General features: G+C 38.0%; 1 protein-coding gene across 2 annotated transcripts; it reads right to left on the bottom strand.

Moving 5' to 3' along the window:
* Positions 1-52,883: 52,883 nt before the first annotated feature.
* Positions 52,884-259,149, bottom strand: TRHDE (thyrotropin releasing hormone degrading enzyme). Of its 2 annotated transcripts, XM_015855777.3 has the most exons (19): positions 257,706-259,149; positions 252,724-252,997; positions 220,176-220,302; positions 175,873-176,027; positions 170,110-170,223; positions 160,404-160,541; positions 142,920-142,985; positions 126,143-126,208; positions 124,096-124,283; positions 103,657-103,745; positions 95,905-96,038; positions 95,751-95,806; positions 78,841-78,988; positions 76,902-76,999; positions 76,305-76,412; positions 62,262-62,429; positions 61,639-61,779; positions 57,703-57,784; positions 52,884-56,663 (listed from the first exon to the last, which is right to left on the bottom strand). In XM_015855777.3, exons 1-19 carry the CDS (start codon positions 258,521-258,523, stop codon positions 56,520-56,522), a joined length of 3,114 nt encoding a protein of 1,037 aa, XP_015711263.1. In that variant the 5' UTR covers positions 258,524-259,149; the 3' UTR covers positions 52,884-56,519. The 2 variants fall into 2 exon arrangements, 1 of the variants encoding a protein (XP_015711263.1); XR_014942404.1 differs by lacking the exon at positions 103,657-103,745 and having other exon boundaries at positions 54,819-56,663; positions 257,706-259,036.
* Between the last annotated feature and the right edge of the window lie 29,209 nt (positions 259,150-288,358).

Here is a 288,358-nt window from a genome sequence, read left to right as displayed (position 1 = left end):
CATCTGAAAGTTCACAGTTCTGAATAAACAACAGATATCAAACAGTATCTCTCCAGAAATGCAAATTTAAGATCAGCTTGGAGAACACTTTCATATTTCCCCACACAAAGGTTCTAGGTTAATCTTCTGACATGTTCTGTCAGAAATCACTAATACTGATTTTTTTTAGGGTTATCTACTATGGAGTTGTCTCGCTCCAATTTAGGAGTGAGGCAAGGTTCTTTTGATATGTTATGCCCAGAGTGAGATTAAGAAGAAAAACATTCAAATGTTGATCCAACCAGTTTATTAGAAATGATAGACAACTGAGGGGATGGAGAAGGGAGAGCGGCGAATATCCAAATTAGGGTGATGGGGACAGGAAAGTGGGCAATAGAAAAGGTAGAAAAGAGCAAGAATTACGTTAAAGCGGGGATAGTCACCTCCTGGATGCAGCAGTGTCCCGTAGCACGTTGTTAACATTGGTCTGGGGCAAAATAAGCGTAGGGGAGAGCAGCAGCAGAGTGGCAGGCCGCAAGCAGCAGATCAGTGCAGCGCAGAGCAGGCGGTCAGAGTAGCAAGGTCTCAAGAAGCGGAGTCTTGGGCAGCGAGGTCTCACGGAGCAGAGTCTCGAGCAGCAATCCCAGAAGAGACAGTAGGCAGCAATAGGACGACGGTAGAGGAATCTGAGGTCAGATACCTAAAAGGTTCTTCAGCATACAGGCATCTTCTTCAGCATGCAGGCATTCACTTAGAGAGGCATCTGATGACAGAAAACCTCCTTGTTTCCGTAGTGATGCATCTGGTGTCAGAAAACCTAAATTTGGGGTTTGTCCATGCCCTTTTTATCCTTCTTTCCAGCCTTCGTGACATTTCTGGAAGGCTCGGGTCAGAGTCATGTGAATTCCTTGGAGATGGCCATCTTCCTTGAGGTAGGCCCACACAAAAGACCACTTTAGGGCCATTAATCTGCATCTTATCTCTCTCTTTCCTTGCCCCTGGACTTGTCCCTCAGACAAAGGATTTCTCATCCCCTGCCCAGGGCTTCTGTGTGTCTCAGACAAAGGGATTTCTGGAACCTTGGTCAGGACTTGCCTGAACTTGTACATTTTGACAAACTTTTGAGGCAATAGTGTAAAAAGCATGGCCTCTTACAGGGGTGCCGTGGATTTTTGTATGGTATTGGAATACTAGTTTCTGTTTCTATAGCACTATACAACATCATTCTCAACAAGTAGTTTCCTGATAACAACTGGCTTCTTGATTTCTCCAATTTTTTATTTTTTTTTTCTTTCCTGTTAAATCCTAGGGCAGTTTTCCAATGGATATATAATTTTGCTAGAGAAACCTGAAAAATAAATACTCTCATATTTTATGCGTTCTGTTTTCTGTAATATATGTGCAATTCATCTTCTTCATTTTATTTCACTCCATTCAAAATAAGTGAAAAGGGTTTTAATAAGATCACTTATGTGGAGGATTGTTACATTTGTTTAGAATTTGCATAAGGTGTGAATTCCAATATGTGCACTTTTTTATTGTTGAAATAAGCAAATTAACAAAGTGTTTATCAAGTGTAGACTAAGAGAGGACCAAGAAGATAAGTTTTCCTTTGTCATTTCTTGTCTGCTTTTACCTTGGAAATAGTGATCTAATAATCTGCATGGGCAAAATTCTGTTCTTATCCAGATGCATGAAAATCCTTCTGAAACAAATGAAAGATCCTCATGTACATACTAGACTAGAATTCTGGCTACAGAGTTTGAAAATGAAAAATATCTATTTGTTTATCTAATCAAAATTTCTTTCAGGTCAAGATAAAGAAGTAAAAATGTGCCTATATTAAAGACATAGTTCATTGTATACCAAAATGCGTTTCTACTTTTTTAAGAAATATGGGAATATAGTCACAGTACTTTTCTGCTCTTCACAGCAGCTCTTATGCTGTATAGGAAGTCTGCATTTATATAGGATATTGATAACAATCTCGCTGAGTATGTTTAATGTGGTTATAATATGGAAAGTATATAAATTTAACAGAAAAAATAAGATCTTCAACTCAATAATTTTAATGAATATCTTGAGTTGGAAGGAACATTAAAAATAATTGAGCTTCAATCTCTTTCCATTGGCAGTGTCACCACCCACTAGATCGGACTGCCCGGGGCCCCATCCAATCTGGTCTCGAATACCTCCAGGGATGGGAGATTCACAGCTTCCCTGGGCAGCCTGTGCCAGCACCTCACCACCCTCTAAATAAGTCATTAAAGCACACGTATGAAACAGGATTAGATAATAGGTTACAAGCCAGTTTCTCAGATAGGAGTAAACTTGCTGTTGAACTTGTTGCAGTTTATTCAGGATCTAGATTATCAGATGCTGGGATGAATACACATTGTTTCTATGATCAGAGATAAGAGATTTTGGGGGGGGGGGGGAAAGTGTGTTTGGCAAGATATAGTTTTTAAAACTCAAACTTTCTCTCTTATAAAATGTTTTTAAAAGATATCTAAATACTGGATAAACCTAATGACTGACTATACTGTTCAAAGACCATATTTTCCACTGGATATTGCTGCTGGTAGAACTTCACCAACAAAAAATCTACTGTTGATTCCCAAGAACATTTTCTAGGCATTCTTTTGCAGTTCATAACAACTAAAACCAACAGTTCAAAGTTAGATCAGTACCGTACTTTATCTCCACATCAGCTACCCTTTGCTTACAAGAAAAACAGTCAATTTCCAACTGAGTAGAAATGTGATGATCTTCTGTATATTCCTAGCAGAAAGACATTCATTCTATATTTCATAAACATGTATAAATTTTCATTACTGTAAAGTGTTCCAAAACAAAAGTAAAGGGTTGATATGTAAGAGAAATATTTAGCAATACTTTGAACCTCTTTGCACAGAAGACTGTCAAAAAGTGAAGATAATGCTACTGCAGCATATCAATAGTGATATGCAATATATCAGCCCTACATTATTTTCCTGATCTTGTGGGGAAGTATTTGGCATTTCTAAAAGTTAATTAATTCATTACAGAAAAGAAGTTCGGAAGTGAAAGTTTAAGTGAAGTTATAACCTCACCCAGAAATCTGCATATACTAAAAGAGGAAGGAAATTATTTTGAAATCTTATCAAAGAAAAATATGTCAGTATTATTTCAACAACCCTGAGGTCACGTTGATTTTAGATTGCTCGACATTGGTCATACTCTAAAAGGGCAAATAAATGTTTAATGAAAAATATTTCAGATGTACTCCACAGAGTACTGCTACTTGAGCCAAGTGGGAAAAAAAGTCAGGAAGGCTGCTACCCTCACTGGCATTATAAAAGAGAGAGCTGGATCACAGCGAATGCCCCAAGGATCAGTGACTGAGCTGTGTCAGTATGAAGTTCAGCAAAACTCTTCAGGTATCAAAGCTTCCAATTTCTTTTTTAAATTTAAGACCATAGATTACCAGTTCAGATGTTTTTGTTGATGAAGTTATCAGGTGAGAAGCCAAGTGTCCAGTCTTTTACTACTTCACAAGTCAAAAACACTGTACTTGAGAGAATGTGCAGCTTTAAACATTGAGATTAACAAAAAATAAATTAAGATCAAGTATGTTGTATATTCAGTGCTACTGAAAGATGGCTAGTGTATATAAGCCAAGCATAAATGAAAAGATTATACTAGACACGCTCAATTTAGTGAGTCAGTGATGACACTGATTTCACAATTTCTGCATGATACTACACAGGAATGATTATTAATTCACTTGAAATCTCGCCTTATCTTTGTATCTTACGGAATCTAAAAACTATTCAAGTATTCTGCAATAAATCTTAAAGAATGACAGAAAACAAACAAACAAACAAACAAACAAAAACACTAACTAGGAAATAAGTTTGTGATCATGATAGAAATATCGGTTGTCTTGAAGTTGCAAAATGTGACAGAGTATTTTTACTTAAGAAAATCTCAATACACAGATGCATTTGCAACAGCGATTCAAATAAATACTGGTCATTAAACAAAATTTAGTTTATGCAAAGCATTGAGTACAAAATAAAAATCTGTTTTTTAAAAAAAATCACTTATTTATATTGACTTAGCCTATCCCAGGAAAAGCCATATTCAACAGCAACACTTAGAGAGAATATATGTATATATCTATGTATATAAATGCTTACAAAATGACAAGCGTTTGCTAGCTCACAGTCTATTACAAGAGTGTAGCTCTTGTGTAAAAGGGCAACAGGAACTGTACAAGGTTCAAGCACAAAACATACAAACTGAGTCTGTATGAGGCTGTCTCACAAACACAGTGGTAAGTGCATATTCTGCAGTGTTTCTGACCTTATCAATGCATTTAAGTGGTGGACTTCACTTTAAAACCTTGAAATTGTTCTCACTCTTCCAGCAGGGAGCAAGTGAGCCTGGTTATTCAATACAGGCTGAAATAATCCATAAAACTGTACTCCTTGTGATCTTTGGCAGAGGACGCACCACTGCGTGTAGGGAGCTAACTGTGATGGTTGCATCAGAAACCCTTTATTAATTTTCACAAAGCACAGATTGTTTTGCTAATTCCATGATAAGAAGTTGCATTCCCCCAGTCAGGTTTGTACTTCTCCACCAGAATTTGTAAAAGCAAAATGTCTGTAACTAAAGACAAGCAGGAATTTAGCTACACCCAGAAGAAAAGCCTAGGAAACACAAAAAAAATACTTTTTGGATTTTTATTGAGATTGTGGGCAGGTATCATTTAATTTTTGATAAAAAATATGAAATTTTGATAAAAAAAATGAAAACATGAACTATGAGATCTGAGGAAAATAATAGATACTGAAGTTAAATTGCTGAATGAAAATATGATTTTGTGGTTAGTAATAATGAACAGTGCCTGTATACATAGGCACTCTGAAACTAATGCTTCCTATTTATTTGCACGGTAGCTACCACAAACACAATGAGCACAGTAACTCTATTCGATAGAACAAATTCTCAGCTACAAAGCACTCATGTTCAACAGTCCCCACCATTAGCTATGCATTTTCACCAGTGCTGACCAAGAGCCTTCTTGCTGCATTCATAAACATTGACACCAGCAGAAGTGACCCAGTGCCACTGTCGCCATTGCTGAACCACTCCCCCCACTGCCTCACTGTGTTCACATCTACTGTTTTATCTCCGTAAACATTCAACAAGCATCAGTGAATGCCAGTGGGTGCCATTCTTTCCACATAGAGGAATTCAATGATGTACCACTGTGGTGCTCAGGAACACGATTTAGGGTTGGGTTGTTAGTTAGGACAGTATAACCAGGTTGCAATTGGACCTGATGATCTTGAAGATTTTTTCTAACCCGAGCAATTCTATTCAATGATTCATACAAACATCTGTGTCAGACAATAACCTGTCATACTGCCCCTCTGCTGCCATTTGTCATATGGCAACAACATGGAGTGAAGCACTGGTGGGAAATTTCAATCTCTACTGCCATACCACCAACATCCGCCTCTGACATCATGGGACAATAAAATAGGAGACATTACTATATTCTGGGCTGCAATAAAAAAGGGGTGGCCAGCAGGGAGAAGGAGGTGATTGTCCCCATCTACTCAGCTCTTGTGAGACCCCATCTGGAGTACTGCATCCAGGCCTGGGGCCCCCAGCACAGGAAGGACATGGAGCTCTTGGAGCAGGTCCAGAGGAGGGCCACTAAGATTGTCAAAGGGCTGGAGCAACTCTCCTATAAAGAAAGATTGTGGGAACTGGGCTTGTTTAGCTTGTGGAAGAGAAGGATCCAGGATTACTGTGGCCTTCCAGAAGGGAGAGTATAAACAGGAGTAGGAATGGCCGCTTAAAAGAGTGGCTAGTGATAGAACAAGGGGGAATGGTTTTAAACTGAGTCAGGGGAGGTTTAGTTTAGATATTAAGTGGAATTTTTTCACACAGAGCATGGTGACACACTGGAATAAGTTGCTCAAGGAGGTTGTGGATACCCCATCCCTGGATGCATTCAAGGCCAGGCTGGATGTGGCTCTGGGCAACCTGGTCTGGTGCTTGGTGACCCTGTGCTTATCAGGGGGGGTCGAATTCGATGATCACTGTGGTCCTTATCAACTGAGGCCATTCTATGATGAATCTGTGATTACTTCTGAAGCAGCTCTCATACATTAAACCATAAATTTAGAGTCTTCCATTTAATTCCAAAAGGATTTATTTTTTAGGATTCTTAATTATGCATTTACACACCTTTTGTCACATATAGATTGTATATTTCTACTAAACAGCTTTTTGTGATAGCTTTTCTATACTAAAAAGTCTATTGCTCATGAAACATATAAAATTAAAATTTAATGATTTCTCAATGTATTCATACACTGCAATTGTTATTTATAAGATAGTGATTATTCTCCTGCAGCCCCAAAATTATAATGGCAAACTTTAGACATTTATAATTTGAATACACCCTTTCTCATGACTGTATTCTTCTCCAGTGAAGCATTCAGCAGTCTGAGCTGGGATGCTGATGTTCAGATTGTTTACGTTTACATTTTTTTCACAATCTTTTGTTCATCAGTCACAAAAAAAATTAATGTTTTCTTTTCTGCTTAGATAAATATAAATGTGGCAGCTTGTATCTAAATTTTATTAATTTTTGTGCTTAATTTTAAGGGAGATCTTTGCTGATATTTCTTCTGGAATATATAACAAACTCAGGTGTATTCCAACAGTGAATGAAGAATAGGTAATAAAATATACTAAATATAAAGGATTATGAAACTGTTTTAACTATCAATAAGAGATCACACTGTCTTCCCATCCTCTGCTACATACAGAAGGCCATAGTGAACAGCAAAAATTAATGATAATGTCAAAGAAATTCTACTGTTGTTTTTATCTATGTAAGATGATAATGAAATTCTAATGAGTACTGTAGGTTTCTTTGAGTAGTACAGTAATAAATGTATTTGTGACTGAGAAATAACTTATTCTGCATTTGCACCATAAGAGGAAAAGATCCTAATATTTCAATGAATTTTTATTTTATATATAAATGCATTCCTATTTTCCTGCCACATAAAACTTTTGAAGACTGTGGAAGCTGTTTATAGCCTCCAGAATCTCAGATTTGAGCAGCTGTAACAAAGAATGACTATTTCTTCTTCAAAATAATGTCACCTCTAAAGGAAATTTTAACTGCACATTTGGACATCTCTGGTTGAGATAACACTGTCCGTATATAATTGCTCACATTACTGTAACCTTTTTTCACAGGGATGAATTTTACCCTCAGGCCCTAACAGAGCACCTTAAGAGCATATTTTGTGTCACAGTGAAAAACTTGTGTGAACTGGCATATAGTAGAACTTATGTTATCCTATTTACATACTGGCTCAAAAATGCTGCAGGAAGTGCTTTTCAGTTCGTCAGAAACCACACTGAATCCATCTCGTAGTCTAGCAGTGAGCATTCATCTCTATTAGTATTTCTTAAAAGATATGTGTCAATCTACTAATAGCCCAAGGTTTGGTTTTTTTTTCATTAAGAAAATTACAGCTAAAGGGTTATGTATGAATGTATATTTTATACCATACTATAGTATTTAGAACATCTACTGAGATACAGGAGAATCTGGGCTAATTTCTGTTCATTGTGTGATGAGAGATAAAAGCTATTTCTCTAAAAGATTAAATACTCATCATAATCCTGGTGATTCTGGGTGAGGTACCTCCAGATGTTGATCCATTTTTTATGGCAAGCGTAAAGTTTTTTCTTTCAGGTCAAAGCTGCACACAGAAAACAAGCTTTCTGTTGTTCTGTATAAGGGAAGGACAGATCCCAGACCCTGGCAGCAAGTTTTTACCTTGCCCCAGGCACATTCCTCCACCACCTCTGGAATAGGTTCCCCTTATTCCATTCATAGTTGGAAGCAACCTGTCCTCAGACTGTCTGTGTCAGTAAGCATCCCTCATGTTCTGGTACACTGCCACAGTTCAGGATTTCTTTGCCACTTCGTATGGTAAAGGAAATGTATTACTACCAGTAATGCTAAAACTAACAACTATTTCTTTCAGCTTTCCTTATATTTTACAGATGTGAGCTTATATAAAATCTTATTGATAATTAATTCCAGAGACAAAACAACAGAAGTGATATTAAATATTTATACTCCATGCCCTTGAAAAATCTCAGGTATTCTTATTATCATAACAAAGCTAGAGAATTCTTAAAACTCAACTGAAAACAGAAGAAAAAGAGAAGTGTAAGAAAACTTCAGATTGAGGTCATGCTTTTTAGCTCAATAAAAGCATTTAAAATGTCTCTGTTCAAAATATACATTTCAGATTGGATAAAGCAGCTGTTTAAGAAACATCGCAATTTAGCGCATAGAATAAGGATCTAAAAGAAAGCATTTCATGCACCTCCTGCTGCAGGGTAGAAAACTGATGAATAGCAGTTTTGCAAATAAAAGTTGAATGAATGGCAAACACAGTCTCTACAGAGCAGTGAAGGCCTGCTTGAGCAAGTTTTGGAGGAAGATCAAGTATTAATAGAAATCTAGTTTAGTAGGTAGATAGAACTTAAAACCTGAAAAAAATGCAGTGAAAATATGGAGGCAATAAGATCTGTGATATCTCAGTGCTGCCAAGGATAGTTCTTTAAATAGGTGTCTGAGAACACTGTGCTTATGTGAGAAATCAAATCAGATCTCTACTCTGATTAGACCAGCATCTTTCAGTCTTTCTTCCCCTAAACACAGCACCAGTAAGAGATCCTACCAGGGGAACTGTCCCACTAGGCCTGCTGTTCACAAACAGAGATATGGAGTATAGGAGCTGTCTTGGGTAGTGACCATGGAATGGTAGTTCTTGATTCGTGTTGAAGTCCGAAGGGAGTCAGGAAAACTGCTATCTTGGACTTCTGGAGGGCTTTGAACTGCTCAGGACAATGGCAGGAACTGTCCATTGGGATTCTGTCCTGAAGCATTAAAGGGTCCAGGAATGCTGGACACTCATCAAGAAGGAACTCATAGTGCCACAGGAGCAATCTGTCAGCCTATAAAGATGTAAGAAAGATGTTAAATGATTCAGCATGGAAGATCAGTGTAGATGAACGGGGAAACTTTTTCTGAGGCTCTAGGAGAAAAAGAGTCTACCTGCCATGGAAGAAGGAATGGGCAACATGGGTAAGCTACAGAGAAATTGTTAGGATATTCAGGGATAAAATCTAGAAAGGCAAAAGCCAAGCTTGAAATCAACCTGGCTACTTCAGTAAAAGTGAACAACAAGCATTTTTTCAAATATATTAACAGTAAGAGGAGGGCTAAGAAGAAGCCTTACAACACATAAATTTAGTTTGAGTTGCCTTGTCTATAGTTTCTTGCACACAACTGAAGCTTCGGAAGCACCAAGAAATATTTCTAATCATTTCTGATATTGTTTCCAAATGTGAAGGAATCATTTCCTCTTCTGAACCCCCAAGAGTGATGCAGAACTTCCACAGGAACAATGCTCACTATCCTTTCTCACTTCCAAATACTTTTAAGACTGGAACCTAAGAAATAAAATAATGAAATTATCTGAGGTTTATCAGTGATTATTAGACAAAGATAGTAAATTCCAGTCATTCATTAATCTGGAAGTATTTGAGAATGTACGAACATTTGAATATTTGTGACCTGAAAGTTTTAAGAGCAATATTTCTCAAGAAATATTTAAGAGGTATGTGTATAATTTAAGTATAGAACTTCTAAGCAGCTACTTCTGTAGAAATCATTTCAGTATAGGAGCACTTATTAGATATTTAAATTATTCCTGTTGTGCAAAGGAACAAAATAAAAGCAAGAGGAAAAGATGAATCAGAGGAAGAAGGGAACAGAATGAATAACCAAAAAGAATAATTAGAATGTGATGATGAAAGGCATATTGTTATTTCTGACGATTACATAGCATGTTATATATATAATGCATTTTATCAGTGCCTTAATTAATACATTAATTTATTGCTGTGATAGTTTTCACTCCTAAATATGACTTCTGTAAGAATCTTTTATGGTGATCTTGTTGTTATCATACTGTATGTCTGCAGAAGTTTGGTATGAGCCTAGTCTTCAAAAAAAAAGCAAAAACTTATTATATCTTTTATTACATTTGCTTACTGGGCCTGTAAATAGCCTGTAGAAACCACATTAGTACAAGGTTGACTAATTAGAGATATGGGAAATATGATTCTGTGCAGTATGGAGCTGTAAATATCTTGTACATTGGTAGAAAATCAGATCTGTTATTCAGAGGTGACAGACAAAGTAAAAAGAACTGTGAGTTAAAAGCAATTCAAATTGAAAGGTCAAAACAGGATTTTCTACTCTTTGCTTAGAATTACATCAAAGAGGAGAAACTAGAGCTAAGGAAGCAACATAGAAAATACAAGCCTTTATTTAAACTTGGCTCAGTGTTCACACTGAACATTTTGCACAAGACAAAATCTCTCCTGTCAAAAAGATAATAAAGAGATTGAAAATTAGTATGTTAGGAGAGCCATTTTATAATGAAGGAAAATGGTCTAAAGGAAACCTATTTTCACTTCTATGACCACTGGAATGCAAATGTCTGGCAACCAATAATCACCTTGAAATAACTAATGGGTTGAATGTGTGTTGTGATTATGCAAACAGTGGATAAGATAAGGAAGGAATACTAATATATATATATTAGTTTCCAAAGATGAGGTAGACTCTGTAGCCCAATGTATTAAAATATTTTGTGTTACACATACAGAAGTTTCTTCCCAGAAAAACATATGAGCCTTAATTACAAATAGTGTTGTAAAGAATAGCTTTCAAAACAGTTAGCAGAAAGTCATGATTTTATTTTTGTTAATATAACAGCATATTTTTGCTTATTTTCTATTATTTTATATATACTTACTCTATAATAGCAATATTTTGAAGAGCTACAAATGTATTTGTTCTAGGAAGAGCATAAAGGAGTATTTCTTACTTTCTGCTGTGCCATGGGACAGAGCTATTCCTGGTTCTTAGATTTGTAGGGATTGTATGGAGGGAAGAGGGTGACGTAATTTAACTGGCAGCTTTTTGAAATAGGATTTACAGAGAGAGCAAACGTGCCTTTGTTCCCTTCCACTTCATTTATATGGAGAAGAACAACACCACGAAATTATTAGCAACCATTAAAGGTGATTGGAAAGATTTTTGCCACACTGCAGAATTTCTTGTAATTTTTATACTTTTTCCTGTTTCAGATTACAGTTAAAATAACCATAGTTAAATGTCTGCTTTCACAACACAGTCAAGAGTGCTACCACAAATCCAGACAAAAGGGAGTTTTCTAACATGGAAGTCTCAGCCACAGAAGAGAAATCTTTCTTAGCAATTGTGTCAGTAAAAGCAGTCCATGTTCCCAGGAGTTTAGGTTTCTGTGAGCAGTACATTTAATTCTCAAACAGCTCTAGGAGACCAAAAGTCATTCTGTACCATACAGTAACTTGCCAAAGATTATTAAAGCACTGAACCAGTGCTTTATACAATTATGTTAGAAAGAAAGAAAGAAAGAAGGAAGGAAAGAAAGAAGGAAGGAAAGAAAGAAGGAAAGAAAGAAGGAAAGAAAGAAAGAAAGAAAGAAAGAAAGAAAGAAAGAAAGAAAGAAAGAAAGAAAGAAAGAAAGAAAGAAAGAAAGAAAGAAAGAAAGAAAGAAAGAAAGAAAGAAAGAAAGAAAGAAAGAAAGAAAGAAAGAAAGAAAGAAAGAAAGAAAGAAAGAAAGAAAGAAAGAAAGAAAGAAAGAAAGAAAGAAAGAAAGAAAGAAAGAAAGAAAGAAAGAAAGAAAGAAAGGAAGGAAGGAAGGAAGGAAGGAAGGAAGGAAGGAAGGAAGGAAGGAAGGAAGGAAGGAAGGAAGGAAGGAAGGAAGGAAGGAAGGAAGGAAGGAAGGAAGGAAGGAAGGAAGGAAGGAAGGAAGGAAGGAAGGAAGGAAGGAAGGAAGGAAGGAAGGAAGGAAGGAAGGAAGGAAGGAAGGAAGGAAGGAAGGAAGGAAGGAAGGAAGGAAGGAAGGAAGGAAGGAAGGAAGGAAGGAAGGAAGGAAGGAAGGAAGGAAGGAAGGAAGGAAGGAAGGAAGGAAGGAAGGAAGGAAGGAAGGAAGGAAGGAAGGAAGGAAGGAAGGAAGGAAGGAAGAAGCACTTTTGTGACTATATTTTTTAGGAAGTAATGGCAAAAAATTATAGCACAAGACTTCTCTTTGCTGGCACAAGCTGTCTAAGCAGAAAACGTTTGCCACTAGAACTGCACAACCTTACCTACATCAACAAACTTGCTGTAATATGTGAAACACCTAAGACAGGCACAATCACTCTGAGAGCTGCTTCTGCTTCAAAAGTGGTCTCCAAGTCCTTGACCTTAAATACATTCCTAATTGCAATCCAGTCTTTATAAAGCACTGTATTATGTAGCACCACCAGAATAGGCAAAATATGCATCAAGAAATGCATTCAGAGGCACAGAAAATAAAATAATAAAGACACAGAACAGAATATAAAGGCAAGAATGGGTCTGCAATCCAGGGGAAATGCTTAAAGAAATGCTTTATTCTTGTTAAAGTTACTGTCAATGCCTGTTATTGCATTGCTGGCCTTTGCACATGATTTGATCTCTAGGCTCTTTTAGTGGAATAGGGATGGAAAAGAGCAAAGAATATCCTAGAGAAGACAGTTGAAAATGCAATTTAGAAGCCTTGCTTACTGAGAACCATTTTCATAAGGGTCTGCAGAAGGACTAGACTTGCTTAAGCTTTCAAAATATCCCCTGTTGCCCATTTATGTACAGAAATGCCCATACTGGCATTCGTGATTCAATTTCTATTTTAATTTTGTTTAGTTTTTACATGTGATTTGAAAAGACCCAAGACCTCCAACAATTTTCTAGACATTGTAAATTTTGCTGGCTTTCTAATCTCACAGGAAGTGAATCTTGAATATGGTAAATATAGAGTCACAGCAGCAGCATTTCTTTTTCCTCAAAAAAAAAAAAAAAAAGTTGAGAAAATCTATTTTTAAAGACGTTTTTTTTTTTTCTTTTTGTAAATTGGGAAAATTCTTATAGAAAAGCAAGAGACAGAGGAGTATTTTTCCTCTTGTGATTACATCTTAAAAGATGAAAATAATGTTAAAAATAGAAATAAGTTTCTCGTGCAAGATGAACAATCATTTGTATTGAGTTGTACCATAAGGGGACTGCAAGTGTCCCTCAGGATCAGCGTGCTATCCATTCAAAGGACAAAAACTATAAATTATATAAATACATAATAATTATGTAGAAATATACTAGCCAGCTGTAAAATAAGTAATATCTTTTAAAGATGTTCATACATTTCTTCTAATTATGTAAATTCTAGCCAAGGATTCCATTAAAGAACTGTTAGTGAATGTTCTACCTAAAATTAGAACCATAGAAGTCAATGGATAAATAAACACTGAGACTTTCAAGGTGTTAACTGGAATCAGCACCTTCGTAAGAAATTAATCACTTTTATTTAAAAGTTTTCTCTTTTTCCACTTTGAGAGAGGACCAGAGCTAGTATACAAGGAGGACAAAAATGCTTCTTTTTACAATTCCAAGTCTCTCCACACTAACTTGCTTTACTTCAAAGGCCTTATGGATGAGATGCCTACTAGCTTATACTGGGATTCTTGCACAGTAATGAGACACCGAATGTTCTGCAGCAAAGAGTCCAAGAACATCTATTATTCAAGGCTACAACAAAAAGAAGGAAAACCCTTATGGTTCTTGAGGTGCATGACCCTGAGAGGGCAATGTCCCCTCTTCCTTTTTTTTTTTTTCTGGCTTTTTTTCTTTTCAAATCCATATAACAAAATAGAATGTGTCACTGCTGATGAGATTAAATGATCTACCGATGTGAACTAAATCAGAGAATAGACGTAGAACAAAACAGTGCTCTTTCTGGTAGTAACACTGAATTGCTGTCAAGATTATGGGGGAAAAAAAAAAAGAAAAAAAAAAAAGAAGAAAAAAAGAATTGTAACAATTATTTGAATCAATGGAGAATTCAGATATCTACAGGTGTCCACAAGCAAAGCAGTTACAAAAGAAAAGTAAGTTTGTCAGTTCCTTAATGCATCTCCAAGACAGAGTGCTGGAAGATGTTTGCAGGTCCCAAATGTTTAAGGAATCCAGCTTCTTTCATCTTCTTTATACTGACTTGAGCCTCCAGGAATCCGCAGAACAGAAAACTCTGCAGCCAATCTGGCTTCTCCTGTGCTGGCACCAGCAATACACTTTCTTCAGAATGAACAAAATAACTTCACTAATACCTTCAGCACCCACCAGACAACCTATCACAAAATTCTAGGCCCCAGCACAGAATTTCTTGCTTTCTTTACCTCATGAAGTCATATCTGGACTTCATTACAGAAGGCAAATAAAAATCCTAAAATGGCAAAACTGACTCACAACTCAGTCAACCTGATATCTCTCACTTTTCTATCAGGAATTTCCCAGTTTACAAACACACATACAACCTTTTGAAAATATGTTTTCTGTTAAAATATTTTCCAAGTTGTTTTTGAGTTCAGATTTGGTTTATGGTTTAAATGAACACAGGGATCCCAACTTGTCCTAACAGCTATCAGAGCAGGGCCAGTTTAGATTAGGTTCACATTCTCCAGTAGTCACTCATCAACAGCCAAAGATAAAAACACAAATCTAAAGTGAGACTGATATCTTAAGTAAGTGCTGGGAAAAAAAAAAAAAAAAGAAAAAAAAAAAAGAAAAACGCAACGAAAAAAAAACCATCAAAACTATAAGCAGAAGACGAACAGATGAGGAAAGCCATAGAATTTATCTCTAGAGTTAGATAAAGAGATTGTAAACAGAGTTAATCCTCAGATTTAGATAAAACGATTATATAAAAAAAAAGCTATAATATGAATGTGTTAACAAGATATGCACTATATTGTAATAACAACATCCTTCTGGAGCTTTATGAAAGATGCATCCAAAGATGTGATGCTGTATTTTCAGAACTCAGAAAAGTATTTGTGTAAAGAATAATATACAACAGAGTGAGGCACAGCCAGGGATTCTGTACACTGGCACATCACAGTCACATAATGAGCTTGCAATGTACTGCTGCACCTCTAAAGCTCAGACTTGTCATCTTTTCATTTAATGTAATAAGAGGACTGGGTAGTTCTTGTTGAAAGTGGGGAGCAGAAGACTTTCTTTGTTTTTGTAAACCTTTGATAAATTATTACATTTTGTCCACTTTAAGCACTTTACAATACAATGTTCCATGTCTCATTGGGCACTCGAAAACTCCAGTGTGCTGAAACCATCAGTTGTTACTTATTCATCTGAGCTATAGATGTTCTAGAAGCCTGAAATAATCTGCAAAAGATATTAAATATCCAGATTTCTTTTTTTTTCTTAAAATTTTTATGGACATAATTTATCCCTCATCAAAGCCAAACATACACCTTCAAAACAAGCAGTGACTGATAGTAGAATGGTGCATATATGTCTGGTAAGAGTTTTCTGCAAAGAATACTAAAATATGTGGAAAACGTTTAGAAATGAACTGTAGAGTTGATCTGAGGTCTGGAATAAAAATACCTCTACACTGACAGATTTAGAGCATACAATTTGTTGAGTCTGTCAAAAGAAACAGGAGCTGGAACTTGATTATAGTATGGAACTGCCTTGACAGGAAGAAAATAGGTTCCAACCACCTTTGTAATCTGTATAAAGTGTACACCAAGGGAAAGCGTTTGGAGTTTGGAGCTAAACAAATTAATGGGTGAAAGAGGGGGGAGGGGGGGGAAAGGGGAGGGGGGGGGGGGGGGGGGGGAAGAAGTGTATTTTTCACTTGGGTTCCAAAATAATGTATCTGTAATGTCTGTCTTGCCCATATGTCCATCTCTACCTGCTTGTTCTTGCACTGCTTGATAAATCACTACTGTTTTTGCCAAAGAAGAAGCTTTATTATCTCAGAAGTGCTGTTTCAAAAATAAGTAAGTCTCTTTAAGTTGCCAGAAAATAAGGAACCGAAGGAGAAAGTCTGCTTAGATTCTCCCCAGCAAGAAAAGGATACACTCAGCTCCCATAGGACAGAAGAGAATCCATGCTGAAAAAGCTGTTATCCTTGTTCTCTAACTAAAACATTCATGGCAGTCTTATCCGTGCTCTAACCATGAGAAAAACTTCCATTTTATCTCATACACTACTAGATACTGGAGAGTCCATCTCTGAAACATTAATCCCCAGGAATACAATATGTAACTTCTACTATTTGAAAAACTAGCAGCTGAAAATGAATTAAGGTAATTAAACTCTGGAATAAAATGAGGGAAGAAATATTCCATTTTATTTTATTGATATTTCCAATAAGGTCGCATTAGTCATTGCATATACATGTAGTAAGATAGAGTGTTTCTCCTGGCCAGTCTCACATCCACACAGAACAGAGTATCAAAGAGTAGAAGAAAAAAACTAAGAAGCATCAGAATTGCAGAGTCATTATATCATTTAGAAAAGTATGGATTTTTTTCTCAGAAAGTGGACAGGAAAAATGGAACAATGAGCTATTGCCCATCTCAGTGAGAAAGGTAATACTCTGTTGCTCATGCACACATTGCAGGAGACTAAAACACTGCACCCTTCACTCATTATAGGAAGGCAGAAATATATTTATTGATATAACTAGAAACAGGATGGTAATTTGAACAACAATAACAGCGACAACAAGATTTGAAATAGCTAGATATTCTTATTAGCTACATAGAGAGTAGGGGTTGAATAATGAATCTAAGATCATATTTTAGCAAAGCTAATAAAGCCTAAGAACAATAAATTAGTTACCAAGTATCTGTCAGAAAGGCATCACTGTGGCCTGGGTGAATGTCTGCACATCTTGAGAGGCATCCCTACTCAAGGGAAGATTCTGGTGTGCAGCCAGCTACTTGCAAGAAGAACTCAACAAGGAGTTCTTAGTCTGCTTGCTGTCTGTGGGGTAAGATCATTGAGTCATCCAACTTTTAGAATAGATGTATTGAACCAGGTGGCTGTTTTCAAGTGTCTAAGCTCCAGTGGTAAAAAATCATTTGTTACTAGTCCCAGGAATAAGATCTTTTGCATCTCATTGTATGCACTATGCCTTGGGCATAACAAGGCTGGCTGGGGAGAGGAGAGACAAGGAGTGAACTATCACAACAAACCAGACTGTGGTGGAGCTAAAGTTCATATGCTATCTTCATTGTTTTTCTTAAATGCAATGCATATATGCTGAGAGTGACTCACTCAGAAATAGGTACTAATTGTGACTCAGGAAAAATTGGTTCCATCCAATTGGAGTGTGGCCTAAACACTTGTTATAGTGTGCGCAGTTAACCAAATAGTCTCTAATGGTTATTATATTAACAAAACATAATGGAGACTATAAATAAAAATAAAAACTACACAGAGAATACATAAAAATGATAATTTGTTGAGCTTCTTTTATTTATATAGCGTAATTATTTTTCCCAAGGTTTGCATAACTGAATGCACTTGGTTCACCACAGTGGTTTTTTTCGAGAGCATCAGCTGATATTCTCTCTTCCAAAAGATGCCCATAAAATGCCTTTTTTTCCTGTATTTACACAGTCACTAAAAACAGACTAAAGATTCTTGGTGAAGCTTTAAAATTTTTCACTGAGAATAGATCAAAAAGCATTGTGCATCACACAGCAGAGGCTGACTGGAAAGATCTGATGAGCATTAGTAAAGGTTAGATATTGTCCAACTTACCATTATGATGTAGTCAAAGTCTTATCTCAGATTTCTCTCGCAGCTCTTATTTGAATGACAGCAACAATCTATTTCTACACAGATCTGCAACAAGATTATAACCTAAAGAGCATAGAGCATGTGGGGTTTTCTGCTGCTTCTGACTGGGAAGCAGTAGTTTGCTTCGCAGACTGCTGATTTCTCTGCTACAGTAGTTTCATTAATACCTGTCTCTTGTTAAAAGGTTTCACCATCCCCAACCAAGGGCAAAATAAAAAACTAAGGAAATAACATTGAAGATCTGTCTATGTGGATATTCCTCGATATTTTTTTAATTATGTTTATTTATTTATTTACTACAATAACAATGAAAGAGAATACTAAAAGTAATTGTTCCTTGCTATCAGTTTGACATATTATAAACCAAGCAGTTACAGAAGTAATATTAGCAATCCAAGAATGCATTTGCTCAGCATGTGCACTCATGCACTAGAAAAAGGCAGTGCACAAATGCGAGTACGACTGTTTGAGAATTAGCATGACCTCATGTACATGGATGGGCAATAACATGGAGAAAAGTACATTCAAGTAGTCATTCAATATTCTTCATTTTGCTTCTCTCTCCAATACAGGGTTCACAAATATTTATGACCCTCCTACACACAAATACTCAGCAAAATAAGTTTTATTTGCAAAAATGTTCAAAGAAAGGAAAGTGCTAGTAAGTGGCAACGTGCATCAGACCTTCCTGCCTTCTAATACATATATAAAGGACTGTTACAGAAGCCAAAACAGAAGGACAAAGAAAATAGTCATGTAGAGAAACTGAGATGCTGTAGGTTTTATTCTCTGAATGTAAATAAATTATCTATTCTCCTTTCATAGTTTTCTTTTGTAGATATATGTTACCTTCAATAATATAAATAAGTAACACTAGATCTATGCAAGACATAACGTAGCTTTGGCATTGAAATGGAAACCAGTGGAGAATTTGTCTCTGTTTGTCTACATGGGAACATTTTCTAGTTGTTCATGAATCAATCTTGAAAGCTATTTGTGGATTTCAGAAACACTCAGTGAGAAAACAGAAGCATCCTACTGCTATTTCATATTCTTAGAGCATGATGATATTGCAGAATCTCAAATACTATTGACAAAAGCTGCTAGACACAAGTACTCCCATGAATGCATCTTTCCTTCTTTCACAGAGAAATTGTCAGCTATCTCTGTGGCTTTTTCCTCTCCCCTCCAAAGCTGGTAGGGAAAAAACATGCTGTCAAGTAAAACTGCTACCATATGATTCCAAAGAAAACTCCCTGGCGATTAACTTGTGCTGCAGATTTCACATATGACAAAAAGCAAAGACCCTGGAAATTCTGATCCTTCAAGTGGCCTGAACATGGCTGGGGGCCAGGCTGATGTTAATGAGCAAGCATCCCTAGCTTTCCCTCTCACGGATTAACACGAAGATCTGCCATGTTTTCGATTATAGAAGAATCTTACAAGTCATGACTCCACGCTTATAGGGTGCTAATTAGAAGCTGTTATGAAAATGCCATAAGCGACCAATATGAGAATGTTTTACACACTTTGCAGCCAATTGCTAAAAGTTTAAGGCAACCTAAAATCAGGCCTATTAAATTTGTTGTGGTTCATTTTGATAAGACTTTTGTGCACACAAAACTCCCTGTGGAGCTAGGTTTGTGGTAGATTTCTCCCTTTTTCTACTTCAGTCTGATGATGTCCCCTATCACCCCTGAAATATGTATTAACATAGTTTCATAAATTTTTCAGAATAACATTTTTGTAAGTACTTGCTTGTTTTAAAGTTTTCATAGAATGGGATGAGTTTTTACAAAACAACTATTTTTCCCATTTCCCTTAGCCCTCTATGTGAAATCACTCTCATTTTCCTTTTGGTAAGTTTTCTATTAACCTATGAAGTCACATTAGAATGCTTTATAAAGAAGTCCTGCTTGGTTAGCTATATTGCTGCTAAATTTCTCTCCCGCATGGTTAAAAAATAAATATTCAGACACTTTATTCCCAGGGTATGCAACTATATTATTAATAGCTCCTCTTTGGTAACTGACCTTATAAAAAAAAAAAAAAAAAAAGTTGATTTTGTTGTTTCAAATGAGCATAAATAATTCAATAAATGTTTTTCTAAGTAGGTTGTTGTCTATTAAGATGTTGCTTTTAAGACAACCTTTAATATAAAATATGTATAACTGCTATATGTATTATTAACAGGCACCTAAAACTGTTAACATAGTACCTTATTACCAGAAAAACAAAAGAGAGTTCTGGTACAGTTGTCTGTATCTAAAGAGAGATGTGAAAATAGACTGCTTTTTTTTTCTTGAATGTATCTGCTTTCCCTTCATTGGAATTTAACCAACCTCAGTGTAGGAGCTTTACAATGTTTTGTCTCCTTATTGCAATTGCACAAATAGCAGGAGAATATCAAAGCTAGTTTCACTGAAAGGGAAAATGAAAACAGGTCTCACTAGAAGGAAAAATAAACATATTTGCCATTGAGAGGACAAGCTGCTATTTCATTCTTTTGATGCAGTTCGTGTTATGATGGTCACAATGTCAGGATTAATTAGAACAGAGAGTGGTATAAATGCCAAAAGAAAAAGTTGCCGTACATCTGTTCTAATTTATCTCATGGATGTTCCTTCACGGAGTAAGTGAAGAATGTAGCTTGGGCCATCTGTGACCCAGATAGAGAGAACAGGACAGCATGTTGCCTTGCGGGTGCCAGGACAGGAGTTGTGACGAGAAGGTCAAAGGACGGTCTGAAGAGTGCTGGAGAATTTCCATTTGTTTCGTGCAAACTGCTCAGTGGAGTGAGGTAGGAGAGAATCTCAGGTGGCTTCAGTGACCTTGGAAGTATAATTAAAGGTTGGATCTTCTCAGATAATCCACTCTAGGATAATCTCCAGTGTGTTAATAAAGAAATATACACAGCTGATGAGAGTCCATTTACTGATGTAGCATCAGGAAGAAACCCAGCCAGAAAACCGGTGGGAGGAAGAAAAAATTACCTCTAACATCCTTTTTAAACAGAACTTAAGACACCCCATAGGCAATAAAGAAAAATGGCAGAAGATAACATTTTGAGACTGAATAACAATTTTTTACTGACCTGTACTTCCAACATATACTTTAGAAAAAATAAGATGGAGGTGACTTACAACACGATATATTGAACAACAAGCAAGGATGTGTGTGTTCAGTCAGCTGCATATACATTCTAAAGAGCAGAACAGTCAAATGTGCTAGCAAAAAGGCCACTTCCAATGTTCAAATAGTGAGTGGATCATACAAGAAAACAGTAAAATCTCAGTCACCCTGAATATGTTTTTCACGAGCACTTACAGGTATCAGAACAAAATCAAACTGGGACATCAATATTTTGTGGTTTTATCTGATCAGGGTGGCAGATATTTGGAAATAATAGAGGTTAGAAGGAAAGAAAACAAGAAAAAATAACCTATTTGTGAGATGAGAAGGCACTTTTTAAACATCCAACTGGAGCTGAATTTGTAATAAGCAATAATGGCTGTTAGAAAGTCAGCACAGTTTTGTTTTGAATAAGCTAAGGGATAACATCCAGCAGTTTTAGTTTTTTTCCATGTGCCAGGAAAGAGTTTTGAGAGTTGTGATTAACCATTGTGCTTCTACAGAGGTCAGCCAAAGAGAAAAACAGTACAGGGAATGAAAGGAATTAGCTAACAGGGCTGTAATAGCAATAGGAGAAAGTAAAGTACTTGGAGAAAGAGAGAAAGAGAGAGAAAAAAAGGGAGAAAGAAAAGTACTTTATCAAGGTATCTACATGAACGAGTATAATAAGAATGAAAAAACTTGAATGACAACATTATATGAAGCAGCAGGAATTTTAAGTGAATACTGTGAGAAAATATCCCACAAGTGAAGCCCATGAAAGTGAAGAACAGCCTCTTCAGGAGCTGCTGAACCATATGTTTATAAAAAGATCCAGAGAAAGCATTAAAAAGACAGGCAGATGGAGTTAACAAGTTTTCATTACAGGTAACTAAACTAAATAATACATGCCTAGAGGTAATTTCCACCACCAATATTCTATAGTACTTCATTTAATTGAATTAATGAAAAAAATGGAACTTTCATTCAAAAGCTCATTGAAACAGACTTAAAAGTGTTCCAGGAAGGCTTTGCTTAACTATTAATTTGCTTTACTAGTAGTCTTCTGAGCAAAAGGATTACCAAAAGATCCTACTCAAAGAAAGATTTGGAAATAATCACTGGGATCTTCCCACAGTACAAAATAATCCTGACTTTATTTTCCAGAAAGCTTCCGGATTCATTCAAAACACCAACAGTGCTGAATTACTGTGTTATTGTTTTCTTCCTAATGTCTGCTATGCATCAGTGGTTATAATGGAGAGAGATTGATAGAAAACTGAGATTTAGTAGCAACTCAGCAATTAAATTGAGCAACTGGTCTTTGTTCTACTGTTCCCCAGTGGATGCAATCCTGTTCATTAATCTACATGTTGATTATTGCTACTCCATGATATTGATCTCTGTTTCACAGTCCTGTGATTGCAAGAACATGCAGCAGTTACAGCACTGCACATACTCTGAATTAATGCAGAAATATTTAAAACCAGAAAAAACAACAACTGGTTGTCTTTAAGCTGATTTGAGCTTGTGCTCTTTTGGCACAATGTTTTATTTTTCCCTCCAGTTGCTATTAACACAAATTAAACTAATTTAGGCAAAAGAAAAAAAAAAAAAAACAAAAAACCAAAAAAAACAAAAAAAAAAAAACCAAAAAACAGTTATTTGTCTCAGTAAATCATTAAATCAAGATTCAGTCTTTACCAGAACTTCTTCCCCTTGTTTAGATAAAGTTATGTGAAGAAGCACAAGGAAGCCTGATATTTCTCATTTATTCTCCAGGACATATGAATGCATTTCTACTCCTTGAATCCTCACTCTATAATCTGAATCATTGTAATTTTTATTTGGATTTGCTCTAATTTAACAAGTGTTTCGTTTATTATTTGTTTATTTAAAGGATGTACGCTCATATGGAATAGTCCATCTGTGGATTCATCCATGCTTGAATTGGGTAATTATACTTCCAGCTGCCTGCTCTGTACATTCGCACCACCAGATACAAGACCAGGGGTGGAAGCTCCAGTGTGGAGAAGGCCCTCACACCCCAGATGGAAGACAATCTGAGGAGTCACGTAGAGGGGCAGTCTGAAAGAGTGGCATTATACATACTGTTAAGCAAAGAGACAGAGAAGGTATTGTAGAAGATACGCAGGAAAGTACAAGAAAAAGGCTTCCTAGGAAAACTGTGTAATGCAGAAACAGAAGAAAAGCAGGGCAGGTATCATCAGCACATACACCTCAGAAGTTCAGCCCCATCTCTTTGAGGGAAGAACCACTGAGTAGTGACTTGCCACTACTAGCAAGACAGAGAAAACACTCCTCAACTATTTTTCTTCCATATATTTCCTGGAAAAGATGATGAAAAGACCCACTAGAAAGAAAAACAAAATGTTGCTGAAAGGAGAACAGAAGAAAGAAAAATGAATGGAGAGACTAAGGGCTCTGATGGGGAAGAAAAAAAAAATGGGGGAAAAAAAAAAAGAGAGAAAAAAAAAAGGAATGTGAAATGAAGCAGCAAAGTACAAAAAGTAGAGGAGGGTAAGTAACATTAACCTGAAAATGGAAAGATTTTCAACAATATTTATCTTTAAGATAAAAGACAAAAAAAGGATGCATTGAGCTATAGAATCAGTTTGATTAACAGGAGGAAGGCTATCTAGAACGAGATACCAACCCAGTGGTGAGATATTGATGCATTCACAACCCGAGGATTTTTTCTTTCAGCCAATAACCACAAAACATCATATGTGACAGTACTGGGTTTGGGTTCTTTGCTTCGCTGGCTTAGTGCAGAGATTTCTACATGACTATCATATATTCATGTCCATGTGCTAATAAATATGGTTCACATGCCATGAGAACTTTATCTGAGCCTGTTTCAGGAGGTTGACTATTTGCAGAGATTCTTCAGTATCTTCTGCTGGTGCTATTCCATTTATACAGATTTCAATTATTTAAGCTACGCGCTAGGTCAAGAACCATGTGAAAGCTCTGCCTCACTTGCAATGAGCTTGCTAATGGCTGAGGTGGTTTAAGACCATCTTAATCACTTTTTAACTCAACACTTCACCAGGGATTACAGATCAGGATTGATTAAAGTGAACCCATACGCTGACCACTGGAGTTCATAGCTTGACATCTTAATATAAACTCACCTCTATCAAGGAAGTTACGTGAATATGCTGGACTGTGAAATGAAGCGTAAGCATACATTTGCTTTGCACTCTTTCTTGCCAGCAACATTTGGCAGTGAGACAGAGCAGGCAATCAAGGACAGCAGCATCTTAAAGTGGAGCTGAATCCATGCACCTCTGTTCAAGTATTAAATCTTGTGGTGTTAATAGTAGCCACCTGAGAAGTGACTATCCCAAATCACATAAATTCCAGAGCTAAGCAGAACAGGTATTTTACTCCTTGTATATCTCAGAGAAGTTCTCTGTATATTGTAGTATTCAGCTCTATGTTTTAAAAAGCAGTTTATGTGGATTATTGAAAATATTCCCAAAAAACAGATCAAAACCCACGGCGTGTTTACACTTCAGTGAAGTAGTGTGGCTTATTTTCTGCTTTCTGCTGGGCTCCTGAAGCACATAGACGCCTTGTGCAGAACAAAAAACAAAATCAAAAGAAAAAACAACTGTAAATGAGCCAGACATTCTCTCTGACAATATTTTTTCTCTCAAATATCTGGTTGAACTCATTTTTCACTCTCTGTCTGCTTGATTCATTGTCAGTGGTTCTTTGCCAGTGGAAATATCCACCCCAGTGGACGGCTAGCAGCAGCATGAATTTAAACTCTGCCAGATTTCGTGTTGCTCAGCTGGCAGGAATCACCTGGAAAAATGCATGTTGCCAGCACATCTCCTGGCCATGGTTGCAAGCATCATGGCCCCCAGACACTGCATGGGTTCATGGGGGCCAGAAGATGCTGGGACTCCCACCCTCCGCTAATTAGCTTCTTAAATTATGGTGTTTTCACACTGCTGGGCAGCTTATTCCACCTCACTGCTCTGTCACTCCACCTCTTCAGAAGAGTAGGGGTAGAAAATATGAAATATGGGCTGAGATAGGGACAGGGAGATCACTCACCAATTACAGTCATAGCAAAAATATACTTGGCACTGAGAGATGAATATAATTTTTTAACTACTAGTAACAGACTAAATAGGTGAGAACAAAAAGCAAACTGAAAAAACTACAACTGCACATAGTACCCTAAGGGCTGCAGGGGGACAGCTTGCCTCACTATGGCCTTGGTGGCATGAGCACCTCTGGCCCTCCTCCTGCAATGACCTTGATGGCTTCAGGGCTGTCTCTCTCACTTCTTACTGTTTTCTCCCAGATACTCCTTTACAGCAGTTATTCCCTTATAGCTGCTTTCCAAGAGTGCTCCCAGCATTGCTCACGGCCCTGCTGTGGCAGCAGTGGGGCCCTCATCAGACTGGACAGTGCTGGGCTTTGCTCATGGCAGAGCTACCCCCATTTGCAAAGTCTAATCATGTAACCCCCACAATCTAGGTTCAGTCCTCTTTCACTTATTGGTTTTCCCTTTTCCTAGAAATGGTCATTTCCATGCCTGAGTTTGTTATTACTGTTACGCATTTGGTTTAGCCAGTTCTTCCCTTCTGATTATTTTCTTCTGTTTGGTTTGTGGGTTTTTTTCACAGTTTCATGACATTTTCCTCAGGGATCATTTCTTCCTGATGTTTTATTTTCAGGCATTCTGATTTTCTGACCTAATAGTTGTTTGATGAGTCTCCTTTCATTTTTTATTTATTTATTTTGCTCTTTCCTCTCTCCAAAAGCCCTGCAGATGCTGACTGTTTTTGCCTCTGCCATCAAACTGGCACTTTGGGCTGCTGCTTTCAGCTTCTAGAGCAAAACTTCTCTTGGCTTTGATCCTAAATTACCTCTTTCATGTGGAGCTCATGCAAAAGGCCATTGGAATTCAGAGTTTCTGAGCTTGATATCTCAGGGCAGTTCTTGAGAGAAGAAAAGCCAAATGAATTTCATTAAGTCAAAGGGCTTGGACAAGTATGTTGCAGGTCATCTGATCCTTTATAGATCATCCCTACAACACAGTTCGTGCTCCCCCAGCTGGCACCAGTGCCCTTCATCCCTCCTCCAGTGACAACATCAGAATGTTGAAATGGCTGGCAGAGTCTGGCCCTCTGCAAACACAAGCGTGTGATGCTTTACCTTGACTATCTCCTTGCTCATAACAAATGCAGCATCCACCCTTCTACCTTTAGCCTTAGCCATGCTCTGTGCACATGTGCTCATAAAGCTTCTCTGTGATGATGCAGTGTATCCTTCTTTTTATTTATTAGCTTAAATCTTTTTCAAATAGTCTATCCAGCCTTACACCCGGAAGGTTGATTCACCATCTGTTTAAAGCAGAAAACATCAGGGTAAATAAGATTTGGGTAAGGAGGCTCAGAGTAAACAGGCCAAATCTTTCTAAAATGTTGGAGGTGACAACGCATCTTAATCATCCAGTTCTCTTTGTATTGAATGCAGTCGTTTGCTTTGGAAGTTTTATCAGTCCTTAATTTTGTACCCTTTCTTTGCTTTCAGCATAGACTACAGCAGATGAGAGAGATGAAGAGATGACTGTGAGGAAGGAGTAGGGAGGGAGGAGAGTTAACAAGTTGAAGGCAGGGGCTTTACATAAAAGCGAGTGTTACATATTTTTCCACATCAAAACACAAAGAATGGGCACTGAAATGAACTAAATATCTTTTTACAAATAGATGCCTTAGGGCTAGTAGATTTTAATCTCAGATGCACAATGCACATGGTTGTCTATCTCAGAAAATCTGATGCTCTTAATGCTTGAACATCTAAGGGGATAAATTTTATGTGTTTTTCTGGGGTATAGAAGTGCCTGGAGTTTTGAAACTAAACCCTAATTTGTAGACTAAAGAAACCAAAACTTGCTTTACCTAGAAATGCCTTTTGCTTGTTTACATTTTAGGGAGTGTTTTGGCTCCAGAATTTAGAGGATTAAGTTCTTCCTTTAATTATTGCAAGTGACCATGAATTTATCTTCCCGCTGTCGACATATTGAAAATTATGCAATTTACATTAGGATTTTAGAAAAGAAATCATTATGTTCCCATGATAAACATACCGTCTATCCTTCCTCACACTAGGGAAGCCAGTCAGGGGAAGTTAATTGCCTGGACTCGGCAGTGCGAAGAATAGCATTAATAAATGGGGTGTACTGGCTTGTATAAAGGACAGATGTGAGTTTTCTGCTCCACTGTACGATGAATTAATTCTCTCTCTTTTCTACTTTTTCTCAAATTATATATTGAGGTGACCACTGAAGAGCTGTGTTTACAGCTGGTTTGGCAAAATGTTTCCAGAGCCAAATCCTGTCCACATCTCAGTCTGCATGGACATATCCTTTGTTTTCAGCTCTCACCTCTGATCAAATCGGTCTGGAAAATTGCTTTTTTCTAAATAGTGAGTGACATCTATGTTGAAGATGGCATCTGGTGAGCACAAGGATGAGAGAGGCTTGCAAGTCTGCCCATGCTTCATCTCACCTCCCATCACCTACACCTCCTCACCCTCTGCCTCCCCTGTGCTACCACGTGTTCCTGGGAACCAAAATTTTTGAGCTTTGCTACAGCCCTCACTGCAAATGCTTGGTTCAGTGAGAAAAAAAAGACAGCAACAGAAAAAACAGAAAGTGGTCAAAATGGATTTTGGCAGGACCAAAGATGCTTCAGGCAAGGCCAGCTTCTGGCACAGATTCCACATGGTCGTCATCTGTGTACTGGAAGCACAGACCCTACAGCAGTTCTGGCTTTCCACTCCACTGAGGGAGGGTAGGATGTGGTGTGTGGCTTTCTGGATCCTCTGGCTCCTGCCCACAGGAGCCTGTGCTTTTGCTGATGAGGTTGAAAGATTAGGGCAACTCAGCTAGTCCCGAGGGAGGAGGCAGCTGGCATCCCAGGCAGATTTGCAAAGCTAAAGTGGCAGGAAGAATGAACTGACAACATCATCAGGGATAGCCCAGCCCCTGCTTGCTAAACGACTCCAAATAGCTCTCATCACACCACAGACACACCACAGGCAAAAGATGCACATTTCTATGAGTAGAGAAAGTGTTAACTGGCAGCATGCTTGTTCTTCATGCAATTATTGTGCTGTAGCTATGAACACATCATGCCTTCACCCCTGAGGTGAAAGTGGACTCTTTTGTGCCCAAAACCAAAGTCATAATCAGTTTCAGTATAATTTAAGGGTTTAAACTTCTTCTTTCAGAACTTTCATTTAAAAATATGGAGTATGTAATATTACCCTTTTCTCCCTTGCGTCACTAATATGCGCTTCCTCACTTTCACAGGGAAATAGCCAGACACTATTTAAAAATATGTAGTCACATTAAAATATATTTTTCCCAGAATAAATCACATACCACAAGAGTAAAATCTCTATAAATTTAAATATATACTCAATAACATTTTTAAGAAGTCCCTTTTTTAAACGTCTCCTTTCAAAGTTTCCATTTGCCAGGGACAAAACATGCCATTCAGCTGATAATTTCACATTGATCTGTTTGATCTGCTGCAGGAGCCTGCAGCTCCCCACACACATGCCATGGTACGTCTGTGTGATCCTGTGGTACATCCGCAGGCTAGAAATAGAAAATGTACAGAATATGGATTGAGGGTTCTACTTCACAGTGCTCTTCCAAATTCTTTCAGAATCTAAACTAAAACCCAGCAAAATCAGTAGGACTCTTGACTATGATTTTAGTGAGGCCTGGATCATCCAAAATGTACAAAGACACACTTCAGAACACATATTTGCAAAGAAATTGTCAAAGACATCCCTGGTAGTCTTTTAAGCCTAGGGAGTGAAAATATGAAAAAGGTAGATATGTTTGAGCACATGTTTGTGGGGATTCCTTGTTTTTGTTATTGTTGTTGGTTTTTGTTGTTGCTGTTATTGTTTGAAGAAGAAGAGTGCGAAATTTGAAGTTCCAGATTTTAAGGCCTGAAACAAAGGGGCTGCCCAAATTTCTTTTGAACATGATTGTTTTTAACCGATAATGAAGCCTGTGTGTTGGTATACTGAACTCCTGAAACAGAATTCTACAGCAAGCAAGCAAGCTTGAAATTCATAGTTTCCACTAGGTGTTTAAGTCTGGGTCAAAAACATATGGAAAGCTTTTAAAACCTCCAGTGGTCTTTCCCATCAAGTCTAGCTTGCCTAATGCAACATGAATTGTTTGATTAAAATTAAACACATAGCCCACCTATCACTGCCTCACCTCTTCCCCTTTGCTGCTACGACTGTAGGATTTTCTGATGTAAGATGGCTTAAACTCACACCTCCTGACAATATCAAATTAAACAGCTGCTGTCACAATTCCTTGTGCTAACAGTAAAATACAATCATACAACAAAGAACACTCTTTTAATCCTCTCATTAACATATAAAAAACACATATTCACATTAATAAAATGACAAAAGCTGGCTAGTCTGTAGTGCTTCTTTCCACTTCCACATGTCCTTGGGGAAAGCTACTATCCTATTCCATATATTTTATATTGAATGCTATTTCATATTTCATTTACAATGATATTGATTTAATCTTTTGCATAAACATTTAGTTTCCAGTATTTTCTCCCTTTGGAAGATATTTTATTTTTTAACTTTGTAGCTGATTAGCCCTTTCACACAATAGAGCATTTTCTGGACATACACACATGCACACACTTACACACAAGGGAGGAACAACAGTTTTACTATATATTGGTAGAAAAGGAGTAAATATTGATATTAGAGCAAATTCCCTTGTCTCTGCTGAGGACTGTCAAACTGCCATGACTTGTAATGTAATGCAAAAAAAAAAAAAAAAGGAAAAATTAATTGCATGGTACAGACGAGAAATAAAAGTTATCATCCATCCCTAGACAGTATGTGTCTGGACAAATGCATCAGTGGGCTCTTCAGTGTTCAGTGGTGCATTTACATCCCATATTATCAGTATGCAAACAATTTCACAAGCAAAAAATCCACAGTGTTTTTTATATGTACGTATACGTGTTTTAATATACTAAGAAGCAACTCATGCCAAAGCCTGCAGGATATTGTCTGCAGCACAATATTTTCAATATTTTCTAAAATAAGAAGATGAGGTCTTTAAAAACTAATTTTGCGTAACTCTAATGTTATGGAAAACACCCTGTCTTCTTGCTGTGCCATCCTGCTCAAATAACAAAGCAAAAGCTGACTCCAGTTATCTTACTCTGCAGATATTTAGCTGACCACTACATTTGTAGCTTTCTGTTTTGTTTCTTAACCACCCAAGTTGTTAAACAGCCCACTCTGCACAAACACAACCAGCCATCTTTGGCTATCCCAACTCTCAAGCATTAGCCCAAAAGCCTTGTATTTATCACACATCTACAGCCATTCCCTGATGTACCCAATAGTGTATAGTACATATTTACTTCTGTGACAGAAAAGAAAACAAAATAAACCTGGTAGGCTATAGTACAGCCATCAAATTCTTCCAGATACTTCCTTTGAACTGATGAAAACAACACAGAGAAAACAAAAGCAGTTGTTTCCTAGGTCCATCTACATGCTACTCAGAGTCCAAACAATGCATGAATGCAGAGCATGAACATGAGGTGACTAACCTTGAGCAATTTAAATAAAAATGTGCTATGATTTAGTTTGGGATCAAGATATCATTTCCTGAAGCAGATGTCTTTCAGCAGTGTAGACATAGCCTAAAGGAGGAATATGTCTGTGCTGAATCATCCAAGACATGAGCATCACTCAGACATCTTAAAACAGACAGCAGAGCTTGTCTGCTCTGAAAAAGAAGGGTATTCTCTGTAAGGTCCTTACATATCAGCAGCTTAAGAAATTGAATCACTGCACACAGAAGTGATGTGTTTGGAAAACAATAGCAGTCACAGAATTGTCCCTTCAGACCTTAATGTCATTTATTTATTCCTGAACTCTTCACTGAAGAGTTCATCTCCTCTATGCCTTCATCCAGGGAAGTACTTGTAATTAGAGATTGCTCCCAGTGGTGAGCAAGACAACCTTCTGGCCTAGAGACAGTGAAGAATCAAATCTGGAGTGAATTATGCAGGGAGTCCCATAATAGCTGCCATAACATATGAAAAGACACTATTCAGATCTGAAATCACTGGCTGAGTCACAGAAGGAGAGGAAGAGCTAGGATATTATCTTGGGGTCTGTGATCTCTGCAGCACAAGGCTCTGATGACTGCTAGCCACAGAGCTTACATTAGGAGATAGGATAGATAAATGAACATATAAGTGTATGAAAATGTGCAAAGCATTACTCAGTTCTCCGTAGGTTTGCTATTTCACTTCCATCATGTGATCCAAAGTGATTATGAAGAACTGAAAGAGATAGCTTTCCAAGAGCTGATGACCAATAGTTTCTCACAGTATGACAACCTTGTGCATGGTAAAACAGCAGGCCACTCACAAATCTGGACCCCTGGCAGGAGCTGCGAGCACCAAAATTCTCTGAAGTCCCTAACCACAGCACAACAACTATCTGATCAGGGGAGACAGAGAAATGCTAGGGGAAATAAGTAAATCACAGCATAGTAGAATGGCTTGGTTTGGAAGAGACCTCATGGATTATTAAGTCCTAAATCCCCTGCCACAGGCAGGGGTTATCAGACACTAAATCAAGAACTAGTTAAGACTGCCCATGATCCCATCCAACCTAGCCTTGAAAAACCTCCAGGGACAAGACATCTACAACCACTCTGGACAACCTGCTCCAGCACCTCACCACTCTCTCTCAGTAAAAAAACTTCCCCTTGATATCTCATCTAAATCTCCCTTCCTTTAGTTTAAAACTATTCCCCTTGTCCTATCACTATTTACCAGCATTAAAACTTAATTTCTCGCATGTTTATAAACTCCCTTTAAACACAGAAAGGCATCACTGAGGTCTCCCTGCAGCCTTCTCTTTTCCAGGCTGAGCAAGTCCAGTTCCTTCAGACTATCTTCACTGGAGAGGTTATCCATCCCTTGGACCATCTTTTTGGAACCTCTCAAAAAGCTCCATATCTTTCCTGTTTTGGGGGCTCAGACATGAAACCCCATCCGGGGTTTCACAAGGGCAGAATAGAGGAGGACAATCACCTCCCTTGCCCTGCTGGCCACCCCTCTTCTGATGGACTCCAGGATATCGTTGGCCTTATGGGCTGCAAGTGCACACTGCTGGCTCATGTTGTTTTTCATCAACCTGACCCCTAAGTCCTTCTCAGCAGGACTACTCTCAAGGAGTTCTTCTCCCAGTCTGTGTATGTCTGGGATTACCTCAACTCAAGGACTAAACCTTGCATTTTGTTTTGTTGAACTTCATTAATTTCCCAAAGGCCCGCCTTTCGAGTTTATCAAGGTCCCTCTGGATGGTGTCCCTTACTTTTGGTGTATCAGCTGCACCACTCAGCTTGGTGTCATCAGCAAACTTGCTGAGAGTGCTCTCAATCCCATAATCTATGGCACTGATAATTTTAAAGAGTACCAGACCCGAGATGGATTCCTCAGGTACACCTCTCATTACAAGCCTCCACCTGGACATAGAGCTATTAACCATAATTCCCTGGCTGCAGCCTTCCAATCAATTCCTTATCCACAGAACAGTCCATTCTTCAAATCCATCTCTCTCCCATTTAGAGATAAGGATGCAATAGGGGACCATGTCAAAGGCTTTGCAGTAGTCCAGGTAGATGACCTCAATTGCTTTCCCTCAGTTCACCAGTGCTGTCACTACATCATAGAAGGCCACTAAACTGATCAGGCATGACCTTGCCTTGGTAAAGCCATGTGGGCTGTCTCAGATCAGCCTCTGATCCCTCATGTGCCGTAACATGTCTTCCAGGAGGATCTGTTCCACAATCTTCACAGGCACTGAGGTGAGGCTCACCAGCCTGTAGTTCCCTGGGTCCTCCTTCCTCCTTTCCTTGTAAATGGAAGTGATGTTTCCCTTTATCCAGTCCCTGAGGATTTTTCCTAACAGCCACAACTTTTCAAAGATGACAGAGTGGTAATCAGCCAGCTCCCTTCAGACCCTGGTATGCATGTCATACAGCCCTGTGAACTTGTACACATAGATTTAGAGGCATTTTTTATTTGAAAGAAAGAGACAGTACATTAGTAGACAGTATAAAATGGACAGAAGCTGACTGTCTCACCCTGATTCAGTGTCCTATCCTATATTTAGAGGCAATTTTCAATGCATTTAAAGCTTAAATGAGTAAATTTATTCCATTAAGATTAGCAGCTTACAGATGTTCCAAGTGTTATTGAAGAAAGTAAGGTTTCCATGGTAAATGCACACACATTTTCTGTGCAGTAAACAAATAAAATCCAGGTAATTTTTTGTGCATGGCTATTTCTTGAAGATTCAGAACTAGCACAAATTTTACTTCTAAATATACAGGAAAAAAAGATGCATGCTACTCACATTAACAGCTGAAATGACCAGTGATTAAAGTCATTGACATTTTGCATGTCTCATTTCAAGTACTTGACAGAGAGAAAATGTGAAAAGTGGGTTCAGGGTTTAATATGAAATTTGTAAGTGTTTAAGAGTTTTGAAAAATTAAATTACCTCCAAACAGCATTGCAGTATTTTATTATAAAGTTGATATCCTGACCTCTTTTCATACTGATCCAAGGCCACTGATTTCAAAATAATTTGCATATACAAGCTGTGTGTATATCTTACATACAGATATTAAAAAACCATGAAGTTTTATAGACAATTTATATATGTATGATGTATGATGTATGATGGTGAGATTCAATAAATATCCTGTACATTTTCAGTATTATGATCAATATTAATCTCTTCTCATGTACTTTTTCGCGCCTGTTCCGTGTTTGCCTGATTATCTAGACTTTCTTCATAGACATTACATGCCATTCGTTTCATGACTACCAGAAATATTTTAGATTTCTACATTAAAGTTTGATTAATAACACCGTGTTTTTTCTTCAATTAATTTGGAAAGAGTGGGGGACTTATTAGAATATAAACTTATTACTGTCCCTATTTGCAAATTATTAAACACTATATTCACCTGAGGAAACTCAGTATGGGAATGGCTATTTACAAGGAAGGATAGTGATAGAACAAGAGGGGATGGTTTTAAACTGAAACGGGGAAGGTTTAGGTTAGATATTAGGATGAAGTTTTGAACTCAGAGAGTGGTGATGCACTGGAACAGGTTTCCCAAGGAGGTTGTGAATGACCTATCCCTGAAGGAATTCAAGGTCAGGCTGGATGTGGCTTTGGGCAGCCTGGTCTGGTGGTTGGCGACACTACACATAGCAGGGGGGTTGAAACTGGATGGTCATCATGATCGTTTTCAACCCAGGCAATTCTACAGTTCCACAGTTCTATGATTCTGTGAATTTAAGACAACACAGTTCTGATATTAAATTTCTTCTTCAGATAGCATTAAAATAATAACAGTTTTATTGTTTTCATGTGATCTGTTTCAGAGATTTTTTAGGTGATAATGAATACTATTAAATTGAAAAAGATCTTCATTTTAGTCTTTTTTATTTTATTATTATTTTTTTTAACAGTGTAAGTAACATTAGTGGGAAAAAATTGCTCTATTCTAAAATAATAGATGTTCAGGGTAGTTGTGCCTTGAGGGTTTTACATTTTTTGAAATAACATATGTACAATGTATATACAAGAAAGATATTTTTAATCAGCCTATGATGAGAACCTTGAAACAAAACTTGTGCGTCATTACAAAAAATCAGGAATTGAAGATAATCTCCCATCATTTCCCCACAGAATTTTAGCACTGTAATTCATAACATGAATCCACACTGAAAATCTTCAACTGTGTTCTTTGTGTAGTAAACTGATCCAGAAGATGCATTCCTGCAGCTAACAGACTTTACGCAATGGGAGGAGACCTGAGCTAGGCCAAAATAAAATCCTCGCTGCTGGGTCTTGTTTCTCTCTGTAGAGATATTCCTAATGCACACACTAATTGCTAATGTAGTCTTGGCTGATGACTCACTGTATCACGCATGAACATGACACAGGAAGATAATTCTGAACTATATCCTTCTCCATTGTATTTATGCACAATTTTAACAAAAACTTTGTGATCCTTGAAGAGACAGTACTACAGTTTTGCTTTACCAATGGTACAAAGACAGGGACAACAATCCTCTCATGAACCAAGGTGTCAGAGTTCAACCTGCACTTTCCTTTTGTTCAGGTGCTTTGTCCTATCAGTATGCCAAAGTAAATCATTTAATTACTCAGAATGTGGCACACTGAAGTGCTAATTCTATTAATCCTTAATGTGTATCATGCTTAAAATTCTATTTGCACTCTTTTCTGTCCTACGGTGCATATTGCTGATGAAAATGAAAAATTTATTCATATTTTGACAATATATAAATACTGTTAGCATTGCTTTGGACTCCAGACTGTAAACTTTTACATTTACTTTCTTCTGCTTCACAAGATGAAGCTAATGAAAATTAATTCCTGAGTTTCATCATGGTAACATTCTCTTTGGCAGAAGAGTTTGACAAGGGCTGTGTATTTACTTCTAGCTTAATTGAACTGTTTAAATAGCTCATGAGCAGTATCTCAATCACTCATTATTTTGCCTCACTGTTTTCTTCAATTGATTAAATCTCTACTAATCAAAAGTGCTGTATTTTAGGCCTACTCCTTACTTGACTACACTTCATTGTTAGGACTGATCATTTAATAAATATTGATTTGGTAAGCTCCTCAGAATTCTCTCTCTCATGCATAAAAATGTAGTGAGATTGTAGTAGCTATATGAAATTCTGCCCCCAGAGAATAAATATAAATTTACAGTTAACCTTCTGGGAATAGAATTAGGGAATGCCTACCAAGATTTTCTGAAAATGGGGTTTGCTTTGTCTGTCAAAATGCAATCCCCTTGAAAACTGTTCTGCTAGATTCCCAGCATTGTATGGTCAAAGAAAGAGAAGAGAACATAGTGTGGAAAGAACTCTGCAAGATGTACACTTGCAGCGCTTGCAATGGTTAATAAAAATGTGTCCATAGGCTCTGTAAAATCTGCTTGTTTAATTATACTAATAATAGGAAATAAGAGTATAATGCTGAAGTGCTGCAAGGCTCAAGATTTGTTTTCATAGGAGTCCCTCTCTAGGGAAGAAGAATATAATTAAAACTTTAGTTTTTATTGAAAGTATTGAGACCTGAAGAAAAATAGAGGTTTGCAGGAAAGTCATTAGTCTCGACCAAAGTTCTTTGATAGAAAATGACAGTCTTCCTTTTCTAAATGTTCCTGTCTACACTGTAAGAAAAATGACTATATTAATGTTAATTTGACTTTCTTCAAAAGATGATCTTTGTGTGCATTATTCGCAATCAGATAGTTTAAAATATTATTCTTGAAGGCAGTTAACAATATTCTGGTGAATATATTGCTGTCTAGTAATGCTAATCACTAGCACCATTTTAATGACAGCAGCAGAATATCGACACCGTTTGAAGATGCAGTAAGTCATCTGTCATGACTGCATCTGCCTTCTTTTTGAGTGTTTGGACTTGACCCCATCATCTTCACCTGATATTGGCTCCCGTCTTCCAGATGAAAAATGTGAACCAGGGCTTTTCTGTATTTCATAAATGATGTGAATGTTCTTAAAGATTATCAGCAAGGAAAACATAACTTTGAATTTTCCTTGAAGCAAAAGTGACATTAATTGAAATGATGACATTTGCATGTCATGAGGAGAGTCATTTCTAAACATAAGTAAGTCTTCTCTGGAGGCTCAACAACAAGGAAGATTCAATTAAGAACTCAAAATGAGCATAGTATGAAATTGGACCATACTAGACTATAGATACGCGCAAAAGACGGTAAACATCAAGTAAGACCTGCCTGTGAGCTGTGCCTAAAGTTTTTGGATCAGAGGCAGCATGCAGAAAAGTATCAGCTTATTTGTCCTATTATGAGAGCTACATAGTTAGCTTAAAGCTATCTATAATAACATTTGTGTGGTTGCAGTGTAGGCATACACTTTGATAGGAAGCCAGAATGATTTCTTACATGAAGGAATTATCACAATTTTGATAGTGCTTTGAAGTGTTTCTCTGATCAAGCAGTGCTGCTCTTCCCATGAGATCACTAGCTACTGAAATTATTGCTGCTTTGTCAAGACACTCTGGCCTGAAGCAGAGCACCAGAAGCCAGCAAGAGGTGCTCTGCTATTGGATTTCTTTGTCTCCATCTTTCTCAAGGGAAAGCATGTGAAAATATTTGGTAGGAATCTTCTGAAATTGCACTGTTCTCTGTTTCAGGCTGTTGCAATGTTCCAATAACTCCTGCAGCAAATCAGCAGTGTCAAGTTCTGGGTAACAGATAAATGTGTTAAAAAAAATACTACCAAATATGTTGGACCAGAAGAAAAGGTTAACAGGCATTTTCACTGTGGAAATAGATGTCAGTCACCTTTTACATTGAAATATTTGGCAAACTATGGCAGTTAAGCCTTGTTGTTGGGAAACTGGGACACACCTGTAAACAGAGCATAGCCCATCTCACCACAGAGCTCTGTGTCAAAGCAAGTTGTCTCAGCTGTCTTCAGGGCATAACAGGACTCAGCAGCCACTGGCATGGACTGATGGTGAAAGCAGGGAAGACAGAGGTAGAAGAGACCTCAGCAACAGCCTCCCCTATTGCCTCAGCAGCCATCTGGTAGTTATCCTCCACGGTTCCAAGGCTGCTGAGCACTCCCTCCCAGGCAACCTGAACTCCTCTTCTGCCCTCTGCCAGAGAACAAGAATCTCAGCAGTGGTGATTGTTCCCTTCTTTGATACTTCTGGAGATGTTGCCCAGGATCCCCTCCAACTTCTTTGTAAAGTGCCAAGACAATCCCTCACATTAGAAGGCATCTGAGAAGGTCATTTTTTCAAGTTATTTAAACAGCACTACATTTAAAACAGCTACACATAGTTCTTGTACGTTCCTTTTAACTAGAGTTATATTCTCCAAGGCTAGCACCTCTGTCAGTGATCAAATATCTGAATTATTTTCATTTTCCTTTGTGATTTCTCTTACCTATTTTCAGAAAATATATTACTCCCAGCATGGATTCTAGTTAAAGTGCTATAGATCACAGATCTTTAATATTTTGGACCTTTGATTCTAAATACTGCATTATTGTAAAAAATAAGAATGGAGACTTGCAAACTCAGTGAGGATCTTGTTGAATTCACTCACCACATACCTGTCATCCCAAACTCGATCAAAAATAAGATATTTCCAGAGTAGCAGCTATTCATCTATCCATCAATTTTCACATCTTCTTTTGGCTTTCAAGTTAGAAACAGTAGTTTTAACATTCACTGATAAAGACATTGTGACGGTGATGGATGGAGTTCCAGAAACATGTGCTAAGGGTTTGACTGATGTCAGAGATTTACATAAGTTAAGCAAAGAGATTCTACTCAGTCTAGTGGAGCCAGTGTCTTGATCTCCATCACCAAAGGAATCTCACTAAGCTATGCAGTCATTTATCAGATGATATGGTAATTCAAGTACTGTCAGAAAGGCATTTTGGCAGTCGCTGCTGAGTACACAGTTCATACATTTTTGCAGAGGTACTGTTATTGTAGCCAGAATTGTTTGTATGTTGGCTGGTGAGCAGAAATATATCTTCTGTTCAGTCTTCTGATAGAGTTGGAGATAATCCCTAAGATTTCAGGTATAAAAGCACTTCTTTAATGTTGAAACAGCAGAACCCACAGATAAATTGAGAATGCCACAGTGTTAATCAGTGGAAGCAGGAGAACAGGAGTTTGTTTCTGAAGAGGAGAAATGAGCATTAGACATCTAGCTGCACTGGAACAGTGCACACCTTAACCTGTAGTGAGGAAGGCAGCTGCTTCAGGCTGGGTGGTGATCTGGGCAGCAAGGATCACAGTGTTGTACTGTGTTCACAGATGTACCCAGGGTACCTCAGAAATCTGGGGATCTCATGAAACGCTCCCAAGATGAGCTGTGTTCTCATTTAATAGAGGATGTAACATTCCTTTTGTAGAACACTTTGTGTTAGAATAAGTAACTTGGGAAGGTGCTAATCTTTTGTTCCAGAGATGGCATTAGTGAAAGCTGGATACAGAAGTATAAGTGACAGCCTTGACTGTACACACGGAAGTTCATTAGCAGATGGGACGAGGAAACAAGCATTAAGAATGGCAAGTAACAAGTCACCATCTTCTTTCCTTGCAAAAACAAAGCAACTTCACATAACTTTCACCAAAGGCTCTCTCCACTTTTCTTCACCTTCCAATAATTAGACCTCCCAGTTCCCCCTGAGGGGAAAGTATTACTTTGCAAAAACTAAATTACTTGCATTCTTCTAAGGATAAATGATTTGCCAGCAGGCACAGAACAAATCAGTGGCTTTGATTTATAGCTCTGATCTGGCCTGACTGCAGGGGAAGACATTTCTGGATTTGCATGTAGCCCCACCAGAAAAAGACCCAGCACAGAGCCAGGATCCAGCAGCATGAACCTCAGTATTCTTTCTAGGAGAAGTCATTTACCTTTTCTCTTGTCCAAGTTACTGCTTTCAGGGTGAGGTCTGCAATGTCTATGCATTATGTATTTGACAGAAGAAAATAGAATACAGAAAGAATGTTATAATGTGATAATGTATGTTTATAGGCATTGACACTCTTCTTAAAATTGTGTTTGAGCAATCTAGCTCTAATATTTCTTGTTTCTATAGAACTCTTCACTAGCTAATTTTGTAAGTGGGTCTGATCGGGCTCATTTAATTCATCATTTTCATTTGACTCATTAATCTCTGCCTCTCCTTTGAAAGATAATCTGCATTTAATGGCTATGTTATGTAATATGCAGCAAGACAGGAATATCTTGTACACTTTCAGAGGGCAATATTGTAATGTGTCACTAGATTTATCTATGCATCAAAAACTCATTTTTAAGATACCCAAAGTACTTTCAATTACCAGTGGGGTGACTTTCTAAGCACTGCTGTAATTTGTTTCTGGGAGAGTCTGAGGATTAGAGATCAGAGTCATGTAAGAGTTTTTTAAGGTACAGCTGCAGTGATACACACAAAAATCTAAATGTGGGAACAAATTAAATAGTATATTTTATATTAACAATATAAACAATAACTACTCACCGTAAAGCCATTCCTTCTGACAATCACTGTGCTAATATTTTTCATAGAGTGATGTATGTGATTCAAGGCAATGGCAGGAGGAAGGTGAGTTCAAACCCTCACTTTCCCCACGCTCACTGCAGCTCTTCTCAGGAACACAAAGTGCTTGCAGTCCTGCTGTCAGCAGGTAAGTAGAATTCATTTCCAGTGGCAGATGTCAATCTGCACACCTTTTAACTTGTGAATGAAGGTGTTCAGTGTTCTTCAAGCATCTCTTAGAGACACAAACTGACAGCAGCTGGAGAAATTTAAAGACATGGCGGGGCAGTAAATCTACCCCCGTATTGATTTTGATTCCTTCTTTGTAATATGTTTCCCAGGCTGGAAAGTATGTTGAAAGAACATCTGCAGACCTGGATGCTCACCTGGTATTTCTTCTCTTAACTTCATCACTGCTAGAGGATTCACTGTGTCAGTTCTAGGAAATTTGGGATGCCTACAGTGTGGTGCATCTTCTTGCTCCTCCTGTTGCCTCTAAAGCCATATATCACTGAAGCTAATGTAAGAATCCCAATATTAAACTTAAAAATGATAGAAATAACTAAAGATGACATTGCAGATACACTCTTAATGGCATTAGGACTCATCTTAAGATAGAATCATAGAAACTTCCTACCTTTTACTGAATTTATTTTACTCACTGATTAAACTGTGAGACTGTCTTTCACGGGTCTTTCACTTAAGATTTTCTCTGTTAGCATCCAGCGTGCATTTACATGCTTGGACACATTTTATTTTCCTAATCACTTTGCTCAGGATTTCATTTTATTAACAAATTGAGACTCCTAATTAAAGCATTCAAGTTCCATCTCCTAAAATATTGTTTTGTTTCTCATTTGAATTCTTTTCTATTTTTAAATTATCTTGAAGAATGAAAAATTGGATGTATCATTTCAATTGCACTGAAACCAGAATTGGAAAAACATAGATTATAACTCATTGCCCAGTGACAATGTGTATTAGAGTGTGATACCAAAATGATGATAGTTTATTTTGCTACTGTAACTCATTGCAAACTTGTACCTCCTTTACACTGCTAAGTTCTCTAGACTATTTTACACTAGTGTTATTCAAGTTTCTCCATTCTACTGATTAATTGAATTTGTAAATTATTTTTTCCCAGGAGAACAACCTTGCATTTAGAGGTGAATCTTATTTTATTTTCTGCTCATTATTCAGCTCTCTAGGCTCTTGTAATTTTTTTCCCCATCCTTACTGTTAACAAGTCCATCACACTGTAAATTTCATTAATGGGATGTTTTTTCTTCCTTTCTGAGAAATCATTAATGAAGATATTAAAACTTGAGCAAACCCAGGCATTCACTAGCTATCTCACCCATGTCTTACAAATTGCCACTTCTCATTATCTTTTGTTAATAGGTCTTCAGCCAGCTTCAGCCCGTGCATGTGCTGGTTTGCTCCCTAGATAATACGAATTAATTTTGAAAGCTGCTACTGAATGCTTTATTAAAATAAATAAATAAATAAAATATAGCCACGGCTCTGAATTCATAAAAAAATATTGATATTTTGTATAAAAAACAACCGATCATGTTTGTCTTGCAAGATCCATACTTTGTAAATTCATATTACTGGTTGCTGTTTCTTTCACCATCCTCCAGAATTTTAGACAGTCTTTTCCCCAGCGCTTCTTCAGCATCCTAAAGATCAAAGTCAGATTTCTTAGAACAATATTATGGTTGCCTGTATATAACCACTGTGTCTGGCTGCCTTCATTTTTCTGTAGCCCAGCAGTAGATAATAATTGTTTAAAATTATTCCTCAATTTCTATTCTTCTGTTTGTAGTAGTGCTTTGAAATGCATGTAGAGGCTGTGAAGCCTTAAAACTGTTTCTTGTCTGATCTTGTTTTTATAGACAATTTCCAGATTATTGACACAACACTGTACTGTTTCACTTCCATACATACCTTTCAATCTCCTTCTTCATTGAGTTGCTTGGTGCTATTTTTCTATTCCAGTTTCCCAGTACCATGCTAACCTAGTTACTTTCCAATGTCTTTATTCAAAATTTGTGTTAATATTTTATTGTTATGCAAATTAGTTTTTTAATAGACACCTCATTCATACTTTATTGCCAGTTGCCTTTGCTATGAAGAAAATAATTGCACCATCTTCCCTATGTTATTACTTAATACCAAGAAGTTTTAGGGTTTTTTTTTTATAATGTAAGACACTGCAAATCAAAAAGACCTGGAGAATATAAAGGCTATTATATATGAGACAAGATTTCCCCTACCATGAAATCAAAGAGACAGGAAGATATTATATTACTCATGAATAAGGCAGGTCATGACTGACCAACCTGGTGGCCTTCTGTGATGGAATGGTGACATCTGTGAACAAAGGGAAGGCAACTGATGTCATCTACCTGGACTACTGCAAGGCCATTGACATGGTTCCCCACCACATCCTTATTTCTAAACTGGAGAGTTATAGGTTTGAAGTATGAATGAATATTCATTCATTGGATAACGAGTTGGTTGGAAGGTCGTAGCCAGTCAGTGTAACTTTGTCCTAGAGAAGACTGGTCTGTAGTGGTTTCCCCCAAGGGTCCATCTTAGAAACAGTGCTCTTTAGCATCATTATTGAAGACCTAGACAGTGGAATTGAATGCACACTCTGCAAGTTTGCAGATGACACGAAATGAAGTGGTGCAGCTGATGGAATGAACAACATCCCAAGGAATATGGACATGCTTGGGAAGTGGGCCCATGTGAACCTCATGAGATTCAACAAGGTCAAGTGCAAGTTGTTGCACTTGTTTCAGAGCAGTGCCAGATATGGGTACAGAATGGAAGAACTCACTGAGAGCAAATCTTTTGAAAAGAACTTGGGGATTCCGGTGGACAAAAAGCTGGACATGAGTCAGCAGTGTGGCCCGGAAGGCCAGCATTGTCCTGGTCTGCATCAAAAGAAGGGTGGCCAGCAGGGAGAGGGGGGTTATTGTCCTTCTCTACTTTGTTCTTGTGAGGCCACATCCAAGTCTAGGGCTTCTAATACAGAAAGGATGCAAAACTGTTGACGTGGGTCCAGAGGAGAGCCAAAAAGATGATCAGAGAATGCTGGAGCATTCTCTTATGAAGAAAAAAATGAAGGGAGCAGAGCTTGTTTAGTCTGGAGAAGAAAGGGCCTTGAGGCCTTCAGTACTTAGCAGGAGTTTATAATCAGGAGGGAGGCTGACTTTTCACATGGTCTGATAGTGACAGGACAAGGGGGAACAGTTTTAAACTGAAAGAGGGGAGATTAGGGTTAAATATTAGAGGGGAAATTTTCATTCAGAGAATGATGAGGCACTGGCAAAGGCTGTCCAGAGAAGCTGTGGATGTCCCATCCCTGGAGGCATTCAAGGCCAGATTGGAAAGTGCCTTGGGCAATCCTGATCTAGTTCCTGATTTAGTGGTTGGCAATACTGTCCATGGCAGGGGAGTTGTTATGGTTTTAATCATTAGGGTTCCTTCCAACCCAATGGTGGACAATTATCCGCTACCTGAAAAGTGTCATCATTCAGAACGGTGCATATCCATTATTACCCTTATTTTGGATCCCATGCATTTTGTCAAAAGAAATATGCAAAGGAAAAAAAAAAAAAAAAAAAAAAAAAAAGCCCTACTGAGACTCCGTTGGTCTGATGATTACTTTTTTAAATGCATGTTCTGAATCTTCTCCCCAAGTTCATCTCCAACTACTAATTTCTTCTACAGTAAATGAAGTAACATTTTCCATGAAGTGCATAAATCACTTTGGGTCATGCCCTAAAATTTCCAACTTAGATTAACCTACTACTGAAATTAATTCATGACATTAATCTTTTCTACTCACCTTACTGCATCAGTTGCATATTTTATGATGCAATACATTGTTTTTACTCCATATTGACTAAGAGAACCTTCGTAACAAGCTCAAATTTAGTCATCTATCTAGTAGACACCTTAACTTAGCAAATCTGACACACGTTGTAGGAAACAGACTCTCTGGAAGTAGTGCATTCCACTGGTTTGTCTCAACTGTTCAAATCTCTGTAGCTCTGGCAAAATAGGACTGGATAGAACATTAATTGAATCTCTACTACCAGGACACATGGAAGTCCCAGTCCTGTTCTGCCTTCAGGCCAGTGGATACAATCCTTCTCTCTCTGACTTAAGTACAAATTAGAAGTTGGTAGCACAATATGGGGAGAGTGGGTGTACTTACTCATTAAGAAGACAAACTACCTTGCCCAGCTGAAGGTGAGTTCACTGCACTTACTCACATCTATTTGCATGCCTACACTTACTCTGCTGCAGTTTATAGAATCAGTTCTCATTTTCTTAGTTTTAGCAGATGTTATTTTTCAAACATAATACAGTTGGTATTTTGTACATTTGCACCGTCAGGTTTGTATCTGGTCAGCAGAAGCTGCTGGTATAGGAAAGAAATAGCAGACACCTAAACAAACCACTTATACACTCAAAATGTGTAGCACCATTTTATATCCTCTTACAAAGTACGTTTGCTGAACACAAATGAAATGCTGTTAAAACTGTAACTTCAACTGCACACACGTTTGAAAATATGACCTTCATTTCCTCATTTATTATATGCATAATTTGGAGTACTTAGCCTCCACAGAAGTTCCATGCAGTTATATCAATTAAAAAATTTACCCATTTTAACTGTATCATATACTTGCACACAAAAATAGTAAAATGCCTACCTCATATGTGCCTCTGAAGTTTTGGTATGGGGCAAGGTCACAGAGGAATGAATTATGCGAAGAGAGAGATGGGGACAGTTTTTATGAGCCATGATCCTGTTGGTTTTTTTAATTCAGCTGACTGCTCTTCCCAGACTGAACTGTGTTATTGAAAAATACTCTCAGTAATAAGGAGATTTAAACAAAACAAAAAAATTCCTGAGTCAATCATTTATCTGCTATTGAATTCTGTGATCTAATCTCAGCTCATGAAGAAGCTCCCTTAAGCACTTTGTATATTTTAGTATGATACAGAAATCTGAATACATGGTACAGCCTGTGGCTTACGCTGTTTTAAAACAAAAGGCAAAAATCTGTATTGCATGCTACATCTGATGAAATCCTCATCCAGCTCCCAGCCTCGACCAGTCATAGTAAAGCACTACTGAAGTCTTCAAATTTTGCTGCTTCTCAACACTGTGAAATTTAGTGAACACCATCATCAGCTATTGATCTTAATTTAGACATAGCTTGTCTTACTGTCACTGATAAGTACGGGAAGAATATCTTAAAATACATGTTTCACTGATCATTGGCCAGTGAAGAATAAAAACTTGAACTCCCTCCTGTCACATTGGTTCCACTGGAGATAACTGCAACTGATTAGCATTAAATGGAACACACTGATGCAGAATAACCCTCACTATCAATATTTTTTTTTCTTTCTTAAAGTCAAAATTTATCCTAAATTCTCTTTTTTTATTAGCTTTTCGCAGAGCCACATTCTCACTTGTGTCTACTTCATTTCTTCCAGCTTCGCTGGTTGGGATTGTCCTCTGCCTGTCCTTTACAGCTGCACAGACCTTCAGAAAACAGTCAAGGAAGATATCCCATTCCCTCTTTCCATTTCCCGCACGTGACTTTGCTTTCCACGCTGACACGATCCCCTTTGCAGTTACTTATCTGCCTTGAGGTTTCTTATGTGCTTGGGTTAACCTACTGTGACATCAAATACCCAAAACCTTATAGGCACTTTGAAAGGGACAGAACTGCTCTGATTTCAACTTGTACATATGGAAATACATGCTGATTTTTGTGCCTTCTATTACGACACAATTATGCTAACTACAGAAATGTGTTTCAAATTCAATCTGCTAAGCAACTGAGTAGGATGGAAACAAATGGGTTACATCCATGATTGTAGAGTGGAAACAATGCATAAAAATGCCATTCGGGATATTAACTATAAATAGTTAATGGATCTAAAAATGCATCTCTGAACATGATACAATTTATTGAAATCATATTTGTGAGCTATTTCATCTTTTTAAGGGACTCACTCTCTCACATTTGTGCTTGTGCTCATTGCAACCTTCTGACAGTTTTATGGTTGAAAAGTTCAAGGTACATCTCATAATTGCACCAGGAACATGCATTTATCACTGGCAACAGTTCTGTGCCACATGAAATGAATTAGTGTAATAGACATGTCATGTAATAGCATCTCATTATCCTCCCCCTCTTCCTCCTCTTTCTTAACCTTCTGCAATGAGCAGGTCAAAAATGATGGTAAGTATAACAAACACGATTCCTGAGTAAGTTCCAGAAGCATTACTTTGCTAAAAGTAATGGTACGACAGTAGAGTGAGTAATTAGCATCACTGAGAGAGGAAAGTGCAGAAAGCGCCATACAAGGGTTTGAGCTGTAACACTGCAGCTGATGCACCTGTAGTTCAACAGATACTGAGGCACTTCACTGGGACAGGGACAGCACCATGCAAGACCAGGGCCACTTAGAACCCCCTGCACTGGTTTCTTTATTGCAGCCTTCTAATTACTCTTAGAGACAAGATGATACAAAGGCCAAAAACATGCAAAATACACCCAGGCTCTCCCAGCTGCTCCTGAGAAGGAGAGCAGCAGGACTGTGTCAGAAAGAGGAAGTGATACAAAAGAAACACACCTGAGACTGAGACTTAACTCTCACTATGGCCCTGTTGATGCAGTTCTCATTCAGCCTTGCTGAATTAGCCCCTGTTCTACTGTATATAAAATTGGCATAGACATACAGTACATAACAAGCTAGGTTCAGTACAGAGGAGTTTCTGTAATTTGACATCAGCTGAAGATGAAAACAACAACCACTACAATCACTTGTAGGCATTTCAGCAGTGTGTCTTTTTCTAACTATTCAGCAATTTGTTTGCTTTAATTAGATCGTGCAATATATGCAGCTGTGTATATAGCTGCTAACTCAAAGACTAAGCTTCAATATAATGAGGCTTTAATTTCCCAAGCACATCCTCATTATTTCACATCAAATCAACCTTACCTTGCTTGCACTGTTTTGACAGCTGCCTTTATTCTCAGCTTCCCATCCTATCCATGATACAGCCCTGTCCACCAAAATAGGTTGTTCTCAATACCATTCTTCTAAAACGTGGTTTATGTGTTTCATTCTCAGAAGAGCCAGGATTATCACCAGCTCACAGAATGGTTTCTTTCATCTCATGAGGCCTTGATCCTGCTCTGTTCCAGCAGAGTCAAAGTAACTCTAATAGCAGTCAGGCCCTGCACAATGGCTTTTATCCAGAAGGTGAAGATTAAAAGAAGCTAGGTATTTTTTGCTAAGTACAGGAGGAAGCAGGGAATTAGTCAGGAAAAAACTGATTTTCCATTATTAAGATAGATCTGAATAAGCAAATACTCAAGTCAATTTACAAACCAAAGTCTCTAACTTCTCTCCCTCCAGCTCAGCTGCTGAGCTTTCAAAGCAAATGAATATCTTTAAAGTTCTGCTCTGACTGAAGATACTGAGCTGAGAGCAAATAAACAGCTCTTCATTTGGTCTTGTATGAAAATGTTCAACTTGAAAGCAGCTCAGCCACTGACTGAAGTGCTACTGATTGCTGTGGCTGCACTGGGGAAGAAAAAAAGCATGTTCTTTTTGAAGCTTGATTAGGAGATGTTCTGCCAGTGGGATTTCAGAGGGAAGTGCCATTTCTCTCTTTTCACAATCTGCCTCCTCTCCTAAGGATGCTTCCAAGGTGGCTGTGCGGCTTGTCTCACCTGCTGCAACTCACCAGAGAGGTCTATGTAGTAGAAAAGGGAGGGAGAGGGCCCCTTTCGGAGGCAGTTTGCCCTAGCCTTTCACTGTTCATTTAGCATACCAGGATCCCATCTTAATGTCAAGCCTCCATGCCAGCTCTCAAGACACCTCTTCGGGTGTCCTTTATTTCTGTATAAGAACTGAAGTCACGAGAAAAGATTTGAAGGATTCTTTTCCATAGTTCAAAGACAGGTGCACACAGGAAGGTCACAGTTCAAGCCCCACTGTAACCCTGTGCTCTATGGGTAGGATGCTACATTCTCAAGTAGGACCCAGCTCTGCTTATCTGCATTCAAAGCTCCTGTTGTGCTTTGCAAAATCAGGACCATACAGATTCATTTCTTCTTTCTTTTTCAGCATGCTAAGGTGCGCAAATACAGAAGAAAACATCTTTATTGTTAAAGAAAAAAGACATTCTGTTCCTGAAAGGTATATTCTGAAAAATACAGGGTTGGCTTTTACTGCCAGTGATGTCAATGTCAAAGCTCCAATTGACTTCAGTGAGAACATGATTTTATCCAATGGGTAAATAATTGCACATATTTCATATCTCATTGTAACTGAAAACTGTTCTTCAAAAAAGGAAAATAATAGCCTGAATTTAAGCACCCTATTAAAAAATCATTTGATTTGCATTCCAGTTGAAATCACTTTTAGCAATGAAGAGATCTTTTCGCTTATTCAAAATTTACGTAATTGGTAAAGCACAAAAGACAGGCACTATTCTCTATTCCACTCTCAGCTTAAGGATAATTCCAAGCCCAAATTTTGTGTTTTCTCAGGATTTCTGCTTTTTACTACCCTCAGCATTTAAATGCTTTGAAAAATTTCTCTTGTCAAAAAAATACATTTTCTTGCATGTTTTCCTTTGTAAAACCTTGGTGTATCTATTCAGCATTATTAAACTGTTATCTCAACTGAAATGGGAACATAATCAAAAGGCTGGGTATTATTTATCTTAGCTGTGTCTCCATGTCAGAAAATTAAGGCAGTGATGAATTACACATTACTGTACAAAATTTTATTATCAGAGACAAAATTCAAATTTGTTCTGCTAAAAATACAGAAGAGAAAGCTTCACACTTAAAAATAAGAAAAAAAAACTCCATGTAGTCAGTTCTTGGTGTGGAATAGAATTTTATGTTGAACACATTCTGGGCTCATATTTATAGAGTCATTTTTGAAGGCATATCATAGAAAAACACTTTTCTGGTCAACTGTAACACAAATTCTTATATTTTATCTTGTTAGTGGTTTCATTTGCTGCTCAGTGTTGTATATTCATTAACTAACATTGTAAGAATAATTTCGTTCATATTCCCAAATCCTAGGATGTTTCAAACAAAGATCCCTATTAACAATTGGCATTTTAAGACAACTGAGAATCAATTAGTGTCTTCTCTTTATATGCAAAATATGTTTTCCTATGAAAATGAAAAGGCAAGAAGAGCAGTTGGCTTGATAAAAAGAAACTAGTGAATCTGAATTGAGCAAAACCACATTGCTATATTCTGTGCTTGAAACCAGTGACTACATCATCACCAACTTTAATTAATTAGAATCACACGATTAACTTCACAGAAATCAGGGGGACTGCCTTCCTGCCTACATACATGGCTGAGCTGTGGTCAACTGCTTTGCTGAGCTGAAACTTTTGAGTGAGAGGTCTAAGTATGAATAAGCAATGAAAGCTTTGTCAAAGCAAATGATCCAGAATTAGAAGCTATACATGCATGCATAGCTGGTACACAGAGACAAAACTGACGTAACGCAATGATCTGTGTTTCCTGTAAATGAAAATGGCATTCTGATCTTGCAAACACTTATTTGTGTGAAACCATCAGTGAACTGTATCTCAGCTGAGCGAGCTCCACCTCTCACTTGACAAAGAACTGAATTCCATAAGAATACAGATTTGAGAAGTGATGGAAAAATATGTTCTTCTAATTACAGTATTCAGAATTAATCTAAGGCTGAGACAGAATTAATAGAGGGATTCATCCATTATAACCAGCATTAATAGCTGCTGGACTTTTTCTTTCTTCTTAGGATGCCAAAAGATCTTATGTGTGGAGTCTCTTGGGGAAAAATGCAATTTATTATCAAGCCTTTATTTTCAATATTATAGTCTATTATGTCATTGAAATGTATGTAGTGGAGTAGATCGTTACTTTTCAGGGAAATAGTTTATGTATATGATTATCTTCTGCAAAAATAGAGCAAACAAACATCTTTCAATAAAACATCAGACAGGAACTGCAATCTCTGTTTTATAAGGCTGTATGTCTCTTCCACACCGATGTCTATTGTCCCTCAAACGTAAAAACAACATAGCAAAATTACATTTACACATATAATAAAGCTGTCTTTGTACAGGGTAGTTATACAATAATTACAATGATATTTCCATTAGGAACTGCTCAGATTATTTTTCCACAGAACATCCAGGGAACTTCATCGTTGCTGAAATCTACTGTCTGCAGGAAAGAGAGGGTCATCCCCCTACTCTTTACAATACGGTATTTTGCAGTTCTCCAAACATATTATTATAAAGCTTTATCACACTGGAATCAATCACAAAGTATTACTCTAACAAAAAAAAAAAGCAAAAGAAAAACAAAAAAAATCTGTCATCAAATACGTGCTACTGAAATGTACATACAAACAAGTGAACCAGTCTGTACACCAGCCCAGCAGGCACCTCAGGGCTGTTCTGGCAGCAACAGGTTAGATCCTCAGCTGCAGTTCACATCAGTCACTTCAAGGGATCTATCTCACGCTGCGCTGTCTGAGGAGCCACGGTCACATATGTGTCAGCAGTTTAGCGAGACTTCAATTTGAAACTATGGAGATGAACAAATTAGCTGCATCAAAATGGATTGTGGGAACAGACACTGCATCTCAGTTCTTGGCCTCCTCCATTGCGCCAGGGACATCCTTATTGGGCAAACCCACATGATGCTAAGCAGAAAACGGTGGGGTCTTCTGGCTCACAGCCCCTGCTGCACCTCATACTTTTACAGTGCTGCCCATCTGCATGCTCTTCACCAACATGATTAAACAGTGTACATAACACAAGCAAAGTGTTGAGAAATACTTCTTTACCACTCCACATTTAATTGCTCAGTACAAATCAGCAAAATATATCTGCTGTTTTCTGAGAAAGGACACCAGCTCTGAATCCACAGCACTTGTGCTTGAGAGTGGTTCTCCTTAAACAGAAAGTCTCCCTGAAACCATTCCACATAGAAAGTGTTCTATACAAGCCAACCTCAACTGGGTTACTACGAAGGGTATTCTGAGGTTAACTACCCTCCACTGCCAGCAAGAAGACACAAGATGAACTTCTGTTCCACCAGATTCTTCAAAATATATTTGACATTAAAATTCTGCTCCAACCAGGACATATGGCCTTCCTTCAGTAAAAAATCCTCACGCACAGCGGTCCCTTCCTCTCCTTCTTTCCCTTTGAAAAATAAATTTCCTCATATCACCAGGGACCGCTCACTCAAGTCAGAGTGGTTTTATTGGATTTCAGTATTGGTCTGAACATAGGCAGAAGCTCCCGTAGCTGCATGAAAAAAAAAAAAATTGGCTCATTTTTTTTGCAGTTTTAAATGTAAAAAGGGAACTGAACAGACACCAGTGCCACACAGGTTTGTACAGACACCTGAATTTTTTGGTGGTATTAGTACAGTAAGTACTACTACTAGCACAAAGAATTTGTAAAGACAACTGTACAAATCCTATGTTAGAAAACAGGCTGAACTTGTGGCACATTCTCAATGTTAACAAAAAATATTGTAAGAATTGTCTGAATTCTTATACATATTTTAAAATTTTATGTATTTTTGACTGTTTGAAATGATTTCTCAACAACAGACACTACAATATTTGAGATCTTCACAAAGATTTTGGTCAACAGTTTCCAGTTGTGGGGGCTGCAGTGCAGGAATTTGGATTTTTCCATTCAATGCAGTCTCACTAGCTGGACCTGTTTCCCAGGTCACACAAGGCAATCATGCTAATCTCCAAAGACCATCCACAACCCATAGACTGCAGAGACCTTCTGTCCCTGCCATCTAACTGACAGAAACTTGGATGGAGATTCTTTGCACTCCAGCTGCCCTCCTGATGCAGGCAGGCTCACGGGCAGTGGATGATACAGCCGGCAGTTTTCAGGCTGCTCCACCTAAGGCTGGGAGAACAGCCTGCATTCAGACTGCTTAGCAGCAGGACAGTGCTTTTACTACTTTGTACTCATACTGACACTGCAGCTGTAAGCCCTGCTTTTGGACAGGTGGCCTGATATGCTGAGTACTTGTATCGAAAGTGGTGGTGAACTGATTATATATATAATCAGTTTCCAAAGCCACACTACTTTCCCTCAAAGAGCAAGTTTCACATTTGACAAAAAGTCTATTTTCACTGACTGCAGTATTGACTATGGTCATGTGGAAAACAAAGACCTTGTTACACAGGTACTTAAAGAAAGCCAACCTCATCATCAGATATCCACTCTATTCTATCCAAAGAATCAGACTGACTAATATTTTATGGGAAAAATATCTCTACAGAAGACTTTTCACACACATACATGTACATACATATGACATTTTCGTCATTCATTTTTTGCTATTTAGATTTAGGTTTAGGTGTATGGTTCAAGATCCTTGCTGTGAAAACTCCTCTCTGCACCACTGGTGATATTTCCTTTGACACTCTAAAGCCCAGTGAAATATCTACAACAGCCAAAAAGCTACATAAAATTCACCTGCAGATCCCATCATGGTATCAGAATTCTTGCTATATTCACTGAAAAGATCATCAAAGGTCACATATTTGAAAGAACTTAATGACATACAAAGTTTTTCCATCAAACTTAAGTCAAATTTAATGTTCAAAGTACTCTCAGTAATGGCAGAAGTGACATTTCATTTCAGAAGCAAGCTTCCTCATTGTTCTGCTCTGGTCACAATTAGCAGCAACTATCACTTTAATAGCTGCCAGCAGAGGATATAAGAATATTATTTCTACCAGCTACAAAGTAATAGGTTGTGAATTTCTGTAGTGGACAGTGTTATAAAAGTACAATAGGTTGCCATATTATTATGACAGCATAAAACTGAGTCTGTTCTTATGCCTTCCTATATGATTTAGTAAGCTGTAGGAATTAATAAGTGCACGGAATCCCAAGTCATGCAAAGGCCTCATCGAATCTCTATAAAACGACTTCTAAGCTTGAATGAGGGTCACATCCACAGAGGTTTCACATTTCACAGCATCTCCTCTCACTGAAAAGAACAAATTTAAATACTGTATTTGAAAATGTGAAAGAGTTTGGGGTATTTGCTTTACTAATCCTAATCCAAATTGTAAAAATGTGCCCATCATTAAATGAGGACAAAGGAAGAAAGGACCAGTAAAGGAGAAAAAATATCTATCAGATAAATAGATATAAATTTTTAAGAAGACTATTAGAGTTTCCCATGGGGTATCACACATAGCTGTGTGGAACTTCTTACAAAAAAAAAAAGTCTTAAGACATGTAATTAAATGCAGGGGGATTGAATATTGTAAAAAGCAGCTATAATTTTGTTGGATTTAGTTCATTTAAATTTCATCCTGATCCAGTGTGAAATAGCATAAATAAAAAATACAAAAATAAAAAGAATAGAGAATTACAAGGGAAAGACTAAGTCAACCTTAATTAGAGTACTAATACAAACATCATTATAATACAAAAATTATAAGCAATACATCAATAGGTATGTATAATAGATACATGTAGGACTTAAAATTTGTGGCAGACCAGTTGCTCAAGGCCACTATAATATTAATATGCATCCAAAACCAGATAAATGTGCAAGAACTTAAATTCTAATGAATGACAATGGAAATGTCTGTGCACTGTGCAGAATACACGGGCTGAATTAAGTTTTCAACTTTGAAACACATCGTTAGTTTGCCCTTTATCAGTGGAAAGGCCCAAAACTTCTATGTGCAGCCTGGAGGTATTTGGCTTAGTCTGTGGTGATGAAAAACAAAAGTCATCAAAGACAATGTTGAACAGAATTTGAAATGGGCAAACCATTATTCACCTTTCTTTTCTCTGAAATCCCCAAAGTAATTCATGTTTGAGTGCTTGGCTTTCTGTGCACTCATTGGATATTATAACTTTGGGCTTACTTACAAATGTAAAGAATATTAGGCTTGTGTTTTTATAATAATAAAACCACATATGTTTTAATTCAGTAGAAATTAAAAATGTGACAGCTACACAGTGGCACTGAGGCTGAGTTTGGTCAACCACATAAAATAATACTCTGCACTTTTAAATGCCTTTCTTTAGAGGATATTCAAGTGCTTTGCTAGCAATAGTCAAGCCTCACAACATCCCTGTGAGGTAGGTAAAATATATAGGAGGAGGAGTAGGATGTCACTCAACATTGACACAATAATATCTCTGGGCACTAGGTTCACTAGTGCTGTAACACAGCACAGAGGTTTAGGGAAACTATAAGGCAAAGAGTTAATAGTACAAGAGCACAGGATTACCTCTTCTTTTGATTATACGTGGTCAAGCTGACATACCCTGGAGCAGATGATCACTGAAGCATTTCATGCACTTAGTCCACAAACAGTACCCTCTGCACACTAACAAACACAAAATAAGAGGCTCAAAGTGGGCGCCCATGACAGTGGTAGGACAGCTTAGTTATAAGATATTTACCAGTTCTTGAGGGAGAGAGAGCCATGGGAATGAGAGCCCAGAAATCAATACTGTCTCCACTCATAACAACTGAAGATGCTGGGTTTTGCTTCTTCTTTTTTTATTTTTTTTTTCCCCACTAATATTTCAATTCACAAACTACTCAGTAAACTTAAGAAACTGATCATTTAAAGCAATTTCCATGCCCTGTGAAGAAAAACAGCAAGATAAAATGTGCATCCTCTAATTTGTCTGACCATGTTTCCAATGTATCGGCAATGATGTGATCAGATGGTTGAGATGGACTGGGCTGGGGTAAAGAAACACTTTTATGCATCTATAATCACCCTCTGAAATGGCTGCAACCTGCCCCCTGTACACTCAGTAGTTTTATTATCTTTTGTTTGTCTTCCTCCATCATGGAGAGAAGAGTGTTTGACCCTAAGATGAATCAGACTTATATTCATTGAATGACACCAATGGTGCAGATGGGCATTGTACAACTAAAAATTTCTACTGCATCACTGATTACTCAGATTAAAAACTGAGGAAAAAGAAAAAAGCAAGTAAGAAAAGTATTACTCATTTAGAACACTCCTATGTGAAATACAAGGAAAGAGAAAAACAGTGTTTGTGGTATTATCCTATACAAATACATACACACACACACATTTCTTTCTTCATATTTCAGTCTTCTAAGTTGGCATAAATGGCACAACCCATATTTGCAAAGACACTGCCCACATGGAGAATATGATCTGTCTGTCACAGTAAATCACTAACGAGCCTGGTCTACTGCATGTGAGAGAGCTGTTGGTTAATTTTGTGTCTTTGGATGGAAAATATTCTCCTTTTTTTCCTAATTCCCATTTAAATCCTATGTCTACTTATAATATTTGTGCATTATCAGCTGCGTAAGTTATTACTGCACAGGTCAGGTGACCCATCATGAATATCACTGCCTTGTAAATTTGCTCAGAAGAAGTGATTAATGGATTCTATAAAATCAATGAAAAGTTCTCCTCGCAGACACCGACTATGTTCACAGCTGAAGTTACATGGTTTCACTGATCAGCAGTGAATAAATTTATAATTATAGTGCATGAACGATGTCCTTTTCTCACATTTTCTCTCTCTCTTCCTCTCCAAGATAATTTAAACATGAGAATATGGAAACTGCAGCTACAATAACTCGCAACTCAAAAAATGAGCTGGTACCTTTGTGACAATCAAAAATCAGTCTAAATGGTGGACTAATTGGCACCTAGTGGGAAAGCTGAATTTATATTTCACACTGCCCTAAGTCATAATCCTGCAGTTCTTCTTCCTTCCTTTCCTTTTGCTCATTGCAACACTGATTGTCGTAGAGAAGTCTTTGTGCTTTGTATAATGCCCACCTTTGATGTAACTGGAATTCACATACAAAATGTGGCTGTTATACATAAGCATGCTAGAATACAGGCAGAGACGGTACACGCATGCACAAAATAGTCTTCAAAGGGTTTTTTGTTTGCTAGTTTTTCTTCAACATTTACATGCACCACTTAATATCATGTTTGGTTGTGTACACTGAGGATCAGGTTTCACAAGAATTCATGACCTTCTCTTCTGAAAAGCTTCTTGACAATTTCACAACAACCCAGTGTAAAAAAACCCAACCCATAATTAAGAAAAAGAAAAAAGAAAACTCCCTGCAATTTGATCTTGTCTTCGTGATTTTAATGCTGAACACTTCTTAAACTTCTTTTCCTTTTTTAGTGCTTCTGGTTAAAAGTTCAGCTGGAAAGACAAGTTAGTGTGTCAAGGATTTTCTTAACCACTGGAATAGTTCTTCCTTATAAAGTCTTTGCCACCGCACATTGGCTTCCACTGTTTCCACAGCACGAGAGAAAGAGGCAGCAGCTCCCTCCTCATAACTCTTTATAAAGTTCTTTAGCTGGAAATACAATTTAACAGGTTAAATTTGCAAGGACCAAAGAAAGTAAATATTTCCAGTTTACATAAACAAGTCAGTCATGTAGGACAAATCTGTTTAATCACTATTGAAGTGTACGTACTGCTACATAGAAAGATTTAATAGGAAATGTAATAAGACAGCAGATTGTCAATTATATATGAAGTAAATGCTTCAAATTGCACTGGAAGTTATTGACATATCAGTGTTGGATCACACTAATACCATTTCCTCTTTTTAACTGTAGCCCAGTTGCTGCACTGCGCAGAGAGCTGGTCTGCTCTGAACTTTTATTTTTACCCGGAGAAACTTAGCTGGGAGCACTGTAAAAGATTCTAATTCAGGTTTATTTGTAAATGTCAGCAAAATGCAGCCTTGATGTTCTTTGGTTTAACCAAACTTTATACCAAATTTACTTCAAGAGTTTATTTACCAAATTGATTTGCAGAATCCTTTTGATGATATAATACAAGTTAATCGTTTAGAAGTGGAGCGGCTGGTTACAGTGGGAAGAGAATGGCAACAAAGCAAGTAGGCATGCATTTGATGAATGCCTGAAACAGATTCTTTCCCTTATGATAAAACTTTGATCTTTTTTCAACAAAGTGAAAAAGCCTCTGCTCTGTTCTCATGTATACTCAAATTATAGCCCTGGCCTCTGGGCTATTATAGCTGATGGCACTGGTGTGCTTTGAATTACTGTTCTTTTTATGTGAGAGCTGCAAGGCTGATCTGCACAGTACGTTGCCAGTTATATTGACTTGGATAAAACTAAGTAGGTTTAGCGACTGTTATTCACAATTAACAAATTTTTGTTTCCTGATGACGCCAAATTCACCTTGTGTATTTAAATCTAATTTTCAACAGCTTTTCTATGGGTTAAAAAGTGAAAAAGACGGTCCTTTTCACACTTTTTTTCAGCTTCTCTGATATTAGCAGTTGCTGAAACATTCTTGCTCCTGCCCTGCTTCATCCTTAAAATAAAAACAGCTTCATGGTCTGGAAGCCATTCAAAAATTACCTCTCTTAGTTCTTCTTCAGTATTGAGGAACTCTGTGACTCCACTGATAAGCTTTGAATTCATAAATAATGCTTCTCCATACCTGCAAGGGCAAAGAAGATGTACAAAGTACAAAGGTCTCGCAAGAGCGAGACCAGACAAAAATGAGAAAGTAATCTTCTATTATGCAAGGGAGAGGACGTGGGATCAATTCTGGAGATCCAAGACAATAGTAGATAACTTTTAGCCAACCACGACTAAGCAGAATGTGCTTAACCTCAGTCACAGATGAGATTTAATTAAAATAAACAATGTTAACAGAAAATAATGCTAAAATAATAAATAGTGTTAAATAGTGCTAAAATAATCCCCTGGGCTATCATGCAACATCTTCAAAGAACCAATTTGTCAATGGAAATTCAAAAGTTTGGGTAAGGAATATTTAGAAGCTGATTTGTAACTGGGTAGGATATTCAGTAACAATCAGCAATGGCATTCTCTGGGCAGCTGCTTTGAAACTGGCCATTCAAATGCTATTCTTCCATCTTGTTCTCCACAAATGTTTTTCGGCTCCTTAAACAAAGCAACTCGAACAATATCGCACCTGAAGTTTTGCATCACAAGTTGGAATAGTCTGTGGGTTGTGTTTTTTTTTCCCTAATGTCTTCAATATGGTGAACGCAATTTCATTGTAAACCAAAAGCAATTCTTTTCAAGTTAGCTGTCATTCAGCACAGCAAGAAGCACTTCACAAATAGTTATCTTTATCTTTATCTGCACATATATCCAAAGAAATATGTAGCTAATTTGAACATGACTGTTTTGAAGATATGGAATTCGGCTCTCATGTCTGACATGCAGAAATAATGCCAACAGACCTCACTGCAATTAGGTTTATCTGAGGGAATAATTCAGTTCACACCATGCTTTTACAAAATGACTGAGAAGAGGAATTGAGAGTTCAAAATAAAATGAAGTAGCACAGTCACAGCTTTCTGTTCTGCTTCTATTAGCCTGAAATTAATTACTCTTACATACCGAGGTACTGTAAGCTAGACAGTCCTTCCAAAAGGGAAGAGATAAAGGGCAAGGGACAGGCACGGGGAGAGGAATAAGAGAGGGAGAGAAAAAGAAAATGCTGCTTTTTGAGAAACTTCTGTCTTGAGGAAGGTATATACTGTGTTGCTCTCTATCTTGTGCTTGTGCGAAGGCAAACTGCTACAGGGATCAAAAATTTTATTCTATGACCACTAATAATTGAATCACTCATGGGTGTTTCAGAAAGTACATGCCTCTTTCCAAAACCTCAGCCACACTAGTGTATAGAGTCATCCAGAGGCAAGAACTGCACTGGTTAATAACCATTATGTATATTTGCTCTAAAGTCAGTCACTAATAGCAATTATAAAATGGAGGAATGGAGGAATTCCTATAATTGACTGTCAAAGTAAATTTTCACACACAGACACTATATGCACGTGTCCAAGTATCACACGATGAGCAAATAGGAATTTGAGCATAATGTTTTCAGTTCTCTTTTTTCACAATTTTTAAATCCTTATAATCTTACTTCTACTGACTTCACAGAAAGACTTACTGGGCACCTTAATCTGTAAGTAGCCTATGTAAAAGCAGCATGAGTACTTTTAAAGACTTCAGACATTATTGATATCTTCTGTGCAATGTGAATACAAGCATAATGTATAAATAAGAAGGGACGACAATATCTGGCTGTCATTCCAATTCTTTGATATGCGGTGTTTTAAAGTTAGAGGAAATATCATTATAGCATAATTTTGCCCTCAGCTATTTCTTATTATCTCATACATCAACACCTTCTCTAGTAAATTCAATTGAAAATACCATAGAGATATCACCTTATTATATTAATGTTTATTACAGAGTATTATAGTTTTACATAAAATTAAATGATTAATTATAATGGTAGGAAAAAAAATGTCTTGAGACAGAGTACACTTGAGCTATAATTCAGCAATAAAGCTTGCATTTTATAAATGTAGTAATGTAGCAAGCTTAAATCAGAAGCCTAATTCTGCATTTTATTATGTGTTTCACTGGATTGTAAGGAATAAAGTGTTAGAACAATTCCTCGCTCTGAAATACTTTGTAGAAGATTTTAATCTGTAATTACAGATTGAAGTTATTTTCAATAAACACTGTTTAAGTACAGCTTGCATGAAGCACTTCACTCCACTGCATCGAATCCTTTGGCCATTACAGAAACTCCATCGGATGTCCCTTTCAGAAAAACTGCACAGGGTGAATGGAAGCTGCTACAGTCCTTTTGTTGGCTCTGAACTGTGTCTAGAGATCAAACTCTGTATGAAATAAAAAGTCAGTGCTGGGCAAAGAGACAGACTCTGTTATTTTCTCATTATTAAAAAAAAAAAAAAAAAAAAAAAAAAAGGACCTTAGCAGGTTTTCAGTGAGGCCCAAATAGTTTAGGCATAAATCACTACATAAATCCCCGAAGGAAGAAAAAAATACAAGCTGCTACTCTGAGCATAATAAATTGCACTGGGTTGCATAATAATAATGGTTTTGCCATGAACTTTCTGAGTAAAAGTCCAGTTTCAGAATAATCATACCAGCAGCAGTGGAGGACTACCAGTGTAGAGGGTTGTTAGTGTAGTATAGTTAGGGTAGTATGGTAAGGTTGTGGTTGGACTTGATGATCTTAAGGTTTTTTCCAACCTGAGTGATTCTATTATTCTATGACTATTAATTTTTAAACTCTTCAGTAGTTTTATAGCTTTCACGAAATACGTTCCTGCAATGTAAACTCTCCAAACCAAATTTCAGTTCAAACTTGTTTTCCTAGCCAAGCTTCCTCTAAAACCTATAAAATATACTATAAAATATTATCCAAAATAGCATGAACAAGTTTTTGAATTTTTAGGGAAGCTGCATAGTCTCTGAGTTTCCTTAACTCTTCTTTTGATGATGTGAAACACTGCAAATTTGTGCATCTATTTAGTAAGGATAAAGATTTAGTTAATTAAAAACCGCATTTTAAATGCATTATTTAAAATACTCTGTACTATAATAGAAGACTTCCCACAGAATGGAACAGTTCTCCTACTTTTTTGGTCATATCTATCAAAACCATGAGGGTGGCCTAGCCTCAGGTCCTAATTTCTTGGACACCTGCTTTTGAGAACTTGAACTTCATCTGAGCTATGGGCCTTTCTAATCTGTCAATATGAGTTGCGGTGCTGTGAAATCTTTCAGACCATATGGCTGTTCATAAATAACTAAAGAAACTTCTCATTCATTGAATTAATATCAAGATCTTCATCAAAAAAATGATTTTCAAACGTTGACTATGCATCTGAGAAGGAGGATGTTGCATGTGTTCAAAGGATTCACTGTGCTCACGGTGTAAGGAGCAAACCCATCTTCTTCCTGTTCATTTATATTTAATTCCAAATGATGCTCTTCAGTTACTTAGAACTAAACTGAAACACAGCACAGAAGGAAAGCTTCAGAAATCCTTCTGAAAACAGAAATTTTCAAAAAGAGTTTGGCTTTGTTCCCTACCCTCCACGCTCTCAATGGTAGTTGAACTACTGTGTTTGAAACGATTTTTTTCTATCAGACTTAAAACAAGCTAAATTCCTTTGGGAACTACTGCTTTTTTATCTACATAGAAGTAAAATTGCAGCATTTGACACACAGGCGGAATTCATTACCTTAAGCACAGACACAATACAGTAATACATATACATACAGATGATTGTTAAGGGAGAAAAGTTTCTAAGTGTGATAGGAATGAATAAATTTGTGACTTACATGTATGTACTTCATATTTAGACACATATCTATACACAGAAAAAGAGAATGGAACTGGTTTGGGAACACACATAAATGCGTACACATACAATACAATACAAAAACAAGAAAATGAACAAAAATTTCATATATTTTTTATCTTACCTGGCATTTAATATTTTCCATTTTTCTCTGAAAAACTTCCAAGCAAGATCTCTTCCATGTGGATTTCGAGCTACATGGATTATCACATCAATTGCATCCTGATCCAGGACAACTTCTGAGTTGAGAGACAAATTCAAAAGTCTGGAAGGAGAAAAAAGGAAAAAAAAATCCTCTTTTGTTTGGTCAACACATACAGTAACAACAGCACATCTAAACACTCTGAAAAAATATAGCCACTGCCAAATTATTTAAGTCTTCAAGTAAGTTTTGTGGTTTATTTCTAAAGTCCAGACATGTCTATAAATCTGAAAAATCTTTAGTGCTGGTATTGTATGCTGGTATTTCTAAAGGTCGCATAACAGGAGGGATGCAAAATATTTCAGTAAGAGCTGAGTGGAAACTTTCATGCCTATTTTTATGAAATCAATAAGATCAGACTGGTCAATACATTTACAAAATGAGTATGCCAATAATATATATTTATACATATATATATATAAGATTTCAAACATTGCTAATGAGCATAAGACAATTCAGAAGTCAAATAATGCATTATTTTTCATGTTTACTAATAAAATAACATGAAACAATTTAAATAGAAATCTGTACATAATTTTTTATACCTGTTAAGCAAGTTTCTGTCATCACTGCAAGTTAAGGCTTCTAGTAATATTTTCTTCTCAGACACTGCTAATGTAGAGTGAAATTTCATCCAAATGAACTCCCATACATCTTCATCCATCAGTGAAACTCCTGTACAGTAGACAATGTCTCTCACATTAAGTGGGATTCTGAAAAAGAAATCAGCCATTGCACTCAGATAAATAAGAAGCCTCCTGATGTTGGAAACTAAGGAAGAACATCACTACTTTTAGGAGAATCCAATTGCAACTGTTTTTGTGCAAAACTATATTTCCATCTCCTAAATCCACAAAAAACTTGCCCAGACATTCTGATGGATTTTATAATAGGTAATGCATGTTTGCCATTCCTTTCATAACCCCGTCACAGTGACAGAAGAATCTAAATCACAGCTGTCCAGCTCATCAACATGTAATGTATCATGTAACCTGCAGGACAGGTAACATAAGCTCTGCAAATTAATATGGGATCTTATCAGCCTGCTGCTGGGCTCTGCGCCAAAACTCCTCCTTCTTTCCTTACTACTGAGGTTTTAAAATGAGAGCTGATCAGCTCTCATTGCTTGTGCTGCCAAGTGCCCCATCCTCATTCAGTAACATACAAGTAAAGAAATAAAATTACATCTAAAAATGATGTTTTCAGGAGTAAAGAAATATAGAGATCTGGTCATTTACTCAGATTATTAATACTAATACAAAAACTACTATGCTATAGGATGGTTGTAAAATGATATGCTACTCCAATACAATAAATAAAGAATGAAACAGCCTCTTGGAGCCAAATTCTGAACTTGTATAGGATATGCATTTATACCATTTTCTTCTAACAAGATCTCAGCTGAGCTTTCAGTTTTCTACTCTGCTTACGTTTCCTATATAAGTATAGAAATTAAAACAATTGCCAGCTGAAGGGTGTTCCTACAGGTAAAGCCCCTTCTCAGAGAAGCATGTCATTTGCAGAAAATGCACCCTCCTACTGCTTGTAAAAATCGTACCAAAATACCATTCGCTAGTTACTAATGGCTGGCTTAAATCACTTCTAGAACTTCACATGCAAGACCTCTTTAGAGAATACAGAAGTACAAAATGCTGCTGTCAGTGTCTGCACACTAATACAGTCAGACAGAGAATTAAATTTTCACTATAAAATTTGACATCAGATCTTACATAGCACAGAAAGAACCTTTCATCAGAATGTAAAGATTTTCACCGATGTCTCACACCACAGACTACATCATGTTACTCAAGAACCAAAAAAGTTCTTTAACTCTCATATATTTCACCTCCAGAAAAAAAGTCTTTTCACAGAAACATTCTATTGTCAGCCCTCTTTAATGGTGCTTTTGTAAAAATAAAAATGAAAAACTTCAGCTGATCCTTCTGATCACTCTTGAATGAGTGATGAGGAAAATGAAAGCAACCTTGTTTTTAATATTTCAAAGTTTTGGTTGCTCATCACTTCTGGAGGCAGGAGGTCATATATTCATGACTGTGAAGGGCTGAAGATTGTTGTTGCCTCTAAGGTGTTAACGAGTCACAACAGCTTAACAGTTATGACCTTACTTGAGAAAAAGAATAAAAAGAATATGAAACTAAATAAAAGCAAATTGGAAAGAAAAAGTGGACCCCCTTATCCTCCTGGCTAAAGAACTTCACGCAATTGATGCCTATTGCTTTTCTGCTACCCTTAACTGCATGTGCCTCTGCAGGTCCAGATGCAGACTGCCACATGAATTTTGCTTATGCAGAGTGGACAAAGCTCAAGATAGAGCTGCTTCTTGGAGAATTTTTCCTCAGAGGTATCTGTAATACTGTTGAGGTATTTTGCATTTTACACAGACAAACTCCAATACTTATTCAGGAGCAAACTCTCCAAAGCAAAGCTAAAAGAATACGCAAGAAAAATGTAACCTGTTATGAAATTCCTAGTAATACAGAACATTTAATTAAACATACCACATACTTGCAATATTGCCTTCTAAGGCAAAATTAGAGGTGCAATGGCTCACCTTTGCCATGAACTTCTGCCATCTAGCCAGGGCAGACTGGTGCCATAGTGCAGATCCCAGCATGGCTCAATATCTGTTTGTTTCCTTTTCTCCCATCACCAAATCAACTCCCATCCCCAGCTGTCCCACATAATCACCATCCTTGTCCACATAATCATCTCCTATTTCAAGCATTAATGAGTCTCAACAGTTTGGTTCCTCTTAAAAAAAGCAAATGCAAAATAAATTGTATATAATAGCTGATTATAGAAAATTAAGACTCTATGTTTGAACAAAAGAAATTGAGAAAGACTAATACAGCACATAGTTAGGTACCACCATTGGCTTATATTAGTAGAGATGACAGTCAGCACTTTCTTCAAAACTGGAACTCTGTCAAACCTATGGTTCAGTGGCTACAGTAATGTTAATGTGCAGCCACATACACATACACAGCATACAATGTGAAAGTGATAATTTTTATCATGCCATGATTTTCAGATTCACTGGGTTCTATGTCCTTAAAGAACAACTTACTTACCAGCTAATATATATATATTTTATATATATATATATATATATATATATATATATATATATATATATATCCTTTTATTTTGGGATTTAGGTTTTAATACATTGGAAAGAAACATAAGAGCAAATGCTAAATTAAAGAAAGTAGGGGACCAAGCAACTCATTGTCCCAAATCTGTCTCAACACACGGTATCCTATATGAAGAACAACTGAACCCAGCCAAGACTTATATCACTGCCAGAAGGGCTTCATATCTTGACACACAAACACTAAATCATTTTTTAAAAGCGCATGTAATTTTTGCTGAGCTTTGCCAGAAGAAATACTTTCATTTACTGCAAGTGATGCAATTCAGCCAACAGATACTCTATAAGGCACTGGAAAAGGCAATTCTTTTTAGGCTGATTGTGCCGTTCATTATAGTAGGAAGGAAGTGTATGCTGGAGGGACCGCCACTTTGCTTTTGGGTATAGCCATCAACTCAAAGCAGACGCTGAACCCCAGAAAAGTTGACATTCCTCACTCATGAGGCATATATTTTTTCAGTTTGCAACAAAACATATCAACTCCATAGGCTTTCCAAGCTAGGCCATATTAAGGGATGTTCCTTACATCTGAAGGGATTTAAGCAGGAGTGCACTCAGTGACAATAGGCTCAATTGCATGCTCTAAGGAGGAAGAAGGACTTAGACAAGTGATGGCTCTGATTCCATACTTGCAGTCTGGTCACCAGGTTCAATGCTAAAAAAGACTACTGTGACTGCAACTGAATTTGAGCATCATACTCTCAGCATTGCAGTCACTCCAGGGAAAATTTTAGTGAATAAATTAAGTCATTAAGACAGTGCAGAAAGAAAAAAAATATCAACCCCCCACAAACCAAGATATAAAAACAAATATTGAATTTAAAATTGCTACCTTTAAGAAATTATGAAACTTACAGCTATGAAAAGCTACAAATTACTCCTCTGAGAGTTTCATAACCAACTGTAGCCAGTGGGGTTTTTATTTGTGGAAATGAAAATTGTTTATGAAAATGTGAATATCCCCAAAGTAATTTTCTTTAACTATTGCCTCAACAGAGAGCCTTCTAATTGAATTTTCTCTACGTGTAGAGATTTTTGCTCCTTCTCCTCTGAAATCATTATGGGCCAGTATTTCATCATTATCTAAACATGCAAAACCTCCCTAGTCTATAGTCTTTTTAAATTATGTAGCTTAATGGAAAATGTTTTTCCAAAATCACAGTTCCATGCCATTGGATCAGCACATGGAACGTTAGCCCACTGTATTAACTGAATCAAGTGGATAAAATTAACTATTGTTTCAGTACTGCTTAGGAAGTAACACTGCAGAACGTATCCCCTTGTTACATTAAACCTCATCTGGGCCTTCAAGGATGCTTTCATTTTTAAAGAACTAACATGATTGATGGATACTTCAGAAGAATAAAAATAAAGATTAACTTTTGAAAGCATCACTTTAAATGGCTTTTATTTGAACAGTGATTCAATTTACTTAACTTTATTTTTCTTGCTTAAGAGAGATGACTCTGAGAATGAAATATGTGGCTAGCAGAGCTCATGTTTAAAAATTAAATACTTTGGGGAAAAAAAGTGAAAATTTAAACAGCTAGAAAAAAATTAATTAAAATCGTGCTGTGCCTTTATAGGGATTTTTTTTTTTTTTTCTCCAGAGCAAATAACAAAGCTCTACAATGAGCTAAGAATAATCTTCTAAGTTACAATTAATTGGTACATACTTGCTCCCATTTAAAGTATGTTCTAACAATTGGAGATACATTTATAAAATTGAACCATAATTATTTATCTTCTGGGCAAACCGTGTTCTGATTTTTTAAAGTGTAATTGCACACAGTTTAGGCTTCTTTGATTAAGAGACAAATTTCAATACCATTTAGGGTAATATTTGACAAAGAAAATTAATCAGAAACATTCTTCTTTATTTTTGGAACTATTTAACATTTAACTTCGGTCTATTTTTCTTGATGACTGTATTTATAGTCTTATTTAATAGGTTACAATGCCCAGATAAGAATGGAATAATGGAATATTATTACTTTGTTTGCAGATGGGTAATCCAGATTCTGCTTCAAGTAGCAGCACCATGCAAATTTTATTTTCTGAGATGGTAATCCCAAAATTTATACTTTTATTTGCTATTACAAACTTCAGGAGTACCACTGGTGCACACAAAGGAGAGGAACACACATCCACACATCCACAGCACACATCCAGACAGAAAATCAAGAGCACAATTTTCCCTTGAAAAGCAAATCAGAGTTGTGATGGACTTGATATTTAATTGCCATTCTTACACTGAATCCCTGGGATATTAACTGACATGATACATTGCCCAGGTAGGTTGTGGAGTCTCCCTCCTTAGAAACCTTCAACAGCTGCCTGGATGTGGTCCTGAGCAATCTGTCACAGGTGGCCCTGCTTGGGCAGATGTTAGCCCAGATGACCTCCAGACATCTCTTCTAAACTAAAACATTCTGTGATTCTGTTATTTTGTTATATGTCTGCTCAGGATGGCAATGCTATGAATACCACGTCTCCTCATTCCCAGACCTTCAGGAATCATGTAGGTCTGACTGAGGCCTGCAGAGAACATATAATACCTCAGGTGATGCATACTGCTATTGGTCCTTTCCCCTCCTGCAGCAGAAATCCCACACCTGAACATAGTGCTAGCACACTGAATATATTCACCATTGATTTCAGTCTTAGTGGTGAGTTAAGCACTTCTTTGTGAGACTGAGCAACAAATAGTTCTTCCTTTGCCCTTTATGAACATATATTGCAACAAAAAAATATGGTCCTTTCTGTTCAATTTTTTTACAGAGTTGTGGAGAGGTCACTCCTGAAAAATAGGAGAAGAAATTATGCAGCTTCTAAGGATCTCAGACTAGTTATTGCTAATCCATATATTGCTATATATAGGGTCCTCTTTCTTTTTTTTTCTTGGGGGGAGGGCAGGTGGAGTCACACACAGAAGTCAGAAGATAAAATGTTCCTTGAACCCCACAAAACCCTGTTCTGCCTTTTACAAGACTAGATCCTCCCACTTTTCAGGCATACTACCCAGGTGGTCTTTCAAAGTGTTAACTTGATTAACTTGCACACTCAATACTGCTTTCTTCCTCCTTAAACAGTTTTATTGACTGGATTGCAAGATTCTATGCAGATGTAGTAGCAGCCTATTAATTAGCTAGATCATTTCAGTAGCATCAGTTGACATTTGCTGGCAAAGCTCCAATAACATTTCAAAATGCATGAATTACTATGCCTCATCTTTTTTTCAGTAATTAAAACTTCTAAGGTATGAGAACACAGAACGAGGGATGCATTTTATTGTTTTATATTTATCAGACATTCATGTGTGAAAAAAATTAAAATAACTCTTTTTATTCATGTTTTCTACTAATGATATAAAAAAAATAACTGGTGGGTATCAAACCTGTGAAGAAAAGCAAAAAAAATAATTTGGTGGCCACATTTCCACAAACATTTATGTAGGTTGTTAAACTCTGGTACACTTATAAGTTGTTGCAAGATGGTAGCACTAATGCACACCAGGGAAACAAAGCAACACAACTGTATGTCTCAAATCATCAGAGAGAAAATTAAGGGAGGAGGAATAGAAAAGAAAAAAATGCTTAGTTTGAAAAAACATTTGATTTTCTACCACTTAAGCCAGGCTTCATTGAAATTGATCTCAATTAATGACTGGTAATTTGTGCTGTTTACCATCCCTCAGATCTATGGACAGTATCATTTATAGACATGCTAAAACCACTCCTGCAGTGTAATTTCCTTTTTTTTTTTTTTTTTTTCTTTTGGTGGAATTTCCATTGAGCAGTTAAAGGTCCATCCAAGTAAGCAGACTGTCAATTTAGGCAGCTGGATTAACGTGAATCCATTGTCCCTTGCAGAGTAAATATAAATTCTGCACAGCAAGTGTGGGGATTTAGAATTCCCAAATAAGGTTCATTGGTTACTTCTGTCTTTGTTCAAATTATGTGAGGGAAGTCATCTTAGTCAATTACTTGCATCTTTCTTATGACTGACAAAAAATTAAATAGTGCTCCAAACAGTCACAGCCATTGTTAATAAATGAAGTCTTTAAAACAGCAAACATAAAAGCTCACACATGCATTATTACACTTCAAAAATAAAATGAGGTAATTGAGTTGTAGGACACAATCATCCAAGATCCTGATTTTATTTTATTAGTAACCAAAGCCATAAAAATGGTTGACCTGCATGACATACAAAAACCTGTATGTTTCCTGACATATATCTCAGGGATGGAACAAGAAAATTCATGGCACATTCTCATTCCATATCTCTCCCACCTCAGTACCTTAAAAGTCCTTAGAATTTGTTAGAGACCAGAGGTTTCAATCTTCTGGATTTTCATTAAGCACTGTCTGTCTCACTCTACCTTTCCTTAATCGTTAAGATAGAGGAATGCAACTTTAATTGACCAATGGGGTACAGAATGGATGCTGACTTCAGTTCACTCCAGTACAGCAGTCAGTACTCCGCTGCAAACATTATCTATTAATGTAAGCACTGCTTCTATTATAGAAGAGAAAACCAGTGCCTTCCTATCTCCTGTTAGAAAATGTATACTAAAGTCATACTCAGAACGGTAAAAAAAGGGGGGGGGGGGGGGGGGGGAAGTACTAAAAAATGAGTATTTTACATTGCCCCTGCTTATGAAATAACACAGTAAAGCTTAGTTATGCTGATTAAGAATTAGTAGATTGTTATCAACCATAAGGTCAGTATAGCAGGTCCAAGGACAAGAGAAACTGGACATACAAACACCAGAATTTCTTTCAATTTACGCAAGGTTAAAATATTGGATCTTCCCAGTATTTTCCATTGATGATATCTACAAGACAGTATTCTTAAGTAAAAAAATAAATAAATCTGATCAGGGCACTTGTGACAAAATAATTAAAAACATGTAAAAAGTGCATTAAATCTAAAATCTCTTAGGGTGACATAAAGTCCAGATCAAAAAATTGAATCTATTAGATGCTTTCCAGGGGTATTGAGGAACCAGAGCAATTAATTATGGTAATTTGGTTTTGTATTTAGAATACAGCCACTAATAAATAGTAATTTTATAGCAAATTTATAATGAAGAAAATATAAGAGCAGACCAAATTTGCTCTGAATAAGTATGGGTCTTCCAATGACTTCAGTGTCATTGGACATTCAGTGTCTCAGAGAAACATCAGCATGAAATTCAGTCTGTTGCAGTACAATCATCTCCCACCGCTCACTGCTGCCCATTAGCAAAACAATTGCACCACCATAACACTAGCCAAAAAAGAACACAAGGATGACTTTAATTGCTGAAAGAAAAATTAGTCATCTCACTTCAAAGTAGCTTTTTCACTTGTTCACATATTCATGCTAACCTGTCCATCCTCAACATAGCATATCTTCACAGTCCATTTCGCAAGCAGAAATACATTTGGGGCAACTTGCAGCTAATGGACGGTAACAGCAACCGGATGAAAATCACGCCTGCAACCTACAGGGAGTTCTGCAAAAGCACACTTGTGTCTATGGATAAGTTACGATTTGAGACATCCTACTGTGTATTAGCACGTTAACCGTTGTTCTGATATCTCCTGTCAGGAGTTTACAGATTGCAGCTCACCCATACAGTTTTTCCTGAACCTCAGAAATACACATTTACTCAGTCTATCCAAGGCAAAATGTCTGAAAATGCTAATCCTCTTAGAAATGAGTTTTTCTTTCAGAATAGAAATGCAGTGAAGGTTAAAGGGGTTAACAAGGATGATTCTCAAGCTCAGGCAGGCATTGTATGGTAATTTTGTTAATTTTTTAGGCTGAACCACAATGCTGTTATATCTAAGGACTGTGAATAATGTATTTCTTCACACATGAAAGAGCTTCACAGGGATGAGCCCTGTTAAATGAAGGTAGAAGCAAACATCTTAATTTTCAGCCAACGGTAGATTCTTGTATAGCATTCTACTGTTGACTGAATTCCAGTAACCTTATGTTCTCAAACTACCAGGGAAATTTTAACATGCTTACATGTTTTGAACTAAGCTTATATTCTTCTAAACATCAGCACAGAAGCTTCAAGTTTCCAGTGCATCAGTATAGGAATGGCATATATACCAAGTTGGCAGAGCAAAAATGTTACTCTTTGTATTGAGTCAGAAGTCAATGCAGTCTTTCAAGCAAAACTTTTCAGAGACTTCAGCAATTTTAGAAGAGAAAAAATTAAATTCCATGACTAAAAAGATAATAGTATATAACTTCAAGTTATGACCTGATCTCAGGTTTTCAGCTAAAAGAAATAGCTGCATCATTTTAACAATTGTAGGGATTAAAATATAAATTCTTAGACCGGTACAACCAGATGTCTTGTCTTATTAGATCCACTTAAATGATTATATGCCTTTGGACTGCTGCTTCTACCTAGAGCCACGCTTTTCTTCAGTTATGTTTCTCATTTTTCCTTTTAAAGATGGTAGTGAATAATCCCAACCCTTTACATAATAAATAATCTTGATATTTCAGGTATTCAAGCCTTCTTCTGTCAGATTAATGCTCTCATCTTTAGGCAGGAGAGATGAATTATTTCTCTTGCTAATTAAATAAGACAGTTCAGTTAGAGAAGTGTGCTGTGGTGCCTTAAGCCAGCCCCAGATATTGACACACAAAAAGCTTGAGATGAGTCAGCACCATGTGCTTGTGGCTGGGAAGGCCAACTGTATTGTGGGCTGCACAGGAGGGATGGCAGCAGGGTAGGGGAGTGGATTGTCCCCCTCTTGTTTGCCCTCATAAGGCTCCACCTGCAATCCTTGTGTCCAAGGCTGGGATACACAGAACAAGCACAGAGCTATTGGAGCAGGTCCAGAACAGGGCACAAAGATTATCAGAGCACCTCTCTTATGGAGACAGACTGAGAAAGCTGGGCTTGTTCAGCCTGGAGAAGGTGCTGGGGAGATTCCATTGTGGTCTTCCAATACTTACAAGGAGCTTACAATCAAGAGAAAGACAGACTTTCTATAGGGATATTGATAGGATATAGGGAAACAGTTTTAAACTAAAAGACGGAAGATTTAGGTTATTTGTTAGAATCATAGATTCATAGAATGGCCTGGGTTGAAAAGGACTAGAATAATCAACTAGTTTCATCAAATCTCCTCATAGGAAGGGCAGTTCCAAACATATGATTCTGTCCAGTGAGCCAGGCATCCAAAAATGAGCCACTGCAACACTTAAGCCACTTATCAGATTAAAGACTTTCAAGCCTCACAGTTGATTTTCACTTTTGTGCATGGAGGCTCATGTTGCAGATCACTGTTATTTACTAATTCCTTAGGAAAAGCTGAACTGCTATGGTTGGAATGGAAATCTAATGGATTTTTTCAAATAATGCTGGAAATACAGAGAGTACTTTTTGCTTTGTATTATAAATGACCACTATTTTACTTCATGAACGGCGGTAAATTATTTGCACAGTAAAGAACATGTAATTACAAAGTACAAACAGTAACTGATAATTATGATCATTTCAATACCCTACAGTGAAGAGTAGCTGGTAATTAATTTCTGGACCTACCAGACTAAATATAATTAGTAGGAACCTCAGAAACTGCAGGCATACACTGGTAAAACAGAGTTAGACATCGCTGTATTTTTCTATATTACCCAACACTTCATCCACAATGAAATTATTCAAGCAAAACAGAAACTCGTTTCATAAGAGCTTCTAAAAATCTATAGATTAAAAACATGGCAAAAAGTTATGAATTTTAGCATTTATACAGCATTAGTTATTAGGCATTCTGTTATGCTCATTCAAAATTTGACTGAAGTAGCTGCCAGAGAGTCAACAACCCCCTTTACATGGTTTACTGTCTGTACACTTACATGAACATTTACACTCAATATTACACTGTTTTTGTATTGATTAGGATCTTGGGACACAAGCCTAATTCACTAGCCTCATTCTAGTATATGTTTCTTGTGAATTATTTCACAGTATGAAACATCTTATTTCTCAAATAAAGATTGTTGGAAAAGTTGCAAATTAGTCTTTACTTTTGGTTTCATAGTCAAACTCAATTTAGACCTGTATGCCAGAATCTTGAAAATACTCCTAACTTACTTTTTACACAAAACCTCTCCAACATTTCTTGCTGGAGACAGTACCACCTAATTCCCTTCTTTATTTTCAGAACAGTTTAAACTGAATAAAGGTGATACGTGGTACCTCTATGCAAAAGGAATCTGATCATTCAGAAGTGAGAAAACATTGACAGATTTTAAAATATAGGCTGACTGGATGTCTACAGACTTGCTAATAGAATCATAATATTGTAGAATCCTCAGAGTTGTAAGAGACCTTTAAAGATCATCTAATCTAACTCTCTGCAGTCAACAGGGACACTCACAGCTAGATCAGGTTTTTCAGAGCCTGGTCCAGCCTGGCGATGAAAGTCTCCAAGGATAGGGACTTCCAACACCTCTCTGGGCGACCTATTCCAGTGCTTCACCACCCTCAGCATAAAAGGCTTCTTTTCTTATATCCAACCTAAATTTGCCCTCTTTTAGTTTGAAACCAGTTCCCCTTGTCCTGTCACCACAGACCATGCTGAAGAATCTGTCCCCTTCATTCCCGTTGCTTCTCTTCAGATACTGAAAGATCACTCTCAGTTCTCACCAGAGCCTACTCTTATCTAGGCTGAACAACTCCAGCTCTCTCAGCCTGTTCTCATAGGAGAGGTGTTCCATTACTAGGATTATTTTTGTGGCCCTCCTTTGGATGCACTCTAATAGATCCATATCTCTTCTGCTCTGAAGACTCCACAGATGGATGCTGTACCTCAGGTGATGCCTTGCCACCAGAGCAGAGGGGCAGGATCACCTCCCTTGACCTGCTGGCCATGCTTCTTTTGATGCAGACCAGGACACAGTTGGTTTTCTGGACTACAGTGGCACACTGCTGCTACATATCCAGCTTGCCATCCACCAGTACCCGCAGGTCCTTTTCTGCAGGGCTGTACTCAATCATTTCATCCCCCAGCTTACACTGGTAGTGGAGGCTGCCTCAACATAGGTGCAAGACCTTGCAGTTGGATTTATTGAACCTCACGTGGTTCTTCTGTGCCCACTGCTCAAGCCTGTCTAGTTCCGTCTGGATGGCATTACATCCCCAGGTGTGTCAACTACACCACACAGCTTGGTATAATCAGCAAACTTGCTGAGGGTGCACTTGACCCCATAGTCAATGTCATTGATGAAGATATTTAAGAGTATCGGTCCCAGTACTGACCCCTGAGGGACACCACTTGCCACTGATCTCCATCCAGACATGGAGCCACTGACCACCATTCTCTGGATAATACTAACCTTTGCACTGTCTTTTCAATATGAGTAAATACTGAATGAATCTTCTCATTTGTTAATTAGATTAACTATGCGAAGCTGCTCTGAGGACATAATTTGGGTGAGGAACAGAACAAACACTATATACTTAACAAATAAATAAAAACACATTTCTGTCTCCTTCGCAGGTAGTATCTCTATTTGTCAGCTGAGTGTCAATCCATATTCTATAATTACATTACTTGTTGCAGCTATTTTTCAAAAGCATGCATTTCCTTTGGAGAAATGTACTGCTTTAGCTTAGTAGCTATTCTCTTCCTCTGCCCTGCTGTGATGCTTTTATCATAATAGTAGTCATATGCTGGCAGCCACAATCTTGTGCTCCTGAGAATGGCCTCATAGAAAGGCTAAGATGAATCTTCAGATGGCTCCTTAAATTTATGCCTTTCCTCTCTTGCTATTGTTAGCAAAGCAATAAGCTTTTTCTTTTTTACTTTTTTTCTCTCATGACTCCTTCAGTTCTTTTGGAAGGGATGAAGACACAGCCTAGGAGAAAGCTTTGCTGGGTGACAGCATCTTAACACTGAACAATCTACTATTGTGCATGCTAATAGATGGTGCTAGGTTTGATTATACAATTTTGTAAATGAATATCAAAGTAAATTACTTTTCCAGATTGTTCTCAATTATTCCTTCTCTATAATTTCCTTTTTGAACAGTTTAATACTTATCACTGCTGCCCAAGGGTATATATAACCTACGGCACGTATTTCATAGTAAATTTATCTGACAACATCTTGCAGAAGAAAATTTTAACCCAACCACACAATGTTTAAAGGTACATAGTCATAGTTTCCAAATATCTTCAGACATTTCAAGTTCTTACATAAATGTAATTTCCAGTCATGGCCATTTCAAGGTTGTTTTTAAATAAACACTGAGTTACTATCAAGTACTGCATAACAGGGTATGCCTGGGAAGGATTTTGAAAGATTATAGAAGCAGAAAGATGTATTTTAACTGCAAATAAACACCTGATGGGCTGAGATGCGTTTGATAAATCCTATATGCCTATAGTCTGTAGAGATCTGATCCTTTTAATGTTCTAACACAAGATTAGAACTAAAAAACCAAAACTTTTCCTCTTTTTTGTCAATTTTATGAAAGGCAGATACTCCATTTTAAACTAAAATGTCAGGTGACATATTTGCCTACATATGCATACAAATGCATACCTCCACACCTATGTGCCACATAATGAGAAAATCTGTTGTTAGTTCTCGTGAACTCACAGTCTTTATCCACAGTCTGTACTTATCTCACTGTCTACTGGTTGCTACTCATATTTTCAGTAATTTAAAATTATTTGTTTATTTTGCATTTGAAAGATAAATTTCATATACTGACCATGGCCTGTGTTCCCTTACCTCAGCTGAGCAACCCCGTGCCAGGACAGCCTAACAAATTTTCTGTCAGACAAGCACTATGCTGTTAGTGCTCAAGTCATCAGTTAACCTCTGTGAAACCATATATGAGCTTTTCCATCTATTTCTGAATCACATTTAACTTCCAAGTGTTCACCTTTAAGTACAGTAAGGTATTTCCCTCAGATACATTGTTCCAACTCCTTTCTAACTCCTCAGTCCTTCTGCCTCTAGCCTCTCTCACTTTTCCTATCATTTGGCACCTTCTGCTCCCTGGATTAGACAGAAGATCTGTATTTGTCTGCTGATGAAATGTTCTTTTATCTTTCTTCCTTTAAACTCCTCCTGAAAACACTATTGTTGTTTTGTTTTTTTTGTTTGTTTTTTTTTTGTTTTTTTTTGCCCTCTAGTATATCATTATTTGACATTAAGTTATCAGGAGTGAGCAGAGGCTGCATTGGTGTCCCCTCCATTCAGTCATACATGTGAATCAAATTACTCATTTTGAAGCCCCACAGACTTTTAATAATGGCTGATGGCCCCTTCATCCCATATCATTCTGCAGAGTTGGATACTATGGGGGGTCATGAAAGGAAGAGGAGGCCAGCTATACTGCTTCTGAGTATGAAAAGAGGAAATAACATTTATCTTCTACTTACCGGTTTCTATTGCTAGAAATCCAATCTGAAATTAATGTTGCAGCCTGCTGGTGACAGTGTTTGTTACCAAAGCTGCAGGCCAACATGATGACTTCCCGACGCAACTCTCTGCCCAAATTAAAGAAAGCAATAAGTTTCCATTAATATATGCATTAAAAAACTTATAAATATGCATTTCTTATGACATAGTGGCAGCGGCTAATAGTTGAGTAACAAATCAAAGATAACCATCTAGTTACACAAGCAAGCCTACAACTCATGCAACAGCTAAAGAAAGGGTATGCATCAAAATTAGATTTCATTTACATTTATGCAGCCTTCTAGATCTCTTGTGGTCAAGAGTCCAAGTTCTTAAATATCCAGTGCAGACAAATATTAAATTAATGCTTAATGAATAGTGTTCTTCAGACTCAGGAAGACAGAATTCATCTCACAGCATCTCGCTGCTCTCCCTTTAACCCCAAAAGAAAAATCAGAAGGAAGAGAGAGCTAGGAAAGTATGGCATGCTGAAGATCATTCTGTGCAATATTACATCTATGTTCTGTAACAAAACAAACAAATAAACAAAAACCAATAACAAAGAAATATAACAGTACTCATGTTGGTAGGATGCTTGAACAAGCGATTTGTTTAAATTACTCGTTGGCCATCCAAGCTTGAGGTACATTGATGCGACTTGTCTTAAAATATACTCCTGAGGAGGAAAAGAATATTCAATGTTAACATTTAGTTTTGATTTTTTGGTTCAAACTTGAAATATAATCAACAGTAAGCAAAGTAGCATATCCACATATAATTCCCTTCATTAGTATAGTGAGAAGCAATCTACAGAAAAGCTAATTGATCAGATGCCTCATATTAGCCAGTTTATTGTCATGAGAAATATAGCAACTTAGGGTTTCCTAAATGCTATTTTGAACTCAGAATACTCAACTGGAAGGTTGCAAGAATGCCCTGCTTTACAATTAATCTACAGTTCATCTCAACTACACAACGTATGTTCATTTTTAAAAGAATACTGTTTTGATAGCCATAGACAGGGCAAAAAATGGTTCATAGGTACAGTCAGTTGACCTCAGAATATTGAATAACGTGACTTCAAATGAGCTTTGTACGTTTAATGACACTATATTTTAAGTTCAGTTTTTTGGTGTGCTTAAATTACAAAGCCAGCACAAGATGTATTTTAGCTTATTTTATGTTTTACACAGGAGATGTATTTATATATTCTGACCAGTTGTGAAGAAAACAACTGTCACTGTATTCAGCATAATCTTCTGCCAGTGAAATTCACCCATTTGAAAAACAGAATATCATCTGCTTTATTATTATAGATGCACGGGCATGTATATGTGATGTTAGGACAAAAGGCAATTCACAGTGCCACTTCCTCTAGCAGATATGTTATTCTGTGACTAAAATGACTTTTTATTTCCTCTGCTATCACCTCTGCTTTCAAAGCTCTCATCAGTAGTGATAAAACACAAGCCAGCTGTGAATTTACTGTTTTTACTTATTAAAATTGTAATTTTTTTTTACACAGGTGTGTTTAAAAGTGAAATACCAATGGCAGTCTGGTAAGAATTTTTCTGTGTAGGTAATAACAGACTCAAAGTGCAAATTAACTCAACATCATTCTGTGATATGGCTCTAGATTGTATGTAGGCTTACAAGGTAGAGAGCAGGTAGCCCTGCATATATATTTATATGTAAGTATGGAGTTATACATACATACATATACTCAGTCACCTCTAGCTTACTGCTTTCTGAGCATGTGTGTATAAACAAATGTAGAAAAAAGAAGAAAAAATACATCCTAACATTTCAAGATTTAGAGTGTTCTTTCACTCAAATATCTTTATTAAATTACACAACATTCAAAATAGGTAAATTACATAAATTTCACTGTACTTTCATTAAACACATTTCAGCATAGCTAGGATTTATTTTTTTTTCCCCTGGTAAAATATTTGTCATGTCCATCTTAATTACCTATCATTAGTTGCTACTGCTGTCCCTTCGGACCCAATTATGAATGGGCTTCTGATTCAATAGTGATCTAATCCTTGTTAATTAAGGTAACTGCATTGAATTCACTATGGCTTTTTGGAGAAAATAATGACTACAAATCTTTACTTCAGTGGCATGCATCCTGTTTAAGTTGTGCCTGCATTTGATGTTCTTGCTGAGCTTGGGCATCAATCCAAATACAGCTGAGGGGCTCCGCAACAGATAAAAATCTGCAAATAGATTACTTTGGTTCTTTTAAGTAAAATACTTCATTTGTTGTAGTATTCCATAGGAGAAATAATTACTTGTCCTTCTATTTATCATATGCGTCTCAAACAAGTTATCACTGTTCAAATGCAAATGAACCAAAGCTTGACAAATGGTATGTTTAAATAAGGAATAATTAGGAAGGAAGTTAGTATCCCTAGGTCACTTACAGAATCTAACTGGAGAATAGTTCAATTCTTGGTAATAAAAGAGAGTGAGGGAAAAGGGAAAGAGAGAGGGAGACCATGCATCTCTTACACTGAAGATGTTGTAGTTTTCTGTGCGGTCCAGTAATTTATCTAGAGGATAAAGAGCTTGGCTGGCTGCATGCCAAGGCAGAAAATCCTTCTCCTCTGAAAGGTATCTGATAATCTCCAAAGGAATATTCTGAGGCAAATAACCAGCTCTGCACAATAAATGAAGTTAGTATTAAATTGATTTTGCGGGAGACACATTATAAGGCAAAAAATGACTTTTTTATTTTTCCCAAATGAAATTAAAAGGCAGATAAATGTGATAAACTCATCACGCTATAATGACATAAAAGACAATCATATAATAAACAGAACAAACAGTCTCTCCCAGCACATGTGAGAACCTACATACTGGATGAAGGAAGGTAGAAAAAACACATGAAAGAAAACTGAACTATCTATCCTTAATACATACAGACTTTAGAAAATACAAACAAGGAAGTAAAGTTGTCTGTATAAAATCAACAAGCCAAGGTATAGTGTTTCAAAGATCATTTAAAATGGCCTCAGTCATCTCAGAAGTACTAATAGTGAATAAAGTTCCTTTAGCTTCATGGTTTTCCTCCTCACACTGTTCTCTCTCCTTCATAGCTGCCTTGTCTTCTAACTGTAAGCCATTCTAGAAGTAGCATCCAATGACATATTTTGGTTAAGAGTTTTTCAGCACTTTCCATGATTTTTTTTTTTTTCACAGGTTTATCAATCAATCAGGTAGAATTTTGCCCTGTTCTTTTACTGACATAAAAACCTCTCTCTGAAAGGAAAAGAGTTTAGTAGGGTTTCAAGAACTTTTTTTTTTTTTTTTTTTTTTTTTTTTTTAATGTATATATTAATAGCTTTAGATTTACAAGTAAAGTGCAATACAGCATTTGGAAGCTACTTTTAAGATCTAAGTACTGGAAACATCACATCTTAGGATTTGTGCTCATTTTCTTTTTCAAAACAGTATTTTTTCTTAACTACCCAGGTTGCAAAAACAAGGTGTAACCCTATAGGTGTGAACTTGCCAGAACACACAAGTCTGTTCTTCTGCTGATGCATGTGTTTTAATTCCACAGGAGTTTTGCTACCTGCCTAGAGAGGAGATTATGATTTCATTTTCACTAAACACTTAAACTCAGGAAGCTGGAGTCTACAAGTTTCAATGTAACATAGGCCTCAATGTGATAAATATATTTTGCCCTTGTTGGTCACCAATGGTTCTCTTAATTTCCATCACATGAAAAAGATGCATACTGTGATCTCAATTGTAACATCAGCTCTTTTAAGAACTACTTTGCTAAAATCTTTGAAATAGACTGATCCAAAACCACAGTTTTCTTGTAAAGTGTAGCATATCCAAGTAAATCATTGTGCTTTGTAATCCTCTTCCCTTCAAATACTTGCAGAAGAAGTGAGTTCATGTATGATATTTCAAAATTATCTATGCCACATCCTTGTAACACGCTTTCCAGCATGCTGTCATCTTTGTCTCCATTTTGTCAGCAAGGTTCTGTTCTCAGCTCCAGTTACAGAGCAGATTCAAGCAAGGAAAGTTAAGATTACTTGAGTTCACTGAGTCACTCAGCCATTTAACAGATGTGTAAAGAGAATGGGGCTCTTGGAGTGGATAGTGACAGAGTTCAATACAACTGAAAACTGAGAAAGCAAGCTAAATAGGAATTGCTTCATCTTTACAGGTCTTTATTTCTGAAGCAGTAAAATATCAAGATAAATTTTAGGTCTTAACACTTTGTAAAGATGTGTAGCTATTATTATGGGAGCCAGAAGCAAGATTGATTGACTGCAGAATTAAACTTCTTGGAGTCAATGTTAGCAAAGAGGTAAACTAGCTCAAAGTTCCATATACGTAATTAGATTTTAATGGGATTTGTGATTATTGTTACTGATAATTTGATTGAGAAAAGGTGAGCAAAGAGAAGTGAGCATGAGAAAGGGTGGAGCAAAGAACACAAGGAATGGCTCTGGAAAGCAAACTACATGAGAAATAAACACATATATGTTTATTATAGCTGCACTAATGGTCATTTAGGATCAGGCCTAAGATGAGATTCTCTATGTGAATCACAAAAGGGGAATCATCATTGCAAAAGATACAGATTATTTCCTTTTCTTTGTAAGTTTAACTTCTCCATAAAGAAAAAAATTCATTGAACTCAGAGATCTATTACTTATTCATGAGATTTGGTTTTCCTAATCAGTCATTCTAAGCTTATGCTACACACCCTATTTACATTCGAAACTGCTGCTTTTGTCATCTCACCATTTTCCTTCTCTTCATGTGCTTGACTCTTGAAAAACACCTATGCACAATATTATAAAATCAACTTCCCAGATGAACAGAATTAATGTTAAGAGAATGTTCCTGTGGAAGACATGCCAACACATTTAGAAGAACAGAAAATTGTGACAGTCCAATATTTTTAGCCTCAGCCACTAAGTCCTGATCATGGGCATTCCATTCTGAATACATTTCTTTGCCACTTTATTTGCCATTGAATAGTTTCTAAAAAGAACTTGTGATAAATGCACAAACTGTCTGGCTTTTTGTGCAAAATGTAGGATATAACATCTATGCCATAAAACCTTTAATGTATACTACAGCTTAAAATGTTTGAGGAAGATTGTTATTCAAAAAAATGGAAGGAGTTTAGTAACAGTTGGGTCAAACTCAAACACTGCTAATTTTTGGCATTCATAGATTAGAAAACAGGGTAAAAGAAGATCACACTAAACCTTAGAAGTAATATATAACATTTCTTAAAGTTCAGAAGTCGTAAAATCAAAATCACAGATCTAGGAGCTGTGTGCGCTATCCTAGTGGCAACAGGACATCCACAGCAAACAGCTCAGCAGAAGATAGGAACCGGTCAAAGCTCCAGTGACCAGTAGGTCAGGGGAGGTGATTCTGTCCCTCTGCTCTTAGAGGACCCCACCTGAAATACTGCATCCAGTTCTGGAGCTCCCAATGCAAGAAGGACATGGAGATGTTGCAGGGAATCCGGAGGAGGGCCACAAAGATGATCAGAGGACTGGAGCACCTTCCCAATTAGGACAGGCTGGGAGAGCTGGCGCTCTTCAGCTTCAAGAAGAGAGAGCTCCAGGAGGACCATATAGTGGCCTTCCTGTACCTGAAGGGGGCATACAGGAAAACTGGGAAGGGACTTTTTAAAAGTGCATGCAGCAACAGGACAAGAAAAAGTGGTTATAAGCTGGAAGAGGGTAGATTTAGCCTAGATATCAGGAAGAGATTCTTTACTGTGAGGGTGGTGAAATGCTGGAACAGGTTTCCTAGTAAGGCTGAGGATGCCCCCTCCCTGGAGGCATTCAAGGCCAGGCAGAGTGGGGCTGTGAGCAATCTGGTCTAGAAGGAGGTGTCCCTGCCTATAGCAGGGGATTGGAATCAGAGGATCTTAAAGGTCCCTCCCAATCCAAACCATTCTACGATACTATGATTCTGAATCTTCACGAAACCGAGCAGCTATTTCTCAAGCTTTGTATTTTTGTATAATCACATTCTTTACATCAAAAGTTTGTCTGGCACTAACATTGATTTCAAGACTCCCCTTCCCCTGGAGACACGAATCCAGCAAGACATCCTGTCTGACTTGAGCAGTGGCAAATTCATCAAATAGCCAAGGTGTCCTGATACTCTTCTAGGAATCTCCTTCACTATCTGCGAATAGTGAAATAGTTTCAAAAATGGTTATGTAGAATCCAGACAGCAAAAGCAAGACATTTGTCCCTGGTAAAGTAGGAGGGAATGGTCAAAGGAATGAAAGTCACAGGACTTGTGACAAACTGGCTGACAACTGCTAATTGAAAACACTTGTCTCATTTATGGAGCAGGATACAACAAAGATGAAGAAAGAAGGCAGAATACAGAATGAGCCTGTTCTACATTTCTCTGCAAACTCATATTCAGACCTGTATAAATTTTTAACAGAATGTTTAACAATTATCATTGCAACAAAAAGAAAAGTAATGGTAGCAACTTTCCCATCAGGGGAAAAATGTAAAATCATTTTCCTGTCATATAAATGTCTGGTATCATTTACTCAAAGGTAGCAAATATCCTACATTAAGTTTTTCACTTTACACATGCAGCTTGATTTATCAGTCTTTTCCATCAGTGTCAGTGGAACACCAGTGGCAAAAATCCTGATTTATCTCATGTCCTTTTAGCTATCGTACTGTTGTCCTTAAAGTCCAGCAGAAGTACCATCAGATACTGCCTACCAAATGGACCAGAGCAATAAGATGTGTCTATCCATGTTAGAAGAAAGCAGAGAAACCATCTGTCACTCAAGAAATAATTGATTATAAGCTGTACCAAAACCAAGTAACATACATAAACACCACAGACTTACTGGTCTGAGACACCATACTGTTTCTCCAGGTCTCTCAAGCAGACACCTGAGAATCTTAGCAAGCACAAATCTAAAAACAATTTCAAAATTCTACAAAGAAATTTAGGATAGTCATTGCAAGCATGCAGCATATGAAACAGTCAAAACTTACTGCTGATTTATAAACAGTGTCTGAATGCAAACTAATATTCAGGTTAAGCATTTCTCAAGTCAAAGCTAAAAATTTTACAAAGCTACATCTGGAATGAAAATGTTGGAAATAATAACATTAGAAACTCATCTAGTCCCTTCCATGCCAAGGCAGGTTTTTAGCAATGCCATTCCTGTAAGTAATTTAACTTTGTTTCTATATGCCTCTAGTGATTGATATCCTAGAAGCACTACAATTTTGGCATTCCTCTTCCCAATGGCATGGTGATATTTTAATTCTGGTCCTTCTCCCAATAAGTCTTCATGGAAAAGTATTAGCAGACACATGCACATGTTCTAAAATTTCTATTTAAGTAACTTCACTGTAAAACATAAAAAGCTGAAATCTTTACCGCATTCTAGATTAGACGTTTCTGATTGGCATCACTGATCACACAGAGAAGAACCCATATTTAGAAAAAAAACCTCTACAAGCTCTAAGCCAGACTTCTTTGTACTGAGTCATGTAAAAAACATGCCAATGAAAGCAGAATTTGACAAAAATGATTACATTTGAGACACTTGGTTGTTTTATCGCCCTTTATGTAACTGTCCTTAACCAACAATTTAACAGCATGTCAACCTTTCTGCAGCCACTGTTGCAAAAAACTTTAGCACCAGTTAGAAACTTGGCAAAACATTACATTTGTCTCAACATCCATGTTCCTGGATTTCACTTTTTCCTGATGAACTAAAGAGGGGAACTAGAACATGGGCAAGCAGAGAAATCTGTTTTAGTCATTATAAAAATTATCTCTAGAAAAGAATCCTGGCCCAGAAGTTTTTCAAGCCTAAAGAGGCTGCAGACAAATTGTGGTAAAAAGGTTATTCCCTAATTTTATGACAAGAGCAGAGACAGACAAAGACCTCTCAAAAGTAATATGAATATAAAGTTGTGTAGGACGTTATACAATATCATAAGTACCAACCCTTGAACAAGCTACAATTCTGCTTACATTGAAGAAACTGCTACAGTGACCATTACTATAAAGAAAAAAAAGACAATGAATAGAAAGCAATGAATGTGATAATGAAATATTCATCAAAAAAATATCCCACTAAAAATCCTACACCAATCCAAAATAATCTTTAAGCTCCACGAGCACTTACCAAGTCAGATAAAAGCTAGAGTGCTAGACTATATTACGAAACATCAGTGTGTATTCAGCTGCATTTTGACCTTGATTTGTTCTTTACACTGAGCCGCTGAACTTATGGACAGATCCCAGCACATTCGTTTTCCCCTTAGGGACAAAGTACCAAATGGTAGTGTAATTGCCAAGGGAAAATTATTACTCTGTTCTGAATTATTTCTATCATAAATCCAGCACCAGTCAAACAGACTCTGTCACAGAAACGACAGTGTTGCCTTACAGTGATGAGAATCCCACATGCGCGTGCACCATCAATCCCTTAGTCCCATCGCCAAACAAAGCCATTATAAATCTTGCTTTTAAATCAAAATTAGAAAATCCAAGCTGGCAGCAAACTGGTCGACGTTGTTGAAACAATGGAAATGAAGTGATTTACTTGCCACTGGTTTAAACCTCACCCTGCATCATCTGTTTCCTATGAAATAATATATGACTAGCTTTCTGTTTGGATAATTTTAAAGAGCAAAAAAATGCAGCTCTTCAGAACATAGATGTGCAACTCAGATTAACTTCAGTTACATTTCTGCGCATATGCAATGTATGAATAACTGGATATATTCATTAACCCACAACAGGGTATTTCAAAATAAGTCAGACTCTAATTCACTGACTCATTCCTTTAAGGTCAAGTGTCTGGATTAGTTTAAGCACTGAGAAACATAACTCTATTTGGCTTTTTCTAACCTTATTCATTTGTTCTGGAAGTACCAAGGACTGGTGCCCCTATTGATGTATTCAGGATATGAACTCCCAAATTCACATATGTCACCTTCCACTTCTAAAAGTCTGGAAATTCAAAGATTAAAATGCTAGAGACACCTGTCATCCATATTCAGGAAAGAAAGCTGGAAAAATAATGCTTTTGCATAGAAAGCTGATGAGCAACCTGTAAAATGGGCCAAAGGACTTTGAGAATAAAAGCATCATCTTTCACTCCCAGTGCTGGGCTGACTTAGGTCCTGATGAAGACTCTGCTTTTCTAAGACATCTAAAGTGGCATAATGGAGACATTATGATTTTTACCAGCTGTGGTCTTCCACATAAACAGGACAAGAAAACACATCTGCTCTTTGATAAGTACAACAGCACCATTTGGCTTACAAAGTCACTGTAAGTGCTAAATTTAATCAGCATTCAACCTCTCTAACATCAAAGGATTCAGAAAGTATGACAATGTTAAGTGAAGCATGCTTATTATTATGTTTTCTTACATGCATAATATTTCAGGACTTTTCAAGTGGCATTCAGCTTCACATAAGAGCATTTTAAGCATCCTGAATAGAATAGTTCTAATTCAATGCAATTATCAGTGCAATCACATGGTTTAAATTATATTTCATAGATTTAGAATTGCCACATAAGTGAAAGCTACTGTTAATTTTAATTAATCACCTTTGTCAAAAAGAGAGAAAAAAAGGAAAAGAAAAACCCACACCTTTGAAAGCCAGTATTTGTAAAAATATAACAACTAAAAATTCTCAGATTGGGCTTAGTAACTCTTCTTTCCTCTTCTTTTCCATATGGAAAAAATAAAAATAAAAAATAAAAAATAAAATAAAATAAAAGAATTGAAGCAGAGGAGGAGTACAAAATAAAAAGGGATGATCTTACAGCCAACAAACTTACACTTTGCAGTAAGTTGGATAATGTCACATTATTCATCACTGCCAAAACCTGATTTTGTGGGTGTGTCTGTCACTTAAATTAATTGATGAAATTTGAATATATTTCAGGAGCTGGTGGAAGTCATTTTCAGATGACTTGGTTATTAAAAGTGTTATTTATTTCACAATTTTTTGGGGGGTACAATGAAACAGCCCTTCTACAGTTATCAGTGAGCAATAAAAGCATGTCTGAGCACATTCAGAATTCAATTCATTTATTATTGTGCACCAACCACATCTCTCATATCTCTTTTTCCTTCCTGTTCTAATGTTTACAATTTGTGTACTAATCATCCAAGTGAAATTTGTGTTTAAAAGCCAGGATGTTCTTATGAAAAATACAATGGTGTGATCTTGAAAACAAACATACAATCTGAATTTTGTTTGCCAGAATATCTACACAGTTGTATATTATTTCTGTAAAAGCAATTCTCTAAAAGCATACTTATAATAAAAGAGTCCATGAAATTCTTATAGCCCCTCACCTACTCTCTTATCTTCGTTTTACAGAGAGAAAACTGATGCACAAACAGTTTAAGTTATTTTACCAAGGTCACCTAACAATTCCTCAGCAGAAACAGCACCTGAGATTTCTCTAGCCTCCATCCAGAGCATTGCTCTTAACACAGTCCTTCCATTTACTGCTTTACTTAGGGGAAAATACAATTCTAGCCAAATGTGATAAAGACAAACTCGTACAACATTAATTCTGAAGCGTTACTTTTTACTGAGAAAAAAGAACTTAAATCTTCTACGCGAGCTACCAATAAATCCTAGCATACACTTTCAAAAACTGCTTTTATAAAATCACCAAATGGTAACCAAAAAACTTGGAAAGTACAACCTGCACTTTCAGTTCAGAAGTGTATCCTGGCAGCTACTTGGATATGTTTTGCCAAGCAGACAGAGCATATATTGCCAAAGATGAAACCTCTTCCAGACGATAACAACACTGGCATAGTGTAACTGGGTGAGCCCAGAAAGTAGCACAGGCTCTGAGCTCTAAACTGCAGACAAAGCGGTCAGCAGACTAAGTTGCCAGATTTTTGTTTACTTATGATAGACCTCTCTAGCTAGAAAAGTTAGTTCTAATTTGTACTGCCTTTGTTGGTGCTGTTTAAAAGGGAAAGGACAGGATATTTAGACTGGCACTTTCATCTTCCTGTCACAAGGAGAAGCAGAATCTCTTGCTCTCTGCTCTGGTCAGAAAGTAATGGAATTCTAGGAGAAGGGAAAAAAGCTTCTTATCATAAGAGCAGAAATGAAGGAGGTGGGGAAAGGCAATGAACACTCCTAGAGGAAAAAAAAAAACGGGTGTTATAGATGAGAGCAGAGCACAGGGAACAAACACAACTAAGAAGGGGACAACAGAGTTCCCAAAGAATGGCAGAAGTTGTGAGGATGGACAAAGACTCAGACTGCATCACAAACACACACATTATATTTGTGTTTTTCAGCCCCCTCTTTCCACTACCCAAAGTTGCTAAGAAGCCTTCAACAAGCTCACGCCACCTTCCTTGTTCAACCTGAAACACCAAACTGAGCATTCTCTGAAAGTGCAATACAGAACTGTTTTGATTAACCCTCCCAAAGCAGATTTCACAGACTGTTCCCCTCTGCTGTCATTATGCAATACTCCATAGCATCTGCACTGCAACATGAATACACCCATATCAAGCTAATTTCAGCAAGCATCTTGAATAGACCAAGAGTGTGAGTTGAAAAGACAACAGGCTGACAGCCAGCAGCTAAAAATAATTCTTGCACACCCTTGAAACTGCTTTCATGTTTTCCTGAAAGAGTTTGTCCTGGTCTTCTGCTAAGGACAGGGTTAGCATAGGTTATAGGACAAAATTATTGCTATAGTGTACAAGGAATAATCGAGTCTTAGGCACATTTTGTTGGAATGTGGATTAACCACATCACCCAATTCTACAGGATAGATGCATGTTACACCCAGACCTACCCACTACACTAAGCTTTCTGCACAGAACTGAGATCTACAGATTCTCTTTTGTGTGTACCAAAGACTTATTCGACATCTTCAGCTGCTCTCAATAGGTTATTGTATTCTGCAGAATGCTCTTGCAGGGCCAGTGATTCCCTGAAATGTGTTGTACAATTCACTGCACTGCTCTTATCTACACAAGAAAATCAGATGCAAAAATGATACATAACTCCACTAACAGAACTCACTTTTAGAATGCTTACTGTCAAGAATCAGTCTGATTCCTCTTTTATAAACATATGCAAATGTAAGCTGAAAAGTGTATATCCATGTAAAGCAGATATCAAGGCTGTGATAAGTCAAAGAACATACGGGTGGATACACAGCATATGGAATGAATGAAGGCTAACTTAAAGCATTTGTGGCTTTCTATTTTCTCCAAGAAAGGTACAACTGCTATGGTTCACTGAGAGAATATTTATATCAAAGGAAAACTAAGAACAAATCTTGTAGGAAAACATCTAAATCAAGCTCATGTGTAGAACCATCACTAAAATTCTCATGACAGTGAAAAGAAAAAGAATAGTATCTGCTAAAATAATTTCAATGAGGCCTTATCTATTAAAATACTAAGTCTATACCAGTATTAATCAAGCATGATGCAAACTATCAATCTAATACTTGCTCCATTAACTAGTACTCAGAGGCACTAATTAAGGGAGCTACTTAACGTATCTGTTGTTTTTCTGTGTTGAATTACCAGCAAATGATATCAGGAATAGTAATGAGGGCTGGAGTTAAATTGCACAGTTTATTCATTTAAATGAACTCTATATGATTGTTTATGAATGACCCAAGTCAAAGAAGGTCAATAACCCCAGATATGGCTGTTGAAATTTGGAAACAATTTGAAGTACAGTACTTAGGCTAGATGAGAACTTCTGTCTTTGTTGCCTACTTGTTATCTAGACCCAGAGTTTTAAATGTGGCCTCCAATGCCTTGACTTTTCCTGACATTACACTGAACAGGACTTTAAGTAACATAATCAAGTGTAGCATGGAACTAATTATGCTAGATGTGCTGGAAGACTTGCTACAAATGCTACCATAAATGACATATTAACTGTGGAAAATGACAATGAACATCATTAATTTTGACATGCACATATTTAATAGAATCATAGAATCACTGAATATCTTGAGTTGGAAGGGATTCACAAGGACCATCAAATCCAACTCCTAATTCCACATAGGACAATCTAAAAATCAAACCCATATCTGAGAGCATTGTCCAAACACTTGTTGATATCTGGCAGTCTCAGACTGTGCCCACTGCCCTGGGCAGCCTGTTCCATGCCCACCACCCTCTGGTGAAGAACTTTCTTTTACATCTAACTTGCCCCTACCCCGGTACAGCTCCATGCTGCTCCCTCGGACCCTGCCGCTGTCACACAGAGCAGAGCTCCCTGTGAGGCGCTGCAGCCGCCATGAGACCTCCCCTCAGCTTCGGGCTGAGCACACTGAAGAACCTCAGCTGCTCCTCCTACACCTTGTCCTCCAGAACTTTCACCATCTTTGTATCCCTGCTTTGGACACCCCTCAATAGTTTACATCCCTTTTGTACTGGGGTGCCCAAACTGTACACGGTGCTCAAGGAGATGCTGAACCAGTACAGTGTAAAGAGTGACAATCACTTCCCTCTTCAAGAGAATATTCTTCAAATTTATCAGTGAGAATTGTGGATTCGTATGCTTTCATATGAATTGGATCATACAAATTAGAGATTAAGTTACACGATAACTACAGTCAGGAAGTCCACTTGTCAGCAGTTGCTTCTGTATGAATGCTGGTCATACTGTTGTAGTTTATTTCTTCATTTTACTTCTGCAACCAACCTTGTACTCAAATACCTCACCTGTTAAAGGCAAATTTGTTTTAAGTTAGAGAATCTGGATTTTGATCTGAACGTTAGGTTGACACTGTCCTTTCCCTTGCCCTCAGACTTTGGTTTTCTAGAGCTAGCAGAAATCAGAACTTGAAAAGAAGCAAGCCTGGAACTGATTAAAAGCAGGAAAACCATCATCATAACTTATTACCTACCTGCACCAGGCTCTTGATAGTCTGGTGAGTAAGATTCTAAGAGGAACTTTCATGAAAGCCAAGCAAAAAGGAAGGCTCTTTAGTTCGCAGGTAATTTGTCTGAAGGTGTGTTTTTTTGTCATTGCTTACTTCTGACATCACTCTTTTTATTTGTGGAGTCTACAAGAGCAGGCTTGATGTCCTAAAAAGAACTTAGACTGGATAAACAATAGCTCCCTCTCCTCATAAGCTATGAAACAGGCAGAAATGCAGTATGGACAGGCTGTTTCTCACTCTGCCAATAAGAGCAGCCTTTCCTCACTTTTACTAATTTACCCACCTACTTCCTCAAACACTGAGTCCCTGTCACACAATTTTCCTATCCCTCGGTTACATAGATACTATGTTTTGTTGTCCTCTGCTCTATGTTGATCAAGGACATACAGGTTTTCACTGCTCTTCTCTAATGCTCAAAAAGGGCTCTCAGAACTGAATGCCAGGAAAAAAACCTGCATGGGCAATGAAGAAACCCTGCAGCAGAAGAACAATTAGTTAACAGCACCACTCCATGATTTTTCATGAATCCACTTAAGAAATACTGATAAGAAATACACAAAATTTACCACCAAATTTTATCTCTGGCCTGTGTTAGTATGCAATCAATGAGTTGGCATATTCCACACTGTCACTAGGCAATTTGAACTGCCAGAAAAACCTGAGTATCCAAATAACCACACAGTCTCTTCAGTGGCAGAACAGAAGGCAGGATACTGATCAATAGCAAGGTAGACTGTCAGCATCATATCCTCATTCCTGAGAAACCGTCCTGCAAACCAAGCAGCTATCACCTTAACATGACTGTAAGCAAGCAGGAAAGAAGGGTATTAGATACACATTGGGTTTCAAGGGACAGTACAGGTGGTTTCTTCCAGACAGGAAGGAGCAATATTTGAAATGAGAGTAAAATAGTTATCCACATTCACATCTGATCATCTGATTCAACACTGATAAGCGCTGAATAAAACCAGATGTATTTCTTTGACATAACAATGGATTAATTCAACCAATTTAATGAGTGAAAGTGAATACGAAAATGTAGAGCTCTGCAAATAAGTACTAGGTGTGGCACAATGCTGTGGACATCAGGAGGGTAATTTATTTAATTCTGTATTAAGTGGCTTCAAGAGGTCAAGTGCACATTTCTCTCCATTATCTGTCAGTGCAGTGCAGGATGATGACCTCAGATTTACAGGTCTACATTTGGGATGTCTAAAGTAAAGTGAGAAGCACCCCATCTCACATATTCACTGATACCCTACTCCAGGGAAGGAGAAAGACAGGACTACCTGACAGCATTATTCACACTCTCAAGAAACTCCTTCCTGTGATGCTACTTTTGCTCAATCAAAGCTCGGAGGAAATATACAGTTCCGTTTGTTTTCTGGCCATATCAGTCTACTATCAATAAACCCAACTCAATTAATACAATCAACATCATTTCAAACTGTTCTGAAATCTCATACAAAACATTCCAAAAAGATAAAGGACTGACAGTAGGAAGGAAAGAGACAGTGCTAAGGTTCTGTTCCAGCTCAAGAATTTTGGGCATATATTTCCCTAAGTGAAGTTACTGCCAAAGCTGCATACAGAACTCCAGATCCTCAGGGTGCACGTATGCACTACAGCTGAGAGCAGAATTACATTTAAAACATTTGAAAAAGCAAACAAGTTCATGAGAATTCAAACACAGTGGGCAAGCTGTAGCTTTCTTTTGTTGTTATTATTCAGTTCAACTCTACTTGATTGATTTTATGGAAGCAAAATACACCGAGAAGAAAGAAGGAATATATTTACATAGAAAATGGACAAAAGTTTGGGAAATTAAATGTATAGAACTTAAAATATTCCTTGAAGTTATCAATGAATTTATACTTATTTTTGAGAAATCACTATGCTGGACAATAAGTGGATAATCAGCATTTTGGAGGAATAAAATCAAACATATCTTTTGGAAAAAAAAAAAAAAATTTAAGTGTGCTCAAAATACATTATATTTTTTCAGCTTTTTCCAGATCTTAATGTTTTACTAAAGATAAGACAGGTACATGTTTCAGAAACAAAATCAATTTGCATTAATAGTATATAGAAATACTACATTAGGACTTATCTTACTAGGACATTGGAAGATTAGAGTTGAACCTTTCTGCTGTGGACATTATCAAGTTCAACAGCACAACAGGGAGTACTTAAGAAATCCTTAAGTACAGGGATACAGAATACTGTATAAAGATACTGTATAAAGAAATACAGTAAAACAATAATTTAATTTAACAGTAATTTAATACAGTAAAACAAAACAAAAAAAAACAAAAAAAACAAAAAAAAAAAACCAAAAAAAAACTGCTTGCATTGGAAACTGTTTTAAAAGGGACATAAACTCATTTAAGAAGTTACATTTTCACTTATACATTCTTTCATCGTTGAAAATAATATCTAGGGAAATAATATCTAGGGAATAATATAAAAGTATACATTTCAGAGCTCTCTCCTCTCTCAAAATGTCTATGTTTATAGAGGTAGACAAGAAGATAACATATCTGTACCACTAGGGACTACATCAGAGGACAGAATTAGCCTAAAAACAGCAGACTTCTTCAAAGTCAGGTCTAAACTACCAATTACTTCCTCTGTGCCTGGTCAATAAGGTTACTCACCTTTTCACATGTTGCAGTCAGAGACAATTGTCTGTGTTTAATCTCCCTATCACATAACATTATATGGAGAGGGAAAGACACACTCTGTTCATCAGACACTAGATTGAATCAGTGCTGCATCTACAGGGCAGGTAACATCCAAAGCATGGCTCTGCTCTGACAAAAAAGCAAAGCGACTTTCAGCACAGTGCCTTGCAGCCAAGAGTAAAAGGTAGGCTGCTCTTAGGCGAATGGTGGCCTTCTGAACATGGACTTTTTGAGGAAACTGAGTGTTAGTGTCATTTAGATAGTCCTCAGAGCTTGTTTTGGAACATTGCTGAGCATCTGACACAAAGAGGCCAATGCACTGTACTGCAGCACAGTATATGATGCCTTGCCATTTGCCCCCACAAGAACTTCCACACATGCTTTCATATTCCCAGAGGTGCTCTGCTATCTAGGCCTGTCCCAAAAGACTCTTTACACTCTTAGCACCTCTCTCATCCTGCTAGAGATGATAAAGCAAGGAGTAGGTCTGTCCCTGGTCTTTCTTTGTCTCAGAGAGGGGAAATGAAAACAAATAAATAGATGAAAGAAGCAAAAGAAGATTAGCATACAGCCTACATGCCAAGTTTAGGTCTACGTAACTTACTGCTACCCTTTGAATACTGCCTATAAATTTACCAGTTGCAAACATGCATCTCTACAGCTCTACTTCAGCCAATTCTGTGACAGCAAGACTGGCTTGTGAGATGTATATTCAAGATAGTATTAGTGACAGGAGTCTGGCCAAAAATTTAAAGAAGCAGTGATCTATCTGTGTATCCCTGTTAGAAGGGTACAACTGTTTAACTACAGATACATATGGGTATACAGTGCAAATATTTAGTACAACTGATTCTTTTCCATGGTGTGTGATTAACAAATGCAGTAGATGACCACTGCAGCTCAACACTGAAAACAGAATGTCAAGCTTTTACAATGTGAAATCTTGTGAACAAACTCACAGTGTTCTCACAAAACTACCTGTGAAAAAAATACACTGTGATCCAGTATTATCATCAAAGTGCTTTGGAAAGCAGGTTGGGAATGAGCTTCTTATCTGTGTCTGGGTGTTTTTTAGGTAGGAAAATTTGGCCAGATTATGCAGGTTGCAACATTAATCAAGACCTCATCTCTGTGTTTCATGAAGAAGACATCCGAGAGCACTGGCTCAGTACTCAGAAGGAAAAGCTCAACCTACAAGAATCAGCTTCAGAAATGGGTTTCAGTGCTTAGATTTTCTGTGAAGTAAAATCACATCTGATTGCATTCAGTTCACGGAAAAAGAAGAAAGCTGCACACTGATTCTGTACAACCATAAATTACATCAGCTTTATTAGATGAAAATCAGCTCTGAGGTGCCAAAGTTAAGAATTTAAGAAAAAAACAAAAACCACAAAACATAAACTGGAAGAGACTGTTGCATTGCTGAGCACATATCAGTTTTTCCAACACTCTAGGTATTTTTAGGTATTTTGGAATATTCTGTAGTATTCTTCTAGCCAAGGAGTACATGGATCACAGTCCACTGTACACTGAAATGGAGACCTACTTCTAAACATGTAGCACTGCTGAAGAAGCTACAAGACGAGAATGAAGATCAGTGCAAAAAGAAAAAGGTTGCTCATCTTCTCCCTGTGATGCCTTCTTCTCTACTACATTGCCAGACTGTTAAATAAGGGCTAATCACAAGTTTATGTCATATATTCAGGCCAGACTGGCAGCAAGAACGGAGTGATAGGGCACACAACTATTCTTTACTGCAAAGAAGCTGAAACATCACAGAGCCATAATTTGTGTGACACTGTGCCTGAATCTCAAAAATCTGATGATCATTTCTGCTGAAATGTACCTCCATCCTGCTAATTCTTTTACACTCCTGCCCAAATATGTCTATAAATACGAGTAAACACAAAAGATAGTCATATCAGGAATTCTTCTTACACAGACTTTGACATCACAGCACTTTTTTGATGAAGTCTTCCCAGGAATCTCTATAATCTCAAAGTTTGAAAAGTTTTTCTACTTTTATTTCATTTTCACTTTGACTACCAACACACTGAATGTTTTAAGTTCAAAACAGGGATGATTCAATTGCCTCAGTTCATAAAGAAAGCATTAACCAACACTTTGTTAATCTACATAACTCTAGTCATAATAAAACACAAAAAGCTGTATGAATTCCAGAAACAATCATCCAAACTCTGACTTTCCATTCCATGTGAAAAACGTCACATAGAAAAAGGGATTACAAGAAAAGAAAGATATTGGGAAAATGATATAACACCATAAGTCAAAGCAAAAGAAAAAAACAACAAACTTCTGGAGCTTGAAGGTGCTTTCCAACATAAGTAAAATACAGCAAAAGGGTCACTTAGAAGGAAGAAAAAAGAAAAAAGAAAAAAAAAAAAGGGAGGGAGCTTTAGGGAGAAAACAAAAGGAAAAAAAAAAAACAAAACAAAACTCATTCCTTGTTCATTTGAGAAAGTGGAAGGTGATTATTTACTTCCCAAGTGTTAAATTGAACTAGGTGCAAAATTGATCAGACCTCTCCAGACTGGGAAATACCCTACAGCAATTATTGATGAAGTGCACTGAATGTGCTACACACCACACCACATTTATGCACTACACACACAGACACACACAAAGGAAAAGAACAAAAGTGCATTTAAAACATATTTAACTTCAAAACACACTCTACTGCTGAGTTAGTGATTGCATGATTTGTTGCAGGAATGTGTATGAAGATAGATTATCTGCAAGCAAACATACCTGGCTAGATTGAATGCATCATCGATCAAGCCTGCTCGATCGCTGACAGAGATAACCTATGAGGAGCAACCAGAAAAATGGAACCATTTAGGGTGATAAAATAATGAAAGTTCACATATCAAAGCAAATTTTAGGGTTGAGAAGAAGAGCTTACCTCATGGTTCCTTGTCAGCTGATTAATCAGCAGCCTCCAATTCCTAATATCATAATTAACTCTGAAGTACCCAGTCTGGTTGATGTTCCCCAGCAACCAACTTGCCTCTTCCAAAGCAGGAATTCTGTGGTGTTCTGGAAACAAAGAAGAATGGGAATGGGGCTTAGTGGTTTTTTTGTTTTTTTTTTTAATCTTTAGAAATTCTAAAGATGTATTTGTTAAATTCTGTCCTTCTTTAAATGTCCGTAAGCTAGCAAGATCTACTTACTAAGCTAGTAAGATAAAACTAACAAAATCACTGGGGCTAATCTATTCATTTTTTATCTGTACTCACACGGAGACACCAATTGAGGCTCCTACAGAGATCCTCCACCCACAAAAATCTCCAAGGGCTCCTTTTTCTGGCTACTAATATTTACCAAAGACACGCCCCTTTAAATCTGGTATCCTGATGCTAGCCATGCTACAATAGATTTATTCAGTTCTAGTAATTCAATGGATTTACTACATAGAGAAGATTAAACCTGTGATTCTAAATAAATAAATAAATAATCTTAACTGTTTGTGCATGTAGTCAATTAAGCTTTTGTTATTGGATTTTCCAGTTGTATGCTTTCTAGCTAACTAACCACTGAGAGGCTCTCTTCTAGAACTATACCAATTAACCTTGTATTTATTAACCCGTGCTTCCTCTTTCTCCTCTTTTTAAGTAATCACATCAGGACTGAATGTGTACATTCCAGTACTTTTACAAGCAAGAATGCAGCCAGTCCATCCCTATTTGCAGAACTCAGGATGCCAACAACAAAAATACCCTGAACTCACATCACACACTTCCTTCACTACCGGAAGAGTCATAATGAAGCATCAGACATCTATGTCTCCTGAATAATCTCTCAATTCACTACATTATTCTGGTATAAATGATTGTGAAACAACTATAAGAATTCAGCAACACCTTCTTCTGTTATAATAAACCAGCATGCACACTCTTGACAAAAGGAAAGGTCTTCTCATGAATTAAAAAAACAAAAACAAAAACAAAAACAACAAAAAAAACCACAATAAAAAAAAGCCAGATTTGTTTCAAATATTCTGAAATACAATTCCAAAAGGAAACTGTTTTCTGTGCTTTGATTCTTTGAAAGTAACAAATGGAAAAAGACAAGCTTACAATACGGTCTTAACAATTCAAATATAATATCTCATACCTAGACTTACTAAAGAAATGGATTTGTTTACAGCCTTTCTTGGAAAAGAAGTAATTTCTGAGGAAATAATAGATGATTAAAACCACAGATAAGTTACAATTCTCTCTTGACTAAATAACAATCTCAAAAAGAAATAGCTATGGTATAAAGGTGCAAAAAATACAGAAAGCAATGAGATCCAATTCTAAAACCACCAAATTATGTGTTTATCTTTAAATTCACAGAGCTGTTTTATGCACATGAATTCAGATTAAAGGCTGAAGGATTAAAAATTGAAGTCCTCTTCTCATCTAGGTAGTTCTAACATCGTTAAAATCTCTTCAAAATACCCTGCTCAGAAATATTATGCCTAGAAAACTCAGTTGTTGCCTACTCAGTTTAATTTTTTTAATGATCTTTTTAGGGTTTGTCTAACTGATTTGCACTAGCTCAGTATAATTATGCAAATGATTGAGAAAGAAACCCAAACATTATTATTTAGTTAAAATATTTACTTTATCCACTTAGCTACTTCAGATAAAGTACCAACATACTCTTTATGTGCTGAAATAAGACTAGCTGAAAAAAAAACAAAAACAAAAACAGAACTAAGTCATAGAATGGCTCAGGTTGGAAGGGACGTTAAATCTCATCTACTTTCAACCCCTATACCACATCCCACTAGCCCAGGTTGCTTACAGCCCCATCCAGCCTGGTATATGTTGGCAACCTATAACTCTGTATGATCACCAGCATTGAAAAGAGCAAGCCCAGTGTTACGTGGAGAGACATAGCTAGCTAAGACTAGAAGGTACAGGGTAACTAAACTGTAGGAGGATCTGTATGAGCTCATTACTGGGGTATGCCAAGCTCTAGCTTTCTAGGATTAATAGGGCATCTAAATCCAAACTGCACACATATGGCTCTCCAGCTCAGAATTTACAACCTGTGGCCCTGCAGACTCCTGGTTTCCAGCATACCCAGTGTATAAACACTAGCCTGTTACTGCCTCAGTCTGATCTGGAAGATGATTTTAACATCAAATGCCCTCTCTTCCACAGAGGTTTGTTAAATAGTGGGCTGCAGCTCAGTTCTAAAAAAACTATCTAAGACTGTTCAACCGAGGTTGTTCTTCTACTTAAATAGGTTGAGTACTGGACCTGAAATCAGAATCACCAGCTGTTCATGTCCAGCCTCCTCACAAAAGACTAAAATCCTGGTTCCTGGTTTGATTGTATAAGATTCAATTATTTTATACAAAGAAAAACATGCGTAGACAGTCTGTAAAAAATAGTAACAATTTACACCATAGTGCTAGAAGCACTTCCTTATAAAGGATTTGGTGCAAATGCCTGCTATAAAACAGGGTGAGGAAAAAGAATTTGAATCTCGATCTACCCCCATCCTATTTATTATACCCAGAATGGGGCTGTGAATAGATTCTATCCCAGTTAAATCTCAGCTATGTCCTCAATCAAACTACTGGATTTCTTGAAAACAACAGCAAAGATACCCACTTCTTTATCTTGGCGAGGCTGCTGACGGAAAGGATTTCCCTGGGTCTTCAGGGGTGTATTGTCTTGTGGAGTCAAGAGGCGATTGCTCTTACATGGCAGAAATCTGTCCTGTGCTAATGTTGCACTGCTTTCTGTCCATGTTTTTCTACTGCTAACTAGCCTTTAAATGCCACCATAGCTGGAAAGAGCTACTTGTAACTGGATAATTCCAGAACCTCCCTGACACCTAAAAACCTATCAAGTCGGCTATGAGTGCACAATACTCCATTCTGGGTAAAAAGAAAACCAAAAAACAATAAATAGAATTTTTCAAGATCAGATGAAATACAAAAAACATGTATTTTTTTCTCGTTTCAGTATGTACATTGTTTTGCACACTGCAGTGAGGAAATCACTTTTGCTTTAATACAATACTGAACGATACTTGCCAGTCAAACATGAAAACGTCAAAAAAACCTATCTTGTAAATAACAGCTGTGGAACTCCTTCAACACATACAGCTTTAATGGTGAATGGTATCATTTCAAAGCTTGATGGCATTATTGTTGTTTTGGCCAGTGTAAATCCGACCATTACCACTTGCTATTATTTTTTGATAAGACCACTCAGTGTTGACCTCCTCCTGAAATACGGGACAGAAATCATTCATGCCTTTCAAGTTCATGTAAGCAGGTGGTTATTTAAAGGGACTATAGGATACATGTGCTTCACATAGTTCTATGTAATTTACTGGAATTTGATGTTTAAATCTGTCAATCCTCATGCCTTCTTATATATATATATATAAACAAAAATAAAAAATCTTTCTTTTGGTGATTACAGCACAGAGAAGTTCTATACACCTGGGCAATTTCTCCATTTATCACAAACACATTTATTAGTTTCCCATTTGAAGTATCACAGTTAGGGAAAAGGCAGTCATTCAGCGTTAAACCCTGTATTAAAGCATTCATGACTTCCTAAACAGTGACAAAGATTTCATTTGGAAAGGAAGCTATCTTTGATAGATTTAGTTCACCTTTTAAAGTTCAATCTTAAATACATATTCAGTATTTCTGTTTAAAGGGATTTGTTTTTAATCCTCTTCTATCAAAAAGTGTTTTCTCATGGCCATGTTTTGCATGGATACCTCAGAAAACAGCACTGCTCTGAAAATTACAGTTTTGCCTCATATATGCATGAGAAATTTAGACAGAAATAGTTAATTTTTACAACATTTATTTTTTTTAAGTTAGAAAAAAAAATTTTGTTAGGGCCTGATTCTTATTTTCTCTGCTATGGAAGTGTGAGACAATCCTCCAGCTGGTGTTAACTACAAGTGGCTTGAAGTTCGAGTTCTCACAGCTCTCCAGCAACTTCCACTCCATTAAAACCAGCAGGCTTGATGGAAGCCTGCTCCTCCAAACAGCAACATGAGGCAGCTCTGGGTGAAGGGCACCCTTCTGCAAGAAACTACTCCTGTGCTGACAAGAGCGTGGGCTAAACACTACCACTTCAAGTGTTTAGACTCACAGTTGTTATTTTCTTTTAAATTTCATTTAATACAACTCTTAGCACACTGGGAAATTGGCTTGTGCTGGTAGAATCACTATTGATGGAGCTGACTCCATTTTATTGTAAAAATAGCTACAGAAGAATAACACAATTTCATGCCAAGAACAGCAAGTGAAATTTTTCTGAGAAAATGTTCCATAAGGAATTTCATCACAATAACATTTTTGTGTGTGTGTAAAGATACTGATATTAACTAAAATCTGCAAAAGTTTCTGTAGAATTCATACAGAGATTCATAGACAATTCAACTTTTCATACTCAGAAAAGGCAAACCAGAACAAAATGTTCTTTCCATTTCACTTGCTATGTCACCTTAGTTCCATGTTGAAAAAAAATTTTTAGTATAGTGAACTTATAGTAAATGGATCATATCAGCAAATACAATCATGTTTCATAGTCTTACTTCAGACTACCCTAATAACATTCCTACGTACTGAAGCAGCTAACACCTAAGGTGATGTTACACAAGTGTGAGCAGCAGATTCCTGTTAGGATCTCCACTGTGATAACAGGAGTAAAAGTTGGGATAAAGGGGTTATTTTTTTTCCTCATCCTCATGTCAAAATTGTGTCAGGATTGTAGGTAAGTTGATACTTGCTGATTGGAAGGCAATTGTCTTGCTGAACACTCTTCCCTCCATCTCCTGGCAATCCCGCGCAGACAATCAGAGTAGTCTGAATGACTTATTTTACCAGAAGCAGAGAAGTCCATCAGAGAACTGCCTCTCTGGGACGTTACAAATGAGTAAAAGTACAGGATGTGAGAATGGAAACTTCAGTAAGTTCAGCAGCATCTCCCGAGTCTTGTTTCCTTGCTGGAACCGAACTGCCAGAGTACTCATGCTCAGGAAACAACAAGTAGGACTTAGTCCACGGCCTTACTTTCCTAATTGAAATGAATACTAGCTAAGCCTCCTCATTTCAGACACCTTCACTTGGATATGCAGAAATGTAATGGGTGGAACTATTCTTTCACACTTAGTACTCTTTCCACAGAATGGCCTGAGTCTTCCCTCAAGCCCTGCAATACAGTTGTCTTGTGGAGAAAAGATCAAGGCTGATTCTTGACTTTTTACCTACTGCACTCATTACAGAGAACAGAAAAGAGGGAATGTACTGAGAGGAAACAGAAACAGGCCCAGAATCTATGACAAAGCAGAAGTTTATAACAGTAATAATTTCCACTTTGAACTTCAGTGTTAAGGGACCCTTTTATTTCACTTACAATACTGGATCTTGAAGAAAGTCTGATAAATTTGATCTGAGTGTCTGCTTTCAATTATGCTCACTTGAAGAGCACTGTGATTGATTCCAATCTTCCAAATGCTCTCTGGAATGCTTTGTTCCACCTAGGACTTGCATGGCTTTTCTTTGGCTGCTCTTTGGAACAACACAAAAACATGCATCCTTGACACAATACAAATTCTACAGGATTATTCTGACCCAGACAAATCAGTCCTGAAAACTGCCCTTTCCAGCCTCACAGTCCCTTCCAGATCCTCACAACACAAACATACAAGCTGCAGAAATCTCCAGGAGTGCAACAAAAGAATCTATAGCTGCCTCAATATGTAGCAGCATACACAGTGAATCAGGTACTGAGCACATGTAGGTACATACATACTTACTTATCTCTTAATGCTGAGAAATCCTCCAAGCGAACCAGACAACAACAAATATAAGCAAGAGAACTACATCCTTGCTATACTCATCAGTTTATAGTCTCATTTTAATGAGATGTAGCAAGTAAGTGAGAAAATAACAATGAAGAACGTGGATAATGGCAACAAATCACAATGATAGTGATCTGTTACACTGGAAACTGATGACTTAGACAAGCTCCTCTTTAATTTCTATTATAGTGGCCACATCAAAATGATTGATCACACTGGCCATCACTAATTGTTGATTCCTTTAAGGCACTCCAAGGGGATTAAGTAGATCTTAAAGAGCGTGTGGAGGTTTTATGATCTTGTTCCTTCACAGCTTTCCACAAGCAAAAGGCAACTGTACAGGTAACAGTGATATATTGAACTTTCAAGGCAGGAGTAAAGGGAAGGAGGCATCAAGGAGTCATCAGGAGTACAATCTAATGAGATGAGTTGAGAAGATCAACCCTCTCTGATGTCAATGGGAATCTCTCTATTAACTTCAAGAGAGTTCAGTTAAGTCCTAAAGGACAAGAATGAAGAAGGTCATTGAGGCAGACTGTGAAAGCTCGAAGAGATTTTCAAGCACTCCTAAGGTGTTCACATAAAGAAATACAGCCAATGCAATATACTTCTGCAAAGCAGCATCTTAGTATACTTTAACTAGAGTATATTTCCCATTTAAGAAAAGTACCTTGGTCCCAGGCACATTTCTAGACCATTACATCAAACATGCTACATTCTAATGGGCTGCTAATGGTCAGGGCAAAGGGGAACATACTTTATACCACTAGAAAGTCGGTTTATTCAGATTTTTACTAATCTTACACCATTTATCTCTGCTTCTGCTTGTTGCTAGGCATTGTGTGACTACTACCTTTTGGTGACTTATAAAAGAGAAAAAGGAAAAACACAGACACACACACAGGTTTGACTCATTCCTCTCTCCAGTCTAATATCTGTTGGAGGAAAGACTTTATGGCTCTTTAATTTTACAGGAAGGGGTAAGTTCACACTTTATAATTCATGTGTCATGGGGACAAATGGCTATTTCTTTTCTCACTCATATTAATTTTACTTAATTTCCACATTTGTTTCCTCATCCACTCCAACTCCAGTTCAAAACTGTCAGCTGATGTACCATGAACTGGTAAGGAAATAAATATTTCATGAAATTTTTACAGTGGGATTCCTTTTTTTAGATGTCAAAAAATCACTGGTATCCAGCCCTATCTGTTCTCAGGAAAGTAGCTATTATGATCACGTAAGAATTGAGAAGGGAGAGAATAAGCGGTAAGCGGAATAATGCAATTTCCAGGTCCAGCATCTGGTTATTTAAAAATAATACAAAATATTTTGGCAGATCAATAAGGAAATTTTGTAGCTACAGTCAATATTTCTTAGGTCTGGTTCAGAGCATAGATTGCAGTTACAGAATGACAGAATTGTAAATGTTTTGCATTTACTGTGTCATACTCATCAGATACTTTGCTACAAGAATATTACATTTAACTTTCACAGATCAATAAACTGAATTGCATTTATCAATAATTTCATATGTATTGCTAAATACAAAATATTTAGCACCCATGTTTAGTACACATTACTATGTAAAAACTTTTCACTATACTTTCTAATAACTGTGGTAATATAGATCTTGCTTGCTGCTTATCCTTCATTCCTCCTCCCTCCCTTCCCAATACTTCCTTATTAATTCATTTCAGGTAGCTAAAATTGGGTGCAGAGCAACTAAACAATTATCTAGGATCAATTCCAAAGAAACAGCTGAGGAAAACACAAGTATGCTTTATGAGATTCCACTGGGAGGAAAGTTTAGTTTTACCTGATTTGTTAGACACCCATATAATTGCCTCTGATGAGATGTGGCTCGTATTTCCTACTGCAATTGTTAATGGAATCTGCCACAAGTAGCTGCAAGACAAAGGAGGGGGAATCTAAGAACAAAAATACTGAACTGATTCTTCTCACAGCAATCAGGGATCATGTCAAAGAAATCAAAACACAATTTCAGTAGCAGTGTAAAGATGTGGAATCTAACAAGTTATTTTGATTCTGAAATGCATTTGCTAATAGCAGTAAAACAATGAAAAAGTCATTATTTTTTTTAAAGGTATTTTACATTTTTCACACACTATCATTATATGAGGACTTTTTTTTTGCAAGGCTTTCCTAATTCAACAAAGGAATTAACAGAAGAGAAAATAATGATATCCTACAGAATGAATAAACATTGTTACATTTGCTTAGAAAGAGAGAACTTCCAGATAAAACATCCTTGGATTTACAGGGACTTCAAAGTTTAAAAATAACATACATATTTAGCAACTACTTAAATAGGTATGATGGGCTTTCATAGCTGCTGGTTTATAAAAAAAAGTGAGCACAATCAATTCTCTGCTTCTGTGCACTGTTTGTTATCACTGATGTGTTTGCAACCTGGACAAAACATGCTAAATGTGGATTTGGAGATAAGCTGGTACAATCACAACCACAACTTCCATCCAGGGTATCAAATTTTTTCTCATTTGGAATAAATGTTATAATTTACCTAAGTTTTTTGTAATGTGTTTATCTCAACAAACAGAAATTGACTGTATGAAGCCAATCTTTTAAGGCAGATGGAAAAGAGGAACCCTTGCGTGTCTTCATCATTATCTCTATTCCCAAACTACTGTGAAAGAACGAACACCTCCCTTACAGGGCTGCTTTGTCATTTGGTGTACTGAAAGAAGACACACAGTAATGGTTTTCATGATCCAGGGAGTACATCCGCATTAGCAAGGCAGCACAGCAAGAAAATTGCTCCAACTTAGATATCACTGCAGATTACTGCTTAGATACCAAATAAGTGTATCATTTTAGACAGACAGTTAAAATGGTGCAAAGACAAATACAGGCAAGTTCTTGATGTCTACATCAGCTTCCTTCTTGCCATTACTGCAGATAGCCCACAGTACCTAAAAAATTAGGTTTGTTCACATCTGCTCAACTGAACTGTTAAGCACTACCCAACTGTGCCATAACTGGAGCCATAGTGTGCTGGTCTGCAAAGACTGTGCCTGAAAGCACACCTGTTGTTCAGTACTGTAAATCACATGGCTCACGTACCATGCAACACTGAACTCCTTCCATGCAGATTCAAACAGTAGACTTCTACAATTGCTATACTCTCCCAGATTTCATCAATAACATTTGCTTCTGTCATTTCAAAGGACATATCCAGCATGAATATCCATAACCCTGAACATTTTATGTGCACACTGTGAGAGCCTTGTTCTGGGAGGTTTGGCTGTCAGATCCTGGGGTCAACGTCATGTCCATCCTGGCATCATCTCCATGGACCTGCCCAGTGACCTGGACTTGAGGCTGAGTCTGGCTGCCACTGCCTGTCTTGCTGCCTTGCTGGTCCTGGCTTCCAGTACCTTCACAAAGAGCCACCTTTCACTGTGCTCTGATGGCTGACTCCCCAAGCATAGAGTTTTGCAGCATGAAAAACTGGACTGTGTATACTGAGAAGCAGTTTTTAGTACAGCAGTGATTCAGCAGAGAGGGGGAGATATTTGGAAAACTGCACAGCTGAAAGAGGTATGAGTGCCACTGGAAAGAAAACATGGCATTTATTGCCATATGGGAGAAGAAAATAGTCTCAAGTGATTCTGGGTTGTCTGAATATAAGTATCAGTACACGCTGGGAAAACTAATAGATTGACTGATGCACCAAAGACATGCTTTATGTGAGCACAAGCTCTGGCAGATACATTCTGGGTAATTAAGCTGTGGCATCTGAAGATGCTATTGCCCACCCATCTCTTCTGCTGGCAATTACCAACCTCTATATCACAGCCAGAAGAAAAGAATGTCCACTGGTGCATTCACTTCTCCAGTTCTCAGTCTGGAGTCTTCACACAAAGATATCTTCATTGTTGACCTAACTAATATCTTGGACTCAGAACTGGACTAATGAGGCAAAAAAAACATACTCTGTTCTGATGCTTCTGTTACAGTAGTAATAACTTTTGGGTTCAACAGGTGAAGGCAGTCAGAAGATGCTGTGAAGTGATGCACTGGATAATATGCACTACTCTCTTAAGCAGCTAACACTTACTAGACACCTTTAGTATATTAAGACTCCATCTTTCCTAGAAGTATTTTAGGAAATATATCATATTGAAAAGCACACACAGTTCTCAACAGTTAGGTCTCCAGAATGAAAAAGACACTGTCAGACTATGATCAAGAAAAATGAGGCAAAAAGAAGCACAAAGCCAACAACTCGTTTGAAAGAATTTTGATATATGTGAAATTTGAAGGAACTGCATTTGCACAGTATTTTTATGACTCTTGAGATAAAGACCTACTGAAAAATTGTATACTACCAAATAAGAGATAGTGAGAATTGCCTACATTGCTGATTTAAACACATATAAACATATACAGATACATGCGTATGAGTATACACAGAGACACTCATAATTTTGAGAAGGAACACTATAAAAAAGATATTTTTTGTGCACTGCAATAACCGTGCAGAGAAGAATTTTAAACTACCTTAGTTTACTGTGTTACCTCCAATTAAGGAAACTTCCACAGAAACCTCTGAAAGGAGATTTTGCGATGGAACTGGAGTCAAGCAAGCCACACTTCAGAAAATGTGTGGATTTAGTTGGCAAGGTCAGCGCTGGTAGATTTAACTTTTATATGTACCTCTTCAAGATTTAGGAGCTCCGAATATTCTTGACCTCCCCAGAACATCCAAATCTCATCTTTTTGGTTATTTATTTACCAGGGGAACCACAGATTTCCTTTCGAAGGAACTCTACAGAAGCCCATTTTTTTCTCCTGTAATGCTGCTCTTCTCTAGATGTTTACTTGTTTTTTCATTCCATTCATCTCTGCTGTTAAAGAAACTTCTAATATTGCTGCATTACAGGACTTAGCTAACTATTTTATTTATATGTCACAAAGACATATCTGGTCTGTGTGGACTATGTTCTCCAGGTGTGACTTGGATAAAGGAAAATTGTTCTGTAGATTTACACTGGTATTTTTCTAATTTAAAGGGGGAAGAGATCTATTCACCTCTTCTCTTGTTTTCACTCTGAGTAGCAAACATCTTTTGATTATTCTGTTACATTCTAGGAGCACCACCATCTGAAAGTAATGCCTCCTGCTTTATTACATTGGTCCACTACGTCAGAAGCAGATGTTGGTGGTATGGCAGCAAAGGGGCAGACTGAGAGAATGGAGCCTGACGTGGAAGTGTATATAAAGCAAAGGTGTGGAACTGAATTCCTCTATGTGGAAAAAAAACTGCATTCACTGACATTTATTGGTGCTTTTGAACATTTATGGAGGCCAAACAGTGGATGTGACCACAACGAGGTGGTGGGCAGTGTGCTTCAGCAGTGGCAACAGCAATGTGAAAGACAATCCATGCTCCAGACAGCTATGCATATTTTTATGAGTGTACCACACAGAGTCTTGATCATTGTTGGTGAAAATACATTACTAACGGAGGTGGTTATGTTTAAAAATAGCACTGTTAGCTGAGAATGTGCTCTATCAAATAGTTTTATTTTGCCCTTTGTCTCTGTTGTAGTTTCAATGGAAATAAATAGGAGGCATTAATTTCAGAGCAACTGACCAGGAGAAAAAAAGATCAGTCTTCTTCATTTTGCTGTCTGCTGCCTGCTCTGATAAACCAATTCCAGTGAAAATAAAAATCTTTGAAGTAGTGGGATTGGAAAAATCCATGTGGTCTTCCTATCCTCAAAAGTACATCTGCAAGATTCGGATGACTGTCAAAGTAGCACACAGTCCCTGGGTGAAATGAAATTAAGAAATGATGCATCAAAACTGCCTGAGATGCTGCAGGGCTTCAGTGACATCTGTGTATAATGTCCCTCTGGATAAAAACTGGATCGCCTTAACAGGGAACTCAGGGTAGATTTCCCAGATTTTGAGGAGTTAAGGGTTATTTCAGAAAATTAAGGAATTACTTCTAAGGGTGAAGGAGACATTTAAAATTTGAATAGATACATCATATGAACTATACTTTTTGTAATCTTATTTGGTCATATAGAAAGAGATGTAGGAGAGGGAATGCTGTTAAAAGGTAGTATAAAGGCTGATACAGGATAACATTCACAATTAAAGGGAAAGCATTGGTATCTTTTGTACTTTTGGTAGCGTCATATCAATACATAACATCAAAGTGTGTTAGTATTTTGTTAGTATTTCCATTTAGCATACACAACAATTCTGGGCAACTTGCTTCATTTAGCAATACAAAATTGCAGCTGCCAAGATGTACATAATACCAGAGGGTAAATAATTACGCACTGCTTGGATCGCACAGATTTTCTTTCTTTAGCCTTACATTGTGACTATATAGCCTGTATTGAGTTATTTGTGACAAGTTCATGCTTATGCCTTGACTTCCAACAAATAAGAACTGGGATCCCATTGCAGGTATATGTTGAGACCATGACATACTAAGCAATATGCTTAGTATTATGCTTCACATTAATAACAAGCATATTAAATTTTCACACTCCTGCCTGTGATAACTGGCAAATTTGGATTTTCAGTGGAACATTTAGTTGGCTCCTTTGTAAAGAGCTATGCAAAGCCTAAAAAGGGCACAGTAGTTCACTTCATCAACTGACAAAACAAACATCCTAGGTCATTAAAGAAGAAAATAAGAGGTTCCTGGATTTTCATATTTTACACATCTCCACAACTACTTTTCCACATTAACCAACAATTTTGCTGAGATGTAAAGCCATATGCTTTCAAGAGACATCTTCCTAGTAGCAGATCTCCACCCACTGCCTGTAATGAATTTTTCTGATGACATTTCTTCTGCTTCCCCCAGACTCAAATCTAACCAAAGAAGTTCAGTCACGCCTAGTCATTACTCACAGAAAAATAAAGTTATCTACCCAATATTCAGAAGCCTGTTATCACTGGCTGTATTATAAAGAGTACACAAGTAATATACTTGTTTTACATGAACAGAACTTTGTATGATCTAAAATACTACCACAGAGTTTAACTAACCTGCTTTTCAAATGAGAAAGTGAACTATCACATCTCTATAACCTTGGGCTTTGACAGACTTATACTCCCTAAAGCCATCTCTTTTTCTGGATTAAAGATTCAGGGTTAAAGTCTATTCTATAGGTCTCTATATAGCAACTATTCTTAACCCCTTTTGTTGACCATATATTTGTTTTTTCTATCTATTATACTCTTTTCCAGTTTAGAAAATCAGACTTGTCACTGGTGTTTTGAAGGCAGGTCTACCACGCAATCAGTGTGTCATAATTCTTTACTCTTCTACCCTAATATTTCTTATGCACTCCTTTCATGGAGTCAGTCAAGGCCAGGCTTTATGAGGCTCTGAGCAACCTCATCTATTGAGTGGGAACCTTGCCCACAGCAGGGGGCTAGGAAACAACTCATATTTAAGGTCCATTCCAACCCAAGCCATTCTATGATTCTATAATTCTACAATTCTATGTTTCTATGAGTCTACAGCAACAGTTACCACTGCTCTATTTAGCTGCTTGATGGTACCTACAACTTCTTGATCTCCTCCTTGAGGCAGAACAGTTTATTTTTAACCTATCCTTGAGGATCTAAGTTAGGACTGTTTTTCTCATGTGCATCATTGCTACAGTCATCAGCGTTGTTTCACCTGTCATTTTATCACCATGTCAACCAGCACTGAGGGATGATTCTTCAATCTTAATAATTGCCTCTTGTTTTCACTATCCTCACACACTTAATTTTACTGGAAAATTGGCAGCTTATTCTTCCATGGCCTTTACCAATGAACAGCACTATCTTCAATATGGTATTCTGAAGAATTCCATGTGTTATTGCCCTCCATTCATAAATTTCAACATTTCTCACTTATTGCATTTATTTTTCATAACTGAACAATCTACAAACAAAAAAAAAAAAAAAAAAAAAACCACTATTTTTTATACATCTAACAACAGAAGAACAAGGGGCAAAATTAAAACATTATGCACAGAAGTATGTTATGTGATCTTTCTCCTAGAAGGATATAGTAAGCATAATCATTTTTAAGAGCAGGGACAATCAGGAAAGTAAAACATAGAATGATTTAGGTGGAAAGGGACCTTAGGAGATCCAACCTTCTGCTCGAATGTCCTAACAGCACAGGAAAGCAGAGTCTCACTGCAGCTAGAACATAAGATCAAAGGAGAACACAAAGGCTATACTTTCAGCTGCACTGCATGAAGTCAGTAAGGTCCAAATTTTCAGATATGGCAAATGAGTTACCATCTGCTTTTTTTCCTAATCCTTCCTATTGTGAAGCACATACAGAATGATGTTCAAAACAAGCAGACATCAAAGTCTGCATGTACCCTCAAACAGCTTATTAAGCTGAGAAACAAAATTCTGAATTGTCTAAATTATCTGGGATTGGTAAAATAGAAATAATCTATTTTCCATCAGCTGTCCGCGTGAAATCTCAGCCATCATTCTGCTGTAACTCAGTTTCTCTGGGGTAAATTGAGTTCTGAAAGGTGGTATTATTTAGTTGCCAAAGAATACTTGAGCTGCTAGGGGATGTGCAAATAGGCACAGCACCTAAGGATGGTCCTGCCCATGTAAGAGGCAGCACAAGGTCAAAGTACCTCAGGGCACCTCCAATGGCAACAGTTACCTGCACAAGCAACTGAACTGGCCTCTCCATCTGTTCAATGTTGGTAACTACACCTTGCACAATTAAATGTAAGTTTCCCTGAAAACGGCAAATCTTCAAAACAAAGCATTTCATTAGAAAAATAAGTCTTCAACATATATTTTCAATGGTAACATTTAAAATAGACATTCCTTAAACATAATCACTGTTTTAAATAAAAATTTCCAGATTACTGATTCAAAATCTTGGTATGAAATAATAAATTAAAGGAGCAAGATAAAATAAAACTTAAATGTAAGGCACTGACATTGCAGAATTGAAATGAATATTCTAAACCATTTTTCCCTCAATCTTTGCTTTGATTTTTGTCCTGATTCAGTACAGGGAAATGTTTTGATATGTTGAAAATTTCTGTGGGATGGGAATCCATTTCTTGCTCATCTACAACACTAACTAAACTTTGTAAAGTATTTTCAGAACATAACAATCTAAGATTGAAAGATATGATTAAAGCTATTTAATGCAGAGATAAAGCGAGGTATAAAAATAATTTAGAAGTATAAAAGATAAAAAGAATACCTGAGAGTAAAACAGGCTGGTTAAATCTCCTGCCTCCTTACTTTAACAACTAAATCTTATTACCCAAAATGCCTTCCCCGTCTCTTCAATTAAAGACAGAACTGGTACATCCAAAGTGGCTGAAGCTGAGAAATGAGGAGTAAGGTCTACTTTGCATTTGCTTCTCACTGTCATGTCCCCAGATGGAGAATGCTCAGATTTCATACGCACAAAGACATGATGCTTGGGTAAGCAGTGCTGAGTCTGAGATGGCAACAACTTCCCAGTCTTTCCCAGTTGTCACAACTCTTGGAGTTTATTATGATGCTGACAGGGGCATTTCCTACAGAGAGAATACCTCACTAGCCATCCACATGAACTGTTAGTATTTCAGAAACCAAAGAACACAAAAGCACAGAAATGAGAAAATTTGACATTTTGAAAGCAATCAGGTCTTACAGAACAAGTGGAAATCCAAGAATTAAAGATTTGTATTTTTACTATAGTTGCATATTTCCCTCATTTGCAAGACAGGCAGATAATAGCAGGAAGAAGAAGCATCCAACTGCAGTTTCTGACTAATAATCTTAAAGTCTACTGTAAAATAAGGGACAGAGAAAGTTGATAACATGTGAACTAAAAGACGGCATGCAGTTTGGACATTACATTGGGAGAGTATAAAAAGAGTAAAGAGCTCTTTTTTTTTCTCCGTACCTACTACTGTTTCTAATAGCAAGGCAAAAGAAGGCCTCAGTATTATGCAAATTTTGAATATTAAGATAATGGAAAGTAGAAAGAAAAATTGTTTAAGGAAAACCTGAAAGTGCATTTAAGTAACCTATGAAACTACGAGCCTTGTTGCTGTGACAAGACATTTATTACTAGGCTGAGAGCACAACTAGAGGCAAGGTGGTAGGTGAGAAACTACAGAAGCTGTTCAGCAGCATAACAGCTTTAGAGCATCTGTATACAGAAAGAGATCACACATGAAGTAGAATTCAGCAGAACTGTGGTAGAATTTTGTAAAACACTCACTCTAGACAGACAGTTTTGGGAAAGGCAATTTAAAACATCACAGAGATTTTTTCAGGTTGTTATACAGTAGAATTCAGTAAAGAGTATTTCAGGTTTCAGCGGAGCCTCATGTGAATATCACAAGAAATCACGTAATTTTCTTAAGTGTGATTCTACAGTGCGTTAGTTCTGTTTAATGGAAAACGAGTTGATGATACATTCATGCTGTGAATATCATTCTCACAAGAACACAAAGATTTCATTAGGTTTAATACGTGCCAGCAAAGTAATTGTAGGCTGTGCCCAGAGGCACAACACAACAGAAAAGGATTTTATTCCCACTCACACAAGCATTACACATCCTACGCTGTGCCAGGGTGTCAAGGGATTCCAGGAACTCAGTCAGCACAGACGACAGCAGATAGGGAGGGAAGGTAGCACTAACTAGTATGAAAGACAAATAAAAGATGAAAAATGGATAAAGGATAACAATTTGAAATAACTGAGTACAGCTTGGAGCTTATTTACCAGTCATCTGGGCATGTCCAGTGTTAACTCTTACATTCACAGCAACAAGAAAGAAATGAAAAACACTGGCAAGAGTAACCGAGTAAGATAGATTCCCTTATGAGCTGGATGCAACAGCAGAAAACAGTAGATGTTTTAATCAAATATGAAGTCACAATTAGCCAACTTGAATTCTGAAAGTACATAGGTTTTACTACCTGAAGAAAGCCTGCCTGTGTCTGAATTGTACAGGACTTCCACAATATCAGTGGATGAAAAACTTTTGTTTAAAAACAACATCAATGAGGAAAAGAAAACACAAGGACATGGTAATGGTGCCACACTAACTGTAGGATACATATCAGTAACTTTGCAGACTTGAAAAAAATCGGGAAAATATTTTGCTAAGGTTGGGATTCTTTGTCAATTACAAAAAAGAGTGCAATAAAACAATTGAGGAAGTGTTCATTCCAAGATAATCCTGGCCAATGCGAAGCAGACGCAATTCCAGCTCCTTAGCAAAAGCAAAGGATACTTGCTGCAAATCATAGGGCTGATGGATCTGATTTGGCTCACCCACTCTCTGAGCTCAGAAGAGTTACAGACCTCAGTTTCTTCAGAGTAACACAAGCTATGAATTTTATTAGATGTGGAATTCATCGATGCTTTACAGATGACCAGAAATCAGTAGCTGGGTCCAACTTTTTCCATTTCAGATGCAAGAAAAACTTGAGGATTTGGAAGGTAATAAAAATTGTGGCCCTGTTATCGTTTTGAATATAAATTATACTTATCTCCACGCACAAAAGTGACTACAGATAATATTTGTAAGCTGGAAAAATATTTAAAATTGCATGACAGAGTGAAGAAGAAGTTTATATTCTAGTCTTGAAAGACACTGGCACTTTCAAGAAGACTTACTTCTGATGGTAAGCCTCTTTATTTGCAGTTCTGTCTCAATCCAGCTGCTAATTTTATGTATTCTTGTATTATGTATGATTTCATTTAGAAATTCATGTTTAAAAAGGCAGTCATGTTGGTACAATGTAAAATAAGGCTTGACTGTTATTTCTAAGAGAAACTATTTTTAGGACAGATAAGGTATTGTGTGGTTTTCTTTTTGCTTTGTTTTGTTTTTCTGTGTAAAGATCTAAATACAAAAGTATAGAAGGAAAATGATTTTCAGTGTCAATACGGTATTGCTGAAAGCACCAAACAGATCATGTATTTTAATACAATCATTGACACTAGAATTAATCAGTAGCCAGAGCAGTAATTAATATGTTTAACAGCAACATATTAGAGATGCAGACTTCGTGGTTCTCTGTATTGCCACAGACATAATTATTCCTGGATTTTACAAGAATCTTTGGAATATTTCTCAGCCATAAATAAGTACTACAATTGGAAGAGGGAAAACAAATTACATTCTTCAAGATCTTTAAGCCAAATATAATTCCCTTACCAGTGCAGTGAAACCACTAATTCTCACACGTAAAGAAATGTTTCAGTGCCCTTAGCAATATCATGAAAGAGTCCATGTGTGTCTCTGCACTTTGGGATTGCCTTGTGATGTAAGCACATGTGTTCTGTTAGAAAACAGCTGTGCCTTTGGCCATCCTAGACAAACCCTACCCTCTCTTGATATGATAACTATTTAAGGGTCAATTTAAATGAGTTTATTTCTATTAAATTATTCAATCTGAAAAGAATTATGCTGTCTGAAAATAATATAATACTATCTTATAATTACAATTATTGAATCAAAGAATCATCAGTTGGCTTAGGCTGGAAGGGACCTTAAAGACCATCCAGTTCCAATCCCCTGCCATGGGCTGGTTGCCACCCACTGAATCAGGCTGCCCAGGGCCCCCAATTCATCCTGGCCCTGAATGGCTCCAGGGATGGTGAGTCCACAGCTTCTCTGGACAGCCCACGACAGCATCTCACCACACTGAGTAAAACATTTCCACGGAACATTTAACCTAGATCTCTCATTTAGTTTAAAACCATTTCCCCTAAACCTGTCACTATCAGGCTGTGTAAAAAGTCAGTGTCTCTCTTAAAGTACTAGACAGCCACAGCGAGGTCTCCCTAGAGACTTCTCCAGGCAGAACAAGCCCAACTCCCTCAATCTGTCTTCATAGGAGAGGTGCTCTGGTCCTTTGACCATCTTTGTGACCCTCCTCTGGACCCTCTCCAACAACTCCACATCTTTCTTGTGCTGGGGGCCGAGGCTTGGATGCAGCATTGCAGATAAGGCCTCACGAGGACAGAGTAGAGGAGGAACAACCTTCTCACCAAACCTTCACAGATTTATTTTATATTTAGCTTAACATTTCATACCAAAACAAACTACAAACAAAACAGTTATAAATGTTAAGGGGCTCTTTAAAACTGACTCATTTCAGTGTCAGCACCAGTAGAGTACCTTACTGAATTTAGAAAAATGTTGTGGGCAAAGAACAAATACAACAAATTCTTTCTTCTCCCTGCATAACCTTTTTACATCAGAACACAAAAGACTTCATTTTTGAAAGTGACAAGCAATTTTGGGTGCTGAGTCAGAAACGCATAGAAAGAAGCTGGTTTTAAGCAGTTTTAAGTATGTGCTCCAACAGCTGCCTCTTTACCCTCCAGTAAATGCTCTTCATCTCTCTCTGCAGCACCCTGTGTTCTGTCTTGCTCCAGTGTAAAATGTCCTCGCAGAACTGCACACATGGTGCTGACCGTGCAACCCCCTGTCTCTGTGCTGTACTTTACTCAAGAGCAATAAGAGCGCAGATCTGAGACATCTGAACATTATGATGAGCGGAAGGATGTTTTATGGGATGAGTAGGATCTGGATTCTGCCTGCTGGATACCCTTGTCAGCTACAGGAATATGAATAGCTTTGTATCTATGTCTATCGTCCTCCAACATGTTTTCAGAAACTTAGATCCAAGCATTTTTTAGTGTATTCAAATGCTTGACTTTGATTTTTCACCAGAACATTATGACTTTAACCAAGATTAAAATATAATTCCTATGGCAGTTTCTGCTTCCTCAGTAAATTCTCCTAACAGCCTCCAACCAAAATATTTTCTTAATAAAATCTGAGATTCTATTATTCACCCTGAAGGCTCAAATACAGAGATAATTTCCCAACAACAGATTTATTTTCCCCTTAAGATTGCAACATGAAGAAGTGGTAAAAAATAAAGCATACTTCATTAAGCCCAACAGAATATGACATTCATCCTCTTTCACCATTCCCATTACCTTTCTGGCATCCAACTGCTATCAGTGTTTCCCTCAACATTTCTTTACTTCAGTAATGACACCATATTGACTGCCTTGGCTCCCTGATTCTCTGCATTTGCCTAGTGCAGCTCTACCACTTTAATGCTCCAGGCTGTGCCTTGCCACACTGCATTCCCTTTTCGTCTCCCAGAATGTTGAGCAGCTCTCCACTAACATTGTCACCTCAGTTCTTTGATTCACCTCCCCATCTCGCTCTGAATTAAAATACATTGCTTGCACTCAAGTATACATTCCTTTTCTCGCCATGAAATTGATCTAATTAATGTGTGTTAATTAACTTGTTTGGGTATCTAGAAGTTGCCAGGAGTCAGCCTAAGCAACTAAGACAAGGAAAGGGATGTAGTCCACAGCAATAATAAAATTCACCAGCAGCTTTTCACTGTCAGCCTAATTTCTGCCAGGATATGAGTGTTGCCACCACATAGACAGCAATGACACAGTATCCCAAGTTTATCTTTTTTAGCATTCACCAATTATAACACTGAATGCTGCCTATATCCTGCGCATCAGAGCAGCTTGGGTGTTTGCCTAGAAAAAGTGTTTCTCATAAATAGAAGCTGTGAAATACTTTTGGAAATAAAGTGTTAAATTAAAATTGGCATTTCTGAGATCTTTGCTAGCAACAGAATCTTCCTTAAGATACATCAGCACAGAAAAATGCACAAATTCTAAGAGCAGTCCCTATTCTGATTTAATAATATTGCTACAGTGAGAAGAGGCTCCAAGAAATAAAGGGCAAGACACTTAACTGAGGACCCTTCATTGGCTTCCAAATATAAATAAATAAATAAATAAGATTTTGTAGCAGGCTAAATGTGAGCTACAACTATTAGGCTACCAACTGCAATCATTCAACAATAAGAGCAATGCTCCCAAAGATGCTCGAGGCAGGCAGAGTCCCTCACAGAAGCAGTGCTATATCTTCTGGTTTTGAGGAGAAGGACTCTGCAAGCACTATGCTCTGTCAGACTGTTGGTATTAAGGACTGTCCCTAAACATACTGAAGAACAAAATCTGCTGGTGCAATAGAGCTGTGCCCTATACTAGTGTTAGTGTTAATTATCAGTAAAGGGACAAGCATAGCTTTTTTCTGTACAGCTTGCATATATGAGCTTTGTGAAAGAAATTCAGAGGAGAATTGAAGGGAAATAAATTCCGCAGTTTATCATTCATCTTTGTGTGGAGTGACTACTAAGCATCTCTGCAGCCAGCTTTAATTCCTTTCAGTTGTTATTACTATGTGGTGCAAGATGCAGGAGTCCAGTTCTGTTGGTCATGTCCTTGTCTTCCTTGTCTTATGCTATTCCACTAAATTGTCCCTTGACGAACCACATGGCAAAAGGCAGCAAGAATTATTGCACTTCAGTATGTATGAATACATTGTCCATATCCCAGTTTGTACCTTTCTGTTTTTTCTCTTTCCTCACAGCTAGCTCTATTCAGTGTCTAGCAAGACATTTCCCCTTGGTACCTTATCATGAACAAGCGAAGATTGGCTACAGAAGTACTGTACGTGATAAGAACTCTATACAAGTTAACATTAGCTCAGCAATGAACTTAATTATACAGATAATATTGAAAAGGTTATTCCTCTGCTTTTGAAAAGACAAGCTCTTCATATTTTTAAAATACAAAACATATTCATAACCAAAAAGCACTGGTCTGCTCTTCAATACAGTGCATAAATGGCTTATGGATTTCATCAAAGCTGATTAGTTCATTGTCTAGACCACAGAATATTTTTCATAAGATTTCTTGTCATATCTGTAAGCCATTCTTGTAATGATGGATGAGTCTGGTGTCTTAAAATCATAACTTTCTCTGTCAGGAGCGAAAACCACTGAACCCTGTCAGATGGAATATCACCTCATCCCCTGTAGCCTCACATGAGGCAAGTGAATAATCCATTCTCAGAGACATGTGCATGAGTGAAGGATGGAACCTACACATACCAAAAGGATTGTTACTAAGGAGAAGAATATGAACTATACATCTGTTACTGAACTTTTAAAATTTTGCTTGGATAAACTGAAATTGCAACTGAACTGTTCTGCTGCAGAACCTGATGTTTAAAAAAAAGCTCAGTGACTTTGTCCCTTCTGAGGAATGCTATTCCTACAAATGGTGTCTGTCATCGTTAGCTTTTTCTTCACAAAACAAAAATGCTTATGATGTAAAGGTATGACTGTCAAGAAAAATCTATGCTCAGTTTGCAAAGAAGTGAAACTGTGTACCTTCTGTAATTCCAAGCTAAGCGTTAAAGCTTGGAGTGCCATACAGTCAATTCTAGTCACACAAATAAATCACAGTAGATGCCTACGTGTGTATCTTGAAGCACACTTTTCTGCAATCACAGAGAGATGACAATTTCAATCACACACAGTGTGGAAAAATCAACTATATTTAAAATTAATTAATTATCCTCTTCCACTGTAAAATTAAAGACACTATATAGTAATAGATTAGAAGAAAGACACTGTCAAAGGCATCAACAGTTTTTATTTTAACTATTTCTCATTCAGAAAAACCTGCTTGCTTGTGTGCATGCCTCTGTAAGATTTTAGGGGGGGGAGGGGAAATGAAATGTGCTACTTTGAATTTCATTTTAATAGTTAACTGCTGCATAAATATGTAGCTTGCATAACAGCACAGAGATTTTATAAAAGTTGTATGATTCTGAATATTCATTTACCTCTTTATTTTGATTTCTTATGCAAATCCCTCTGAAAACTCTACTCTAAACTGACTCTTACAGAAAATCGTAGAATCGCAGAATAACCTGAGTAGGAAGGGATCCACAAGGATCACCAAGTCCAATTTCTGGCTTCACAAAGGACCTCCCAAAATCCCAGTCTTCTGCCACAGAGTGTTCTCCAAACACTCCTTGAACTCCAGAAGCTTAGGGCTGTGCCCACTGCTCTGTGCAGACCGTTCCATGCCCACTGCCCTCTGGTGCAGACCCTTACCCTCACCCCCAGCCATCCCTCCCCTGACAGCCCCATGCCTTTCTCTCAGGCCCTGTTGCTGTCACACAGAGCAGAGCTCAGCGCTGCCCTCCAAGCTGCAGCCACCATGAAGCCCCCCTCAGTTCCTCTGCTCTAGGCTGAACAAACCCGGGGACATCTTGCTGCCAAGCCCTTCTCCAATTTTATATCCTCCATTGTATAGTCTCTAACAATTTAATGTCCATTTTTCATTGCACTGCCTAAAGCTTTCTAAGGAATCTTCGAAAGGAAGTTAAATTTGTTGAGAAAGGGACTTAACAGCATTGCTCTTAAGGTAACAGAATTGACAGAATCATAGAGGTTGGAAGGGACATTTAGGGACCACTGACTTTAAGCCCCCTTCCAAAACAGGTACTTTACAACAGTTTGCACAGGTAGGCATCCAGACAGGTGATGAATATCTCCAAAGAAGGAGACTCCTGGACCTCTCTGGGCCACCTGTTCTAGTGCTCTGTCACACTCACTGAAAAGAAGCTCTACCATATGTTAGCACAAAATTTCCTGTGTTCAGGTCATAGCAACTTGTCCTATTACTATGCATCACCAAGAGCCTGGCCTCATCCATTTGCCTCCTACCCCCCTTCAGATATTTATAAACATTTATCAGATCTTCTGTCTCAGTCTTCTTTTCTCCATGCTGAACAGACCCACGTTACTTAGCTTTTCCTCACATGGGAGATGCTCCAGGCCCTTTATCATCAATGTGGCCCTCCACTGGACTCCTTCTAGGAGATCCCTGTATTTTCTGAATTGGGGAGACCAGAACTGGACATAGTATTCTGTATCTACAGACATCTCATGAGGGCAGAGTAGAGGGGGAGGATTACCTCCCTCCATCTGCTGGCCATGCTCTTCTTAATGCACACATTTATTACTGTGCCATGCTAAACTACAGCCCCACCTCTGGATAATTTATGACTGTGTGGCAGATGCAGGCTTTAAGAGCCTTCCCTTGGGTCTTCCAGTATATATTGTGTTGTCTATTTAGATGATAAACTCCTGGAAAGGCTGCACAGTACATTTTGCTGTGTTTTGTACAGTTCTATTATTTACAGTGTTTAAAATAGTAATCATTATTAATCCAGAGATAAATTATCCTAACAAAGTCAATGTCACATGCTCTGCAAGAGCAGGGCCCCGAATGTGGAATAAATGCAATCTGCTTCTCACTGTTTGCAGTGACCATTATGGCTCCCCAGGAAGCCATCCATCTAAGGCTGAATTCATGGGTCACTTAGGGAGATGAAACACTGACTTTACTGGACTAAGAGATAGGCTGCGGACATATAACCCCCAGGCCTGCAGCCTCGTGTTATATTCATCTCTGTGCCTCCCATAACACCTATCTGAGCTATCAGGTTCCACCGAACCCTTGCAACTCCCTGACCATAATGACCAGCAGACTCAGACTCTGCTACACCAAGTGTCCATCAAAATCTTGTTTCAGTTCCAGTTATTGCCCCACATTGTGTAATTGCAGGAAAACTAGCCCCTTTTATCATTTCACACAAGATCCAGTTCTTGCAAAGCTAAAAAAAAAACCAGTGGGAGCAATATATAATGAATTATCAAATGACAACCCATTAATGTGATTTTTCCTGTCTATCACTTTCACAAGACTCGAAAAAACAGTGACTTCTTCAATGGAAAGAAGGAAAGAACAACAACAACAAAAAGAACTGTCACTGCTGACAGAAAGATTAAATTTATCTTCAGTCTGTCAATCTTTCTTTTCTACTTAATTTGATGGTAGGAAAGGACATTTAATGACACGAGGGCATTGTGCATAACAAATCACATGCACACCAGTGAATGGTAAGCTCATTTTTCTAACACTTTAGACTCTTATTTATAACTAAGTCACATGACTTTAATATAAAATGGTGAGTGATTTTTGAAAGATGAATGGAATAGGAAAGTTTCATCTTTTGCTAAAAGCATATGGCTCCTGCTTATATTTATGTAAAATGACTTTAAAATAGCTAACTGGGAGGTAGCAAACTAGCTCCACCATTTAACTGTCTGGAGTAAATATTTCATCTGCAAAGCCTTTGCTAGGCTTGGGACTTCTCTCATTTGTGGTTAGAATACCATGGAAGCACAGAGTAAAACAAATCTGAGGCAGGAAGAAGACAGTAAACAGACTTGCCAAAGAAGATACACACATGTATTGTATTCTCTGTTTGGACAATAAACTCCTGACAGAGCCCATTCTAATACCTTCTTTTTCTGTGCTCTACACTGCACTGATTTTCACATTGTTTAGAACTTACAATTTTAGTACAATTTTTAGGCAAAATTACCTAAGAAAATCAGCATACCTTTCTCTGTTGGTGAAGAACAATACCCATCCACATTATCTCCAAATAACAGTTTGAAGCTTCATAAAAAGAAATGCCAGATGCTTGTGGTGGGTCACTTTTAAAAGTGACCAAGGCTCCCCTCTGCCAGCCTGACATGTAGTCTCAAGGTGTCTGCTGCCTCTCAGAGCCAAGATTTGAAACACTGACAAAAGGGTGCCATGGTTCATCAGAGCACAGACTACAATCCCCTGTTGCTGTTCCATGTGGGTACAAACACTGCTGGAAGGCAGAATGTGAGAGGAATCAAAGATGACTATAAAAGCCCTGGAAGCACAGGTGAAAAACACTGGAGCCCAGGTTATCTTCTTCTCCGTTTTACCAGCTGGAGGATGGAGGGAAGTCAGGAATAGATGCATAATACACATCAACTCCTAGCTATGTGGCTGGTGCCATCATAAAGGTTTGGGGTTTCATGATAACAGGACCTTCTACGAAGACTGTAAACTGTTTGTGTGGGATAGAATCAGCCTGTCTAGAAGGGGAAGGGAAATTTTTGAGAACAGGCCAGCTAACCTAGTGAAACCTTTAAGCTGAAAAAACTGAGAAGTAGGGTACATAATGGCAATGGCCATTGCAACAGAGTGATGAATGAGCCAAGACAACAGCAATGTTTCTTAGTTGCCTCTAATGACAAAAGCCAGAAGGCCAGCCACCTCAAGAGTGAGTATGCTCACATGAAATCTTCCAGTATCCCTCTAGGTATACCTGCACTCTCTTCCCTAAAGTGCTTTCAGGCAGAATGGTAACTAAACAGTAAGAACTAGAGCTGTGTGCAGTCACAGAGCCATGATCTCACTGTGATCATGGAATGCTGTCATGGATGGCCACGTCCTTTTTAGGAAAGCTGGTGAGGTATGAGGTACTGTATCTAGTCTACCTAGACTTCAGCAAAGCCTTTGACATTGTCTCCCACAGTATTCTCCTAAAAAAGCAAGCAGCCCATGACTTGGACAAGTACACTCTTTGCTGGGTAAAGAACTGGCTGGATGACCAGGCTGAGAGGGGATCTGATAAATGTTTATAAATATCTAGAGTGCAGGAGGCAATTTGATGAGGTCAGACTTTTCAGTAGCATGTAGTGACAGGACAAGGAACAATGACCAAAAGCTTGAACATAGGAAGTTCCACACAAATACATGGAAGAACTACTTTTTAGTGAGGGTGATGTAGCACTGGAACAGGTTGCCCTAAGAGGTTTTGGAGTCTCTATCTTTGGAGATATTCAAGACCCATCCAGATGCTTACCTACACAACCCACTGTAGGAACCAGCTTTAGCAGGAGGTTGGACCCAATGACCTCTAGAGGTCCCTTCCAAGCCCTGCAATCTGTGATTCCGTGAATTCTGAATTAATATCATGTATGAAAATAAAACTATTTAGAGTCTACTTCTCACTCCTAGTATTCTACCATACAAAGTGCTTTCATGCCCACTAGTCTTTACTCATGAATTACAGAAGCAGTTAATACAATAAAGTCTGAATACCTGATAAATCTATTTAAGAATATTTCCACAGTACTTACAAGGCTTAACATCTCTGTTTTAAGCAATCAAAAAATATTAATGTCTATTTTTCTGAGTAAGAAATCCACTAATATTTTATACGGAAATACATGGCTGAAGAAATTAAATTCTTAAGTGAAGCTTAAGAACTGCTGCACTGAACTATGGGTCAAGATAATTTCCAACTGTCTACAGTAACTTGTTTCATATAGTATAAGAGGTCCCCTCCAGCCCCTACAATTCTGTGATAGTATTCACAGTGAAACTCGTTTCAGCCCAGGACTTAAACATATGGTTAATACCATACTAGATTGTTCCAACACAGCCAGGAAAAAAAAAACAAAACAAAACAATTTACATATTTGAGTTCTACAGTATCTGTTTTATAAAAAAAAAAAAAAGAGTTAGTTATAAATATTTCCAAGTATATGTAATTATATTTTTAGGCAGGAACATACTATAAGCAAAAATTCAGTATTAATAATTTAAATCTATGGGAGAATTCAAGGTTCTGAGTATGCCTTCTATAACACAAGGCAAGAAGCAGTGAATGTAGAAGCTTCAAAGGGTGAAATGTAATTCTCTACAAACAGCTTTAAATGCTTGGCACTAAAATATCACAGCTTTAAATAAGATGAGGATTCCCCAGCGTGATCAAGGAACATAAATTTTTTCCTGGAACAAAGGAATGGGTGGAGTCATCTGAAAATGGCAAGGAATCAATCTTAGAAGTGGAAAAAGGAAAGAGGTGGAGGTGTGCCAGTGCTTCCTGATTTTGGTCAGTGGACCTGAGGACCCGCAGGACTAATTCAGCTTATTTTTAAAATGGAACAACTGGAACTCCCTGTCATGTATAGCAGTCCAGTACAGCTCTTGACTACTTCCCAGGTCACATGATGTAACTAGCCAATATGTGATTACATCTTCCTACTTAACCTATGAGCATGCAGAGGTCTAGTCCAAGCAATTGCTTAAAATATATCAGACCTTCCAACCATATTCCCACTTATTTCACAGAGTGTGACAAAACCAAAAGAGATGAAGAGGAAACAGATGCGTGACATAAGACTGCATAAAAGTCAGAGATAGAGTTGTCAGAATGGAAATGGACACATTAAAGCTTTATCTTGTTCTATCAATCTAATGATTTTGTTCAGTTCTTTTAACTAGCCTAATCTTTAATAAAATTCAAATGGAAGTAACACAAGATGCTACTGATTCCATGCAAAGCACGATTTTCTGCAGAGGCAACTCTACAAAAACACACAAAAAAGCACTTAAACTACTACAGACTCTTGGAAGACATTCATTGAGAAATATACGTACCTGTTGTCTCCAAGGCCAGAATCCTTGGTTTTAGTATCACTATCATAAACAAAACGCTCCTGGGAGATTACTATGATATTGTCTGTAGTTTCATTTCCAAAGATGGTGATAACAGGGTAACCCATCTGTAGCGTCCACTGATCCATTACTTCTTGGATATTTACAGATTTTCCAACCCTTTTTAAAGCCTTCAAGAAAAAAGAAAAGTTTTGGTATGTTGAAGCAGAACCACAATCCAACATGTGAAACTTTTGGGGTTGGTTTTTTTGTTGTTTTTTTTTTTTGTCCTAGAAAAGCATAATTAATTTCAGTGGTTTCATAACTATCATGTGTGCACACACACCCACATTTGTAATCACTAAGTATACACAAACTACAAAATTACACCAACATTGTCTGTGTGTCTTAAATATCGAGCAATCTTCCATAGGAAAAAATCAACAAATTTTAACAAATCATTCTAGCATTTTTGCTGGAAAGGAAGAAGTAATCCACTTTACAGGGTCTTTACAAGCACTTCAGAAGTACTGGGTGTATACTTCCAGAATATATTCTTGACCAGATAATGTTTAAAAAAAATAATACATATTTTTAACAATGTTAGTTGATCGTGGGTATTTGCAGTAAGGCACGTTTCAAAGTGTTTGATTGCTGAAAACATAGATATGACAATGACGGGCAAAAGTTGCTATCCAGTGACAGAAATATGTCTAGCTGCTGAACAGCCCTTGGTCACAGATTAACCTCTGATGAATATAAGCAGAAACCAGCAAGAAGTCTTCTGAACTGGAGAAGCAATTGCAGTGCATTAATAAAAAAGCTGACAACACACATGGTTATAGGTGAGAGAAAGAAGTAATTATTAGACTTAACAATAATATTAAGCAAACAATGTATTCCTAGTGTTTAGGGTCCATAACGAAGTTTTGTTTTTGTTCTATTAGTTGTGGGTTCTTCTGCTCTTTCAAGAGTATGATCATTCCCCTCCCCTCTCATTGCCCATCATTTCCCCAAAGGCTTTACCAGAGGAAGATACATCTTAAATCAGCTGGTGGTTCAGGTTCAACATCTAGTGGCTAGTCAATTGAATCATTGTCTATACCTTGCTGATCATATCAACAAAGTTTCTGGGACTCTAGTTGTTCCTATTTAACAAATGTCAGTTGAGATGTCCTAGAGTATTCAACTCATCTTCAGAGACTGGTGGAGACACAGCAGATATGGGTATCATTTGTGGTAGCTTCCAGCTACCGCAAGATACCTGCTGATCTAGATATGTCTTGAACTCCAGCTGGATTCTAGCTTTGGTGTCAGTGGTTACTAGACAGCCATGTTTATGTATGGCTTCAGTTGGCACTTGTGCCCAAACTTACTTTCTGTTTTCTACAATCTCTTACACTCTGTCTCTCTTCTGGGGTGTCCAGACTAGCTCTGTAGGCAGGTAATTTAGGCATGGTTGGCTCCCTCTTTCAAAATTCAAGCTCTGCCCTTAAATACATACTTCTGGAACTGAGTCTAGAAACCAAGTGTGGGTGCAGCAATGAAAAGAAGCATGGACACAGAAACTAGAAATATCTGCAGGACACCTAATGCTACAGGAAATAGTTACCAGTTTAGAGTAAACGTTAAAGCTTTAATAACTTTTCTTTCACACAAATCATAACTCCATACAAAAACAAAAAAACACAGCTGATGTAAACGCCAAAGTGCAGCATTTTTACACACTTTCCAGCTTATGAGCCCCAACCTGCTGCCATTAAAGGTAATGATAGTAGGTTCCACAAACTAGCTTTTACTGCACATCAATGGCATGACACAGCACATGCAAGGAAATATATTCAGACATAATAAAGAACCGAAATATTGAAGAAAGCATATTTCAGTGTTGCCACTCTGTTAACTCTAATGGAATTTCTTTGCATCAATTTTTAAATTTGCTCTGGGGTCTGAAGATCTCATTATGCTCTATTCAGACCAAAGCTCACCAAGAAAAATACCACAGTATATTCTTGCTTTATCCTCAGTGCAATAGATGAAAACATTTTACCTTTGACAGTGTGTTCCAGAGATCATTTCTGGCTGCATTGCCGTACTTGTGAATGGTTAAATAGTCCTACAGAAACAAAATAAAAATACAAATCAGTACTGCTATACACAAGCCAAACAACTGGAGCTGTGAATCACCGCTAGTGTAAGTTAAATCACATTAATGTTTTCATTTGTCAGAAACCTAGAAATATGCAATATGTTTATCCTAAGGGAGAAAATAAAGACTTTCTTAAGCTAGTTTACAATTAAAAAAAAAAAAAAAAAAAAAAAAAGTTGCTAAGAATTTCATTTACAGCATTCAGTGCTCTTCTTTTTCTTTGTAAGTCACTCTATAAACGAAAAATTTTGAATACTTTTTTTTTTTTCTTTTTTTTTTTTAAATAATTGTTCTCAGAACAGCTTCCTGGGCAATTGTCACCAAGAAAAGGAGAAGCTTCTGAAACTTAGTTCCAATCGTTATTTGAGATGGGGACATTCTGTGACTAGCATTAACAATACGCTCGCTCTGATGATTGCTAGATTGGTAACAAAAGACTTAACTGAGCAATAGGTAATCATCAGAACTACTAACACTTACAAAGAGAGATTCTGGTATTTCAGTGACAAAATAACTAACATCGGTAACGTACGATATAATGCCTTATCACACTTTATCACCTTTGTAGTGGAAGGATGCAGTGGAAAAGGGCTGGCTGGAACAAAGCATAGGTATACATGTGTGTTTTTCCTGCATACATAACTGAAGGTCTGAGAGAGATAAAAATTGAATGCTTTCACTTATTCACAGTTCCGGTGGCTGAGGATCCATTCTTCTCCCACAACAACCAGAAATATAATGCTTGATAAGCTTTAATCATAACAAATTAACACCCAAAATTAATAGTTTAAGCATATCACCAAGTTGAGTCTGGGCTATTCAGGCACAAAATGCTCCATTTTTTTTTACAGTCACCTGGAGAAACAACACTGTTTCCTACCTTCTTCTGTCACTAGACAACAGCTCATTCATTTACAGTAGTGGAATTCAGCAGTGATTGTTTGAATAATGTATAATTCCAGCGTTTTGATTGGAAGAATTAAAAAAAAAAAATAAAAAAATACCACATAACAGAGGTGGTAAATCAATGGATTTCACTGCATTTGAATTTTCACCATCTTCACTTTACACAATGGTAGGAGACAAACCCTAATCTACAACACAATGATAAAACCAAGATAAATTTGCTGACTCTGTTATCTGTGCTTTGTGTGAAGTAAAATACTTTGGGAATAATTAGTGTTTGGGGAGCAAATTTTCTGATATACAAATTGTGGCACCTGTGACAGATTTAGCTTTTGTCACACGACTCATAGTACAACAGGCAGCAACTCCCACTTAATCACAGACTAGGAAGGCTAAAAGAGAACACTGACTCTCTAAATGCAGTGCCTAGTCTTCACAATGTCATGGGAATAACTTGGAAGAAAGACAATACAATACAGGCTGCACCTATAGTATAATGTGCTTCCATTTTGTCTAAAAATACAGCAATCTGAGACACAGTGAAATATTCAATAGCTTTCAAAGCTGAAGAAGTTGAATTCCAAATTAAAAAGCTAAAATGGGAATAAACAAAAGTAGAGCAAGGTAAATAAATAACAACAAATGTACATGTGCGAGAAAATGCAGCATGTATTGGTTCTTCTGAGAGTTGCTTTCAGAACTGCTAGACAGCAAAATAAAATGAGTGGGACACTTGAGGATTTATGCAATACAGGCAACCATCCTTTTTACCAGCCTACCATTTAGTCATTATGACTTTTGCTTTTTGCATTCAGAGAAACCACAAATGGTTTAACTGCTTTTATTGTTTTTAGCAATCAACACAAGTTGATAGGTTTAAATACAGATCATTACTGATTTTTAAAAATTCATTATCCTCCAATCTAACATCTTCATTATATTACGGAAAACAAAAATAATTATAACATTTATCAAGAAATAAAATACAATCTAGGCAACATAAGATCACACAGCCTTGACAAAACAACTCGATTGCAGGTTCTTAAATTATTTCAGTAAAGATACTGAAATTTATTTAGTATTTATTTATATATTTATTTATTTATTTCGACCATATGCGTAACAACAACCTAGGAGTGGTACCTAACACATACTATACAAACAGCAACCTTAAAGTGATGATATGCATAGAATCATAGAATCACAAGGTTGGAAAGGACCTATAAGATCATCTAGTCCAACCGTCTTCCCTTTACCATACCTACAGAAAACCCCTAAACCGTATCTTCTAGCTCCCTATCCAGACAATTCTTGAACATTGCCAGTGATGGCAACTCCACCACCTCCCTGGGCAGGCTATTCTCGTGCCTGACCACTCTCTGAAAAAAAAAAAAGTTCCTTCGTATGTCCAATCTAAACCACTTCTGATACAACTTGTGGCCATTTCCTCAGGCATAAACCTCAATCACAGAGTACAGTTTTGGGTGACACAACGTAAGGACATAAAACTATCAGAGAGCATCCAAAGGAGGGCTACAAAGAAGGTGAAGGGTCTGGAGGGCAAGATGCAAGATGTACAAGAAGTGGTTAAGGTACCAGAGAAGAGGAAGCTGAGGAGAGGCCTTACGGTGGCTTCTGAGGGGGGAACCAGATGGACAGAGCTGATCTGCTCTCTGGTGACAGTGACAGAACCTGAGCGAAAAGCAGGAACTGAACCAGGGGAGGGTGAAACTGGGGAGTAGAAGTTTCCTCACCACAGGGGAAGTGGAGTATTTGAACAGACTCCCTAGGGCAGTGGTCATGACCACAAGCTGCTGGAGTTCAAGGAGCATTTGGACAATGATCTCAGATATAGGGTTTAGATTCTGGGGGTCTCGTGTGGAGCTGGGAGTTGAACTTGATAGTCTTGATGGGTCCCTTTCAAATCAGGATATTCTGTAACTATGATTCAGTGATTTTGCAAAGATACTGAAACAAGTCAAATCAAAACTCCTCAGCTATTAGTGCTCTGTTTTCAATAATAACCAGTAGCAGACACCAAGAAAGTGTATAAAACTGGGCAAGCACCCAGTGATATTTCCTCACTATACTCTGCCAGCATCTAGCATATCGTGGCACAATGAATCCTGAGCAGATTAACCTCTGCTTTCAGAATCATCTTCCATGAACGTGGCCAATCATTTCCTGAACCCATATAAATTTTGAGCATTTGTAATACATTATTTAAAAAAAAAAAAAAAAAAAAAAAAAAAAAAAAAAAAAAAAAAAGTCACACTGTAGTGAACTATTGTGTGAAGGTAGCTTTGTTTCAACCATCTGTCAGTCTGTTGGTTTTAAATGCTGCTGTCTAGCTTTGACACTAGAAGAGACAGTGAAATGCTGTTTCCTATTCCATTCTCTCATTGCTTTCACAGATCTCTACTGTAAGTGTCCTCATAGCAGAGCTGGATTTTAAACTGAGGTCTTCATCGGAACTCTCCATTACAATGCCAATTTATGATTCAAGCTATCCTAGCTAGGGTTATCATGACCCAGTCTTAACTTCCCTTGATAAATTGCTATGATGGATATTCCCTTAACATAAAATTAGAAGAAGTTTGCATGCACCTACATCAAATACATTCCATAACGTATTAAAACCGCAATCAAAGTCCACACCCTACTTATTTGTTCTAAGGAACATAATACATTTCTCCTTCTGAGGATCCATATCTAAGCCTTATGCATCTTGCAAATGGGGAGAAAACAACATTTTTTCTCATTCCCTGTAATTCTCAAGGGCAGGAATACTTGCCATACCTTCAACTCTACACTGAATAAAGAAAGAAGCAAACAGTACAAAAGCTGTTCTATCAATTGGAATATGCTGGAGTATGGAGAGATGCCTCAGCCACTTTCATATAACCCCAGGGTATGTCAGGAGAAAAGGTGGCATGAAAACTGCTTTAACAACTCAAGATTCAAGGCAGCTCTTCTATACATCCACCTTTCTCTCTCATTGTAATGTCACCTTTAAATGTTTTCTTTGTCATGGGGAAAGTAGGAAGTTCCCAGACCCTGGCATAGTGTTACTTAACATGTAAATTAACCACACACCCCATGATGCCTTCACCTCTACCAATAAAATTACGTAATCAGACAATACAGTTTTGTGACACTTTTTAAAATACTTTTAGTATCAGGTACCAAGAAGAAATCCAAAATCTCTTGTGCAATAAAAACAAATTCCAAATATTACACAAGCAAAATCAAAGATCCAGCAAAACAAATCCCAAGATTTGGACTATTATGCAATGTTTTGTCAAACAGTAACCTTAATCCTCCCCTAAAAATAATTCAAAACTCTTTTATTACTAGAATTTGTGTTATTACTTGAATATTGAAGCAGATGGCTTGAACAGCAGTAATAATAAGGAAATATTGAAAAGCTCTGAAGGATTTTGAAAGATGTTTTCAGTAATATTGTGTCGATTAAAGTTGTAGGCCCTTCCTTGTACTAGGCTTCTTTTAAGAAAAGGAGATTATTTTAAAGGAAGAAGTCTTTTATCCCTTTGCAATCTCAGTTCCCACAGTACTCCTCATGTTGAGCTTGGTTTTGAGAAAATGAACTACTCTACCATCCAAATATGATAACACACAGCTAATAAAAGGGAGTTACTGATAAATGTGAAGAGGTTACAAAACTGTAAGGGGGAAATAAGCCTCCAAACATATATCTTACTTTCAGGAAGAGTTCAGATCTATAACTGGGACCAAATTCCTTTCTCAGTTTATCTGTACAAAGCTGATTAGTTGACTGAACCAATCAATGGATCCTGACTTACATGAGCAGTGCTGAGGTCTAAATCAGATTAACATTGAATAACTTTTCTCCTAAAGATAACTGGGAGATTCTGCTTTACGACATGAAAAACTAGCAACATTTTTCATAGAAACATTCTTCTGAACATCCTTATTTTTCAGGGCTCAGGGAACAGAAGTCTTGCCTCTCTCTCCCTTGTTTGTCTTTCATGCCTACTCCTGGATCCTTATTCTCTTTCCTTCAGTTTACCACGTGTTCCTGTTGAACACTTTTATATCTAACTGCTGTATCTGATTAAAGATTTAGAGTAAAGAATAAAAATATTTAGTTCAGGTGGAAATCAGGTTCTAACATTCTGGTTGTCAAATCCAGGGTGTTAGTTTTCTAGGAATTTCTGTTCTTAATCTTAGACTACCAGATGTCATCTAACACACACTGACAATTAGATGACACTTTTTCTTCCCCTTGACCTCACACTGATAACACCAAAATTGCTGTCTCATATTACCTTGACTCTAACTAACATTCAGATAAAAAAGCTTCAGCAACGGACATGGGGGTAGAAGATGCTATATATGAGAGAAAGACCACCAATAGAAAAGCTAATATAACCAACTAGTTTTGAAGTATTTTTAAGATATACAACAGACTAACCCTTTAGAAAGAGTCTGATGGAAGTGACGTGATCACTCTTATAGCTAAGTAGTCAGATAAGGATTACAAAATAAGGGGTTCGTATTTGGTCTTGATAAACATTGTATCAGGTGAATTAGATAAATGTTAACACTTTGTGTCAGAGCTACCTATAAGCCCAAAGAGCAGGAGTGAAGAGTCCATGTACCAAAACAGCACTGAAAAGTCAATAAAAAAACACTTGGAAACAGATTTTTTCCAGGTCACACAATCTAAATAACTTCTTCATCTTCTACATCAGCTCTGTTACCAATGTACAAAACTTACTCCAGGTAGTCTTGTCAGAAACTGCTAACTTACAGAACATTCTAGAGTCATACGTATAGTTTAGATTTCAAGAGTGAATTCTATCAAAGGATCAAAAATGTTGACAACCTTCCTCCATTTCAATTTAAATACATTAAATCTATGCCTCCAACAACAAACAAACAAACAAAAAACAAACAAAGAAGAAGTTACTCATTAGGCAACAATCCAAGAACGAAATTAAATAAACAAACAAATAAACACTTAAAAGGCATTTTAATCTACAGTAATAAAGGCAAGCATCAGAATGATACTGCACTGTCAAACACATGAGTGTAAGGCCATGTCTGTTCCCACCTATTAGTAAAACTCTCATGTTTTATATACAGATACAGCATAAAATACATTTCTGTGTTTCCCTCAGGCTACAGTCTGAAGACACTCTGGCAGAGCAGTCAAATTAAATGCCTTCCACAACAACTGTCTGCTTCTCCTTGCCCAAATCTCCATGTTTGCAAGGCAATTTCATAAACAATAACTCGGTAATGACCTTAATAGGAGGTAGCGTTATCATTCTGCGACAAGAGCTCTTACCTCCTTGACTAAGTTTACCAAGAAGAACTACAAAGTCTTCCGGTACAAATGAGGTGGCACTGGGTGGTTTTACCTGGATAGGAATGAGCAGCTGGAAGAAAGTCAAACAAATAGAGGTACCTGTGATTCTGCGATTCTGTGATTCTATTTACCTCATGAAGCTGCTGCCCTGTGAACCTGAGCATTATGGAAAAGATCAGACAGAAGGAAATACGGTGGCAATTTTAGAAGACAGCTAAGAGAAAAAAGATCTATGAAATCAGAGGTTTTCATCAACAAGTCTCAAATGTTTGAGGGAAATGTTTACCTTGAAATATCTTTCTCCAAAGGAGATGTTCAGACATGCTTTTAATACTAGTGGTTGATGTTGCCATTCCTCGTCAATACACTAATTTTTACAACTAATCGTTTAATGTATGCTAAACCTTATTAATGGGCACTCAAATTTAGAAGTGAAACTGCCAAAACGCAGTAACATTGAGTCACATTTAAAACATCATTATGAATTAAAACAAATCAAACAGCTTCAGTTTTGAAAGTGTCCACATGGGGCCATAATGAGATTTAACTAATCCAATTACAATTCACAACTTCAACTACTCTGAATGAACTTTCACATATCCTTGTATAAATCCAGCTTCGACCTTGTTCATTTGATATCAAAAACAAAACTCTGAATTAGCATTTTACGAAGGTTTGAAAAACCAGAGCACATTGCTGATTTTTTTTTTTCTCCTTCTCTCTAATAATTCTGCACACACCTGTTGAATTTCCTCCAAATAAAGATTACTTGGCCAACATTTCATAAAGTGATTAGTGACTCTGCCCATCTTTTCATTTTCTGAAAGTGGATTCCTTGTAAGACATCCTGGTCCGGTGGTCAGAATTGCTTTTTAATGGTTTTTTGGTTTTTTTTTTTGTTTTTTTTTTTAATCTTCTTCAACTCATTTTTTCTTTTCTTTTTTCTTTCTTTTTTTTTTTTTTTTTCCAAACAATTACACAAACTTAATACTTCATCTGCTCTTCATACAGCCACACTTTCTCAACTGCTATTTTATCCAGTTTGTACTTTATCTTTAGGTGCATTACACAAATAGAAATCCTTAATAGCAAGTAGCAGTTTCAGCGTTCTTAATAATTCTACTGAGCTACAATAGGAGAATCATGTATAAAACACCTACTGCATCGGCAACATCTCAGCTAACTTACAGATACAAATGCATAATAGGATAAAAATCACAGCCTAACAGGCATTCTGCATACTTCAGATCTATCATGCAAGTACTCACTTCAGCTGTGTTTTGCCTTCTCTTTGGGATAGTATCTCTGGTAATACATAAAATCCTGGAGATGGAAATCAGTAGAATCCCATCAATGTACACCAGCTGAAATCCCAGACCTTTATTTTTTTTCCACATAACAGAGATAGAATGCTCACAATCATCAGCAACTGGAAAATATCTCCTGTCAACAAGTCATATGTACAATTAAATCATATGTGAACAGTAAGCTGTAACTGCTAATCAGGAAAGGTGATACTGGAACCACATACAGAAATAAATCTTAATTTTCTCTAGAATCAATGATGCTGAATATACCAGAATAATTATATTTTTTTCTTTGTAATTCATTACTGCTATGTGTTATAATAATAATCAGATCAGCAGAACTGACATCTCCGGAGCTAAATGGGTCAGTAGGACTTTTAACATTAATGTCAGTGGGAACAGAATTAGGACAATACTGAGAATATTTCATCCATGGTGTTGCAAATGTGGCACTCACTTAAAGGATTAAGTCCTGTCCTAAACAGCTCTCTATTCAGGCTGAGACCCAAGAGAAATTAGTAAGAGAAAGGAGGAGTAAAAAGTCATCCTTAAGTCATTGGGACTATTTGCTTTGCTCTGCTTTTTGTTGATAAGAAGAGACCAGAATTGTAAATCAGAAGTAACCCAACTGAAATCAATGTAGCCTTGTCATTTTCATTCTAATATAACAGAAGAATCAAATCTCCAAATACTTTTAAGGCACATGGTTTTACAATTAATAAATCTCCTGCCTTACATCTCAGTGAACTCAATGTGAATGGGACATCTAGACAAAAGATTTTTTCAGAGTCAAAATCTATCCTGCCGTGCTTGGAATCCATATTGAAAGATCAGAATTATTATACAGAGAGCCTTACTGAATTCAGCTTCACCTATTAGTTATTAACATGGAGAAGGAGGTTCCATTTTGAAATATGGCAAAAGCAATCGCAGAGTGGTGGCAAAGCAATTTGCATTAGAACTCTAAAGGGAACTGCTGAAAGGACTGCAGAGCTATTGCTGAGCAGAGTCTGATGGTGTCTGCTTTGCAGTGAGACACCTGCTAGTATATTAAGCTTGGCTTTAAGAAGAAATGTATTTGATGTATTATTTGGTAGTGGTACTAAACTACTGAACTAAGAAAAAACCTTACAGGAATAAAGTACTCTTTGAAATTGAACTGCATATATTTGTCTGAAATTGTTCATTCATTTTACTTCTGCTTTGTTTGGTTGCACAATGTATTTGAGCCTAAAGCCAGATATTGCTCAATAAATATATTTGCAACGAAAACAAAAAGTGATGGAACTTTTTCCAGAGATATTTGGACAGCACCTGCTAATTGTGACAGGTTGGCTGCTCATTTCTTTGCATTAAGTTGAAATATGCCCACAGATTGCTAACAATGCAAACAGTCTGTGCTTTTTATTCCACAATATTCTTTTCTGCAGAAGCCCCCAAATTAGAAAGAAATCAATACCACTTACTGTGAAGAGGTCACCATAAATCACTTAAGAAAACTTACTGTAAGCATGATTTGCACGTCACCATGTCTAGATCACAAGAACCTGCAACATTTTTACATTAACAGTGAAAAACAGATGGGGAAGCAGTAACAGTAACTTTGCTATGTTTTACATCATGTTCATGTAGCAAATGGTGCAAAAGAATATCATGCAGTACAATGACTAAAGCTGCAATTAATTTTGCAAAATGTAGAACCCTCTAAAAATCATTCTCATTTATATCCGTCTACATGTTACTATGTCTACCTAATTCTATTTGCTTCCTTAACAATCCACTTGGTAATCCTCATTGTTTAAGCAAACTGCACTATTACAAGTAGCAAAAAACTGATACATTTTATTGTCATATTTTAAGTCCGTGGCCTCATTACTTCAATTTACCTCAACAAATTTGGTCCTCAAAATACAGTCAAATCACACCTACAAAAGAAACTTTTCCAGGTCAAGCCTGTGTGGATCCTCAGCTAGAAAGACAGACAACACGAGTACACTGAACTGTAGCCTTCTTTTTGGGACACTGCTGAGGATACCCTGCTTAACATGCTAAGCTGGGAAGTAAAATAGCAAGATCCTGACAGGAAGACTGTCTTTGCTTTTGCTCAAAAGTGATCAGATCAAAATTCAACAGATGACAATTGAGAATGAAAGGTGAGTACAAAGCAGCACATGAATGCATCTGAAGGCACTGAGGGTACTTCCTGGTATGGTTTGGAGCCATGTCCCTCCCATAGTGCCTACACTGGCTGGACTATAGAAATTCCATCTAAGACTCTTTCCTAGATTTCTCTTGCTGTGATGTGGATATACTACTGGCTACTACAGTAACTTAACTTTGAGTGTAGAGAAAGAGAGAATTTCTATGACAGCCTCTTTTCCCCAGTAGGGATTCAGCTTTATTTTGTATGTCCTCCATCAGGTTAAACAGAAATAGATTTATTTCATTTCTTATGTGTACTAAATATTAACTTGGATTTCAGCCCTGCAGTCTTTGTGCTGGAAATATTCCCACTGACTTCTAAAGAGCTAATGGAAATTTTGATTGTACAAGGATGGCAGAATTGCAGTAAAACATGTACTTCCAGCACTGTGCAAATTCCATTGTGCTGCTTCATAGCAACAGAGATGAAGTTGCTAGTAAGCTTGTACTGGGAAAACAGTATAATTCTATTCCAAAAGAATGCATTTTCTTAAATAGCCACTCAGCCTGCTGATGTTATCTGAGAATTCATACCTGCAATTCTTTCTCTTAATAATTCTCATAATAAAAATGGAGAAAATAGCCATAATTGAATTTCCCATGCAACAAAATAAGGAAATAAAGCTTACTGAAAGCATACCGAATGGATATGTATGCATTATGTGTAATATGGTTGATTGTAATGTTGTAAAGGCCGATCACGTTCTAAGAAAACACATTTAACAACTTAAGCTGTGTTTACAATAATTGTTTTTCTTTTTGGAAGAAGTTCTAACAATGGAGAAATAAAGCCACAATTTATGGTAGCTGAACAACAGCATGATGTCCTCTTAATGAACATGACACTGACTGTAACACTGTGCTGACATTCGGCACTGGGAACATCACCTGCTTCTGAGGCTTAGCAGCACTTGCCATTACAACTCTTTACATATAGCACTCCCTGTTGTGACTTCCAATTTGGCCAAAATGTAATTGCTTGAGCTGAAATCCCTTCTTCAAAATGTTTGTCTCAGACTGAATACTCAGAAATTGTATTAAACAGAATGAAAGTATGGAAAAATCATTAGTTTTGCCTTTTCTTGGCACTCTTCTCTTTGAAAAGCTCTACCATCTCCATGCACTGTAGCAGAGATCTAAGGGCAAGAAGGAAAGTGATCTTATTTCACAGATGTGATTTTTCTTAACACGATCAACTTTAGTAACATGATCTAGCAGCAAGAGAGTTCTACATTCTTTCTACATCAATAATTCATAGTTGTTTCAGCTTAGGATGAGGTTAGAGCCTTTAAACAGAAATTGAAGAGTCCAGCTCCCCCATCTTTCAGCAATTCTATGGACTGAAGGCACTCTGATAGCCTGGGAAGAAAAACATGTGACTCAAATGCACAGGGAACAAAAAGAAGATCAGAAAGTAGGGAAATAATATAATCAAATGGGAATATTTTTATAATGCAGCATTTTAGGATGATTTTTTCTCTGTGCAGTGACTATAGGATACCTCTATAGATTGAGCTGCAGCCACACTGAGGCCAGGCAGCTGAAGTTGAAAGCAGTGAAAGAAGAACTTTTAAACACATAAACTGCTCTGATTTGTAAGTGATGAGAAACAGGGGAGAAAAAAAATTGCTGTACTGGGTATCTCTGATTGCATATTCCACAGATATGTAACTTTTAACTTATATTTCTGTGGGCCTAGATCTCCATTATAAATAGGACTTTAATTTCCTATGGAGATATGGAATCTGGCCCTTACCATGGTTGTACATCTTAACACTTTCAATGGAAGAAAAAGTAACATGGTGTCCTGCAACATACAGAAAATTTGTTAGGTAAAATTTTACTGAGCTATTCAACTCATGGTGCTACAGAAAAAAACTTCATAGCACTGAATTCATTTAAAAATGTAAACCTAAAATCCAGTATGATGTAAAATAGAACAATAAATGCTAAGGGGTCAGAAAAGGCAAAAGATGTTACCAGTATCATACGACATGCAGTGTAGAAAACAGTGATGTCAGCTCCTATGAGATTTCCTATGATTTCCCATGTCCTGCTTTCAACAAGCTCAAGCTGTTCCGTTGACAACTATCAGTAAAAGTGAAAGAGTTTAAAAAATAAAGGGATTAGTAGCAACTAAAGTACAGGTCATAGCCAGTATGACCCATGATGTTTGTCAAAGTCATGTACTCTGTGCTCTTCTAAACCTACGCAAATGGATGCTGATAAATGCACCAGACAGCAGAACTACAACATCAGAGGACTGCCATCTGTGAAGGTGCTACTGCCTAGTAGCAAAAGTTGACTTCTTGCTGAGCTGAGGAAGACCCTGGAGAGGTCCATGTTCACTGTTGTTCTAGGGAGAGCATCACACAAGACTACTTCATTGAGCCTGATTGTAAGGTGCCTGACTTCTTGTTTTTACAGAAAACTCCATTAACTCCATTAAGACATTAATGAGTCTTCAATGATGTTTAATTCTTGACAGTACACAGCTGAATTGGGAATAAAGACATAATAAATAGGTAAAATAAAATGGGTACATTTAAGTCTGTTTAATATACCATATAGAAATAGTAGGCTTTTGGATAGAAGCAACGAACAATACAGAAGCAAATACAGAGCTCTATTTTAATCCTAGAAAGTTTGAGATAGTGCTCCATATTAAGACACGCTGGAACAATTCAAAGAGCACAGGTATGCACAAAGGTGTCTAAAAAGCAGCAAATACTAAGCAGTGTCAGTGAAAAAGTTCAGTCTAACTATCCAGCTTTATGATAGTAAAAAGTGTCTGCAATTTGAACCTTGCTGTATTTAACAGCCTGCATGCCAGATTTCCCCAGTCAGCTCTTCTGAAAGGTTGACCAATTTGTTTCAATACAGTGACCACTCAACAGCACCAAAAAAAAGCCAGCATCTATCCAAAGAACAGTATGGAAATTTTTCTTCACAATGTGAAGCCTGAAGTACAATAGCAGTTAATTTATCACAGGAGCAGGGATTCCTTTGGTAAGTAATTCAAACTGCTGATGATGCACTAAATCAGAGTGAGTGATGAACACATACATAGCAGCAAGTGAAGTTCAAAAGGATACAGATCTGCGTGATCAATGAGCTGCCACATGGCAAATGAAATGCGGTGTTGACAGATACAGAATAATAGTGATGAATCCCCAAAATAATCAACCTAATATAAGAAAAATGTAAATTAACCACTGCAGAATGGTTTCTTTACAGAGTCGAGGGTGTTTCTTTATACACATCTAAGTAGGAGACCTTCAAATCATCAGGCTTTTTCTCTGTATTTGATATGAGAAAAAAAAAATAATAACAAAAACACTGATAACTTTAAGAGGTGTCTCATAGTAAAGCAAAAAAACTTTCCTAGAAATGTAGTACAGTGACACAAGTTAAGTAACCAATACTTCATTTCAAGCACATAAATTAAGAGCAACAACCTACAGATGAAAACCTCATACAAATCTAAAATTATATTGCATATTACTGCCCTGAGTGATGACTGAGTGATAAGGCCAACTTTGGTGCCTTCTGCTGACCAAGCCACTCCATACTCCAACTCATATTCCCTACCTGATTAATGGCATTTTGATTGAAAAGCAACACTTTGTAAGAAGAGTACTGGTATTTAGTGACATTCACCCTTTCAGTTTCCCTGGAGCACAGTAAACTTGGCACATCAAGAAAGATGTCAGGACTTTTAACAAGAAATGTATCACCCAGTATATATCACCCATTAAAAAGTGGAAGGGGTCCTTAGATTTCTTTCTACAGACAGGATCTCTGTGACTTTTATGTATCCAAGTTACCAGCTGTGGTAACAGTTACTGTTGTTATTCAGTCATTAAATATAAAACCATTCTGTCCTGGATTTGTCTGTGGCACGCTATCTGGAAACAGTGAAAAAGCACTGTCTTTGTTACTAAATCTTGTGTTTGATATGTCACATGATTCAGGACATCCTGTTTCTGAAGGGCTTCCAGAAAATCATATCTTCATTAGATATTCTCTTGGCTGCGCTTTTACAGTGGAAGTTCTACACTATATATTCACCGTGTATTTACTGTTAAAGAGATGGGCCAGTTATCCTCAATAAACATGAATCTCTCCAAACCATATATTCTATAACACTGCCACTGTTAATATTTTATGTCCTCACAGACTTGTCCATAAGATGGTTGGCTGAATTCTGGGCATCATGGGCACCTTTGTACACATACTCCAGTCCACACTGATTATCAAATAATATCCAGCAGTGAGACATGCTTCCCTTCACCAGCATTTTAGTTTACTTTTTAACACAAATGATTGTTCTTTTTGACAGGCTATCTTGACTTCTTCGTAATATCCACCTGCCAGGTGATAGCATGTAATTTGATTCAGAAAATGTAAGAGGTGAGCAACAAAAATGGTAGATATCCTACTTGCTACTTGCTGTAAATTTTATCTTTTCCTCTCCTTAGCCCAAAGGCTTGTTAGCATTGTATAAAAGATCTAATTTTGCAGCTCTTAATTAGATGATGAATCATACCTTGACTTAAATCACAAGCATTCCACGCAAATGCATGAAAAAGTTTACTCATTTTGGTTTATGATGGTGCAATAAGACTAAACAAAAACTCTTTTTTATCATCTGTGAAACACTAAGGACATAACTAACACTAAAAAGAACTGAAATAATGATAATATTAATACTGTTGTGTTTTACATACCTGAGGATAACAAATAAGGTCAATAAGATAAAAGCAGATGTCTATCAGAACCCAGTTTCTCAGAAAGCCATTAGAATGAGCACAAATGAACCAGCAAGTACACTTTTGTATTTTCTATTCATTACCTGAAGAGATCTGTAAATAATAGTAATGATGCTTCACTTTTGCAGCAATATGTGGAAAATGTCACTTTGCTGCTAACACTGGAATTCCATAATAAAACTGGATTTGAGGGAACTTAACACTAAATCCCAAGTAGCAGCACTGGGGCTGAAGAGCTAAAAAGCCTTAACAAATGATAGAAAGGGTAAATCAGTTATCCAGTTTCCCACACCATTAGCAAAGCTAGCATCCCAACTCTATAGTAAGCACAGTGAATGATATTTTGTTATATTCATAAAGAATCAAAATAATTAAATGAATGACAGCCACTTCAATTACATAACTTGTAGCTTATGAACAAGCTCATGAACACTGTGCTTTATTTTGTTCAGACACACAGGAAATCTCCATCTGGATTTCAAACAGTTTTTATAAACAGAAGCAGAATATCATCCTACGGAACTGATGCCAAGAGTTTCATAAGTTAGATTTTCACATATTTTTCAATGATTTTGATAAAGTGAGGGTTTCTATTAGAGTAGAAACAGGGAAAAGGAAAAATAATAGGAAAACACCCAAAAAAAAAAAAAACCAAAAAAAACCAAAACAAAAAAAACCACCTCTACTACAACTTTGATTTTTTAACTTATAATTATTTTGTTTGATTTAAAGTATTTTTCTTCGATTTATTCCAGGACAATTTTAACACTGTTCAAGGCAAACAGAAAAAGGAGGTTTGAGATATATGCATAAAAATGTTCCCCAAACTCCAAGACTGAGTGAAATGCCCTTTTACTAAAACTGAATTTGCTTATGAAATGTAGTTGAAATATAGACTTTGCTGGACTAATAACACAAGTCTTATTGGCTTAAGTGAGATGAGGATATCAATATCTACATATACAAGATCTTACAAAATAATAATCTGGATGAAATTAACTATCTGATCAGACCAAGTGTTATATCTGAGGAAGTGATTTAAATAGGTCCCATGCAAAACATGAATGTCCTATAAACCCTCCAAAAAGCTGTATTTTACCCCTTTCCTTTCATTGTCTATGGTATAGAATATACCTGTCTGCAATACAACTAATGCATTTATGGAACTTTGTTTTATAGTTTTGTCTTTCAATTCATTTTGGTTAGATGTAGAATTATTGTGTTAAAAAATGACCTGATCCCAGACATAGTTTATTTAAATTTCAAAATGAAAAGCTTACTAAGAACAGATAAGATTGATTGCTCTTTCCATCTTAGCATAATTGTATTTCAGGTGAACATCAATTTACTTTAAAGGACACTTCTAAGTAGCAGGCTGCATCATACATAATTCATCAATCACAGCTGCCTGTAACATGATTTACTCAAGCAGAATTCCATGGAATGGAGGGAGTTGCATTGTTTTTTATGCTTTGTCCTGTTTGTTTTTAAATAGTTTATGAAACACTCATTTGCACTGAATTATTACTGAAAAGAGTTCATCCTTGGTAATCAGCATGTTGAATTTCTTTAAATGGAACTGTTACCTCCTCAGATTTCTTTTATAAGTTTTGAAAACATTGTTAAGGTAGAGAGAACTCCATGTTTATCAAAGGTAAAAATAAAGCTCAAAGATTTTTATATGTAGGGCAGGGAAAGGCAATAGTATTTACCTGAAAAGCATTACTAGTTTCTAGGGCTATGATTTTTCCAGCTGCCTTGACATTCATATCAGCATGCAAATGTAACCAAACAGAAGTAGCTCCTTCCTCAGCTAGCCCTCCACACAGCTGTCATGTGGCTAAAACAGCCTCTGCCTGGCACTGTACACAAACCAGTGTGTCAGCTAAAGCACAATATCTATGTACACCAAGAAATAGAGGTGAAGCTTTCATTTACAGGGGCACCACCTCGTGTGCTATACCACCCAGTGTTTTCTATCAAAGTCAGCTTCGGGGATATGTTGGTGCCTCCAACAGTCCTGATTTAAAGAAACATTTCCACAAATGTATGAGAATATAGCTTAAAAACAAGAAAAGAATGAGACAAGCTGCTATAAATACACACTTGCACAAAGAGAGAAACATCTTACTTACTTGCAAGCCCATTTGAAACACAGAGTGACCCATAAAATTAGCCAACATTCGAATTAAAGCTGCACCCTGTGGGAAATAATTCAGAAAAGTAAGCTGTTATTGTTAAATATTGACGTGCAAAGCTAATAACAACAATTTGAAGTATGCAATTGTATCCTACAGTATCATCTTAGAAACTTGTAATTATTATAATCCTTAATTGCACTGGAATGAAAAAATGAGATAAAAGATAACACAAAGATTTACAAGGAAAAATGATTGGGTTCTCCCCAGCCTCGTGTGTGCTTAGCACTACAGTGCAGTTTTCAGTGAGGGCAAAACATAACATCCATGATAAAATATGCAACAACGGTTATTTATAATATTCTCATTTTAATGACATTACTGTACATCAGGATTTAGTGATAATATTTTCCTTCAAGAAAGAGTGATCTGGAAGTGGATCATTTTGTTTTCATTTTTAAGACTTTGATATCCATACTTGACTTCATTAACAGTCAGTTTATCTTCCACACTGTCTTCCAAAGATGTAAGTACTGTATATTTGTATAATATACTTACTGTACTTATATCAGTTTTTAACCTCTTGTCCCTTCAGACAAAGGACTGAGATCTAAAACATTTCTTTTGTTTTACAAATGATTCCAATTGTCAGTACTTTCATCAAGAACCACAAACATACTTGCCAGACTAGCCTTCTTTAAGGCACCCCATGGGCTTTTTTACTCCCTCTCAGTGTGACCACAACTGCTGTATATTTTCCCCTTGCACAAGTGCTCTATTTCAAGCAAAAATACCTTTGCAGAATGGATGATCTAGCTATAATATCTTACTTTGCAGTCAAATCAGGCCTTTGCAGGCCTTTGCAGTCATATCAGCCTCCTAATCCCATTAATCAAATGTTACACTTAGTAATGATCTCTATATGAGAGGGAGGACACTTTTGATTTAAAAACAGTGAATCAAAGGCTGGAAGAAAACATGATGTTAGAGTTCAACAACCTTTGCTACAGGTGCAGGGTCAGGAATTAGACTAACGCTGATTAGGGGGGAAAAATGTTACATTACACAGATGCAAAAATTATCAGGTACTAAAGCCAAAAGGACTATTCCAATAATATAATCTGACTTCCTGCATTAATAGAGGTCAAACAGCAATCTAGGCAAAAACCTTACTGCTTCTCTTCACATAACAGCACCTATTTTAAAAAGATTCAAGAAAAGGAAAATGTTTCACAGTACTACATAACGTGTCAAAACCAATACTTACACCAACAGGTTAAATGTGCAATTTTTTTTTGTAATTTGAATTTTTCTATCTGCAACCTTTAAAACCATATTTAATGTCTTTTTCTGTTAAAGTTCAGGTTAGTTTTGGAATTCAAATTTTGGAATTTGGTCTGATTTTTAAGCTGTTTAACACATATTCCACCAACTTTCTATGCAGTGCCTGTCTCTGAAGTAACAAACCACCTGTAATAATCAACATTTTAAGTAACAGTATAAATCAAAAAGATTAGTAAATTGTTAGTAATCATAAGATCATAAACTTTTCACACATGTAACAACAAATAATACGTAGTTCATAAAGCAAATGAAGAGGGGGGGAAAAAAAGAATGAATTCAGAAAATGTTTGTAATTGCTTTTAAGAAATGAACACCAGACAAAGCAAAAAGAAAAAAAGAAAAAATATAAAAGATGTTTGCATTATTAATATTGTGTTGTGTTTTTATGATAGTACCTAATCTTACTGAGAGAGTAATCAGATCAGGAACACACAGCAGCATGGAAAATTCTTCCCGTTCACACAGATTATTACCTGAACAGTCATGACTATAGGTCAGGAAGTGTTATTACCCTCATTTTACCAGAGGAACTGAGTGAATAAAGTTCTCTGAGATGCTTAAGCAGATAAATTGCAGATAAATCTATGTAAGCAGATAAACAGCAGACAGAAAGGAACCTAATAAGCAGATAAATCCAATTTATCTGGAGTGTAACTTAGGCAGTGCAACCAGAAATATATGAAGCAGAACCAAAAAAAAAGGCCAAAATACATACAGTACATCAGTCCAAATCCTTAACAATAAGCACAATCTTTTTGACACTCATTTGTCAGTATTCCGTGGTCCCTCTGCTCATTTATCAGTATCTAAATTTCACATGTTAGTCATGGATGCATATTCGTGTAGGCACCTTAGTTCTACCGATTTCTGTGAAAAGTAAGCAAACAAATACCTGCAATCTTTCCTATGCAGTCTTTTCTATCCAGAGACCAAGAACCATCAGAAAGACATGAAATAAATATAAAATTGCTCTCTTAGCTCTCCTTTAGTCACATCATGGATGAAACTGTGACTGACCTTTACATAGCAAATAGAATAAAAAAGCAAATAAAGATTGAATAGGAGTTCTAAGATACAAAGACAGGAATACTCTCTCCAGATCTATTCATTTTCACAGATACTTTAGAATTTCTTTCTAATTACCTTCAGAAAGCCCAGAAGTCCATTTATAACATCCAGAACAACAATGTGCTTGTCCCAGTTCTGCTATCTTCCCCACACAGCTTGCCTATCTGGATGACTTATTTGCTGAAGAATGGTATGGGAAACAAGAGAGAGAGAAAAGAAAGGGATTCTAAAGAAAAGAAGAAAAAGAGAAAACCAGACAACCAGAAAAGGGGCAAGAAACAGAGGAGCAAGTAGAGCCCTTGGTGTGGAGTGAAAAAAGATGGGGGGAAAGAATGGGAAAAAAAAAAAACACCACGTATTTCATCATGCTTTTTACTTTGAAAGGAGGCAGAAGAGAGAACAGTGATACATTCCAAAGAAGAACAGACGCAATTGATACATTCCCAGCTCTGAGAGGGAAAGGAAAAGACAAGAAACACTGAAGCTGACTGGATATGAAGAGAAACAGATTTGCAGAGAGAAGGATTAAAAAGTCAGAGTAAGAGAAATAAAAGATGGGCATGGAGGATGTCCCTAATTAGAGGACCCTAAGGAGGGAAAGAAGGTATGTACAGTATCTTCAGTTACAGGAGCAATTGAATACATAGACTTTGGATTATCTGAATAGCCCAAATGCTGGCATTTTCACTGTCTATTCACCTAGGAAGCAGTAAACTATATGGAATCCAGAGAACTTCTACTTCCATACTTCTGAAAGCTTCTCTGAGGTAGACCTAAACCTCCATTTGTATAAATCCTAAATCACAACAAACCTGCCTTGCTGAAGAGGATGCTCTTTGCAATCTGTCAGCATAATTCCCTAAATGTCCTGACATGCAACTGATCTGCTCCCCACTTCTCTCTCCGGGCCACTTCTGTTCTGCCAGCACTTGTCCAGCTGAGGAATGATGTATGTACTCTTGAGAAGTGAATCTGGCTCCCTCACAGGGCACCGTGACCACTTACTGATGATTTAAGTGCTTTCCTCAAGGCAGTAGATGACTCAGTACTCTGTCAAGAGGTAAACTGCATTGGTTTTAACATGTCTAGTGGAATGTAATTATTTTCTATTCATGAAAAGTTCCTGTTCTATGTTCCTGACAATACAAAAGCTTAATTAATCCAGGGAAAAGCTATGTACCATACTTTAACAAAAGTTCACTCAGTGTCAGTGAGTAATGACATTACCTGGTTCTGGTGAAATACCTTTCATTAGTAGATTTCACAGTGCTTTGTGAGGCACTGATATCAGTATCCTTCCCATTACATAAATGGAAACTGAGCAACACGACGGTGAAGTCATATAGTGAGGACCACCTAGCATGTTCATCCTACAGCCTGTGACACAGCTGGAGCTTCCTCAGCTTCAGCAATAAGACAGATGCTATAGGGAAGGAAGGCAGAAGATCAGCTGTCCCACTGAAATTAACTGCATTGCACTCCTTGTCTGCTAAGCACTCCTGGGAAAGCAGGTTCATGGGCAATTAGCCAACAGTGGATAACCTGCTCTAAGTTTATGCAGTAAAAGCTATATAAATTTCTTTATCTAAACAAACTTGTTTGCACACCTACACTATAGTAAAGATCACCCATTATTAGAATGAGGATCAGTATCCCTTTATATGTGAGCTGAAACTTAGTCTTGGATATCCAGAAAATGCAGAAGCACAGTTAAGGCATTCAGTCTGATTACTCCACATAAAAATAATAATGAGATTGTAACTTTGATCTCAGATTAAATTAATTTAATTTTTAAAGACTCACTCCTACATTTTGTGATTCCGTGGCATCACTGTAAGTCAAAAATACTGTAAGTTAATTCAATACCCTAATTAGGTGATCTGATTTTACAGTATCTGAATTATTAAACTAATTATTTCACTTGCAATTTGCATCCCGTAATCATTTCTTATACACGAGAAAATACTAAATGGATTTTTTTTTCAGTGGGAAAACAACAACAACAACATGTTTTAAGTTTGAAACCACAAAAATATCACAACTGCTGTGAAAGACAGAACTAGTTTTCTTTTGTTGTCTCAAAGTTTGCTTCATGAGGCCTTCCTGATGATAAGACTCTGACTGGCAACTGCTAACTATCTAGGAGGGTGAATGGTGGGTGTTGTTGTGCCACAGCAACTCTGCTTACGATTGCAAAGATAAGCAGAAGCAGGACAAGCAGTCTTCTTCAGGGGTGCTGCTCGAAGGAGCTGACCACTGCAGAAGGCGATAATGCTTGTGTCTGGCAACAGAGCCCCCCCCCTCCTTGCTGGCTTATCTGTGGGCCAGGAATGTCACAAAAGCTGGTTTTAAATCCCTACTACAAAGTGTGTTTACCTGCTTGTTTGGAAGTTCAGTGTTTGCTCGAGATACGTTCCTGAAAATGCTGAGTCAAACTTCAAAGAAGAAGAAGAACCCCCACCGAAATGGAGGATAAAAGGCCCTCGCTAAACTGGGGACTTTGGAGACAAACTCCCAAAGACACCTTTGACGGAGAATTCCCTGAGGGGAAAACTTTGTCGGAAGAACCCCCGGGACCGGCTTGCTGCGGAGCTCCCTGGCTGTCTCCCATCCCCCGCGGCGATCAGACGAGTTCCTGAGATCAACGGACCTACTGTGTACCTCGCTGGACCCACGGTGGTGACTATCTCTCTTGCTCTCTGCAAAGACTCCTTGCTTATATTTCCTACTTTCCCTATCGCCTACCTTCCCTTCCCCGTCTCCCTAAAAACGCCTAGGACTTTAATAAACTGGTTGGACCAACATTTGAACCGTTGCTTCTTAATCTCATGCCGGGTATACACATATCAAAGAACCTTGCCTCCCTCCTACAAATTGGAGCGAGACAACTGCTTACTAGAAAGTACTGTTACACAGCCATACAGCATGGGATACAAAATGCAGGTGTCAGTAGTATCTCTGTCTACAGATGGTTTAGTTGTTTAGACTTCTAGATGCTGACAATGGACAGAATGTGTCGATTCTGGGTGCACTCCATCTCAAAACAGATGACTTGTACCCTAAATACTCTATCTCTTAAATTTGACTCCAAAATGACCCATGGGTGACTTACATATACCAATCTGCAATGCAGACATTTAAAATTAGGTACGATTAATTCAACTGCACTGCTCAAAAAGGCTGTACGCAGATTGATTCCCCACTGTTACAGGAGTTTTATACTACTAGGTACTCCCCAAGAACTTCGCTGGAGTAGGGAAAGACAGAGAGCATAAAAGGCTAACTAGCAGTCTTTCCATCCTCATTCCTTTCAAATTTTGTCTTTTATTTTCTCTAGAATATCATCATGGTTGTGTGTTTTATCTTTCCTTCTGCTTCTGTTTCTGGCAGTTTTGTTGCTTCTTTTAACCATAGGACAGAGGTTCATGTGACTGATTGCAGATGCCTACACTGTAACTACCTAATGCTTACTCAGTCTTGCACAGCTGAGCCAGCTGCATAGATTCCCTTTAAAGGCAATGGAAAGAGAAGCAAGCATTTGATTCATCTCATATGAAGAAAAACATCTGAAATAGCACAGATAAAGTGTACAAAGTGCAAAAACACCTCCCTGAGTTTGTGAAATCTGAGACAGCATCTTGCAGGCTCACTTATAAATTTAGTTTGAGTAACATCAAATATCAGGAATAACAATTGTGCAGATCTCAATATAAGTCTTTCTCATTAAATGTTTGCTTTGCTGCACCTGCTTAGGGATAAAAGCCAACTGCATTGACATAAAAACTAAAATCAGGAAGTATCTTGTTACGGCAACCACCACTATGGTGTCCAAGGTAAAAGAGTGGAATGAAATACGGAGAAGAGCACAGGACTGCCAACAAAAATTGCATAACCGAATTTCTAAGAAAAAAATCTAATATACTAGTTTTCTACAAAACCTCCAATGACCCACTTTCCTTTTGCTTACCTCATAGATAGATAGATAGATAGATAGATAGATAGATAGATAGATAGATAGATAGATAGATAGATAAAATAATATTATTGTTAGAGCTTTTACTATCAATTATAATTTCTTGCACTCACCTTGATCTGAAATGATGATAACAAAGCTCAGGTCATCTATGGGCACTAACAAATGTTCTGTTCTTTCCTTAAGCTACTGATTTAAGATTGGTACCAATACACAGTTTGATCACTACTAATATATGCCTGGTATATGTAGCATAGACCAGTACTCTTTTTTTACATGAATCAGTTATATTAAACATACACAAACATTTCCCTCCTTATTTATTCTGCGCCGTACTACAAATGAGTATAACTGAGAAAGTTTTGAGAAGCAAGATTTGAAGAAAAAGCATGGAAAGGCCCACCACATTTTGGAGACAATATTCCATGGGCACATAGACAGGTGGGAGACAAGGCCATAAACTGTACTTGTTCCAGATCATTTGCTCATTTCATTTCCAGTCTGTAAAAGGACCTTCCTCCAGTCTGCAGCAACACTAATCGCTTTCAGCAATGTGTAGGGAGTCAAAAGACTTTGGCATGGTGTCTGCCTAAAGCATTTCTGAAAACCCAGTGTCTCCTAACTTCCTATAAAAAACCTGAGCTGGATAGGGAGACAAAATCTCTTTTTGCAGAAGTTAACACTAAAGCAAATTACTTATACATGTACCAAGTTACTTATCTCTTACATACTTTATAGACCACATCTTGCTGGAGTAAGAAGCTGAACTCATCAGTCTATGGAGAATAGGCTCTAGGAGAAATTCTAGGAACTAAACTGCTCCCAGCAACTCTGACAGATCCTGTTTGCAAGGACATTCTACACCCCAAATCAGAAGTTCTGCATGTCGCACTTGGATACTTCCAGAACATGCAGATGGATACAACCTCGATCTTAAGACTTTCTAAAAACTAATTGAGTTATTTTGATTAGTATTTCCCACATATCTACCTCAAATTGATAGTTTCTGAAACCTGTTACAAAGAATAAACTCAGCATGGGAACCAAGCAAGTCCAATACAACTAATTCATCTTAAAAACCTGAGTTCCCCTTCTTACACACTGGTCATCAAGTTGCCCCTCGCCCAGCAACCCCAAGGTATGCTTGTTGGCTGCATTACGACATGAACAGCCTTAACAAAACCAATGAAGATCACACACAAACTGAGGAAGACACTTCCAAATCCTGACTGAAATGTTCTGAATACTGACTGAAATGCATCTCTCTTCTTCATGAAACATGCTGAAGAAAGAGATTTTTTTAGAACTCCAAATGTAATAAAAACAGCATTTCTTTTTCTTAAGAACGTTGAACATATTTTTATGGTGTTCTCTCAAGAGGAAAGCTAAGGATATCCACAATCAAATAGGTTTTTAAGAAAATGAGTATAATTTCATTTCACCTCAAAGTTCCTGAATTCATACACAATTCTGTATTTTTTAAAATACAGAATAGATAACTCCATGATTCAAGGTTCATTTAAAATATTGAAAGAACGTGTTACAAAGCACTCATACAAAGAATGTACATTTGCACATTATTTTTGTAATCTGAACACTAGCCAACATGTCGTATCCAAGCCACGTTTTTCAAAACAATCATTCTTTGTTGGTACTAAGCAACCACAGCTGGATACTCTATGAAATTTAGCTTATTGGGAAAAACACAGCATGAATTAAACTGAAAGAACAATGTACATCAGACATGTAACAAAAATGCGACATTCAACAAAGAACCTTTACATAAAATTAGGAACCAAAATGAAGTCTGTCAAATCTTGCAGAAAATCTGACACGGGAAATATGTTTTGACTAAGGCACATCTGCAGAATTCCATTGCAAATACAGAACAGTGTTCATTTGTGTAAACTACTTTCGAAAAACCTGTTCAGCTGAACTGTTGTGTTACACCACAAGTACTGCACTGAATTAACTTAACTACCATCCTCAGCATTTTAAAGGAGAGGACTGAGATACGCGAGTAGCCTGGTGCAATGTATGTTGAGCAACTGGTGTGACATCTCTTCAGTTCTCCCTTGAGAGCTACTGACAGCTACGTAACCACCATCAAATCCAGGCTGTTGCATTTAAATTCTGCTTTCTTAACCAAACATATTCACCATATATGCTTCTTTTTGCGCAAGAGAAGTCCAGTCATTCCTCATCTCCCACTCAGATCATGCTGAAATGTGCTCTGCCTTCCTGTTTTTGTAATCTGTACCACCTTTCTTTGTCTATAGACTCACTGATAGTCTTGGAACAAATGTCCTGTTCACACTTGCCACTCCAATATGGTACTATGGGCAGCTCCTAAGACACATCTATTGAAGCCCTTCCACGGAACAGAGATCACTGCAAAGCCCTCTCTGGAGTTCTTGAAGTGTTTCTGTACTTCTGGAAACTTCAGAAGTATTCACAGATAAATTCTACTCAGGGAATGAATTAGACAGCAACATGAGGCACCAGCACCAAGTCTTTCATTTTCAGAAACTGAGCACCGCAGTACACCAGCCTGGCTAATTTTCTGTATTCTCCAACAGTACTTCAAAATACTACAAGACAAATGAAGCTTAACACAAATAAATTTCATGAATGTGAATGTTTCCTTTTTTGATTAACAATAACATAATGTTTTCCTAATATAAGCAGTATGGCAAAAAATAACATGTTCAGATGGATTCCTAGAGGCTCTCACTTTGGAAAATCCATGTAAAAGCTTTGAGAAAAAGTGAGGAAGGAGATCGGTATACGCAGACTACGTATACAAGTACAAGATGTGACAACACAAGACTAACTTAGATTTTGAGTCCACGCCATCATCTAGTAACACACTGAATTACCTCAAAAAAAAACAAGGAATTTAACTCCACAGCTTACACACATAAAACTAAACAAGAAACTACACAATCAGCTGAATTTGAGTCCCATTGATTTCCATGATCTCAGTAATGAATTATTAAAAAGTGTCTGCCCTAAATGAAAGGAGCAAAAAACCAACATCTTTATTTTTTTATGACACAGCCTAGAAGGGAAAATAAATAAATAAATAAATAAATAAATAAATAAATAAATAAATAAATAAATAAATAGATAAATAGATAAATGTATTTTTTTTTCCTTTTTATAAAATATCATTTCCAATTGATACTTGCTTATCAAGCAGTGCAGACCCACAAGTTAACATGCTGCTGATATTCAGCAATAAAAACAAGATAAATTTTAATAAACAAATTAATCTTACCCTGTTTTTAAAACTTTTCTTGCGGTCTAGTTGAGTCAATATTTTTTAAAACCAGCAAGTATACCTATAAACCTGTAATTTACTGTGCTAAATCATCTAAGATGCATAACAGCATCTTATGTTGTTTTTATGGACTGTAAGGCCATTTATTTGATGCCAAAACATCACTGAAAAAGCAACATTATATTCAAGGAGAAATTTTCACTGAGAAATCATAATCATTTTCTATTCTGACAAACACAGCTGTTCTAGGCCTGGATAATATCAAAATGGTCAGATGGCAAGATGAGCTTTGGTGAAATGTTTGTCTTAGACAAAAATTCTCTCATAAATTTTAGGAACGTGACACAACGAACAAAATTCAGGAGTAAATGGCCATCATGTTCTTCAGGTGTTGTCATACCACTTGCTTTGAATAATAAAATGCATCAGTCGCCTAGGATGGGGCTCCATTTACAACAGCAGTTTCATTTAGCCTGGCCATCAAAATCTGTTACATGTGCTGACACCATCACCAAGGGAAAAGCACTTTATACTTCTTCATTATAAATGAGGAAACCTTCAAGAAATTATGAGCACAAAAGGTTATGACATTATTTACATAGATGGGCCATCATCATAATATAAGTAAGCACTGAATAAAACAGCATGTCTTAAAATCCACTGTATTAAGAATCTCTTCTAATGATAAAACTAGCTCCACAATTCCATGTCTTCCATTAGAAGTAACAGATGAAGATTTTCTCTTTTATGATGGAACATTTACTAACGTGTTTCCATGATCACTGTTCCTTTACCTCAAAGAAGAAACATATCACCATTTTGCCAACCAATCCCACTGAGAATCTAAAAGCAAATTAAGTAAAATGAAACTAAAACTTTGTGATGATTCTCCACCAGTTACTATTGAGGAGATGAGTATTATCAGATAGCTATCTATTAATCCAGTCAATGTGTTCTGCAGTGATACCACAAAGAACTATTTTTTTAATGGAATGTTTTGCTACAATAAAACAGAATTTCTATGTCTATGTCTACGTCTCTACACAATTTATCTTTACCAAACACACAATCTCATCAAAGATTGAAATCAAGTCTGTTTGATCGCATTTATTTTTATGAAGCATGAAGATTAACATTCCTTCATATTTTTAGTTAAATAAACATCACTTAAGCACCTCAAATCGTTTGTCTAAAACTGATTGATTTGCAGCTAACTATAATCAGGCATGCCATTCTACTTCTCTTCTTTCAATACATCTTATACGCTTCGGAAATTCTCCGGTATTCAAATATTCCCTTAAAATAAAAAGAACAAAACAGCGGGGCTAAGATTATTCCAGACAGCTACCTCCTGAATGGGGGTCCTCCAGGCCTTCAAAATCTACAGGTAGCCTGTCATAGATAGGCTGCTCCAATGGTAATTTCTTCCCAAGGAAACTACAACAAAGAGCACAATAACACTGCTTGAGAGAGCAAATTCCCAGGTTCAAATCAGTGTTTCTCAACACGGTCACCACCATTAGCTATGCATTTTTGCCAGCAATAAACGAGCACCTGCATGCTGCACTTGTAGAAGTGTGAATGGTGCCCAAAACATGACTTGTCTTTCATGCCATTGCCATTACTGTTGAAGCACACTACCTCACTGCGCTCACATCCTCTATTTGGTTTCTACAGACATTCAGCATCAATGCATGTCAGCAAGTGCAATTTTTTTGCACAGAGGAATTCAATGACACACAATTTCTTCAAACACGCTTCCATGTCAGACCCCATTCTGTCAGACTGCCCCTCTGCTGCCATCTGTCACACGGCAACAAAGTGTAATAGGATACTGGAGAGAATGTTCAACCTCTATTTTCATACCACTATCATCTGCTGATGCTGTGAGACAACACGATAAAAGTGGAGGCATTATTTTCAGACAGCCCTCATATTTTCTGGGTTTTTTTTGTTTTTTTTTTCCTTTACTCTATTTAAGTTACCTATGATTTTGTTTTCTATTTCCAATTCTTACAATTTGTACCAGATTACATCAACATTTGTAATTGTTGCCCTTCTTTCACCAATCTGAACTTGGATGGGTATCTGCAAAAGTTATCCCTTATCTTCACTACAGAATAGTTGTTCTTTTTTCTTTTTTGTCACCATCAGGGAAAAAAAACAGAAACTACCCATGAAGGCTTAAGTAGGTACCACACCAAGCTTTCTGTTTTGCCCTTTGCTAAAAATTACCATTACAAAGTAGAGTTGGGGAGACAGAAAATGTAAGTATGCTTCAAGAACTCCAGCGCATAGCTGTGTACTTGGTACTAGTCCACCTTCATCAACATTTAGGCCATGAAAACATCTGAGCCACAGCCACATAGTTCCTCTCCTTAACTCCCCACTAGGGACAGAAACATAACAAAGGATACCAGGGCACATCTTGAGGCACCGATGCAATTTCTTGCTTTGATCTCCTGCTCTAGGCCTTGAGAGCCACCATTTCCAAATACCTTTGAGAAGGAACAAGCAGAAGATGGTCACGGCTGCCTTTCCTGATTGCTCTGCCTTGCAATGGCCTGACCAAGCAATCTAGTCTAATGTGCTCTTCTTTAAAATAGTGTTTTGATTAATATTTTCCACTGTTATTACTTTTTCTATGCATAATTTTCTCCAGCATGGGGAAACTAGCACTCCAGAATCACTCTAGGTGTGCAGCTGTCTATACATCTCACACAGAGGTTTCTATGATTCTTCTTCAGAAAACATTACATAAGCATATGATTAGCAGTACAAGAGGTTACTGACTGTTTTGAGTCAGGAAGGTGCTCAAATGTACCTGCTTGGCTTTACAAACTAGCACCCCATGGGCTGGAGCAGGATTTCCTGCATACATGAAGTCAGGCACTCTTGGGACTGCTCTGAATCTAAAGATTACACCAACTTCATATTTCAGTGGCTTTCATACTGGAAGCTATGAAGTTCTACAACATTTTTATCTAAACAGAAATTGTTTTCATTGCAAGATACATCCTCTGATATAATGCATTACCCTCAAACAGGTCTTGGAAGCACCTTCAGCAATCTGGGCACTGACCTTCTGTTCTATCAAGTGAAGGAACAGACACCACCATCAAACACACTCAAATAGCTTCACGACATTCACGGGTGACATCACAGCGAAATTAGTCAGGAAGAACAAACCTTTACACTGTAGTAAGGGAATGGGCTGCAAAGTGACCTGAAATGTATTGTCATTGCTGGCTGTCATCTCATATTCCCAATTTAGTTATGTAAATAATTAAAAATATAACCTGTTTTACTATATTTCATTATTTGTTAGTGTTTCTCTAGTATTTCGTACAGTGTTCATGAGCAAGTGGTCATTGCACACAGCCATTTTGCCTTAAGCAAAGACTGTCACAGTCTCATTACACTTATGGACTGAGTGGATTCCATACCAATACTAACATCCATTTCACTGATCAGAATAGATGTTTTGGTTTTTGTTTGTTTATTTCAGCATCAGGCTCCTTCCAGCTTTCTGAGGAACAGAAGTGAAAAGAATGAAGATTTTAGAGAACCTTTCCACTGACTGTTCTTGCAAAGCATGATACACTGTGAATTTTCAGAGAGAACCATAGGGAGAGCAAGTCACTACTTTTGGTGTCTTAAATCCTCTTTTGCCAGAACTGTTTCTTGCGACAAATGGGAAAAGTGATCATTTTTCTTTGTGAGGATTTTTAGTTGTATAGTTCTTCTAATACTGCCCTTAGGCAGGGATGCATCCCCCTTCCTTCATAACTATTGGAAATATATCCCCCTTCCACCAGTCTGTTGCAGAAAGCAGGAAAAAGCTTTTTTAAAGAAGTGGCACAGAGTTACAATGAAAAATAAATTATACAGACAAATGTTTAGAAAATAATTACTTGGGTTGCAAAGTGTGGGCCAGTAACTGACATCACTACAGAAGCTCATTTTGCTTATAGGGAGGAAAAAAAATGAATATTTTTCTCTATCTCAGCCACACTCTTCCTTTCTTTGATTATTGCTTGTCACTTGCCAAGACATATTCTGCTGGGAGTACACTTTGATAGCTACACTCCAGCATACTGGACTTGCCTGCTCTGATTGCTACCAGGATCTGCAACCAGCACACTTCAAAGCATTCAGAAGCATGATGGAAACAACTTCAGATGTTATCTAACTATCTACACTGTCCTTGGTGCCCTTTCATCCCTTCTCTTATCTGGCTGTGACTGCTCATGTATAGTATGACTTCTTTGCTTCTGTCCAGGATATCTCTCTAACACTGTGCTGGGTCTGGTTGCTCCCTCTGTGATGCAGCTGCCTTGTTTCTCTGTTTCATTGCAGCTGGTTCTTCCTTGCTGATTGTTGTTCCTCATGTTATCCTTGTTGCACTCTCCCCTCTGTTGATGCAGCTCTCCAGGGCTGATTCCTGCTGTCAGTTATTTCTGGTATGGAAAGGCTGTCATGCTTTTTGCTTTGATTTAATAATTCTCAGATCCACTCTTGTGTTCAACAGGCTATATTTCCCGCTGCACTTGGGATGTAACTACTTTTCCTGTCATTGTAGGAGGACACTCACTTCCAGCTGCACTCGGAAAATATATCCACTCTCTGATGTGCGCTGAGAGCCTTGAATCATCTATCACTATTGTTTGCTTATTAATGTACTATCATGACTTTTTGTTTATTTCTACATATTTGTGGCCTTAGTGGAGGATGACGTGCTCTTATGTGAAGGACTGCTATGATAGCATTTGGCTTTCGAAAGAGCCAAGCACCGCTGTCAACAGCATAAGTGGACATACCGTGCGCTGCAGTGCCTGTTTCACTCTGCTAATGGGATTACCTGAATACCATTCTTCGGGGGTTTAGTCATGAACCTTTTAACATTTGCAATCACTGAGGACAAGAAAGTGGAAATGAAAAGTATATTCAGCTCCAAGGCATTTAAATAGCACAGTTTCAATGGTTACCTCTGAAATGTATAGAAAGAGTAATGACAACTGAGGGTCTAGCAGACACAGGCATTTTAATGGTTTCTAATTGATTTATGCCATATTGATGACAGTAAAGATAATGAAATGACAATGACAATCTATGACTGTCATTTCATTGCAGTAAAATGAGATGGGAGAAAGTTTCATGATTTCAATTTCAGATAGAAAATACTAGAGGGAAAAGAGATCACATGGACAACCAATGGTCCTGGGGAATATCAGGTCAATATTTTGAATAAAAATTAAAAGAGAATGAAAAAAAAAAAAAAAAAAAAGGAAAAAGGAAGGTGGGGAAAAGATACTGCATGTACTGCTAACTGTTTAAATTATATTAAAATATTAAAAAAATAACATTTTAATAAAGATAGTAGAAAATACCTCATTAATGGTCCTGACCAAAAGTTTACTGAAGTCAAAAGCAACAAATTCCTAAGTAGTTGGTATTTTTTCAGTAATTTAAAAAATAAGTGAGTAATCAACTAAAAAGCCATCCATGAAATAACAGCAATAAAATCCTTCACTCAGGGCTCACTGTGTGAGGAGGGATTTCAGGCACTGGAAAATATTTGAACAAACACCTTTTATTGACATACAGTTTGTCACAGTATTGATATTGGCAGAGATTAGAGAGCTAGAAGCACAGGCAAAAGTTCTAGCTATCTCATAAAAGAGTTCATTTCATCAACAAGCGAACTGATTTTAAGTGCAAGCTGTGCATGCTTGCATACAAGATTACATAGGAATGAAACAAGAATGCAAGATCTACAAAATGTTAAGTTTGTTCTGATTTATTCTCAGAAGGAAACAGTGTCAGATGCTTAGAGAAAAGTACAGAAGCAGGGAAAAAAACAGCTATGAAGTCACTGGTAAAGTTTCTTCCCATGGGAGACTGTATTCAAAACAAAAGGATGAATGGTTTGACAGAAAAGCAGATGGATAACTTATTAGACAGCAAAACAAAGAATTAATGGGTAAAAATGTCTGTGTTTTAATCTCTTCGCCTAAGAAAGTAAATTCTTTCAATGCCATTTCTCAAGTTGGTTTGCTAGATCAGGTAAATGAATTAAAATTTACAGGGTCAGGCACTGATGTGAACTCACTCGACATCACTCAGGGCTCCAGAAGAGCCAGCCATCAGAGAAGCTGACTGGAGATGCTGCCATAATCCACCAAGCATGGCCACTGTTACAGTAAAAATGAACCTCTAAATAGATGGACAGATACAATACACAGATTGCACTCAAATTCACATAGAAATCACAGTGATGCTACTGGCCTGTATAAAATAGCTAACAGTATACAGATGTGGCTTAGTGTCCTATTTATCATTTCAATGTAAATAAAAAATTCTTGGGGTTTGTAAAATGTTCATGATGAAAAGATTGGTGCTAAGTATTACAGTGTACTGTGTGATATTACTATTATCATATTAATTAGAAAAAATCATTAGCTTGAAATATTAAGATACTGATGTGAGATAAACCTTTGAATCAACTGAGGTTCAGCTATCACCAGAAAACAAGATTAAAGTATTTAAACAATGAGAACACTTCAATAATCAAAAACCTGCTGTTTATTATCACTTAATTGACTGAGAATAATATTTTCAAAGGCAGCTAAACGATTTTTGAGAATGTTATTTGGGTTCTTGAGCTACTCCAGGTTTTTAGAATATTTTCCTAAGTATTTTATGTTCAAATATTACACTCTCTATCTATTAAACATTTATACACAGACACTCTCATCTGTCCACCCCTAAAGGAATAAAAACCTCTAACAGAAGATGAACATCTTGAATTTGTTGCTGATGGGAATAACTGGCAACTGCAAGAGAGGATACACTCTCTTTTAGCCCTAAATATCTGCTAGATAAACTGGAAGCTCAGCAGGCAAGTCAGTGCTATGCTACAGCTGTCTTCTTACAGTCTGATGCTAGGCAGCTAATGATGCAGAAGGAAAATATTATCCAGTACAAGGGTAACAGTCAGAAGACTTATTGTCTGGAGCAGAGAATTCCAGTACAACCCTCCCAGCGGAAAGCTGAAAGAAACAACATCTGCACCACACATCAAGCACATTTAGTCATGAAATTAAATCACAGTATCGGACACCATACCACGCAGTAGAGAATCATCATGTGGTATGATGGAAATTTCCAGTTTTTGGTCATAGGCTATGATGGAAATCTCCAGTTTTTGGTCATAGGCTAACAGCAAGCCCTACTATAGGATGGAGAAGGTGAAAATGTACATCCCTCCCACTGTTCCACAGAAGTCCCAAAGTTGGTTGAATCATTCCTATCATTGAAATACAATTTGAAACTGCCTGAATTAATACATAGTGCTTTTCCACAGTAGGATTCCGTTCCTCTGCTCTCACTCTTCTGCAATGACCTGAGCTTTCACTAGCTGATTAAAAACAAAATCTCATATATATATAAAAAAAAAAAAAGGGGGGGGGGGGAATATTAAATGCAGTACTTGAGAAATCTTCTTAAGAGTTTCAATAGGGTAAAGACTATGTATCCTTTTGCTTTTTAAAGCATTCAACACATTTCAGATACTGCCACAAAATGAATAGTAATTAAAATAACATTAACACTGTTCTGTTGAATGTCATGGGATAAAATTACTGTAGTGACATGCTGTAGTATATTGCAAACATATTCCACACAAATTAAAGTTTACCACCTACTAACAATTATAAATGTATTCTTGAGAATTTGTTCCACAGACAGAATGCAATCTTCTAATAGCTTCTGACAAATCTCTATAGAAACAGATAGGTTTAATTAGTCCCACCTTTTTATATGCAATCCAGTCAAACACCCTGTCAATGTCTGTGGCTTGCTGCACCTCCTGGGATACTGGGTGCGAACTGGTCAAACCATCCAGCAACATCACTTCATGTAGAACATCTGTCAGAAATCTCTGCTTTTCCTGAAATAAAGCATAAGCAACAGCATCACAGACACATTTACAGTAACAGAGAAATGATGCATGGTTACCAGAAGCAACCTCTATACAACAGTTAACTAAAATGCGACTTTCTGGTTTGAATGTAAGCCACCAACACATCTTAAAATCTTGAACAGGTCTACAGAACAGACAGAAATTAATTCTAGCATCAGAGACCCCTCTTGACTTGAGATCATTCGCTGAAATAAGTTAGTTGAAATGTTACAGCATACAATTGAGTCTAAATGTATCTACAGGTATAAACTGCAATTCTGGTTACCCTAACTATTCACTCCCAGTTACTCAGGATGGGGACAAAGGAGAAATTGGTATAGTTTTCAATCACAAAAACCTATGGATGCTACGGATTAGCACTCAGGGAGCTCATTACCTAATAGAGGAGTAGAGCATGGTAGAAACGTTTTCAACAAAGATGAGTAAATACTATCATTACTGATTTATTGTGTAGATCAAAGGCATAGTACGGCTTAAGTCTCTTGACTCTTAGTAGTATCAAATTCACAGAGCAGGTTTACATGGGACAGAACACTGAACAGAGCCCAAAGTATCACAGCAAATATCTGCATCATCTTTCTTAAATCCTGTAAAAAAAATAATTTCTCCACATAAGCTCATTTGCTCTACAAACACTACCTCCTTTATTTCTCTTTATGAGTGAGACTACTGCTACATGTAGAAGTCAAATGACATAGTCAAAGTCACAGCTTCATCAGAGGCAGGTGCAAACCCAAACAATATCTAACATACTAGTAATTCATTCCTATATCCTCTATAAAAATGGATTGCAGAGGTATGTCAAAACTGCTGCATATTTACTGTGGCAGCAACATTAATTAAATGTTCAGATGTACTCTATGAACTGCAGTGCTTTCACTCTTAGAGTACAAGTAGATGTGACTTTTTCAGTTGAGAAATGACATGCTGTAAAATGTCCTCATATTGCATTCATATAGATGTCTGTACTCCAACATGCTGTGTCAGGAAAGAAGAGTTTCATTTCCTTGGTTTTTCACGTCACAAATAAATGCAAAGTGTGAATTAAAAATTATGGAAGATTTTTTTTCCCCCTGAAATGACATATCTCAAACTTCATGTAAGTACAACATTTCCTGCATTAACGCTCCTCTAGTGCCATACTGTACTCTAGAGAGTGGTGCTTATATATATTTTTTTTTCCCCCAAAAGCTATTTTAATGTCCACAGATAAACTAGTCACACAATTACGTAATAAACCCTACACTTAATTTCTTGGGTGGTAAGGTTTTGGTATCGATGTGCTAATTTAAATCATATTTATAAGAAGCTGAAAAGCTGTTTCAGTGCTGATCCATCTGGAAATAAACCTCTACGTTAAAATTCATTAGAGCACAAGAAATGTACCTTGAGTTGATTGTATATTCAGGCAATTAAAAGCATGGGATGCAGGGAAGCCAATTACCCAACACACGTTTAGTGTTCTCAGCTGGCTGAGCGAGGTAAGGTTTGCAAAGGGAAAAGTGATGTCTTGTTCATATTATTGTTCGTTACCAAATTTTCTCAGGCATACACAGTTAGTAACTATCCTTTTTTATGGGAAAACAAGAAGCATAGGGAAACAAGTATTATGACAGTCCCACTCAGGGGAAAACTACTGAGGTAGAAAGGATTGCAGATGCTTTGGTTACATCTCAGTCACATTCTCTATTAGTAGCAGAACACCTATTTCATCAAAAGTATGATATGTAACTCATACAGGTATAAACACACATAGGTATAGATTCGCCTCCAAAATTTATGTCTGAACATCACAGTTAATGAACAGGTGGAGGAGAATGAAAATGTCATAAGCATAAAGCAAATCTATACAGAATATATAAGGTATTAAAAAACAAAGCATGTACTCTGGTTTTCTGTTATGTCGGGTTTTTTCTTATGTTAGCCTTTGATGAGCAGGAAAGGAGCATTTTAGATTCTTCACAGTTCACTCAAATTACCATAACTGGAAAGTTTTCCATAGAATTTATGGCAGACCATAACAATGGTGTAAAATGGGAAAATCTACTAAGTCTTCATGCATTTTAGTGAGAATTATGGTGGCTTTTGAGCTTGTAAAGCTAATTTCTTTGAAACAGAAGAATTTCCAAAGTATTCACACCTTTTCCCTTCAATACATAGCCTCTGAGAGTAGATTTCAAAATGAGACTCTAATATCTGCAGAACTCCAGGGGGATACTGAGAGAAGAGTTTCCCAGTTGAGAAGGCATTCAGCTTGAAGAGACAACAGAAAACTGAATTGCAGAAAGAAACTGAAACCACCTTAATTATTTTGTTGAAGAAACACCACTTCAGCTATTAGAGTCATATCTGAACATTAATAGAATAAGGCAACACATGTGACCAAATTTCTTATAATGATAGAAGAGGAGCCTTTTACTCCCTACTTATTTTACCTGATGAGGTACACTGGAATTGATCTGATTTAGCATGATATCTACTGAACTAAAGAAACATGCAGCACAGTAAAGAAAATCAATTTTGGAATGCATTTAATGAGGCCAGTGAGCTGTCAACCTGGTAGGTGACAGGTTTGCAGCTAAACATGAAACAATTACAAAATGTTGTTGAAGATCGCTCTCCTCCAAGGGAGTTCAACTGCAAGAGAGAAGCCAAAGACTGTGATTCGCCTGTAAAGAAAAGGCAGCTTCAGATAAGTCTCTGGGGTTTTGCCTGGAGGCTGTCAGTAGCTGCATGTAAGCACAAGGCAGTGCACTGAGCAAGAGTTGGTATGATAACAGCAGAAACCTATTCTGAAATAAGACTGAAATAAGGACAGAAATGCTTCCACTCAAACCTATGCCTTTTTTTAAGGGCAAGCAGGAAACTATTCCATTTCTTATCTTCCTATTTGGCATCCAGCCTCTTCTTTTCCTCTCCTTAACACCCTCCTGGATCTAAGTTCAGTCAGGTCTGGAAGGACAGGTTCTCTTGCATTGAGAAATAAAAGACATGCTGATTATTTACTGTTGCTTTCCTCCTTGTACTTCCGGATGAAGAGACTGAAGTGTTTTTATCAGATCAGCTTTTGAACATTTACATGTTCAGATTATTGCCCAAACACCAGTGGTAACTAGATTCATGTACTTGTCTTCACAGGAATTACTTGCACTCTTTGCTGTTAAGTCTTTCTTTGTTTGGTATGTGGTTGCCTTGAAATGTCTACTACTTCTCTGAGCTTTCCCTTCCTTAGCCAACTTTTAAATAATATGAATATTCAGATTTCACTGCTACAGGTGAAAATGATATGGATAACAGGGTCAGAAACTGTAGCTCTAGCAATTCCTTCAATCAATGGAAATAATCTGTAGATTTTTAAATGTGGATCTATAAATCATTCCACAGAAAAAAGGAGGAACAAGAAACTGGCTAACCATGTTAAAGCCTTCTTGTTTTGTTTTGATTTCATTTCATTCCAGGAAGGAAGCTTTATGGAAGGGATATGGCCATTCTTTATGTGTTACCCCCCAACATGCTGACCACCATTCAAAGAGTCTACCTCTAAGTGGAAATAAATTGTGAAATAGCATTTTTTGACAGAAAAGACTGTACCTTCAAGAGCCAGTAAAAATGCTTTGCATATAATGATGTAATCGATGTAATGATGTAATGGAAAGAGACTGAGATACTATATTGAGACATAATGTGCAAGTTAGCGTGACAATAATGAAATACTTCTTAGTCACATAAAAATAATTTCTAAAAATGAATGTGAAATAGAAGAGAAAATAATTAAAATGAAGAAAGGAAAAAAAAAAAAAAAGATAAGAAAACATCCAAGAGTGAAACAGAAGGAATAACACAATAAAAGCCAACACTGATAATTAGTACACAGAAGAGATCAAAGGCCTCAGTATTAAAGGCAGTGCCTTTATTTTGGGACTGCCATTCAAATGCTTTATAGACTGGGAAATCAACATGAATAGAGCTTGATATTAGCGTGCAAACCTGCAAATCATTTCCCTGACAAACTTGCTGGAAATATCTTATTCAAACTTTACTAGCCATTAGCAATACAAAGGAGATGAGTGATCTCTCATGCCTGACAAAAATCATCATTTGCAATATGTGGTACTTTGGTTTATAGGGAAAGCACACCCTAGGGAAAAAGCAATAGGGGCAGATTTTGAAAGCAATCAAAGAATTCTAGCATAAACAATGCCAGGAAGTTGCAGTTCAAATACAGCACATTTTAGGGTGATGTTTAAAAAACTGCAAGGGAATATAATCTGTGAGGAAACCATAGGTTAAAAAAAAAAAACAAAACAAAAAACAAACAAAAAAAAACCAAAAAAAAACACCAAAAAACCCTTAAGGCCAGAAAAGATCCAATGGGGGCAAAAATAAAGTCCTTCCTGCTTATGTGTTTATAAATACTACATTGTTATAGCGCAGGACGTCTCCACAGTACTTGCAAATGAAAACAGTGCTTTTTCTTTTTCTCCTCCCAACTATATTTATGAAGATTTCAGAAAACTTTTTTAATTTATATCTCTGCACGTGTGCCTCGATTACATGCCCAGTTTGTCGAAGGAGGCCTGCAGCGTATTCTACTTTTATCAACCATGAATATGTCATGATTCCCATGCCTACCTTCATAACTCTCTTCTATCAGGAAAGAGAATTTCAAATTTATTTTCTTTTGAATGAAATGTCAAATCAGATAATCATGACCCCCAGGTGATATACCGTATATAGTATACTATTTATAGCATAAATACTATAGATATATCACCAAGGAGTTTTTTCGCAATTTCACCAGATATTTCAAATACAGTTTCCTGTCACCACTCTGTTTTTCAAGTATAACTTTCATTTGGTTGTATTCAAGACTCATTTTGTCAAATATGGACCTACAGAAAAATAAGGACACAATGAAATCAGTAAACATTATGAAAGGAAACATCCCCCACTGCCTGAAAATGCCTCAAGAAAACTACTTTGCAGTCAAAGAATCTGCTTTGCTATCTTGTATGTAGTTGCCTTCAAACAAATAGAAGCTGAACAAAAACACAGCTGATAATGACATGAAGAAAGAAGAGGCATTGACATTCTCCAAACCTGTATACAACCTCATGTTCCCAGCAGTTACTGGGGCCAAAATAGTCCATGTGGTACTGAAGACTTACTTCAGTTAGCATGTTATTTAATTTGAGTCAAAAGGGTCAAGCAGGCTCCATCTCAGGCCTGAATTGCCAAAATAATAATAAAATAAATCCAAAAGGTACATGTCTTAACTTACAGTGTTTTTTGGGGGTCTTCTATGAGCCAAATGATGTCTAAAAATAAGACAAGGAAGAAAAACACTCTAGGAGGCCATGTAAGTCAAAGGACATTAAAGATAAGCATGAGTTTAATGGCAATATTCACTTTAATTATTTCAATTATGTCAATAAGAAGGATAAGCAATTAGGATCATTTATCAAGGATTTGGGCAGTGTCTTCCATGGCATTCAAAGTACTTAATATAATGAAGTTTAGTTAACTAGCTTTCTATTAACTTTCCAGGCACAGGTAATTTCCAGCATTTTAAATGTTGATATGTAACATCATTATTATTTTCAGCCGCCTGTAGTAATAACAAGACCATCTAGAGCATGGAACCTTTACAGTGTGAACAAAGTACATTTCACTTTAAGAAAGGTGAAGGATGTCCTTCCAGGCAGTCACAAAATTTTGCTGCAAATATTTTAATCACGGTTGCTTAATACTAAGAAAGTCTTTGACGAACACAACAACCTTTGTCTGTAAAAGTAGTAAGAAAGTCGGAGATCTTATCCCAAAATTTCAACTGACAGAGAAGGCAAAGGATTCAAAGCAATCATAGATGTACTACACCTTGACTCATCCAATAAAGTTTTCACCAAAGCAAACTTTCATTTAATAAAAAAAAGAGAAGGCAGTGAGGCTCTGTGAAGTGCTTTCTCAGCATCAAGCAGGGTACTGACTGCTAGAGTATTTGACACTCATTTGATGGATGAAAGGGAAAATTACATGTCAGTAATTCCTGCTGTCATAGTCCTCAATACCTAACCCTGTGCCAGAGAATTTCAAGGACAAACATGATGGTTCCTTCTACTAGAAAATAAGGAGGCAAAAGATCAATCAATAAATTCATGGATCTGAAAGTCTCTGTTGAATTCCTTCCTTTACACAAGCCATATAGAAAGGAGTTCAAGATAACACCAGAAACAAGCAGAGAGGAAGAAGGAATATATAGTTGCTGTTGGGCCTCTGAAAGGAGTAAGGTGCATGGCAAATGACAGGGCTATGAGGAGCAAATTAGCAGTACATTCTTTTTCAAAAAAAAAAAAGCAGAAACACCTCTCACAAAGGCAGGATTTCCTTTTTTGTACCAGTCAGAGGATCTCACACCTCAAGAACTTGTATTCAGCTGCTAACCAAAATGTTATATGTTACATCTCTAATACAGAAACCTCATCTCTGCATTTTAGTCATGAAACAGCAATAGTAAAGATACTTGCATATGTATGGTTAATCAGAGTACAAATGATTAAGCAATATTCTCTGATCTTTGGGGAAAACAGCTTGCAGCCAAACTTTCTTTATAAAGTGGTCTTGACAACACAAAAACAATGTTTTAAAATTCAAAGACCTTGAAGAAGGAGACTTCAGAATAAGATTTTGAAACAGCTCGGAATAAAAATTACAAAAAACAACAAAAAACAAACAGAAAAAAAAAACAAAAAAAAAAAGAAAAACCTTAATTTGGGGTACAGACAAGGTAAAAGGCTGAAGTGGGAAGACTATTACAAATGTCTAATGAGTAGCCATTAGGCATATATCTCCCAGAAAATCAAAGGTAGCTTCACCTTCAAGAAGTAATAAATAACATGCAGGGTCTTAATTTTTAGTTGAGGGAATGAAGTGAGACTGTCTAGCTTTGACCTGAATTAAATTAAAATTTAAAAAGGACATCAAAACCAATGGTGAGATCATGAAAGATCTCAGTACAGAAGGCTCACCTTTCTGTTTTGAAACTAGCTAAACTTTGTCTACTTCTTCAGAATAGTTCTGATGAACCTTACATTAACTGCAACAGATAACGGAAGCCTCTGTCAGAATTACCCTTCTCATTCCATTCTTGAAACTGTTGACCCAAAATTTTAACACAGCATAAGAATGAGCAGAGTGTATTAAAAACTGGACTTCCTTTCTCATTGAGATTACATATCCCAGTGAGCTACGTAATGCCTTGTGAACAAAACAAGAGACTAAGTTTTCTGGAAGACTCAATAACTTGTAATAGCTCACGTTCCATGGCATTTAATCATTTATGCTCTGGTAAAAAAAGAGTTAATAAAACAACTGAGGGGAAACCAATGAAATCAAAAACATTAGAAGAGGCAGAAATGTTTAATCAAGTTAAAGAATGTAGAGAAGAAAACAATACCAAATCTATGAATTCCACATAAGATGCACACTGCAAAAAATACTCAGCTTCACTAAAGAGTGACATCTCTAGAGAAGAAGTAGCAAATTACTAGGAGCTTATGTCATTTCAACAATAAAAGCTTATGTGCCTTTAGCCAGTAAAACTCCTACAATTTAAATAAGAAGCTGCAGGTATTTGTTTCAGATGTACCCTTGCTGTCCAGGTTGCATTTAAACAAAAGCCCTTTTCCAGGAACTGCTTGCAGTCTTCAGTGAAAATATCACACATATTCTCTAATAAACTGAAATGAAACTGAATTTGACATTTTAGATTATGGACTCCCAAAGAAAGTTCCAAGGGTAAAATTTCAAAACTGCAAGACAAAGGAGTGAACTAACTTTTCCCATTCTTTAGAAAGAAGGAGGATTTTGGCAGAGCTCTCCATTTTCTTGAAGCAAAGCACTCTATGATCATACAGCATGGCATCTTTTATTTTTATTTCACATAATTGCTGACAAAACACCAACCAGAATGTTGGAATATTGTTATGTTTAACCAACATTAGAGAGAATAAGATTTGTAGCTCTTGTGTTTACAACTGACCCACAAAGCTTGTATCCTTCATTTTTGGAAAAACAAAACAAAACAAAACAAAAAAACCCTAAGTTGTTTGGAACAGCTTTTCATTTTACAAAGACTCATTTTTTATTTGTCCAACTTAATAAATGTCTCTATGACCTAAACAGGAAATGCTGTTTTATATCAACTACAAAAATATCCAGCAAGCCAAATTTTAGTTACAGTAGATTTTGCTTCCTCTTCTTACAATCTCTATAAGGCTGATAAGTCAGAATATTGATTTCTACTGTAGTCTGCAAATGAATGCAGAATATTGAAATGCTCAACTCAACAAGAGTTTCATCTTACAACCATTTTTTGAATTATTTCTAATTATGATTAACCAAGTGTTTATGAAAAGTTTATTTCTACCTTCTTTTTAATATACGTGAAAAAACTGACGGAATAGTATTTTTCCAGGCACAGAGATACTACTTCAGCTAATTCTAATTTATGCAGCATGTGTCTAATTTCCTACTTTAACAGTCATACCTTGTTCAATCCATTTGTTTTGCCTGTATTCTGCTAAGATACAAGGACTTCACATGATGGGCAAGTCATTTGCATAACAGTGAATATTATATTCATTCCACAGAAATCTCAAGCAAACATTCTATATTCCAAATGACTTCTAAAACAAAATTATTCAGCATTTGTTGAACTGATTATGTGAAGAACAAATGACGGATGATTTCAAGATAAAATTCAGTGTATAAACATTGTCATCTACGACATTTCACTATGCTAATATCATAAAGGACTGCCAGATTTCATTGCATTCATAATTAGAATGATTACATTGTAATTCAGGGTGTGTTTTTCATAAAGATTAAGAGAATAGTTTTAATAGAACCAAAGCCAGGTGAACCAACTAAGTTTACTTATACAAGACTGATGTCAGTTCAGATGAAGATTTATTTTCCTCTTTCCTACTGCAATTATAAATCTAATCTTACACCTACAACAAAATACTAAAATACTACAAAGAATTTGAACTGCACAAGAAGCATATGTAAACAAGATTACCCATATACAACAGTAAGGGTAAACTTAATAGAGAGGAGAGGAGAACAGAATACTCCAAGAAAATATATTCTCAAGTTCACAGTATGTTTTAACCAAACATCTCTTTTACAATTTTGGTCTGGATTAAATCCAACATTCTGTCTATTTTCAAAAACAATCCATGTTAAATCATAACCTCTGTAATCCAAAATGTTTTTTCTGCAAAGAGACAGTAGTTATTTTAACACTGGGTTATGGTAGACATGACTTTACTTCTTTTGTAATAAATTGCAGATTACACTTTTGGAATGCTTTCAAATTATTTCACACCTTGTGAGTTTGCTTTATTGGACATCTGATACTTTCATGCATCATTTCTTATTTTTGAGCAGCCTCTGTCTATAGGAGAAGCAGGAATATAACAAGAGAGAAGCCTTGCTGTGGAGTTTCAGTATAAATGAAATAAAACAAACGTACCATGTTCCATCCTGGGTAGAGATAGTCTGTCCCGATAAATTCAAAATAGTGAGCAAAACCCTCTTTCAACCACACATCCTCCCACCAAACTGGAGTCACAAGGTCACCAAACCACTGCAAAGAAAGTGTAGATAAAAAAATACTTTTAGAAAATCACGTTTGCTTATATGTCACTTACACAGAGAAGATTCTTAACAGTTTTAATAAAAGCAGAGGCTTATTCCAGCCATTCAGAGGACAAGGAGATTTTTTTTCCATATACTATTGGATTAAGCCTTTTTACAGGATGCACATAAGTTACTTAAATAAAATATTAGAAAAGAATTAGTAAGGGAAAAGAAGCATTGAGGAAAGTATGCACAGCATTGCTTTATTTATCTAAGGTAGATATTCAGCTCAGTTTAAGGAACTAACCCATATAATGAGAGAAAAATATTCCTAGCTTAAGTAAGCTGTTTTAACGCCTGGAAACTTTAGTACGTATCATGTGAATATTTAAAAACTGGAAACATAACCTTTCTATTCCAAACCTAAATTTTAGCATTTCCTCCTCTGTAATGTCCACCTGTTAAGATTTACAACAATACTGGCCAGTATTGGCCAGTTTCCTAAGGAAAGCTGTTTCATGCCACCCTCTCCATCAGTAAAACTCAGACCTCTCAAAACAGGGAGTTTAGCTGGGGTGTAGCCACAAACCTATTAAGGCAGAGGACAAGTACATATCATAAGGATTTTAGCCAAAGATGGGATAATCACTGGAAAGGAATAGGGACAAACAAATACATGAAATCAGGCTTAATCACTTCTACTGCTGACAAATCACACTCTATAAATGACTGTAATGACTCTGGGCAACCTGGAATATCTTAACACAAGTGACAAAAGCAGAAACACACACACACATTATTATGGAAAGCTATTTCACAGACTCTAAAATCTTTTGCCAAAAAAGAAATTTTTGCTCCTGGAAACAAACTTATTTTTAATGTGATTAGAAAAGAGTCACTAATAATCAACAGAGATGATTCTGAGCTTTCATGTAGCTTCGAACTGATAATAAAAACTAAGGAAGCAAATAAGTATTCCAGAGGAAAGCAACACGTCTGAGGACAGGTGCTGCTGCTGGCACTAGCGAGAGAAAAGAATGAAGGAACATTGGGTTGGCCAAGTAAGCAGTTTCTTTTCAGGATGATTGGCATATGTGAAGGCTTTGTCCAGCATCTCAGTGAAAGATCTTGCTTCTGAGCACATCTTTGTTGAGGGAGAATAGCGCTCAGGGAGGATCAATGCCATGACTACGATCCTTCATGAAATGAACACAGGAGCTCCAAAGAACGGACCACAGAAAGAGAGATGATCAGATTGCCACACAATGTTCAGAAAATAGGATTTCAAGAAAAAAAGAAACAAAATGCGAAAATGAATGTCAGCAGCAATGAACTGAAGAATTTCAGGATAAAAGAAGGGGTAGGCAAAAGTCACATTCACATGCTAAGTGAAACAAACTTACTGGACAGTTGAACATAGCATAGATAAAGGTTATTACATTATCTCTCTACAGGACCAAAAGAAACAAAGATCGATCTTAAGAATATTTATCCGAAGAGGTAGAGAACTAATTAAAATCTGTTTATGTTTATAGTGCACAATTTTAAAAGTTATGTTAACGTGTTAACAAAGTAATATGAAAATTATACTTATTCTAGAATATGTTGACTAAATGATTTCTAACGCAAAAAAAAAAGGTTAAACACAACAGCACAGTGTTTATGTCTTGGATTAGAAGACTGCTGAACAGATTAGAAACCAGAAAGTCAGGGTATACTGTGACGATTCAGAGAGCGGTTTAAACAGTAAAACTGTTCAAGTTTGTAATACATACTCTTGCAAATATATATATTATATATTTTACTATTATAAAGTTATTTGTTAAAGTAGAACAGTGAAGTCTTTTAAAATTACATTTAAGTCTTTTTTTTTTTTTTTTTTAAGAAGGAACCCAGCTTTGTCAACTTATCCAAAAAGTGGAAAATATGAATTTTGCTGCATTCCCAATATATGATTGTCACAATCCAGTACTTCATTTATTCCTCTGGGTGATTAATGTGCTTTTTTAGTAATTATTTCATTAAATGCTTTCATTCAATCATTCGGGAGAAAAAAATATTTAACAGGAATTAAAACAGCATATGACACTAGTATGAAAACATAAGGAATTTGCCTAACAAGTCTTGAATATCATAGAGAATATTACTGCTAGAGAAAGCAGTCCCAGAGAATGCAATTAATGAAGACCAATATTCAAGAAGAGCTGCGCTATTATCATCCTAGGTGTTACATGTCTGAAAGGGAAACATTAAGTGAAGTGTTTCATTTAAGTAATTGCTCATTTATTTATTTATTTGTGTGTTTGAAGAGGGACACTATTTGCCCTGAGTGGTTATGATTATTTCTTTTCACTTTCAGAAAGAAAAATGAGCTGAAACATATCGGTTACATAAATTGGTTGTTTCCCTCAGCTATTGTGTTCATCCTGACACAAAAGGCCTTCATTACAGACACACTGAAAAGATACTCCTTCCCATCCACATTCCTTACAGATTATTTAAAAAACAAAAACAAACTGTGGCTTAGGGATTTTTAATTTTTCTTCTGCATTCACGCATGTTTAACTCAAGTTTTGTGCTCATGGGGAGAACTAACAAAAAATTATGGTGATTAAATTCAAACAACTTTTTCTTCAGAGGCTGAAGGTGGGGCTGATCTGTGATATTCAAATAAAATGGATTGCTACTTTACAAGAATTATTTTAATAAATTATGGTAATTATTTAGAGATATTAACTTAAGATGCTATAAATATGTGTGTATTGACAAATATATCATTTGTGTTCTGGGGCTCAGAGGAAAAGCTTTAAAGCAGAAATACTCCACCTTTTGCCAATTATTAATTTTTTAATTAAACACTTGCAGTGTACTAAAACATTCAAGCTGTAATGTCAAGCACTACTAGCCTAAAGATGATGAAACTAAAGCTAGCCAGCTGTATTAAATACATCCTTCCTAAAACTTGTACCTAAAATAACAATCCAGTCAAGCATTACAAAGTCACCTGTGAAGAAATCAGGTATAAAACTCTCTCTTACGTTCTTTGTACTTTGACGACCACAGAATTGCTTTGTAATTATGCAGTGATGTCTCACTGTTCTAAAAACCGCACTACATGACCAAATGCATATAAAATGCTCAATAGATTTAGGAATTCCAATCTTAAACAGTCACATCTAGTTTACAATCCCAAATCTTAATTTTATCAATTTCTTTGAATCTCGGGTAGACCATTAACAAAATTTTCGCTGTGTTACTGTAAGGGACAAAGGTATCACATGGGGCAGTTTCATACTGTACTAAGATATGCTGTGTATGTATTCAAGTAGAGCTCAAAATCAAGGAGCACTCTATGATGAAACAGGACAACAATATTGTTCTTTTAATAATAACTACAACAACAAAAAATACCATATATTTTAGGGCAGTTCCCTTTCTCTTTGTTGGAAATCTTCATAACTATATATTAAATACAAAGTAAAGCAGTAGATGTGGAATCCAATTTTGGCAATGTCAGCAGAGATTTTCATTAGTCTTTGTTTTTCAGTGTGTGAAAATTAGTGAAGTAGTATGTCTGAACCACCAAAGTTTAGAAGACCAGGCTATGAACAAGAGAATGAAAAATACATTGAATAATTATTAATTAAATAGCAGGGGCAAGACATCTTGGATCAAATCTGGCCTCAGTTCAACATACAGCAAAGATAATACCACTTATGCTCCTGACCTATGTAAGCCAGAGGAAACTGCAGCAGAAAACACTGGCTACAGAATAAGCAATACTGTCTCATCAGTGTTTTGTGGCATATATTTTTGGAGAGCTTCTGTCTTTAAATTTTATTTGTAGTTGAATGATCCATATTTTATGTGTCTCAGTTCTGCAACTAAAAAGTAGAAACAGTATTTCTTCCCTTTGAGTATTAACTACTACATCAATTTGCACAGTAAAATAGCTGAGCACAGCCTTGATATGCATGGTACTAAAACAGAAACTGCAGCAACAAGAATGGAGGAAGATGCTTCTAATTAAATGAGCATTACTGGAAGTAATATGAGAACAGACACCAAGTTTCTCCTCTACACTTTTAAGGTTACTTAAGAGCACACAGCTACTGTAAAATAAACTCAAATACAGTTTTCACCAACATTGATATCCTCCAATATTCCCAAAACAATGTAAGAGAGGCTCAACAAGAATCAGTTTCAATGAGAATCAAACAAATAAACTTTTCAAGGTATCGATGTTATAATTGCCCACAAATTACATATAAATTGCTTTGGAAGGAGAGGAAATTATTTCAGCAGTGGAAAGAATAATTGAAAGAATGGAATGACTACAGAAAAAGGAAGACTTGTGCAGAATGCAAAGAAAAAGTTATCAATCACTGGATTTAAAGGGTTATAGGAAAGGTTCTGAAGGAGTCTGCCAAGACCCTGTAATCAGGAACACAGAACCCTGCAGTAGAAAAAAAAAAAACAAACCAAAAAAAAACCTATGTGGCGGAATGTAATACTAACCAGAGCTGGGATATGATGACCTAATATGTGTTTTCCACATCTTATTTCTAAGGCACCATGATTTTTTCCTGTGGAACTGGGTGCTACTCTATTGTACAGCACAATAAAGAGCATATAGCAAAATAAGATGATCACACTGAGAACAAGCCAGCAATAACTTTCAATTAAAATGTCATGTTTTAGCTGAGGATTTCATATTCATCTACAGATTTAATGTGAAACATGAATATGAACCAAGCATTATGATTTCCAGGTTCAGCTACCATAACTCTATTATGAAGGCTCCCTTTTATATGGTACTTTTATTTGCAGAAAGTGTTAAGAATATGCATTGCATTTTAAAGAATACTGTGTAAAGTCACAGATGTAAGCCATGCTGATTACACAGTAGGATTTTAACCTCAGGGCTATGATTATGCCTGTTATGAGTGTAAGAAAGGGTTTCCTAACCCTCAAGCACATTTCTTCAATAACATTTGCATTCAACTCAATATTATTAAACAGTCCTAATGTGTTTAGTTGGAGATAAGATGGAAGAAATGTGAAACAAATTGTAATATGGATTTATTACGTGTTCTTATTGATAAAAAGGTTTCTGTACATATAAAGACTCAATTGTCCACTGTGAGTGAACAGAGGGTTAATATCAAAAAAGGAAAAGGCAAGTGCATGTATATGTGAGACAAGAGGAGTAAAGCTATCAAATTAATTTCAGCCAAAGCATTTATTGACATGAACATGCAATTCAATGTAAATCTGCTATGATCGTGCAATAAATTCTTTTCTACAGTTGATCTATTGAACAACACATAGGTTAAAATCATACAGAAGATAAGCAACTTCTTTGCTACTAATTTTCTTCATCCCAATTTCTGACTCTTGCTTGTTTTTGCATTCTAGTTACGTATCTTACAGGTCCTTCTGTTATTTAGACTACACTCACAATAAACACTGTGAGTGTACTCACAGAATGCAAAAACTTGCTTGTTTTTGCATTCCAGTTACGTATCTTACAGGTCCTTCTGTTATTTAGACTACACTCACAATAAACACTGTAACTATGCAAATTCATTTTGAGTTTTGAACAGGAACACATGGTTTCTGATGCAAATATTATGTATCTGAACACGCCTAATACCTGATGACATAGCTCATGTACAATGACCATGGTGACATCCAGCAGGTATGATATAGAAGAAATGCTTGGATCCAGCAGTATCCTTTGCTCCACAAAAACACTCAGTCCCCAGTTCTCCATAGCAGCATAGGGATGTTTAGGCACAGCTAACAGATCTGAAAATAAAGAAGAAATACATTAACTTCCTGTGAAAGATATTTTACTAAAGAGCTATTGTAGATAAAGCCATAAACTATCATTGAAAGCACTTTAAATAGCATAAATGTAAAAACAGGACTGTTAATTTCAGTTCTCTACCGTTTCTACTTAGGAAACATTAATAAAATAGCAATTTTTGTTCTTAAATCACTGCCTGTTAATGATTGTTATTTATGTAACAGTATTTATTATTTTTAATTGAAGAAGTTATCTATATAGAAATTAGATTATTTTAAAGTATATTGATTGTGATTTACTGCTGAGTTTGATGCTACTTCTCATGCTTACTACACCAAAATCAAAGCAGTAACACAGATTCTAACAAAAGCATTGTTCACCTTTTCATTAAAAGTGACTCCTTTATGAACACCTTTCAAGTCAAATTATATGTAAGGGTAGAACTGAAAAAAACCTGTTTCATAACAACCAGAAAGTTCACAAGCTATTCAGAATCCCCTTGCCAAAACAAGGCATCTTTCAGTATGTAGTACCACAAGCAGCCCCTCTGAGGATGGAGCTGCTGACAGCCCTGTTTCAGTTCCAGAGGCCGGAACAACGATGCTAGATGCTATCAAAGATGACTTACTTCAGCTTAGCATCCAGTAAGAGATAAAACAGTATGAAGAAGATGGGAAGATCCTCCATCTTATTAAAAAAAAAAAAAAAAAAAAAAAAAAAAAAAAAAAAATTAGAATTGAGTGCCAGGAAATTTCTCTCAGTGGCAAGAGATTCAAGAAGGCAATATTACAATAGCTATCCAGATGCTAGTAAAATCTTACAGAAGGTGGCTGAAAAGAAACTCAAATTGACCAGCCTGAAAATAAAATTAAACTGACATAACAAATAATCAAATACACCGTGCTTTTCCACAGCAAAGTATCTGAAAGAGGCTCGAAACAGCTTCTAAGTCTACAAGAAACCCAATGCAAATCAGTCAGACTTTGGAAGCTATACTGCCACGTCAGCATGGTGCTCTTTTCTAGTTGAATTAATTAACCTGGCTTCTTAATTAATTAGCCTGGCTGTGATACTCCTCTCATGTGGCTATGTTACTTCTGGTTCCAAAGCCAGTTCATTCATAATCAACACAAGCAGACTTAGGTGGTGCCTCACTGCATGGGATGAATGGTCTCTGGATTGACTTCTTCCAAAGAAGTGAAATTCTTACTTACTTAAAGACAGCAATTCTATTACAGCAGACACATCTCCTACGTTTTCCTATTTTGGCTTGCTGATATATGTGGTAGAATTGGCTTGAAGAACAACCTGACAGCAGGAGCTCTACTTCAGGATTCACAGAAAGCAGCCACCAAAATATCAGGAGTAGATAAAAAACTCAGATATATTTCAGTACTGCCAAAAAGGGGAATATTTTCTTCTTTTTTTGCAAGTAGCACAAAAAAAACCCACAGACCTCAAGTGGAAGCACAGAGAGAGCACAGCCGCTACTTCCAAATACAAAAAAAAAACACCTTGAAAATAGCCAAATCGTAGGGACAGACTACAAAGGATTAATAACAAATATTTATATAAAGGCAAACATTAAAACAAGAACCTAATTAAGGAGAGCAAAGCAAAAGTCCAAAGCATGGTGTTCAAGAGGAGACTGCCAGTTAATTCAAAATTACATGCTTTAATTTTCTTCTTCAGTTGAAGCTTGAAACATACTACTTTTATTGAATAACTGCAATTTGTTATTAGCAACATGAAAAATTCCTGTCTGCTATACAAAGGAAGGATAAGCATTAAAAGAAGACACAAAGGCTACGGGGTGAAATCGCTAAACTTAATGGCAAATATTCATTAAATTTAAGCAGGGACCTTTCCTATTCTTAGCTCTGTAAAGAAAGCCATAACTTTTCCTGCAGTGATTAAACTTTCATTTAAAAAGTATCTTCAGAAGAACACAGGAAGAATGATTCTAATTTACTCCCAGTTTTCAGCTACTCCTTTCGCATCAGCAAAGTGATACTGACACAAAGCTACCACAAAAGAAAAACTATTTTATACTTGCACTGATTGCTTTGTTTCCTTTCTCTCTTTTGCATTCATTTGAAGTTCCCGGTCTTTCTTGTCAGTCATAGCAGACACATTTTGTTAGTATCTGCCAGTAATAAACTGAAATAACTCTGTAGCACTGGGAAACTGAGGTCTTATGCTGTCCAGGAAAGGAGTTCACCCCCTCCTAAATACAAAGGTATTTAGCTTATTACTGTTTCAGTGTTTATTTCATTGGTAATGATCTGCTGGCTTGGATGGATGCATGGTAGCACTGGCATACCAGTAAAACCCTCCAGTCTGATGGATGGCTAACAGCCTTTCAGGCAGACAAAAGCAGAGAAATACTCTAAATCACTTTCCTCTTGCACAGGGCCACTGCTCTGCAAGCCTTGGCACTCCTTCCACTCTTCAGCTAATGCACTGCAATGCCAAGAAGACGACTTTCTTAATCTCCAGCAACTGACAAACAGGACTCCAAACGTACTACAACACGAGAATTCCTTTTCTTCCCATTGTCTCATCTAAAATCAGAATACCCAGTCTTACTGTTAATTTAGAAACAAAATTCTTCAGAGGCTGATCTTGACTGCTCCCCAGATTTCCACCATCTTTAAACAAAATCCCTAATTTGGATCCAAGTCAATCATCCATAACATTATCCAGGGAGCAAAAGTATTTCATTTCAGAGGAACAATGTTTGATGTTCAAGTCTCATCAGAGGATTTGTATTTCCCTCTGCCAACCACAACACTAAAGAACAGAGGAAGGTCTCTGATGATGCTCGAGGTGACAGCCACTAAGGCTTCAAGGTAATTTTTGAGAAGCAAGATACAAAAGGAGGGGTGATGATGAACATTTTGATGCAAACATTATTCATACACTGTATTGCTCAAAAGCATTCTATACTAACTGCAAATATGTGAACTACTGAATATATAACAGCTTGTGCACATGCTGTATCCAGTTACTCTGCACAGTATTTAATTAAATTCTTTGTAAAGCACTCGTGAATGTTTGATTATGTAGATATTGAAAGGGAAATAGAAGTGCTTGTTATTGCTTGCAGAGAATAATATCCTCATACATCATAAAAGCGTTACTTGAGATTTCCTGATACAGCAGTGCAGTGTCCTCTGCACCACTGGAATAATAGAAGGTTTCCACCTCTTGGCCTTCACAGAGACTAAATACATGACTCTGAAGTAAAAACTAAACAGCTAAAATGAAATCACCACAAAAGCTATCAAAACTGAAAGGCATTGGAACATCACACTAATGTACGATACTGGAACAATTACTGGGATTCAAATTATTCAAATACATACAGATATTTTTGAAATATGCTTCTGTGCGAATCTCATTTTTCAGCAGTTCAGGCTACAAGAACTGTAAATAGCTCAGCAGCTCCTTTTACTTCCAAACATTCAATTAAGGCATCATAACTATGTGAGCTTAAATCAAAATATAATTGTCTGACATTATTAGCAAGTATCATCACAGTGCAAAATAGAAATTAACAATTCATTGCCTAACTTGGTCACAAAGAGAATCTACCTTCAATGTGACTACATATTAATTTAGCATTGGTGCAATTTGAAGATATAACAATGTTTTTTCTCTTTTTCTACTCATTTATAGCATTAAATACCCCAACTGTGAACGTCACTCTAACTTTAAATGAGAGCAGATTTAGAACTGAATATGGTTAAATGCAAAACAAGATGCAAATGTCTCAGAGTACCCTGAATTTGAAGGTTTTTCCTTCACTTCTTCATCTTTTTCACCCTTATCATTCCACTGTGTTTAACCACCTTTGTTTTAAATGTTTGAACACACATCCCTACTACATATAAATATGACTGTGTGCACAAGCACAATTATACACACGAATGAACATATTTACTAGTAGATATACTGTAATATTCTTCTAGCTGCCCATTGAAATGTAAGCAAGGGATAGATCCTGCAGGACACAGACATAGCATTAAATTTCATATAATCAAGGAGAAAGGAACAGCAGCTACTGAGGGAAAAAAAAAAATAGACAGTAAATATGGGGGGAAAAATAGAAATTTTATCACATATGATAAGTAACCCAAATGAATGGAAGAGCCCTAAAACACTGCAATTTAAAACAAGAGCATACAGCAAGAAACTGATTTTCTAACAAACATCTTTACACATTTCCTTAATAAAATTAGGAAGCTGCTGCAGAGATGAACTGTTCATTGTGTGAACTCCACATTTTTCTTTTTTAATCCTCATATTTATTTCAAAATTCAGACTATAAATCTGAATTTACCCACATGCCTCTCAGAATATTGTTTTCACACCTGTCTTTAGTGAGGCTTTCTTCGACATTTCAAATATAAATCTCTTGAAACTAGGCATTTCATTTTCTTGACAGTGACTTTGACTAATTATTAAGGGAAAGTTTGTCTAGTATCAAGTAATTTTAATCTTGACAAATGAAAATCTCAAGTATGTTTTTGCCCTTTCATAATGCTGCATAATGCAATCAATAGATTTATTAAATCTCCCTAATGGTCTTGTGCAAATGAATGCTGTTGAACAAAAATACAAACTCTTTACTAAAAGTAAAGTTTATATTTGGAGTTTATATTTGTGCTACTCAAGATTCCTTAATCAAAGGCATTTCTTTATTAACAGCAAGTAGAATGTGCTTTTCTGGAACCGAATGCCTTTCAATGATTCAAGGAAATTCAATGATTTTAAAGAAAAAGCCAATAACCAGAAGTGGCAGCATGGGTTAAAAAATCTTTATGCCAAACAGTAGATACTGTAAGGAAATATACAAATTGGTAACTCAGAAAGAACTACTGATAACAGCCCTCACAAGAAACATCAAAATTTGCTACTCAAAAGCTTTCTGTTCTGTACTGTTTTCTTGATATAACAGAGAAATGTGTACCAGAGAAAGCAGGTTTTCCTGATATATGTACCTTCACTCCTTTAAAAAGCCTTTAGGGAAAAAGAAGCCATTCCAGGCCTAGACAAAATACTTCTGAAGCCAATAGGGTCTCCACCTGACTTCAACTGCAGAACAAAGCACAGCTAATGGATCTGAATTTGTACTTTGAGACACTCAAAGGAGACTGATTTCAGGCAATACTAAGTATATGTTTTCTGAAAACTAAACAATTTTCATTACCTGACTTTGAGCACTTAGCAGCCGGGTGCCCTAAATTAGCTGTCTTTTTAACCTGTATTTTTATTTAAACTACTACTAAAGAGTATTTTGATACTTTCTCTCTGTACGTGAATTATTCAGAAACACAGAAGTTGCAGACCACCTGGATGACAGGTGACATGGGAGCTTTCTGAGTAACACTTCTGTTTTCCCAAATGCTTTTCCTGGCACCGATTTTATCTTCAGGGCTACAGCACTGTTGTCCTTCTGCAAGCATGACACTTAGCAGGCACACGTGGATGTGAGCCTGCAGAGCTAATGCAAAGGTCTAAACCTGCTTGCCATTATTTCAGTCAAATCAAATGGCTTGTTGCAGACCCTGTGGAGAAATCACTGACACACAGCAGTTTATTGCTGGTATTTTTATTGCTTCTTACTGTTGAACAAAGTATTACTTAACATTAAGTGACATAAACAATGGATGGATTTCCAGAGTGGTTGATGTGAATAGCGGATGGTTAATAAAACGTGAATACCAAAGGATCCAAGAGGGAAAAATTATGTGGGAGAGAAGGGAAGAATAAGCAGAAATATAAGAAAAAAACTGCTATTTTTCAAGCAGTGGAGCCTTGACTCTGGGTGGTGGCTGGTATATAGTTTAAGAAAATAGAATGGAAACCCGTTGATTTTATTTGACATGCATATTATTAAACTGCTTTCAATTTTCATAATCCCAATCTATAGATCATTGCTTTGTTATTTCCAAGTATATCAAATGGTTCACTGTTGAAATGAAATATGAATGCAATAGCCCACTGAGGCTGAATTATGTATCTTCTTGGTTGTATTGATCCCTACATGAACAATGCCTTTCGTCTAAATAATACCTAGACAGATCATTATGAATTGCTGACAAGGACAAAAAAAATATCTTTCATAATATCTTTCATAGTATTCCTAGTTAGGAACAACACTACAGCGTGTTATAGAAACCCTTTTTTCCTCAGCCCGATGTGGGTATTCCAAACTCTTCTCATGCATTCACTGGACAAAAAAGTGTTGCACAGAACTAAGACAGACTGAAACAAACCCAGTGTTCTGTTTCCGTAAGTCACAGTTCTAGATACAGAACATATACCATGTAAGAACAGAGAAAATGCATTCTCAACACCAAAATATCTGGAGAGAGGAAAAAATGAGAGTGATGTCTGTTGCCTTCACAAATACCATTTCTAACGTAAATACTAAAAGCACTGACATGATGGAAAATTGCCAACAGCCATTTTCCTAACACCACAGTTAATAGAGCATGAGGACTCCATAGCTGAAAACAACACACTGCTGATTACAGAACACTTACAGTATGAATACTGCTGCACAGAAAATGATCAAGCACCGCTGCTTGACTCTTGTCACTGCAAAACCAAGGTGTAAATACACAGAAAACTCCAGAAATTCCTATTACTTGAGAATTACAATGATACAAAATAATTTCTTCATCTGCCATAAATGACATAAAACTGCTTTGCATCACAATGATAAGGACCTAGATATATTCATTAGAAACATACTGTGTATACCTAGATTTACCTCTCCTGTTTGCTTCCAAGCAAGACTGTATTCACAGACAATGGGCATGTTTTAACAAAAAAAAGTATGAATAAGGATTTGGGGAAGATAAGCAGAAGTACTGCATTACCATTGTCTCACAATATCTATCACAATACTCCACTCAGAGTGCAAATTACAGTGTAGCTGATCACATGCACTACATCTGAAGGCAATGTTTTTTGTGGATAATGTGTATCATTTCTCTTCTCCTCTCCTCCAGAAGAAGATGAAGTAAGAGTGGACTGACGTGGGACAAAAACTCAAGGATAGCTCCTCAGATACTGATTTTGATCTTGTTGCTTACAGTAAGCTCTAAAATAAAATCCATCTTATATTCCTACCCAAATTCTTTAGACAATATATCATCAGGATAGATTTCCACAGTATGAACTACTCTTGCTCTGTGCTTGCCGAATAGTTACAGCTTTAAACATTTTACTAGAAAACTTTCCTTATTAAAGCAAGCACTTATCTACCTACTCGCAGGTTTAATACAAGAATAACTTTCGGTGACATATCACATAAAAACGTCACCCTGAAGACTGAAGAAATACCAGTAACAGAGATAACAATCATCCTGTTCTCATGCAAATCCACACTATTCCCTCCTTTCTTGTGTCTGAGGATCAAACAACTTACATTAAGGCTTGGAGTAGACTTGATGCTCACCCTTACAAGTGGCTCACAGGGACACCCCAGCGAGTCAGTAGGCCCAAACCATGAAAGACAAAGCTAAATTTCTTGGTGGTTTTCGACATCCTGAATCATAGAATCATAGGATTACTCAGGTTGGAAAAGACCTTGAAGAGGTCAAGTCCAACCGCAGCCTAACCAGTACCCTAACTCTAAAAACCGTCCACTATATCATATGCATTTATTCATCCATTCTCTTCCAAATCAGCATGAACACAGGCTACCAGCAACTTGCTGTGTGCACTGTCAACCATCACATATGCAAAATCACAATAAGAAGCAGGAGTGCAAGAGTCTAACAGAGAAAAGACGATGTCCTCCACACAGCTATCCTGGATTTCTCACAGCACTGGAAAGGCTAGAACTTGAACTTTGAAAAAGTGAAAAATGAAGCAAATGCAAAGAAATAAGTAGAATGGAAAAAACAGAGTACGCAAACTGGGTATACTGGGTCTGAAAACCTAAGAATGAAAAACAATGGTAGCAGATTTAAATGGTGCCTCCTTCTGTACCTGGAATCAATAGGTGAAGAGAAATGCAGTTAGGCAGTTGTGGTTGCAGAAATACATATATTGTTTAGTAGATTCAATTAACTCTGAGTATAACCCAAGCGTGAAAATTCATTACAAAAATGGAAGGTTACTGCAATTCATATGAAAACTAAACTAGAAGGAACACATTTTAATCCAAAGTTTTAAAAGAAAATATGCTGTAGAGAAGCTGGCAACCAATATCTACTTAAGCATACTAATGACGTGTGGCAAGGAACTAATAACAGCTGAGAACAGAAGAGGCTGTAGCAGAACTTGGAACAAGGACACAGAAATAAGGAAAATTTGAGTCTGCCATCAACAGAAGTCATCTGAATAAAGCATACAGAGATGACAGATCTCTGACACAGTGAATAAGACCAATAATAACAATAACCCAATATCCCACCAGAAAAGAAATCCGAGACAGAAAACCACACAGAGCTCAGAGAACACAGGAGCTGCACACACAGTGACAATCAGGACTGCCAGTGAGAATCACGATCAACGTGAGGGAAGAAATATTGGAGAGATTATAGGTTAAATCACTTCATGGATGAAACGAGTATACACTGTTGACAAAAGGTGATGATGACAGCAACACCAACTATCATTTCTTGGGTATTTCATTGATACCTAAATGCCCTAGGATAGGGGAATTTTACACTTCAGCATAAAACATGCCTTGTTAATTCCATTAAATCACATTTATTAAGGTCAAAAGCAGGTAAAAATTGTCAATAATTTTCAAAACAGACAACACTGTAACAAATACTTCTTACAGGTTTGGGTCAGTCCTTTTCAATAACTTTATCGATGACCTGGATGAGGGCACTGAGTGAACCCTTGGTTAAGTTCACAAATGACACCTAGTTGGCAGGAAGCATCAACCTGCCTGGGGACAGCGAGGCCCTACAAAGGGACTTGGACAGGCTGGATAGCTGGACTGAAGTCAATGGTTCAACAAGACCAAGAGCTGGGTCCTACATTTAGGTCACAACAACCCCAGGCACTGCTACAGGCTAAGGGGCAGAATGTCTGGAAGGCTGTATAGAAGAAACAGACCTGGGGGTATTTGTTGATGCTTGGCTAAGCATGTGCCAGAAGTGTGCCCAGGTGACCAAGAAGGCCAATGGCATCCTGTCTTGTATCGGAAATAGTGTTGCCAGCAGGAACACAGAAGTGATCATCACATTTTAATCACTATCATGAAGCCACATCTCAAGCACTGTATTCAGTTTTGGACCCCTCACTACAAGAAAGACACTGACGTCCTGGAGCACATTAAGAGAAGGGCAACAAAGCTGGTGAGGGGTCCAGAGCACAAGTTTTATGATGAATGACAGAGAAAGCTGAGATTGTTCAGTCTGGAGAAGAGGAAGCTCAGGGGTGACCTAATTGCTCTTTATAACTGCCTGAAAGGAGATTGTAGTGAGGTGGAAGTTGACCTCTTCTCCCACAAAAATAGCAATAGGACTAAAGGGAAAGGCCACAAGTTGTGCCAGGGGAGATTGAGGTTGGACGTTAGGAAATCTTGCTCTCCAAGAGAGTGGTCAGGCACTGGAATGGGCTGCACAGGGAGGTGGCGGAGCCATCATCCCTGGAGGTGTCCAAGAAACATTGAGATGTTGTACTGAGGGACATGGTTTAGTGGGAAATATTGGAGACAGTTGGATGGAATGATCTCAGAGGTCTTTTACAAACTTGATGATACTACAAAAATTACTACCAGACAAAAGAAAGAAAAATAAAAAATCTATACTTAATGCATTTACAGTTATCGATACACGCATCAGTCCTCTGTTGGCACTAACAAGTAGGCAGTCATGGTTTCAGTCCTTGTGTATTCCTTGTGTTTCATGTTTTCACTTGCACTGAAAAATGATTCAGAAGTCCTTGCTGGAGACCTCATCTGCAAGAGACAAACTCAAAGACTGCTTTCAGGTGCACCTCCTCTCATCACTCTCAGACCTTCACGTTCTATGTTCTTTGGTTGAATTGCAGAAGATTTTTACCTATTTTTATATTTGAAATGTTCCTGGGATTCAAATGGGTAATCTTTCACCTTGATTCCTTCTACTTCTCAAATTTCCATCCTTCTTAAACCTACTTGTTTACTTCCAGAGACAAGCAAATACCTGTGTTAGACTAAAAATTATCTTTCATACTAAACTGACCAGTAAGTAGCTTTTTAATTCAGTAACTTCAGTGAAGGACCTCTGGAGGTCAATCTAGCCCAAGCTCTTGTCATGGCACTGGGCTCCACTGAGAAAAAGTCAGCCCTACTCTCTTAGCCATTCCTTGTATGTTAGATGCTCTAACCTTGTAATCTCAGAGGCCCCTTAAAGAACACCCTCCAATAGATCCATACCTATCATGTACTGTGGAGCCCAGAACTGAACACAACACTCTAGGTACAGTCTCGCCAAATAGAAGGAAAAGATCACCTCAACCTGACAAAGCTACTCCTTTGGCAGCTCAAGATACAGCTGACTTTCTATGGAGATGGTGCTGGTTCATGCTCAGCTAGAAAGCAAACCTGCTTTCCAGCTGGGCAACCCAAAACATGTGCATGTTATGGCTTTGTTTATCCTTAGGTGCAGGGCTTATCACTTCCCTCTTCCTGAACTTCATGAGGTTCCCATCAGCCCACTTCCTGACTCTAGATTTTTTTCCCCAGAACTTTATCTGTAAGTGGATCTGCTTTCCAGACAAAATTAATAAAAGGAAGCATTCAGACAATGCCCATTTTCTGGTCAGAGGATGAAGTTTCAGACACACCTTTGAAGGTAAGACATCCTAGATTTAACATGATACACACAACAGTTACTTTCAAACTTCAGCTTACAGGCAAAGTTCTTCCTCTAACACATCTTTCAAATTATAGGTAAGGTTCTTCCTCTAACACATCTTTTGGTTAATAGATACTGGAGGCTATGTGCCTCCTAGCTGGAGGCTAACTAGTTGGAAAAGCAAATACTAACTCACTAGGACACTCATAGGATTTTAATCACCAGCTGTTTCCCTGTTATTCTTGCAAGCCAAGTTGTATTTTCTGAGTTTTTATTGCTTTAACCTCTGGAAGGGGAGACAGTTGAGCAAGGGAGTGGCAAGGATGAGATCTTTCTAAAGCATAAAAGAGGAAATGAAGGCAGAGGACACAGGAGTGCCCAAAGTATTTTACTGCAAGCTGTCTTGCAAGCTTGGGTTTCTCTAGGCAATTGCTTCCCCAGAGTGGTATTGCTTTTAGCTAACCAAGAGAAAACATTTGGAGTATGGATAATATACAGACATAACAGTGAAGTCTCTTCCTGTAATCTTTACAGGACTGACCTGTCCTACCACTGCAATTCCCATTAGCATTACAAGTTCAAGAGGCTTTATTCCCACATTTTTAAGGAGCAGCCACAAAGAGGAAGCTGTACAGTTTCTCTGCTCCAACCAATCCTGGCCTTATCCATCTTTCAACTAAAACTTTTGTAGGTTGAGAATCATCTATTCAGAGTATCTTTTTTTTTTTTTTTTTTTTTAATGCAATTATGTAAGAAATGTTGAGCAAAATTTGTTATTTATCAGATGATAAACTATTAATTATTTTAGCTATGTTAATTGGCTTTAAATGGATACTGGAATAAAAACTCAAAATGCAGGAAAACAGCATTTTTAACATGAGTTTAATAAAACAATTTTAAGCATGATAAAGACATGGAGGAAAAAAATAAAACTGTATTCATTTAAAATGCACTCATTCATTATCTAAAGTACTACCTATTAGAAATGTGTAATGACATCTCAAACTTTTACCATATTGAGAATTAAAGAAGGATCACAGTGCTATTAAGTAATTTGAGGAAGCAAAAAGGATGTTTGAAAAAGGCTATGAACAGAGCCAGGGTCTCTCTTCACTGAGAAGTCTTCCTTCTCTGCAACCTCATGCTCCCACAGCTAAGACCTGACCCACAGGAAATCCACCCTATGCTACAGACTTCAGTGCAAGTTCACATTGCAGTCTGTGGCTACTGTTTTCTTCTCCTGACCTCCTTCTTCTAGAACAAATCCCAAACATTCCCTTTTGGGGAACTGATTCCTGATATGTGAACACAGTACAGCTCAGCTCTTGTCAGGGAAACAGACTTGGAGGAAGGTCAAAAAAAGCACAATTATAAAAACACAGAGATAAGACCATTACAAAAACTACAGTAATATTTAGCTTCAGCATCTATGAATAATAATTTGGAATACAGAATCATCTATATTAGGAGATGCAGTACAGTCACACTATTGATGAATTACCCATCACAGCTATCTGCAGGATACAAATTAAACAGGTTTCTTCAGTCAGCATGTCCTTCTTGATTTCTGAACTAATAAATCTCACCTTCTCATAATTTTCTTCTTCAACATGAATTGGAAAAGGAGAGACAGCTTTCCTGTTTTTTTCAGCTCCAAGTTGAACAAGTCATTGAACAGAGTAAATCAACACAAATAAAACTTTATTTTTCCAATATTACAAGAAGCTATGACTACCAAAAACTGATACAGCACTTCAACAATCCCTATTTTATGGCGTTTAGCAAACTGTCTTTCTGTATTTAGTAATGCAATATTCTTTAAAATATCAGAAGTAAGATTACGCTGTTTTTGTTGTATAATAATTAATATACTCCTAATTTAAAAGAGCATGAAAGAACAAAGGTCAGTCAAGGCATGGAAAAAAAGACAGTAACTTACAATTAGTTAAAATTTCAAGAGATTTTGCTTGAATTTAAGATTTGAAACCTATTATTTAAACACAATGCTTTAGATTACAGCACTTTATTCACCTGTATTTCATCATTACTGGAAAAGATTATTCTGTTGCTGAGTGTGTTTTATTCAGGATATTACTTTGGACGGTATCGAGAAACTTATGTAAGGTTCATATTAAGATATCTTTTCCTGTACTCAACATCCATAAGAATTGCAAAGAGGCTATTGCACCTTCTCCTGTCAACCTGTGTTTCAAAGACTTTAAAGCAATAACCATAGAGATGAGAAGGTAGCTTGGAACACCCAAAAAGTACCCTTTTGAGCTACTAATTGGGAATCAATAAAACTTTGGAAGAATGCTAGCTTCAGGATTACTAAAGGAACAGCTTTACATGGTGAAGTCATACTCAAGAGTAAATTATACACACAAAAGGCAGTGACAGAGAATGCAACAATCACATGAGCATCAGAGATGTCAAAGGAAAAACTGGCAGTTAAATAAGCATGACTAGCATAAAGAAGCCATAAAAAGAGGGGAAAAAAAAAAAAGCAGACAAATTTGGTGCAATCAACTACCAGATAACAGAAATTGAAAAGCTGACTGATCGGTCCTTTTATTGGGTACAAGAAAGACACTAAAACAGGTGTAGCATGTTATTCCTCTGAAAGAGCATTGCAAGTTCAATCTTGGCAATATAACATTGGACACAAACAATTTACAAAGTCTTGGAAATAAATATCTTCTCTCCCTACCAGTAGCCCACTGAATACATATACTCTTCCAATTGGTACAGAAATCAAAATGGTTTCCCAAGTGCAATTTCATTCCCTGCATCATAGATTTAAACATTAAAAATATATTAAAATTATATTAAAGAACCATGACAAAATTAGGTTCACAAACCTCATCTAGACTTGATAACCTATGAATAATTTACATGAAAATAATACAGTTTTCATTTTAAAGTGTTTCCTTTAAAAATGTGTTTTTCTTTCAAAAGCATAGTTTTTCCAAACCATCTTGCTTCAGTATTATTTACAGAAAAGTAAATTCCATGTAAAAGAAAAGTAATCCAATTAAAGATTATCTGCATCAGTAGTATTTGAATGAAGACTACAAAAAACCATAGGTGTCTTTATTTCCAGAAAGCTTAAGAATAACTTGCATGATGAAACTATTGTAAAATCTATTCAGAGATAAAGAACAATCTGCTAGATCTTCAGTAAAATGACACTAGGCACATCATTGCCCATTTAAAGCGTGAACCCAAGTCTTCACGAGTGTCACACATACAAGTGGTCGGAACAGGTATCTGTAAGTAGGCATAATCACTTGAAGGCCACTTGCATTCCCAGACAGCCACAATATTAACACATTTTGTTAACACAAAAAAATACGATCATAGTATAGCTACTAAGACTCTTCTGAAACTATAAATTCCATTTGTCAGCACAGCTGCAGCCCCTTCTGACATATGACATAAAGTAGAATAATTAGAAAAGCAAACTGTAACAACAGAAGCCACCAGAGAACACAAAAGTAAAGAATTAACAGCAAGGTTATCCACCTAATTCATCACAGGAAGTCAGTTAATACAATATTTTTGGATTTCAGCAGAGCTGACAGTATTCTCTTGGACAAAACGTCCAGCATGCAGATAGAAAAAACAACATGATGGATGAAAAATTGGCTGGCAGCTCAGATGCAAAGAGTTATAGTAAATAGGGCTACACCAGGCTGGCTGTCATTTTCTAGTGGGGTTCCACAGGACTACATTATAGGGCCAGTTCCCTTCAATGTTTTCATCAGTAACTTGGATACAGGATCTGAAGGTATACTAAGTAAGTTTTTGGACAAAGCTAAATTACGAGAGAATGACAGCCTCAAGGGTAGAGAGGAGTTGCAGAGAATTCTTGAAAAATTAGAGTTCCAGGCAATTTCTAGACATGTGAACTTTAACAGGAGCAAGTATCAGATTCTGCACCTTGGATGTGGCAACCCTGGCTCTATATAGAGATTGGGGAACAAGAAACAGGAGAGTACCCCTGCAGAAAGAAATTTAGAAGTTCAGATTGAAAGAAAGTTGAATATAAGTCAGTCATTTGCTCTGGCAGTTGAAAGGGCCAGCCATACCCGGGGATACACCAGGCTCAGCACTGCCAGCTGGGCAAGGGGAAGGGTTGTCCTGCTCTGCACTGTGCTTCCTCACCTTGAGCACTGCATGCACTTCGGATGCCACAATATCAGAAGGACATAAAATAGAGCAGGGTATCCAAAGGAGGGTTACAAAGATGATGGAGGGTCTGGAGGGCAAAATGTATGTGGAGCAGCTGAGGTCCCTGGATGCATCCAGTACAGAGGAGCTGAGGGAGGCCTCATGGCGGCAGCAGCTCCTCACAGGGAGCGGAGGGCAGCACTGAGCTCTGCTCTGTGTGACAGCAACAGGGCCCAAGGGAACAGCATGGAGCTGTGCCAGGGGAGGGATGGCTGAGGGTTAGGGAGAAGGTCTGCACCAGAGGGCGGTCAGGTACTGGAACCGTCTGCCCAGGCCAGTGGACACAGCAGCAAGCTGCCATGTTCAAGAAGCATTTGGACAATGCTCAGAAAATGGTTCAAATTTTGGGTGATCCTGTAATACAGCTAGGAGTTGGACTCAGTGATCCTTTCAGGCTCCCCTTCCATCTCAAGATTTTCAATGATTCTACAACTGAATGATAAGGAAGAGTCTTTCTTCCTATCTTGCTTGAATTTACTAGTGTGATGGCACACCAGCCTGAGGAGGAAGAACATGAGGATCCTGAGAGAAGAAGTCAATGTTATCACTCTCTCAGTTCAGTTACTCAAAAACTGGGAACATCAAATATGACAAGGAAAGGAGATGATGGAGAATAAGGAAGGACAAACATAAGATAACATAAGATAAAAACCTAACTCATTTGCTATCATGTAAATCCCTCAGCATATCTTCCAGTTTTAGCCCTATTGTTTTAGAAATGCCTGAACATATTTGACTCATGCCAAACATTCCTCAAAGGAGCAGAGATTAATGCAATAGGTAGCTCAAATAACCTGATACCTACAAGCCAGATTTGCATAAGACAAATTTATTCACTCCATAATAACTAAGAAAATGAATAAAATGTAACATATTCAAGAAACTGTTGCCTTGAGATTTTTTATATTTTTTTTTAAGAAGGAAATATTAACTAAATAATTTATCTTGAATTAAAATGAAACCAGAGAAGAACAACTGGTATGGGATGAGGATTTAATAACCCTTGATTCTAGAAGGCTTTTGTATTCTGGCACCTATCAACACAGTTCAAACTGCACTGACAATTCAGTGGGCACCATGAAAGTGTTCTTAAAGACCTTAATACCATGCAGAGTTCTCAAAGTCCTCTAGTGAATTTAGTCAGCTAGCAATCCAAGTCATTGAATTATCCACACTGCAAGTATGCAAAATTCACACTGAAGTCTACAAATCAGGTTCTCCTTTACACTGAAGACATCATCTTCACTTTCTAAAAGACTGTCTATAAAGCCATAATGAAACAGTGGTTTTATGCTCTTCCTGGTCCCTTTTCAGTGTTGGAGCAGTGCTTAACAGTGCTGGTTCAAATGTCATTCACATTTAATAAAACTAAGAACTTGTTTAAATTATATGATTAAGTAAATGGAAGATCAAAGCCCAGCACTTTACTAGGAGTAGAAATAAAAGAGAAAAAAAAAAAAAAAAAAAAAAGATGAAGACAAAGAACAAACCTGGCATACTTCCCTATAAAATATAAATCTACAGGTTTAAATGAAACAGTGATATTGGTGAAGGATTTGTCTCCTTATCTCACTTCTATTTGATGAAATTCACAATACGGTATTTCTATCAGAAAAGAGTTTGTTTCAGTTTATTTTTTCCTGCTATTATTTAGGTATTCTGCAAGATGATATTTTGTTCTCTCTCATTTAGCAAACATTGACTTTTTTCCCCGTTTGCATTTCAGATAGAGCTAAACAAGAAGGGCTCATTTTGTTTACTACTTTCAAAGATGCTGAAACTTCACTGGCTATAAAACATACAAATCCACAACTGCGACTAGTTCTTTATGGGTATCCTGATTTCATTTATTTTTTTCCCCCCATCTTTAATGCTTCAATAGCTATTTAAAAGAAGTGCAATGCATTCTTCTTCAAAGAGAACAGATATGGCAGTTCACTTTGCATTACCATACATGGCTTCAATACATTCCTTGCTGTCTGCTCTGATGGTGAGTTCATATATATGTCAGCTCACAGGTACTACAGTGATGACCAAAGATAGTCATCCAGAGAGGTAAATTACTATAGACTTCAAGAAAACCAGCTACACTGCCAGTACAAAATAAACAATAAATAAATTTATTTAGTGAAAGTTACTTTTATCTCTTGCCATAGCTATTTCATTTACCAGTGAATATTCAGTGTACAGTAATAACACAAATTTAAGTGGATTTAATTATATGCTTGACAATGTTGAAAAAAAGTTGTAACTTGCCCTTTCAAACTTCAGCAACTGAAGTTACAAGTGAAAAACTTCAGAAGCTTCCAACAAATGATGAACAGTCCCTACCATCACTTCCTAAAGATAACATTCATTCATTTAGTATTCAATGTTGTAGACATTCACCTTTCTCCAGATACATTTTCTCATAAATTCCAATGTAATTTTTGCAGTTACAGTAAGCATACCAAGTAGCTTCATTTGAAAACAAATGTTCAAATACAATGAATTAATTGTGCATATTCTATAATATACTGAAATGCATAGTGTAACATGATGGAAAGTGCAGTAATAACAGCAGAGCAGCAAGGTTACTGGCTGCAGCAAGTGAGAACTTGCTCAAATGCAACAGCCATGGGCAAAGAAAGAAAAAAAGAAGCTGCTTATCTTCAGAAGGCCTCAGGCAAACAGAAATTTTCAACAAGATACCCTTTCCTCCACTGCCAACCCTTAATTGAGGTCTGGAAAGGGGTGGATCCTGGCTCCATCCCTTCTGGTCATTCAGGAGCATTGCATGCATCTGAGCTCATCTAGATTGGCCCTGCCTTCCCACCAGGTGTTCAATCACTGTTTCATGCAACATGAAGACAAGGAACACTTGTGGTAACAAACTGCTACTAAGGCCATACAATAGTATCCTCTCAATAGTGTTAAAAGATGTTATTCCTACAGATTCCATCTATTCAAATGTTTTTCTCAGAGTCAAAAAAATGTCTCCACTTGTCTATAGGCACCTTGATTTTTCTACTAGGCCTGCAGAAAATCCAGGCTTTTCTGGATATTCTGGCCTCCTCATAACTCTTGCTGTCAATTCCAAAATCTCTCTTCCAGCAAATCTTATTATTTTTTCCTCCCATTTTCTAGTAATTCAGTTACACTTCCCTGTTGATCAAAATCCTTTATTCCCTTTTTGTCTTCTACCTTTCACATCCTCAGATGTGTTTCCACTATTCCAATTTACTATGCTTGGATGCTGGCAGAGAATTAAGAGAAAACTGGAGGAATAACTGCACCTTGTGTCCATCTGCAAGAAAAAAAAAGCAATGGCATCATGAACCCTCAGGAGGCTTCCTCTTACCAAGTCAGATTTTCCTGTGCTGCCATGATTGTCACCACCCATTTGATGACAGCTACTCTCACCAAGGGAGAGATCTGTATACGAAGCCTTAGCACATGTAAAGGATTGTCTTGTAACAAACAGTAAGGCATTGTCTCTGTGAATCACCATCAGCTAAGATATAGGATGCATACGCTTAGGACTGATGAATGAACTTATCTTCTTAAATAGTTCCTTGTTCTTTTTCCAGGGAGGATATGAAAAAAAAAAAAAAAAAAGAAAAGAAAAAAAAGAAAAAAAAAAAAAAACACCACATATGGATATGATGACATTTCAGGTTGAAGGTCACATACTGACATCAACAAAAGACTGTAATTATCTGCCATTCCTTGGCTCCATACCCTCTCAAGGTCTGCTTTTCTCACTGGGATACTAGACTTGCTGGAGTCTGTGTGTTCTTTCAGCTGGAGCAGGACCACTGATCTTTCTTCCTCCTTGCACCATGGCAAATCTAATAAAGAGACACCCAGTTGCAAAGTGCTTTTTCATGACTCTTTATTTCAAGGCTCTTCATAGGTACGTGAACAAAGACCCTGTTGGTGATGTAGAAGAGATTAAGCCAAGGTTTCTGGGAAATGCACCAATTTAGCATATATTTGAAGCAGCATTTGCCTGCACAGTTCCAGGCTGTATCTATCTTTCCCTTGGCAGTGAAGCCACTTGATGCAGAGATATCTCTGCCAGCTCACATATAAAATGTGTTGGAGGTGATTGAATGGTTCACCCAAATATGCTGAACTGGTAGGCACTGCCACCACACTCTAATTTTGCATCAATAAATCAACAGTTAAAAGGCATATAATATGAGGTGACTTGAAGTGGTAGTCATTAATTATGTTCTACCTTTTGCTTAGTAACCGCCACAACACAGTCTTCAATAAAACTAATCCTAATTATGGTTTGACAAGTTTCCCAAATGATGCTTATGATTTATTTTAACTTGACAATTTTGGAAACTATAAGAGCTGTTCATTCCTTTTTTATTTCATAAGTATATCGAGAAGAGTTGCAGTCAGAGATAAACAAAGACATAAAAAGTGCTGTTTGAACTTCCAGCAACCAGCAAAATCAGTGTTAGAAGACATGAGTATACCATGAAAATGTTAAAAATAAAATCTGTATAACTACAATCTCAGTTTCAGAAACTAATAAAAAAAAGTGGCAACTTACTTCTGAATTCATACTGGAGTCAATTAATCAAAAATTCTCTGATAATTTACCAGCAATTTTGTGAGTAAGTATTTTATCTGTTTTAAACCAATCTCCTATTGCTTTCAATGACTACCACAAGTAGTAATGTCCCATGTATAGCCTGAGGAACAATAGCTCTGCATTACTTCTTTTACAGCTTTATTTTTCTCTTTAACATACTCCATGACGGTCCCTTTTAATATTACAATGTGTACTCTCAAAGACAAAACAGTTTTGAATAAAATTAAGGAAGACTATAAAGAAAGGAGAAAGAGAATGCAAGGCTGGGGGGGGGGGGGTTCCATGTTTAATTCCATCCCAGAATAATTCTTATTTTGCAATGCTTCCCCCCTCAAAAAAGTAATATAACAAAAGACACAGTATTCAGTGCTGAAATGTACAGCCAGATTTAGAATGCTGTGTTTATGTGACACATCTTACCAAACCCTGAATAGTCAGCATATCAACTAGCTTTCTAAATTCATGTAAGCAGGAAAGAAACCTTTAATCTCTAAAGGGATTTTCTTGAATAAAACTAGTCAGAATAAAAACATTAGATTCATGTGCTTCAAGAAGAATTTTGTAATCACACTTGAAATATTTGAGTATGTAGCTAATGAAGGAAGTAAAACGTCTCTCCTATTTTCTGGTCACCTATATCTGACACTGTTCCTGCACCTTGAATTCATGCATACCTGGTTGCTCTTCTGCTCTCAGTTTTGGTAGAAGATGGCTTAATTTAATAAACAAAACATGAAAGATTCTTTCTTTCTGAAATTTGACGTATACACATGCTACTCTTATCCAACCATTTCTGTCTTTAGCCTGGCATTTGTCCTAGTATGGAACATACTGGGGAAAAAAAGTAGGTAGACCTTCAATTCAATACTTCAACTCTAAGACTGATTCCTGAGTGGAACACTGACTGATATTCTTAATGCCTTACAGGGAGTTTGCAAGAAAGTTGTAGGATCAGTTTTCTTTTCTCAGCAGCCTGCTCACACCAGTGCAGCGGCTCTGAGAGTTTTCTCAGCGCTGCTTGCATTGATCCTCTGCTGCTACCTGATTTGGGATATCACAGATAATGCCAATTACACAGGCCTCAGACTCCTGCAGCATTTGTTGAAAAGCCCTTGCTTGATCTCACTCCCAACCCAAGAAGGCTGGCACACCTTGTTATCCAGAGTGAAGCAACAGATGGGAAGGAGGGGAGAAGAAACAAAATCAAAGCTGTTCCAAGTTGTTTGCCCAGAGGTTGCCAAAACAGGCATTGACAGCACGTAGCCATAGGGAATGGAGGGTTCTTAAGTTCTACGTTCTCAGCAAGTACAAAGCACAGAGACAGTATTTGAAAACACCCCTCTAGGAAATCCTCCATTTTTCTCCTTTCCATTCCTTTTTTCCCCCTTTCTTCTTAAACAATTTCAGTCCCTGACAAAATTGCCAGAGGCTTTCAACTTAAAGTAACAACCTGGAGGCAACAAATGAGTACTCTGTCAACAAAACTAATCCGTAGGCCAAAGAAAAAAATACTTCCATTTACAGCTGCTATTGTTGTTCATTGGTTTGGGGGGGTTTAGTTTTGTTTTGTTGGTTTTTTGTTTTTAAATAGCTGTTTTCCCTGCAATGTAGGGCAACAAAAAATAAACAGATGTAATCAGGCCTCTATGGTCTACAAGAACCTAGACTTCTACATTTGCACCAGTACTGCTTATATCTTTATCTTACTTTGCCCCACATGCACACACATTATGCTTGGAACATATCTCACAAAAATCAGAGAATCACTATGTGTTCTTGAGTGTGCAGACTTCCCTCATTATCACTCATCAGTGGTGGGTACTTCTCCCAAATCAATAATTCAAAATACCCAGTGCATTTAAGGGAAGAAACAGCTTCTTGAATATGGAAGGTAGATACTTCATTAACAGGTAAACCAACTGATAGTATCCAATTTCTAAGAAAAGTTACAAGTGATAGGGAGTGGTATCTCCATGTTAGCTAGCTAAATTAGCTTTATAGGAAGCTAAAAGAAAATAAAAATACTAATTTTCTAGATTCAAGCACCAGTTTGCAATTATATATTTATATATGTATGTATATTCACGCATACTTATATAAAAAATGATAACTTAGAAGAAGCAGACTCATTTCTGCTTCGCATTTTAACCATCTTGATAGTTTTCCCCACACTATGATTTGGTTAGTAAGCCAACATCTTTTCAGACTGAATATTGTGGTTTTCATGTGTCCCATCTTCTAGAGTAGTCTTCATTCCTCTCCAGAAAGGAGCCCAAATAACAAGATCAATTCATATCTCTATAACAGAAATCTAACTTTGGAATCATTACCATTCTAGATCCTTCTCTCAACTCCTCATTTTGTCAGAAAACATCTTAGTTGTATGTTTCAAGCCAGGCAGGAAGAAACTTAGTATCTCCTCTCCTCTCTTGCTATATCCATCCTTGGAAGTTGTTCATGTAAACTGACAGATTCTGTTAGCAACCTGGACTGTCAGTGAGTGAACTTTGCACAAATAATTTGTTTTGAGGAGTAAGACTACTTCCACTTGAGCAGGAACCATTCCATACTCACACCCTGACTCACACTAACAGAAACACGTTGATCTCTCTGATTTTAGGGAAATAGATGCACAAGAGACATTCATTACCTACACAAAAAGCAATGCTGTCTTCTTATACTACTTATATAGGTAGAACAGCTACAGCAGTAACAAGCCCCTTTCAGATGATAATGACCTTAGGATGTATTGATCCTAATTCTGCCAGGAAGGGTACAATAATATCCTAAAAAGATATCTTAAACTGATTTTGCATCCAAACTGCAATCAGTCATCACTAGAGGTGACTGTGTATTGCATCTTGCTTTACCCAAACGCTTAAGTGAGTAGCACCACTAGGAGTGAATTCCTGCAAAAAACACACAGCAAAAAACTTTTTCCCTTTTCACAATTACCATCCTCTCTCTCCTTTCTGCCCCCTCCTTCCCTGTCAGTCAGCAGTTGCGTTATGAGCTGAAGCAAGAAGGTTTACATCTCTTACAAAGTCTCAGATAGTCTACTGTAAATTAACGCTTTTATTCATCTGACTCTTCCTTTTTACAGTGCCTGCAAGGTTCTGGCCTTGATGAGAACTGGAAGGACCAGGTTTTATAAATGATTCTGCCTCTCCAGATAGAGCATGATTTTTTCTAAGACCCAGCTCTGGGAAAGAAATGCCTGTAGTAATGCCGGCTATGGCCCCAACCAATATATAAGGAAGAAAAAACTGAGTGGATTTGGAAAAGATATAGAACTTTCACAGTTTGAAAAGGAAAGAGAATATAGTACCTAGAGAATATACACTTAAATCAATATTCTAGTATTCCACAAAACAGAAAAACATCACTGATACAGTTACAGTTCTGGACCTGAGTTGCAATGTCTAATTTAAGAGCCAAAAGTAGGACATTTGGATTTTGTCTTTAATGTTTTTTAAGCAGCTAGCAGTTCTAGGAAGAAATAGGTTACAATATCATGCCTATATTCAAGGACTTTTCCTTGATTAACAGAAGTCCTTTTTCACTGACTTGTTTCTCCTTTTAGCACCAGTGAGTCAAAAGGACTCACTTCTAAACAGTGAATTGCCACATTAGGGCTAGGTTCAGTCTTTCCCACTCCTCACAAACTAGTGATGGCTATTGATTCTAAATACTAAACAATTTGTTTGCACACAGTCCTGCCATTCCTTTAAGAAGTTAGGATACATTTTATGTGGTAGGAAAATATTACCTTTTCAAATATATACACACTAGTTCAAAGTAGATGTTTAAATTTTCTTCCAAGAAGTACTGTAAAATTAAACATTTAAGACCGTAATGAATTTGGAGAAACTAGACAAAGAATCCTATTGGTCACTGCAACTAGAATTTATACTCAACAGTATTCACTTCTGTCAAGCAACTCTAAATCCACAATATTCTTCTAGAAGCAGAGAACTCATAGAAGTCATATGTAAAGTGCAGTTTGATAAGTTGCTGAAATGTATTTTGCAGCTAAACACAAAAATAGGACTGCACTGAATGAACCAAGAGGTCCCTTTTCCAAACTCTACCTTTACTATGCCATTTATCAGCCTGGCCTTCACAATCCCTGCATGCTCTCTGCTATTTGAGGTGGTCTCACAGCAAGTCTGTTTTTACTGCTTTGAAAATAAGCATATTTAATTATATCAGGTATATAATCTAATCTCCCTGGGGCTGTTGCCCGGAAGGCAAAAAATACAACCACAGTGATACCCTGAGATAAAAAGCTACTTGGGATTCCTTATGCACTATTCCCAGTCACTTGCCAGTAGTACACATATGCCCAGAAGAGTCAGCTGAAGGCATCTGTAGCCTGTTGGAAAATCTGGTACCAGAAGGTTTGTTTTACATTTTTTATTTAACACACAGAGCAAAAAATAACAACTTTGATTCTCCAGATTCTGACCCATAAATTAGCTACTATATAAAAGCCACTTTTCTACACAGAAAGCAGATAAATATTATTAAAATTGTTTCCATCACTTGACATTTCCCACAATTAGCAAGGGAAACAGACACTATCCCCATCATTGACAGATGTACTCTGGATGCTTACACAGACACTGCAAAAATGATATATTAACAGGTAATGTGAACACTACTTTCATCTTTTTCGGTTCCTTTATTTAACATCTTCTTCTAACTAGAGAACATGAACATATTACTTGATGTTCAGAAGGAAGTGACAGATGGGAGGAAGCACTCACTCAGCATTTCCCCAGATAAAATAACCTTTGACCAAAGAATCTACTTCTAGAAATGCCAATTCACAGAGTGGGATGACAATTTAGCAACAGCAGCAGCAATGTATGTAATGGCACCGGCTTTGTATCATAGATCAAGAAGGCTCTTGTCATTTTGGCTCACAACAGCTTGGCAGCAGCACCCAAACAGTCAACAGACTGTCCTGCAATGAGATTTCCAAGCATATACTCTACACCCTGCAGACCATGGAGAAATCCCTAAGTTACTTCCCAGTCCAGAAAGGAATTCACATTCACTGCTACCATCTACAAAATTAGAGCTGAAGCTAAATTTGTAGTCAACTAGGATTCAGAGACATCTGAACAGGCTTTGTCCTGTATGTCATGTGGTTTCCCCATGTTCTGCAAACTGCCTCTACCAATATTTAGAAGTACAGTAACAGTGCTCCCTGTGCAGACCATCAGGCACCCTGTTTTCACAATGCCCAGCAGCCCACCTAGAACACAAAGGTACAGTCGAGTTATTGCACATGAACAAAACAAGCAGCTGAGGAGGCCCATCTACCAGGACAGCATAGGGACCTGCTTACACAGCAGGACATATTTTCAGCTATCACACACACACTCTGTAATCCTGAGAATCCTTTTCCCTGGCCTAACACAAGAAGAAAAATCAATAATTACACAAAACAGTTTCTTTCTAGGGATTTTTGTAAAGTTCCCCTGCAACAGTGTTTTTAGCCATACAATAAGTAAAAAAGGCAAAGCAACGTTCTTTGGTCCTAAACCAAATTTCTTCTCCTGAAGATATTCTGAATTTGAAACATTGCTTAATGGAAGAAGAGCGTGGGTTTTTTCACAACAGAACTGTTGCAAGAAATTGGCTTCTTTCATCTGCCAGCCTAAAGCTTTGAAACGATGTCTGTGGACTCCATTTCAGGTTTTTCCCGTTGACTCCACTGGGCATGCAATCACACGTCAAACAGCCTGTACAGCTAAAGCTCTAATTATCTGGCTGTACCTGAAGATTATCCCTTGGGCTTTTCTCTGCAATTGTTTCCTCCAGATGCTTTTATTCTAACCTAGAAATCATTTAACAAAATAACACAAATTCTCCACAACACTACAGAAAAGACAATTTGCTTTCTCAGACAGTAAAAAGTCAATGGCAAATCATTCTCTCTCTTTTCACATAGATTACTTGGCATGCAGTAACTTTTGATGTACATGGGAATATAGCAATTCTCCAGGGGACTTACAGCCGTATCCTTCTCAACAACCTTTCTCACTGTTATCTTGTCAACACCAGCTTGAAGAAAGATCTTGCAAACAGAGGGGGAAAAAAATCACAGAGAAAGAACATTTCTCAGCTGATAACAACTTCGTACCAACAACAACCTATCCCATTCCTTTCCCAACTACCTTAACATCATCCCAGCCATTAGAGAAAGAAGTGACTCACTTCAGGCTGATCTGCAAAAGGAAACAGAATTTTCAACTTGTTAGAAATAACATGTTGCATAGGCCAAAAAATAAAAAATAAAAAAAGCTTATAAAATACCTTTCTTAAGCAGAAAGCAGAACAAAATTCACAGAGGGGAAAAAAAAAAAAAAAAAGCAAACTTGTAGAAAAAGGGCTGTCAAAGAACCCCAACATGTTTATATAAGCAGTTTAGATAAAACTGTTTCTTTTGCCTTCTGAAATAACAGACTGCAGACACTCCTTCATTAAATATTGTCCCATGCTAATGTGCAAATTATTGGGGGAGGTTAATTATTTCTTCTAAGGTAATATTTTCTTCATGTGTCTTTAAAAAGTGAAGGTGGACATGTATCTTTTAAAAAATGCAAACGTCAAAGGGAATGTTTCCAGACAGCTTATTTTAACCTGTGTCATTTCAACATGCTGATTTACAGCAATCTCCAATTAACAGTTTTAATGGCCCATGCAGGGATAAGCAGCAAACAGCAATGGGCTAAACAGCTTCACAAGCCAGATTCAATCCTGAAGCCAATACATGATAGAAACAGTCTGAAATAAACTCTGAGAAAACAAAACAGGGCAAGTTTTCTGGACCATGGATTCAAAAACTCAACTAAGAAGTCCTTTAATCTGGAAATTAAAGTGATTTTTAATTAATGTTCATCTGCATTTGAGGAACATAAGATTTGGTCCTCAAGCCAGTAATTTTAAAGAAATCCAAGTGGCACTGAAAAGGTTGCCGGTCTGTTACTCAGGCAGCTAGTATAGGCATTTCTAGGAAGAAAAAATCCTGAGAGCCACAGTGTTGCAAGAGCCATGAAACATAGCATAAGCCTCAATACAGTCAGAGTCAAGGAAGTAAATACATCCATTTCTTCAAAAATGAAATCTCTTGCAAGTAAATAAATGCTCTCTTTCAATTTTGTCTTCATTTATACTTTATTTTGTCAATTTTAAACATTTCTGCTCAACATCTGTTAGCTACCAAACTTACATAAATTTAATATCACCGCAGAGAGAAATCACCTATTGGCTTCTACCAGTTACATGTTTAAAACCTTAGGGCACTGGCATTTTTAAACATGTTTATAAGTTAGTGAAAATAATCATCTACTTATTTTATTCAGTCAAATACATGACCTGTTGAAATAGCTCCCAAAATGAAACTTCCATTGGCAAATTATTCAATTGAATGTGCAGCACAACACAGCTTCTTCTATTACTGACAAAAGTAGCTATTTTATACATCCAGTGAGGGTATGCCTGTTAACGGGACCAAGGAAAACACTGGATACATTTTAAAACTACCTTTCTTAAAATATACATACATATAAATATATATATATATATATATATATATGTTTTATCGACATCTGAAAATCTAAAATTAACAGCATTATTTTCAATTACAAAATACTCAATTGCTATTCAACAGGAATGCTTGTAATATATGTAGATATCCATCTTCGCTTTGTTATTCCTCCCAGAAAATCACTTAAATCACTTGTTATAAATCAAATTTGCAAGCTATAAAAACTTCTAAAACATTCAAGCTCAGAGTCCTCACGCTTCCTTGTGAGCAGAAATAACTGATAGTATGACGTTCTTCCAGAATTACCCATAACTGTATTACAATATATAGGGGGTATAATTTTTTCTGGTAATTTTATTATGACATAAGACTTTCATTTTGTAAATATGTACTCTATACATTCAGTGGATAATATACAGAAAAAAAAATAAAAAAAAAAATCTGTGAATCCAATTACACAATTTCATTGAAGAAAAAATGAACACAAATTAAATTCTATGCAAACTATAAAGTTTAGCTTACGTAACAGTGAGTTATGACAGATTTCATGACAATTCAGTGCTGACTTAATCATTTCACTTACTATTTGGAAGCCACTTTGGATTAGAGTGGTTTTACAAGTTGAAGATTTATACATAATACAAACACAATTTACAGTATATTGGAATTTGACCAAATGTAAGCATCCATTTTAATTCCTCCCAAAGTGTACAATTATTTTAAGGCATGATGTGTTGAAGGATTTATTTCACTTGCACTTCATCCAAAAGCAACAGAATAATTGAGCTGATCAGAAGCAGAACATCACCTACTGAAATAAAAAGACTGCCTTGCCAATAGGACAGCCTCCGTGAAAATTCTGATCTTCCTAGTCCTGTTTGATTTATAATAGCTGATAGGATTACAGCCTAGCTGAGGAAACCCACAATACATAAATGTGCTGCTAGTAGCTATGGTACATTAATCAATGGTGATGACTGTAGAAGTATAAAATACTCTAATGTTATGTTTTTGCACAGTTTCAGTACACAGTAATGAGCAATTTAAGCACAAACCCAAACAATCATGCATCTTACCTGTACTGCAACAAAGTAGTTCAGAACACTTCTTCACAAAGCTCTGTATCTACATACAATACAGGAAATGAATGCTACCCAATCTCATCTCCTGAAACTGCACAGCATTCTGGCTTTGGATAGTACATAAAAGCATAGGAAATTTGATTTTAATAGTAATATCAAGATTTTAAAAAAAACATAAAGGACGTGAATGCAGTCTCACCAAACTGAATACAGACTTTTCTAAGCTTTTCTACAATCCTGTTTGAAAACATGAACCAGGTATACATACAGAGGATGAAGAACAACCAGCTGGCAAACCACAAGCAAAATCAGGTGTTTCATATTGATTCTCAAACCTGCAAGCTGCTGGCAACTCTCCAGCCATGTGCTGAATTTCTAGTCTAACCTCACCTGGGGCTTCCAATCTCACTACTGATCACCATGCATAAAAGCACAAAGGGAAGAAATCAAGCAAAAATTGCTGTCATGGAAAAGAGCTGCATGTTCAAGTTTAACGACAGTCAGATGAGTTCGACATTAAACCAGCTCCAGTGGACACAAAGATAACACTGAGAGCAGAATAGGTAAACAAAAGGTTCTTTATGCTGTTACGTTTTTCAGCTATTCTGCCTTCACGCAGTAACACAGAAAAGCTAGTGTTACCCACCAACTGTTCAGTCCAGCTGAAACAAACTAAACATTCAGGGTAAGAATCAAGTAGGCCCATAAACCTACATGTCAAAAGGTAGGACTTCAGACAAAATAAATAAAGGAAATTTTGAAAGTAAATAAATAAATCAACTCTATTTTAATCACTAAAGAAAAAAATATTTCTAAGGAATAAAAATAATCTGCTGAAATCCATCAAAATGTTACTACATTTTGTGCCTATACAAACTTTAAATCTCAAGTAAATCTCAGCTGATAGCCTTCAACAGCTGAGAAAAGAATTTAAATTCAGCTGAGAGAAGAATTTAAATTCAGCAGAGTCTAAAGGCCATGGTATGCCATAGGAAAGTACCACATGCAGATGAGAAAAAAATTCAACTCAGAGCTGGTTACCATTCTGAAATGTTGCTCACATAAAGACCAGAGCAATAAGCTCTATAATAAAGACACTCAGCAACCAGACTCTGCAGTTAGTCCTCCCCAGGAAAGCAAAGGGGGAAAAACTAAAATACTTAAAAAAAAAAAAAAAAAAAAAAAAAAAAAAAAAAGTAAGCTGAGGATCTAATATTTATTATAAAACTCTAAGCATCTAATTTTCACTACCACTGCTAAGGAAAGTATCTCCATGGGTATGACTCTGTAACGTAAATGATAACAAAAATGTCATCAATTTGAACTGAAAGAAACAGATCACGGCCTTTATTTGAGAATGTACCCCTTTGTAACTGATATATGAGAGGATACCTTCCCTTTATTGGGTAACTGCATTTACGCATCTGGGAAATGTCAGTCAGAAGACAAGAAAGAAATGCATCTGAAGTGAATGCACAATGCATCATCTCCATCACAGCAAGAGATAGAAGCTACTGACTGAACTGTTAGAAACTTGAAGAAATGCTACCAGCAAATTAAACTCATTAAACTTCCATGCCACAGCATGCTTAATTTAAGGAGGAATACAGTGGTAGAGTACTAGGAAAAAGAAAATACATTCCTAAAGAGACCCCATTTGCAATATGTAGTGGGTATTTATCTAAATCCTATTTTATAACGGTCAATCTGAGAGATGAGGTTTTAGCAACCCGAAGACAAGAAAAGCACTGTTCCATGTAAGTGACAATAGACAGATAAAGACATCCAAAAAGCCTTTAAATCAACCTATATGCAGTTTTTCATTTTAATCCCATGAACTAATTCAGATATTACAGACATTTCCATCTTCACACAAAGAAAAGAGCAATACTGCACTGCCCAGACTTGTTTATAATCCTCAGGTCAAAATGCCTTGATCCTGCATGTGCAGCAATGGCAAATTCCTAGCTAGGAGTGTTAAAATGAGTTTCAGCAAAGCTCACCAGTCTCTCAGATCAAAGAATATGCTGTCACAAAACTGGTTCTACATGGAATTACTTTCCAAAACATAAAATAGCTTGGTTGTCAAGTCAAAAGTTTTGATATGGAAAGAGACATTTATATTATCTCCATTCCTACTACCTCTCTGTGGGAACCCTCTTCGTAAACACGATCACTGAAGTGAAACCATTTTACAGCTTCTGCATCTGTCAGCTTTCACTTACAAACTACCCAAATAATGGAAGCAAACTGTTGGCATGGTATGAGACAGTACTTTAGGTGAGTTAATTCTGCCATCTTTATTTTGTTAACAGGTAGCAACCAGGGAGTTTGGTGATGAGGTGCCCTGATTTTTCTAACACAGATATCACATGTGTATTCTTTACATATGAATTGCAAGAGTTACTTTAGAATCAAACTTCTTATTAGGGCCACTCCATCTGTGACCATAATCTTCCTGAGGTTATAGTTTCATCAACACTGACAGGAAAGCTGTTTTAAGAATTTCCAGATTGCACTCTCAGCCCAGCCACCATCTTCGCATTATAGTTCAGCTCAGCAGTGCAGTTTAAACTGAGGGACCAGCCTGAAAAACAGACCTCCAGAAACTGTTAGTTAAAAATAACCTCACAAAAATACGAGGGAAGAAGGTAAGTCATACCACTGAGTTGGCTGCATTATGAAACTTGCCATGTAAGATACAGACTGTGTGCCTCATCTTTCTTGGATGTAATGAAACAGTACTCTAAAAAAGAGCCTGAAAGTGGAGGGGGAGACTAGTAAAAGGTCACAAGAAAAAGGAAAGACTAAAGCCACAGCTGCAAACAGGATCTATCTTCCTCACAAGACCTTCAAATAAGGGGGCCTGCAAGAAATCGCACTCACTAATGACTCAGGTCTTAATTATCCACAGCTTTGGACTCATCTAATGACTGAAAGTGAGATTCTGGGTTCCCAGACTCCTTGCTCTGCTGTGCATCCATGTTTTGCTGGGGGATGTCTAATCCCCCCCTCGCCTCGCAATCTATTTTATCACGTGACAGCAGGAAGATGGGAACTGTGAACTGAGAGAGCTTCCAGAATCATGTAGTACCTGCTGATTGGGATTTTATCAACAAGACAGTAGTCATAAAATCTTAATTAACAGGGTTAATCATGTTATATATACAAACAGAGCCAAGATAACGAGTATATGTTTGCATGTGTCTATCTATATATACATGAGCATGGTTGGAAAGATAAAATGATGTTGAAATAGCATTCAGACTAATATATATACAGTGTTGAGAGGCGAGAACTACTTGTAGGGATAGTTTTTTTTGCTTAAAATTGCATTATATTCATTCATACTGCTTTTTTTTTTTTTTTTTTTACTATTTTATATTCCACATTCACAAATAACAGAGTTGCCACACAGCAATCATATTCTGACTATGAAGAAAGAGACCTTTGGTTTTACATTATTTTTCTTTTGCTTAGGAAACGGGCTGGTGAAAATAAAATACAGTGAATTTTGGGATTGGACCTTCATTCAACTGTCTCCAAAAGCAATATGGGCATTAGAGGAAGCCATCTGATCGTTGTTACTCTGAATGACTGGCAAAAATTCCTGATATTCTTTGGTGTCATCTGACAACATTCTTGCCTTTGGAAGGTTTCTCTAAGAGCTACATTATAACATTCTGTTATCAATTGTAGTGTGTACAATCCACTCCTCTTAATCACTTGGAAACTGTTGTACAATTTCTACAGAAATACCCGGAGATATGTCACGTAGCATAAAACTGCATTCCTGGTGTATCTGCTTGTTACTGAGTAACAGCTATGCTTCTTCACAAAACTGTTATCTGCATTACCATAACAGAACCAAAATTTAAACAATTTCAAGAATATGGATAAGAAACACCTAGGAAACCATCTTAAATTAACAGTTAAAAGCCATGTAATGTATTTTTCTATGTATCTCAGTTGCAGTTTTGACAGCCTTATGAAATTTTATGCATTTCCACACCTGACAACACCCTACGAAGAACCCTCAGACTAGTTTTAAAGTAGGAAATACTGGAGCCACATTTATGGCCCTCTCAAGCCACTGAATAATCAGCACTTAATTATGAATGAATATTAAGTTCCAACTGCCTTCTGTTTCTTTTCTCTTGCAATATATACTCTCATCTCATCTGAAAAGTGAACTCTATACAGGTCTGATCAACAAAACGTCTTCTCCTCTCAGCACTACAACTTTCCATTGTGCCTCTGAAAAGAACAACTGAGCCAAAGTACTTTATTTTTGAGATGCATCACAGACAGTAGTGATTATAAAATGCTTATGTATTGTGACAATTATGAAAACATCTGACATGATTTCATATGGGAAATTCAACCACTTGCTCTGCTGTTTTAAGAGACACCTGTCATTACAGAGCTGAGGGATCGGTGACAAAGCCATAGACTCAGGAGCTATCCTGACAAGGTTTTCAAATGTTTATCTGTGCCATCAGAGAGATAGCAGTAGCTGCAGACACTTGTGACAGAGGTCTTCAGAATACAGTTTTAAGTACTCGTCTTTCATGTGTCTTTGTGTAACTTTTCCCCCTCCCTCCCATTTGCTCTGGGATCCAGCCCATAATGTAAAATAGGACAAGTGTGCACAGCCATGCCAAAGTGGAGCACACCATGAGAAAAAAAGAGGCTCAATCTCTCCAGCCTAAAATATTTTCTAAGTTTAATTTCAGTGAGGAGTAGCATATGACAAGGAACATATTTTTGAGCTGAACAGTGGGAGTTGGTTTAGCTTAATACACTTTCTGAAGTGTGCTATCACTATGACAAATATATACCTTCATGAGGACAGCTCCACTAGAAAGCATTACTGATAAGAATCACAGAGAAAGGGAAGGAAAATGCAGCTTTTGCAGACCTGATCCTGAATCTGGAAATTTTATGTTTTAAACACAGAAGCAGATGGCATTTGAATATATTAGATTCAAGGAAAGGGGGGAATTATAAGCACAGCCAGGGAGAACAGGAAAAGTAAGTTTAGCAGTATTTGTCAGAGACCTCCCCAGTTTTTTGTTGTTTTCTCCCCCCCAAGTGATTCTTTTAATGTCCATATATCATTTTAAGAGGCTTTCCAGCATGCGTTAAAAAAAAAAAAAAAAAAAAAAAAAAAAAAAAAAAAAAAAGGAAAAGTATCTACAGCAACAGTTCACTTATTTTAATGAAAGTTGTTCAGCCATCTTAATATTTTCATCTTTATGCTGAAAATCATTGGTTTCTTTAATGCGAAAATGAAGTTGCTTCAGGCAAGGTGCTGCAAACACAGCATACTTGATTGCATTAGGATATCTTTTCAGTTACAATATCCTTAGTGAAAGCAATAAAAGGTGAGCACGTACATCCCTTTGAATTTCAGTAGCTTACAGAAACTACCTAGTACAGGTGGAAGGTTTATAGAACTAAGCCAACAAAATCTAGGCAGCAGCAATAGGTTTATTCAGCTTGGTAGTTATACAGTTATTCACATCTTTTGTACAGACAGAAATCTGTGGCCTATTTAAGTCCCCCTTTAATGTGTTATAATCTTTTCATGACACTGTCATAATCTCTTGAAAGAAACTCCTCATGCCCTTTGATGATATATGAAAATATCTGCTTTATGTCTGTGTCTATGTGGTTGGCTTTTTTACAGCACAGAAGATAGATGTGAAAGCTCATTTTATACATCTGCATACAGACTTCTAACTATTTCTAACATTCAGGATGCTGGTTACTTTCCTGTGACTCTCACAGCACTGCATAACTCTTAAAAAATAAAAATAATAATTGTATAGAATTTTTCTGTGAGCTCCTCTCACTTGTTTTCTTTGCAGAGCATAATATCCCCCATAAAGAAGAATGATTGTTCTTGGTAGGACAATTAAGGACCTTGATGTCACAGTGAGAGTGAATAATGTCAAGATTTTAAAATACACATGCAAATTTCAAGCTAGGCATTAAAATAAATAAATAAATAAATAAATAAATAACATTTGAACAGAAGCAAATGCAAGTCAGTTTAAGAGTCAACGGACAAAGTGCTTTCTCATTGGTTTTGCCCAGTGAAACTTCTTTCTCAAAGTGTTAAGTTTAATGCCTTCAAACCAGCATCTAGTGGAAAGCAAACTTTGTCATAATACCACATGGAGGGCACAACAAGCTATGCCAAGGAAAACCAGTCCTTCTAACACTGAAAACCTGGAGAGCTACTAAGAATCCTTCTCCAATGCTGCAGAAAAACAAAACAAAATAAAATCCAATTAACTTGTGTGTTTTTTTTTTAATTTTCATTTACGAATGATATTGATTTTAAAAACAATTAATATCACACATTCTTATAAATCCTAATCAGCATGAAAATGATGGTAGTGTTTTCAAAATTGCTGTGGAGTCAATTGTAATCTCTGGGGGAAAAAAAATGAATGCAGTGTAAGTACTGTTGAAATCTCCTTTTGCTCTTATCTTTTAGTCTTTCTGCATGGAAGTTGTCATTCCAGCCACTAAGGGCGTCTAAATAAGTAGAAGTTTCAGAGCACATTTTAAAATACAGCAAAGCCTTAAAACACAGATCTAATGACTCTTCAAATGTCAGCTCTACCTAGGAGAAGGTAGACAGGGAGCTAAGCAAACTATTAACGGCTCTAAGTACTGGGAGTGAGGAGAAAAGCCAAGAGAAATCTCCTCAAAGCCTCTCTAGCCTGTGTGAACTGAAAAAGTAGGCTATACTGGTGTTCCTCTGCGAGTTTAAATCTAAATAAGCTGCACATCTTAAATAAGGTTCTGAACAGGCTTTGGCATGGCATTAACTCTTTCAGGTTTGGAGAGCCAGTGCAGTAACCTACAGCACCCAACAAGCATTGACACAAGGTAGAGCTCAAACAAGTACAGAACAAACCTGTTTAGACTGAAAGAGTTCACTGTAACCATTTATAACTCCTGTTAGACTCATTTGAACTTGCTTCTGAGTCTGGCAGAAACTTGGTCGTCTTCACTTTCAAATCAAATGCAAGAGGCCCAATAACCACAGTGTTGAAAGGAAAGACAGTACCACTGAAATGTACCGCTGTTCCCATAAGTACAACTACTCATTTCAATCAATTCACAACAAAAAGCCTGAGCAAAAAAGTAAAATCATCTGCACTAAAACTGAAGATAATTGCCTGATTGAGCTATTTTGGTGTTGGATGTGGACCAGTATGAAGCAGCAACATAATCTGACATAGCTTTGCTTATTTTTCTTCAGCAAAATACCTTGACATTATTGAGCCTTGTTTCTGATGGAGGAAAGACTCTACTTTACACACAGTGCAGAAAAACCCCTATTTGGCAGAACTCCGCCTAGTACCCTTGGTTTATCTCCCTGTTTATATGTAAACTGGAATTTTTCTTACAATAAACCATTTTATTTTAAATTTATCATATGACTTTTCAAAGATACAGCAAGTGAAGTAATTCACAGAATCACAGAATTACCCGGGTTGGAAGGGACCTCAAGGATCATGTAGTTCCAACCCCCCTGCCTGGCAGGGCCACCAAACATACACCTTTACTAGATCAGGTTGCTCAGGGCCCCGTCCAACCTGGCCTTGAACACCTCCAAGGACGGGGCATCCACAACCTCACTGGGCAGCCTGTTCCAGGACCTAACCACTCTTCTAGTAAAGAACTTTCCCCTAACATCCAACCTAAATCTTCCCTCCTTCAACTTAAAACCATTTCCCCTAGTCCTGCTATTATCAGCCCTTTCGAAGAGTTTACTCCCTTCCTGGGAGTAAGTTCCCTTCAGGTATTGAAAGGCTGCAATGAGGTCACCCCGCAACCTTCTCTTCTCCAGGCTGAACCTCACAGAACTTTCATGTTTACTCAAATAGTGCCATTGTAACCACTCTTCTGTTAGTCTCTTAGCTGTGTTATACTGTTATTCTGTTGTGGATACACAGCCATCTTGACAGGGCTTTTTAAACACCATTTACTGCAGAAGTGAACTATTTGTTTCATTAGGCTAGCAGTCATTTCCCTTTTCCATCAGCGGACAATACACTGAAACACATTGTATAACATTTCCACAACATATTCCACATGTAGAGACTTACATATTTCTAACTCTCACACCAGCCTAATTCTAAGAAAACAGACCACTATGTCCTTTTATGTTCTCCTTAGCGCTCTAATTAACCAACTTAGACCAACTGCACTACCTACTTCTATTCAACCTGAATATTATAGCGATGACTATTAAAAGGAAACTCATCATTTTGCACTTCCTACTGCAAATCCAGTCTTTTTCCATACTGACCAGGAATCCACATGCAAACCTATGTCACCTAATTTCATCACATCCCCATTATATCACTTTCTCTTTCTTCCCAACACTTCTATACTTGCTTTTTTCCCCTCAATATAACAATACTCCCAGCATCCTAATTTTTGAAGTGCCATGCTATGCCCATGAAGTAGCTCTCCCAATACAGATCCCATCTTATTACAAAAACTGCAGTTCCCAATGCCTATGCAAACACGAAACTCAATGTAGGGAGGTGTCCTAAGCAGCTTTTCTGAAAGCTTCTTCAAAATATAGTGAAGTTACAGGTAAAAAAAGGTTGTAGTTGCTGGTGAAAGCTTGATGAACTTTCTGAACTCTCAGACATAGAGTTATTAACAATCTTCAGTAGGCTCTTAAAAAAATACCATGTTGGACACGGTCAAGAAGGTTCCTGCTCCAACAATACTGTTTTACAGCAGAGATCACAATTATTCTTGAAAATCTGGTATTCATAAGTGAACATCTCTGGAGAAGAACAGTGTGATTAAGCTAAGAAACAATCACTTGCAACCCTGGAGAAGACAATCACAGATGACAGCTCTGCTGTAACAGAGTGAAAAGAGCGATAATGAAAACTACTTTAGCCATGGCTATCTGAAAAGTATTTTATATTCCTGCATTTTTAGATAGTTAACTCTCACTTACCAAGCAGAATTTCACACATTTTCCTGGGAGTTGCCAGTATTTCTGTAGAGTATCTGCATCTATTAAGCACTTTTTCATGTTTTATAACTTCTGTGAAAGGATTCATCCCATCTTTCAGCCATCTAACAATCAGATGTCAAATTTCAACTAGCCAGATTTCCTCTCTCTGCAGTTAGCAAAGATACCTCCACTGGTACCTCTGTGCAGATGAATCATTTCTGCTAATTGTGGGGTAAAAAACAGCATCTTTTTCTAAAGGCACCTACATTTCTTACAAGGTAAAGTACTTGGAGCAGACATTGCTTTCAGACTGCTAAAGTTCAGTGCATCCACTTCTACACTGTTGTCGACTGCTCGGATGCTTTACTTACAAGAAACGTAGAAAAAAGTCTCTTTAAATGCACAGGAAGGATTGAGCATGACGCATTCTCATGATTCAAATAGCTCTGGCATTTCTGTAACGTCTCCAACAATGCCACGTTTTATAGCAATCTCATAACAGCATCACCTTCTCCCATTTTCTTAATTAATTATTTAAAAGCCAACTGGTGTCATAAGATGATTTAGCTGAGTAGCCAATGGGGATGCTGTCAGATTTGGGCACCTTTTTTATTTTTACTATAGATTGACTGAACAGCATTACTGGCTATAATGCTACCACTGAGCATTTTCCTTGTTTGAGAGGTTTGGATTCTATTCATGGCCTAATTAAGAGGGCAGAGCAATAACTACATAAGGAAAACAAAACATTCCACTAGAAGAGGATTATTTCCACCAGTGCCTATTCATTTTATTCAATATAAACCTGCTTTATTTCTCCATGTCATTTCTCTTGACTCCTACAAACTCTATCAGATTGAAGCTTGGGTTATGCTAAGTCATGGAAGGGAGACCAGCTTCCTCTCAATAAGTTTCTGAAACCATTTTCAATGCCTGTTATGATCTGTACTGTACTAATTGCTGGAAGGCACCAGCTTACCATTTATCATAGTTTATAGCAATACAGTAAGACAAAGTCCATAGAATACTATTTTTCCCTTTTTTTCTTAACATCCTGCTATGGTGATGTTTGTTTATTTCAGTTTAGTAACTCACAGCTCCTTTTCATACTTCAAAGCACTATTCAGAGAAAAACATTGTCTTTTGCTATGGCTGGAGCAGAAATTTTTCTCTCTGGAGAACTGACCAGCTGCTGTTTTGAAGCGCTCAGAGTTTAGAAATGTTAAAAAAGAAAAGCAGTCTCAAAACAGAAGCTGCAAAGGTCAAGGTAAAAGTGACATAATTGGTTCTGTGTACAAATGCTCTGTATCAACCAAAATGTGTGCAGAGCCACCAGACACATTTCAAATAGCCATCCAAAGAAAATTCTGACTCTACTACTTAAACGTGGATGATAGCCCCATTTGAGATGCTTCAAGTTATTAAAAATATCCATGTGGACCTGTCAGGCATGAAATTGTCACGAACCAACAGCATCTCATTTGGAGGCCATGACGAGCAGGAACTAGAGGTATTCAGGATATTCCAAGGCATTTTAAACACTACGAGATAACTATGCTTAGGCAAATGAATCAAGTCCTTAGTGCCTGCCCTCCCACCTTTCTCATTCCAGAAGTCAAATGCCCTACCTCCAGGGCATCACTCTTTCTGCAGTTCTTCCTTCAAGATTCAGAACACTGTAAAATACACCACTCATTCAGACTTTATTAAGTTTAGTGTTCCTTTCCCTTTCTCCTACAGGGTTGTGATGGATTGTCTCTCAGAGAAAGACTGGAAATATTTCAAAAAGATTATCTGCAGCTCAGATAGAAACTGTAAACCTGAACTCATAAGAATGCCATGAAACTCTACAAGCCCTTGGCTAGAGGTTAGATCAGATCAACATCTCGTGAATTTTCAGGTAGGCAACCTATCAGTCAAAAGGGAACCAAAGAAATAATTGACAATCGCTTTCAACTACTGTTAAAACAAGACCAGAAAAGTATTGCTTACAGTTTTCATTTTATAGGTAGACAAAGAAAAATGAGCCAACTTGGGGTAATACAGCAATCCCACATAAGAGCTGGACAAGTGGCAGGAAGAGGCACCTTTTAGGGACAAAGACCAAAGAAAAGGGTAGGAATTGTGAAATTTGGTAGAACTAACACACAGAATGCAGACAAGAACATGGAGTTAGGTTAGACAGGAGAAAGAACAACTAAAGGAAATTCAGAAAGCAGTAAGAGTAGAAAAGAGTGCAGATGAAGGGGACAGCAGGCCAGAAAGCAATATTCTAATGAACACATTGGGAAAATGTTAGTCAAGGTAATGGTAAAACAATCAAACAAAAATGATCAGCAAATCATTTGGCCACCATACAGCACCATCCCAACATTTTATTCTGGACCTCCAATGCATCACACTGCAAGAGGCAACATCACTTTCTCTCACCAATATATTCACTGTCAGCAATCGGGAAACAGATTAGATCTACGTGAGTTTCCTTTAAAAATCAAAACAGTTCCCCTTTAAGCCACTTCCTTACATGGCTGACCAACTTCTTACACTGCAGGAAACTGTATAAAATCCTCTACAATACACTTCAATATCTGAACTCTGTCCTTCAAAAATATTCTAAGGGTAAATGTTAATGGCCCAATTTTGTCTTCCATTGTTCAGTGTACTAACTGAACCTTTGGAAAAACACTTTCTGAGACTGCATTCAAAACTTCAAAGTGTTTTGTGCTGTATAATGAAAACAAGACCATATCATTTTTGCACAAACAAGGTAATTAGATCCTTGAACACACCCTTAAAAAACAAAACAAAAAAAACCCACTAAATTATCCTAAATAACCTTAAAGTTTCCATGAAGTAATTCTGCAGAGAAAAATATTTCCCCAACTCCTTAAAAATATATCTTTTTTTTTTTCTAAGATATATTTTAACTTGCACACCACATTGCAGCATTTATAGATTAAATAAATATTGATTCATCTCTACAACCCTCAAGACAAACCAGCAAAAGTATTTACTTTGTCTATCCTTTTTCTATATATAAAACTCAATTCACCAACTGTTCATTCTTCCCCTACCAGGACTCTTATAAGGGCTGCTTGCTGCTCCGAAAGTAATGCCTCCTGTGTTATTATGTTGGCCTGTGATACTGGAGGTATAGCAGTTGAGGTTGAACCTTCCCACCAGCATTCCATTATACTTCGTTGCCATAAGACAGATGGCAGCAGAGGAACAGTCAGACAGAATGGCACCTGGCATGGAACTGCATAGGAAGCAAAGGTGTATAACTGATTCCTCCAACTGGAAAAAATGACAACCACTGACATTCACTGATGCTTGCTAAACATCTGTGGAAAACAAGTGGTGGCTGTGAGCACAGCAAGGTGGTGGGTGGTGTGTTGCAGCAGTTGTGACAGCAACATGAAAGAAGAGCTTCGCAGATAGATGGCTATGCAGATTTTTACCAGTGTGGCACATGGGCTCTTGTTCACTGCTGGCAAAAACACATAGCTAATGGTAGTGGCCATGTTCAAAAATAGCGCTTTATAGCTGAGAATTTGCTCCATCAAATAGAGTTATTGTGCTCTTCCCACCTGTTGTAGTTTCCATTGAAATAAATAGGAAACATTACTTTCAGAGCTACCTATGTATTTGTTCACATTTTCCTCTGGACCTATGGATTGCATAGACAACCTCTTTTGACAAGTTTCACAAATCTACCACCTGCCCCAGTAACTACAATCTTTTTGTGCTCTCTGCACCTGTCTCAAGTCAACCTCACAGCATGGCCCTTTACTCTTCCCTGGAAGAGACAGCCAGCCCCTCCACACCATGTCATTCACTGCTTTAAGAGTCACAACCATCCAAGTGTGAAAAGCTTTTGCTAACCTAATCATTCCCCACAGGAAAAACATTCCAGACTCAGAGATCCCTGCAAGAAAAACACTCTGCATATATGAAGAAAATGTTTTGTGTAGTGCAAACTGGATTAAAACTAGATATGTGACACAAATACAGAAATGTATTTTATATTCAATATCCACAGAAACACAATTAAAAACCCTACAGCATATCTTTTCAGAATTAAGTAAAATCCAATGCCTTATCCACCCCTCATTTTAACTACTATTTATAATGATATTTTATTGGAAAAATTGGGTATTTTTAAAGACTAGAATTATTTTTCAGAAATGAAATTCATACAAGAGCTATTAGTTTAAAATCCCACATGATCATCTTCAAGTTCAGAGTATGATATGGAAGAAAACTGCATATCTACAAGTTAAGTATAACTTTTAAAGGTGGAAATTGGTTATTCAAATGAGAAAAACCCCTATTTCACATTCACTACCAGAATTCAATTCAATTGGCAAACACATCTACTGTCCCAGCATACTCAGAAGTCATCAGAGGTCAGAAAAGTCAGAACAAGTCCTAAAAATATTTGTCAGTGGGTGACAAAATGGTTCCCCCATATTCTCCACAGTTTCTGATAACCATAATATCTGCCAACATCTCAGAGAAGCCCACAGCAGGCAACAGCAACCACAAATATCTGACAGTAAATAAGTACAGCTGAAAAGCCTGGTCAAAGGACAGGCAAGTAGTCAAAACCATTAGGACAAAATGGTTCCTGTACAGAATCCTAGCTAATTTACTACAATCTCAGATGACGAGCAATAACTTTAAATGCCAAGTGTCTGTGGAAAGGGATGTCAAATTTACAAATGAACACTGGTCCCTCTGATAAAGCAACATTTTCAAAGCCTAAGTGCCCTCAGATATGCTATGTAGACAGAAACCTTACTGAAGTACACAATGCTTTGCAATGTGACAAAAGTACACCATGTAACAGCCCTGAAGTTCTTTGCTTCAGAAAGCACAGACATGTTTTCTGCACCCAAGCATTCTCACAATGAGCATTCCTTCAACAGCTGTAGACAATGCTATTTTTTTTTTCTCTTCTTTGACCTCTCAGATAAGACTTCTAAATATTACTTAAGTACTTATATTTACTTATATTCTAAATATATACTACTGTAAAACCTCTATTGTAGAAACAATGCAGTATTTTCATCTTCTATTCATCTGCCATAATATTGTTTCCAGTCTTCCACTTTCCAGTAAAAATAAGTAATTAAATACCAGCACTCAATGGTGTTACAGGCAATAGTATATTCTTAAGCTTAGAGATCTAACATTCTCTTGAACCAGGAACAAAGTACTTCACATTCAATTCAAATTTTGAAAAATATTTACATCACCGAGACTGTGTTAGAATTTTCCATATTTTACATTAACATTCCTTTACACTAAATAAATTTTACTCTGTTATGGCATAATAAAATTTGCAAACTATTTTGTAAGGATACTACAGCATAGCTCAAGTTTTCACACAGTACTTCCTATCAACACAATTTTACGATGAACACTTGATGGAAAAAATGTATTTTCCACTTGTGATTACTACTCCCCCAGTCTGTTGCAAAGAGATCCAAACTTGAGCTTACTCATTTCCAATAAGATAGTTTTAAAAGAAATGCAACAGCATAATGATATCTTATAAATCACGTTGAGTTGAAAGGACATATGTTGCTATTGTGAAAGACATTCTGAAACAGAAACAGCCACTACTGCCTGCTGTTACCCAGCCTCCACAGTAAACTATGTGAAGTAACGATCAGAGTCCCACTGCTCTTCATTTATATTCAGATATAAGTTTTTGATCATAGTTTTCCTTCTAAATTTTTGGTACCAGTAAGCCTGTAACTTACAATATGAAGTCACCATTACATACCTGAAACCATGAACCAAAGGATACACAGGAAATCTAATGCACATGCCATGTTTAAATCTGTTTGCATATACCACCAGGAGAACACTGCCTGTAACCCATCATTTAAACAGAACAAGAAACAAATGCCAAAGCATCCCTATAAAATATTCATGCAACACCCTCATCTAGCAACATCAATTACTTTATCTATCTCCTGCATCGTTAGTTGTAAGTCTAATAACACTACTCAGCAGGCAAAGGATTTAATGAAATAGACCCTGAGCTCCTGGGAGGATCACCTGTGGTTCCAACTCCAACACTTCTGATCAAATACAAGTTTCCTTCCTGCTGCTGAGCAATAGGCTTTCCTGGATCTTGATCAAACATGCCCCTAAGTAGGGAAGGTGTAATAATACAGTGTAAAATATTCAACTGTATTGGTGAAAAAATGATTGTGGTGAAAGGGAGGAAGAGAGGAAACTATTTTAAAAATAAGAGAAATCAACAGCTTCTACTTTAGGTGACTTAATCTGCAAAAAACAGTTTACAGCAATTATTTCAGCAAGCTACAACACAATTAAACATATGTTAACCATCAAAAATAAACTACATAAACAAGCATGCCAGATACTTCTTTACACAGTTAGAGGTTCCCATTTTCTACAAGTACTCTCAATTCTGCTCCCTATCTAAAGCAAAGACATCAAGATACAAATATTACGAAATAAACACTTCTCAATGGCTTCCTAATGAAAGTAAGGCTCAAAATAAACAGCACTTAATAAATAAATAAATAAATAAGAAACTCATCAGTGAAAGCTGCCAAGTTCTCTTCCCAGTGTTTCACTGCCTAACGAGCCCCCATGCTGTCTGCTTCCTGCTCCTTTCAGTGCAAGACTGTAGAAGGGACAATTTGACTTCCTTTCCCCTCCAGGAAAGAGAAAAAAAATCCTTACCCTTCTAAGTTAGCCTAAATATTCCTTACTTTGAAGTCTAGCGCATTTCAGTCATGAATTTCCTTTAAACAAGAAGGCATTTCCTGGGCTCTGCATGAACTTCACATTCTAGGGAAAATCTTACCTAATTTTGGCAGGGAATAGGGCACTTTAAAATAATCTTCATAAAATTCAATGAGTCTTCTTGTAATATTTAGGGCATAGTCTCCTGATCCTCTTCGGATTGCATCAGGCCTCGCATACAATCGTACCTGTTAAAGAACAAAGTGAAATACTGATCATTTCAGTGCCTGGATAGGAAAGTTAAGCTACCTGCAGCGGTGAACTTTTCTAAGGTTGTTGTGAGGTGGCAGGTTTATTCACCTGTCTCCAAACATTACTGCCATACATTTGTCAAAACACACTGCAGCTGAAAATCATAACATACACAACTAAGGTTAAAAAGTTGAGAAGTCAAAATCTCCTGCATATTTATGATGCCAAATAGAAGAATTAACACTGCTTGCATCAAAATACTTAAAGAAAACACTTACATGTGTTTGCTAGAGATATGATGGTAGAGTGGATTAGTATAATGGTTCTCTGCCTACACTGAATGTAGGCAAGATGCAGTGGCTCAGTAGGAGAGAAGTTCATGGTTTGTTAAAGGCACATTATATGAAACTCTGAAAGTATTAGCAGACTGTGAAGAAAAAAAAATCATTCTCCTTTCTTTTCTCTGGCAGTGATACAGTTATCCTCGATGAGCTACATAAGACTGCAAAAACATCTATTTATTAGCTCATTCATGTACACAAACAATTAACATTCCCCAGTCTTACTTGACTGCTTCAAGCCTCTGTTTTCAGACTGCAGTGAGTTAAAGCTGCTTATACAAGCTGCTGTGTTCAGCGTACAGAACTGCTCACACATCTGACGACACAGAGCACCAAACGTGCTGACCAGCACACATTCAATGAACAAGGTAACACAAAGCATCATGAGGTCATCCATTATTCCCAGTCTTTCTGTTCTTCAGTGCTTCCTTATGGCAAAGACAACATACAGCTTATGACAACTGTTAACCACAAAGGCTCAGAAAGGAGGGCCACTTTTGATACTACTACCTCGCACACAGCCTGACTGCCTCAACAGGGAGGGGCAGAAGTATGCTCTGTCTGCAGTGGCTGGGGCGGAAGGCCTCTCCCTGCAGTTCACAGTGACCAGACAAAAATGAGACTCTACAAAAACAGTTCTAATAATAATACAAGTCTCTACTACTTCCCATGGAAGGATTAAATCCCACCCAGGGTTCCAAGGAAAGCAGCAGGGCAGAAATCAGAAAATACCAGTGCAAACATGAAGTGGAAATATCAGTTTTGAAATATTTCTAAATGTTCTATTTGGGATCAAGAAAAACCCATGGGATTTTCAGCTAAACAGTGCTTTGCTGCTCATTTTCTGAACCAATTCAGTTACCCAAGTAGAACTCAGACGTCAAACCTCAATACAATGTACCTGTCAATTCTGCTTTATTCCATTCTCGCTTTCTGGGGGTATTCCGTCATCATTCTTTGCTGCTAACTATCTCCATCATGATATTTATATCTTTGTATCATATTACAGAGCCAGTGCACAATCAGCCATAATAGTTACAATTTGTAAGGTAAAATGGATAACGCTGTGTAACTTAATGAGACATGTAATAATGCAGACTTTTTATAATCATCACCTGAAAGCATATAAAACATCACCAGAACTCCTCCAAGTCACTACTTCCATTTATTGCTTCCTTCCAAAGTTTACGGTGGCTTTATTTTAGACATTCCCTGTCTGCTAAGTTAAGTGTATTTTCTAAAACCAGAGACTAACCACAGCTGCAAATTAAAGCTTCTTGAAACTTTTAGTTTACGAAAAGATGGTAAGAACTGCAATTAGATTTGTGATGAACATTGTCATGTATCATTAAACCTTTTTACACAATTTTGCATAATTGTTTTACTGGCATAGTTAACGGTTTCAGTGTATTAGAAAAAGAAGACTCAGTCAACCAAGTATGCAAAAAAATCATTCAATCTGGCAGTGGCCAAATGTGTCCATTACGAAAAACTGGACAACAGAAGGGAATTAAAAAAAAAAAAAAAGACATAGAAGAAAAATCAAAGTTCAGCACACCGCATTACAATAAGTGTCTTCTGGCAAATGCAGAAAAATTGTTTAAAGATTTTAAAAGATTGGAGCCAGGTACCAAAACTCAAATAACGCTGCAAATTTTCATTTTCTATCTACTTAGTGTTGAGCATAGTTTTATTTGTCCTGTAAAGTTTCCCTGGTGCCTTTCCACCTGCCTAGCACAGCTCCAGACTGACAGTGCTGCACTGCTGAACACACAGATCACACCTAAGCTTGAACACGGTTCAGAAATTATCTGTGTCTTTGCCCAGGTCTCTCATGGGCATTCCCAGGTGTGCCAGCTATCTTCTAATGCCAGGAAAGCTCCATCCGAAATGCAGTTAATGCTGATACTTTCCTTACAACACATCTTCTTTGGCTGCTTCACAGGATAGTTATTAGTCTGTTTGCCTAATACCAGGAGAGACCTAATTTTAACTTCTCTCACTTTCTTAAAAGAATTCAATATTGCACATCCCAAAAACATACCCTAAGCACCTCTTTATGGGCTTTTCTGAACAACAGCGGCTGCATGATGGTGTAGTCTTCATTTAACACATTTAACACACAATGGGTGGCATTACCCAGAAAATAATTCAAAATTCTGTCCAGAAATTGTGTAAAAGGAAACAAAGTAGTGAAAAGTAACCAGGCAGTAGGGATAATACTCATGCCAGAAGGACACTCACTCTACTAGGATCTGCCTTCCACTTGAACAGCCTCAGAACATAAAACGTATGAAGGAACCCTAAGACTCAGAAAATTATCCCTGGGTTAGCAGAGGGAATGCAGACATTCTGGAGCATTAAGCAATACAGCCTGTAGGGCGTTCAGACAGTGCTCTAACAAGAAGCTTCAGCAGATAAAACAGAATGAAGATTAAGAGATTTGTGTTTAGCATATTTTTTGTTTGTTTGTTTACTGCTCTCACTTCAGAAGGCAGATAAGCAGCATTACTTTATAAGTATGTTGGACTGAACAACAATGCATAATTATTACATATTTTCCCACCGGCTGTTTGATCATTATGCTAAGAATTTGATTTTACATTAATTTAAATAATAAACAAGAAGAAACATTTCTGCAGGGTCAGACCTAAATATAAATAAAAGTAGTATGTGTCCTGCTAAGAAAGATAAAGAGGTTTCTGGACTAGCTGCATAATTCATAGAATACCGCAATAGCACATGTAAGAGTATAAGGACCATTCCAAAAGAAAGGGCACACAGCATTGATATTCACTTAGAAATAATGTTGTTTTCTGATTTCTTCAGCTTTCTTCTCTATTTTTGCTCCCTTAACTGGATCTCACACACATTCTTACACATGTAGATCTGAACACCATTTAAAACTAGATACAAAGAAGACTAATCTGTTTTACAACTTGAGCTAGTGCTTTAGATGCGTGCTCTATTTTTCCTACCAAAGAGTATATGCTGACTCCATGAGTAGAGATAGAAAGATGCCCTGGAAGACTTGCAAAGACTCCTTCACAGTAAGGGTGGTCATCCAAACTAAATAATAAAGTCTCTTCTTGAATGTTTCAAAGGCATCCTTTTATCTTCCTAACCTCTCATAGAAACTTAATCAGTACCTTTAGAAGACCATTTTGATAGAGACCTAAGACAAAACTACAAATTATCTGCCTTTGTCAAACGTACTCAGATCCAGTTCATGACCTTGTCTTCCACCAGAATCAGTATAATTACTTGCTTACGTCTGGCTGTATCATAATGAATGTCTATGCAGTGGTAAAAGACCAGTGCTCACAGTTTTCAGGAGCTCAGAACTGCATGGACAATGTAAGGCATAATTCTTCATACCATTAATAACTACAAAACACAACAGCAGACAGCTTTAGCCACAAAGTGAAGGATTTTTAAAAGTTTATAAAGGTTCATTGTAAGACAACCCACACAACTCATTTCCTTTTGCACACCTGTGCAGTCCATGATTATATCATTACATGATGTCTTTCACTACGTGACATTTGGCTCTTTCAAGATTAGAGTTATTTGATTTTTTTTTATTACCCTTTCTATATGGTAACCTCAGAGTACGCTACAGCCCTGCAAATATTACTGAGGCTCTTTTCTACAAGCTATGCGAGATTAAATGATATTATTACTTTCATGTAAGAAAGTAGAGAACAAAGGAAGACAGAGTTATTCTGGGTAGTTATCTTGACACCTCACCATGTTAAGTATACTCAGGATTTTTATTGCACACACTTAAAGTACCGTTCTCATTGCATCTTACTGCAGTAATGAACCCTACACAGCTCTGAGTTTGGTGACGGGTATAGAAGAGCATTCATAGCACATGATTTGTGACTAAATGACAGTGTTAGTTTATATAATTTGTTCAGAGGCAGAGACAGTGGGGAAATTCCAAGACAGAACTCAGCCTCAGGACCACCTGACATCCTGCACCAAGCTTCTTCCAAGGGTGGTGATGAATAAGGTGGGGACCATTGACACAACAGGCATATTCACTACACAGTGGTGCTGTCCTGATGCTGCATTGCTCCTCCTGTGTCTGAAGAAGTTAAGAGTTTATAAATGAAACTGCTGCACCGCATATTTTCTCCTTCTTTTCTAGCATGAGCAAAACAGCACTGCTACCCCTGGTTTCCTTTCAAGAAGCACTGGGTTAATTTCATTAGAACTTTAGATAATGACAATACAACAACCACAATCAGATACCAACATGGAAAAATCATCCCTAAAGATTAGTTTTAAAGTATCAGTTACCTAACTCAGGTTCTTTGAATGACTTTGGCAGCATTATCAATTAAAACATAAAACATCCCCCAGACTTGTATGGCAAATTTCATTCACCTGTTGTAAGCACTCAATAGTCTCCACCTCTGTTTTTATTCAAAATAATTTGTTGCATAAAAACTTGAGTTTCAGAAATAATTTCTACATATTATGACAGCTTACACAGTGTCTTTTAATATTTCAACATTTGATACATGAAATATATCAAAGCAGTTTAAAAATATCTGCAATACCAGGTCTTCAAATTAGATAAATTCGGTCAAGAGCTGTTCCCCAGAGTGATGGGTTGTTATGATATATGCTAAGAAACACGTAACAGATTTAGAACAAACTGCATCTAACCAAAGGTAGGCTATTAAATACTGTGTATGAGAAAAATCTTCCTGTCTGCTGCAAAAATTATTCATCAACAAGAAAGTCAGCACTTAAAAGACTTGTTCTTATTACTTCATGGAGTTTCAGAGAAGATATGAATTAGTAACTATATACAACGTACAATGGACAAATTCTGACAAGTACAAATAGTAATAGCAGTGAAAATTATTCTGGTGAATTGTGCATTCACTAAAAATGTTTCCAGTGTACCAAAGACTAGCGATAACTTCAGAACATAACAAACAGAGGAAGGTGTTAATATGAAGTAGAACTGTTCTGTTTTTACACTTTAAAAATGCATCTTTGTTCAAAAAAAGGATGAAATGGAAGAAGAATAATAAGAAAAAATCATTTTTTCCCCACTCTGTGAAATATTTGGGGTCAAACTGAAGGCTTTTTTCAACATGGAATACATTCTGCATTTTAGCAGAGTATCAAAATATATTATTTACAGATATCCAATTGAAAAGGGACTGTTGTTCAACCTCCTGCCTTTGTAGGAATCACCAAAGACAAAGGATGATCAAAGAGAATGTACGTATGTTTCCCCTCTGGCGTGAGGGGAAGACACAACCAACCTTTGCTAGAGGTGCCAAAAGCCTGAATCTGCTCCCCCAGGGAATTAAGGAAGCTTGGCAGAAATCAGGATGTTACAGGAAGATGCCTGCAGGCCTGAAGTGTGCCACACACCAGAGCCTACTGCTTGTTTTAAATTCAACATCCACTTTTACATTTAAAACCAGCTCTTAAAGACATCATTCTCTATGCCATCTTTTTGTTTCGTGTGCATTCCTTTTGAAAAATTTTCACTCTTGCAGTAGTATTATCTCCTTAGTGGAGGGGCACCTTGCTTGATTTCAAGGTGAATTGGTTGGCTTGGTTTGTTGTTTTTAGATTTATTTCAACAGTGAGGAAATTGTGCCATGAGGAAAACAGTTCTCTGCTGCTTGTAAGCATCCCAATATAGAGTTTACATAGTGATGACTATCGTTACATCTCTGCCATAAGCCAGGGTACAAGTTTACTGATCACAATAATCCCACATATAAGTTCATCCAAGAATTTCTAGATTCGGTTTTCAAGATATGTAAACTGCGAAATAATTCTTAAATTCTTATTTTCTTTAAATCTTTAATCCATCTTTTCCATGATCTAAAGCTCCAATTGCTATCACTGTCTTCACTGATGCCCTTGGGGGAGTTATAGCTCACTCAATGAGAAACACTACCCCAAGCGAACAAAATGCACCTCTGTTTTAACAAGGGAAAGCTTGTGAGAACAGATGGCTTATTGGGCTCTAATGACCTAACATAACACCTGTTGAACTCAATGGAATGATTCCCATTAACTACTGAGGTTTTAAATCTGGAGGAGACAAGGCATGATCGGCTCAATCCCTGGGGTATGGATGCTTTCTCCAAGACAACTTTCACCAACAGCAGATGCCCTGTTTCTGGTTCACGCTTTCAGATCACCAATTCAGTAGTCATTATGCATGGGAAAGAAGGAGGAGGGGGAAAAAAAAAACAAAAAAAAACAAAAAAAAAAAAAACCCACATCTTAGGAATGCCAGAGATCATTTAGGCAAACTTGACACCCACAAGTCCATGGACCCAAATGGGATGCATCCAAAAGTGCTGCAGTAGCTGGTGGATGTTACTAGTAGGCCACTCTGCATTACCTCTGAAAGGTAATGGAGAAGATGAGAGAGAACCAAGGACTGGAAGGAAGCCAGCGTCACTCCAGTCTTCTAAAAGGTCAAGGAGGAAGAAACTGAAGGCCAGCCAGCCTTTCCTCCAAACCTAGAAATGTGACAGAACAGCTCATTTTGGATGTCATCTCTAAGCATATGGAGGAAAATAAGGTGATCAGGAGTAGTCAGCATAGATTCACCATGCCTTCTATGATGGAAGATGAGGAGAGAGTAGTGGAAAAAGCCTATATTGACTTCAGTGAGGCTTTTGATATTGTCCTCCCTAACATTCTCATAGATAAGATTGGGAAATATGGGTTAAATGAGTGGATCCTGCATAACATACTCTAGGTGACTGTGCTTGGACAAGGATCTGATGGCCTCTAGAGGTCCCTGCCAACCTCAACAATCCTGTGTGTGTGTGTGTGTCAGAACATCTGTGCGCCAATTCTCTGGTCATGACCACTGATTATTTAGATCATGGGAAACACAATCACTGATTGGATATTATATTTATATCACACATTAGATGAGGAAAATAGGTCTCCGCTGCCTGTAAGCATTCTGACAAACTTTACAAAGTAATGGCCATTCATTTATCTCTGCCACAGCATCAGGAACAAAAAGACTGGCTTTGATGCCAGGAAGGGGAGAAAAAGCATCTATAATCCCATCCCTCAGTTCACACCATCTGATACCATAGACATTCTCACACAACAGACTTCCCAAAGTACTCTGACCCACAGAGAGCTTTTGCCTACACCACACCACATAGGGCTATGAGACCACAACTGACCTAAATTTCACTCTCTGTCCTTTAACTTGGCAACATTACAGCAACTTTCTAAGTGAATGTGGCTGATGTTCCAAGGATGGAATCTATTTAGCTGTCATGTATAATCCCCATTTTTCTATCTTTGCTCTGAATGGACTGAGAACAAATGAGAGTACAGCAATTGACCAAAGGTCAGATGACAGCTTTACATCTTGTTTTCTCAGACAAGCATAGACTAGGTAATGTGGTATCAACATGGAAATCCACAATTAAGATAGTTTCCCCTCCCACTAACTTCAAGCAGAATTAAAAGTAACTTTGTCAGGTGTTTTAAGCAGTTCAGAGTGCTCTCACATTACAAAACAGATGTTTCTGCACATCAACTGGTATCAGCAATATCGTCCTGGGAATAATGTTTGTTCTTTAATCTCTTCCTCAAAGCTAGCAGACTACACATAAAGCACAGCTTCTTGGAAGGCCTCTCCAGACTCACTCTTATCATCTGTGTGGCAATACCCACAGGCTCAGCCCAGCACTTGTACATCTGGGGTCTAACTCACAATGATTTAAAAAAATCTCAGTTCAGGAACATACTTACGCATATGTTAAATTTTAAGTACATCTTTAACCTTAAGCATGAACTTAAGTATTTCAGCAGGTTCTAACATTTCAATAGAGTAGCAGCTTAAGTATTTTACTAAGGGGGAAGAAATAGTCTTACGCTCTTTACTTGAAGATCTGTAGTACTCCTGTAGCAAGTGAAAGCTGCAAACATGTGTAATTACTCTGTACTTAAAAGCCTTTATTACTTCCTAATTTGAGATCTCTTATTTTGCTCACTGATTGTACTCCAGGTACAGGTAGTGTTTTTATTAACATTACAGAGATAAATGTTCACAATTATACATTTAATACAATAGATTTTCCTGTTCTTCCTGCTACCTCCTTCACTGGGCAACTTCTGCAAATTTAGTGTCACATCTCAAGCATGTTTTAAAATCTGATAAATTCAGAAGACATTGACATCATATTCTCTACATAAGTAAATAAGCTACAAGCCGAGCTCCACTAAGAAAGAGTATGAGTTATTTCACTTGCGTGTGTAACTCCATGAGTTTTGTCTGCTCAAATGCAATAAATTTTACAATGGAGCAAGGAAGAGGAAAATGGAGAGAGGAAAAAAAAATGAGAGAAGTAGCTGTAGCAAAATATCAAATCTGCTGTAGTGAACAAATTTAAACTTGATAATGGGGGAAAAAAAAAAAATGACAGAAAAAAATGCCTTATTTCAATCTCCCATTCATTATTCATCATGGACAATACCCAAAAGAGACTGTACAGTAATGAAATGTGCTCACTGAATACCAAAGGGACAGATCAGCTTTATAAGGAAGTTTTCCTCCAAACTCAGAGTAGACACGCACATAACTACTCTGCGCCTTCTCAGATAAAATATTTGTTGTTATAAGTATATTCCCTCTATGCTTTTTTCAGTTTGTTTTTTAAAGGTAGGTGGAAATCATAACCCGTTGCTTTCTAGAAGAAACACTATTTTGTGGAGGTTGGGTGCAACCTTCTTGAAGTAAACAAACACCATCTCTGCATGCTCATTCAAGGCAGCTTTAAATGGCTTAATAAGCCAGCTGAAATAACAGAACTGATCACTATAAATAATGTTTGTAGAAGGGAAGCAGTCATGGACGGAGTTACAGCAATAAAGAGGTTTCTCTGGAAACTAAATGCAAACACAGAGGTCCCTGAACTTTGCTGCAGGACAAAAGGAAAGAGGCTTAGAGCAAATGTGACCCTGAAAGAGAAAGAAGAGAAAGAAACTTCTGAAACAGCTCAGCTGCCAGTGAGAAAATGAGGACTATCAAACAAAGAAATTGTCTGGTATTTTCATCATAAAAGAGACTTGTGTGCATCTCCTTTCCAAATAAACATGTGTAAGGGAAGCATCTAGTTGCCTCATCAATTTCTCATCTGAACAAAACAAATCCCAGTGTTTGCTGACTGCTGGAGCCAAAGGTGCAACAATATATTCCCCTAGCAGGCAAAACTGTCATGCAGACATGCTGCCATTTCTAACTTGAGAAGAGATCATAAAATACTTTCAGAAGTTAATGAGCTGCACTCGTATATAAATCCAACCAATGCTCAACTGGCATAAAATAAAATACTGACTGTATCACTGACCATAGTGTCATTATAATAATTTAGAGCACTCAGGATCTGTACCGTACTGCTGAAATAGCTCAGGGACAGAAAGTGAACATGTTAACAACTAACGTGTAGCAAATGTAATTACAGGTGCCATTTCAGAGCCATTTAAGTCAACCAAGACTGCCACTATCCCACCCCTTCACACAGTCATTCAGCCTTGACTCTTCCTACATATATATCAGCACTCATTTCATCACAGAATAAGCTTTCAGACATGAGTGGAGTAAATGCATCAACCAAACAGGTAGTATCTAGGCGATCCAACTTCACTGCTTAAACAGCCTTGACATGTTAGTGCCTGATGATGGGAGAATGGCTTCTTCCTCCAAGAAGGCCTTTCGCATTAGACATATACCAAAGCTTTACATCAGTTTCCACATCTTTTGGATTGACTGGGACCGGAATTTAAAATAATTCTCTTATTCAAACAATTTTGCATTGCCTATTTTATACTCAAATGGATGACATCATACATCATTCATAAATAATTTTTCATCCACCTTTGGATAAAAAAAATGAGAGTTAGAAAAGCATACAAGTTTAACAAAAGTGCTAAAAAGTGACCTAAATCATTCAACAAACTATACAGTATAACCAATTTCATACATCTAGAGACTGCAATTCCATCTGAAATTATAATCTGCAACTATTATAACTGATGATTTGTATTTTGGCATTGAAGGCCATCAACATGACAGCAAGGCGTTACTGTGCTAATCTAGTTATATAAATAAGAGCAAGGATTGACTGTTATTCTCCGTCTATAAAAAACAGGTTCCTTAATTTCACTCATGTCTAATAACAACCCTTCCACACCCATAACATCTTTCATTAAGTGGCTACTGTTCTGGGACTATTTAGCTTTAATGGGAAATGATATTTTCTTACCCACTTGAAAGAACTACAGTTAATAGTTTTCAGCTAAGTGGTCCCCCACAAAATAGCCACTAAGAAACATGCGTCAATTGTCCAAATATTGCTAAGTAAGTGGAGTGGAGGCAAGACTGTCCACAACAACAGATTATGGCAAAGGTATGGCAGTACTTTCACATTCCTCATTAATTCAGCAAAACCTCACTGGAAGTCTGGTGAAGATAAACTTTGACAAACACAAAATATATTTACAGGAAACCCTCATCGGTGTAATAATAATCTTGTGATAAACAAAACATAACAAAGCACAGCCCTAAGAAAATGCATTTACTCAATACATAGCTAGTAGTAACAGAAATGAGCTAAAGTAGTACAGGGAATTATTTTGTGACCTAAAGCAAAACTTAATAGAAAAACTGTTTGCAAAGTAAACAGATTAGTACTGTAAAGTGCTCTACAGTTTGGAACTTGTTGGCTCAGAGAGAAGTCAACACTTCAAACAGGTCTTTGCATTGTGCTGGAGTCAGCCTATAACACTTCTCCACAAACTGGCCCTTAAGAGGGAGAAAAATTTGCATGTGGGAGATGTTGTGCTCCGATTGCTATAAAATCCACAACAAAAGCAAAAGCAGTTAACATCAATAACAGCAGCAACCATATTAACAGCAAGAGGTTCTTCAGGCTAAAACCTTGTCAGAACAGAGACACAGCATTTGCCCACTACAAGTAAAATCTATAAATCATGAAACAGGGAAACAAGAAATCATTTTTTTCATATGGATATCTACTAAAATTCTTTTTCTAAAAAAACTCTCCAAATCAATGGAAAAAATATAAAAACTTTAAAAAAAGAGTAAAAAACAGAAAAGCTGCCTGTGTTAGTAGCATCCAAATATTTTTGCACAGCTACCCTCTGACAAAGCCACAGGCAGAATAAGCACTTCAACCAAAGAAGATAAATTGGTGGAGGTAGTTATCTATTAATGTCCCAACTTACAGCTAGAAGGATTCCAGCCCTATCCTGGACACACCAGTCTCAGGATAAAACATGGGAATGGAGGGGGTATGGAGAGCAGGGGAAAGGAAATTATAATTGTAAATAGAGAAAGCAAAATAGAAGGGCTGAATCAATTAGAATACTATTACGATTTGAGGACTTCCATCTGAGAAAGATCAAGGCCACAACCAGGGATCAAAGTGATTAACCACCTAGCCAGCAGAGACACAGATGAGAAGCAGCAGATCATGCATACCCAAAAAATGTGAATTGGCAAATAGATGATTTTTGCTGCTTAAGAGAGAAGCTGCAAAATCTAACTATTCTGACATATACAAACTTGGACAAAGCCAATACAGATGTCTAAGATCTACAGAACATATAACAGCATATTGTTTATATTAAAATTAAAACAATATAAAATATTTAACTGCCGAGCTAATCAAATCCCTTCCAGAATACAGAAAGTTCAGATATTTATGACTATGAAATATCACTTTTGCACATTTTGTCACTCAAGTTATATTCTCCATCTTAAAATGTCTGCTATTTGTACAGGATATTTCCTACCAGAAAGAGGCTAATGAATCAGTGTTATTACCTGCACACCTATGGAAAAAGTTGATTACTGATTTCCTAACAATTTCTGATTATAGCTCAAATGCCATGCCTGGCTTACAGCTACCAGTCAGCTCACCAGCTGACATCTTTATTCACAGTGGACTGTTAGAATGCGTTAGATGAATAAACTTATAAATAAACAGGATAATGTCTAAGGAAAAGAAAACAGGATTAGAAACACATTAAAAAAAATAATAATAATGTGTGATTCCAGAGCAATTCCTTCATGAGGAAGTTAACTTGCACAAAATGAAAGAGAATCATAGAATGGTTTGGGTTGGAAGGCACCCTTAAGATCACCTACTTCCATCCCCCGCTATAGGAGGGATACCTTCCTCTAGACCAGGTTGCTCACAGCTCCATCCTACTTGGTCTTGAGTGCTTCCACAGAGGGGTCAATCACAAACTCTTCAGGCAACCCATTCCAGTGTATTAACACCCTCACAGTAAACAATTCCATCCTGAAACATGCGGTCCAACAGATCATAGTCAGACAGAAAGAAGAAAAAGGTTTCCCAAACCAGGCTTTCCAAACTTGCTGCAAGCTAGGTAGTCACAGTGCTGGCCAAACTGAAGTCTGAAGTGTTAAAGAGTCAACAAATCAGGCAAACAGGAAGCCAGAATTTTGTGGAATTTTTGCCACAATCATTCCTTTACTTCCTAGTTCATCAAAACAGACTTCACAGATGCATTCCTTTGCTGACACTGGAGCAGATTGCTGTTGTTTAGTCCTTCCTTCCCTTTTCTCAGCTGCAGCAGAAAGCTATTCCCCTGCTTAGCTTCCAGCTGACACTCATGTCAATGTAACAGCTTCATTAGTCTTTCTTTTTAACACTTGCTTTGAGCTTAAGATAACATTCCCTCTCATGAGACATACCCTAACTGCACAGTACAAAGCAAACCTTTAAAATGGCAGGCTTTGTTTACTCTCATATCCGCACCTATAGAATAAAGTGTTTACAGCCAGAGGATTTGTACCTCCAGGTATCCATATTAAAAAACATTAAAGCAACTTATTGCAGGTAATACCAAGAGTGTACAAGCAGAAAGCAAAAGCATTTCCACCCTTGACCAACTAGCAACATGGACAAATGCAAAATCATTTGGAAGCTTCCACGGAATATACACACTGCAAAGGATGAAGGAGGAACTTCATAAGAAAGCTTTCTCCAGGTTCAGTGTATTTCAGAGTAGACCTCCTACAGTTTTGTTTCCTAAATTTCTGGTGCTCGGCTGCTGTTGGCAGGACAGCCAGTGAGAAGAACAAATGGTCTGACCTACGCCTCAAGACTCCATACTCTAATCAGCAAGAAGCAGGAGTTTGCTCTTGAAAATTTGATTTCTCTAAGACTCAAACTGCAACTAATGCACCGGGATGGGGGAAGGTTATTAAAAAGAGAACAGGGACTGAAGGAGCTTGGCAGAGAAAGTATGAACTAATATGCAATTGAGAGTCTTCAGATCAGCCTCTGAAGCAAAGGAAACTGCTACCAGAAGCTTCTAAGGAAAACATCTGCATAAATACCACTGACTAATATTCTGCTGCAAGTGCTGCCTATAGCTCTCAAGCATTTTAGAGGCAGTAACAACAAGCTATCTACTGTGCTTTTCCCATGAGGGTCTTTGAAGCCACAGTCTCCTATTAGACAGAGCAAAGAAAAAAAGATGAGGGAGCAAGAATGAAATCCCAGGGAGAAGCATCATTGCTGGTTTCTGTGCTCATAGTGCTGACTGATTCCTTCTTAAATGAAAGGACAAAGTGTAAAGCCCTCCCTGGTTCAAAAACCAGCTAGACTCATTGTGAGTGCCCCGAAGGATGAAGCCTACGAGCTTGATGCTGCAGTTGGTATCCAGCTGTGGTATTTCAGGGCCTTCCAGCCAGTTGCTGCTCCCAAATGCCTCTATGCATTACCATTACAAATCCAAGCAGGCCTCCAGACTTTTACTGCATTTGATCTTTGCCCAGCTTACTCACAAAAAAAAAAAAAATAAAAATCAGCAGGTTAGTAGGTCAGAGATAATGTTAAACGACTGCCTGGATACTTCACCTCTGGTTTTCTTCTCAGCAAAATGGAAAGGTCTCATTAATGGGGAAAAAAGAAAAAAGAAAAAGAAAAAAAAAAAAACACAGCAACAACATCAAACAAAAAAATAACTATCCACAAGTCACTATGGGTCTGTAGATGGTGAGCTTGGCCTCAGAAACCAATAAGCTTTCAGAAGAGGGCACATGGAAGCATGGGTGACTGCTGCAGAGCAGGGTGCAGAGGCAGGCAGGCTAGCATTGCTGCATCACACAGACGCAGATCTGCATCAGAGCTAATGAGCCTCGACACACAGCACAGCAAATGGCCTAGGATGTGACGCTCTGCTGACACTGTTATCCCACTCTGTTTCAGAGGCAGCTACATCAGTGCCAATTAAGGGATCACTGTGCTGTACTCGAACTGTACTCTGCTGAGGATTACTCACCTTCCCCTACAAGAACAGATGTGCTTCTACACTAACGCAAGAACAGGGTCAAATATGAGCTATACAACAGCTGTAGGTCAGCTCAACAGCCATCATTCTCCACATTCTTTTCCATCACTTTCAGCATCCTTATGCCATATCACAAGCCCTGAAGCATCAGAAAACACTGCTCCATTGGTCTTCCCCAAACTAAGTTTCACTGATGCACTTATACATTTTACCAGGCAGGCTTACATCAGACCTGAGAAGTAACTCTGAATTATGACTTTGACTAGGTCATTACTATCGAGATTACTGAGAGTTTTTCAGATTCTCAAGAACTAGATGTCCTGAAATCTCTAGGACAGCATCAAATGGAAATAAACCAGTTTAATAGCTGACCTTTGAGCTCATAAAAGAAATGAAGTATCTTCAAAATACCTACTTTTTTTTAGTGTATGGAACCAACGTCTAAGCTGCAAATTACAGAAACAGATCAAGTCACCCTCATAAACGAGCCAGTAAGCATAGCAATGAAAAGATTTTATACCCTTCATTCCCTTTTAGTCCTACAGTTTAGAAAGATGAGCCAGAAAAGGAAGTATGAGTTGAAGAAATTGTCTACACTGGACAACACAATGTTTAAAACTTGATCTGCAATGTGACTCCTCCCATGTTACATAAAAATATCATACTGTACAGTCTCTACATACAGAATCACAGACTCGTAGGGGTTGGAAGGGACCTCCAGATATCATCGAATCCAACCCCCCCCTGCCAAAGCAGGTTCCCTACACCAGGTTGCACAGGTAGGCGTCCAGGCGGGTCTGGAATATCTCCAGAGAAGGAGACTCCACAATCCCCCTGGGCAGCCTGTTCCAGTGCTCCATCACCCTCACCGTAAAGAAGTTCTTGTGCAAAATACACCTGAGTGGTATTTCTGCACCTCACTTAAGTGGGTACATTACCTATCCTGTTGGCTTATATACCAGTAGCTTTCCTAGCTGCACTTTGCACTGCATTCATACTGCTGTATTTAAAGTTTTAAAATCTAGAACAGTCATTTTCAATTCAAGTATTTAAGAAGGATAGGAACGTATAGAAGAATGTGACAATTCTGCCTCCTCTGTAATTTCCATTATGGAGTCAGTGGTATCCTCCGTTCATTCTGTGGTGATGGAATGAATGCCACAACAAGTTTGTACATTTTAATCTACTCTGTTAAGGAAGTAAAAACAAAAAACAAAAAAAAAAACCAAAACACTGATTCATAAGTCTCTTGTACACTTGTTGATTCTGGGATTTGTTTACTAAAAATGAAGAAGCTGGAAGGGAACAATTCAGCAAACAAGCATATTTCCAGCTGTAGATGGGGTTTAGAGGCCATTCAGAGTCTTATGTGAGCCATAATAAACAATACAGCACATTATACTACTATACTGCTATCCAGAACGCTGAGTTTTAACTGGGAAGGGATCTTATTGCTATTATTATTATTATATTACTATATTGCAAATAGGTACTGTGGAGACACAGCATCAGTGATTATAGAGTCTGATTCCACAGTCAGCTATTCAAACAAAATCCCAGCTTGCAAACACTGTGCAGATGTTCAACACTACATTCATTAAAAATACACAGTCAGATTCAATCTGAAACAAAGTGCAAGTCTGCAGAACTCTTTCAAAGTTGTTGAGGATTCCTTTTTGTGCTTTGATTCCAGTATAACCACATTCTAGAATGAATTATGTTTCCACTGTGTATTTCCGACAATGTAGCACTATGATAACGGATAATAAGTTGAACTAAGAAAATTATTTGCAAATAACAAAAAATTATTTTTTAAAATCAAATTGATATTAAAACTGCTCAAATTATTTTTCCACTACTTCCAATTACAGATGTAGCTTGGTGATGTAAATACTACCACTATAACCCTCACCAGTGATTCCTTTCACCATCCAGGTTTTAAGCAGCCTGTGTGCCAAGGTCCAGCTCTGATCTTGTCTACCTCTGTAACTAATAAAGAACAGCTACAAGAAAGTCTGCATGCAGTTAAAAACATGAAACTTACAAAGGTAAGATTACTCAGACAATATTATTAGTAGCTGAGGCACTCGTGAAGAAAAAACAAGCACATGATGGCATAAAACCATAAGAGGAAAAATAAGAAGTGAGGACAGCTGGCCCCACTGGGAATCAATACAGTGCCAGAGATGTTAGAAGATGGCAGCTCAGCCACACTGAGGGTCTGCTGAAAGGAGCAATGAAGGACAACTCTCCTTTCCCTTGCTGCTGCCTGCCTGGCCCACAAAGACTCGTTAGGTATCTGTAAGCAATGGTGAGTACACTAACACTGAGCTATTTTAATAGATCATTAGCTTGTACGTATCTCCTTTGTGCTTTCTCAAATTAATAATTCTTCTGCATTTTTAAGATATCTCCTGTTTGCAGAATACCCAGTTAATAATGCCCAAAGAAACTAAAGAGAGGCTGTAATAGGTCTTATATTTACAACAACAAATTCTATTATTCGCAAAACCAAAAACTGAACAGACACTAAACACTGTCACATATTTTCTCAATACTTTACAGAATCAGGACCTCTATTTTCACTGCTATCAACTAATAAAAAAAGTCATTTATCTTTGTATGAATATGAGAATAAAATATGAAATACATATATTTCACTTAAAACCTTGTCTGGGGTTAGCCATACTGGGCAACTGCACATTGCCAAGTACTGATTTGATTTTCATTATGCTGCACTGACAGGAAAGTCATTTATCTTTTTTCAGCTCCCAGTCTGCTTTTATCTCTCTTTTCTATGTTTCTGTATTTTTCCTCTATCCTGCAGGGTTGCTTGAATGCTGATGAGCAGAAAATGGTACAAAACCACAGCCGGTCTCTTTCAGATGAAAAGTTCAGGTATGGAAGGTCCAACTTTTTTCCATTTTGGAGTTCTCAAAGAAGCTGCGTATTTGGTATTGTCCAGATACACTGGGATTGGTTAAATACTTCACTAGCTGTCCTAGACTAGAAAGACTTTCAGACAAAGATATGATGTTTCTTTCATGGTTCAAATATGCCCTCTTTTAATAAAAGACAAGAGAGATCTCACTCGCTATGTAGTCTTGGATGTTGTAAACCACCCCACCTTCACCTCACATGTTCCCCCTACCCCCCAAAAAAGGGGGTGGGGGAGGGGGAAGAGATCAATACAAAAATTTTCCACACATCAAAAACATACTTGTTTTTTATCAATCTACTTGATATACTTGTAGATGATTTCTAAAATCATGAAAATAAAAAAAAAATATATAAGAACAAGAATCTCCACAGTGTGATAGCATCTCACTAGGGATGCGCAGACAACTAACTTTTCAATTCACCAACCACACTTGCCATTCTCAATTTGTCATGACTGGATTCAATTTGCCATAGTGCCGCTTTCCACTGAAACAAAGGCAAAGTATGTCATGTCAGGCAATGCCTTCTTGAAATAAAGGAGATATTTCATTTCTTAGGAACTGTTAAAAAAACAAATGTAACAGAATTATAGCCACTACACTGCAACTTATGGTTAAAGAGATGAACATCTTTCAGGTCATAAAGGTTTCTGAGATGTCTGCATATGAGATAATGTTTGTATCACTACATCAACAGAGATCTGTTTAACAGAAGCAAGAGAGGCAAAAAATTAATTCCAGATATTCCAAAACAGATACATTGCATCTGGGCAGCTGAATTTGACTAAAACACACTCAAAGTACTACAGATTTCAGTCACAGCAATTGTCTTGCAACCACTAACATTACTACACTTGTAACAAGGCAGTGATGTGAACCAATGAATTCCAGTAGCAAACTTTATATTCTCTATTCACTTTTTCACAGCCACATAGTATTACACTGTCAAAATCTTTTTCAGCAAAACTTTTCAGTGAGGTTGTCTGAAAGCTTCCTGCCACAAAACAGAATTCACAACTGGCATTTTCTTGCTAGTCACAAACTCTTCTGCCACACCATCAGAGATAAGCAATAAGGAATGCATCCAGAATTGGCTCAGACATATAATCAGAAAAGTATGCAGTCCATACAGAATTACTTAGAATAGTCATAGGTACAAAATACTACAGGTGGATCTGATGATACTGAGTGACTGGATGATAAAATGGTATATGAAATTCAACATTGGTAAGTGCAGAGACATGCAAATAGGGAAAAAATAGCCATAACTGTACATACGCAATAATGGAGTCTAAATTAGCTATAATTCAGGGAGGATTTCTTGGAGCAACTCCCTGAAAATGTCAGCTCAGTGCTCAGCAGATATTCAGTGGGCAAACAGACTGTTACAAATGATTAAGAAAAGAATAAAAAACAGAACATCGTTATGCCACAGTACAAACTTACATCTATAAACCTCAAGCACTGCAGGCAGTTGTGGCACCACCCCTCTCTCTTGCTCAGCATATCAAAACAGACACTGTAGAACTTAAAAGGCAGAAAGAAGGATGATGAGAATAAGAAGAGATGGGAAGTGAATCCCATTCAAGGCCAGATTAAGTATTTCAGAGATCTGAAAAAGGACGGCTAAACCATCTATAAAATCAGGACTAGTAGATAAAAAGCAAATGCAGAACCAGTCATAGATTCTCACAATGGAAGAAGTGGGTAGCCAAGGGACATGTGGGTATAAATGAACTTAAGTAAATTACAAATTTCATCTGGAGTACGGTGTCCGGTTCTGGGCTCCCCAGTACAAAAAAAAAAAAACACAAAAAAAACACAGGGATCTCTTGGAAAGAGTTCAACGGAGGGCCACAAAGATGGTGAAGGGCCTGGAGCATCTCCTCTATGAAGAAAGGCTAAGTGAACTGGGTCTGTTTAGCCTTGAGAAAAGAAGGCTGAGAGGGGAACTGATCCAGGTCTACAAATATCTAAGGTGTGGGGGCAAAGTGGCGAGGCCAGACTCTTTTCAGCGGTGTGGAGACAAGACGAGGGGAAATGGGCAGAAACTGGAGCATAGGAAGTTCTGCAGAAATATGCACAGGAACTTCTTTACAGTGAGGGTGATGGAGCACTGGAACAGGCTGCCCAGTGGGGTTGTGGAATCTCCTTCTCTGGAGATATCCAAGACCCACCTGGATGCTGAGCTGTGCAACCTGGTGTAGGGAACCTGCTTTGGCAGGGGGGGTTGGATTCGATGATCTCTGGAGGTCCCTTCCAACCCCTACGAGTCTGTGATACAAATCATGTTGCCATCAACTGCCACAGAGAGTAAAGTGCAACAGATTCCAAAACATGTAACATACAGTCATAGAAAGCAGTTCCTGCGTTGGCCCATGCAGAACAACACCAGGTCAAAGTCACCAATAGCTGAGATCTACTCAACTGGTTGTCACCTCCAAACTGGCTTCCACACACAGCATGACAAAATACAATCCTGTGCAGCTCTTTATAAAATAGGCATGTTTTTGAAAAGACTGAAAACAACCTGTGTGATCTAATAAATGACCTGAAGGGCAGCTCTGTCTGTGGACCCTTTCACAATACCTCTCTGTAGAGAAAAACACTAAGTTTCTTTATCCCCAGCTACCAAGACCAAGGCAACTATACTCCAAGAAATAATTGCAGTGGGCTCTTAACAAACAGGAAAGTGAGGTACAAGCAAAGAAAGTGAAAGAAACACCTCACTCCCCTGCAGGGTCTCACTTGTATTCAACACACACCAAGCATCTAGCATTAACTTCTTGACTTCAATAACAAGAGCAGCCTGAATATGAAAGGATGGCATGTCAAGTCAGGTTCCCCAAATAACTGTATAAGTCATTTTTATGTTGCAGTTACTCACCAGTTACGGCAGCATATCACTAAAAAAAGACATTCACGCATTTTCACCTCTTCATCCCAAGTTGGTCTGTGGGCTACCTACACACTGGGGGTTAAGTCAAAAGGTTATCAAGTTTTATGGCTAGTTCCCTTTGGATGATTGAACTGAACAACCTCACTGTTTACCTGCTGATCATTGGATCTAACACAAACTATACAATAGAAGTGTGCAGGGTAAGGTAAGGACAACAACTCATTGCATTACATGCAGCATGAAGCTGCAACCTAAAGTTCAACAACACTACTTGAACTTGTTCTACTTTGTGGAAAACACAGGAGTACTTGGACTTGAAGGTCAAAGAAGCTGAAGTAACTAGATACAACAAGGCAGCCACAGAAGCAAGTGAAAATCTGTGGTAAAGGGTTAGGTGGTAGAGGAGAGCCTGTCCAAGTTAGCTGAAAAAGCTCAACAATTACAGAAAAACACTTCAACTGGTGTTTACCCTAACTGTTACAGTAATTCAGTTTTATGAAAACACCCCAGCATTAATAAATATTCTGTCAATTTGAGAAGAAGCATTTTTCAGAGCAGATCAATTTTCTAAAGAAATTAGTTTTGTTCCTTTCCGGACTTCCTCACATAGATATTTCAACGTACTGTTGACTTCAATTACAGAGTAGACTGAATAATTAAACACAGTTAAATACGTCAAATGCTGCTGAAGCACACATGAATGTACAAAACAGTACTCAAGATATTTCTTCTCACCCATCAACCTCTGAATAACAGAACTATGAAACTATGCAACTATACCAGCTGCACTGTGATTCACTGATCCTTTTTATCCTCACAGTACTCCATGGTAGCATAATCATTTCCAGTCATGTGTGACTCATCAAAGTATTTTGTAGTAAAGACAAGTGTTAATAATATGCCCTATTGTAACCACACAAATTACAAATCTTCATTTCCATACCTAAATTGTGCTTTCTCTGAATTTTTTCTGCTGCTTAAGCAGCTCTTAGGTACAAGCTAGTTAGGTGTTTTGAAATCCTTTCATAGCAAGGAGTCTCAAGCCTTCTCAGCTTATTTCTTAGAATAGGCTTTCTTTATCCTTTTTCGCTTTTTCAAGTCTTGTCATGCTATCCACTGAAGTCCTGAAAAGGTTCATAACTCCAAGCTAACACCTCCTTTCCTCCTTATGCTTTACTTATTTCTCACACCAGAAGTCAACGCAACTTCACTTGACAAATAACTTATATAATACATCCTATATCAATCCAAAATAATTTCCTGAGGATCAGAGAATCCACAAGTCATATAACAGACAGAGATAAGGAAATGAATAAATGTTAAATGTTGGTGGGTTTGTTTTATTTTTTTCCTTTTAGTGGTTTTGGTGTGGTTTTTTTTTGTTTGTTTGTGTGTGTGTGTGTGTGTGTGTGTATGTGTGTGTGTGTGTGTGGTTTTATATATATATATATATACCTTATTTCTTTATTTGTTTTCATTCTGTTTGTTTGGTATTTTTAAACTAAGCACAAAAAGCAAATAGTATTCCATGTTTTGTGAGGGGTAAAACAGCTGATCCCAATAAAGTATACTACTACGACCACAGCCCCATGGGGAATACTAACTAAACTTCAGAGAATTTGAGAAAAGTCTTTGAAAGTAGATAACAAATGTATGCATTAACACAATTTTCACTCAGCCTGAGCATGGATCATAAGAAAACTGTGAAATGTGGGCAGTCAGCAACTATTACCTTTGCTGGTGCCCATTTCAAAATGGTATCCAGTATAAGTTCTGCAATCTGAAACATACCAGACGGTATTTGCAAGTCCTCTGTTATCTTGCTCTAGAACTGCATTCTTAACACATTTTGAACACATGGAGGTGCCAAAGAATAAAGATTAATGAAGAAAGGAAAATCAAGGCTGGGCATCACTCCATCATCAGAATTCAGTTAGTAAATCTGCATTAAGATGAGGAAAATTATTCCTTTATCTGGGGGAGGGAAAGAAAAGTCTGACAGCACCAGCAGCCAAAAATGTAACTATTTGTTTCATGAATGTATATACATTCATACATACAACTTTACATGAAGTAGTACATGTTACATTCCTACAAACACAGGCTCCTATCTGAATTATTCAGGTAAGACCAAAAAAGAAAACTATAAAATTCTCACCATGTATAGATCAATCTCCTTTTTTTCCCCTATGGTATTTAAAGGAAACAATGAATTTACTGCAAAATAACATTATCAAATATTTAGCATATAAGAACAATCTTCAGCAAAAAACTCAGCATGATCTACTGCTGTTCAGCCATGAACTGTGATCTAATTAGCCAGAGGAATAGAGAACTATAAGAAACAAGAAGCATGCAAATGATTCAGTAAGCATGCTTTTTTGATATCATTCCATAGGAATCTGCTTCCTTTCTTCCTTTTCCACTTTTTATTCCCTCCTTTTATCTTTACTAACCAAGGTATTGCTTACTGTCCTAGGGAGACCAGTTGGAACTGAGGTTGCAAGCTGCTGTGACTTGTGAGTAGTTTAGTAGTCACTGCTCTTGGGAAAGAGGGATGGGAGGGGAGAAAGTGCTGGTACTCCCAGAGGTGCCCCATGAATACTAATAACTACCTTTTGCTTCTTAGGCCCTCCCTAACTGCAGCCATTTCAAATAATGCATTAGCCTTCACGTCCTGTCCTAAACAGCCATACAGCTCTGCTGCATGCTGTTAAACAAAACGTGTCGCTAAATATTTTTCAGGATAATCCACTGTGGGATAACTTTTTTAATACACATTAGATCATTTACCCTTCAAAGAGAAACATAATCTGCTTTCAAATTATGCTGTTCCAAGTAAGAAGATAACTGACTCAGTTCTCATCTCTCACTGCTCTTTCTATGTCTCAACAGTGCAGAGCAGCCAGAAAGGAGCAATTGAGGATTTCCTGAGGGCATCATTTGGTGGAACCAAGCCAACGCAGCTGGTTCTCTGCCACCTGCCCTCATCCCACTGCTCTAGAAGGGTGTCAGGGGAAGGGGCTGTGTGCTGTACTCCAGCAATTCAGCAGCCACCAAGAGATGTAATAGATTCAAGAATAAAAACAACCATCTACAAAGTAGGCAGGAGTCACCACAGCTATTCCCACAGTGGCAGAGCTTAGCCCACACAAATGACTCCCTTAGAAAGTAGCAGGCGAGAAAAAAAAGAACACAAACTACTGTAGCCCGTCCACTCCAACTCTGCTCTCTCTCTGAAGCTTTGCCACTGTGGCATCTGCTAAAAATCTTCTACCTGAAGCATTAAAGCACCCAACTGAAAGAATCAAAGAATTCTGTTAATGTTATGGGTACCTTTATGTAAAATTAAATATGCTGACTGGATCCTCTATGAGCATAACATCACAAACCAGAGAAATTTTCCCACACTCCAGGCAGAGGGGGGAAAAAAAAAAAAAAAAAAAGATGACCTTTGAGGAAGTTTCCTAGCAGACACAAAAAAAAAAAAAAGTCAGGTAAAAGACAAACCTCGAAAGTAAATGTTGCAGATACTTGACTGTCAGAAAATTAGGGGTTAGACTGGTGAGAGTTATCAATCTCTGAAATGAGTGGTTATTTTCCCACCACTGGCTATAAAAAGTGGAAATAAATAGGCTAAATTCCTGGTTTCTATATGAAAAAAATACATTTAAAACTTAGCTAAACCCTGAAGGAGAGTCTGGTCTATAAATAAATTAAAGTACACATCACTCTCCTCCTTCACAGATGCTGTATCTGTCACTCAACTAGATGTCAACTAAGACACCTGCCTCAGGAATCCATTTTCACTCCAGAGAGCAGCTACTATGGTGGGTATACAGGATAAAACTGGCTTGACTGACAGATGTTCAGGCTGCAGCTGGAATCCATGCACCTTTATGCTGTCCTGCAGTGAGATCCTACTGATTATTTGGACCTTCATGTTTGCTTCTCTAGGAAAAGCATGACTCTTAGAGCAATGTACTAACAGAGTCTTACTGCTTCAGTGGATGTCAGAAGAAGAATTCATGCTGATGACAAGGACAGAGGCCTTAATTAATAAGTTAATGAAGTCAGATATGACAGCAGAATATAAGAGGCATAAGGAAACATGAAAAAACTCATACAGAGCAGAGCACAGCTAGAGTGCTCAGGCTTCACACAGTACATGCTAGCAAGCATATGCTTATTAGGACATGAAAGGAAAATGGTCTTTCCTCCTCCACCTCCTTTCTTCTCCCGCTTATAATATGGGAAATGTAAGAAATTGCAGAGACTTTGAACTACTTTAAGCAAGTGGCAGGAGTGGAAAGTCCTCGACATTTCTTTCCATTAGCCAGAACAGACCCTAGATAAAGCAATGCTCTTGAAGGTACTGAATTGCAATCAAGCTCCTGGACTGATGGTTGCCACAAGAGCAATGTTAGCTACCTCTCCCTCCTCTCCTTGTTACCGCGAAACTACAAATTAGCCATGAATTAAGAAACTAATCTGTGCTCTTCAATTAAGTCTTCATGCTGTACATACAAAGTACATCACTACCACAAGATACTTGATCTTCTTAGCAATAAATAAATAAATAAAATTTCCAAACTCAAGCTTTGCAACTCCGTAATACTATTTGTAGAGTGTATCTGTTTGTTAATGAAATAAATATCACATTTAAATATTGCATGTACTACAAGTGCTGACCAAGAGTATTTTTTTAAAGCAGTAAGCACAATACATATATAGTATTTTCCTAGGGCATTCGACTTGCAAATTCACCAGAAATCAATAACAATGGACTGCAAGTTTGCAATTTATGTTTTTAACAGATTGCCTGGCATATTCAGTTTAGCATGGATGCTGATTGCATAGGTTTTTGTTTGTTTGTGGCATATTTTGTAGCTAGAGTATTTAAAAATTAATAAACAAAAAGTCATTTTCAATATACAAGATACAGAATAGGCAAACAAATATTGATGTGATGAACCTGGAAAGGCTACTGTTTCTGTGGATTACTAATGTACTAGAGCTTCCCACCTAACTAAAACAATTCACAATAATAAGTACAGAACTGAGAAGAAAAGCGTGTGTAGAACCTAATCCTTACTGATGTTACTACAGAGAAAATTTCACACAAGCAAAAGAAAGCACAATGAATCTGTTCACATTAGTTTATTTTTCTAGCTCAATACTCCTACCTCTAAACACTCTCTTTGTGGCATGCTTTACTTTTTCCTTTTTCTTTCCATTTTCTTTTTGTTTTTAACTGTTGATGAAAGCTATTTGAGGGGAGCAAGGGTAGGACATCAGTTGTGACAAAAAAAATAATGAATGAGCATCATCATATCACTATCATAGCAGCATTTCAGGACATACAAAGATTAAACACTGAAAGTCAGCATCAAGCTTTAGAAATACACCCGGTGCTTTCTGCATTAGCTGCTATCTGTTTATCAGATACATGTGTGGCCTCCCAGTGGTGAGCAGTGGGCTAACAAAAGTTACTTTTTACATATATGTAGGTTCAGAAAGTAAGGCTCAACTCTGAAGCCAGGCAAAACTCAGGCTGAAGAGGAAGAAAACTAAATTTTAATTGAGGACTAATTCTATTTTTGATAGCTAAATCACTCTGCTGTAACCAATTTGCTCATTCACAAAGAACTACCTGGTGTGTAATTACATCAATACTGATTAATAAATAATAACTGATGGAGAGACTATTTGCTGGCAGTTAATAACCAGCAGCAGAAGAGAGGGCCTAAGGCAGAGCCTCAGGCCTTTAACCCAGGCAGTCATTAACTGACAGAAAATGCCTGTTCTTGAGGTCATTATTGCTATTACATACAGACATTAATACATTTTTCAAATGCAGAATAATATGCTAAAATCTACAGGCTAGGATGTACAATAAGCATGAATTTATTTTAGAGAGAACTGGTGGTTTTTTGGTTGTTTTTTTAGCATCTAACAAATGACAGAATTCACTGGGGAGAAAGTTATTCTGAATAGTTGTTCAACCTGATTTTATTATTTTTTTTCCAACTATTAATGAAAGTCAGCTCTTCAGTCTCGTCAGACTGATCACCTAGACCGCAGGCAAACTGCACTGCAGATAAGGGAATGCTCAGCCTAGCTCTTCAGCATCTCATGAATGGTCATAAGCGTGACTGTGCTTCCAGTCCTCCTGACATAAGCACAAGTACAGAGCCACATTCACATGGAGCTGAACCTAAACTAACAACTCCTGTGTGATGCTGGCTGGCTGTGACCTATATCTGCTCATGCAGCTCCATTCACTAGCCCTTCCCAGGTAAAAAGGACTTTTTATATCTGCAGAACCAAGTGACTATCAGTGCACTGAGCCCATTTTAAGATCTCTCTCTATATTTATGTGATGCTAAGCGAAATCGAGCGAGTCCCCCAAATACAAGCCTTACAGAATTCAGTCCAGGAGCATTGATTCAGGCTCTCTGCAAGCTAGTTAGCACTATGAAAGCAGTAATTATTTTATTTTCCTTTAGCCAGATTTTTCACAGCTCCTTCTCACTGGTCAGGATAAGGCTAAGCTGTACAAAAGCACAGAATTAAGATCTTTAGTAACCAGAAGCTTATGTTCTCTGATTGTGTCTCAGAAAAAGTAATAACAAAATAACAGCAGTGCAATAACGGTTGCCCTTATTGTGGTATAACTCTTCATAAGATCTTCCTTAGCCTCAAGGTCTTTCTCTATATCATGACAAATTACTCAGCCCTGATGACTATGCAGTAATGTTTAATAAAACCAAAACCAAGACCCACCCAGCTCTAGAGCTCTCCTTAGGATCTAATGTGTACGGATTCAGATACCCAGTGATACCCACACAGCTGACCAAGCTCTGGGTTGCCCAGTATGCTGCCAGTCCTGCAGTTCACTCTGCCACCCTTTTGGAACAGGAATATGAGTAGCCAAAGAGAAACCACACCAAATTCTTACAGCACTGTACTCCACCAACATTATTTCTCCTGTTCATCACCAAGTTGTCAGCTAGCTGCTTTCTACTACTACTCCTCATTCCCACAAGCTCCAGCCCTGCCTGCAACGTTCTTCTAAACTGTCCATCCAAAACTTCTCCCAAAGCCACTCCTTTCCACACACTTTCCTCTTCTAGCAGATATTTGCCCTGACAAGAGTCATATACTTTAAAGCAGCAAGTTGTTTCTTCATTTCTGTAGTTATCTCCACATCCCATCCACACCGAGAGAATGATAGAAGATGAATCTCCCTGAAACATCACTTCCCAGCAACGCATTCATCTCCACCAATAGACTCTGTCCCTGAGCATTCACTCCTTCTACTAACTGAAAGAATAAGCAGCAAAAAAAGCAAGGAAGAAAAATAACCTGAGACAGAATTGAAGGAGATAGTAAGTTTCCATGTCCACCTGACAAAGGAACAATGAGAAACAGAGGGTTTGAAGAATAGAAGCACTGCTAAACATGAAGTAGAGTAAATACCAATCGAGATGGGGGAAAAATGAGGCTAAGGCCTGATGAATGGGAAAGACAAATAGAGACAAGAAAGAAGGAAAAAGACACAGAGGTGGTGTGATAGATATTACAACACAGCCAGCAATATTTTGCTGTTAAGAATTACTCACAAAGAACATACGTATGAGATATGATAAGGAAACACAATATATGAGTAAAAGCCAGCAAGCATGTGAAGGTATGTGAATTCTTTGGGATTATTTTACTCTGCAAAAATGACAGTACACAGATTCAATGAGTTTCACTGACTACAGCTGGCACAGCTGCAGTGCAGCACAAAGCCATACAGAGATCAACTAAACCTGCTCGTAAGGATGTCCCTGCTCCCTCAACATAATGTTACTTCAGAGAGCACCCTGGTATAACTGCTCTGCTCCCTAGTTCACAGCGGCACAGGTATCTGCACCATAGTCTCTTCTTCAGGAATCAAGCTGTGCTCAAACACAAAGGCAGCATCAATGATTTGAATCTTTTTCTGTAATCCCAGATGAATTTGAGAAACAAATTATACTCTTGTAATGCACATAAGAAGGCAATTCTGCTTTTAAATTACCTGCTCTGGAAGGGATTCTGATCAGACCCACACAAACTAAAGAGTTATGCCAATGATTCACAGCCACTGAACTGTGCTCCTACAAAAGCACTACTTGTCTTAATTCTTCTCTCAAAACAATTGTAGTGTATGAAATTTACAACATCTCCATGTCTGCAAGAATAAAATAGGTTATATCAATATTATTATTTGATTGGCTAGCTCAGTTTTCCAAGTCAGTTTCTACTTTTAACTTGGTATGTATTTGAATCTCATACATGGATTAAAATTAATTTTGAGGTCAATGCCATTCTTTGAGAAAAATGGAATAGCTAGAAGTTAATCATTCTTTAAGAACAAACCTGCTTTTAAACTCACTGTTTTGTTTACTCCTTAGAAAATTCATCTGCCCTTGACCACAGGAATCTACTATGAGTGGTCACCCAGCACATAGAAGAGATTTTAAGTATTAGAGTACTGTCAAAATCTGAAAGGTTACTTTCCCTGAGCCTCTCTAAACATTCTGAGAACCAAAATCAAGTTTGTGAAAGTACAAAAACAAAAGCAAAAGTACAAACAAGCTGAACTCTTTCAGAGATCTATGAAATAATATACATCCCGTTAATTGAAGAAGGCCCCTTAATCATAGAATGCTTTACATTGGAGGGTACCTCTCAACTAGTTCTAAACCCCCTGTCATAGGCAGGATTGCCAACTGCTAGATCAGGCTGTCCAGGATCCCATTCAACCTGGCCTTGAACACCTCCAGGGATGGGAACATCCACAAATTCTCGAAGCAACCTGTTCTAGCGCCTTGCTACCTTCTGAATAAAAAAATTATTCCTAACATCTAACCTAAACCTCCCCTCTTCTAGCCTAAAAGAAGACCATGCCTTCTATCCTATCAGACCATGTAAAAAGTTTCCCCCTCTCCTGCTTGTGAGCTTCTTACAGTTACCAGAAGGCTGCAATGAGATCTCCCCAAAGCCTTCTCTTCTCCAAGCTACGTAAGTCTAACTCCCTCAACCTCTCCTCATACAAGAGGTACTTCAGTCACTTGATTATCTCTGTGCCCTTCTCTGGACCTACCCCAAGAGCTCCACAATCCTGCAGCTAAGACCATCCAATCAATACCCGTCAAAATGTTTCATCACAGAGGTTAGATTAATTTTCTTGAACATTCATTTATTTCCAGAAGTTAACTTTATCATACATTTATGTTCACTTGCCGAAAATATAGGAACAAGTAAATTTTAGTGACTAAACAGCTTCAGAGAAAACCAAGAAGTTTAGACTTGCCTGTGCCAGGAGGTCAAATTTCAAAAGTTTACCTAGATAATAGTCACAGATTCCTGGAGTTACAGTATAAAAGCCATAAAATGATGGCATACCTCAGCAATTCATATGAACAAAGCCAGCTCTAAACTGTTTACCATACATTAAGACGTAAGATATTCTTTCAACAAATCTGAACAGTCTTACAGGATATAAGATTATCTCAATCTATGCAGGCTTTTAGTCTTCAAGTATTTGGCAAAAATTACCTACTAATATGCAGCAACTGCTGACAAAGTTCTGTATGGTGATACACTCGAGGCTGTGTAGTAAATATCTTTATGTCCTACTCATGCTAAGCAAGAGACTCAAACATAACTGAGATCACTGTAGCCAAGAATTCATATGAAATAAATACTTGGATATTCTCTTTAAGAACAGCAGCAAGCAATAGTTACTGTCTATATCACACTAGTATGCCACTGTCTTCATGATATCAAACATACTCAAGCAGCATAAGTTTGAGTTATGAGGTGTGAACACTATAAGAAAATGAAGAGGAAATTGATGGTCCTGAATATCATTCTCCGTGTTACATATATTTGTTTACATTGATGCTGAAAGTTGAACAGCTTACAACTGCTTTTTTTTTTTAGATGTTTGGAGGACATGTCAGAGATAACACAGTAGTATTATGAATGCTGAACTTGCAAATAATACATCGTATTAAAGAACAAGGAATGTGAGACTTACTACAATATATATCAAAAACTTCCATCTTAGAGGAGTTACAGGAAAAACACAAGTAACTGTTGTTTTCTGAAGCAGAAAAATATGACACTGTTCTGAGCTTAAGACCAAATACTTCACCTAGAAGGATTACAATGGAGAAACACTGCAATGAAGATCATCAACTCCAACCTGGATAGAAGCCTCTTTCAGTACTGATTGATAAGGAGAAAGAAATGGCCTGAAATCTCAGCCTGTTCTACTTAGGTCAGTCTTGCAACTATTACAGCAGCCTGAGGCAACCAATTACTCATCCCAGGAGCAATGCTTCTTCTACAGACAATCAATCTGAAGGTAGAAGCACTAAGAACTAGGCATCAGCTCCACCATTCTCCCGTCTTACTTTTTTGCATGGACACTTACGCAATCCTTTTCTAAATTATCTCAACTCACTGAACTAACAGAGAAACATCCTTGCAAAAGACTAGAGAAAAAGAGAGAGAGAGGTTTCATTTTTCAAGCTAGTAAGTGAAATCAACTCAACGAATGGTTCAGTTAGCCCCATAGCACAGAGTTGTTGCACAGGGAGGAACAGCTAGTCCCAGCCAGAAGAAGCAGGACTATAAGCCTTTCTCTTTCAGTAAACAAGACTGATAACTAATTACCTCATGACTTCAGTACAACCCAAGTGAGGGCCACCAACAAAGAGGGCTGGGTCTACACTCTTTCATCTTCAGCACAGCCTTGAATCCTTACTAGGTTTCAGGCAGTCACATAAAAAGATGGATCAAAGAACTGATCTACCCGCAAACACATTCACACATTTCCATTTATCTTTCCAGGTCAGTTCTCGGAATTACACAAGAAAGCAAAATGGCTGGCTGAGAAAAGGTGGGAACAGCTCCCTCTGCAGCAGCTCAATGCTCAGACTTGCTAAAAGTGATTATGGAGACGTCCCATGCCTTGATCAACAACAGAAAGTAGACAGGAGGTTCTTTCTTATGCCACCAAACTACAGCACAAGTAATGGAGCATTTGTAGAAGCATAAAGGTAAAAATGCACTTTGCTCAGGCATGCAGCAAGAACTCCAGCCTAGCCCTCAGCTTCCAAAAGTAGATCAATTTTGTTACTCACTGAAACTAAAAAGGAAGTGTTTCTCTGAACATACACCTGAAAAATCAAGATGACAGCACTGTGAAATATTCTACTAAGCTGACAGCATTTCTCATGTATGTTTTGGCTTGTTATACAGTTCCGTGCTTGATATTTGTAAACAAAAACAAAACTGACATAAATAAAGGATTTCTCTTCCCCACCCCCACCCCAACCCCCCCCCGTCCTCCACAGCATAACTGGTGGAATAATACTGAATTTGGAAGCAACAGCTCCAAAAAGTCAGTGCTTCCACCAACATGGAACTCCACTCCATGGAAGCTGACAGGACAGAAAGTCCTGCTCCTGAACAAGTTCTAAGATGAAAGACTATGAAAGACTTAAGCAGCCTCTCAAGCTAGCACACAGTACACCAGAGGGAATGTCAGTACTAAAAGACTACAAACCCTTCCACTATTACTGCACCACACAGACTGGTACTGGGTAGGTTGTAGGACAAGCAAGAGAAAACATCGTAAGAAAATAAAAGTGAATTGAGAAGGACACCTGAAAGTTTAAAGTTTCATCGGGCAGCAAAACCTACAAAACCTACTAAGATTAACAATCAGAAAAGTATTGGAGAGGGGAAAAAAAAAAAAAAAAAAGAGAGATTTTCAAAGTAGCAAAATGTGTCTGGTACAACATAAGAAATACTTACAACTACTCCACTCTTGGTAACGGTTTCCCGGTACGTAAAATTGCACACTGCCCAAGCAAGGTAATACGTGGACATGAGAGGGGTTTGTGAAAAGTGATCTGTAACCCATCCATCTTCTTCAAAAACAGAAGTTTCAACTGGCATGTTGGACAAAGATATATAAGTTGCTTGATGCTTGATGCTGATTTTGAAAGTGGCCTTGTAGATGGGCTCATCAAAGCAAGGAAAGGCTTTTCTGGCGTGAGTAGGAGAGAACTGCGTAACACCGAGAAACCTGGAAAAGAAGCAAACAAAAGCCAACACAGCAGTTACTGACTGTGACCAGCACTCCATTCATGGACGCAGTAAATAAGACATTGCTCGACTCTTGTGATTTAACAACAACAAATGTAACAGTACAAGCAGACAGCACTGAATGCTGCTTTATCATTGTGGCTTTTCTTTCTTGATGTGAATTTTTACTACCTGTACTGTAACACAATCAATATAAAGTAATGGCCAATAAATTTTGTACAAATTTGCTGTCATCACGCGGATGTTAAATAATCCCTTGCTTTCTATATGACTTCAGGAGCTCACAGAAGTTTTGTTCTATAAGTGAAAGAAAGTTGGCCAATATTGGTCATAAGCAAGCACAGTCTCAGTTAAAGCCAAGATTTAGTAGCCTTCAGGGAACTCACTCTGCCCTGAGACATTGGCAGCATGCTCTGCCTTTCTTTGGACATTAGAACTTACACCCATGCAGTGTACTCAGGGGGGTCATTGCTTTCCACCACTGATTACTTCTTTGCAAGTGGCATAGGTCTGAGACACACTGTACTACAAAACAGCAGCATTGCTACTGCATATAATCCAAAAAAAGAAAAAAAGAAAACCATTTGGGGACCGTTGCAAAATCACAAATATAACTGAATAATTACACAAGCACGGAGAAGTTTACCTTTTTTCTACATGTGCTTTTCTTATGCGGTATATTTTATAGAGAACAAATACATATCAGTTCAAATGTAAAAATATTCAAGAATCTCTGAAGAAGACACTTATTGAGCCATTGTAGAAAATGGGAAAGCTTTAGTTCAATTCTATTATAATAGAATTATTATTAGTAACAGTGACCATTTTCTTGGTAACTAAGCAGATATTGAAGAGGAACCTTTGCAAGTAGAGACATTCTTCAAATGTACACCATTAGAAGAAAACCCCACATATGATGATCGCTCTGCAGAAAGGAGCTGCATTTAAAAGGCTGAACTGTAGAGTTCAATAGGAATGTTTTTCAAGGCACATAGGGCAAGAAAAGGACTACACCTAAACTACACAGCTAAGTATGAAGGCTTTTGGAGAAGTATTGAATCATGTCTCAATTTTCAAGATTCCATCAGTGGAAATCACCATGCAATTTTAGATAGCTGGTAAACATTTGCCACAATTTTAGAGCTTGAATAATCATCTATTACTCCTCTGGAGGAAGAGAGCAGGTGGATACATTTGATAAAATGAAAATGGTGGCACTCATTATTCATCAGTCCACAAGCATTATTCTACAATACATAAAATGGTACCGCATCGTATTCTGTAATATCTGATGCTCTGAAACCCTGAGGGGGAAATACAAGTAAATAAATAATCAGGAAATCTTTAAGGATAGTTGTTTGTTTGTTTGATTGTTTTCTAAAACTTCTTGGGTTTTAGAAATACTGTAGTATTATTTTATAAAATTCATTAAGAAAAGCTTCTTGAAATGTTGCATTTATCTCGCTGTAGAGTATCAATGCCCAACAGAACCAGATACACGTTTCTAGGTGAAATGATTACCTCTTTCATAAAGCTATTTAAAAAATACATACTTTTCCCCACTACTGAAGGTTTTACCATTAGGTTTGTTGGGTTTGTGGGGTTTTTTTTTGCCTAATAATGTTTTTTGTTTTAGACAAACGATTACTGAAGGAATTCATCATACTGCATTTGTCTTGCCTCACTATAAAATATGGGCTAGTTACATCATAATTCTGAATGAGGTTGTTCAATATAAAAGTTGAGGTTGTTCAATATAAAAGGTAAAAAGTTGGTGCCAGGTATTCCAGTGTTAATCCAGGAAAATGCCAGTATTATTGGTGGATTTGTACTAGTGCAACAAAGCCAAATCGGTCTATTAAACGACGCAAAGCAACTTAATTTATACGCAAAGTATTTCACATGGCCCTGATTCCACATTCCAGACACATGCTAAAGACCTATGCACACTGACAGTAGCTTCAAGTGAGCTTGGAAACCTGTACCTGTCATTAGTAAAGCCAGAATGATGAATTTTCAGCTGCAATTAACTATTTTAATGAGCTCAGATATCCAAGTAAATGCATAAATAGGGAATACTGTACATACACTGACACCCTCTAAAAAGGGCACATTTTTCCCACTTTTTGGCTGTCCTATCTGCTGTCTTGTTAGGCCATTGAAACAATCTCTTCACCAGTGACAAAAGCCAGTGAACTCTGCATCCTCTGTATTCACACAGAGGAATAGATAACATCTACACTGACGTAATTGGGAAAACACCGGATGGTCGATATTCCACACTAAAAATACACCAGCCACCAATAACAGTGGTGTTTGTAACACATGCATTACTATCAAATATTGATTTGCTTATTGTGTCATAAAGTAAAGCAAGCAGAAAGTTTAAAACTTCTTCCCAAAGACTAACCTGCTTAAAATAAAATAGCATATGCTTCAAGGCCAGGCTGGATGTGGCTCTGGGTGGCTTGGTCTGGTGGCTGGCAACCCTGCATATAGCAGGGGGATTGAAAAGGACCACAAAGATCATCTAGTTTCAACCCAGGCCATTCTATGATTCTCATCTATTCCCCTAAGCGTTAGGGAGAACAACGAGCAAAACTTCCACCCCATACCAAAAACAAAGAGCAGGTTGAATAATTCATCCTCTAGATCCTTCTCTGGGCACTGACATTTTTATCTCCAATTCCCAAGCACATCACCACAAAAAGTTGTACTTCTGGGAATGACAGCCTTGCAGCCTGTCTGCTCAGCATACCCACGGCAGTAATTTGCAGGTACTTTAATTCCACCTCATCTGTTAAAGGAAGACGTGTGTTTCCTCAACAAGCTATCTATTTTGACACCTTAGTAGTGATAAGATGGAAGAATATGTCTGTTTGTTTTGTCTGAATAATATAAGATTCTCTTCTCTTCTTCATTTATGCCCAAGGTGGATGTTCATTTAAATTATGTGTGCATATTACTACTGTACTCTACAGGAGCTCTGTATAAAATGTTTGTTGATTCAGTAATCAGCCCATTCTAGCACATAATGAAGAATAAGTTTGTAGCTTATCAGTTGAATTTCAGCTTTCAATTAAAGTAGCACAGATAGCAGTATGAAAATAAGTACTTCATGCTACTGTGAACACTTTAGGCTAATTTATGACTTCCACCTATGAAGACCACAGCAAATGGACTAACTTTACAAAGAGAAGAATTATGAAGTGAAGGCATTGTTGCACTTGTAAAGCTTCGCAGTTAACCCACCACTCACTCCTCACACACAACAAAAGTGAAAAATGATGTTTTAGACCCTTTTACGGCAACTACTCCTCCAGCGATGTCACCGTACCTTAATCAAATATAAAGATGTCAGAAAGCTGAAATCCTGCTGGAACATCAAGGTCCCTGGGAGCAGGAGAGCAGCCTTGTTGTCTCTCATAGCAGAAATTGTCCATGTTTCAGGACTACAAATGAAATACATTAAAATTGAGCCACTAATCAAAATGCAAATTGCAAGAGGGCACTTCTAATGAAGAAGTTTTGTGGTTCAGAACGTGCAGTACTTGTTTGGTATCTGGGTGACTCTAACTTTTTGATAGTTCAAGGGGAAAAACAGTGCTGGTGTTGAACATCTGAAACTGTAACCCTGAACTGATTCGTTTTAAAAACAGCATTTTACTGAAAGAAACACGAGCTGGTGCAAAGAAAAACCACTGCGGATTTCAACACAATGTTACCAAATACATGGTAAGGATCTTGCTAAATGTAACTACATTCAAGTGCATTAAAAGCAAAGCGCCTTGAATCCCAGAAACTACATGCAAAGTAGTGGGAAGAACGTTTTACCGCTGCCTTCCATTCCTGTGCCTTAAACTCTCCTGATGACTCTGAAAATTAACAGGCTTATCTCTTCTTTCATTTCTTTTCCCCCCAAATCATAACTGGAACACTGGCATAGAAGCACAGAGCAGTAACTTTGAACAAACATCACAGCAGAAGCGGCTCAACTATTTCCACAGGAGGCTCAGACAGGCAGGAGCAGTAACTGCTTAAACAACTTCTTGCTGCTTTTGCAAAGCAAATTATCCCCCCTGCTGTCAGCAGCCTCGTCTTACCACGTGCCCATTTCTACACAGGTCTGTACAAACTCCTGATTACCCCACTCACTCACTCCCCTACAATAAAGGCATTTTATTTGCATCCTTTCCTACAGCCGCGCACCTCCAAACTCTCATTTTATTTCACTGCAATGACAACCGGCTCAGGCAATTTCAATCCCACTTGCAATTCCAGCATCACACTGGTGAGAACTGCCAATAACCACAACGCAGGTGCTGTCGATTTGAACCGGCGAAGTGTTTTTCTGCCTGACTTTTTTGGTCAATTCTCAGCCTTCCTCTCGGCCGCACCGACCCATAAAGGCTTACTTTGGGAGTGCAAGAGACCCTTCGGCCCCACCTGCCACCACCGAGGCGCCTTCCCGCAGCCTGAGCCCCATTCCCACCCTGACCGCATAAGCGAAGCAGGGCAGCGCGTTCATCCCCGCTTAACTCCGGCAGCTCCGCCTCTCACAACGCCGGCCCTCCGCACCTCCCCGCCGGTCCTAGCGCCGCCCCGAGCCGCCCGAAGTTGTGCACGGGCCGCCGCCGCCGAGGGACGCGAATTGAGGCGTGCCGCCCGCCGGGCCCCTCCCGCCGTACCTGCGCTCTCCGTGCAGGACGTAGGAGCTGCGGAAGAAGCCGAGCAGCTCGTTCTCGATGAGCGCGTTGTAGATAATCTTGAGGTTGTAACTCCGCTGCACCTCCAGGCTGCGGTTGAGGACGACGACCAGGACCTGGGTCTGGGGGTAGAGGAAGGACCGTGCCACCCTCACGGCGCCCGCCAGCTTGTCCTCGGCCACGCGTACCGCCTCGATGTGCATGCGGTGGGCGTGCAGCACGATGTAGCGGCTGGCGTTGCGCACCTCCAGCTGCACGTTCACCTCCCCGCAGAAGGTGAAGTTCTCCATGAAGACGCTCAGCATCAGGTTGTAGTGCAGCGGCCGCAGGTGCCGCGGCAGCCTCGGCCGGGCCCAGGGCGGCAGCTGCCGCCGCCGCTGCCACTCCTCCTCCTCCTCTTCCTCCTCCTCCTGCTGCTGCTCCGTCGCCTCCTCCCCGCCCCGCGCCTCCTCTCGCGGTTCGGCCCGGCCGCGGGGCTGCCCGGCCGCTGGTCCCGGCAGGCTCCCGTTGTTGGCGGCCCGCGGGGGTCCGTCGGCGGCGGCTCCGCACTCCTCGAAACGGACGCTGAGCAGCACGGCCACCATGGTCACGGCCAGCAGCGCCAGGATGGAGACGGCGAAGCCCAGCACCAGGCGCTTGTGCACGGCGATGTGCCGCTCCGTCGTGCGGGGTCGCGGCCCCGCCGCCTCGGCCCAGGGGCCCGGCGGCAGTCCTCGGCTGCCGTTCCTCAGGGCTGCCTCCTCCTCGATCATCATGGGGGTGACGGGCGGCCGCTTCTCCCTCTTCTCCTCCAGGGCCATCACGGCAGCGCCGCCTCCTCCTCCCGCGGGGCCACCGCCCCCCGAGGGGGCCCCGAAGGCATGGGAGGCAGCGAGCCGGGGCGGCCCGGGCGATGCCGCTCACATCGCCCGCAGCTTTGGCCGGGGTGAACGGACGGGCTCGGGGGGGCGGCTGCGGGCTCTCCGCGCCGTCCGGCCGCTCCGGCAACTTGTGCGGCTGCTGCGGGGCACTTCAGTACATGCCGGGCAGCCCCCCCTAGCGCCGCCGCCCGCACGGAGCTCTCCTTCCCGAGCAGCCCGAGCCGCCGGGGCCGGGGTCGGGCCCCGGCAGCGCCCGAGCCATGCGCGCCCCGCGCCGCCGCGCAGGGAGGGCGGAAGGGTGGAAAGGAGATCGGGAGGGCCGCCCCCGCGGGGCTCGGGCGGCACCGGACAGCGCCGCCGGGCCCGTCCTCCGCCTCCTCTTCCTCCCTCTGGCCCTGGAGAGTCGCTCCTCGCCGCTCCGCTCTTATTTTGTCTTTCCTGTCTCCTGCAGGTACAGAGCGCTCTCCCGGCTGGCTCGGGCAGAGGCAGCTATATATAGGCACCGGGGAGAGGCGAGGGAAGGGAAGGGATGGGAAGGGGGAGAGGCGGGCAAGCCCCGCCGCCCCTCGGCTCAGCGGCTGCTCCGGCTGCCAGCGGTGACGGCGGCGCCCCGGGGGAGCGGGCGGGGGCGGGAGGAGGGGGCGGTGCGGGGACGGGGGAGGTGTCCCACCGGGTGACACGGCGGCTCCGGGGGAGCTGCGGGCGGGGGGAGCCCCGGCCGAGGCGGGAGGCGGACGAGGCGCTGGGCGGCCGCAGCCCCCCCTTTCCCGAGCCCTGGGGTTCCCCGGGATCGTGTGCCTGAGTGCGTGCTCGCCCCGTAAATATTGAACGCGGCTCTGGGTCGTATTTATATAGACTTAATAAAAAGCCGCCGACTGCACGTTTGGACGACAATAGCGCTGTCATCCGAACGCGGGGATGGAGCCGAGAAAAAGGATAAATACTCCTACTTAAAACGATGGGATTAATATACCGAGAAGACTCAACCCTTAAACACTGGCTGGCGCTTCCCGGGAGCCTCATGCCGCCGCTCCGAGACCCCAGGACGACCCCCCCCCCCCCTCCACCCCCCCACCGGCACTGCCCACCCGCGGCCCGCGCCGCTTCCCCGGTCACAGCCGCAGCATTCGGGGATTATGTGAGTGCGGTCCGGGGTGAGCACCGCCACGCGGCTTAACCCCGGCTGGGAGCATGGAAAGCCTCAGTCTGAGCCCGCTTCCTTCCTCCTTCTCCCCCACCCCCAAACTTTTGCGTATAGGGATTGTGAAAACGCAGAATTAATCTGCAAAGCGGAGATCCAGATCGATGTATGAAAGCATCGCTCCTGTTCTCTTTACTTTGCTCACATACTTCAAAAACTATCTCCATGTCTTTTTTTTTTTTTTTAGCAATTTATCTCTGATCTCATCTCATGAGCAGTTACCTATCTGTGTCTTCACAGCATTCAGTCCTATGGAATACATGATGTTCTTCAGTACGTTACAGTTTGCAGAATAAGGGCTTTACTTTCCATGGGGAAAATGCAATATCAAAGTCCTACACTTCTTTCTTAAGCATAGCAAATCTGCACGGTTTGATGAAATGGGATGTATTCATTTTCCCTTCTGAAGGGATGCCTGATCTCTGCCTTCCTCGAATCTCCTGCATCCTTTAGAAATGCTATCTGACTTTGCATGCAGTTGAAGAATATGAATAATCACTCACTGACCGGTATAAATCAGGACAGAACATAGGACTGCTCTCCCCAAAAGGATCTGAGCCTCTGGTTTCATCCTGCAGTTCAGTCTAACAAAGACTGATAGTTTCAAGTAGTCTTAACGGTAAGTGCTCTGATGCTTTTGCTAATGGGTGATTGCATGTCCATAGAGGGCCAGGACTGCCCCTAACTCGCACCTGCCATAGTTACTGTGGTGTTATTTAGCTGCCCACCTGTTACAACAAGCCGATGAACAGAAAGACGTTATTATCTGCAAGTAGCCTTCGTGATTTGTTGACTGAAGTTTGAGGCAGAAAGGCAGAAAACTATTGTTATGTGATTTGGAGAAGGAAAAAGGAGGAAAAAGAAAAAAAAAAAAAGAAACAAACTGACACTGCAAAGTAACATCCAAAGCTACGGGTTTCCAAATGTCAGTTTCTGTATGTTTCATTAAACCCTTTAAAAGTGGGCACAAAAGAAGTGCCTGAGATTTTGTATGCAGCTGTCAGCATCAGGCACAAGCAGAGAAAGCAGTGTTTCCCTCTATCGCTTTCTGCAATGGGTTTTAAGTTGTGTTTGTTCCCATCAGGGAGACAGTCAGGCAAAGATGTATTTCAAGAATAGGAGCAGACTAGAATGAAACAGAACAGTGTGAGTGTCACTTATAAATATTTTTAATCATATTTTTTAATTAAATACAAGTGAAGAGTTACAAATCTCACAGAGGAAGGGTTTTGTGAAGCTGTCTCAGCAAAGTGCTGAGCTGTGTGCCTGGCAATGGGGCTGTGCTTGTTTGCCAGCACCGCTGATGTTGGGAGGGATCCACGCTGCCTGTGTCAGCATGGGAGCATCACTGTGGCCTTCTTGCTGTACAGATAACAAGCACAGAACTCTCTGGGCTGAGATCTTCCAGCACCAGCTGAGGGATTCAGTCACACAGCTCCGCTTTGACAAGAGCTGTCTATAAACTGAAGAGCTGGTGTCGAGAGAGGGTATGTAAAAGATTTAAGGTGCATGCTAGCAAGAAACCACGAGGGTAATTCCTTTTAAGCCAAGTTAAAATAGCACAGGCAAAATACTGGAGCAAGGCATAGGTGAGCAGAGTTAAGGCTGCTTATATTCACCTCCAACTTTGGTCCCATTACTCATAGAGTGTGGCGAGAGGTTCACAGCCCTGTGGGATCCTTGTCAGTCCAGAGACTTATGCTGAGAAGGTGCCACACAATGCTGTGCTAAATAGCTCCAGTGCTTTGACTCATCTATCACTCTAAAACTGCACATTACCAGATTAACCTCTTCTTCATATTAGTAATGACGGGTTTCTAAAATTCAGCTTGATGAGATACAGGTCAAGGGAGGTATTAACTTTCTAATTTGTTCTCAAATGCTCCTCTCTGCAAGCGGTTCCATGTACAAGTTGTTATATATGACCATTCTGCATTACAGAAGATGACAAATGCATTGAGCCCTTACAAAACAGTTTGTGCACGTTTGGGAAGGATTCTTGCCTTTTCATTTGTGCACAGTTGTAAGTACACACCTGGATTTCCAGGGTAGTGCTATGAAGCTTGCAGTTTGGTTGGTCTTTCTGAGAAGAGTGTTGGAAAACACAGCAGATCATGGATCATTTTTGCAGCAAAATCGTGGTAATGATTCCCAGTTGTTCAGAACTTCCCCTAGGCCATCAACATCTTGTATGCAATCACATTTTATGAGCTCATAGGAGAGGGTTTCAGGTACTCGTACAAAATAAAAGAGCATGTCTTACTTTAACCAAATTGCTACAGAGATGGCCCTCCCTAAATAAGTATCAGGAGAAACATGGATAGACTTCAAACAGTGCAGTTTCCAATTCTGTACCAGCTTATACCATGGCTGGCAAAGAGCTGATGAAGGACCCCAATAAAGCTGTGCTTTATGTTATGTTAAGATCACACACAAACACCACTCGGTATTCACAATGGTACTTTACAGTCTTGGCAGAAAAGCTCTATAAACGAGCAACCGTATTGTATATCATGCAGCTGGGTACAGTTCTTCCAAAGAGAGAATCGGCACATTACAGCTTTTAGAGGCTGCATAACTTTTTCTATTTTTTGACCTGGTTGATCCATCTTTCATTCATCCAGGCAGATCAGAGCTTTACTGACAGATTTTTTTCTTACTGATCCCCCGAAGGAAGGAAGGAAAGAAAGAAAGAAAGAAAGAAAGAAAGAAAGAAAGAAAGAAAGAAAGAAAGAAAGAAAGAAAGAAAGAAAGAAAGAAAGAAAGAAAGAAAGAAAGAAAGAAAGAAACAAAGAAAGAAACAAAGAAAGAAACAAAGAAAGAAGGAAAAGAGTCTCAGAAACAACTGCCCCCTGAAACGTATAGAGGGAAGAATTAAAGGGGAAAAAGGCCAAGTCAGCCCACATCAGTCAGTGCTCCACTGACCCTTTCAGCCTCAGTCAGGCATTTCTGTGGTCATAGGTAGGTTCTCCGTGCATACTTCAAAGTCAAGGCTACCAATAGCTCTTCATCCCATCTGTCTAAGTGCCAAAGCAGACTGCTAACATGTTGGTCAAAAAGACATCAATAAGGGGACTTCCCAAAATACTATGGACTACTTAATCACTTCCCACGGACCCAGATTCCAGGTGGCAGAGATTTCTTACTGTATTTGGGACTAAATGGTAGTTAGGAGATGGTTGTTCCCAAACACAACAGGTTGTCTCCAATCTGCTGGCTTTGCAAGTTACTCACTCTTCCCAAAAGAAGCACCACTGAAAATAAAAAGAAAAAAAAAAAAAAAAAAAAGGACCAAAAGGAGCAATCTGGGACAGTGGTTCTTCCTCCATGGATCCTTTATGTTTTTCCAGAAGAGGTTTTCAGCAAGTTGGCTTGTTTAACGTATTGTATTGCCCGGGTGAATATGCCTTCTGTTTGCTTAAAATTTGCCACTAAGAAAAATGCTAAGAGAAAGACGTTCTAATTAAAAGTCTAAACAGCCAAAATACTGGGCTGTAAAACAAGCTGACACATGGTAATTTGTTCTGGCTTAAACACACAAAGAAATGAATTTTTTCTTCCATTGTTCTCCTCTGCTCCTTACAGTTGTACCCTAACCTTCCCCACACCACCTGTGTAAATAACCTTGCTTACTTGAATCCAATGGCATTAAATAGAATTTGTCTTTAGTTTATAATTAAAGATGGCCAGATGACTAGTTACAACTTCAGCTTGGGCACATTTTATTTTTGCCTATCTAAAGGAACAGACAGAAGAGGAAAAAGCACAGAGCTGCATTTTGCTGTAGCTAAATCCCTGTATCGTGAGAAGCTGGGAGTTTGCCACAAGGCAAACAAGGCATCCCTGGATCCCTCTCCTTCTCTTCCTTTTCCTATCATCAGCTCTTGCTCTTCAGTTGCCCCCCAGGTTAGAAGGAACAGCTGAGGGGGCACTGATGAAGTGTTGCCCATGTACCATGCACCACGCACTAGCAGTACCAGTGACCCCCTGCTGCTTCCCTTTTTCTGTGTTCTACCATCATATTATATATATATTTCTTTTATATATATATACCAAAATACTACCATCACTGTGCAATTTTTTTTCTTTAAATCATTTTGATCCTATTCAGTCCTATCCTACCAAGTCCTGAGATATTTTTTACGTAAAAGCCAATGTTTTTAACCTTAAGTTTTACAATAAAAATATCTGCTTCCATATGAGAATTGAATATTACTTTAAATTTTCAAATTACATGGCTGAGATGCATTCTTTTACCCAGATGTTCAGTTTTCATATTTACTCATGTCTATTCAGCAACTGATTCTTCTTTTTCTTCTATTCATTTCCTTTTCCTCATCTAAACTGCAATTTAAGATGGAAAACAACTATCCTCATTCTCCACTGGCAAGTTTTAGTTAAATAAATTTTTATTCATTTTGTTTTCTCGCTGTTTTAAACACATCTTCTTGAAGAGTCAGTTCATTTTTTTTTTTCCAACTATGACCCATTTCAGTTTCACTCATTCAACAAAGGTACGTTGCTAGTAGTAGGGTATAGAGCATAGAAATAAGAGCTTATTTCTTTCACTCATTACACTTACGGCTGGCTAATTAACAGTAAGAATCATAGAATCATAGAATGACCTGAGTTGAAAAGAACCACAATGACCATCCAGTTGCAACCCCTCTGCTATGCATAGGGTCACCAACCACCAGACCAGGCTGCCCAGAGCCACATGCAGCCTGGCCTTGAATGCCTCCAGGGATGGGGCATCCACAGCCTCCTTGGGCAACCTGTGCCAGTGCATCACCACCCTCTGAGTGGAAAAATTCTTACTAATATCTAACCCTGTTTCAGTTTAAAACCATTCCTCTTAGTCTCAGGAATTGTGGATATTCCCTATTAACTTAGGAACCAACATTTGCCCACCTAGATCATATCTTACCTGCTAGTTAGCACCTTTTACTGAAAAATCCAAGGAACATGGTAGGTGGCAAGCCAAAGACTTATTTTAATTAAAACATATTTTAGAACACTGAAGTATGTATAGAGTCTGATAGGTAGGTAAGTTCTTTGTCCATTTACTCTGCAATACATGTTTAGGTCTCTTGCATCAGGTGTCAATGCGGACAGTTGAGTGTGTTTTGTGAATCATTATAAGTATGCTGAAGTCTTTTGATTCTCTCAGTATCCCAGTTTCCATTTTACAAGGAAAGAATATGGATGCAAAGTTAAGTGTTCTCCTGACTCAGCCAAGCAGAGATGTCTCTCATCATGCAAGAACCCTTGTTGTACTTCTCCATGCTTTGCCTCAGGTAGTTTTCTATGTCCAGCTGACAAAATTTGAGTACACAAAGGTATTCATTCAGTCCCGCCATCACCAGCAATAGCCAATTACAGGCTCCCAGGGTTACTGTCAGGATGCACACACTGATCCTCACTTTCCTACTCAGAATGTCATGGGGGCCTGTGGCTTCCTAAATGTCCTGTAGAAGTACAAAACAGTCAATTTTGGAAGAAGTGAATAAATTTAACAATCGAGGGGAATACACCTGCAACTCTCCTTCAAGTGGAATGGGCTGTTAAACAAATAACAGGCTTCTGCAGGACTGCTGGGAGTTTCCTCAGCCAAATTTCTCATTGATCCCAAACTCTGTTTGTACAAGGGCTCTATGAAGCAGGTCAGCACATGCTCATAGCTGCCACGCTTTTATCATCGATTCCAACAAAACGCTTTGGTGCATGCTGAGATGCGGCTCTCTACTGGCTAGCCTTGAAAATGGAGCACATGCTGAAGAGATGTCCTAGAAGGGGGGGTATTACAGCAGGGAGGGGTTGGCTGAGTGGGCAGAAGGCTTTCCTCTGCTGCTCTTGGCTAGAGTTTACTTTTACTGGGATTCTGAAGAATAGATGCTTGTGTTTTCTCATCCAGTGAATAATGTGAACCAATCGAACGAGGTCTTTGAATGTAGAGCACCAGCTATTGATTGTTTTAAAAAAAAAATCTTATCTGTTTCCAGCGAGAGGTCTATTCTTAATGCATCAGCAGCATGTAAACTTTAACTAATGTTTAAAATCCCTTGTAATTCTAGATTCCAGTCTTTCAAGCTACACATGGGTCACTTTGATTCCCAAAGGCTCTTAAATTTCATGAAGCAACAAAATATATTGACAACACATCGGATCATTTGGTGGCTCCCAGAGCACAGTATTCAATAATGCTGCTCACCTCACAGAAAAAACAGCTTTGAAACATTTTAAGGATTTTTTTTCTTAATACACTGCTACCATGTTCTGTATGTATCTGCAAGTAAACTCCTGCCCCCTATCGCCCTTGCGAGCACTAATCCCATTGGCATACATCTCAGAAGGAATAAAAATAGTGTAGCCGGTCTGGCTGGGAAAGGTTCAGAAATGGTATCACTTATTTAATTAAGCAGCAAGCTTCAGGTCAGCTATCTGCAGAGCAGCCCTGGCTGGGGATGGCTGTTACTTTCTTGTCAGATAAGTTCCAATCTGAGTGCTCACTTAAACTCTGAGCTCAACAGAATTTTCACAATTAAGATGTTTTCAGTGCAAATCCTTACGTGTTATCAAACCAGCGAGATTTAACTCCTATCAGTAGAAAATTCACGATCACAGAGCCATGTTATTTCAGATACTTGGCTTATAAAATGAGCCCAGAGCACTCAAGGACAGAATCATAAAAATTAAACAATCAAAATGTTCCCATAGAAAACGCATTCCTACAGCAGACGACAAATAACTGCTGGTGCCGTATCTCTAACCAACATGACTAATGACTGAAAAGAAGATTTCAGCTTCTAGTTCATTTGAATTCCTTTCTTCCTTAGAGAAGAAAATTAATTAACTACATTTTGATCACAATTATCCTCCTCCAGATTCTGGAGCTGCGATAAGTCGATGGCCCGGGTCTCGTTCTTTCTCTTTAAAACTTAACTTTTGATGTGGGATGGGGGCAATGAACCATTTTTGTCGCCTTCTGGCTTTAAGGCTTTTTCACGAAATAAAAATTCGACTGAGGATAAAGGAAGCGTGCTCCTAATTAAAATAATATTGATTCAGCATATGGTATTTTGCCGTTGGTTTTCATTTTTTATTAGGCAAGTTGTCACTTTTCTCTTTAGTGCCACCTTGTGGGTCGGCCGGCCATAAAGCACAGCGATGGGTCCCTGCGGCCGCACCGCCCGGAGCCGTGCAGTGGAAGGTGGAGAGGCGGTGGGGCCGGGGGCTTCTTAAAGAGAAAGAACAACGGGGAAAACGTTTGCGATACATTTATAACGGGTATGCGAGGAGACAGAACAATCTCTCTGGGATTGAAAGTAATGGGATCTGCAGAAAAAAAATCAATGCTAATTTACAGGATAATCATCAAACTTATCTTGGAAAATGTAAGTGGCAAGCTCTGGCTCGTGTGATTTTTGCTGCAAGAAAAATGCTCCAGTATCTCACTGCCATTAGTTCTGTGACAGCTTTCCGTGAGAAGCAAAGCTAGATAATTGTAAACTCCCACTAATCCCACTTTCAGAAGAGATGGATGGTCAGATTCGATACCGCAGGACACTTGCCTGTGAAATTCAGGGTGGATTTCCACACAGAAGCTTCAGATTCTGCTGATGATGCAGCACAGACTCTCAAAAACACAGACAACCTGAAGAACCAGGGGGTGTACGCAGTGTGCAGGGCACCCGGCCTGAACTGTGCTGGGCTGTGCTCTTGCAAGCTACTCAGTGCCCCCACACTGATAGCAGCTGCCCAGTCCTACAGCACTGAGCCCACACAACCCCATCCCAGGAGGAGCTGTGCAATGATCTTTGGTTTGGCTCCTTGAAAGCAGCATGGGAGATGTTTCTGATGTTTCTAATATTTTCTTCTGTTTCTTTAATTAACCTATGTATATATATATATTTGTGCTTTTTCTCAACATAGGAAGCTACAAAAAAGCAAGTCTTTTACATTACTATCCCCAAATAAAGCATTCTACATTTTATTCTACACATGCATTAAAAGCAGCAAACCGCTTTAAGGTTACAGATTCTATGCTTTAGGTGGCTGCCTCCTCTGTCTTCCCTCTTCCTAACTACAGACTTATAAAGGAAATAAGTCATCCCTGAAAATCTCTGGAACTAAATCAACTTGTCTTATATCACTACTCTTGCTGGTAAGGATGGGGTCATTTTAAATGGTAGCTCTTCGGTTTTACTGAAATTAGATTTCATCCCTAAGACATACGATCAGGATGAGTGAAGGAATATAAGACAGCAGAAATGCAGTTTCCCATGATCAGGTATAGCCATTATTTAGATGGAATGGGAGCAGGGAGCTGCACGGGTGCTCATGCCACAACTGAAGCTGCTCAGTGAGGTCCAGGGAAGTTCCCCTTAGACAGCCCCATGTTCTCTCGAGCTGCTCTTATCACACCTTCTCCACCCAAGCCCTTAAATACACCAGACTAGCATCAGTAATCAGGTCTGTCTATATATTTCCTGGCATGGAAGGCTATCTGCCTCTCTGAAAGTCACACTGAGGAATGGCCATGTTCCTAACAATGGACACAGAAGGTCCTTGTGCTGGCTTTGGTGAAATGCTTAACAGAACAGGGTCTGCTTTCTGTGAGGGTGTTTTACGTTCTGCATTAGAAACAGCATGTGTGCACCTACCTGCACCCTGACTAGCCCACGGGTCAGCCAGTGGCAGAGCCCAGAGCCACCACTCCTCATGGTCTGATCACCTTCCTGCTCCACTGCTGAGACAGGCTCCCACTCAAGTACCTCCCTTGCTAAAGAAACTGCACAATGCAGTTTTCTGAAAAATTCTACACAGAAATAATTTTACCTGTCCAGAGCTTTTTTTTCCCTCTTCATAACACAAGTTCTCCCAAGCCCAGGAAATTCCAATTTTACCAATATGTGTTTATGCAGGTGGAAAACTTAAGTTTGCGGAATAGAAAAGGCTTGCAGAGTTCTCTGCTTCAGTAAACACCTGAGCCTTTCTTTTGCAGTGTTTTTGTTACTCCAAGTGGTAAATATCTGCATATCTATATAATGCAGCATCACCTGGGAAAGCTGTGATCCAAGTGGGCGCAGGGGGCTTAGCTGCTTTAAATCCTATGATTTTTCATGCTGCTCCAATGTGTTTTCAGCAAGACCATGTGTGAGACCAAGTGACACAGTGCTGCCATGCAGTGCTGCCTTTAGAGGCAGCCCCAGGGGCTCTGTACAGCCCCGAGCTGGATTCCAAGGCTGCCAAAGCATGTTGCACATGCTTGCAATGAAGTCAAGCATGTCCACCCCATACAGCCCCCTCCAACCATATGCTTTCAGGTTGGTAATCCCCACATACAAAGAAGAGCTCAGTGTCACATGCTTTGGATGCAAGGGTTTGAACCTCCTCACAAGTCCCTGCCCCAACTTCAGGCACCCTTATCCCACCCATTTGGTTGGGGCAGAGATGACCAAGGATGCTCTTTCTTGCTAGCTGCAAAACAAACAACAGCAGAGCATTCCTCCTTATCCTCCTCTCTTCCTTTGCATCTTCCTAGCTCCCTCCCTGGCAGTTTTCCTGCCCACGTTGCTTTTTCCACTACTCCTGTCAGCCTGTGTCTCTGAAGCCTCTGCAGGACAGCCTGCAGCCTCACCACCTGCTGCCCCACAATGCCATCTCTCACGGCAGCTGGTGCAGAGCTGCTGCCTGATCTCGGCTGGGGGAGGTAAAGGCTCTCTTTAACCCTCCTGGGGCCATGGGCAGGCAAAGTGCATTCACCCCATCCCAGAAATTACGGGATGCAGTAAGTTATCACCCTGCGTATGGACTCGCTGTAAAGCTCAAGTGCCAACGGGCTTCACAAACACATCTTTATCAGGAGCAGAAGGAGGGTTAAATCTGGTGAGGCTTTGGAAGGAATGTGCTTTCTTTATGAATATCCTTTTGTCCTCCACTCTCCCCAGAGCTGACACTTTTTGCTCCAACCACTTCATCCTGCTTAAACTCCCCTGTCAGTCCCCAGACATCTCACCTCGGTTGTAGCCTCCATCCCTCAGGCTCCTCAGTGCAGCATCAATCTCCTGGAACACTTCGCCGCTGAAAATCATGACATGACATTTACAAATAAGATTTTTATATGAGATTTCCAATAAGTTCTCAGATCTCACCACGAGAGCTTAAGTCTTTGCACAGCTAAAATGTACCAAAGCAAATTTTGCCCCTGTAGTTTTGATTCTGAAATGCATCACAGCAACGGACAGTTTAAATATAAGCAGAAAACATCACTCCGTTGTAAAGCCTTTCAGAATTAACTTTCTCAAAAAACGTTCTTAAGGCTGACAAATCATGTGCAAGGTCTTTTCCCAAAGGAGGATTTTTCTTGGATTCATTTAGTAGTTGAAGGTTGTGTCATATGTCACTGGAAAGGTAATTTTTCCTACTTTATGAAAAATGCCTTGAATTTGACTTTGCTGTCACAAGGGAATAATGATATCTGTACAGGTAATAAACTGGCACACAGAGATTGTTGTTCACAGCTTTGCAGGATGTTTACAATTTCATAGAGTATGATAAGAAGTAACGGGGCAAATTAATATCAAATATGCAATTTACTTATACAGTGTCTACCTGACTCAAGTTTCCAGCATTTTTAATACTCTTTTAGATACTAACAGTTAAAGCAGAGGAAACACAAGATCATTTTAGAAGAGCTAATGTAGGGCTCTGTAAACTCGGTAAGCAATAGCTATTATTGTTCTCTTTTGTCTTCCAGACAGAAAATCAAAACTATTTAAATTAAAGGATGCATATGAAATCAATGCATGTTGATAAGGTGTGCACATTAACATTAATGTTTGCAAACATTCTATGTAACTTGTGTATATAATCTTCCCTTTCTGGATAGATGGGTATATTAGCTGAGAACATGCAAAGAACTCCTTAAATTATCATTATTTTTTTCTTTTATTTAAATTATTAATTTCTAAGCCCATAGAGCAGAAGCTTTGGGCGGGCTCTAGCAGCGCAGCACTACAGCAGCATGGCCTTGTGCACATTCAGGGCAGTGGGTTGCACTCATGCAGTGCACTTGCTGTGGGCTGAGGCCAGCAGCTGAGAAACCTGCTGATCCTCAGTGCTGTGCCAAAATTCAGGGGCTATAATACGCATCCTATAGCTTCAGGATGGATATCCTTGTGGCTGCAGCATGGGATGGCCATAGGACAGCCAGACACCTGTGCAGCTTGCATACCACGAGGCAAAAGCATCAGAAAGCCATTTTCTGGAGCTGCACATGGTAAGGGAACCAAGCGTGAGGTGGTGGTAGGGTGAAAGACAGACAAGAAAGAGTGCAAGCAGACTGTGACTCCTATCAAGCATGCAGTGTAGGCTCAGCTTAGGAAGTGATTATCAAAATCCTATATGATTCACTGAAGGCACAAATCTGATGCACGACAGCTGCGTTAGAGATTTAACAATCTGGAAAGAAAGAAAGAAAGAATAAACTGGTGGTTTTATTTATTGGTAGTGTTGATCCATTCAGCACATCCATGCTTGCACCCACCTTGTCTACTGCCAGATGAGGGATTAGCCATGTAACCACCGCTCACCCCAGGAACAGCTGCCTAGCTAAACCTTGTGGCTGGCTCTGCAAGCCTCAGCCCCAGCATTTATCACACTGAGCTGTGCTCCCTCCAGGTGGAAAATTCCCCACACTCATCTTGCAACCAGTCTTCATTCAGACTTGCTTCTGATGCAGAGCATTTGTCCTTAGCCTCCTCCCTACCAAAAATACCCTGAATGGGAGGAGGAGAGGGTGAGATGGCTTCTGCCAGCTGGTAAGCTATTGAGTCAGAGGGAAGCTTGAACACCTTGAGAAACCACTGCGAGAGAATGTGAATAGAGGATGGCAAGGTTTGGTCCCCCAGGGAAATGTTATCTGAAGAAAAAATATCATAATGAATCTCCTGAACAGCCCCTTTCCTATGAACAATGCCAGCATAAGAAAACCATTGAAGTTCTATTTATCTGTGATAACGAGTAGTCAACTGTTATTAAAAATATCTGAAATACAATATGTTTTTCAGTGAGATGTGCAGGATGTAAGAAAAGTTTTAATGTGTTTAAATGTCATCACAAAAGCTTAAAAATGTTAATTTCTGGGGTAACCAGGAGTGCTCCACCATCTCCCAAACTTCAGCCCATTACAGCAGCAGAATACCACATCTCACTTTAGAAAGTGCCAATTTAAAAGATACAGTCTGACAGGAGAGTTGAATCAGCCTTCCTGTCCTTGGCAAGGAGCCTAATGAGGTACAGAGAAAAGGGATACACCTGTTTAGAGGCCAGCTGAGCCAAAAGGCTTTTTGCAGAAATAGAAGGGGATGCTCAGTAAGAATGAGAACCCGAATTGGTGTTGTCAGGAACTTGTCTGGGTGCCAGGAACAGGGGCACAATGGGAAAGTCACAGCCACATCTAATGCACACCACAGACTGCGGTTTGTTTTATTGTTATCTTCTTGTACTGCCTCCCAAAACTGGAGATAAACATAACAACCATCATCTAAGAGAGTATTTTATCCAGTGCCAAGTATTGAAAATAATTTCTTGTAAATGGCTTCTTGCTCAATAAAACTTAATTAAGGAAATGATGTAAAAACCATCTTCTCAGGCAGAATATGATCGATATGATGAAACCCAAGCATCCTTCTGGAGAGATTCTGTTGAGGATAATCCTGAACTCCCCATCTTGCAGCTGATGTAAAAGGTGTCACTTCCACAGAAGCAGCAATATTAATTCGTACAAGTTCCTTGCAGCACAGGAAGGGCCCATGGGGGGCAGGACGTGCCCTGCAGCCCACAGGTACCACGCAGAGCAGTGGTGTATTTTGTTTACTTTTAGTTCTCACTGCTTTAGCATATCAGGAATGGGCAATACATTATACTAGTCTCTCTTATATCAAGTCTGTTCTGCCTGTGACAGTAATTAGTGAGTGATCTCCCTGTCCTTATCTAAACCCTATAGTTCTTTTTCACCGTCTTTTCATTTTTTCCCCCCACACCATTATATGTTATCACATACAACTACGGTAGAGCAAAATTTCAATATCAGTTTGAGCTTTACCAGCAGCTTCAATATGAGCAGCCATGCACAGAACTTAATATAATGACATTTAAATTATGCACAGATGCTCCCATCTTACATACACTTTAAATCTTTTATTTAAAAGGAAATAAGTAAAAAGTATGAACTATTTCACTTCTTTTTTTTTTTTTTCTTTCCAAGACTGCTTTAGGAAATAAAGAACAATTTATAGTGAAAACAAAATTATTACATGTCCTTCTTCACAAAACAGGAAACAATTCACGTGATATTATGAACCTCTCTGTGAAACTGAATTTGTTATAATTGCTGTAACGATATTTGTGTCTAGCATTCAGTTACAATTTGCGTGCTTCTTACTCTAAGAAAATATAAATGGATGTTTTCATGGAGGAGGGGGGAAGAAGACAGAGCCAGAGCATATCAGAGCTAGCATATAAAAAGGATTTGTTATAAAATAGTTGCAGACTTGATTAGGGCTTCTTGGAGCTGCAGCATGCATGTATATAAGTTAATAATACTAAGGAAAAAGAAATCAAACCAGTAGTAAAATTCACTTTTATCTTCATGAACTGAAGTATTTCCTCTCCTGTGCTTTTGTATTTGGTCCTTCATACATTTTTTCCCCGAATATCTGAGTGGATTACCCATTTCCATTAATTTTCTAATTTTATCTGTCAAATATACTCTTCAGTTTCCTTAACTTTTTAATAAGTCTACGCATGAAAATACATCTCACTGGAAATTGCTTCTGCGGGATGCTATAATAGATGCTTGTCAGATATATTGTATGAAAAAGGTTTTATTTCTCAGTGTAAACTGACACAATTAGGATACTACAAATTAGAATGTAATTCATGTTTTATGCAGAGGTCCTCTGAAGGAGGACAACTCTATGTAACTCCTTACTATACAACCTGGTATCTGTCTTTTTTTTCCCCACTGAAGCAAGCTCTTGTATGTTGACTACTGAAAAATATTTTATAGAACAAGTATTTTCCACTCAACAGGGTTAAACTTTATTAGCCTTTGGTAATGGTCTTTTCTGAAGGATAATTAATGTGTGATCAGCAACTGCTCCAAGGAAACTGGACATCATTTTTAATGTCTAACTGAATTACATAAATTAGCCTTTATCTTTGTGAGCAGGTTTCTCATCAGCATGTGTTTCATTAGCTGCCTGCATCCTTTACATGTCAGCTGGCCATTGATCACCCTCTGGAATGGACCACTGGAATCGTTTAAGATGGGTTACTTCTCAAGTGAGGTGGTTCTGAAATTGAAAATAGTGAATATGCAATCCTCCAGATTTCAGAAGTGACAAAGTGCCAGGAACCAGACTGAACTACCCCCAACTAGTAGAAGGGACAAGTGATGTTAATTGAGAAACCTTTCTACGTAGGTACCTGGTCCAAAACCTTGTAGGCTGTGAACTGATCATTGTGATAGCTTTGTAAATTTGGTCTGATGGTAAGAGTGTAAGCATGACTCCTGCAGCTAAACCCACTGAGATGCACAAAAAGTTCACCTGGCTCAGTGCTGAGTCTGGTCAGTGAGGAGTGAAGAATAAAGCTATCCTCAGCACGATTCGGGCCAGAAGTTCTGAAAAGGAACAACATTCAGTACCTATTAACACATTAGAAAAGCTTATGGGCTTATTCTTCACTTTATTTTCATTACTCCGATCCACTGAGCTAGCAAAAAAAAAAAAAAAAAAATTGGTAAATTTCTTTTATTCTCTCAGAATTTTCAGAAGAAAAGTCCATGTAATTACATTGGCATCCTTTAAAAATAATACTTCAGAGGTATAAACCACTTCAGAAATCTGAGAATCTGAGCCAATTCCCATCTTGGACTCTTACAACACCCACACACACCTACCCTTTCCGCTGCTCAATACGGTGGCTCCAAGGCAGCGTAGGAAGATAGAAACAATTGCTAGTTACTTGGTATACTTTTAATTTCTGTCCCCCCCGTCCCCGTCCCCCCCCCCCCTTCTCTCTTTCAAATGAGCCTTTTACGATTCTGGGATACAATAAGCCACTTTTATAACTTTAAACTACCTCGTTAGTTCTCTCCTTTTTTCTCCTCATGGTAATACACATTATACAAGTAATATGCTTCACAGAATATTAGGCATCTCTTTATTTCTTTGTTAGGTTTAAGAATGATATACATTTTCAATTTCTTTTGAATGAATGTTAGGAAATGACAGCTATATTTGTTTTTCACTATGTAAAGTGAATGATAATGGTTCACAACTTGATTTATTTCTTTCTGTTCCTTCCATAGACTAACTCAGTTGTAAAACACTGGCCTGTTTTAGCTTGGGTGAACCATACTTGACTATTGCAAGTTTTCTGCCTTTGACATTTTAAAATAATTAAGTAATGGTAATGTTTCAGAGGAAAAAACTTATATAAATCTCTACAGGTTTACCCAAACTATCCCTTATAGATCTCTAGGAGTAAAGATACAAAGAATGGTATGCTCTACAGGGCTCCCAGGATTGCAGAGATGTTAGTCTTTCTTCAAAGCATTGGATGTTTTTCTGCTTTTAACATGTCTTCCCTGTTTAAGAAAGGCTTCAGAGTTGTTCTCTACTAGCACCTTAATTTCAACCAAAATGATATCAGAGGTTTCAGTCATGGGATGTTTGAAATATATAAACTGCTCTAATAATACATGAGGTGAGAAAAGAGGATGTGATGAGAATGAGGAGGGGCATTACAATTACTTGTCAAGAAGCTCTTCCTGCATGAACAGTTATATTCGTACTTCTCATATGATGAGACCAAAAGCTACTCCTCCACAGCAGCTTTTTCAGAAGACTCACTGATATCAAAGAAGTTAAGATAACTAAACTAAGGTTAAAACCATACTGACTTTGAATGTTGATATAAGAAAAATTCAGCTGGTGTGAAGCGAGCAGGTGTTATGTAGTCATATGCTCAAGAAGTCTCTAACGTAAAAAGTGACATAATAAAAATCTCACCCAAGTCATTTTCCCTAAAACAGGAAGATCAAAAAAAAAAAAAAAAAGCTGAATCTAGATAATAAATAAATAAAACCAGTTACAGATAGGCTCTTGGCTGTACTGGGAAAAAACAGTTGCAGTATGGTTGCAGTATGCAGTTGTGGTAGTATGCAGTTGCAGTATGCAGTTGTGGTAGGCCACAAGTCATATATAGAAAAGAGAACTGAACTCTCCCAGCTGGTGAAGGGGCTCTTTAACTATGCAACACTACCCTACAAAAAGCAGCCTAAGTGTAAGAGATACTCCCCCTCCAGTGGCTGGCCCTTATATAAGCCCAGTGTGACTCCACCCTGCATCCACCCCTTCTGGTCATGTTGTGAACACAGGTGCAAACAACCTGCCTGTGCTCCCTGGGCACATCTTCATCAGGTGCTCAATCACCAATTCAAGCTGTGACATACTCATGAAGTACCCAAAAGATAATGTGCTTAAATTTAAAGCTGTGATATTAAAGCCTTGCTGTCACAGGTAACTTCCTGAGGAATATTCATACCCACATCTCACTAAATGAATTATAACATAGCGCTCTCTCCTGGCATGTAGAGATGTGGTTCTGAAGGAGGTCCAACCATGTGTTTTCAACTTTTCAGCTATGGCCATACCCACCTGACTGCAAAATTCAGAACAGTCCTTCTGGTCTGAAGAAGAATAATGATGGAAAGAGTGTTGTGATGTAAAATTGTGCTGTTAGAACTCCCACTCTCTACATTTTTCTCAACAGTTAACCTTATTTTCTAACCTGTTTCTCAGGTCTGCTGCAGATTTTGAGTCTACCCTTTTTACAGTAGAGTAGTCCCAGCACCTATTCAGAACGTACATATAAATGGTCATTAGCAAAGAGAGAGGTATTGACTGTCATGTATTAGATTAGAGGCAATTTCCAGTCAGATGTTAATATTCTTTTCTTACCTGTTTGTTGCTTACCACCAAGTGGCTACGCCTAAATTTATGTCAGTTCCTCAGCACTTCCATCAAACCAGTGAGCAGTGCTGATCCCTGCTTGCCAGCAGTTTTCATTAGTCTTTCCCTCAGCCAGCTGACAATGGTCCAGCATAAGAATGCGAAAAGGGCTCAGCACTGAATGTAAAGAATAGTCTGAACAACAAATGCCTGGTGCTTGGGCATCTCAAATATTTATTTTCAGGCTTAAATGGAAATCTAAGCTAAATACTCACAATCATTCCCAAATGTGTAAACAAAGCACAGGGATTATTCTGCAAGGAAGAAGTCATGTCAACACGTTCTGAGTGATGATGTAAACATCATTTGTGTGATATGATAACATGCAATGAGTATATTAGTAGGATCCAGCAAACATGCCTGTCACTGAAGCAGCATGTGTCACTGATTAAACTGAAACTAACTTTTTAAAGCTGCCGTTATAAAGGCTCTACATTCATATCCCATATGTTGACAACTCTCAGATCAGATCTGCTTAAGCCGCAAAGAAAACTTATCTCCTGCTAATGGGAAACCCTGCGAAGTCAATCTGGGAGCAACAAAACAGCTTCCCACGTCCACCTTAATGCATCAGTAGCAGTGGGGAGCACTGCAGCCTCTCCACTGATGAAGCATAAACTGGGGATTGTTTCCCTCACACATCCATGGTAATGGTAGCTTTTCAGAGCTAGCAGAAGGAGAAAGTAGCAAATGTATTTTACTCAGGGGTCATCACTCATGGCCAAATTCACAGAGGGGGAAGTTCAGCTCCTTACATCGCCTGCTTCATTCCCAGAGACCTTTCACAGCTGAGGCTAAGCATTTAAAGACTTCCTGGAGCCTTTTCATGCTCCTGAGCTTGTTTATTGAAGGGCCCCTCATAGAAATCCAGAGCTACACCACAGGAGGCTGGACTGCCAAGAGCATGGCTATGAAGAATGGGGCTGGCTGCCTGACAGTGGCTGGAGCCATGGCTGGATGCAACCAGGCACACTCTCCCCAGCGCTGTCTGACAGGGGCTTCCCTCACTCCTGGACATCCTCTCTTGGGGCTCAGCATGTTGTTGAGGGCAGTGAGGCTTTGGATCCAGCCCTGCCACATAATCTGAGATGATCTGGGCCTGACTGGGCTGAATGGCACAGCTGCTGCCCAGAAAGACGTGCACTAGCAGTTGCTGAAGATTGTTTAGGATGCCACGGTTTCTTTTCTTATGGTGTAAAAATCAAGACCTGTCTGTAGGACGAGAGCCAGCTCCATAGGTTTCAGCTTCTTCAGCCAAAGAACAGATATAAACCAAGTGTGGATCAGAGGTAAACAAGAGCCACAACAGCCTGATTCTCATAAATATTTAAGAATACTTTGTACCACTCTGTCAGCATAAAAAGACCTTGTAGACTTAGTCAACTATTTTTGCATTTACTGTAAATGCTTCTGGCATTGCTTATATGGAGTAAAGCAGTATTCATATAAATAAGAGTCGAGACCTAAAACATAGTCTCTCAAAACCTCAACAGAGCAAATGCAAGTTTTAACAATGATTCTGTCCTACAGGATAATTTCACATCTTTTGGTATTACCTTATTGCCTACTGTAAAAAATGCTACCGATGTTGTAGCAATAATTAAGACATCAAAGGATACAGTCTACTGGAGTGAAGAGTCATTGGTGTGTGTATATGGTGCAAAGGTTGGCTTGAGTTTATCTGTAGTAAATTTAAACACTATGAGATATTTGCCAACGTTAATTTTTTAAGTAAGAAACAGTAAACAATAGCGAAAGCTGTGAAGTTAACTGATCTTATTGAATACAGGTACTTCAAACACTCAGAGATGCACATCTATCTCTATTTATAGCTGTGTTTTGTTCTTCCAAGTTTGGAGGACATGTCCTCTGCACTAGGGACACTGAGATTTTGTTGTTGTTGTGGGTTTTTGGTTTTTTTTGCTGGGCAGCAGCAGAAAAAATTCAATCAGCCATTATCAACAGTAAGTCAACAGCGCACTTTGACTGGTGGGATTCTCACAAAAATATTGGATGTCACTCAAGAAATATATGCCAGAAACCATGGTAGAAAAAAACCCTTTTTCACCACGGCGGGATTGATTCATATTTCTTCAGGAACAGGTACAAAATCAGTATGAGCTGTGATGCAAAAGTAGGAAAAGGGGAACAAGGAGGGCTCAAGGAGTGTGCAAAAAGAGAGCAAGTTTGGTATGTATCTTTTTCATGCCTCCTTCACATCCTCAAAACTGAATAGGAAGGACTTCAGCTGCCAATGCTGTTCTCTCTCACTGGACTCGGCAGACCTTGGAGAGAGGACAGTAGCCCCTCTGCTCCCCACAGACTGGTACTGGCCCTGGCCTGCCCTCTGGGGCAGACACACAAACCTTGAGAAAGAGCTGGGCTGATCACCTTCAGCAGGCTGACACTGACTTCCACCCATTTGCCCAGCACATGAATGAATGTCAAATCAGAGAATCAGACTCGAGGTCTGATTTCCAGTCATGCTCCCAGCCCAAATTAAGCATGGCAGCCACTCTGCTGTTGTAATAATTGAAGAATAGGCTGCAAAAACATAAAGGTGTGTAATTTTTATATATGTCATTTTAAAATCCAGCAGTAGTCACACACCAAGGAAAATGCTGCATTTTATGAGTCATTGGCCCTCTTTATGAGACACATTTTGGACTGTGTATCACTGCATTGCAAGGGGAAGTATTTCAAAAAGATTAATTAGTGGGTGTTTGCAAAACGCTTTGAATCTGGGAAGCACCATATAAATGTGAGCTATTATTATTGTTATTTATTATAAGGGAGATGCAAATCCTTTCTAAATGTTGACTAAAGCCTTGCAATTTTTATGGTCACAACTTTGTCAAAAAGATTTTTATCTTCCTAGAAGCAATGTGCTACCAAAGATGTTGAGCCTTAAATCAACAGCTGTTATACCTCAAGCAAGTTATGAATTTTCCTTGATTTACAGCAGTTGGGGTTTTTTATTTTTCTTCTTAGGGGCTGGGGGGGAGAAGTGTATGTTCTTGCAAGCACGTAACATAAGGCCAAGAATTCCTCAGAGGAAAACCACATTGGCCCCCCGTGAGGCCACAAAGTCCGCATTTAGGCACTCAGCAAATGACCTGGTTTTTCATCACACAGAGAAGCAATTCCCACTGAATATGCCAGGAGCTGCTCTGTGGGCTCACATCCTCACAACATTGCTTGTTTGCTCATCTGGTAGTTGGAAGATCCTCCCTTCAGGTACCTGCTAGCTTGTTTTTGTTTGGTTTTGTCTGACTTAAGCTACCGGCTTGTTTGCTTTAAATCCCAGTTCATCACCCAGTGAGAGCAGTGTGAATACTAAAGGAGCCTGAGTTATTCAATCAAGTCCCTGTGGAGGAAAAGAAGCTGCCTCCCGCTTTCCCCAGAGCCCCGCCAATTATCCTTATCATAAACAGAATCCCTAAGGGTAGCTGCCAGAAGCAATCCTGTACCCTCTTAACCCAGTGCAAACAGCGACTGTGTTAAGTAATAAAATGGTGCCTGGAAACTGAGGCTGCTCAACAATACTGAAACATTACCTGGAAGAAACAGAGGATAAAATGTGTGATATTCATCCACTCAGATTACTTGGACAGGAGCTCTGGAAAGTCCTGACTATAGTTAAAGAGAGTGTTCACATTTTCCATATGCATGCACCATCCTTGCAGTTCTGCACTTTAATTGATAACGCTTAAAAACACTGGCTTCTCATGTACCTGCAGTGGGGCATTGTTTGCAAGGGAAGAAAATGGTTATCACACCTGTTCTCTATCGAGGATGTTGTTCTGTGGAACATTTCCAGCCAGCAGTTCACTTTTTAGGACATCTGCAGAGAACACATCCAGATTATTGTTGTAAAAGCTTTACTTGCTGAGAGGGCCACATCTGTTCCTAAAGCCAGTAAATCCCACCATCTTAGCAGTGAAACATCTATTTTCTTCTCTTAGGACATGCAACCTTGGGAGCATGCTCACAACTCTGCCTGCCTTCTGCAATCACATGGGTAGTGACCTATGAGGAAGTTTTGTCCAGCTAAGGGAATCCTCTGCAAACCCATTCTCACTTTGATCCTAACACCATGAACTCTAACAGGGCTCCTGCCGACAGCTGAGTGCAAGTTACAGTAACTTGACCACACAATGGCAGTTTAGGGCAAGGACTGTCTGGGGCCATAGCCTGCCAATTTTTTCATATGGTTGGCTCCAACTCAGCAGACACTGAAGTGCACTTTCAGGGCAGGGCAGAAGGTGTTTGAAAAACTGCCAACTTGTGAATAAGGCTGTACAACTATATGGAAAAACCAACCATGCCCAGGGAGAAATGGAAGGTGACCATAAGGGATACAGGGATCTCATGGGGATCCTGCTTACTCCTCCTAACGCCGCACCAACTCTTCTCCCACAGAGATTGCCAACCACAGATTCTTGAATTTGGCCCATAAGTAGGACTTAAAAGTGTACTTCAAAATTGTGTTTTCTTATTTATTTTGCCTGCATACGGTAACAGAGATATTTCAGGACAGATGCATTATTTTTGTCTAAAATAGGCAACTTTTAATTAAATCCTGCAGTAAATAATGATATTTGTGCTTCAGGATTGACAAATATCTCATTAAAAAATCAACCTAAAATAAACACTTACATTAAAAGTGTTGTATTTTTTCTTCACTCCAGTTTGAATCTACAGCCATACAAAAAGAGATGAATATTTCTCTCTGACACATTTGGCTAGGAGGGTAATATTTTGCTCTAAGTGTTTCTCACTAAACACTGTGACAAAGTTATGTTGATGTTGCTCAGCAATTTGATATTTAAACTGATATTTTAAAGCTGCTTGTACATGCATATCTTTATGATTCTCTGGATTGTGGCATGAAAGCCTCTGTATCTCAGTATTCTGTGGAATCCACTACTGCATGAATTTGTAGACATTGCTTTCCTTGCATGAGAATCACCCACCAAATTGGAATGATTGAAAATCTTCACGCTGTGAGTTTGGTTCTGGAAGCTCTATGGGAAAGCAGCCACTCCAGCACAAATTAAGGGACAGGGTGTGAGACTCCAGACTTGAAAACTCAGCTGCACTGTCTAGTGGGAGAGTTGAGAACTGAGCTTCAGTTCTTTTCCATTCCCTTTGCACCATTCAGGTTTAGGGCTGTTTAAAGAATGGAAATCAGTCTGGCAGAATCAAAACATCATCTCTGAAGCTAAACTCTCATCTGATACCACTGGATGTATGTAACAGTAATGGCTGGAAGAATGGTTTGTTGCACTGGATGGGCATGGATGACTAGCTGATCTGTGCAGACAGCCTGCCTCACTGAATCCAGCCTTGTCAGAGGTGCAGTGAATGAGTACTTGCACCACTGCTGCACATCTATTTGATTGGTATCTGCTTCGTGCATGTCAGCATGGCTTTGCAGGTGGAAAGGTACAAGCAAGGACCACAACAAAATAGTTTAAAACCTTCTTTAAATTATTCTTAAAGTATCTGCTGTGAATGTAAACAGCACCTGCACATGATGTATCACTTGATCAGAGCTTTTTGTTGTGTGTCTGCTGCTGCAACAGAGAAGTTTCACAAAGGAGGCACCAGCTCTATTCTCAAATCAGTTCTCAGGCCCAAAACAAAATAATCTTCATACATAATCTTTCTAACTGGTCACTTCCCATTAAGTTTAGGCTCGCAGGTTAGTTTTATGGCATTCACAGATAGGGGCCCCAGCAGGATGATTACATTCACACCCACCTGAATAGAATCATAGCATCACAGAATCACAGAATCAATCAGGTTGGAAAAGACCTTAAAGATCATCAAGTCCAACCATGACCTAATCATACCACTCTAACAACCCTCTGCTAAATCATGTCCCTGAGCACCACATCCAAATGGTTTTTAAACACATCCAGGGATGGTGACTCAACCACCTCCCTGGGGAACCTATTCCAGTGCTTAACAACCCTTTCTGTAAAGAACTGTTTCCTAATATCCAACCTAGTCTCCTTCTGCCCCGTTACTCCTGACCTCCAGTATCAGCACCAAAACCTGACCTGAGCACGAGGAACTGAAGAGGGAAGGAAGAAGTGGGAAGAGTCCTTGTGCCTCACCTTGCTCTTCCTAGACCTCAGCAGTGGTCAGGAAGACTTGATATACAAAGTGAAGTTGTCAGCCAAGTTTATGCAATCTTAAGAGATTGCTAAGTATGAGTCTTCTTGCTGTCTTCAACAAACTAGTAGAATTGCATAGAGAAGGCAGAAACAGACTATTCTTAAAGATAAGTTGAGAGGCAAGATGCACAAGCTGCAAAATGAGGAATTCCAATTAGAAATTAGGAGAAAAAATATTCACCAGGAGGACAGTCAAGCATTGGACCAGATTGACCAGATGGGATATAGGATCTTAATCAACTGAGAAACCAACAATTTGACTGGATAAGACTCTAAGCGGTCTGATTCCAGTCATCCTAATTCAAGCCAAGTCTTGGACCTGATGACCTCCAAAAGATCATTTTTCACTTTGCTGCTCTGCAGTTCTAGAATTAGGGGTGGCCTACCTTCCACAGCCAGCAATTTCCTAATGGCTTTCTCTTATTTCAGTTTAGAAGTGAACCTAACCTCCCTGTTGCACTCTCATCCTCAGGGGCACTGGACTAAATGTTGATGTTGCTTACGGTGGGTAGCTTTAAACATTTATCTAAGTTTCAAGCTTCAGAGCTGAGTTCTCACCTGGGTTTAATAACTGATGAAGATGCACCTCACCATGCACCCCAAGCGTGCACTGATAAAGGTTTGCATGCATTTCTTCTATAGCTGCCTACTGAAAGAGTTATGTGGCAATTAGATGCTTTACGGCAAGTACTTGATTATAAATGTAGCAATCAAAACGGGCAGAATCTTCAGCCAGGCTGTATCAGGGAAGAATTACCAGGGTCATATTTGTCATTATCCTCTTCACTGATTCTTTGGGAGTTATTTCAGACATTTCTGTCTCCATAGCACAAACACTGTCCTCTTCCTACTCTTCACCCTTTCAGATTCCATTGCGCTTTCACAGCTCTTGACTGTAACAAAATTAGAAAAGCAACCTTGTTCCCTTGAACAACGCAGCGCCAGCACAGCCTCCTCCTACAGGGAAAACTAACCTCACTTCCGATTCTTGTGATCCTAAAGTCAGCAAAGCATGCAGAGAAAAGTCACTGTTTCCTGTCAGTGACATATCGTGGGAACAAGAGACCAAGAATCTGTTATTCATTGTAGGAAATGCACCTATCCATGATGAAATAAACAGTAATTTGCACAATAGAGTACATGGATTAATGGAAAACCTCAAAACAAACGCAGCCGGTCCTGACTTGACAACAAAAATCTGGACATCACATTACCTTTGACACTGCCAATCAGTGAGCATCTATTGAAAAACATATTCAAATATCACTAAATTCCTCTTTCTCCACTAAAAACTGTCAATCACAACAACATAGAATATCACTGGGCAGCTAAATGTTGAACGCTCAGTACATTTTGTACTAATTATAGTATTTTATTATGTCATCAAGTAAAGGAAAACTGTCAGTGTTCTCAATAACTGTGTACACAATAAACGCTTGAGAGATTGTTGCCATGAGCATTATCTGTCAAGCAAATATCAGTGCCTCAATTATTGTTTTCTTTCAGGAAATACAGAATCAACCCACAAAGAATGACAGCGGAACAGCATTGGCACCCTTATACCTCTGTAACTCTGCCAGGGAGCGATTTAGCCAAACACCCAGATGGTGGGAATCAACACAGCTCCATTGACTTCTGCAGAATTAACCCGTGTTGGACCATCTGAAGACTGAACCTGTGGAAATGACCAGTAAGTCATTTCCTGTGCTCACACACCAGTGCAGAGCTGTGTGCACTGTAGTTCTGATATTTCCCATGAAGTGCCAGCACTGATAGGGAATCTCATGTGGAGTCAAAGTTTAGTTGCACTTGTGAAAAGAGAGATGGCTTCTAAATGTATTTAGTTATTTATTTAGCAATATCCTTCTGTCTTTTGTGCATGTCAACTACTGTAGAATAAACCAGCCTTAACAGGGTGACTCCTACTGAACTACGTTTGTTAAAGGGAAGTGCAGATTCCTTCCTGCTCTAAGCACTAAAAGGGCATGGTGAACTTCTGATATGTGCTTCTCACAAAAGCTTGGACAAATTTGTCAGATGGCTTTGAAATGGTCTGTCTGAGTATTTAGGTGTCTGTTACAGAACCACTGTTGTCTGCTTCTGTGGCTTTCTGCCATTTTATAATTAAAGAATTTTTGTGCTGATTAATTTTTTCTGTATTCATTAAAATGATACAATCAAGTCATGTGGGCCAAATGCTTAATAAGGGTTTTTATTAGGGAATATGGTCTTTAATTTTCTTGCTATTGAATAATTATAGAGAAAAATCAAATGAGATCTTGTTTGCATAGGAAAAAAAAAAGATAGACTAGCTATTTTACTTTAAATCATGTCCTTCCTTAATCCTAAATAACACTCAAAAGGACCCAATACAGTGAGTAGGTAGAACAATGACATTTCACCTAGGTAAATCTTATTCTTAGGACCCAACACCAGTGAGTCCATTTGTTTTGCTTTATTTCAGTGTTTTAATAATGAAGAAGGGGCATGTATTCCCACTCAGATGCAGGCCCATCCCATCAACATATTCCAGCACCATTAGCAGACATTGTCAGTCCAGTATTTACATTGTGTGTATGCATGTATAGATGCAAGGGCATACACAATACTTTCGGATCAGATGCCTAATGTTCACTTTATGTAGCTGACTGCTGCCAGATACGGGTCTCCGTGCTATAACAGCTGAGGTTTTGGGCTGTATTTCTACAGTATAAGGTTTTTCACTGTATTCAACAACATACATAGCTTAATGAAAGATTCTGTTATAACATTTCAAGGTTTTTCAAGGATTCATTGGAATACCTTTGCACAGTCTTTCTCCCTTTAATGTATTTAAATTTCAATCCTGAATGATTTAGGAGTAACCCCTCAATTCAATTTCATCCTCTCAGATCTTTCCCACTTGATTTCCAGCCCTGCCTGAGGTCAAGTTCCAGTAACGGGGCCAACAGCAGCCTTATGAAATTCAACAAGGACAAATGCAAAGCCATGTCCCTGGGAAGGAAGAAGTCCTTGCAGCTGAGGAGTGGCTCTGTGGAGGAGACCCTGGGAGTGCTGGAGTGCCCTGAGCTGGGGATGGGCCAGCAGTGAGCTCTGGCAGTGAGGAAGGCCAGCAGGACCCTGAGCTGTGTCAGCAGGAACAGACAGAAGGGCAGGCAAAGGGGTTTTTTCCTGTACTCAGCTGCTGTTAGAAAACATCGAGAGCACTGCAGCTGGTTCAGGGCTGCCCCATTCAGGAAATGCATCAATAAACTGGAGTCAAACAGTGCAGAGCCACCACAATAATGGTGCTTTTTGCACATGTCCTGCGAGGATGGGCTGAGAGACCTCCAATAGAAAGGATAGCTCTGAGTGGACCCAACAGCAGCCCCTCAGAACCTGTGGGGAGGTAGAAACAGGTCTCTCGCAACAGTGCGTGTCCAGAGGCTAAGAGGCAATGGATATAAACTGAAATCAGAGAAATTCAATCTGGACAGAAGAAATGGTTTCATGAGGGGGTCAGGCTGCTCACACTGCTCAGGTGCAGTTTCCACCAACATTATTTAGACATCAAGCCCATGCTGTGGTACAGCCCTGAGCAGCCTGCTCTGACCTTATAGTGAACCATGCTGTGAGAGCGCTGGAGGCCTCCTGAAGGCCCTTCCAGCCCAAATTATCCCACAATCTCATATATGTCAGAGGAGAATTCAGACAGGAAATAAATTTTTGACTGTGGCAATATTAAATGTCACCAATGCCCTCCAATCCCTTAATATGTGTATTGTTTTTATAAACCTTGCAGCCATGCCACAAAGCTTATCTAAGCAAATGTTGGGGGTAAGAGGAACTAAAATCTCATCTTACTTCTGGAAGTTCTGAAACACATGCCCAAGATGAAATAATACTTCACTAAATGCAGAATAATTTACAGCAGCATTTGTCTAGATAGATAGCTTAGGAGGAAATAAAGCCCCAGTATGAATTTATGCTAAGCACAAGGAGACAAACCAAGTTTGGGTGCAGTTCTTTGGGGTTTTGATTAAATCACTTGAGAAATGAACAGAATACAGTAATACTTTTGAGTTTTCCTACCACATACCAGATGCAGTTCTGTCTAGAAAAGGAGAAGTTGAAGGACTTACAAATAATTTTGGTTGTGGAGGAATTGAACTAAATTTCATAGATGCTTCTACATACTGATATGTCTACAGCAGAATATCTCCTCCAAACACACAGAACAAAGAGGACATTGAATTAAGTGCAAAAGTCCTACCTGGTTGCCTTGGATATTTTGACCATAAATTTCTGGTACATAATTTAGCATGGTCACTGCCTTTTATTACATTTCTGAAGAATTATCACCATTAAATTTAATTATTACCTTTTAACATTATTAGCATTCTTCAATATTACTACAATTTATGATCTGCTGATTTTTAGCTTTATCTTACCAGAATCCAAAAAGAATCCTGAATCTCAACATCATCAGCTTTTGAGGAGTGGAATCTGTAGTTGTAGTGCAAGAGCATCTTGTAATTCTCCTAACAAAATAACCATTCAGTATAAGCTATTGGAAGCAGAGATCTTTTCATGCTAGCTAATATAAGCATTCTCATTACTTAGCAAAAATATTAAAACAAATATAAAAGTGAAGTGAGAAAAAAAAGTGTGTAACAAAACCAATCTTCTGGACCTGTCAAAAATAGTTAAGTGCTCAGCAATCCCAGCCCTTACTGCTAATGGGATAAATCTAAAACCTCATTGTCAATTAATTAACTTATCCTTGCTTCTCAAAATTAAGAAATCAAGTAAAGATAAACGTGCAATTTTCTTTCCTTCCACGCTTCCAATTCCCAAAAGTGCTGCGTATAGTTTTTCTATGAACAGCCTCAAATGAAGCAAAGGGTACAGTAGATAAATAAACCCAGAAACAAACCTTTAGATAATGTTTTCTGCTTGTGTAAGAAAAGAAAAAGGAAACGCTGAAACACAGAGGTATAAAAGAGAAGGTGGATATACTCTGTCCCAGACAACTGTGACCACAGATTTCCCACTGACATTATTTCTGCACAGAGGGAGGTACAGATGGCACCTTCCAGCATCCACTCAATAAGAAGTCAAATGGTGCTTCCCCTGCGTCTCAATTGCAGCAGAAACATAAAAACCTACTTGTCATCCTCATCCAAATCCTATGGGCACTTGAGGCCACATCTGTTAGAGTCAAAAACAGGAGATTTGCAGGATGACTGACAAAGGAACAGTGAAAGTGGGCCACCCTCACCTGAATAGAAGGAGAACAATTGCTGTGGTTTTTACACAAATCTCT

This window comes from Coturnix japonica, chromosome 1, assembly GCF_054131305.1.
Source record: "Coturnix japonica strain WE chromosome 1, WE-NBRP24, whole genome shotgun sequence".
Classification (NCBI taxonomy): domain Eukaryota; kingdom Metazoa; phylum Chordata; class Aves; order Galliformes; family Phasianidae; genus Coturnix; species Coturnix japonica.
Note: the sequence above shows the minus strand (reverse complement) of the source record. Positions and strands in the feature narration are given on the sequence as shown.

What these genes read in the sequence shown, in the direction of transcription:
- TRHDE (XM_015855777.3), bottom strand. Translation starts at nt 258,523, where the DNA reads ATGGCCCTGGAGGAGAAGAGGGAGAAGCGGCCGCCCGTCACCCCCATG. An exon ending in CAAGCATCCTACCAACATGA is followed by an intron (nt 76,413 to 76,901) that starts GTACTGTTATAT and finishes TAATTTGGGCAG; the next exon opens with AGAGTTGCGTCGGGAAGTCA. An exon ending in ATTTCTAGCAATAGAAACCG is followed by an intron (nt 62,430 to 76,304) that starts GTAAGTAGAAGA and finishes TTTCTTTTTCAG; the next exon opens with AATCCCACTTAATGTGAGAG.